At 37.5% G+C, this 203,581-nt stretch overlaps 4 protein-coding genes across 13 annotated transcripts; all 4 read right to left on the bottom strand.

Annotated features, from left to right (window-relative positions):
* Positions 1-13,355: 13,355 nt before the first annotated feature.
* Positions 13,356-36,427, bottom strand: EPYC (epiphycan). 2 transcript variants are annotated; one of them, XM_014963518.1, is made up of 7 exons: positions 36,415-36,427; positions 34,105-34,285; positions 21,425-21,578; positions 18,484-18,642; positions 16,927-17,129; positions 15,300-15,395; positions 13,356-13,773 (listed from the first exon to the last, which is right to left on the bottom strand). In XM_014963518.1, the coding sequence occupies exons 2-7, from the start codon at positions 34,270-34,272 to the stop codon at positions 13,603-13,605; spliced, it is 951 nt and encodes a 316-aa protein (XP_014819004.1). In that variant the 5' UTR covers positions 34,273-34,285; positions 36,415-36,427; the 3' UTR covers positions 13,356-13,602. The 2 variants fall into 2 exon arrangements, with proteins under 2 accessions (XP_014819004.1, XP_014819005.1); XM_014963519.1 differs by having other exon boundaries at positions 18,484-18,609.
* A 21,867-nt stretch (positions 36,428-58,294) lies between these two features.
* KERA (keratocan) lies at positions 58,295-70,209 on the bottom strand. 9 transcript variants are annotated; one of them, XM_014963444.1, is made up of 4 exons: positions 70,116-70,209; positions 67,841-67,938; positions 65,616-66,504; positions 58,295-60,253 (listed from the first exon to the last, which is right to left on the bottom strand). In XM_014963444.1, exons 3-4 carry the CDS (start codon positions 66,499-66,501, stop codon positions 60,081-60,083), a joined length of 1,059 nt encoding a protein of 352 aa, XP_014818930.1. In that variant the 5' UTR covers positions 66,502-66,504; positions 67,841-67,938; positions 70,116-70,209; the 3' UTR covers positions 58,295-60,080. The 9 variants fall into 9 exon arrangements, with proteins under 9 accessions (XP_014818930.1, XP_014818924.1, XP_014818921.1 ...); XM_014963438.1 differs by having other exon boundaries at positions 65,616-66,508; positions 70,116-70,208; XM_014963435.1 differs by lacking the exons at positions 67,841-67,938; positions 70,116-70,209 and adding exons at positions 68,056-68,206; positions 68,605-68,723 and having other exon boundaries at positions 65,616-66,508.
* An 8,055-nt stretch (positions 70,210-78,264) lies between these two features.
* Positions 78,265-88,523, bottom strand: LUM (lumican). Its single transcript, XM_014963988.1, has 4 exons — positions 88,425-88,523; positions 87,987-88,266; positions 83,939-84,835; positions 78,265-79,292 (listed from the first exon to the last, which is right to left on the bottom strand). Exons 3-4 carry the CDS (start codon positions 84,813-84,815, stop codon positions 79,138-79,140), a joined length of 1,032 nt encoding a protein of 343 aa, XP_014819474.1. The 5' UTR covers positions 84,816-84,835; positions 87,987-88,266; positions 88,425-88,523; the 3' UTR covers positions 78,265-79,137.
* A 16,529-nt stretch (positions 88,524-105,052) lies between these two features.
* Positions 105,053-144,897, bottom strand: DCN (decorin). Its single transcript, XM_014964006.1, has 8 exons — positions 144,707-144,897; positions 140,454-140,686; positions 124,271-124,383; positions 114,160-114,373; positions 113,860-113,973; positions 112,356-112,449; positions 107,675-107,813; positions 105,053-106,571 (listed from the first exon to the last, which is right to left on the bottom strand). Exons 2-8 carry the CDS (start codon positions 140,656-140,658, stop codon positions 106,377-106,379), a joined length of 1,074 nt encoding a protein of 357 aa, XP_014819492.1. The 5' UTR covers positions 140,659-140,686; positions 144,707-144,897; the 3' UTR covers positions 105,053-106,376.
* Between the last annotated feature and the right edge of the window lie 58,684 nt (positions 144,898-203,581).

The following is a 203,581-nucleotide window of genomic DNA, read 5'->3' as shown; positions in this document are numbered from 1 at the left end:
CCCCGCCGCCGCTTTCCCGTCGCGCCGTTCCCGCAGCCGCAGCGCCGCCGCCCGGGAAGGGACGGCAGCCGCCGCCGCCGCCCGCCAGCAGCCCCCGCTCCCCAGCCCCGCTGCCGGGGAATCGGCACCCTTCTTTCCGGAAAGCAGTGGCAACGTGTAAGGGGCTGGGAAGGAGAGCGTTTGTTCATAGACAGAAAAAGAAGAAAAGCAAAACCCAACAAACCCACCACCCCACTTAATTTCATTAACGCACTCTCCTCTGTGGTTTCATAGTGTTGGCTTCGTAATTACTTAAGGATTTCATAGAATCATAGAATCATCTAGGTTGGAAGAGACCTTAAAGATCAATCTACTCCAACCATCAACCTAACTCTGACAAAAAAAAAAAAACAAAAAACCAAACCAAACCAAACGAAACTAATCACTAAACCATATTCCTGAGGACCATGTCAACCTGTCTTTTGAACACCTCCAGGGATGGTGCCTCAACCACTTCCCTGGGCAGCCTATTCCAATGCTGGATAACCCTTTCAGTGAAGAAATGTTTCCTAATATCCAATCTGAACCTCCCCTGGCGCAACTTGAGGGGGTTTCCCCTTGTCCTGTCGCCTGTGACTTGGGAGATGAGACCACCTCCCGCTCCTCTACACCCTCCTTCAGGTAGTTATAGAGCGCGATAAGGCCTGCCCTCAGCCTCCTCTTCTTCAGACTGAACAACCCCAGCTCCCTCAGCCTCTCCTCATAAGACTTACTCTCCAGACCCCTCACCAGCTTCATTGCCCTTCTCTGGACCCCCTCCAGCACCTCAATGCCTTTTTTTGTGGTAAGGGGTCCAAAACTGGACACAGTACTCGAGGTGAGGACTCACAAGTGCCAAGTACAGGGGGATGATCACCTCTCAGGTCCTACTCATCATGCTGTTCTGCCAAGACTTTTCACATTCAACAAGATTTTAAAGAATAAGTAGACAATTTTAGCCCACAGTTTTGATCCCATCATAGAAGAAATGGTACAGTACTGGGATCTCCAGTTTGTCATAGCTAAATTCCCCAACCTGGCCCGTCCTCTGACTAAAAACATCATAACTCATGGGTAGGTATGGCTTGTTCTTACCTCAATGACCAAAATTTTCCATGGACATCTTAAGTAGTGGATATTTCAATACTGTGTCCTGTTAATATCTCCATAATGCATACATTAATCTGCCAAAATGTTGCACCAATTTGAACTGTGTAATGCCTCAGAAACCACCTTTTGTTCTCAGGGCTAAAACTAGCCATGCTAGTGGATGAGGTGTGGAGCTGAGCTTAGTGTGACCTGGAGAATGTATCTTGCACTTGCAGGGCTGAAATTCATTTCACTTCTCTTCTGTGTCTGGACCCTGTTCTTAAAGCCCTGTAGGGAACAACTGACCTTATAGACATCTAAAGTTAGATGGGATGATTCCCATCTCAGATTTAAGTATTTAAACTTTGGCAGAGCCCCAAACAATGATCACAGATTCCTGCCCCCCGACTAACCTCCATCTATATGTTGAGCGTGACGTCTGTGGTATGGAATATTTCACTGGCCATTCCATTCGTCTGTCTATTCTTTTATGGGAAGCTGAAAACAAGTCCTTGAATAGTGTAAATATCACTTAGCAACAGCTAAAACCAATAGGCATTATTGGCGTTCCTTTCACAGCAATCAACAGAATAAAAATGAACTCTTTCTCAACTGAAACCAGGACATACATGCAGGCCAAAAATGATGCCAGGCTCCATGTCAATGGTATGGAGAGCTGCACAACAGTCCCTTGAGCATTTTAGTTTTCTAGTAAAGATGAAGGTTTATGCTGAGAGTGAGGTGGGAACAGGGAAAATGTTCAGCTACTCTGTCTGGGAATATTACAGGAGAAGACTGAGGACAGGATCTAAATAAGAAATGAGACTGGGAGACAGCTGGCTTTAGAGAAAGTGTTTACCATGAATGAAGAGTTCCTGGACTGAAAAGGCTGGGATCAGAAAGTAATTTAATTGCAGTCTTTGTAAACAACTATATCATTTTCAAATATTGTATACTCATGTCTCAAACATCTGTCAAAGCAAGGTGCTCGAGTCTCAATTCTGGTGTAGCAATACCAGCAGTTAGCACAGAATGATAATCAGTCTAGTGCTTTGCAGTCCCAGATTAGATTTCATGGATTTTGAAGGATGTTTTATACTTTTGTAATGATATCAATGCATAGTAGAATATAAAACATGCAGATGTCTCATTTGCAAAACAAAAACTAAATAAATTTACATTGTTTGGATTTATTTTAGGCATATCCTTAAGCCCGCAATTCCTTAAATTTATGTGTCTTAATTTGGAAAAAATTGCAAGTACTGTTTAATGTTAACATTTCAGATATATATTGTAAGCTATGCCTCCCATTTAAACTATAATTCCTGCAGGAATTTTATTGCTTTTCAAAAAATTAATTCATGATCACTAGGAAGGTAAATGCAAAGGAGCACTATTATGAAATCATTAATGGTGTGGAGCTGTGTTTTCAGTAGAAATCAGCTTACTAGAGTAGTGATTAACAACCACTTTGTGTTGCCAAAAGAGAAAAATACAGCCAAGGTAAAGAGCTTACAGAATCACAAAATGGCTGAGGTTGGGAGGTCCCTTTGGAGACTGCAGAGAAAAACCCTCCTGCTCAGAATAAGGTCTGCTAGAGAAGGTTGCCTAGGACCATGCCCAGTTAGGTATTGAAGATCCAGAGATGGATACTCCATAGCCTTTCTGGGCAATCTGCCTCAGTGTTTGACCATCCTCACTGAGATGGTCAGTATTTCTCATATTTAAATGGAATTGTTTGTATTTCAATTTGTGCCTATTTTTTCTTGTCCATTCACTGGGCACCACTTAGAAAAGTCTGACTCTGTTTTCTTTACGGCCTTCATTAGGCGTTTCTACACATTCATAAGACCCCTCCAGCCTTCTCCTGGCTGAGCAGTCCCAGCTCTCTCAGCAGCTCTCCATATGTCAGATGCTCCAGTCCCTTAACCATCTTCCTGATCCTTCACTGGACTCTCTCCGTTATACCCATGGCTCCAGACCTAGCTTGGTCTGACTTTCTCTCAACAGTTTATTTTGTATCAGAGTAACGTGACAGTGGAATAAGGATCGGTGCATCCCAGAGCTTCTCTTTAAAAGGCACTCTCTATAGTCTTGTTCCATTTTCTTTAGCGGTTTTCTCAGAGGACCTGAAGGGTTCTTCAAGGACCCCACTTACACCCAACATAGAGTCATTCACTTTGTCGCAGTGTGACAAGAAATTGGTTCAAGAGCTCAGGCCAACAGCAGCAATGAGCCCTTAGGAGTCATTGTGATATCAAAGCTGTAGGATAAACTATCTGTGAAGGAGACATGTGGCTTAGTTGAATTGTCCGTGGTGATGTAGTAATCTTATTCAAGAGTTAGCTAACTATTGCTCTGAACCTGTCAATAACCTACGTCAATAGACCTGTTACCAACACTGTCCCAGAGACAGTGTGAGCTCAATTTCTCATATGGTTTCACTGCGAAGATTCAAAGAAGAGAATCTCCAAATTTCTGAAGGTGGGGATGATGTTCCCTCATCATTTAATAGCTCAGGGATTTCAATACTTAGGATTCAGGAGACCTGAGTGTCCATTCTCCCTTAATCCATTCTCTTGACTCTATGCAACTTCACAGTACCATAAATTGCACTCTGGAGCACAGATAGAAATCCAGGTATGTAATCTCTTGAGGTAATATGCTAAACTAGTGTCTGCTGTTCTTGGGCTTATATTTGGTCACTGTTTGCATGTAACACCTAAGATCAAACACTGATCAGTCTGATCTCTTGTCTCTGGCACATGAGACCGTGGAAAGGACGAGAGGCCACCTTTCTGTGCTGCTTGTATGATACACTCCCAGGGAGAAGGAGCAGAAGGTCGTAACTAGTTCTGCCAGTGTCGCATTTGGTAAATGAAGAACAGGACTTTGTTTTCGAGCACCACTATCAGGAAATAAGAAACAGTAAAAATAGCCTTCTTGCTTCATTAATGTACAATAAAGAGATATTGGCAGGTCTGTGGAATGCCGTTAGTGGCATTCATAACAATACTCTGTTGGCCTCATTTACCAAACTGAGTATATATTTAATTATATACAGTAAAAATATTAGTAATTTAGATTTTTATGTAATGAGCTTTTTAATGCAAATGTCAATGCCAAGCTGATCTTTTTGTACATTCAGATGTCATTAGAAATACTTATTCAGACACAATTCGCAATAAATTCATATTTTTAGGAAGTGTGTATTTTGGGACTCACTAAGAAATGTTATTTAGGAGGCTTAAGAAATGTTATACGTATGCATAAATAATTCACATTCTCATTCTGTTGATGTGCCACACATTTGAAAGTATTTACACCTCAGCTTGAAACTATTAGATACTGGTTGTCTGGGGAATTTACCTTAAATATGAAATGTAGTTTGATAAACAAGATCAATTCAAAATGTTGCTATAAAGTTAGCATTGCTTCAGCCTCTTACCTGTGAGAGAACTTTAGCCCACATTAAACAAACAAAAAAAAAAAAGGTGAAAAAAGAGAAAAAGAAAAAAAATTCTCTCAGCTACTGCTTTTCACTGTGAGTTCCCTATATCTAGTTCATAACTTCTTGGGACACTATAACAGATAATCCCTTTAGCAGAATTTTCCCAAGATCTTTATTGTTGAAGAGCAACTTCATTTTCTAACATTTTTTGTTTCTCTTATCCATACAGTAAATTAAAAAACAAAATTTTCCTTTGTGCTCTGGAGATAAAATGGTATTCACGGACAACACTCATCTAAAAACTGTAGTTTGTTTTTTCAGAAGTTGAAACCGTTAAAAATCCAATAAGCTTTTTTCCCCTGGAGGCATTTTAGACAGAAATTCAATATTTAAACCATGGTCTCCCACATTATTGAGCAGTAACATAGAGTTGCTTTTCCCAATTATATCACAAAAGCAGATAAAACAGATAAAACAATCAGATTTAGGAATAAATTTAATAACGTGGTTTTCAATTAAGTAAGGGTTTGAGAATTCTAATACCAAGTAGTAGTTTCTGCTAGTTAGTTTATGGCATATCAGATCTTTCCTTCCTGCTTTACTGTCTCTGGCTACACCAGCCTATTGCATTAAAGTCTCTCACATTGTCCCATGGGCTATGTCAAGATACGGGAGCTAAAAATGAGGATTTCTGCCAAATAAGAGATTTGCAGACTGCTAAATGTTTAAGTTCTAGCTTTTTGAGACGGTTTCTATTAACTAGCGGTGAAGCAGAACATGAAGGAGGAAGAGCAAAAAAAACATTAAAGCATTATGAGATTTAAAGATGAACTTCAGTAAGAGCAGTTGGGATTTTTAAACAACTAGTTGGAGAAAAGAGCTCAAAGAGAAAAACAGATCCACAGATCTACATGGCCACTTATTTCTACACAAAGTATTTGATAAATTTAAAAATGTACATTTATACATACAACTATATACTTATACATAGTTGTTTTACACAGAAAGCGTATTGACACCTATAGCAAAATTGTTTCTCTTTTTGTTTTTAGTGTGTTTTTTCACTAGAAACATGAAAATTTGAATAATTGTCTCAACTTAGACCAAAATTAGAAAAGGCTCATGTCACCTTATTCTATGTCGGTCTGTCCACAAATATAAAGGTCGGAGACAGAGCGTTTCTCATTAACTCCATTTATCCTTTTCTCCCTTTTAAATCTCTAGCCTATATCAGCACCATTTTCTCTTAAGCAGCCTCTTAAGCTAAGAGTTTTTGACTACTACTTTTATGATGGCTAGTAGGCATATATGATTCTTTCACCTTGAGGTGGAAATACTGGTACATATGTGTTTGTTTCCATGTCTATACCTTCAATCACATTAAAAAGTGAAGCTAGGGTATATCACCAGGCCTCTTTCTCTTCTTGACCTTTGGTAAAAGGAGAATTATATGAGCATTCATGACAGTTCAAGGTGCAAGGTCTGTGACTCGGCTGCCATGCCCCAAATGGGATTTTTGGGTCTTTTTCTCCTATTTTGGAGCTGCATTTATTTTGCTTATATTATACATTGTATACATGTATATATGTAAATGCACACTCCAGCCGTGGATAAGCAGGTTTAAGTGTCTATTTATATCAGAAGATATGTTTATCTGACAAATGCTCTTTTTTCTGATGTCCAATAAATACTTCCATTCTAATGTGTGCTTAATTATATGTTGGGTTTGTTTGTTTGTTTGTTTGTTTGTTTGTTTGTTTGTTTGTTTGTTTGTTTGTTTGTTTGTTTGTTTGTTTGTTTGTTTGTTTGTTTGTTTGTTTGTTTGTTTGTTTGTTTGTTTGTTTGTTTGTTTGTTTGTTTGTTTGTTTGTTTGTTTGTTTGTTTGTTTGTTTGTTTGTTTGTTTGTTTGTTTGTTTGTTTGTTTGTTTGTTTGTTTGTTTGTTTGTTTGTTTGTTTGTTTGTTTGTTTGTTTGTTTGTTTGTTTGTTTTAATCACCTAGTAAGGCATTCTGTTTTCAGTAGAACATATTAATATACTTAATTTTTTTCCTGAATGGGACATATGTAACTGAGGGGAACAGAGAGTCTCTAAAAGATAGATCTCTGGGGTAGTGGTTTTGACTACTTTGGCATAAACAATGTTAACCTTTTTGGTTTTCTGTTTTTTACACTGCCAGCCCTATCTCAGTGTATGTGAATCACTAGCCAGTAGGCAGCAGGGTTAGAAGTACAGATATGTATTTATTTAGAGAGCTGAATGTCAAGAGCTTGCCTGCTCTTAATAGATGATTGTATTACAAGTCAGATGTTTTCCTTGTGCTGTCACTCTAGTTTTCACAGTAGATATTGTCTTGGCACTTCTAGTCTTGCCAAGCAACCTGTATGCTCTCCTCCTCTTCCTTTTCTGTATACACGCCTTCATCCTCCTGGGCTGTGAGAAGGAAGTCCTCATCCTCAGTGCTGTAGTTACCATTTCCTCCAGACATTGCTGCTGCCTCTTCCTCCTCGTTTTTCCATGGGAACTCATGCTGGTCCATGAGGTACTGGCTGGTGTTGTGGGGTACACGCATCCCTGGCAGGCAGACCCCGGCCATGTTCATGGGGCGGAGATACTTGCTTGCCCGTCGCAGCATCGCTGCTGGCAAGTCCGAGGTTGTCACCCAGCAACGCTTCTTCATGTTCCAGAGCAGCGTTTCCTCTTGACCACCACCCCTCTGGCCACCTGCCTGGTCTTGGTGGAGGGGCTTGGTGCATTTTTGTCGTCGTTGTTGGTTGCTCCTCCAGCAGTGGCCCTGCCAGCATGTCTTCCCAGGCTGCTCACGCTGTGGTCCATGCACAGGAAACCTGCGCTGGCGGCGCCGCCTCCTGCAGCCATTTGAGGAAGATGCACGAGGGCACTGCCCCATGAAGTATTTCTCTCTCTCCTGTTGTCTCAGCTTGTAGTTTCTCTTAAAATGTTTTCTCCTGTGCCGCCGTCGCTTCTGTCGCCTTCTGCCCCTGCCAGCCCTCTGGTGCCACCAGAGGAAGAGGGGCATGTTGCCTCCCCGCACCCGCTTCTGCTGCCTTTGCCTGTTGCCACGGCCCACACCTTGCCAAACCTCCTGGTGCTGCCCAGGACTGAATGTGGCCAGCAGTGTGGTACATCTGGGTGGTCTGCGCCAGGGATGGTCTCCTCTTCTGCTGGGGTATGGCTCTGCAACAAGGTCAGCAGCCCTGACCCGATACCAGATTTTTAGCCATAAGGCCTGCAAGGGAGCCTTGTAGTTTCCCCACCCCATGTTGAGACACTGCTGTCCTGTGGAGGGTGTTCACCTGCGGTGGCCTAGGGGCAATGTGACAGACTTCCTTGCCACCCCACCTGGTTGAAGCAGTGGGGCATGTTTGTGACATAGTGGTGATGGCTGAGACAAGGGCACCAGCCTTTGTGACCTCAGACTCGGTGAGCAGTGGGGACAGGGCACATCTGATGCAGGGGGGACAAAGTAACTTTAACAAGCTCGCACAGAAAGTAAGCACTGCCAAAGAGCCCTTCTCACTCTCCTGACTCAAAACCCTGTATCCAGCTCTTTACACCACCTGTTGAAACTAATTCTTGTCCTTTTACTGTGAAAGATAGCAAGATGGATAGCAGGCCTATCTCAAAATTCATTTTCTATACTTACTATATTTATATCACACCAGGTGCTATTTGTAGTACCCATTTTATTGGCTTCCTGGGGTACGGAATAAAAAATAATTTTTTTCTGCTGTGGTGAGAAAAAAAGCATTATAAATGCCAGCTAGGTTGAAGACAGATGTTATGCAATGCACTTATTTATGGAAAAACAGGTGGTGTGTCCTCATTTTCACCACACAAAAATAAGGGTGGGGTTTTCTTGCGGCTCTGTTTGTCTCTGTGGAAGTTCACAAGGCTTGTGTACCTAGGAATAAAGGGGGATTAATTGTTTTATCCCCCCATCCACTGACATTGTCAGAGGAGGTTTAATCTCTGTCCATCTTTTGCTGAGAGTTGTCATCCAGGACTCTGAATTTTCATACTTAGAGATTACAGCATCTGTATAATATTACGCCCTGAGACATAAATTGTTCTAATTTCATTTCTATTATATTGATTTACACATACATTACTTAATATTTATTAAATAGAAACTATTTGTCTGCAATATTCCATACAAAAAGGATTTTTTTTTTTACATTTTTACTTTCTAGGCTGACTTTTTAAAAAGCAACATCCATACAATGTGCCTTCATTTTTCTATTGAAAGAGCTTCCCACTCCTTCAACTTTCACTAAAGATGAAAGGAAAAACCTGTGCATAGGATTATGTTTACCAAATATAAAGTCAGTCACATCTACCCTTAATGTTGCACTTTGGTACGCTGTCAAGTGTTACTACTTATCAACACACGATGGCAGTAATAGTCCATAAAATGATTAGTCGAAGACACATTAGTAAAAATCTCTCTTTCGCCTGTTTTCTAGAGCTAGCTACAGATTTTGTTTATGAATCTTGACGGTTACTGAGCTCAGCTCCACAGAGGAATGAAAAAAAAAAAAAAAAAAAAAAAAAAAAAAAGAAAAATGTGGAGGTTCCCACTCTTCGCTTAATCAAAATGTCCCTGTTTTTCCAGATATGGTTTGTGATCTCAAACTCAATGTATAAAGTGGCACTCTAATAATGTCCTTAATCATGTATACTCTAGCAGGTTCTCTATGCGTTCTTTTCCTCCTGGTGATATAGCAGCACCTTGGGGATCTTCCCAAATCAAAAAAGTGATTCAGTTTTTTACTCTTAATAGACTTTACATGTTCTTGCCCCAATACTCAGCATTTGGCAAAGAGAAGTATCTGCAAGTCTAACACCTCTTATTTGTCACTTCAGTACTTACAGTCTGCATACAAAGTACATACATTCTTTTCAGTCTGTGGGGTAGAGAATTTAAATTAAAACAGTACACTTGTCTTCCTGTGTTGATAATGTACCACTTTGTATCCAATGAATTAATCTTGAAGCATTTATTTGGTGTTAGGGTGGTCTAGGTCTGGGTTTGTTCCTAAAAATTCTGCCTGAATCAGCTGCTGAGAGAAGTGTTTGCATTTTCAACTTCAGAGAAATATGATTCTCTCCCTTCATTGTGTCCTTCTGGCTTCCTTATTTTTTTAAACCCACCCACCCGGGCACACACCCTTTTGCCTACTATGAGTTTTCTATTTTATTGCCTGAAACTAGGGCTTAGCCTTCTTTTTCATAAACGAGAACCCCAAATCTCATATACGTCACTCTTGAAATAATTACAGAAACTCATGCAAATGTCATTTTTAAATGTAACTAAATAAGTGAGGATACTGTTCTTGCAGATGTCAATAATATGAATGATGAAAGGTAGCAGAGAACAGAAGAGATGACTATTTTTGCATTATCATGCACTCACAATATAAATGGGATGACAACTGATACTCTATATGTATAATGAATAAAACTGAGAATGTAGTGAGTGTGCTTGGTCTTGTGAACTTAGACTTGTTGCTGTTTGTTTGTTTTCCCTAGGAAGCACAGATTAAAGTATGAGCACAGGACTAGGTACAGTTTCTAATACTTATTTTTTTCCATTACACAGTTTTCTCAAGGCTCTTAGTTGTTCTGGTTTTATCTATCTTTTGCTAAAATCAGTCAGGTTCATGCACATTCACTTTGTCAAGTAGTGTGAAGATAACTCAAGTAGAAAATTTCTAAAGGCTTTTCTCTCGCAAAAGGCAGTGGAAAATGACAGCTACACTAGTGCTCATGGCTTTAATAATATCCCCTGGGAGTCTTCACAGTCATTGGAAACAGAAGTCAGTAAGAATAGAGTTGTCTAGTTTCTGCATCTCGAGAGCTCTTTTTATTTCCTCTGTATGCCAAGCATGACATTTCTGACCAAAGGAGTTTGTCTGTTTCTCTTTTGTAGAAGTTTTGGTACAACTTCTTTTGGTGAAATTGCACATTGACTTTTTGCTTGTCTCAGACTTTCACAGTTAGAGAAGTCAGACCATTTCTTTTCCCTAACACAGGCATACGCTTGGCATGTACCTGAATGGGGAAACTGCAAGACTGCTTGAAAGACAAGCACAGGCTTAGACTTTATGTTTGGCAGTGCTTTTGTAGGATACTGAACTGCAGAGGGAGAGAAGCTAAGGCTCAAGCAGAGAAAAGTAACAGAGCAGGTAGCACATGTATTCTGAACCTGTCTCCCAAACCTCTCCCTGCTGAACCCCTCTCCTAATCCTCTGAAGGATGGAATTCGGTAGTGGGCTTCAGGGGGTCTGTTCACGTGAAGCAGGTGTGCACCTAGGCATCACAGCTGAGTTCCATGAGACTTGGTCTGCTTTGTAATGTGTAACAACGACTGAAGTTCAGAGAAAACACACAAAAAGAAAAACATGTACAAAGAAACTGTGAACTACCTGGCTAGATTTCCGCAACCGGATAAGGTCGGCATTAGATTAGTATAGCTGACCACTCTACAAGAGATGGTTTGTGGTTTTGGATGCTTCCTCCAAGGAGAGTTTAGAGACATTATATCCCATTTAGTATTTCTTGACTTCTGTAGTACAATGCTTGATTTTTATCTACCACAGAAATTTCTGCTTTTTCTGGCATATCCTTTCCTTACTGTCCTTGAACTGAAAGGTAGCCTGCAAAACAGTCTTCAAATTGCAGGTACACACCATAGAATATGCTTGGGGGCCAGGTATCTGAACACCCCCATTTCTTTGTATATCCCTTGGTCCCCCCTCAGTCCTTGCATTTTTATCTTTCCCAGAGCACACAGAAGAGCTAATGATAGTATGAGTGTAAATGGAAAGGAATGGGTAGAATTTCTTTAGCATAAAAATAAATGCAGCTAAAGTCTAAAACTTCTGGAGTTTGCTGCTCCCCCTCCAGCTTTCAGCAAGATGGGAACCTTTCAGAGACAGTACCCCCTATCAGTGCAACACATTGACAGAGACAGAGATTTCAAAGTAAACAACCACCTAATAGAATAAATCATGTTTTTTCTCCTCAATATTAGTTTTAAATTAATTGAAAAAAAAAAAAAATAAACCTGGGGGTTTATGTATAGATTGACAGAACAGGGAAATTGAGTCTCAAAGGTGAGGCAAAATGGCACTAGAACAAAGCAGTGTAGATTGTGTAGATTCTGTGTATTTAAGGATGCATTGCACATCCTCCCTTTGACCACTAAACACAGTCCTGTACGTTCAAATTTTAGGCCTGAAATGACATCTGTATCTCCAAAGGGTTTTTTAAAAATCATTGACTTTTCAGTTACTATTACAGAGAAGAGAACTGAAAGATGGAAGAAAAATATTGTCTTGGCTCTAAGAGCGTGTATCTAAGCACAAATCATATCATTGGAAGGAAGTGCTAAAGTGAAGATAGCTGTTGTTCTACAGTTTGTTCTGCGTAAGTGTCTAAAACCAAAGAAAGTTATTTTAAACAGAAGTGAAGGGTCCAGCTGTTGTATTTGGTTTGGAATTCTTTTGCCTATCTAGATTTTAAGTAAGACTGTCAAACTGGTAGAAGTATGGTCATAAAGGCACGGTCATTGCAGCCTGCTGTATTTCTTCACCTCTGATTTTAGCCTGCCTGAGGTTGTTGCGTACGAACCTGCTGTCCATGTTCCCAGTGGGTTCTCTTCCAGAAAGTGATGGTGAAGGTGAAGAATGTGGTCTCTGTGAACAGAGTTTCCGTTGCTGGCCCAACAGAAATTTAGCAAGTCAGCTGCACTTACATTTTAAATGAGCATGTATGTTCAGTTAGATGAAAGGGAGCTTTGATATTAAACAAATATCGACTTGTGTAAGTGGAAGGATTTGTTACGTTTTATGGGGATTTTTTTGGCTGAAGTCTTTCATCAAACCTTTATCACTGAAGATGTAGAGGTGTTATTTGCTGCTTGTCACTGTTGAATAAAATGAATAAGTGCCTATGTTGTGTCTAGTGGATCTTTTCTGGGGGATTTATCCCTTAAAAAGTATATTAAAGCTCCCCAACAAAAGGAGGAGAGTTGGTCAAACTATACAAAGGGAGGTCAATTTCCTAATCTTTAGCCAGTAAGGCTTTTAAACAGTGAAGCAGAAAAACTCAGTGAAATCGTTTCAGATAACTGGAACCTGAGCTATGACTCCACAAGGATATTTGTGACTTGGGTCTCCGAATTCTGGTTTTAGTATATTGAAAGGCAATATTTTGTGTGACTCCAAAAATATGTCAAGGGGAGCTTTTTCCACTTCCTATGCAGAATAAAGTTCAGTATTTCTCAAATGGGCTATTTTACATGAGATTTTTATTAGGCATATAATCTGGCAGGCAAGTTTATCAAAGATACAGAAGATGGTTTGGGGCCTAATCAGCATTACAAAGACCAATTGTTACCATAAAGTATAAATAAATAGTTTATGTGCTTTTAGGGGGAAATCTGATACAAATTTAATCTCTACATTCCATTATAGATTCAAGGAAAGATTCTGTTTGCTAAAGAAAACATGCTTTTTTGGAATACTGCTAGTACTTTTCCAAAATGTAGGGATGTTTAAGGAAAGAAACAAAAAAATGGATTTGTCTCCTAATGAAAAATATTAATTAAATGAAAGGGAGATAAATATTCAATTGTGTACATATTTAATTTTTATTTCTTTATTTACTATTTTATAGTAGATTTTAAAATACAAAATTATTTAACTTTAGAATTCATACATTACTTTTTAATAATTCAGAATAAAAGTTTGCATTTACATTGATCTTTTATTGCCTTCAGTACACTTTTTGTAGTTAAATATTTTTCTTACTGTTATTATACAACTTCCAGTTGGGTAGATAATGGAGTTGTCTTTTAGCATTTCATCTTATAGTTTGTGCCTCAATAATCAATTTCTTTATTAATAGAAATATTTCCCGTATTAGCAAGATTTGAAAAAATACATCTTGTGTAGTGTAGCAGTGAGTTAAATATGTCTTTAAAGATTCTTTTAGCATATGACAGTATTGGCTCCTGTCAAAGCTTAGATGAGGTTACCAACTGGCAAACGGGGTAGACACATGTATGCATAAGGTGTTTTGCTCAGGTTGATGGGATTACCATCCAGTCTGATGTCTTCAAGAGCCCTACGTACGTAATTAAAATCTTTCGTTTTGCAAAAAGTATCTTCGTGCATCTCTTGAATGTTGTTGTTCTAAAAAAAAATAAATAAATTCTATGAGAACAGTTGCTTGAAAGCAATTTTTTACTCTTCGAAAAATGAAGAACAATTTATGAATGCATTTTCAGTGCCTAGAGAGATACTTGTTTGAACCCAGAGGGCCAGATTGTGGCTATAAGTCATCAAAAGAGAAATCTCCCAAGAACTGGCAAAAATTTCTTGGCCAGTACAAAGCTTTAGAACTGAGTAACTCAGACCGTGTAGCAGAGACAGGCTTTGCAAGAGGGGCCTACTAGAAGTATAGAGCACTTTCATTTCTGGAATCATGTTGAAGTGCCTTATTAACCCAAATTGGAACCAGTGCAGGCCAGTCCAAAAATCATAGAACCGTAATTATCATCCTGACAGCTTGATACGCCTCAACCTGCAAAGACACAAATCTGCAATTTGATCTGTGACAACTTTCTTTCCCCCTGGCCCTCTCACATGAGCTTAGCCCACATCTGTGTGTATACAGGGAAAATTGAATGCTTTAGGTTTTATTCCTTTGATTTAAATTCCCCTTATATTCCTTATGTTCACTGAGCTTTTGTTCTTGAAATGAACTATTTTAAAAAATGAACTGCTAGAATACAATATTGTCTGGAAATTGAGACTAAAAAGGCCATCTCCTAAAATGAGGGTTGTTTGAAAATTCTTCCATTCTAGTCAGAAGTTGGTGTGGAAAAAGTCCAGCTAGCTAGCTTTGGTCTGTAGCACTCAGCACTGAATATTTAATGCACAGGCACAGGCAGGTGAAAAAAATAGTCAGTTAGCAAGCAGGATCTTTCTATAGATTTATTTATTGATAGATAGAGGTCAAATTATGTATGGTACATCAAGCTATTTATTCAAAGGTTTTTTTACTGTATATGTAATAAATAAAAACATCTGCTGATAATCAAAACTGCACATTGGTACAAGAGGAGATAAAGTGATAGAAGCAGAGATGGGAAAGGTTAAAAGGAAGAATTCAGAAAGAAAAGTTTAGGTAAAAGCAAATACAAAAAAATGATTACAGAAAGATGATGGATACGATGTTCCAACATAGTCAAATGGAAAAATTTGGCTGAAAAACTGTTAGTAACTGCAAATGACCTTTATTAAGAGAGTGAAATGTACTGGATATAGACGTAAAGCAACTTTCTAGGGATATCTAAAAGTATTCCTGCCAGAAGATTTGTATGAGAAGTGTGAGGGATTTCTGTCTTTGAATTCTCTTAGACTACTGTTGGTCTTGACAGCTGTGAAACTAACTTTAATCTGTACTAACAATAAATGTAGAGTTTTATGCTTCAAAAATACTGTATTACACATTCTAATAATTAAAGCTTAGCTGAGCTACATTTTATGACTTTCAAATACTGCATTCACAAATTAATTGTATGTTTTCAATATTTTGTTTAGTCAAGTACACTTTTGGATAAAGAGAAGAAAAAAAAAGGAAGAAAACAGTTACCCTTTCCAGTTTTACTTACTATTTGGACATGATATACAGAGCCATTACTCTTGTGGCCTACCTGAAGATGAAGAGCTTGGAGGCTTTCAGGGAGTGGCAATGGAATATGATCCAAATTATTGTCAGTGATGTAAAGATGCTGCAGTTCATGCAGATCCTAGAGGATGAAGGGAAAAGTTGGGAGAAAAATACACAGGTTTTTTAAAATCTCTAGCAAGTAACTTTGACATTTATCACTGCAATGAGTACCACTGGATAACAGCACATTTTGTTTCAGCATGATACAGTTCAAAACATATGACATTCAAAGACAGTCATGAACTTTCATTTGCACAGGCTGAGAAGTGTTGCTGTTGAGGATTAGGTATTTGGATTAAAATAAAGGAAAAAAAATCTTTGAAATGTCTAGAAACTCAATAATTAGAGATGTAATTTCATATTGTTCTAAAGTGAAAATGCTGTCTCTCCCACTTATTATGCAGAAATGTTTCCTGTTCTGTCAGTTTTCTTGCTTTTGTGACAATCTTACTCAATTTTGCAGAAGTGTATTGGTGTTGCAGTTATAACTGCATAAAAAATGCCTGAGCTAAAAATAAATTTCTCATTCCATTTGAAAAGCTCAATCATTTTCTCCCTTGATATAGTGGAAGAAGCAGGTTCAACTGGTAATTATAACAATAGTAAAATATAAACTTGGCTACGTCAATAAAGCTCAGCAAAATGCTGTCATTTTGCCCTCTTTTAACGCACACATTACCATGGTACCTAACTACTTTTTTGAGCACAGTGTCCTATTTTAACTCTTACTGAAAGAATTCTAAGATATGGTATCTTAGATACCATAAGGTGAAGGTTCTTGGCAAATACGGAAGATAAAGGCTGAGACTCCTTGTGGCTAAAATCAGGTGAGTGCAGAACAAAAAGGTGCTAAACCAGAGTCTCAATTTGAGGGACTGATTTTGGCCCATCATTCCTATTCCCAACTCCTGCTTTATGTTGGTCTAGGAGAAAATATCTGGTTCAGTAACTGCTGTTGGTTGCTTCATTAAGAACCTGTCCTCCAAAGGAGGAACACAGAGGTGGCTGGTTACAACTTCCTTTTTAGATGCAATTAAATAGTGCATATTAGCCAGGTCTAATATATGAAGCTAGCCCGTGTTCCATAACAACTTCTGATTTCACATGCAATTAGGAGCAGTACAAGGCTGCTTTTATCCACCAAAATTCTTGAGGAAGGGTAATCACTCAGAGATTCCAACTTTCCTGCTTTTCAAGGTGGAAATAAGGCATATACATTTAATGAATACTCTTCCAAGTTCTCATGTGGATATATGGAAGAGTAAATCTGATGCAGCAGCATCCATAGCTTTGTCCTTCCCTCTTGCCTACTTGTAAGGCAACATCAAGCTGATTTCTGGAGTCTTGCTAGTCATGTGTGTAGTCAGTTCATAGATACAAACATAGTGTGCCATTGCAGGTCATTGTAAAGACAAATAAAAAGGGTTCTCATGTCCAGCTGACAGTGCTCATACCTCTTGCTCCATCTTTATAGATTATGCAGCAGCCAGCACAGTCATGGTGCCTATAGTCTTAACAGTTTTAGTACTGCAGAAGGACACATACTTGTTGTTTTGACCACATCCTTTGGAGAGAGGAAGAAAACATTTTCCCATCAAACCGAGACTTACTTTAAATGCTTCATTACGTATTCCTTTGCGACCAAGCCTGTTCTTACTAACATCGATGAATGTTAAGGTAGGTGGTAACTCAGGGAGTTGCCTTATCCTATTGTCACGGAGCACCAGCTCCTCAAGTTGGGGCAGTCTCTGGAAGGCATCTTCATGGATCTCTGATATAAAGTTTGCAGTCAAATCAATCCTCTTTAAATTGTCTGGCAAAGAAATAAGATACAACAAATATGTAAGGATGTATTTCCTGAAAGTTTTAAAAAAGAAAAAGGCAAATGGGTTATTTAAATTACAGGTTAAATGTCTTGAATCAGATCCATTCCTGACCCAGTATGTGGCATCTCTCTCTTGATGTATATAATACAATAATCCATATTTGAATAATTCTCCTGAGGAAGGGGACCAACATTTCCTTTTCATCCTGTTTAGAATTGCCTTGTCATTCTTCATACATATTTCAGTGAAATATTATAAAGTTAATTGTTTTAAAATTTCTGTATGTTCTGGGAATCTTTTAAATGGTTATCTTTTTGGAAAAATAACATTTAAAGGGAAGTAAACATGTTCTCTACCACCTTGTTCCACATTTCTTTACATTTTCCTATGTGTGAGAAATTTGATATATTGACTTTTTTCTAAAATACATTCAAACAGTTTTTCCAATTAAAAAAAACCAAAACCCATACAATTTATTTTTGGCAAGAAATAATAATGCCTAAATACCAGTGCATTAATATGCATTAATTTTAAATGTATTATTCTGTACCTCACTTCTATTTTCCACCCAGAATGTTTTTCATGGTTATTTTATTTTATTATTTCATTCTTATACTATCAGCATATTTTGGCCTAAATAAATTTTCTCTCTTCTTAGTATTTATTCCCATTGGGTTTTTTATATAGCAAGTGTATTCCTTCCCAAACTTCATGTCAGCTTGCACAAGCCAAACCCTTATAGATTTCTTTCATAAAAGGATATTTGCATTCCTCTGAATTGTTGTAGTAGTCTCTTTTGGCACTGATTCCACAGTTCTCCTCATGAAATCAATAAGTGTTAGGTCTAAAACAAAACCGAAAGAATTTGCCACAAATGGTTTTGGATTAACAGTTTTCATTAACTGAAGATTTTCCTAGTTCTGGAGTAAACCAATGAGCATACACTTTAAAGCTACAAAGTAATGGTGAAATTCCTTTCACACATATACTTTGCAAATATTTGAAAGTATGTCTACCTGAGAACTTATTTTGTTTAGGAAAACAGTACTTTCTACTATGCAACAAATGTTTCATGATGTTTGGGTTTTTTCTGCTTTTCCAAAGCTGATTACGAGTAACAGCAAAAAGACAGATGAACATTGTTATTTCTAATAATTCAAAACTTTGTAAAAGAATCTGCATTTACATTCAAATGTAACAAACCACTTTTCCATATCTGCATTTATGTGTATAATCCTACTGTCATCAAACATTACATAAAGTAAATCACTATGTCTTGGATTAGGATGAGACAGAAATTATAGACATTAAAGCTAATTGCAACATTATTTCTATCCATACTTAAGTTAGCAAAGTCATTTCTGCTGATCTTCCTGATTCTGTTGTAGCGTGAGTAGAAATACGTGGTTTTCTTAGGTAATGGTGGAATAGCATCAAGCTCACGATCATCACAGTAGACTGTGGTCCCTAGACATGTACACAAAAGGCAGGTGGGAAGGCCTATGAAAGAATTTAAAAGAAAACAGTTTGTTACCAAAAATGTTCAAAAATTGTAATTACTACAATGAAAAAAGCACAAAATGATAAGATTTGGATGATGATAAAGTTCACTCCCATCCTGTTTTGATTAGCATATCATATAATTTCAACAAGTGATTAAATTCTGCTTAAAGCTTTTTTTTTTTTTCCTGTCTGTGCCTAATAGGAGGTCATTTAACTTGTTCTGATAGTGTTTCTCAGACTACAGCAGCCAACCAAGGATCAATTTCCCCCTAAGCTGGCAAGTGTGTGCTTCCATCTAGATGGAGAAATGAGTGGGTCACTGAAGCTTGTTGTTAAGGTTTTCTAAGTTTGGTTCCGTAAATATTAATTATGAATAATTTGTAAGGAGATTAATATTTTCCTAGAGATATGGAGAGGAACCTCAATTTCCTTACATGTTGTTTAATTATGTTTTCTGACTCAGAACTTCAGCATAATGAAAAATTTCTCTGTCAGTCTGACTTAAGGTAAGTTGGAGACCATGTTACCAGAACATTTGGTTACTACCAGCAGTTCCTGGAAATGAAAAATTAGGCCATTTTGTCTCAGTCATCAAACTGCATGAATAGCCTGAATTCAGAAGTTCCTTTTGATGATACTGTTCAAATTTGGTGAGAATTGTGACACTGACTGGTTTGTCTGAATGTCATTTTCAGTAGGAAAAGTTGTTAGTTGCTATGTGCGTTGGATTTTTGATAAATCTTTTCTTTGATTATGGTTATAAATCAGCATATCTGTTTCTCATTTTTTAATGCCATAGAAATACTTGTCTGTTCCATGTTTTCTTCCTCCTTGTAGCAGATGGTTGATTGTTTGTTCCGGTTACTTTAGAAAATAGTAGCATAATTAATAAGTATGAAAATGCTTTTCTTGTAGATGAGTTTTTTCTCCAGATCGGTTGTGGCTACATGGAAGATTTGCCTTCTTAATCCATGCCAGTTAATGACAGGCAGTAATAACTAACTGAAGGGTGGGCAATATATGTGGTGTCTTTTCAGACAAGATTAAAGGATCAGAGAGCAGAGTACTCTTTTATTCGAGAATCTCTTTTTGGGCATCCAGGAATAACATATCTGCAGAGATGAGGTTCTTTTTATACTCTCCCTAACTTCCTCCACAGGAGAGATGAAATTAGCTACAGGGAACAAGCCTGACACAGGGTAAAAAATAAATGGTCACACCTTGAACCATTCCAGCAAATCTAAGCCTAAATGAATGTAGAGTTCAGGGTGGCTGACAATTTTTCAAAATATTGCAACATAGTACAGGAAGAGAGTTTCCCTTCTGCCCTATTTTTGATCTTGGAGAAGTGGTATTTGTCACCTGTGGCTGGTGGAGACTGAAAAATGACAGAGTAATGGGAAGGATTCAAAGAGATTTCAACAAGAGAAATGAACTTGGCTTGATGTTCTCCAGCCTTGTTGTCTTCTATCCAGTACCAAGACAAGAATAGCAGCAACATCTGAAAGGAAACTCTGTTGCTGAAAGAAAATAAAGACACAAAATAACTGATGTGATATGTTACAGTCTTGAGCCTCCCATGCAGATCTTCAGTTGATGCGCTAGTTGATTTGCATTCAGTGCTCAAAAATATTGACAGATACAGAGCTCATAATATGTAATATTTATGTGAAATGTTTTGCAGCATCCTGTAGCTCTCAAAATGTAAGGAAGCTATGTGTTTTTTTCAGAACTCTCCTGGGAAATTCTCATTTCAATTTTTATTTGTTTTGATGTCAGTGGTTTTTTGGTTTGCTTTGCTTTGCTTTGGTGTAGGTTTTTTTTGTTTTTTGGGGGGGAGTTGTTTTTTTGTTGGTGGTGGTGGTGATGGTTTTTTTGCCTGGGCAAGGTTCACTAGTAATATGCATAAAAAAAAGACAAGAATGATTAATTTCTCATCACAAAAAACACAATCTCAGAAGCATGAACTCTTTTTTCTTTTCCCCCCCCCCCATTTCATTTGTCTTCTACAGCACTCAGTTATAGTGTTAGGCATAGTAATACATAGCCTTCTCCTGTTGTTGTATGTTGATAGCCACACAGCAAAAAGACCCAACACAGCAGTGGATAACTCTAGTGATCTTCAGCTACAAGAGCTCAGAGTAGCTGCTAACAAATGCCAATTATTAGCATCACAATGTTTGCATGGGAGAGGGACAGAATGTGTTTCAGAATTTTAATTCCCTTGTGAGATGCAGAAAGTTCTGTCTTTATTATAGCTTGTCTGAACAAGAGAAAATCAGCTTCACCCAAAATTTCAAAATAGTTTCTTTCCTTAAGTTTCATAGTTTCTAGTTTTCATGGTCCAGAATTGTTCAACTTTTTAATTATATTTTGTAAAAATATTTTATTTATTTATAAAAATCATGTAACAAGTCACTGTAAGATAAAGTTAGTTGGTAATGATATTGAAATCTAAGTTAATAAAAAAGTACTGGTAGCATTTGCCAACCATTAGCAATTTCTTAAGTTGTGTTTAAGTGTTAATAAAATTTTATTTGAAAACTATCTTCATGGGTGCAGTCATTTTCTTATGGAAACAGTGTGGAAAAATTCTGACTAGGCACCTCTGTGACTTCAGACCATTCAAGATAGGCATGTTATACATCTCTACAGTAAAAGAGGTACAGAAATTATATACCTTCTCTTCAGTAAGAGAGGCAGACACTCATAAGCAAATAAAGTGGGCTCACTCAAAGCAAAGCTACACATGTGAAACTCATAGCTCTTTCCTACTAACCGTCTTGAGTTTGGGGTCCAAGAACCCCAGATCCCTGTGCTGAAGATCCATCGATTAATTTTGGAGTTGATGCTTCCTCATCAGATTCTTCTGTCAATGGTGCAGAAGAATAGCTCTCTTGAATTATAGCAGGTAGTGCTGTCCCAATCTCTGTCTAGGGAAATTAAGAGGAAATAAGAAAAGTTACTGTTTACTTCCACTGGTAGCTGATTCTCTTTCAGTTATTCATATTCTCCCACTAGAGGTCATGTATGTTCTGAGATTTAGTGGTTGAGCTGCATTTTATCTGGCAGCCATAATGAATTCTGATGACGTGTAAACAGTTCATGAAACTCCAATATGCTCCTTCATTTTTTATCTCAGTGTTTTAAACTGAGATATGCACGCATGCATGTGCGCACGTGCATGCACACTGCATGTACTTCACTAACAAGAACATGTAACAACAAAATGTTTTTTCTGCATTTATTTGAAGTTAAATTATATTTGTGATAGAAATTTGTATATCCTGTGTGACAAAGGAAAATTTGTTGTGAAGTATGAAAAAGATGCAAGTCTTTTCACCATAAAATTGTAAATTGTACCAGCATAAATCCAAATCCAATGTAGCTGTGCAGGGTCTATTTAAAAATATAAACATACTTTAAAAATCTTATTATCTAAGAACTCTGAAGTCTAAGTTCACATACTGCTTGCAAACATGGTGGCAGTGGTTTTGTCAGTTTCTTTTTTTGACTCTGGCCAGCTTTATTCATCAGCAGTTGCATTATGTAGTACAAAAAATTAAGGGTATAAATAAAAAAATGTTAGATAAAATCTTGGTTTAGAAAAATCCTATAAAATTTGGAAATTCCTTTCATGGAAATAGAAACCTTATTTTTTTCCTCTCCACTCAACATAATTAGTCAAACCAGTGAATTTTACTGTGTTAACTATAATTCTAAAGATGCATTTGGTTGATTTTGCTATATGACAACTTCAGGATAAAAATGAAGATGTAGCAATTTTCTTGTTATATAAGCCCCTCATAAAGAGTAGTGCAAACTTGCCAGGGTTGTTGCAGAGGGGGCTACATTTGCAAAGAGACAGAGGCAAAGAGGCACAGTGGTGTACTGTAATCACCCAGACACTGACAATCCATGCGAGTTGTGTGACCTTTGCAAGTTACTTTACCACTGTACCTTGATTTCCCCATGTGTGATAACATTGCTTGACCACCCCAGGGCCTCGTTCAAAAGTGCACTTCTTTTGTTTTTTAAATCCCTGACAACAAATTACTGTCCTTATAGGGCTTTACAGACCTCAGGTTCTATTTAAAATTTAGGTAATACATCCACTTGTAGGGTGCTGTGCCTCTGTTCTGCAGTTAGCACTCCTTAGCCTATATCTAAGGCGTGATCAAAAACAGGAATTTTGTAACAATGTCTTCATCCCAAGTGTGAAGGAGAAGAAGCATAAAATTATGCTTTAGTAAAGATTTTCCTCCACTGCAGCGTTCTAGCACAACACTACCATAAAACTATTAAATCCTGAGGTTCTTCACCTGATCAACCCTCTCCATTTTTTGAAATTTTTTTGCTGAATTTGCTGTCCCCATGGAGAACCTATTGCTGAACCCACTCACACGAGTGCTCATAAATTCTAGTAGTAAAATACAGGTAAAATTAATTGCATCCAGATGGGACAGGTGGTTAGGATTTTTCAAATTAGGCTTTCTATGTAGGCTATACAAGTTAAAGGAACTAACACACCTTAGATCTGGGTCCCAAGCACAAGCAAAGTATATTCTGATCCCTATTTGAATCTCATAACTTAACTATATGATATTTTGCAAGTAGAGTTATTTCTGTCTTATTCCTTGATAGGATAGGTTTTAAATATATTTATGTGAAAAACCTGTGTACATTCATATATGTATATTTATAACAGCAGTGTTATGCTCCTAGACTGCCTGAGAGTATCTAAATAACCATATAAAATCTACATGTTGCACAGAAAGAATTTGGTTTAAGTTACATAGTGGTCATAGCTTCAAATATTTTGCATCAATTAGTTTCACTGAAAACAGAGAATGTGGAAGCAATGAAAAACCAGGAAGCACTCTGAACTTCACAGACTGAGATTTTGACTGCATACACTTCACGTTCTCTGTATATTCTTTAGTTGTATTCCAGTAAGCCATAGATAATATTACTAAATATAGTTTATGGATAAAAATGCCCTGATACAATGCCCGAGGATCATAACTTTGCAAAACACATGGTGATCAAGTGAGCAAAATGACCTTCAGCTGAACTACGACTGAGTAACCTGTTGGTGTAAGAGTAAGGATGCACCTTGTTGCTTTGTGCAGACAAATACACAATGTTCCCATCTGCAGCACTGACAGTAAGACAGCTTAACCAGGAATGGACTTGGGGACAAATCAAAAGAAAACTTTGGGAACAAAGGAAATGGGACAGATGTTCTCCGAATGGAGGAAGCCTAGAGGGAGAGATGCATTCCAGACTTTTATAGATCCAAGGTAGTACTGCACTAAAGTGCTTGCACATGCAGTGTACTACTTCACCAGTTTTGTGGAAATGAGATAAGAGTCCCTGTCCTGAACTTTGGAACAAAATCCAGAGGGTTTGAGACCTGTTAATGGCTGTGTATGGATCTTTTGTGGCAGTTCTACTGAGAATAATATTCTAGAGAAAAGCATTTTCCAGATACAGTTTGTAAATAGGTTTCAGATCAAAGATAACATTCCTTTCACTTGTCATGGGATTTGGGTCATCTACATTGACTGCCACTTCTCTGAATATTTGAGGGCATACTTTATGAAACTTGCCAGCTTGGAATTTGTGATTTGCTTTATGCTTTCTCAGGTTTTCTTAGTTGATTAATCACTGTAGTTGTTAGGTACCAAAGCAGAGGTATTAACTTCTAGTACTTCTGTTCCTAGACTGTTGTCTCTCTTTTGTTACAGAATGTTATCTAGTTTTGGAAATGCGCAGTTGAAAGCCTCCCCATACTTTCCTTGCCAATGTGCTAAATCTGGGTTCTAGAGAAACTATTCCGAACATCTAGTTAGTATTATCTATCCAGTCTCCTGCACCAGTTGTGACTGTCATAAAAAAAATCCCAGTTATTACAGTGAATTTAATGATGCTGCCATTTTTACACTGGTAACAGAATAGGAGTTCACTGATACATGTGTATTGCATATCAGACCTGGAGCATGAGCAGTATTCACTTGCTGTAAATAGGTTGGACTTGAACCAGTAACTTAAAGGTAAAAGTCTGTTTCCCATTATCAGTCATTTGAGCCATGCAGCTTTCTATCTTTTACATATTTGATAAATCACGCAAGTTTCTAACAAGACAAAGATGTTACTTGAACTATATAATGTACAGAATGGACCTTTGTCATCCAGATGCTTGTTTATTTTTGGCAATATACACTTTATTAAAAAACTGAAACAGAAATGATTCTGCGTCACTTAATGGTATTATTCTCCATAGGTTTTGGGGGCAGGGAGGGTTGGAAGTAGGGAGGGGGTTGTATTTCCTTTGCTACTGTAAGTGATATTCTTTATGAAAAATCACAAAACAGGAAGAATATTGTGGAGAAATACAATAATGCACATTTCTCTTTGCCGATAGTTGCAAGTCATAATCAGAATCAGCCTTCCAAGCTAGATTTAATGCATGGTACAGGAAAATACTGAAAGGGAATCACATCACCTACCTTTAGCCATCTAACTATATGGTTAATAGTTACCCTACTTTGTCTTTGGAATCAATCAAGACATTTGGAGCATACCAGTGCAGAATAACAGCCACAGGACTGTAAGCAGAGTAATACCTTTCCTAAGATTGCATAGAGTACCTATTTTTTTTGCCTCCTACTTTTATCCAATATGACTACATTTACAAACGAAGCTTCATGTGGCTGGCCGATTTAGAGGCATTTTCAGACCAGGAAGTTACAAAAGTCAAGAGCACAGAAATCTGAACATATCAATGAGAGATAAGCTACAACTGGTGAAAGTCAACTCTTAACTTTAGTTATTGATAGACTAGGCATCTTGTCTACACTATGTCCTTTCACAGCAGAGAATAAGAGAATGAGACAAAACTTCTGAAAAGTAGCTCCAGCCACTGAAAACACATGTTTCTTTTAGGATGGGTTCTTTAGGTATCTCTCTTTCACCATTAGCTGAAAAGCAGATGATACAAATGAAAAGGTTTTTAAGATTAGAAATGGCTCAGGAAGCTGAGATGTGAAAATAACGTAAGATGAAAGAATATCTGTGGGCTAGGAGCCAGTAGCGGTGGAACAGAATAGAAATGTAGGTAAGACTAACCTACATGAGGATTATAAACTCACATAATCAATGCAAAGTAATAAAATACAAAAAATAAATAGATTTAAGGAGTTAAATAACAAGGCTGGAAGCCATCAATTGCCACGTTTTACTTCTGAGGTGGTGTAATTCTGGGGCAGATGTTCTGTCTATCATTTTCAGTCTATATCTTTCAGGAACAAAGTTGATAAATTACATGAAATAAAATAAAATCTACAGGAAAATCTGAGGTGTGTCTAGTTCTGTAATTCTTTTGCTGCAAAAAATATACTTTAAAACACAAACAAAAGTTCAGAACTTAAAAGAGACCTCATAAACTTGAAGGGACAGTTGTACCACACACTGACCCATCAAAAGGAGCTAGTTTTCTCCACAGCTGTTCTGAAACTAACAAAGGCCTACAAGAAAATGTCTAATTATGGTCGAGGTTTTTGGTTTGCTTTCCTTTCCAAAAGTGTCTCATACTTGTTTCTTCTTGAATTTTGCATTTAAGGTCCTATTGTTCTATCTTAAAAATAAATAGATCTGTGAGCCATTGCATATTAATGGAATATCTACTTAGATTGAAAATTCTGCAGCACAGATAAATTGTCATTTTCAGTACATAAATAAGTTGTGTGGAGAAATTAATGTAATAAAACTCAGGGAGATCTGGGAAAGTAGAAGGTGTTATTTGTTTACAAAATTTAAAAGTAAGCTGATTTTACCCACTCAGACTAATTCTCTCAGATTTTACTCATTTTCGTGTTTACACCGACATGTTCCCACATACCTAAATGTCTGTGCCCAAGTGGTCTGGCCAGGATCACTTGTGTTCAACACAAAAAAAACAAGGTACAGAAGCTACTGAGTCCTTTTACTGCCTCTGGGGTTCTTCTTGACAAACATTGGAAACTACCCCTTGGACTGTTTTTTGTCTCCTTTAAGATTCACTGGCTGTTATGAAGTCAGTTCAGGGTCTCAAGGATATCTCCTCATGCAGTGCAGGCAGACCAGGCACTGCTGGAGCTGAACGTGCTTTTGCCCAGTTCACCAGCCTGGCTTTTCCTAAATGCACTGTGATTGCTTTGTATTCAAACTACAACCAAACAGTGTTAAAAACATGAACAAAAAGAACCGGATTCACTTCACTTAACTTCAAACATCGAATTTAAGGGTCTTATTTAGTAGCTTAGTCTCCTTATGTTCTTGGTGCAGACAGTGGAATAAGAATCACTTCCTGAGAGTGGATGAATACACATAAGTCATAAATCAACTTCCTGAGGTGTGTGTCTGTCTTCCTTTGGCTGTAAAGGAGACCATATAGAGGCAACTATATTTTTTACTGGACATCAAGACCAAAGTCTGGCATCAGATCTGATCTTCCTCTCATTTCTACAGCTTGTAGTGCAAAGATGTTTAATCTTATATGATCCAATCCAGACCACGCATGTAGCCTGAAGTGATACAGGTATAGTGCTCACAAGCTGCTGTATCTTCATAACTAGATAAGTTTCTAATATTAGGTTTGTCTTCACGATGTTACCCTATATAGAAATGTGCTGTCAGTGTAAGATCAGTTAAAAATCATTTAGTGGCAGGTCCAGGACATGAGTATGGTGCACAGAAGAAAGTGCTGAGGACAGGTCCATGCATGTGGTGTATTTCCTGCCACTGAGAAGGACATTCTGCATCATAATAACAGGCATTGCTGCACAAGTCTGAAAAATAAGGAACATGGATATCAAAAAAGGAATAATAATAATAGGATTTTTTTTTCTGAATATTAAGTTATTGTACTGCCTACTTTTTCTTCAACTTGTAGTCTGAACTCTATGTCCTGGATCAACAGCTGCAACTATTGTATCCACAGCTACTATTTCTCCTTCTATTAATAAGACTTAAGTTGGGAGTGGAAGATGAAAAGCAGAAATTGGAAGCTGGTTCAAGACTAGATCTCATCTAAAGAAAGCCAGAGCCAAAACCACTCTTGAGAAACAACATTCAAAGTAAATTCTCAGTCCTCAGATTTCTGTGATGTCACGGTAGGGACTGTGTTGCTATGAAATATTTACAATTACTGCAGTACCATTTCTATACTTTTTTTTTTTCTTTAAACAAAACAACAAGAAAAGGTACAAGTCATTAAAAGCAGGAGCTATGCTGATACTGGTGGACAGTCTTTCACCATCTTTCAAGATATTAGGTTGCATTGAGGAATCAAGGGATAGAAACTCAGTGAAGTTTTGCTTAGCTAACTCTACTGATACATGCCTGGTACATGTGTAGCTAGAGGATTCAGGAAGAAATTTAGTCAGGGCTTTACAGTTGTGCATGTTTTGAAGAATTTACTGAGCTATCTCTCTCACACTTACAACTTTGTGTAGGGAATGAGGCATTCCTGCACCTAAGTAATTAAAAAAAACTCATCTGCTAAATTTGCACAACTGTTTTACTCCATTTCAGTTCTGATGAAAACAAAGATGATGATTCTCCATTCATCCAAGAAGCAAGAGAGTTGAGACATAAATTACTAGCTAAAAGAGGCTGGCACCCCAATAACTTCTGTTCCAAAAGACAACTTGATCATCAAATGGGGTCCAGAGGAGAGTTTGGATGAGATGTTGAAACAATGCCAAAAAACATCCAGAGAAGCAAAACTCATGGCAGAAGAAGTATGTCAAAAGGAAGCATGATTACGTAGCCTAATATGAAAGGAGCTGAGACCTGGGAGATTTTTCAAGGGATTAGTAATGACCCATGCATTAAATAAAGACTAAATATGAATAAAGATAGAAATTACTCAGAGCAGACTCAGAGCAGAAAAAAAAATTCCCAGCTCTGAGTTGTGTACCAAACCATGCTCTGGATTCTGCTCCAGTTGGCTCTAAAATGATTCTTACCTTAAAGGATTGTTAAATGGGATAGAAATGTGCATTTTATTTAACTCAACAGTATTCAGAAAAAGTATATAGCTATGGGTACAATTAGGAATTTGGGGTAATTTTCTAAAATATCTGTATCCTTGTTTCATATCCCACATCCATAGGAATGATGGCTTCTTTCTTCTAGAAGAAGCCACAAAACTGGAAGTCTGGGGAAAAAAAATTAAGTGACTAGGGAAATCGAGGTAGCCAGCATCTACTGTAAAAGACCTATGTAATCTCACTGTGGAGTTTCAACTGTCACATCTTTCACAGATGTGAAAGTTACTGTTAAGCAATGAGCCCAAGATGGACCAATTTAGGTGTTTTCAGACCAGAACAACTGCTTAGGCAATCTCACCCAGTCTGAGGTAAGAGGAAGTAGTTAGTTGGTTCAGCTAAGGTAGTGGTAACTAATAGCATGCCCAGTATCGATTTTAGGTGTTTAGGAATGTCTTAGCCAGTACATTTAGTCTTTATAACATTTCAGATAGCTAAGTGGGTGAGACAAACCCTTCTTGGATTGTACTAGAATTTAGGGACTAACATGCTATTTCAAATCCTTCATTCTTGTCTTGCATTTGGTTTTGCTATATGAAAAAATATTTTAAACATCACTCAGGTATTTCATAAATGCTTTTTAATCCACACAATGTTTCCCTTTTGTGAAGACATCTGTGCAGAAGCATATGGAATCAGTTATGAACAGCCAAGTGAATGTAAGAGCTGTAGTCAAAGCTTTTCTGAAAAAGTAGAAAATTTCCTATTTGGGGATAAATCTTCAAATTATCTTATCACCTATGTAGTTATCTGACTTCTACATTACTTGTACCAATTCCAAAGTTTTGTAAAAGTGTATATGACATGTTCTGATAAGTCATTGCATATCCACCTATTTAATCAGATACCTGCCACAAAGATAGAAACAGCAGTGTAAGCCTGTCTCAACTGCAGAATGGCAAGTGGAAGCTCTTGCACAAGTAAGACCCATCTTCATGCATGTTATGACAACAGCACAGATGCTTTGTGTGTATGCACTCATGAATATAAGTGAATGCCTGGGCTCAGACTCAAGTTCTGAGCTTTGTGCAGGCACTTGAATAACCCACTTCCATCTTGATTCAAAACAAACAAGCTAATGTGGGATCAAACGTTAGGCTTTCACAGTGCTTGTCTCTGATTATTTTGTGGGTGGTACTTTCCAGCTCACCTCTTCTGCAAACACACACCCAGACCAACCTGTATTCAACTCCCTTGTTTTGCTGCTTATTCAGAGCTAGATAGCTCCCTCGCTTCTCAGCCTCACTAGTAGCCTATCTTACTGATGAAAAAATTTTCCTGATGCCTCTGTATTTTCACTTCTTATTTATTTAACATAACTTTTCCTACCTGAAGGAAAATTGGCTGGTTATGTTTAACAGGCACTGTAATCAAAAATTTGCAATGTGATTTTATTAGACATTAATAGCTGATGTATATAGGAATCTCTTTCCACAATTTGTGTTTCTCACACACTATCCAAACAAAGCTTTAGTTTCAAAGAGTGAAAAACTCTGAGCCTTCTGTTTTACCAGCGAGAAGCTTACACAAGAATGCCTTTGACAGCCTGACTTGATTTTATCCATTTTAAAGAAGGAAATCTGTTTTTGTATATGTTTGCAGAGCAGCTGGAACAATGAAGACCCAGTCTTGACTGGAGCCACTGGACCCTATCTTGATATAAATATTCATTGAAAATAATAATGAAACTTACTGTGTAGAAAAAGGAGTGATACAGCAGCTCATGTTTATACTGTTGTAACTGTCAGTTTCAGCAGATAAATCCAACACAAAGCTTGCACACTACCTCACAGTGACTTTCCTTTGCAGTTTCTTTCTCCTTTAGGACCTTTGAATTTCTTCCTTGGTAATAGGTTTTTCTTTTACATTGCCTTTTGTTACCATTATCTGTGGAAGAGTTGATATTGTTCTCTCTAAAGTCTCAGTACATATTTTGTTTCTGAGTGATATATTACTTAAATTTTTTTTTTCAGTAACAATTTGCCTTTGGATGCAAGGCTTTAGCTAGATCTTCCATGTCTTACAACCTGGGAACTTGGAAACTGCAGATTTTATAGCCCAGATTTGACCCATCTAATACATAACAATACATAGCTTTGATTGAGGATTCAATACAATTCTCTCAAGTAATTCACAGATAGAATTATTTTCCCCAGGCAAAAACTTCGCATTAAAAAATGTTTTCCACGTACACAGATTGAATTCAATGAAAAGAATGCAAGAAATTAAACAGATCTGCTGATGCTAGCAGGCAATGCTAGATATCCTCTGATTTCCATTCTTAATTTTTCCAAAACTAAAATTTAGTCTAAAAACTATGAAAAAAATTGACAGATTTCAAGTGGAAAAATATCAACAGCCATTATCTAGATAAAATGCTCTCAGAAAAACATTTGCAAGTCAATGAAGTGTGTGTTTATCTACACACATGCACTTCATTTTTGAACACGTACTTCACAAGGAAAAATACTTAAAGAGTATAAGAAGTAGAAAAGAAGTCATGAACTTGGACTCAGTCACTCTTGATTAACTTTATTAAGCTGAAATTTTGGTGCTAACCCTGAGGCAGGTGCCTAGGGGACATCTAAAGTTATTTGAGGAAGACAGGTGGATTGGGTTTGACTGGGATGGATTTAGCTTTCCCCATAGCAGTCCTAGTAATGCTTACTTTGTAGATAACACATCAGTATTTTCATTACTGTTGAGCAGAGCTTGCACAGCATAAGGACTGTCTCTCCAAGCCCCCTCCCTATCCCAAGGCTGGGGAGTGGGCAAGGGGTTGAGAGGGCACATACCTAGGACAACTTCTCCAAAGGACATACTGAAATAGGTGCTTAATTTTAATTCCTTAAGATGCACAGGTGCCTAATTCCTATTGAAATCAACAGGAGCAAACACCAAACACATCTGATGTCTTAGAACCAGTCAGTTTCCTGGATCTGCTGAAAATCAGTTGGATGCACAACCTTGGAAAAGTTTGCATTTCTTCAATGAGTTTAAAAATGTGTTAAACAGAATGGTTTGTATTTGCATGTAACTGAATTTTAAAATCTGAAATTGAAAACAGCAACATCAGAAAATGTATTTCAGAAGGCTAAAGACAGGGTTCAGAATTCTCTAAAGGGAAAAGAAGGCCTTAAATCAGGTCCTAAAGAGTTACTGTACACATGCTAGACCTAATGAAGGCCTGCTGTTTATCTGGTTCTCTGTGGTATCGCTCATCATTTAAGCTATGCATAATAAAAACTAACCTGTGACCTTGGATAAATACTGGTTTTTACACATAGAGCCACTTGTGTAGTTCACATCTTTACAATAACAGAATTGTAGGGAGGAAAGTCATAACCACGATCAAGAAATCAAATGTATTCTGTTTAAAACTTGAGGGATGTCAATAATATTTAGTATCTAGAAGATAACCTGCAAGACTGACATGCATATCTATAAAAGCTGCTTGATTTGTACAGAACTGACCACTCTGAGCTCTCCTGGGTTTAGGGGAATTGTGAATGCTTCGGTTTCCTGTGGGTGGTACGTGGTAAGCAGAATGTAAGCAAAAAAACATTTTGGCTAAACATCTAGGAAAAAAGGGTTCTCACAGGGAGGTCCATCCATATGCAAAGTAACATTCCTTTCAACTGCTATGATGGATGACCTTCACTTGATGAATTTTAAGCAGTCTGTCTGAAGAGCTCTGTAAGGGGAGAAAACCCTGCTCTGGAAAAGAAGTTTACAAGACAAAATGAAAAGACTTTTTGGACTCTGCCTATTCCATGCTTCCCAAAAGAAAGAAACGTGATAGGACCTGTTGTGTCTTTTCTTGTTGGGTACAATATTGATCATCCTGAATTTCCTTTCAGCTGGAAAAAGAACCACAGAAGCCTTGCCTTGTCTCTGTCCTTCACTCAGAAACTTGCAAAGGTGCCACCTTATACTTCAGTGTCATAGAACCTCACAGGCAGAGCACAGCACAGGAGAGTTCCACCTACCATTCAACGTATTACTAAGAAATCTATTGTTTGAATGGGAAAATCTCTGTGGTGAGGCACATACAAAATAGCCTCTCTCACTTCTAGGACGGAAGCCATTTCTGTAGAACTGATAAAAGCTTCATTTTTAAAAGCAAAGAAAGAGAGGAACTGTGACTTATTAGACAAAGTGAAACAGAGATAGTGCAAGTATCCGGTGACTAAAAGTAGGGTGAAGAAAGCTTGAATGCATGGTATTTAAAGAGCTGCGATTCTGCATGGCACAGGAAAGCAAGCCAAAGGCAAAGTAATTTCTTTAGAGAAAAGTTCTTCCCAGTCCTTCTTAGATGAGATAATTTATTTCCTCTAACTGTAAGGTTCTGATTGTAGTGTAGTTCTCCAGTTTTGGGATATATTTATTCTTAAATTGTCTCTGTCTTTTGCTTTCAAGGTTGCTATCCAATTTTGATTTCACCTTGATGAAAAACTAGTTCCTGTCCCTCCTGCTGCATTCGTGAATCACTCAAAAGAATATATTTTCATGAATTATATACTGTTATGTGAAAAAGTTCTAAAATATTATATGTAATAGCAAATCCCCCATATTATTATTTAAATGTTATGTTTTTCACTCAACTTTTATTGCACTCAATCCTGAGTCATACAGTGCATATAAAGTTACGCCCATGTCTAAGCAGAAAAGTGAGACTAAAATTAATCTAGCCTTTCAGTAATGTAGAGAAATACAGGAATGCAGGAGGGGAAGGAGGCATTTAAGTCAACAAATTGAGTCTCTTGCTTGTACAGACAATACATCTCACTATAGCAGAATTCCAACAGTTTTTCTTCAGTAATTTTTCTTACTTTCCCATTTTTCAATTAAAGTGTTTTCCCTTTCTTATTTACTTCCTTCTGCTCACTTTCCTAACAGAAATAGAAACCACTAGAATTTATAACCTGAGATACTTGTATTGAACATAACTATTACTATAAGAAACAAAATCAGGAAAGAGCACTTTACAGCCTCATTTAATGTGGAATGCTGAATGTCCTCTCTCAGCTGCCTCTGTGCCTCATCCTGACAGAAAAAACAAAAGGACAATCTCCAAGAGAATTTGTGGCGATGCAAAAAAAACTAAGTACTGCAGCTTTCCTCTGCTATTGAAGATTAGGACCAAAACAAAATAAACAGGAAACATTTTGGCCACATTTGTAGATTGGGGAAAATGTGAATGAACTACAGTGTATTATTAGCACAGAAAACTGTTGATCAACCAAAGGCAATGGCAACCATATGAGCAGTTTTGTCTGATAAATATTTTCATGGCCAACAAAAATGCACCAGTAGGCACTACATTTATACTTTGGAAAGATAGAATAAATGAAGTTCTGATTACCTCTAGTTGGTCAGACTGCTCATTTTCATCATAGACAAATGGGTGAGGCAGCTCTCCAAGTGGTATGTCATAGAACTCAGAGTCATAAATTAGTGTATCAGTGATAGGTGCAGCTCCAACAGACTCAAAGATAAAAAATCCCAGAAAAATATTTACAAAGGTCTGCATTCTGTTTTCCTTTCTGAAAGAGAAGAAAATGAACAAAATGTGGGGAATCTGCTATTTGCAAGGAATGTATGAAAATTTAATCTCACAAATACAGTACTTATATGTATGCAACAATATTTCTGAGATATAACTCGTACCTATTCATCATGAATCAAAGGTTTATTCTGCTTTGTTTCATGAAGGGTCCCTAGATCTGAGAATTTATTCAAACTACAGGCCATACTAACATTTAAATAATTTAGAAAAGACATATGGATTTTTATTGGTATAAAAATAAACTGATCTCAATGAGAAAGTACCTGAAACGGTGACAGGATGATATGTCTATTCATCTCTTTCCCTTTTCATCTAACTTCACCTGTTTCCAATGCACCATTAGAAAAGAACTTCTGAGTAACTAACCAAAATCTAAATTGTTATATTACTTGTGTCTATCATAACGAATAATCTTTTGAAATGTACAACAATGTAATTTTGTCTTTCTCCTCCACCATTTAAAAAAAAAAAAAAAGTAGAAAACTTTAGGACTTCTTTCTTTAGTGTCTCTGGATAAGCATAATTAAAACACTTTTCACCCAGTATTTATTTTTCCAGAATAAAATTTTAATTTCTTGAATGGTGTGGCATACTTGGACCATCACTTCTGCAAAAGTATGGGGAGCAAAATTCAAAGTAGTCTGTGTCCTCCATAGCTCTGTAAGTGACAGTACTCTGCATTACTTCATTATTCAATCAACACAATTTTTAAAGTAGTAAGAAATGGTAGCATACTACAGTCACCTGTTCTCCTTGGAGAACAGAATTGTAAGTTTGGATTATCACCCATTTACAAGTTACATACTTTAGTAAAATAATAGAAAATTCATGCTGGGCTCAAATAGTAGTGTTTATGTGTTCCCTGTTCCTAGCACATGATGTATTCATTCTTATCATATAAGATCCCTGACACAAGGCTCTATTCAGTATTCTTTACTTACACCTTGATTTAACTACAGCTCCCACTAGTTTCACCAAAAGCACAGACAGTGACAATGAACAGTGCACAAGTCTAATAAATTCTACTCCTGATGTGATGCTATAGTATACACATTTAAATATTTCATTTTAAAGCTGTAACTACTTATATTAAATGTATGAAATGTACAAGACATTTTTTGAATGTGTATGCTGAGCAAAAAGCTGAATTTTAGCTTCATGAAAAGAGGTCTTTATGAAGCTGGTTTAGGCATGAGGATATGAAATTCCTCTGGGGATGGTCAGCAACACAAGGCATTCATTTTTCCCTCATTTGCTTTATTCAAAAAGACTTTTCAGCTGCTGTTGGGAGAAGCTAGAGTCACTTGGGCTTGTCTTTGAGAAAACTTAGTTGAATTGCATCTTTCAGTATTAGCTTCCAATATTACTAAAGGTATTCTGCTTCGTTACAAAAAATTTCAATGAAATAGAATAAAAATGCAAATGGTCTCTGAAGTAAACTGGAGTATATTGGAGCTTAGTATTTTCCTGTCTTTATATTTTTTGCTGCCTGTTTTTGACAGGACTGGATATCGTCTTTTTTTGCATGTCATTTATCCCAAATGATTCTGCTTTAAAGGGTGTTTTCTAATAACCCAAAATGTAATAATAACACATCTGGTGTAAAATTTCCTCTGAATAAACAACTCCTAAGTAAATAAAAAAACCCACAAAGTTATTATTAAAAATTGTTTTCATTTCACATTGCCTAGAAAAAAAAAGGGGGTTTTAAAGGGACTGATAAGTATTTAATCTTGTATACACAGAGACAAAACCAGCAATTATAATTATAATCTCTATGAAAAAAAACTATTTACACATGACTATAGCATCTACACCAACCTGCAAAGTTTGAATGTCTCTGCACTTCCCTTACGTGTAATATACTGGAACACACTGTAATGATATTGGCATCTGCAGTAGCTGTAAGATCAAATATTTTGATGAAGATTATGTATTCCTCTCACAGGAAGGAACTAAGACATATCCAGGGAAAAATAAATAGTCTCCTCAATCTGCAGCCTTTGAATCAGTATTATGCACGATCAAATAAAACAAATACTATAAAAATATTTCCAGTGTTAAAAATCTAATTAACTGTTTTAAGAGAGAAGTACCAAAACTTACCTTTAGCTTCCAGTCTCTCAAATGGGATGGAGTTGCTCAGAATGCAGAGCCAGTGGTATTAGACCCCGACCAATGGCAGTGGCATTCTGGGGCTGTGGGAGGTGGTACAGCTTCTACCTTCAACTGGAGACCTCAGCCCAGGGAGTTTCTCAGACTTCAAACACCTTTATATTTGATTGTGCTGAATCAAATTTTAGCAAGGTCAAACAAAGTTGTGTTGTAAGCAAATGACATTCATTTCACATCACAGCTTTTTACTCTTTCCCTTCAAATTTCTTACTGTTCCTACCAACATACCAATAATATTCTCAGTGGCATTCTGGAAACAATCTTTTGGGTGTCCTGGTAATCTAGAAATGCATATTTTCCAATGTCCAAAATCAAGGCTTAAGCAAATTGAAGTACATATGAATATTTTTTACTACATGTAACTTTTCTATTTTGGGACTCATTGTATGTGATAATGCTTAATGAATTTCCATCTGCTGTGGGTTTTATCTTGTATGTATTTAGGGGTACTTTTTTACCTTTACTTTTCTGTAAGTACTTATGAGGCAATACTTACAGGATCCATTCTTTCCAGAATGTTTTCCTTCTGCAAGGGAAATCCCACTTCTTATTAAAGAAGATATATTCCTATTATAGTAGATATGAGCTCCTATAATATGCTGCAACGGATAGACATATGCAGTAGTATCATGGACTTTATTGCAGCAGAAAAAGGTTTTGCAATGTTAGCAGAAGTCAAGCTAGCTCTTTTCCTTATCAATGCTATTTTCTTTTTTGTCAGTTCCTACTTAATTCTGGACTTACTTTCATATTACAGTATTTTGTACAACATATAACCATTCCTTTGAACTTTTTCATCGTTCCTCCAACACTTCAATAAAGAACATCTCCTAATACTGTCAATGTCCTATATTAATAGTTAGGAAAGGGCAGAACCCATTCCTTATCTATGGAAGAATATGATTCATGTAGAAGATTCCAATGTCCTCAGCAAACTTGATTACCTTTGCTATATATAATTTCCACATCAATCTTTTTCTAATAAGAAGACCATCCTAAAAGGACAAATTTGTATGAGGAACTGAAAGCGTGTTAAGAATTTTAAGCCAGCTCTCAAAAATTTGAAAGTCCAATATTAAACTTCTAGGGCTAGCCCAGGGAATCCAAGAAATTTGAAGTGATTTGGCAGATAGAAAGGTCAAAGAGTAGAAGAGGAACAGTTCTTTTAGCAGATAGAGGGTGGGATATTGTAGGACAATGCAAATGGCACTAGGTATCATGTGCTATTTTGGCAATTGAGTCAAGTTTGCTGTGCCTTGCAATATTATGACTGCTCATGGATGACAGACTACTTTCTAAGGAAGGTTCAGCATGATTTGCTTCCGTGAAAACGGGTCTCAAATCATTAAATCAGATATTTCTAATTTCTGTATTCACAGTCCCTCCCATTGTAAAAGCAGTTTCTTCCATGAAGAATCAGGGCAATAAATGCAGTGGGGGCACCATACTACTGTGTCCTGTTGTTTTTTCTACAGGTCGGTAGTTTTGGCCTCAGTTTACTCCTTAAGTTAGTGATCTATTTGCTTTCAATGCCTATGTATCATCCTTCCTAGCACCAAAACAAATAGCTATATTTTCTGCAGCAAAATACATAATTTCACCTTCTTGTAATTTTTATACTGTTTCACATGTTGGAGTAATTAACATTATTTCACTTTTAAGCCTTTTAATTGCCTCTGTGTTTGATCAATCTACTAAATCCTCAATCCCAGTATGTCTTTTTCATTTACAAAACATAGTGTCTCTAGACAGGCCCGGTGTTCAATGACTTCACTGGTACAAAAAGACTCCAATTTTGTATTCTTTCTTGAAGGAAATTCTTACCTACAACAAATTCTTCATATCTATATTAACTTTTGGGTTTTTCACTTTCACAGGTAAGCTGATTTAGGCATACTGCGACCTAGGGCCTGAAGCTTTTTTATCGTTTGGTCTGTAGGTTTGCTTTTTTTGTTTTATTAAGACCAATGAAGCTCAAAACACTTTGGTTCTGGATTTTAACTTAATCTTGATTTTATTAGTTTACTGTATTTCTGTTAGACTACAATATGCTATGCTGGTCTTGTTTTACAAAAACACTAAACAAAGGAAATTATTTGTAGGCAAATGTTAACTTACAAGCATTGAAAGTGTTTTTATTTTTTGTTAGAGTTATGAAATTTTCTCTAAAAAATTATGTATTTTATACAAATAATTTTACAATCTTATGAACATGATGTTTTTGCCAATAAAGGTCAAGCAAATAAAACTGTTTTGTTTGTCTCAATTTGTGCTTGAAAGAACCAAAACTTGGAGGTTGAGTGCTATACCTATAGGGGACACACCTTAGTTGATGTTGTAATTAGTATTTGGCATTCAGTTCAAGTTTGGATTCTAGATGTCCTGATGCTAGCAACCTTAGACTACCTAGAAACCCAAGAGGAACAATACTTAAGAATTTTGAGAATATTATGCCATTATAAGCAAAGGAAAAGAAAGAGTACTTATAGCTCTTTCCGTGTTGCTGAGGAGCAAGACAAGCATTTTAAAACGCTCGGAGAAAATATGTACTTGAGCTAGGAACTGATTCAAATCACTGCCTTGAGCTTTCTGAATCCTGTTATCACAGAAGATAATGAAATCCCAGAGTAAGACTAAAAGACTCCACACTTTGGGAGTGAGCTTTTCATGTCCTCTAATTTGTCTCATCACTGACACTTGGGTTTTTTCCAGATCCTCTGGCATTTCGCAGTGTAAGTTACTGTCTTGCAAACTTCCTCAGTTGTCTCTAAATCTTGCTGTTTGACTTACTAACTTGGGCTTGATTAAAAGCGCACTAAAGTTAATGGAGAGTTCCATTGCATTCAGTGGTTTTTGGAGCATGACTTCAGCTGGAAGCGTATCCATCTGTGGTCATTGCCTAACAAATTCCTAGCTAAAATACATTCCCATTGTATAATTGCTGGCAGTGCTAAATGAATTAATTTATTCCCTTGTTTGAGAGGGCTTTGTTTTCATTTCAGTTCGCTGAGTTCTTGGAGGTGCAATGACTCCTAGCTGTGTTCTTGAACTTAGTGCCAAAGCTTCAGGGTTGTCCTATCATTGTTTTTCCAAAATCTTGATTATAAAGCACTGAGTCTTTGATTCAGACTGTCAGCATGCACTTGACATCAGTATATTTTTTCCTTGTTTTCTTTTCTTTTGGCCCTTTACAGATTTATCACCAGGAACTTGTGATAATAAAGAACGTGCGGGAAAAATACTTGTTTTGCCACAAAATGAAAAATCCTGACTCTCAGAAAGAGTTTGTATATGGTACCCAGTTTCCCTCTTGACACCACCTCGATCTGCCAGCCTAAACAGAAGTACATGTCTTTAATCTGCTGCATCAGCTCTGGAAAGTTCTGGTACTGATTGTTAACAAGGAGGTCAAGATAATACCAAGCTTAGGAAGGAGTGACAAAGGAGTCCTAAAATGTGTCATTCACTTGGTTGTTTCTGCTTGGCCCCTGACTAAAAGGTGCTCCTGGTCTGAAACTATAGAGTACAAACAATAAATGAAGATGTTGGTGTATTTTCATGTAAATTAGTAACAAAATGAAAGATCACCTGCTTCTGGGCCAGGGACCAGTCCACATGAGGGAGAGGAAATACATGAATGTACCAGTACTGGTGACAGTAAGTTCAACTTCTTGGGCTCCACAGTCTCTTAAAAAGACGCATTGGGTCTCCTTCAACTCTTTACACGTTCTGTGACTAGAAGTTCATCTGCCAGATGAGCAAAACAGGGTCATTCACATTATGTGGTAGGGATAATTGTGTTTTGGTCATATGAGGGAGGTCCATAGGCATTCATTTCTCAAGATATGCTATGTCTCACAGCCAAAATGTAACAGACATATTGATGTTAGCATTAACTTGTTAACATTAACGTTAGTATGAGGAAGCGAATGTGGGGCACTCACAAAAGAAGGCAGAAAATAATAGATTAAATTGGTATAAATAGCTGGGTGTAAACCAGACTATAGGATAGGCTCATCAAGCAGGGAAAAGAGCCATCTATTCCTAACAAAGTTGTTATGAAAATATCACCTCAGTGGGTATAGAAAACATTCGTCTTAAACAAAAAATTATATTTTTGGCAGATTAATTATATATTTAAACTTATGCAAGGATTTCTTTTAGAAGAAGCAAGTTTGTGTGGTTCCCCTAAAAGATTTCCATGACATGTAGTTTGTTTTTCATACACTAGGAGAGAATTCATAGTTGAAGTTATAAAATGTTATACGTTGTGTCACTTTGGTTAGTGATCTATATATTTTATTAATTTTTGGATTTTTTTTCTCTTTTTAAATGATTAGAAACTGTTGTCTATTTAGGTCAGGTTTCTGATTATTTGGGTGGCACACATATAACCTTTACTAATAAAATGCCCACAATAGATACTTAGTTTCCTTGACTTTACTGTTGAGATCACAAAGTAGTTGTAACTCCTTCTACAGACATTCTAAATGATTTGGAAAGATTTATTATTACAAACTTGTAAAAAATTTATTTTAGAATTTAATATACAATTTTTCAGCTAATACCCTCTAACCTGCATGTATGTACCTTAACCTAATTGAATTTGATATGTTTTCATTTTCTAAGTAAAAGTGGTATTTAGCACTCCAAAATATGTCCACTGAATATTCATGAAGAGCTTTACCAAGGACCATAGCAAAGTTTTCCCTTTTTGCACCTATATCCATCTTCTTTGGCATCCTACTTCCCTCAGGCCTTTAACGCTAGAATCCTCCACAATTTTCATGAATGTGATATAGGGTGCCAGAGAGTTTGCTTCATGTCCAAACATGTTTTTCCTCAGCTTGCTCTTGGTGTGCAACTTTATTATTTACTGAATCATTATTGATGAGTCATTTCCCGATTTTAAATGTGCGATCAGATGTATTGAACAAAGAAAAGTCACTGCAATCATTGAAGTTGGCCACAATCAGTTTCAGGGCTAAAATTCAGGCCAGTATTTTAGAGTATTTCCTTCTGAAATACTGAACACCCTGACTCTTTCTGTTTGTTTGTTTGTTCTAAAGGCGGAGTAAGAGGACAGAGAGGTAGGAAGCTGCTTTGATACATCCTTTGCCTGCCTCAGTATCACTTGCATTTCATGAATTGCTGGATTGTGGAACCTCATTCACCCTGGGACCCTGGAAAAAGGAGTGCATCATATGAACCTCTCTGGGACTAGGGAACAAAGACCAGAGAACAGAAAAACAAATGTCTCAGAGAGAAGGAGAAAGGAAGGAAATCATGTGTCTGCAGAAGGGATTAGCATTTCCATTTTTGCTCACCAAAGTTAAACAAAGTACAAAAGAAGGATTTAGAGTGCTCCAACTGTTCCATCCCTTGTGCAAAGCACCATAAACAGGAGGAAAAAGAGAGTTAAACAGAAAATATGAGACAGCTACAATTATTTTTACTAGTAAAGTCTTGTTTACGTAAATTATTTCTGTGTAAACAGTGGACACAGGGAAGAAAAAAAGCTTTTTAATGAGTCACAGAAATTACTAAAACCCAAGTGCCTTACTTCTCACCTCGATTTGCCTTGATGGCAAATTCCCTTTCAATTCACATACCCTTAGAAGCTGTTACTCTTCTCCTTTGAAGTTACTTTTATTGTCACTTCTTACTTCCATGGTTGAAGTAGAAAGGTTAAAGTGTCAGATCTTGTAGTATAAGAGGTTTTTCCTGTCATTCAGATATTAATTGTTGGTCTTTTGTGCTGCTTGTCCAGCTGTCCGGTTTTTTGTCTATCTTCCAGAAAAAAATATAACATGCCTATTTAAAATTTGGCAGATGTATGCTGGATCTGGTTAATATTGACTACGAGCAGTGACATTTCAGAATATTTTTATGAAGTCTGGTTTATCAAACTATGATGCTTTTCTAGATTAGCACCCAGAATATTGTTTTCTTATATATCTAAAGCCCATACCTATTTAGACTCTGATTTACCATTGTATTCAGCATACCTGGAATTTCTTAGTTGTTAAGAATAAAGCATTAACTTTAACAGGGACCATGCACTTTTGTGGTAAAATCAAACAACAAATCCATAGTTACAACAACAAGAATGGATGGCTCCCACTTTTCTTTTGGAAAGGATGATTTAGAGCCTGCAATATCTGTTTCTGAAATTATTAAACTTTGTTGTAAACTATGAACATGATCCAAAAGTTATTACTTTTAATCATACTTAGCCAGCCTTGCTGGCATGACTGTCCTGTAAAATTCAAAGATCCCCCTTAAATACTCTTCCAATTTTACCTCTCTAACATTTGTTTGTGCAATCAGCCCATAAGTTAAATCCATCACATCGTGCTACTCACTCTTTCTGTACGTTATAAATTTTCAAGTAGATGAAAAGGTTGTCAGATTATTACTATATATTATATATGAATAAACCATATGGTTAGCTCAGAAAAGCATTTAGAAAATCAGAGAATTCTGATTATTCAAACTCTGCTATTACAGCTCTGAAACAGTCTTTATAATAAATTGTATTTCTTGCACTTCTTTTAATTTGATTCAAAACTCTCAGGAGCATATATTTTTCTTAGAATATTTTGTAATTTTAGTTTGGACACAACTGGCAGGTAATACTGAAATATAATCTAAATTGAGGTAGGTGCTTAAGATAATGTTTTTCCTTGTTCCGTGTAAATATGCAGAGAAGTGATGGAGAGATGTGCTTTCTGAAGATTTGCTGGAGAAATCATAATGGGTCAGGTTTTTTCTACCTTGTTACTAACCCTTTCATACTTTTGAAGTTAATTGGGTGAAAATAAATGTTCATTTTGTGCTTCATTGGTCTATCAGTTATGCGTATGCACACAGATACATGAAGGTTATACTGTATCTTGTTAATGAAGGCAGTCTCAGGAATTCCCACTGAGGCCAAAGACGGGAGTCAGAGCTTCAGACTCACATACTTGGGTTATATTCCACTCACATTGGACAGACTGCCATTCTTCTAAAACCAAATTTACAGTTTGCTGTTTAAGAGGTATAATTTGCATCAGTTTTCAGAAGGAGCTGGGAAAGGAATCTCAGTTCTTTCTTTAATCATATTTGAACATAAGATAGCACTGCTGACTATGCAAGCATGTGGCGTGGCAGAGTGGTTTTTATTAACATTCAGAGCTATTGTCTGCTGTTCCAGCCCAGCTTGTGGACTGGTTGGTGTTAGACCCTTTCAGGAAAATGCAGTTGCTGGCCCCAGAAATGGAAAACTTCAGAGCGTTTTTGCTTAGCTAAACAAGTACAGTTCAGAGCTGGGTTATCATATTTATCGCTAAAAGATGTATGATGTTTTGCTTGGGATGGAAAAATAAACCAGAAACAAAGTTCAATAAGACAAGGATTTGGAATTCACTAGAGCATAGGCTTTGTATTGTGTATTGTATGTTGACATAGCCATTTATTCAAAAGAAATAGTGAAGACTATTATATTATAGTTATTTCATGGATAGATACTGTAAAAGATTTTATGTAGCATAATAATGGTCATAATGTCCTCAATGTGTCTCAATTTGAAACTTAAGACATGAATTAAAGTTGATTTTCTCATTAGCTAAATTTTACCCAGTTTCCTAAGATGTTTCAATATGAAATTGTATGTGTGTTTGTAGGTTTGCATCTTGTACTCCATATATTGCAGTGATTTATACCCTATACATAAATTTCTAAACTGTTCAAAAAATGCTCCGAAAGAGGATAACATGACGGCTTGCATTAGAATGCCCTCATGTAATGCTACAGTTGTCGCATAAAAATGATTTCTGCTTTCCTTGAATTTGCTACAAAATGCATGAGTATTAATTACTTGTAGTATCTTAAATTTTACAGCGCTAGTACAACTCCCTAGCAAGTAATTCTCACTTACAGTAATCCAAGGAAGTCATAATTACTTGAACCTACAGAACATAATCTGGAAATTATTAGTGCAGTGTGTAAACCGGTCACGCTCAAGCACTAGTGTATCAGACATGCAGTTGGCATTCATGATATAGAATCACAGAATGTGTTGGGTTGGAAGGGACCTTTAAAGGTCATCTAGTCTAACCCCCCTGCAGTGAGCATACCTTAACATCAGTGGCATCCTTCCATGTCATTTTTGCTTTATGTCCTTTTGATTGTTTTTTCTAGCAAATTGCCAAGTTAAGGGCTCTGAGGACATTGATCTCAAGAGAAGCTCTACTAACATCAACCTACATTGGTCTGGTCTGGTCTGATATTTGGGAAATATATTTGTTATCTCATATGGAATCAAGGATTCAATTTAAGAGTGTCTAACCCTGGAAGAAGAAAACTGACAAAATGCTTATTATAGATCTCAGATACAAATAGTAAAACAGCTCCCTTTTTCTCTCCCAACTATCAATACAGACATGTTTAAAAAAAAAAGAAGAAAAAAAAAAAAAACAGCAGGGAGAGATTTTAATCTTTAAAGTTAATATAACTTTTTTTTTGAAAAAATATTGTTATTGTATTCCAAAAGGCAGGAATAAAACATATATAGTATTGAAATATATTTCATAGCATTTTATAAAATAATTAAATTGTAACCCTGCTTGTAGAGTTTTAAAATATGCTGGCCTGTAAAGCACATTCTTCTTCTAATTAATTTACTTGAAGTATATACATTGTAAAATAGAGCTGCAGGTGATCATTGAAGTGATTGTAGCAAAATAGATTTGTCACTATATCCAGAGCTGAGCTGAACCTCAGCAGTATTGCTTATGCCAGTCTAACTAACTGTCTACAAATTGCTTTTTTCCCATTATTCTAATAACACAGGAATGATTTTTTGAAATGTTTTCATAGAGTAAGTTGTTGGGGTCTTTTTAACAAAAATCTTTTTTTTTTTTCATAACAGTCTCCATTCTATGGGAAATTTTCTTTTCTGTTAACTAACAGTTTCTGACTTTGAAATATTTCATTTAAAAGAAAAAGGCTATGTCCAGGCTTTCCCTGCAGTGGGAGGAATAACACCGAGAGTTTTTGCCAAGCTGTAGAGGAGGGGAGCAGCTTTACCACCATGGCCCATGGGATGACTGACTCATGGTTCCAGGGTGTGGCAAGAACAGGAAAGGAGAAGGTGCACCAGTTTTAGTAGCCCTCCTCATTGCTCCTCCTGGCGAAAGACAGCATTCACAGGTTAGTTCATGTGACAGAGGAAAGACTACCCTGATTCACAGATGCATGTAGGTAGCTTGAGTGATACAATGGTTATATCCAACCCAGCACCAGGTCAACCGATGGGGCAGCAACCAGGCTGAATTCAAAGGTGTATTTCCCAGTAGAGCTTCTGAGAGAGCATGCGTTCTCTTCGATGACACAACGCCAACCACAACACAGCATTTCAGTCTCTCTCCAGCTTTTGGATGCCTGGTTCCAGTTCACAGCAGCCAACCAGCTCCAACTGGCACAAATAAGAGGTACCATGGCACTCAGCAGGGAGCGTGGGAGGTGGATGCTGCAGTCCGGGAACACAGGGCACAAAGTGAGACAGACATAACTGGTCTGTGCCATGGCTAACCACAGCCTGACTCCAGGACCTCTGGCGCTGTAAAAAAGAGACACATCACCCTTCAGCCAATATTTCTGTTTATTTGTTTTGAATTTCTGCATTAAACTATTTCTTTTCTGAGTAGACTTGGGAACATGTCCTTTGAGACACTAATGCACAAAGAATGTGAGAACGTAGATTTTTCTCACAGGCTTTAAGGAAAAATATATAGTTGTTAGAATTACAATGGTGTTTTATCTATTATCTACGAAATAATGGTACTGCAAACATGAATGAAATGCAGTGTTAGCGAGACCTTTATTTCTATCAATTAAATACTTGGAAAACATTCCTAAAAAAATACTATCCTATAGAAAATATCAACCCAGATGACAGTTCAGCAAAACAGCAGATTGCTATTAGCATGACAGGAAAGGAAACTATCATTGGTTCAAGAGAAACACGTGAATTTCTTTACCATTTTCCAGATCAGACATTACATTTTTAAAGGCATGTATCCAAGAAAAATACCTAAATTAATACTTTGTGGTTATTTTTGTTTGAAATGAAGTATTAAAACATTGCTTTTCAGTTTCTATTTGAAAAGTATGTGATGTTTTCTGAAAGTGTTTTTCTAATTCGTGCATACACACATACATACAACCGGAGACACACAGACAGGTACTGGTAGCTTCACAGAACCTCAAGATAATGTAATTAAATGGCCTTAAAACATTTGATTTGCAAGGTTGTCTTATGGGGGGGTTGTTTGTTTTGCTTCATTGCCTGTACAACGTGACTCTCACTGCTTAAAATTAAACTACAATTAGCATTTGCTCAGCTCACCATCTGCAACAAGTTACCATGTGGTCTCTGCTCTGTGAGCCCTGTCATCTCTGTGTTGCCATTAAGAGAAACAAGATCAGAGTGAGCTGATGAAAGACCTTTTATCTAGCACAGCCAATATAGTGAAAATATAGGTAAAATTCTTTTTTGAGTGAAATTTCACTACTGTATATCATCCAGAAGAGATAAAACAAAACTTAGGCACTGCATCCAAGCAACCTTTGGGAAAGTACACAAGGACCAGATGAGACATTGAAGAGAAAAGAAAAGTTTTAGGGGTGAAAGTAAGTGCAGATGTAGTGTGTCTCAGTGTTACTTCAAGATTGCTAATGTCCTGTTTGCACACAAAGCTGTGCCAATGAACGTCTGAGGGAATCGTTCATGGGGAAGTTTCAGCTTGTGCAAGTTTCCTGAAGTCAGGAAACCCAGATTAATCAAGTTTCATCCAGATTTAGACTGAAGGAATTACTCCAGCTCTGGTGCAGAGGAAAATTCTCCATCCAAGCAGAAGGGAAACAGTGTTAAATTTCGTTGTATAAATGGTCGGTTCTTTCTGTTTCTCTCCTTTGATGAGCAATTTGGTGATTATAGTGCTGTTTGCCCAGATGCCCACAGTTATTTTGCTGATTCCTTTTGGTAATCCGTTTGTCTACTGTAACGAGAAAAAAAAATATATTTGTTGGCACCATGGCAAAAGAGCCTACATCGGCCACACATAAATTCAGGTGGGAACTTAGAAGTTTTCTAACTGTAAGAACAATAGATTCTGTAGCAGCTGTCCAGTGAGGGTGAAAAGGCTTTGGTAGCTTTAGTGTAAAATCCCAGAAATGTATGAATTAGATTATGTGATAACAAGTAACTGACATTTTTGCTCCAAATGAACCGGTCCTATATGAAAATCAGAAGATTGAATTTCATCAGTTGGGGAAAGAGAGAAAGTGGAAATGTTTAGATATAGCCTGATGTTGTCAAAATGATAGGCAAGGAAGATATTTTGAAACTGTACATTTTTTATGTATGAAGTGTATTTGAATAATCACATGTGAAGAGCAAGAAGGAAAAAAAAAAATATCAGAATTGCTGTATTGGAGACCAGAAATAAGAGATTCTAATAACTGAGCTTTATAAAAATACTGACAAAAGCCATGCTTAGGAGTAATAGTTCAGGCACAGGAAACACTGTAGCACGTAGTGACAAAATTCAGACCCCAGCTGGAAGAAAGAGGGTTTCCAAAAGAAGAGTGGAGAAAAAAGTAGTAGCAGTAAGGGAGACACATCAATAAAATTATGGAGAATTACAGAATAAAAAGAGTAAGCTCCATGTTTTCCTATTACAAGTTCTAATTTCTTTAATGTAGCCTTCAGCAGAAGATCACAAAATCCTTACCACAGAAGCTAAAGATTCAGGAATGTGAATAAATTGACTTGTCAAAAGAAAATGAGCAATGGGAGATCAGCAGGGCTTTGAAGAGAGTGGGGGAAGAACTAAGACCTACTGAAGAATGGCCTGAGATGTAAGAGGACACCAGGGAAGACATGTTGCTGCTAAACTCATAAAAAAGATGCTGAACCACTGTTTGCTCACACAGTTGTTTTCTGGAAGGAAAACAGAAATTTCAGTTTATCTCTGTTATGCAGACATGGAAGTGTGCATCTCATTTGTAATGTCTACTATTCATAGACTATGTCTTCTCCTTAGTAAAGGCTGAGTAACACAGCCTCAGCTGGTGAAAATCATCAGATTTTCACGTCAGAGTGCAAATTAAATGAAAGTTGAGCCCTGAATATTTTATGGCAGTTTAATGATAACTAATGCACAAGCACGATATGCCAAAACTAAATATAAATTAAAAGACCAGTGCAGTGTGACTTGTAAAACTCCATTACTGAACTAAAGCCATCTCTGAGGTAAATCATCTGGAGCCCGTGGTGAGCTTGGTCTGCTGGAGAAACTCCTTGCTTTCATTTACACCTCTGAAACACCATTAACAAAGGTAGATTTTGGCCCACATGCTACTTTAAACAGAACTCAAGGGTAGTAAAAAAGCCAGACATTTCTATCATTAAAAAGAATCCTGCTGAGGGGCCCAGTCTATTTTGGTTGCTACTGTATAGTGCCAATGACTGTCACTGTATCAGCTGCTAGAGAGAAAAGTTTGTTGCTGTAAGAATTTCTGCGATAGAGTTTGAAATGGCTTCATTTAAAGAACTCTGGGTACTATGTCTGCAACTTTGGATCATTGAATAAAGGTAATAAAAGGGAGCAGAGGAGACCTCTATAATATATTGTCTGAGAAGAAGAATAACCAAAAGCAACAAAAACTTTCCCTTTGGCAGTTATTTTTTTCCCTTTTACTCCATGAAACATGAGAACTTTTATTATATAAAACTGCTTTCTTGTGAATTTTTCCTTTAGGCTTGCCAATGAGAGATGATGATTTAATTTTTTCCAGATATTCAGTTGATTTAATATAATTTCTTTCATGTGTAACAGAATGGGATAAATGGGCCCAGGTCCTAGAATATCTATTCTTTTTCACAAATCCTTAAGGGTACATTTCATTGAATCACAACATATTTTTGGCATTCAATTCTTGCACTAATTTCATGGCGTTTGATTATAAGGCTGTTTATTGAAGATCATAAGGTGTTTGTCCTGTGTGCTTAGCTCTGGATTTCTTCTTTGTTTTAATGGACAGAGATGTATGCTTGAATTGAAAATGTTATTTAAAACAGACATATTTGAATAACAACCCCCCTTGCCCAGGTTTTCTAGACACAGCTGTTACTATTGCAAACCCAGAAGCTTTCATGTACTTCATTCTCATTTCATTTCTCTTGGATTATTTCCGTAATAGCTTGAAGCCTTGATTATGGTTAAAAGCTTCATTTTTCTCTAACTAAAACCAGTTTCATGAAAGTCTTCATTTCATAAAATATTTTATTAACTTTTGTGCCTCTTCCTCTACCCGGTGTCTTATGTGTATGCAATATGTTTCTTTTGTGTGCTACACGTATATTTATTTGGAAAACAACAGACTGAAATGAACATATGTATCACTCAATCATATTCTATTGACACAAAGAACAACCCTACTACTGTGGGATTCTGGCAAGAAGATGTGTAGATGTGGAGAGGGAATGCATGATCCAGAACAACATTTTTTCTCCTTAACTAGGTTATGTATTGAAATAAAAATGCTGTTGTGTTAAGGTCGAACCAAAAAGTAATACTGTGGGTAGAGTGGTTTGATAGAAGACCTGTTATGTCTCTTGTTCTCAGCTTTTCTTCCTGTTTGTCACTGAAATTCAGCCCTCAAAATTAATCTCTTTTTACACTGTTCTAGTTATTCTTAAAGCAGAAAAGGACTTGGGGAAATTCCCACAGTTTTCCTTTTACTTCTTTCTTTTCCCTTCATTTTTTAATAGGAGCCTTAAGGTCAGCCTCACTCTCTGGGAATGACTCCTTCACTGACTTCATAGTCCAGGATAAGGGAACAGCTGAATTTTGTTGCTATTGCTGTCATGGCTGCTTCAAAACAGTGCTGCTGGTTTCACTGTTGGTTTGTTGACCAGAATCCATTTGGGACCAAAGTAACTCACCAGGGATATGATTCAGGACAGCCAGCACGGCTGGTAACCTGGCCTCCAGTGAAAAAATTCCCGAGTTGGATTTCTGATATTCTGCAATCTGAATTTAAATTTTAATTTGGTCCATATTACTCAATATTAAACATCTAGTTGTCTACCTGTCATGAAAAAGACAAATATACGAAGTCATCCTGTTTACAAGAGTAGACATGTCAAAAATTTTATGATTAACTGGTGCTTGGACTGTACTTAGGACTTCTTTAGACATCATTTCTATAGCCATCCAATGTTGACTTTCCTCCTTCAGTGTGGATCCTCTTTTTCCTGGTACTCATAGAAAAAATTAAGAGGTTTTCATTGCATGATGTTAAGTAGAGGCAAACAAAAAGCAAAATTTTGCTCTTGAGCTTGTAGTACTTCTGAGCCATAATTCAGCACCTGAAAGTATTTAAGCAGCCATAGCACTTCCAAAAAACCCAACAAGTTAGAGGGCCACTGAAAATTAGTATATCATGGATCATATATCAACCAGTGTCTGAAACATTAGCTGATAAAACTAAGCACATGGGGAAGCATATGGTTTATGGGATAAAGGTTAAGCCTGAGAACACTGCAGAGTTGATTTGCCAACTGACATGGTCTCCTCATGTGGTTTCCAACAAATCTTTAACAAAATTTGTGATTGTGGCATATTACCATATTCCTTGTGGAGTCCATTATAAAAGGCTACTCCACATCAGCATGAAACAGTGCACAGAATATAGTAATGCATGATCTGAAGAAAGCCCATGGGTGTTATTTTCACATCGGCACAGTTTCTTTGTGTTTGGAGAGAGCTCAAATGTTGGATTACATATTAATCACAGCACTTTAGACAGCATTACAAATATTAAACACTTACTATTAGCTGTTGCTGTCCTGCCAGTTCCCAAAAGAAGTAAAGCTAGACAAGGCTGAGGTATTATTATTCTCAAGTTTTAGGAAAGACCACAGCACTGCTACAAGAAGCAACGTGCACCAGTAGTTTCCAAGCTTCCAGACTCTCAGTTTTCTTCCAAAAAACATCTGAAGTATCTGTGTCTCCTTCCCTCTCCTTTTATTCTCATGCAAAGGGATGCCTAGAAAGGCATGTCTCAAGCTTTCTTCTTTTCCTTCTTTCTGTTTAATTCCCTCCATTCCAAATTCCTTCTCTTCTTTTCCCTCTCTAGTCGTCTTTTTCACATTTCTCATCTTCTCTCTTCTAGTATTTGACTTCCTTTGTCTCCTTCTTTGTCAAACTGTGGTTATATTGATGACATGACAAATGACAAATACAGTTGTTTTGTTACTTGGCCAGATATTGGCCACAACAAAAGACTTTTCATATATCTGGGAGTACTGTGTAAAACTGATGCCAAGTACAACTGAAGGTCCTGCACAGATTTTGGAGATCTCTAAGAATTCTTCCTAAACTGGTAGTTTTCTACAATTACAATACTGTAAAAGGGCTTTTTTTTTTTTTTCTTCTTTTTTTCAAGTAGAAAAGACCATCAATGTGGCAAAGGCTAATACAGCTTTCTAAGTAAAGAACACTACCCACAGCCACTTTGGATGTAATCTATTAACTGATTTCCCATTTGACTTCACTTCGCTTTCCACATTGTATCTGCTTACATTTCAGCACAACTGACATGACCTTGTGATGCAGTGGGGAAGCACCACCTAATCCTGACCAAGGGCTTTAAAAGCTAGCTAATTTGCAGTGCTTTCAGCTTTTTCTATCTGTAGAAAGCACAGGGCTTCAGCATATCCCACTTACCTTTCGACAAGTTACGAGATTTTTGTCTGAGAGCTTACTCTTTTGAATGGGAATTTCCATTTCCAGCAAGCAAGACTGCAGTAGAGTGCAGTCACAAGCTCAGGCGAGTCCCAGTTCTTCAGGCTTTTTGTTGAATTTGAAAACAATCTTAAAATTAAAATATCTGTCTCTATGCACCCACAGAGCAGGGACAATTTAAAAAGTCTAAGTTTTTTCACTTCAATGGGATGCAAATATTCAATGTGAAATGTGTATTCTAGCAGATCAATGTGAAAAGACTTATCTAGAACATTTCAAATAAGATATGTTTGCTCAAAGTTTATTTTCTTCTAAATAAGGACCATGAATTCATCAGAACTGTTCTGGAAATGGTTTCTGAAGTGATGAAAAAGTTAATGAAAACTGTAGGAGTATTTGACATATTCTCCCTGAAAACAGTAACAGATTTCAAAGGAGAGGCACTTTTTTTCTTCTTTTTTTTTCTTTAAACAAAGAATATGTTTACATGAGCTTTCAGCAACACTTATAACTGCTGGGCTGTGCCTGAACTGTTATGTTTAAACAGTTTCTGGAGACTTGGAAGAGCTGACCAATGACTGTTTAGATCCAATCACAATGGTCAGTATGGAAAAACAATAATGTCACAAACCCATCCGTGCCACCAACCTACTGTTTACCTCTGAGAGGTAAATAAGAAGGAACAAATCATTATGTGTTATCAGAAAACTGTGCAAATGTTAAGTCAATCAGTACAATCAAAAGAGCCAGTTTTGGGGAGAAAAATTTTCCATTTCTGCGCTCACAGCTTTCCATTGGTTCTTTTCTCTGAAGTCCTTCTGGTTTTATGCCTTAGCAGTAAACTACCCAAGCTTCATGTATAGGTTTCCAAAGATCTCTCTTCCATCTGCACTGATGATTTGAACTAACATGATTCAAGAGGCAGCTGTGGCAGATCATTACATGGACTCACTGACAAACGGCACTAGACCAGATGAGGCTGAGGTAGTGATGATTATATATGATCTATATTGATATAGATGAGGTTGTGGACTTGTCTCCTGCTTTCTTTTGACACATTTAAGGTTAAGGTCTGCTGTAAAAGAAAATATATTTCAGGGAGCAGTTCAGTATAACTGCTGACAGAAAGCATGGCTGATATACCAAGGATTTAGGTTTTTTTAAAATTTGATAGAATTGTTATAGGGTTCTAATGTGCGGAGCAGAATGCATTAGGTGGAATTTTGGACTTCAACCAATATCAGGATCCTCCAAGCTTGAAACAAATTTAAAAATGGTTTTTTTTCATCATTGTTGATCCTCAGCAAGACAGAGGTAATTGTTGCCTCTCTCTATGTTTCGCACTTATACAAGTATTTGAATATACTTGTAAGTCTGACAGTTTGCCCCAGTTACATCTTCATCTCCTTTTGGCTTGCAGTGGATGATTTTCTATTCCACATGTTTGTGATAAAACAGGCTTCCTTTAGCTATTAAACCCCTTTCCTACCTCTCAATTCAACCTCTTCATAACCCTGAGTTGCTGGCCACCTGCTTCAGCTCCTCAGACACAAGGCCCACAGGCTGTCATTCCTCCATCAACCCAGATGGCCCGTGTTAGAAGCAGCCCATCAATAACAGGACTTATCCTGCTCCATCCTTCACAGTATCAACAATGGGAAAAATCCCAGTATCAATGCAGTACTAAACCACCAGGAATAAGCTCCACAAGAGTTTCAGGAGGTAGGCAGTAGATTTCTAAATGTTAGGAAAGCAGGCACTACAGAAACCTTGAATCTCTGGGAAGGCCGTGTTTCATGCACAGGCATCTTGCACAAACATTGACAACAATTGCGGTTGAAACAGCACAGAAAAGGAGGCCTGTACACAGAGGTCACAAAAGTAGGAAAATACACAAGTCTTACTAATGCTTTGAGGAGAATAAGAAGCACACATAATATTGCACCTGAAATCATTCTTAATGTTCTTCAATATCTGATAAGTCTGTTACGCAACACCAGACAGAAAGCATATGTGAAAAACGAATAACAGAGAAAAAAATAAAAGCATGAAATCTTGCCTCAAGAACAGAAAGTTAGCTTTTCTGTTTGTTTGTTTGATGGTCAGACCACTATAAAAATATTTATGTTTACTTGACTAAGAATTAAATATTTCCATCTTCTTTTCTTATTGAAGTGGAAAAGAAACCACACACCATGTTTATATGTTGCATTTTAAATTGAATGTCAAAGAACTTACATCAAACCAAAACAAACACATAAATGACTAGCTTTTTAAAAGATCCAAAAGACCGTGACCTTCAGAGAAAATCTTCACCAATAGCTTTCACTTCCCCATCTGGCCAGTAATTCAGAGGCAGGGAATTTGGGGACCCTGTGCCAGGTAGCTTTCCCAGAGACGACCTCTTAGTTGTAACTTCAGCAGAGTAACTCCTGCCTATTCCAGTGCTAAGCAGTGCAGTGAAGGGTTGCTATCAATCTTTTCTGTTTGAAGTAGTTCCAGTCATTAAAAGAAACAAATCTTAAGATTCACCAAACAGAATGAACCTCTCGAAACAGCCTCCTCAGAGAAAAAACATCTACACGTCAATTCACTCTGCTTCTGATTCAGACAAGGATTTGAGCCTAGATCCTATAATACCATAAAGGCTATCCTCACTGCCAGAGCAGAGAATTGGGGGATTATTTCAAGTCCTGAAACAAGGCAGAGCATCACAAGGAGATTACCCTCCTTGAAACAGGCTTCCTAGTAGTAGGAGTACGATTTCAGACAAATTCCAGGGTTTCATTCCCTGGAGAAGAATATATCCTGCTACACGGATGTCTTAGCAACAGGATTATTAAATAAGAAGCGTGAACTTTGTTTTAATTTTTTTTCTCTCCTGTGGTTGAAACTATTTGTGTATTTTTTCTGAATTTACTAGTAATTCAGAAAGACCATGGTAGAGCATTTTAAGGAATAGATAATTTATTGAAAAAGCCTAGCTTCACTGCGAGCTGTTGATTCTACATGTAGCTTTCATTACCAAAGACTCTAAGTAGGAAGAGTTTTTGTTTGTGGAAGATGTGATTCTAATTTCTTCACTAATTTTCCTACAAAAAAGACACTGGGGACAGGGAGGGAAAGCCTTGGAAAAGAGCTAAATAAACCCTATCTGCATGACAGCATCAGCCTGGGTCCATGCATGTGCATAGGAGGAGGTGTTAATGCTGGGGGTGGTGGGGCATGGTGTTCTGCTGCGGTACATGTGCGGCAGTTGGCCTGGCGCTCCCCTGGAGAAAACCAGATGCAGCCAAACTGCCAGGAAATGGATGAAATCACAACAGCTATTAGCACACCATACACATACACGTTTAAGCTAAAAAAACACTGAAGAAACAAAACTAAATCAAGCTGATAGGCAGATAGGTTGGTCTAATGCATACACTACAGAAACCAAGACAAAAACAGTAAGAAGAATACCCAGGCTGCTGGCAACAGTGCAGGGGGGGTGAGAAACAACTGTATTGGGCAGGGCTTTAGATGTATTACAGTATAAATTTCTTTAAACTAACACTGACAAACCAAGCACAGGACTATGAAGCTACATTACCTCTCCTAATGGGGAAGGAGGTAAATTAGCTAAGGCAGAACATGATGCAAATGATGCATATTGCTTCATACGCTTGACCTGAAGTGGTTAGTACTAGTCCTGAAGTATCATCACACACACAGTGTGATGCCTTGTAGAGCTACTCTTTACGTTTAAATGGGTAAACATTTCTGGGGGGGAAAAAAATGCAATTATGGAGGAGACTTTCAGCCAAGAGGATGATGTTCCCTTGCTGACTTCAGCAATGTCAAAGATTCTCTGCCACATATGGCAGAAGTGGGATATTGGCTGTTCAGCAACCAACACAGCAGTTTAGGTGTTACAGTAGTCTGATCCCAGATAGATAACAAAACTAGCTGCAATATAATATCAACAAATAGTTTTTCTAGGCAGGAAAAATGACAACAAGTATTTGTGGCAAAGATTGGAAACCATTTGGGCACAGCAAGAGTGAATGAAAATCCCTTCAGCAACACAGTATATATGTTGGAGTTAGTAACTACAAACACGTAAATTGGCTTTCCAGTTGTCTTCCAAATTTTTACCTCTCAGTGTTTGTGTTTCTTCTTTCAAGTGTCATACAAGCTGCTGTGGTCACTGGCATCTCTGCAGGTGATTGTTGTGGTGGTGTTTTTCATTAAAATTATCCAACATGAAAGTGGTAGTGAACTGTTTGGCATATTGAGAAAAAATACAGAAAATTCCAGAGAAGGGTATGGAGCAGGGAGAATCACGCATATGACTGAAATCTTAGCTATGCTGGCAGCATCTATGCAGAGCCAGCTGTGTTATAAAACCATACAGTCTTTTGATAGATCCAGCATCCAGCCTCCAATCACGCTGTCAGAAACATTTGGGTACTTCACAGTTCTTGAGCCTCTCATTTTGCTTTAATGTTTTTTTTTTCAGAGCAACTGTCTGTACCCTGGGCTGAGGTGATGCCACATCTATGTTAATGACCATAATTTCAAAATTAACTCGTATGCAATATGCACTTCTGGCAAAGCACTAGGTGTTTGTGGTTTGGTTAGCGATTGACCACAACTGCAGTGTGCTTAAGGTGACCTGCTTTGTTCTCAGCTTCTCATACTTGTAAATGTCTTTGTTTCTGTACATGTTATTCTATTCAAAATGGTTTGTGATGTGCTCTGACAATTAAGAGAAACAAATGTTGGCTTTGTGAAGGTAGTTGTAGGTTCAGACAGGACAGTTATGAGGTCTGTTCCTCCTTGCAGTGGAAGAGACTGCAATTTTTCTGAACCAGGAAATATCAGTGGGGAGTCTTAGACCAATCTTGGATTAGGAAGAATTACACCAAACTTTCAAGCACTGTGATCCTTTTTACATAGTTTTAGGGACCCTCTTCATAGGGAAAAAGACATTGTGTTTTACATTTTCCTTTATAGTCTTCTGGCATAATGGATGGATTGAATGGGGTGTGACTGAAAGCCTACATTGTTTAGTTCCACACAATAATGTAATTTAGGCCTGCGATTGTAACTGGAGGGGAAATTTCACCAACTTGCTCAGAAACTTTAAGAGCATTAAGACTGTTGCAAATATAGACATGCATGCAGTAAAGCAGTTCGAACCCCAACCAGGGTTGATTTATCTTGTGAAGGTCACTACAGTTACATAAATATTTTTTACTCTACTTCATAAGGATGGTTCTAGGAGAAGGAATCAAGATGGGATAAATTAGCCTAAGTGAGGATACTGAGGATTTTCTCTTTATTAAACCGTTCCCAGATGTGTAGTCAGTGGGTGGCATGAAAGGTATAGAACACAGAGCACTTGGAAGCAGCAGCTCTTCAGCTCAATAAAAGTTCATCCAAAGTTGTATCATGAATTTTTGTCTTCACTCAGATTAACTGGCATTTAACAAGGACAGGTCTTGAGTATTAATCTGCATGTGTCCAAAGATTGTTCCATAAAATAGTACTGATCTTTGAAGAACTAATCTATAAGGCTTTCCACCCTAGAGTGGATTGGAAAAGTCCACTAATATCAGGCCAGCTGGTGGAAAATAACTGCTAAAAGTAACTTCATCAAATTATGTGTCTCTGATTTCATCACATAATGCTCCTATCAAGAACACTGAATACTTGATGCTCCAGTGTCCCAATATGATTTTACATATCATCCCTTCTTAAATATAAGCTGGCATCTTTTGAGGGAAGAGGTTTTCTTTTCTGTTTTAAGATGTATATAATGCCTAAAAGGGTCATAATTTTTGGCTGGAACTTCAAGATGCTTTGTTGTACAATGAATTAGAACTGTAAATAATGTTAATAATACGCATATATGCCTGAGAACATTCACTTTGCAGTGTGCAATTTTTGTTCTTTGTTCTTTTCTTTAAAGTAGAAATTAATCTCCAACTAAAAGCACATAATTATTGTTATAATTTAATTAGTAGTATTGTCACATAACTTTTTTCCAAAAAATAAATTATTATGCTATTATTGAGTAAAGAACATAGGTAAACATGCATACATATTGTAGAGACTTTTAAAATCTGTGTTTTTTCATATAGGTTGAACACAGAGGTACAGAAAATATTTTGCTAGAAGGGCAGGAGTTTCTCAGCAATCACACAAAAAGAACTGCAAAAATAAAAGGTTTGGGGTGGGATTTCTGAATGGGTTATTTCTGTGCTGGGTGTCTATTCTAAGTTATTTCCACAAGCGCACTGGAGCAGAATAGGGCCTGATTTTCAGATAAAAAGAGATGGAATGTTAGAAATTGCAGTTCTCAGCCCTTTAAAAGATCTACTTTTAAGAAAATGCTTCAACCACACCACTTGCATAGCCTTTAAATGCTTCTTACTAAGTCCAGTCTTAAAATGTTAGGAATAGATGCAAGCTACCAAAGAGCAACTAATTACCTCTATCTACAAATGCAAGAAGACTAAAATAATACAACTGATGAATAGTCTGTTGGGCTGGCTATCAGACATAAAATTTCATACTCTCCCAGTGAACAGTTGACTCTAATATTCAAGTTGTGTATTGAAATCCCAATATTATGTTCAACAACCAGATTTCATAAAAAGGTGCCTGCTGATATCTCCCTTGTTAATGAATTGTGAATGTGCTGCATTCTAAATACCTGGACTTCTCTAAAATCCGGTGTTATTATGTATGTGTATAAGAGTCAGCAGATAGCTAAATACTGCTCTGAGTTGATTGCATTTGCTTAAACTGATACAATTCCTATGCAAATATTTGCTTAGTTTGGTAAATAACTGGGAGGGGATGTATGTATTAATTTCTTAATTCTCTCTTTATCACCATTACGTTAACTAGCCATTCAATTTTTTGTGAAGCATCTAGTCTGTGAAGTATATAATCATTACTGTTCTTGGTTTTATCTCTATGGAAACTAATATGAACCAAATATTCAATGACTATCCCAAAGCTACAAAAAAAAACCTGTGTCAAAACTAGAAATGGAATACTGATGAATGAAACAGCAGAAAATTGGTACCTTGACAGACCAAGATTTCATCTCATTTTTCCTTGTCCCTGGGTTTGAGTTGGATCGGTGTATTCCAATTCTGAAAACATACACTGAATGAACCCATACAACAATATATATTGAATATATTGCTTTGGACTCTGAACCTCATATACTTCATGCCTTAGAAGTATCAGTCTTCAAAGGACGAGAACAATTTAAGAGCTGTTTACATGTTGAATGGTTGTTCCTTATTAGTCATTATCTTAAAAAAACAGTGGCAGTTCTGACAACTAGTAAACATATAATTCATGATTTTTCTAGCATGTATGTTTAGCCGGGTGCACCCCAAGTCATTGTGTTAGTTACTATGTAACAAAATAGTGAAATAGAATTTGTCTGTAACAGTGGTGTTAACAAGATAGACATTGTAGCATTTGACAGTAAAGATGGAGTAGATAAGAGTTTGCTTTGGAATATTTGGGATCTTACACAGATGATTTTCAATATATTTGCATTAGGAATTCTTAAGTAAAGTGTTAAGCACATGTTTAATGTCTATCCAAACTCTCTTCTTGTTCTCTTGTTCAAGAAGAACAATCTTTTCAACTGTAGAAAAGATGCAAGCAAAGAAAAAAATAGTCAAAATAAAGCTGTTACTTTTTGATTTATGAGTGAAAACAAGTTTCATTCCAGGAAAACTTGTCTCTTAACACTCTCACAGCACGAGTGACACTGAAATGTCTTTATATGACAACAGCTTGAAGTAGTCGGAAACATATCATGATGTCCAAAGGGATTGGAGGTTGAATTTCATTTCCATCCAGGCGAAGGTATCGGAGGCGAGGGATGTTGCCATAAAAACCATAGTCTTCTTCTACAGCAATTGAGACTGGGCATATTTGAGTGCCATTGACACCTGAAAATGTAGATCAATATGTTAGGTAATTTCCATGGAAAAGGTTCAAGAAGATAAAATTCTTTTAGAAAATGAGTAAAACAGGCTTCCACTACTATTTGTATGGCAGACGCCTGCTCCTATCAGAGTTGGAAAGTGCTGAATTAAGAATTAGCTGCCTTTTTGATCAAGCAAAAAAGCATCTTAACATAATGTAATCTAGATCAGTGAATCACATATTTAATGTGCTGCAGTTATGAATAAAGGTCACTAGATGCATAATTTTACCTTGAACAGAGAGGAAGTTAATTCAGAGAACTATGGGGTAACTTCATTGAGAAATAGCTCTCTGCCCTTGGAGGGAGGGGAACAAGGTTAATGCTGAGGGATTTTGAACATTTTACTGTAATGACAGTACGTTAATTTTAACTGATATTATTCCCCAATGAAGATCTTGCATTCAAAATGATAACAGTATTGAATCATATCAGCTTTTTGTGTAGCATCTCTGTACTTTCCTATTCTCTCAAATTCTTCAGTAAAGTTTGTTTTAATTGCAAGAATAGAAGTTGTAATGGGATATTTTTCTTCCTAATCTGAAAGCCAACAAGTCCTTAAAATTCTTTATAAATCACACACATAGCTTTTTTCAGTTGAGATAAAATTTGAAACTATGACTTAAATCATTACCCATTTTTATAAGAGTTGAAAAGATTGAGTTTTTCACATTGCCTCGCCTAAGTTACCTCTACCCTGTAACTTGGCTAAAATGCTTTTCACATCTTTTTTTTAGTTGCCACTGCCCTATTTCAGCCCCTATTCTAGAGAACACTGAAGATATGTTTATCAAAGATATCAAATTCCTTTGACCAAATGATAATATTTAGTGATTGGTCTGACTGCTTGAGGATCTTGTTGGCCCCAGACCGCCTGCAAAAGTAGTTCAATGGCGAACATGTAACATTTTTTTCAAGCACAGTTTTTTAACAGCTCAGAAATAGGAAAAGGTTTTTACCAAAAATTTTCTCCCCTTATATTTAACAATCATAATATGTACACATCTATTGATTGCAATCCTCAAAACTGGTTAAATTTTATGATGAAAAAAAAAAAAAAAGCCATGATTTTTTTTCCTCCAAAAAAGAAAAAATCCACCCTATTTTGAAAAACTGCCCATTTGTTTGCAACGTCTTGGAAATGGACTTTATCTTTGTCATGGAAACTTGAAAAATACATCCAGTTGGCCAAGGCCTAAAACTTTTATCATATCCGTGACATCAAGATGTCTTTGCCTATATTGTGAAATTTGATTGATGTTAGTAAATCATTTTATATCCTTGGAAGAAACAAGCTAAAACCTATTTTTATGTGTGAAGCTACAAAGTAGGAAGCTTGAGAATGAGTTTTCCTTATGAAAGCAGTTATTAAAAGTTTTACAAGTGGGTCAACACTATGTAGCAGAAAATACCTGCCTTTTCATGTCAGCACCACTGTTCTTAGGAGACAAGAAAGCTTCAAGCGTGTTCTAAATCTCTGTTCTCTGACCTAGAAACTATCCCTCTGCACTAGTTTTCACCGAGTTAATTACTCCAACCGTAAAGTGAGGCAGCAGTTATCTAACCACAGGCCACCTATGAAGAACTTATCTCTTGATGATCTGTGATATCAAGTATGTGGTATCAAGTGATTTGGTTTTTTATTGTTTTCTTCCCATGAACAGTAAATCCTACCCAAATTATCAGAGGAGTAAAAGCCTTTCTATTTCCCATTCTGTTGCAATCCTCTTCATGGTATATTGCTGAAGTTTCCTTAAGCAAGAGGGACAGGGCAATCCATCTACACAATTCACCCTACCTAAACTGATCCATGTAGACGGTGTCAGTCTAAGTAAACCATTTACACCCTGTTTATAAACTCTGAAGAGAGATGAATGCTTCCAAAAGGTAATTCACAACTCCCTAAGGTGGGATGATTTTCCCTCTGCAATTGTGTATCTCTTTCCATTAACTGAGTAGGTGGCCTGTATGACTAACCCAAACCAGATACAAAAATCTGGGTTGGCTAATTCAAATAAGATGACTTCCATTTGTCAATATTACAAATAGTGTAAAATTAAAAAATGCGCATCTCATTGATGGTTAATACTGTGTATTTGCTGAAGAACCACAGATGATCCTGTTTCTTTTCCAATAAAACTTTTTTTCCAATAAAACAATTTAGAAACATTCAGAAAATAAGTTGATATAGCAGATAGATGTGTTCTGACATATATGTCTGAGAGGGTATTTCTGTTCTATTCTTGTAACCTCTATCTGCACTCAATGTAGTCCAACTATTCGAGTTGGACTTCCTTTCTCCTTTCAACATAATATTTAAGTGCAGCAGCCGTGGATCAGTCTGGTAATCTGTACCTTTCTGGGCTCTTCCAGCAAAGAAGCCAGTGCCTGCTATAGCACAGAGGTCTGTCAGTAAGTCAGGATCTGTAAGTTCAATCATTTCTTTCCAAATATCCTCAAATGGATTCTGATAAACCAGCATTGCTACCTGGTCCAAGGACTTCTCCCTTTTTCTACATATGGAATAATATTAGCTCAGAGGAACTATCCCAATCTCCTGTGTTCTTCTAAGGGAACTTGCTGTTCACTACCTTTTATCACTCCTTTGATAGCACTGTAATACCACCTGCTTACTCTAGCTCACTTGCTACATCGTCATTTCAGGCCTTTACCTCATTTTCTTCCCCTAATGGTCCCTTTTCCATCATTTGACATCTGCTCAGGGCCTTGCATTTATTATCTCATACATAAATATGTAAATATGTGTGTTTTAAAATGCCGTGGAACAAATGTGGATCATATCTGTTGTAGCCATAATCAGTTTTGGGTTTATGTTGATTTCGCTTCCAGCTTTCACGTAGTTTTTTTCCTCTGCTCATTGATAACCTTGAAAAAGGGACCACAGGTGAAATCCTGGTTCCACTGAGACCAATGACTAACATTGACTTCACTGGGCTTCAGGATATTGCCTTATATCTTCATAAATGGTCTCTGGATTAATAAAGCCCTGGAATAACTCGAAGAACTGATGCCATGCAATAACATACAATAAAAAGTAGGCAAATAGCATTTGCATAGAAGTTTTGACATCTGAGCTCTTGCAATGCCAGCAGTGTAACTATGAACCACCAAGAGAAAATAAAGCAGCAATTGGCAGGTGTGCAGAGGTATCTGAGAATTAATATTATAAAAAGGGTTTGTACTGCTCATGTGAAAATAAACTACCAGGAGGACTCTTTTTTTGGAGAAACCAGATCCAGGCTTTTACAGTTATTTTTCTTTCAAATCTTTTACATTTGTTATCTTAAAGTAATGACCGAGTGTCAGCTTCCTGGGTTTAAGAAGACAAAAACAATTTACAGAATTAATGTCACATCTTACTAATACTGCCTGATAGAAATACATTCTTTGTTTGTGATCCTAAAGGTCTTTTGAGATATCATCTATCAGAGCAGTGTCTCATGAAGACTGCCATTATCCCTTACCTCTTGAACAATTATGGTATGTGGTAGAATGTGTCTTACATAATATTGGTGTTTAGTTTAAGATGTCACGTTGACTTTTTAAATATTTTTTGACTACTTTATGCATAGTTACTAAGAATAAAAACTTTTTTTTGAGATTAAAAGCAACATTGTGCTCAAGTTAGTAATGAATTTGAAAAGTGGTAAAGGCATTAAGGAATATAAGGCTTGTGGAAAACTATTGTGATTTAGGCTCATGGGTACCTATGTGTCTTTGGAAAATAGGACTTGAATTTGCACATATTACACTCACAGGTTGATTTTCATGGTTTCAACGTTTTTAAAACTCATTTAGGAAAGGAGGATAATTTAACAGCTCCTTAAATACTACCTAGACACAAAACACTTCTTAAACTGGACAGGTTACATTCCATTGATTTCAATTTAGTGTCCATTTAAAGTGACAGGAGATAAAGTCTGCACCTGAGGCCCTGCAGTGAAGCAATTAAAATAAATCCCTTTGCAACCAGGCAACAATAAAATATGTTCAGTAACAACATATAGCATAAGCCCTAACTCCAGTTAGACTTCTCACAGGCCACTTAAATGTGCCAGTTGTACAAAACTGATTTTTGTTTCCAAGGTTTCATACATATATTTTTTTCAAAATGCAGTAAATTAACCTAAATTATTAATAGGTGCCTTCCTTCGATATGTCCTTGTTTCATACAGAAGCCAAACCATTATTTTTAGTATATTTGTGAACTACAGTGACACAAAACAGGAATAAGGAACCATTTATTCAACTAAATCACCACGACAGGAAGACAAATGTAGAGACTTGGTTGCCTTCTGTGCAGTGATAAATAGAAAGTCATCACTTTGATTTTGGTTTTTGGCATAAAACAAAAGATTTAAGGTCTGTAGGATTTAATAGGCAGATACTGTATCCAGTGTCCCTAAGCACCACATCCCTGCTGTACCTGAATGAATCTGGAAGCAGTGTTGGAAGCAGAACTGTGACCTGACAACAGGCTTCTGTTGCTGTGGTAGAAAACCTTGTCTCACTTATTAAAAATAGAAAATGTTAGAAGACATTTAGTGAGACAAACCTTACTAAGGACAAGGTTCTGTAAAGTCAGTGAAAAGATTTTTCATAAAAACTAAACCCAAGTGTCAGCATTTTCTGCACAATAAACAAAAGATGGGAAGGATATTCAAGTCCGAAATATTCAATATCCACATTCTAGTTAGTAATATTTTAAATAGTTTGTGTTCACTACAGCCAACATTTTATTTTAAGGGTACGTCACCTTAAGCTTCTACAACACAATTTAGGTGGGCAGAGAGATAATCAAAGGTACTGAGCATACACCAATTCTGTCAGTTTAATGAATTCTCCAAGGTGCCCAGGAACTTTGAAAATCTAACAGCCATACAGATGTAGGTTGAATATCCTAACTTGTTGCACTCACTTTTTTATTGCTGTTTCTTGCTTATTCACTCCTAGCCTTTATGTGAGAAAATTAATTTGTTCCTGTAAAATGGTTGCTGGGATGTATATAGTGAACTGTGAATGCACAAATTCTCCTTAGTCCACTCATATTTCTGATCTTCTTGCAAAGTGTTATTTCTGTTTGCATATGAACATTTTTCACATGTGGTTATACTTCCACGCACATATTTGATTGTCATAGTTTAGACCTGACTTGAAAACTGGCCAGTGGGAGGTCCTCTTGCTCACGTCCCTATAACCTACAGCACATTTTTAATCTCTTTCTTTCCAAGCGCATTTTTTGTACTTAAGTAGATATTTTAAAATAATTGTCTTGTTAGGATCCCACCCTGACAATAAACACTTACTTTTGATTCTGTTGTGATCAAGGTGAAGGTGCTCAAGATGAGCATTGATCGGTGGAATTTTAGTGAGCTGGTTGTGAGACAACTGTAGATCTAGAATAGATGAAACATTAAACCCATTTGGGGGAATGCCATCATCAGATAATTTATTGTAGTTCAGCCTAAGGAAAGTCACTTTGGGTATTGCACTGAAGTAGTTTTCTGGTATCACCTCAATGGAGTTGTTGTCCAAAAACAGCTGCAGTGTGTTAGCTGGAATGCTTAAAGGCATTTTCTTAAGTGAATTTTTTGCTATGTTGAGTTGCATAAGATTGTTGAGTCCTTGGAAGGTGTCACTTTGCAGAGCGCTGTCCAACAAACTGTTCTGGTGCAGATCTAACATGGTAAGGTTTTCCAAGTTGCTGAAGACTCCTTCTGGGATTCTGGAGATTTTGTTTCTAGCCAATCTGAGCTGTTCCAGGCCCACTGGTAATGGGGCAGGCACCTCTTCCAATTCGTTATCTTCAAGGAATAAGTAAAGCAGCCTTTTCAACTTGCTCAGCGCACCACTCTCAATTCCAGCGTTGGTGATCTTATTCTTGTTCAGATTTATCCACCTCAGATGAGTGGCATTCACAAAAGGCTTCTCTGAAATGGTTTCAATTAGATTGTTTTGAAGATAAAGGTACCAAATTCTTGCTGGGATTGCAGGTATTTCTTTAAGTCCTTTGTTATCACAGTATAATGCATTGGGGAAACTAGGAGGACAAAAGCATTCTCGTGGACACTCAGAAGTGTAGTGAGACCAATGTTCAGGATCCATCTCATCATAAACTTGTCTCACGGTTCGAGTCCACACAGAATTGATGAAGAATAAGAGCAAAAGGCTTGTACAGATGTTTAGACTCATTTTCTGCCTTGGAATGGGAGAAAAACAATTAGCTCGCTCTCAACAGAACTCTCTAACAGCATACTAGATTAACCAAGCATTATTGCATAGAAAATAATATTTCCTTTATGAGCAGCAAAATTCTGTCTTCTGTGATATTATCTATGTCATGTAAAAGGTATAAACAATTCAGTGCTATAAGTTGAACAACACTTTCCTGATTCAACTTAGTCTCCACATTTAGCAGTTTAAAGACCAGTTTAACTGATGTTCATGCAGGAATCATTTCAAAGAACATGAAAACACAGATCAGTTTTCTGACATTAAATCTGTGCTTCTCATAAATTTATTTAAATTTTCCTGTACAGAGCTATAAACTAGATTATATAATGTACCATCTTCAGTAAAGCTATCAATACCATGATGATATAAATACTATTGTACTCAACATTCCTCCTTTTAAAATTAATCATACCCTCTTTTCTGTTTTTCCTCTCTCTTAATTTATAATGGCATCTGGATCAGATTATCCAGGGTCTTTTCTCAACACATAAAAGTGAAAGATCAAAGAGTGTTTTAACAGCTGTTTGTTGGGCATGTTCTTAAAAACCTTGAAGGGAATACGTTTGAGTAATCCACTCCCCTCCTTCATTCACTCTCTCATATCCAAAGATATGAATTTCCTTCTCGAAAGCAAGCAGCCAAAACAAATGCCTGATCTAAATGACAAAAACAGTAAGTCCTAATCAAATTATATCATATACACTCATGCATCTTGCATCTATTTTGCCTACTTAATTATTTGCTTTGTTTAGCCTCTTCTACCATAAAACAGTGAACAAAATCACCACTGACAATTTAGTCCAAAAAGAAATATTTGTGTAGCACAAAAAGCAGTGCTTCACAAACCCTGTTATCACTTGCTTGTTTTCTGATGAAAATTAGCAAGCATTTGTAATGCAGAGGCAAGAGACTGATAGCTGAAATTTCTGGTCAAAATTAGGAGGCTAGTTTTGGCAAAATATTGAAATAAAAATATTGAATTTAATATTCAAATATTTAAATAAAAAGTAAATTATCTCACAGGGTTAGTGCACCAGTAAGGTTAAGAGCTCAGTTAAGTTGCTGTATATGTTATGCAGTCATTTAATAGTTTTCAACATTGTTATTAGAAGTAACATGTGCAGTATCCTACAGATCTTCCAGCCTCAGAAACTGCTATCTGGAAGCATTCCAAAAAAGGACAAATAACAGAATAAAGAATAACATCTCTAATCTACACAGTGAAATGGCACTTTCTAACTGTGTAAATATTTATAACCTTAATAACATTTTAAGAAAGAAATATAAAGTAATTTACCTTGTTAGTCAAATTCCTGGAGCTATCTGAAGCCAGCTAGAAATCACTGTAAATTCACAGCTTTTGGCTGCTAACCACTGTGTTTGCTTCCTGTTCTCCTAAGAATTAATAGCATACAAAACTTGAAGTACATGGTAGTATTCTCAGATGTATTACCATACACACCTTATTAGCTATTGTTCCTAATTTGACATTGCTTCAGAGTTTGGACTTACCTCAGCTTTCTTGGATCTTCTTCTCTTTCTATTGGTCACTGTTGTTAGACTGTAATAGCTTGAGTCAGGCTACAAGCCGTGTTCTATGAATACAGCCTAATATATACGCATCAGTGGCTACAGCTTTTAACCCCTAAAATAACTAAGGCACCTAGGCAGGAAAATACAGGAAATCCTGACTTTAATATCAAGTAGCCAGAGAGCTGAAGGCATTTGATTTTTACTTTTTAGCAGATGAGAGGAACTGGTCTAGATGACACAGGTTACACAAAATGTACCTTTTTTCAAAATTTTTTTGTCAGAAGATACTTTGCATGCAAAGCTCACTTACATCATAATTCATTCTCATAATACCTGAACTGGCCACAAAGAATTAAAAACAGTGCCATCTGTTTCTACGGAAATATTTTATTTGATTTTCATCAAATGCAGATGCTGCCATGCCATTTAAAGACATAATTCTTGATTAGGAGATAGCAAAGATAGCAAAAGCATTTGTCAAGAATTTTTTAATAATGCATTTTCATTTATTTAAAGATTAAACCATACCTTCTCCTTTTTGTTCAGAGAGAAATTTACATATATTTCTACGAAGTTATCATACTCTCCAGTGCCTCCTGCAGTGAGGTCTGGCTTTAATTATCAAGGCACCAATTAATTATCTTGTTTTATCATTGATCTGAAGTAAACTCTTTCCAGCTAACTTGCTATCCAAGACATAGACACATATTTCTCACATTAAGTATTTTGGAAGACTTTTGTTTTCTTATTTAGTCCAACCTTAAAGTAACAATATCAGGAAAACTAGCCACGTTTAAAACCAGAAAAATTGCATAAGTATTTTAAGGGAAAAGCTAATGAAAATACTGAAAACATAAAATATATCCTGGTACCTTTTATGAGTTTATAATATTTTTAAAAATTATTTATATAATCATTTTAATTCAGTTTTCTCTAATTTATTTTAGCAATAAAACATCCAACAACTTAATTCATAATGTTTAAAACTTTTTTTCCTAAACTAAGAAAGTCTGAAAAGATGTTTAAAGTAGACAAAAAGATAAGAAATCTGAAACAGGAAAGCAACCGTTAAGTGCATGCTCAGCTTCCACTGATTTCAGCAAGGCTAATGTTAAACATGTTATAATTTTTTTTTTTTCATAATATATGGGGGGTTGTTTAGGAAAAAATACATCATTACTAGTAATTTTGACATGGCTTAAGTATGTGCTTAAAAATAAAATAAGTGCTTAAGTGGTTCACTCTGTCAGAACTCCAGACACTTCAACATCTCTTAGAGACTGTTAGAGCTTTCTTATAAGCCAAGCTTAAATTTGATTCCTTCATGCATACCAAGCTGAATAGTTCAGAAGTTTAAATTAGGAAAAATTAATTTGCATCTATGCCTAAAAATAAAAGTTCTTGCTTTAAGCAGATGATTTAATTATAAGCACAAAAATTAGATGCAGTGTATCAACCTTTCCATTACGAGTGTCTCTTACTTTAAACACCTAGGCCTTAAAGCGTTTCCTTTGAGCTCTCAAAACAGACGTGGTACCACCTATTAATGACAAGGAGCCTTGTCAGCTGGAGTCCACAGAAGAGAGGTGGGGACATGCAGGGGCACATCTGTATGAAGGTTAAAGTAGTTGTGTGTTCTGCTGTGAGTGATTTAAGGAGGCTTCACCATGAGCAGTGCGAGAATCTATGATTCTTGTAAAAGCCAAAGAGCGCAATGTAAAACTGGCTTGCATTTGTGTTGAAGCTTCACAGAGTGTGTAGAGAGAATATGCAGACACTGAGGTCTGTGTACCATTAAAGAACGACCTTAGGCCTTCATGAATGTTATACTGAAGGATTTAAAAAAGTGAGTCCTGGTGACAGATATCCGTTGTGACAGACTCAAGTGCAAGTTGCCAGATGTTGCACTTTTAACAGAGAGAAAGATTGATTTAGCTGATGTTTCATGGGGGTCTGAATTTACCCTTTAACCTGCTAATCATGTACAGATGTTCATTATGATATCACACAAGTCACTGGCAGAGGGCCTCGGTGGTTACCTTGTGACAGGCAGTGGGACTATTTGTATCAACTACTGCTCAGCAAGGGAGAGGCATGTCACAGTCTGCCCTTTGAGGATTTGGAGGCCAGGTATTTGATCGTTACAAACGCTTCCATTGCCATCCCATTCAAAGTAGCAGTTCTGCACCTGGAGAACAAAACAGCAAGAGTATTTGCTAAGACTTTCTCAATAACATGAATTTCCATTTTTTCTGATGAAAACAAAGAGCAGAAAAAAATGACAATAAATGTCCTCAAAATCAGAAGGAAAGTGTCTGATGACTGTAATCTGTATTCTCACAGGCACTGAAAAATTTTGGAAAGATCTCTGCAGGAACAAGTGATTGCTTGGGTACTTAAGTAGACTTTGCAGAAAGGCCTGCTTTCCACAAAACCTTCAAGATTACACATATATTCTCCATCATGCACTTGTTTTGTTCAGTCCTCCATCATCTGGTGTTACTATTTACTATTTAAAGAGTGCAATATATGGTGATAAAGTTTTACAGGCTAATAAAAGATCGTGGCCAAGATTTTCAAAAATGACTAATGGTTTGGGAGACTTTTTGTTCTGATTATCCAACCTGAGACACTTTCCAGAGACTTATTTTCAGAAAGAGGGGGCTAAGAATTTTGTGTTAATGAGGTAATTTTTAACTTGTAAACTATTTGATTTCACTTTGTGAAACACAGACTGCTCCTGAGATCTCCCCAAAAGTAACAATATGCAAGATATTGGCATGACAATAAAAGGAAGTGTAAAAATTATTACAGTAATAATACTAAGAATGCCCACTCTGTGAATGCGAGACCTATTTATCTATTAATTGTGAATTGGACACCTTTTAAAAAATACTGCTGGGAGTATTCTAGTTTGAGGAAGATGTCTCAAGTGAGAAGAAGTCTCAAGGATTTCTTGGAGAGCACCAACAGCCACAGTGGTAACATCTCGTGAGCAGAGTGATGTACATCTTTGAGACTAGAAGAGCCTGCAAGCTTAAGAAAGAATAGAAGGGCTAAAAAGACTAGAAAGGCCCATTGGGAGAAGGCATGGACAACTGGGAGTGCTGCAAGAGCTGTTGTTCTGTTTCAGCATCAAAGTTGCTGACAGTGAAAAAATGTGTTGCTTTCTTTCAGTAATGGCTGCCATATGTCTCAGATTTAATACGAAGCAACATGTCTGTTAAACATCAAGCATGTGTATAGTTCATCACTAGCAAACCCAGGAGTATACTGTGAGCAGAGCTAATTCACCAGCCCTGTGGATTGCTTCATTTAGCAAAGGCTGCAATCCAGCGTGTCTAATTCGGATGCTACTTTACTGAAATGCTAGGTGTCTTGTCCCAAAGGACAACCCATTTATCTGAAACATGCTCTTCAATTCCCTTCATGATGACTAGAGAAAAGATGGTGCTCCAAAACTTGAAGAGAGGAAGTCCAGTTTATGTACCCTACACCATATACTCTACTGGTAGCTCCAGACAGCCATGCAGATAGCTTAAGGCAGGCAGGTATTTACATTTGCTCAGGGTTCAGTCTGCCTCTTCCGCTTCTGAAGATTGGCATGCACTGGTGATCTCTCTCTCTTTTTTGCATTGCTGCTTGAAACAGAGAGTAGTAAGCTCTGAGTCAGAAAGAAAAAGCTTCTATTTCCAAACAGTTCCCTGAACAACAGACAGTGATATATTCCTATAAGTAATATTTGCTACTCTTTTTTAAAAGGAACCGTATAAGGTCGGTAAGACCAAAGAATCTAAAATAAAGCAGATGAGTGAGCCCCTCAGGCTAGCCCAAGGGACACTGCAGAAAGATCAAAGGGGCCAGCACAGATGTTCCACACCCTGCTTCTAGGGACACATTTTACTCTACAGTATTTCTGGTGAAAAAAACAACAACCATGAAACAGACTTAGGAGCAGGAACTCTGCACCTCCTGTAGAAACCTAGAATTGCCTGCCTAGACCTCTCAGTGGGAGAAATTGCATCTCTTATTTAAATAGGCATTTCTGTCTATATGCAGGCAGCTAAAGTGTAAGGAGTTTATCTGGGGAGCTTTCAGGTTAGATTAGGAGACATTGTTTAAAGGAATCCTGGCAAATAGTTGGGCTGGCTTAATTTGTGAAGTGTAAATGTCACCTGACCCCTTATTTATATAGTCTAGAAACAAAATTCTAGCAGTTTACTTTCTGCACATCTTCACTCCCTTGTGAAAAACAGAGAAACCCAGTGAGAACTGAGTAACTCAGCTTAAAAAGATCCTTGCAGAGCAACACATTTCAGAACAGAACTATGGAAAAGGGCTCAGCTTTTATGGGAAATATAGCGCTCTCCTGAATATGCTTCATTAAGGAATGTTTTGGCTGTCTGTTCCCTTTCTCTCTCTATTTTAAGCTCTTAACCACAGTGATATCATAAAGGTTCCATGACACAATGCCAAGATCTTTTATTTGTCTTGGCTAGATAAGTTTAGTTTACCTACTATGTAAATGTGGCTGTCAGTCTTTCATCTTAATTTGTTTTAATGCTTTCAACAATTTTAACACTAAAAAAAATATCTCCTACCCAGGGACCTGGTTTTTAAAGTACGAGAGGTAGAATTATATATACTAAATGTACCTTAAATTAAATGTGTAAGATGCATTTATCAATAACACATATACATTGAGTTCTTGGGCCTGCATGTGGGTATTTAGATGATTAATATTTTCCAGGCAAATAATGGTAAATTAAAACATCATTTAGTCATTCAATGTTCATTCTGTAAATCTGCGGTTTTGAAAAGTAAACCATCATGAATTACATATTCTGAGATAGCATAAAGATAGTGAAAACAGGCCATGAGATGTTACTGTTAATTCCATTCTCTTATTTTGTTCTGTTGTTGAAGCTAAAAATACTTGAATTTGTCTTCATTTTAGATTCCCGTAATAGGGTGATGAATTCCAAGAAACTTAGACTTATAGAAAGATCTGTCCTCTAAAATAAATGACAAGGGTTTCATAAAACAGTACTCCCTCAACTTAATGAAAAAAAATATTTTAGTCCTCTTCTAATAAAGCTCTGCTAAGCTGATTCTGCCAGATGAGAAATTCAAGGTTCAGGTGCTTTTTTAATATTGAAAAAGAAAAGCCAAATGGCATAAGCTATATGAAAACCTAGCCCTTATTTTATTTTCCATTAATTGTAGTATTTCTTGATCTAATTTTTAATGCAGATACTCTTGGAAAAATACTCAAATTAAACATTAGAATATCTGACTTTTTTTTCTTTTTCTTAAGCTGTCATAAGATTTGAGAGTTGGCATTTCCCAAGGCACTCAAGTTTTCTTCCAGAGTCCTGTCTTGAGGCTAGAATCTCACTCACCACAAATACTCCAGTCACTAATAATCCTTTCAGACGGAACGTGTTGGAACTAAGGCTTTATACTATAGATTAAAGTCCTCAACACCCAGTACTTTGGTGTCAACTGACACCACTTTTTTCTTTAAAGACAAATTTGGAACCCAGCTCCAGGGGGAATTCATGCATCCATCCTTACCCAAGTAGCGTGCGGCACTCCAGAGGCCCTAAACAGGGTTGTGCTCCAGCATTGCCTACTCTTATCTTAGATGATTCTCCACTCATCAGCATGGCTGCTGTGAATCCCAGAGGTAAATGCCTAGTTCATTTCTGTATTCTGCCTATAATATACACCTCAAATCAGGGCTGTGGTTTTCATTAGAAACAATTTCTCTGACATCTTTTTGAATCTACAATGAGAATGAAAACACTGCAGGGGATGACTTTCTTACTCAGCCTTAGGAACCTGAACAAAAACATCTCATTTTTACATATGGAATCACGAATTCTTTTTGAAATCAATGCAACGTTGTACACAATTTTGAGAACGTATTAGTTTTACTGTTTATTTCATTGGCAGCAAAATGGCTGCAATGCTGAAGTCTAAATGTGAAGTTCAGGAAACATTTGTTTATCTAGTTTGGAAACCAATCAACAGAGTAAGATGGACAGCAGATGCACACGATGAGATACTGGAAAGTTGAAAACAGGAATTTTGAAAGACAGTGCTTGGCCTTGTTTATCTTGAGGACAGCTTATTATTAAATTGTTTTATAAGATATGAAATTTCTGAAGAAATTTCTGAAGAAGTAATTCTAGTACTTCTGTCTGAAGTTTTATACATGTTTCAATAAAACTGTTAACTTCAATAGAAATATATTTTTACAGATATTATTCAATATATTCCAATATGTGTTTCCAGTTCTTGGAACATGTGCTCTAGTCAGGTTGACCAGACAACACTGCTGTCTTGCAGGATTTACCCCACATTTGGAGACAAGAAATAAAGACAAAAATGTTCTTTTGCACAGCATAACTGCCCTTATAGTTACATTTAAAAGCCCATTCTCTTAGCAGGTCCAAAAGTTACATATTAACTCAATCACCTTAGTAGCTTTAAGCCCTTGTGCTAACTGAGCAGTACAAGAGCTGATTGAGCTGCAGTAGGAAAGATAACAGGGTCAGCAACCTCCATACTAGCATGGAAGCTCTCCAGGTAAGTGATGGAGTAGTATCTTTCTCTGTTGAGTGATGGTGCATCAACCCCAGCAAGGGTTCATCTGTGTACTAAGAAAATGAATATTACCTGTCTTGCAGGCAGTGCAGTTATGATCAGAGGTGCACCTAGCAAGCAGCTCCTCAAAAGATACAAGATGTGTGACCTTTTGCATTTCTGACGAAGGACAGATGCCTAAAGTCAGCAAATTCTGTATTATTAAGCAGCTAGTTATGTTTTCTGCAAAGAAATGTGCTACAGTTCACACTGATATCCCAGACAGTTTGCTTTCTCTTGCCAGCATTGATACCTGTCCCTTGGGGAACAAAAGAAAAAAACGCTTGCAGAATTTGATTCTGACAAGATATTGGGATCATTTTTCCCACCTCTGCTGGTGAGATACCATAGCAGGGATCTCTCTACAACTATAAAAACGTGGCCTGTATGCTATTCAGAATGAATAGCAGCACTTAGGCAGTGCCATTTTAAACTATGTGGGATTTTTTTCATTAATATTTTAAAATATTTTTAAACAACTCGTAACAATGGATTCAGACACTGTTGTACAAGATTGCTTTCTTGGAGGGAATAAAAAATGATCCTTTATATCTTTCTTTATGAGGTGGGTTTGGTTTGCCCTCTTTTGCCAGAACACTAGAACTTTTTCAAAAGAAAGCTTTCCTCTTGTTCAGGAGACACCCGCATTTGACCAAATCTCTGTACTTCCACACTGTGATTTCTCCGTTCTTGTATTTGTCTCATTTCTTCACTGCCTTCTAATTAAGACTTTTTTTTTTCTGCTTTTCTTTAAAAATTTCAGAATAAAATTCTATGTTGTACCACAGAGGTACTGAATAAGGGTAATTAAACTTAAATATTAATTATTCAGCTAATCAAGACTTGTTATAAATGCTGTGTTTTCTAATCTGCAGATTTCAAATTCTGAAAAGAAAGATAACTTCCCCAAAAAACCATGTAGAATCATGGTTTGTGACACCAAGGAGTAATTGTTCAGATATGCTGCTGCTCTCTGAAACCCTCAGCTCCTGATTGTATGCCTTATATACATTCATGGAGAGATATAGATGCCAACAACAAAAAAACCCAACCCAAGCCAGCTAGAATCTTAAGGGTCCACAAAAGCTATCAAATTGAGGATAACTTAAAGTGTCCAAACTGAAATCTTCAGGACAAAATGTTTATGTGATGCAGTGAACACAGCCTTGGGCAATTCAGTCACCCCTCTAAACTTGTTCAAGTTGGGCATTTCAGGCTGGTCACCTCTCAGAGAGGACTGGTGGGATCCTTCCTGTGGTTCCAGCATGAGGGGATATGGGCACAATTACTTCCTGACTACCTCAAAGCTGCAGAGCATAATGTGATTAAAAGTGCTTCAGCCTCTTCTTTTAAGGCTGTTTTGTTTTGCATATGAAGCGACAATTTGCCCAAGCATTTGATCCTTAAATTGCTACGTTCAGGGTGAGTGTCCAGAAGTACAGAGTAGCACTACTTTTCTTTCTCTCTACTAATTAATGTTGAGCTGTTCACACTAAGTAGAAAAGATTTTAGAGATTTTTACCCATGAAAGCTATATAGGCTACCAATTAATTTATTTTCTTGCAGACTGAGAGTCTTTTATCCAGTATTTAAATCTGTGAGAAAGTTCAGAACCAGAATCTCCTCCATGAGCACTCTGTCTGCTGCTCATAGACTGCTTCATAGGCAGCTCATAGACTGTTTCCTTTATTTTGTGTAGACATCTAAGCACTTTTGCCAGTTCTGTCCCACATGGAAGAGTTAGATGGGATGGATCTCTGACTTCACTGCCAGCACTGAATTGCTCACAAGTGTCAAAATTTGCACAAGCCAGCTGCAGACATCTGGGCATTAAAAGAAAGTTTCCACAGTCTTTACCTATGGAATCCATATCCAAACGTTAGCTGAGTTATGATTTTGTTAGTATCATGGGAATCTGAATTATGGACTGGAACCTCAAACAATAAATTTTCCGCATGAACTTAATGCAAAACTCTTCAGCTGTAGAGATGGGTATTATCCCCCATTGGTTATGAGTATTCTTAGAACCACTGATTCACAAAATCATAAATAAGTTTGAAGGAACATCTGAAGGTCATTTAGTTCAACTTCCTTCCTAAAATGAGGCTAACTTCAAAGCCAGATCAGTTCCTCAGGGCACTGGCCATGCAAGTTCTGAAAATCTCCAAGGAAGGAGAGCGAGCAGCCTCCTTGAGCAATCTGTGTCAGTGTTTTATATGCTCATTGTGAAGAATTTCTATGTATATCCAACCTGAATTTCTCTTCTTGGAATTTTTCCTTTGCCTTATTGTTCTTTCATTGTGCACCTCTAAATCTGACCCTTTTTTTGATAGTGTTCTTTTAGGCAGCCGAAAACTGCAATAAGTCATGTGACTAAGGCATATGGTATATTCAGAGAGGCTAAGGGAAGTGACTGGGCATAGCCTGGAAAGGAGAAGGCTGAGGTTACCCATATCAACAGGTTTTAATCAATCTTGCGTTAGACTGTTCTCAGTCTCACTGTTCACACTATTTCATCTTTCATAAAGATCACTGGTTTGCTGAAACAAACTGAAAAGAAAAAATATTTCTGCCCTGTTTGTTACATCATAGCTATGTGGTGACACATCTCAGCATCAGTTTGTGCTCCAGAGGTCTCAGTGTTTTGTGTATTTTCCTGTGAAGGGGACAGTCGTGTCAAAATCTCTCTGGAAATCGTTGAATGATGTTTCCCATATCTTTTTCTATTTTGGGGAGGTTTTTACATGCACTTCTTTCTTCTTCTTCTATGTTATAAAGCCTAGGTGCTATTCCATTGTGATTCCTACTCTGACGTGTTCAGAAAGCACGAGCTATAGACTTTATTCTTCTGTGAAAAGTCTAGCTTACTTGTAAAAAAGATTATTTTCAATCTTTCCTGTATATGGATAAAAAAAGCAATGACACTTATGAATTCCAAAATGACAAAAAATGAGGAGGGAAATATTTCTATTGTCTCCTGCATCTCTTTTTTTGTTTTAGAACCAGGTTTCTTTGTGAATTGCGTGTTGGTTCTGAATATCTGGTATTGGCAATGTGCCGGCTAAATGGTTTAGTGTGGGTTTTGTTTGGTGGGTTTTTTCAAAGGTGATAGTTTCTGCTATTGCTGTAGAAGCTAAAAGAGTTTCTGTTTGAGTGTTTAATAGTCTAGTGGTTGAAAAGAAAATAGTACCCGTGGGATGATCTGTGTTTGCAAGCAAACCATTTATGTTTGCCAGTTACTAGCACATTTATTTTAGTGTGTGTTCCAGGATGCTGACAATATTTGTACTATGCATTCCCAGATAGAATATACTACCCTCTCTCTCTCTTGAGTAGCTAGGGCTGCATTTTACTTATTGTCTGTGGCTTCTGAGAGATTTCATTGTTCTTTTGACAATGCTGAGAAATTAATTTGTGATATTTCACAGTGCTGTGACTCCCATACTGCAAACTCCATAAGGCATCAACTTAATGGCCAACACAAATGCAGTGGGGTATGTTAAATTATATATTTACAAACATATTGAAACTTGGAAGTAGAGAAAACAGTTTATTTAACCTTACAATAATTTTTAATAATAATAGAATAGCTTAGATTATCTTGTCTTAACCTGAAAGGGTATTTTTCCATTTATAAAAGACCTAAACATAGTTGACAATGATATGAACACAAAAATACTATTTGCTATTTTTTTATTTTCTACAATCTGGTTAAAAGTAGCATGCAAGTAATTGAATAAAAATACTTGTATATATGACTTATTTTGAAATAAAAATTATACCAGCAATGGATAAAAACTTACCATGAAAGTTAAAATGAAAGTATGACAAAAAGAAAAGTAAGAAACTTTTTAACCTGAAAAATCTTTCCCTGTTATCTTTCACATGTTCCATTAATTTAATAATGTCATGGGCTCTTAAAACATATTTTCATACATTTTAAATTGTTCTTAGATTGTTAAATCATTTTTTTCCTTTGTAATTGACAGCAATATGAAAACACATGAATAATTAAGAAAGTTGGATTAGCTGGAGAGGAATCTTGTATTTACACAGGCTAGCCCATACTGCTCAGCACCCTGATGAAACCCACCTGACTTTCGTGTAAATCTGGTACCAGCTGGCATGGACGTAGATTTCTCTGAAGTTGAATGCTTTTCATCAATTCACCTAGCCAGATGAACACATATTTTGAACCACATTTGGTCATTCTTGTGCTTTCTAAATATAACCCTTTGTAAAAATATGCACGTTTCCTTAAGGTTGTAAATCCATGCTAAATATTAACGAACAGAATGGATAATATGCAGATTGACATTTTTTAAAGGCATATCCTAATTTTAAAGAGCTATCATGGTGTAATTCTTGTAGTTACTGCCCCTAAAAGGGAACTGGATGCTCCCAGGCATCTCAATCCAGTGAAACCTCAGCAGCCACACGAAGGCAGTTGTACATCTCCTGTGGCAGGTCAGCCCGAGTGAGATTGTTTCCATCTAGGCGCAAATGTGTGATCTTGGAATAGGTTGTTGGCCCAACAACCTTACAGAAGCTGCTCAATGGGAACTCTGAAACAAAGGGAACATGAATGAGAGAAAGCATGAAGAATTAGAACAAATAGGACAAACCCATTCTTTTTCTGCTTTTTAAATTTTATTTGGAAATTTTGACCTTTAAATAATTTTACTTTTTTTCAGTATTTTGCATGTCCACTAATGTAATTCCCCATCAGTCTACTGGAACTTGAGGGGTTTGTATTAAAAGAAGTTCTTTCCATTATTTGTGAGAGGTTCACAATTTTAAGACTGAGTTTTTCAAGTGGTACATGCTCCCAGTACCTATTTGATTTCTAAAATTTCAGATTTTACATAGAGGTCTAATCTGGCATTTGGAAAAAAAGGAAAAAAAATAATCTCCACTAAAACGGAAGATGCAGAGGGAGCATCATGTTGGCTACATTATGATGGAAGGGTAAAACCACGATACATAAGATATTGAAGGAAGTTTCTGCAGAAATTGAAACCATGGTATGGCCTTAATTTTAAGAACAGGAAGTCCAATGGGTGTCTGTGTCAAATATTATTTTGGATGTGTCATTACTGTTTATCAGTTTCTAAATGAAATTTGGGACTGGGACTGGGGAGGAGTTTTACATTTAAATTGCATAGTTGAATTTTTCCAGAACAGCAGGATTAGATGAGTAAAAATGTAAAATATATTTATAAAAATATTTATACCGTAATTTATATATCATGGTATTCTATTCTAGTCTCTATTCAGTTGAAGTATTATTTGATTCACATAACACCAGACAAGTCTGGAATGGAAAACTCTTATCTTGTATCTTATGAGTAGTATTAACTGGAAACTACATGAAGCAGAGAAATACTGTGCTCGGTATAAATAAGCACACACATATAGATATTATACACCTCTGTCACGAATCTATCCTCAAGAAAGGACGTGTGTGAATAAACATGATGTCCTCTGCATACCACACTGTGTAATTCTGCAAACAGGGTCCCTTATTCTCACCTGGGTTTCCTTTGAGTCAGACAGAGGATTAATCTGTTGAAAAGCTCCATCACTACTAAAGAAACAGTCTGAGAGGCTTTTTCTTCTGTGGGCCATCGACATCAACCGAATTCACACAGAAAATGTTTTAAAGTGATTCCTTCAATGAACCTGTTCACCAGTGTGCAGACAAATTTCATGTCTTCAGTTACTTTTGTGTAGCAAAGGACTAGCTCTCATAATTTCTGAGAAATCAAGATAGTGTTCTCAAAATCAGACTTTAACTACCAATCAGGTTTTTCATGGACTTTTGAAAACACTACCTTATATCTCTTTTCTGTATGACTATTTAACTCATATAGGAAAACATGATGACCTATATCATTTTGTAGTACTAAAGGAAGTGCAGGAAGTATCTTTCATACCTCCACTTTAACTTCAATTGGATTCTTTCAGAACTGGTATTACAATAAGGTGCTATTACTCATGAAACATGGCTTCTGTAAATTAAGTATAAGTGTACACTCATCATACAGGCAGCTCTTTAAAACATAAGAGCTTAGGTAATTTTTTGGACACAGAGATATGATGTTGAAGAATGGGTGAAGATTTGTGTATCTTTCACAAAACGAGTAGGGATTGAGGAAATTTATTTAAAATGTTAGATTTTTGATCACCAATTTGATTAAAGCAAATAAAATAATTTCCTAGACTTTGTATATTCTACAGCCTTATTTTGGAAGGGTGAGAGATAAAATGCATTCTTAGCAGCACATTTATTTGGCAGTCCATATTGCAATATAGTACAATTTTAAGCCTGCAGCCTGATTCTGATACTCTTCCCATTCAGGTTGTACCAGCTGAACAGAACTGATAATTCTTCTGGACCAAATAGTTAGGACAATATAATCACAGAGATGTTTATTGGATTAGGTCTGTGTGGCATTTTGCTCAATGAAAAAATAATTTCCTGAGACTTTGAACTCATTTTCTTGGCCTACAGTCTATACCACTAACTAATTAGGTACAGTTTCCTGCAGATAGTTCGGGTATAATTTGTAAAGATTAAAATAAACATGAACTCTAATATAGATTCTTTTTTTCCATTTTTTTATGATCCAGGAACAACACTGTAACTATATTTTTGTTTAAAATCTTTCTAAATTTGTTTATTTGTTTTTTCCATACTGTTACTTTTGAGCACAAATAGTAACATTTGGCTGCAAAACAAGGTATGCTTATACTAGTTGGGTTGATGCTTAACTACTCAAAGGATGTAAACTTCACACACGTAAAGCACAAAATTTATCTTTGTTACATACTCAGTTGTGCTGACCACTTATGAGACTGAAACCCTTTTGGAAACAGATGCAGATCTAGTACTCACAGTAATCAAAGGAACTCTGTCATGGACTCGAGTGGGATTTGTCTCCAATATTTGGTGCGCACTGTTTGCATTTGGTGTTAATATTTTACACAGTTCATATAACTGTCAGTTGTTAAAAGTATATTTAAGAAGTTTGTTTTCTAATGGCAGTCTCCACTAGCAGAAAAAAAGATAAGTGGATATTGTGAATGCCCTTGATATTTTGTTATCTGTATGATCTGTATGGGAACTGCAATCAGTGAGACTAGAGCACTGTTGCATAAAATATGTCATTTACTTCTTCCTTTATTACACCTATTAGTGTTGCAGGTGTTAAAATATCTTCCTGAATTCATAATATTCAGGTTCAGAGGAAGTGTACCTGGAACTTTGCCACTAGCGTGGCATTCATATTTTCCCAACACAGAATTCCTTCATAAGCCAGGCACTGAGAGAATAAGAAGGATTGGATAAAAATTGGATTTTCATCTGATCAATTAGTTTCTCACTAAAAGTATCTGTTGCCATAAGAAATTCTGATATTCTACCAAACTACCTGAATATTTGGAATATCTGGGGAACCAAAAAAAAATCAGGAGCAGTCATCTCCTCTCCTAGGAAGGAGGCCTACAGGAGAGATGGGGAGGGACTCTTCATCAGGAAGTGTAGTGATAGGATGAGGGCTAATGGTTTTAAACTGAAAGAGAGTAGATTTGGATTAGATATTAGGAAGAAATTCTTTACTGAAATTACATAGTCAAGAAAATTTATTATTGAAGTCTTCTAGATTTTATGGTTAAGTGCAAAACAGTAAATCAGAGTTCTCTTGCATCTGTCCATAGGGTAGCAATAGCAGTGCAGCAGCAGCTGGTGCACACCCACTCCTCGCACCATCTGCCTCTGCTGCTAACTGGTACCCTGCAAACACAGCTTTCATTGCAAAATTAATTGTTGTCTCAATTGCTCAAAAGTCCTTGGAAACGTGAGTGGAAGGCAAACTCAGTACCTGGGTGTCTTGAAGAAGGCTCAGAACAACCATTCTAAGCAAGGAAAATTGTCTTGTATATCTCAAGAGAAATTGAACATCATCATTCTACAGGTTGCTGTATGTGGTGCCTCAGTTACGAAGCTTGAACTAGTTATTTTCCCTTATCAAAACAAGGAACTGAGATGCAATAGGTAAAAAAAAATAAATCATAACATTGAGGAAAATGTGAAGCATAGGAAATACAAAGCATTTCAAAAGGGCTTGCCCTCTGCCTGGTACTTTAGCAGCACTAAAATATTTGGATTTAAAGGCTATGTCTATATGGAATTAGCTACTTATGGAATAGTTAACACTGATAACCTAAACCCCTAATGGTTATAAGCAAGCAAACAGAAGAAAGGATTTTATGGCTTAGTTTATGCCAGCTAGCAAGATGGTGTAAGTCCTCCTGCAGAAACACTGTTATGTTTGAGAGATCTGCCTCTCCATCAGGGATCACCACTGACAGAGCTTCACCTGAAGAGCTTCTGATGTCATTGTGTGGCCTCTACAGCTCTCCAGCACTTACTTCCCACCCTAGGATTAGGACAGCCTCATAAAAGTCCTGTCTCTGTAGAAACCTCCATGATCTCATTCAAGGTGTGACATTTATTGATTTCAGAAAGAATATTTTTTCAAATCATGCTTGAATGGAGACAAGATTGCCACCAGACCACATGATATGGGAAATGGGAATGAGAAGAAAAAACAGCAGGGGCAAGTCTTTGGACTTCAAGATAGGTTTGGAGGGATACTGCACGAGAAAAGGGAGGAAAGAGAAAAAAAACAGCTAGTTGGTTGTATCCTTTTCACTGTGCTTTGTGCCTGATACCTTATGAATCTCTTATCTTCTCGCTCTCTCAAACCACAACACTCCTTCCTCCAGCACTTGCACTACCAGCCTTCTGAAAGGTTACACATACCATAGTCAGATTCTCAGCTGATGTCTGTTTCTTTTTGCTGGCTTAACTTCCACACAGATTAAGCTTTGCCTGCTGTTTTTTCCTCAATTGTATGTCAACTCCACTGTATTCAATGGACTTGCTCCAATTTACATGAGATGAGAATTTGGCCAATAGTACCCACATTAGTATGAAAACAGAAACTTCTATCTTTAAAGTTAATTTGAGTAGCTATCAGATAAATGTCTGTCTTTTAATATTGATATGGACAACAGTCAGAAAAATGTCAGTGTGCTAACCAGTACCATTTCTTTCTACTGGTTGATCTACACTTTCAGATACTCCATTCACCATCAGTGTCCAGACCATGGTAAAGAATATTGAATATATGCAAATTTAACTCACTGTTGATTTTGTTGACTTGGAGGTAGAAGTTTTCAAGGTTCTCACTGACGGTGGGAATGCTTTTCAACTGATTGAAGGAGAGATCCAACTCAACCAGTGATGTGATATTGAAGACATTGCCTGGTATTCCAGAATCTGTTAATTTATTGTGGGATAAGCGTAAATATTGAAGGGCTTTAAAACCTTGGAAGTACTCATCGGGAACATTGGAGATCTGGTTATTATCAAAATACAGCATGAGTAAAGAATGAGGCAATCCTGATGGCAGCTTTGTAAGTTGATTGAAGCTTAAGTCAAGATACAAAAGTGAATTCAGGCCTTTAAAAGCCCCAGAAATAGAATCTGCTTTCAGCTGGTTGTTCTGGAGATGAATGACAGTCAGATTCACCAGCCCCTCAAGTGCACTGGGATTGACTTTTGTGATCTTGTTGTGACTTAACTGCAGGTCATCCAGAGTTTTGGGGAGTGGTCCAATGACTTCAGTCAAATTGTTGTAGTTAATGTGAAGTTTCTTCAGATGCTTTAGTTTAGAGAAGACTCTTCCCTTAATTTTTGAATTTTCCAAATGGTTGTGATCAAGGATTAGCCACTGTAGGTCTGTTACATTATTAAATGTGTTCTCTTCAATGCCCTCAATCATATTGTTTCGAAGATAAAGGTACTTTATTCCACTTGGTACAATCGGAATGGTTTTCAGTTTAAGATTGTCACAATACATGGCAGTAGGGTAGCTCAAAGGACAATTACATTCTGGGGCACAGACTGCTGCGGACGGCCCAAAAGGATCATAACCATAATCTTCTGCAGGACCATAGTCATATTGGCAAAAAATGCCACTAATCAATAACAGAAAGACAGGTAGGGAGTTTAAAGTCATCTTTGCAATGTGTCTTGTCCCTGTATGGTGAAAGAGAATAAAAAAGTTATCTTTATTTTTCTCTCTTTCAGCAATATTTGAAATTTTATTACATAAAGATTATAATTAAAAACTAATTAATTTAGGCTTCCTGTTTAAAGCTATTAAGAATAAATACATTATTTTGTCATTACATTGTTACTGTTATAAGTTTTCAGTTCCTGTTTTGTTATAGACATTGTAATGCAAATTTGCAGGCCATTCTGCTATTGGAAGTAAAATATTCTTTGTATCTTCCTGCATTCATTCATTAAGTCACAAGAATGACGATAAGGTCCAAGTTTTTTAAACTCGGCACATAAGAGTTTTTGGTTTTGCTGAAGACCATGTTCAGAGAGTAGTTCTAATGTTTAAATTCTATCAAACATTCCTAATATACTGAATTGCCTCATCTAGCAATCTGACTTATGTTTGAAAGAGCCAGGGAAGTTACAAACTGAGGGTAATGATCTGCTGTACATTGTGTTGCTAAGATGCCTGTAGCCTGAAATTTCTTCTCATGGATCATGTCCAGTGAAGCATGATCCACTAAGTTTCATATTCACCTAAACTAATAGAAATATAGAGCATGTTCTCCTGGACATGTCAAATAACCAACACTGCATAAGTGTGCATGAGTACACCCTATCTAAATGGATCTACAGTGGATCTGAAATGACTGACTATAAAGATTCTGTATGTAAGAATAAATGCATTGATTGCATTGCATGACCCTTCTAAATCAATAGAAACAATACAGCACTGGTTTCACATAGTCGGTCTTCCAGTTCACATAGGGCAAAAGGATATTCAGTGTCTTTGGGGATGTTTTGTTGTGATCCAATGAGTTGTCTCACCCTACTTTTTGAAGGCATACCTTTCTAATCAGATACTCCACAGGAGTCTAATCTGTGAATATTAGTATCTTGCTCTTATATTACTACCAAGACAGATGTTGTGCTGGAAAAGGGGGTCTAACGCATTGCTTTGGCAGGGGGGTTAGACTAGGTGATCTCCAGAGGTCTCTTCCAACCCCATATCATTTTGTGATTCTGTGATTCTGTGATTCTATGAGGTCAATGAGCTTACTTTGATTTTCACCAGTAAAAGACAAGGCTCGGTATACTCAACTATTGTTCAGAGAGTGAGACAACTAGGAAAGTCCTTAGAAACTTCTTGTTGTCAGGTAGTTTCAAAGACTACGTGAAACCTGTAAACAGACCATCAGACATTGATCTCAGGTCTGGGAAATCTTCCAGCAAAATTAGTTTTGTTATTGACATTGATTAGTACATACTGTTAAAATGCAGGGTCATAGCTAGGAAGTCTTCCCTAATTGTAAATTTCCTTGCTTTTATTGACTGGATAAAATCCAAATCACATTCTATTCAGCTAATAATCACAACTAAAGTACCTGTAGGCAGGGCCTATTGATCTAATGCAGTACAGCATGAAGATTTTTTAAAAAAATGTTCTCAAATTATCACCAGCCAGTCACCTCAAAAGTCTTTCTGCTAGATATTAAGCTGCTGTCCCCTGAATAAGGAGGACAATTACATATCTTTTCTATATTGTCAGTCCCATCACATTTCCCTAACTACAAACCATAGGATAGAGCAATCTGAAATATGAGTTATCAATATAATTTTCTTTATCTGTTCTTCATTAGTGCATGAGAACATGCAAACTCAACCTCCAGTCCCCTGCTGGTATAAATAAGTACAGCTGCTTTGAAAGCAAAGACACTATAGTGACACAATTCAGCTCAAAATTTGGTTCTATTTAGGTACTAAAAATTAAGGAGAGGAGACTAACTGCTTCTATATTCAAAGTATAAGACAGAGTGCCTTCCTGGATTACAGTCTTCGGCCTTACAGTGACATTTTTAATCATTTGCATCATTTTATAGTCTTACTGATGAAATAGCATAAACATCTCATTTTAAATTTAAATTCTATTGTTCTAGTTTCAAATTATAGTTGTAATGCAAAATTCTACGATTGATATCATAGGCTGAGAGTTCTTTTAAATAATATACATTGTTTAACTGCTCTGAAGAACCCTGGAAGTAATTTTAAAACTTATATTACAAGTGTTTTGAATTATTTTATCAACAACATTTTAAAATTTAGATGACAATTCTGCAGTGTAAGGGCATACAAGCATGTGTGTGACATAAAGCAGAACAGTAAAGTACATATGTTGTGTAATTAACTTGTTTTATTCATGGATTTCTCATTCATGTGTCTAAACGTTCCTCTGTCAGATGTGTAAAAGGTAAATAGATTATGTATACATGCTTGTTTGTTGCACTGATCTATACAAATCCAAAAGATAAAATCAGAATACATTCTTAGGTGTTTATCTTATAACATAAGCATGTTAGAACTAATTACGTCTCTATTTTCTAATCAGTTATCTTGTAAAAAACCTGTGAAAATATTTGCAAAGTTGCTTAGGCAACTTGCCAAAACATACTAAATGGTAAATCCATGATTTTGGAAAAATGTGTACTACAGTCGAGTAGACAAACTATTCAAACTGTTTTGGGGCTAGCCTATACTACCTTAATTCTGAAGTTGTAAAACAAAATAAGTATAAGTTTATCATTCAGTCATCTTTAAATGAAATATACCTTAATTCTGCAGCATAACATCTCACACAGTGTGCAAAAGATCTAATTTTTTAAATTTTCAATATTTTATATAAAATGTGCTTTAAAATTAACTCAATACTTCAAAATGCCTTTAAATTTCCCCTCATTGTTTCCTTGATTAATTATTTAAATATCAGGGTACCTTATCTTTTTGTAAAATGAAGGAAAATGATTTAACAAATGGAAGCTGTGGAGCTTTTACTAATAGATTATGAATGAATAAGTAAGCAGTGAGTACTCTTAAAATAAATTTTTTTTGTACTGTATATCAACTCTTTTTTTGAAGTATAACAAAACAGACTGTAAAGAAGTGAAATCCTGATGCACAAAATGTGTGCGGTTTTTTTAAGGAAACTGAGAAAGCAAATCCACTAAGCAACTGTTGATTTGTATTCAATTTACAAATTGGCAAACTTATCCTGACATGTTTTCACGTTCCCGTTGCAGCTACGTTTAAATAGCTGAACATTACGCTTAAAACATGCAGCAACACTTACCTTACTGCCTTGAAGCTGCTTTCCTTAATTCCCAGAGCAGATGCAATAAGGGACTGTGTCAACCAATATATGCTGTAAACAGTGTCAGGAGGTAAAAGTCTGCCAGATCCTCTCTGTTACAAAAAGAAAAAAAAAAAAAAAAAAAGCCCTAGTCACGCTGTTCTCTGAAGCTGCTATGTCATCATGGTGATCTTGTGGTGTGGCATGTCCAAAAATGCAGCTCTCTAATGAAGTGCAGGTGGATACCATATTTTGTACAAGGACAACCCATCTGTTATTCCTGTGGGATGAGAGAATGATCAGTGTTTCACAAACCTGAGAAAATTTAGACCACTAGCCATAGCCTTATACAAGGATCTTTTTATTATTATTATTTTAGAGGGAAAACATTTCAAACTGTAAAACAAATTACAAACAGGCTTTTGTTTTCTAACTTACTTTATACTGGTAGACATGAGCTAACAAATAGCACTCAGACCTCAATGCTGCTGTGTTGCTGTGTTTCTTCAGCCAAATGACTCATTCATTTTTCTGCCTTTTTCTTTAACTATCTTATGTCTGCAGTAAAATCTCCTTAATAGAAGTTTTAGCTTAAGGATCAGAACTAAAGATGCAGGATTGTCATTGAATTATAACCCTTTCCACAACATTAAATACTGAGTTCAAAGGGTTTTCTGCAAAGCACTGGAATTTATTTGGTCTGGAGATTTTCTTTGGTGATTGAATGCACGTTTGTTTAATAAAAACACATCCCAGGAATGGTTTTTCAGCAGTTACGGTAAACTCACTTTATACATTTGTTCATTTTTGCACTTACAGCTTTCTCTTGCTTTTCAGAATCTGGAACTACTCAGCTTTACGTTGTCTGTTTCTTATTCCATGGATGTAGTTCAAGAATGCTTCTTAAGGCTTGGATGAGACATTATTTTCACCAGGCGATGCCAAAAAGTAATGCACTAAGACAGTAACTGTTTAAAGTGGGTCTTAATGTTTCCATAAGAACCTTCCCTTATCTCCAAATGGTGCATGTCTTCCTTTTTTATGGGATGTAAGTTCTTTCTTATGAAGTTGGATGGGGACAAACATGAAATGTGCATGTAGAAAGCTTGCACAAGCTATTTTAAAGTGTCTTGTGTGATTAATTGCATTTAGCTGTAATTGTTGTGCATAAAGATCAAGCTTCTTGTCTGTTGCCACCTGGCTATCTTTATGAAAAGTCATGGTATAGGATGTGGCTGGACTGGTGAACCCTAGCAGTTTCCTGAAAAGGGGGAGCCTGGATGTGGGCTTCCCGAAAATCTGCTGCTGATGCATCTGGGCCTCTACAGCATTGCCAGTTACCAGGAGCAGGGAAAGGCCTGGCATAATTCAGTGCCCTTCATTGAGAACAGGAAAGACGTCAAATGATTACAGACCTCTGCGCTAATACAATAATACAATTAGCAAACCAATTTGCCCAAGACTGAGTGCCAAGTGCCAGAGCAGCCCATAGGGAGTGAATGTTATGCTTTTGATGTTCTGACATCTGTCATTTCTGTCCCCCTGGCATGGGAGAACCATTTATGTGTTAGGAAACAGACGCTGATGACAGATCATAACTACATTAGTATTTGAATGATGTAAAGAAGTCAGTGTCAAGCAGTGGGATTATGACAGTGAGTTAAAACTAACTTGGTGAAGTGTATCAGAACTAGAAATGTAGAAGTGGACAAAGCTGCTGTTTTTCTGTGTGTGGGCAGTGAACAGATGGAGTTTCTCATGCACAGTATGATACTTATCTAAAAATTACTTTGTTAGTTTCATCTGACCAAGGACTGTAGCCTTGACTGCAAATGATGCAACAAGCCGGAGCATTCAGCAAAAGATCAACTGGAATGAAAAGATATTGAATACAGAAAGAGATACCCTGTAAGGGAATACCAAGGTTTGCTCTGCGGAAGAAGGTTCAGCAAGCTGAGCAATGGAGCATGATGTTTGTAAAGAGAATTTTAAAATTCATGGGAAAGGCACTGATTGTGTTTTGAAGGATTGATTTGTTTTGAAGGACAAGCTCAATATTCTAATAAATTATTACATATTTTGTTCTTTCAGTAATAGATGCAGTTTTACATTTGCAGTACAAATAGAATTGAACATTGGCTGCAAATACAGGATAGCACAAGCTTAACATGATTTTGGCACAGTTATATTTATTCACCAGTTCTTTATTACATTGATTTCTGTAGGTCCAGTATACATCTTTTTCCTCATTCTATTAGCAGAAAAACAATGCATGCAAATCTTCATAAATTTTAGAAAAATCTTATTAAACAAACATGATGATATTTTGCAATTAACATACAGTAAAAACTTGGGTCACATAAAGTTCAGCTGAGATTTTTCCATTCATATAGTTCCCATTTTGCTGACTGTTTTAAATTAGCTACGTACATTGCACAGTCAAGATGAAGAATCACATGCCTTCCAAAGATAAGATGTAAACCAATATATTTTCCCTTTATTTAATAAGATTTTTGCCATCTCTCCATTCTGTTATTTAATACTTTTCCTTCAGCATCCTTTTATAAGTTTTGCTAATCTTACTACTGTGACTCATGAAGCACCTGTCTCTTAAGACTCTGTTTGGGAGAGCAGGTAGGGACTAAAGTCCAGCAAATGGAGATATGGATACTTACAGAGCAAAGGGTGGGAAAGTGGATATGTCATTTCTTCTTTCTGGCCCTAATTTGTGGTTTTAGAGGTGGGGAGGAAGGCGGGTGACAAGGTGGTATGTGTTGGTAGCTCTCAGAAGTCATTAAATGGCATGTGAACATAGTCTAGCTAGTTTCCAAGGAATACACAAAACAATGTGTAATTTCACCTAAAATATTTACTTTGAAAACAAGTTCTGAATATGCTTCATATCTGATGTCAGGATATATTGATATTTCACCTTTACAGCAACAGTGCTCCTAATTAAGCCTTCTCAGTTTGTTGTCTCCAAAATTAACATTCTTATTCCTTATATATTAATTTTTATTTAATGCGAAATGTGATCAAAACTTATTCTCATCTAGTTTTCTTCAGCTTGTGATGCATGAACAGAAATATTCATTTTCTTTAACTCAAATCTCCATTCTTGTTAATTAATGGACAGAGATGGCCAAGAATTCTGCAGGTTCTCTGCAGAGAAAGAATCTCAAAACAGAGCTCACTGCAAGCATGTCACTTCACAGTGAGTGAGATATGCTTTTCAAATATTGTTTACTTACAGTGATATCTTTTCTACTTTTTCTTTCCTGTAAAACTATCCTCTTTATAACTTCTACCCTCTTCTGCATTAATGGAAACTCCTTTCAGCCTGTTTGCTTTTAAACCCCTTTTTCCCAAAAGACTCAAGTTACTAAAACCTAATAAATATTATCTAAACCGACTTCTTCCTTTTAGTCTTAAACTTTTGTACACATCTGGTACACAGATGTATACCCCAAGAACCAGGAGTTTTGAGTGCCTAAAATTAAGAGTAGGATATATGGGTAATAGGAGCATATAGATCCAGAAAAAGTCCTTGTGGATCTATTCCCATTGCCAAATAAAATGAGCAGTGAGATTTTGCACTGATCACTCATGATTTAAATGAAATATTACTCTCAAGATGAAATGGATGCTAGTTCATTTCAATTGGCTACCTGCAGCAGAAGATAAAGAAATTTCCCTTAAAGGAAAAGGCCATTCCATGGGCACCATACAGCAAGCCACTTAATTAAGAGATAGTGTAGACTTTATACAAGATGTTTTCCATATCTCTGAACAGTGAATATATAGCTTGTTAGCCTATATATAGTGAATAAACAAAAATATGATATTGGCTTCAATTTCCAGTAATAATTAGATAAATGTTTTTGTGAAGTCCTGCAGCATTCTGAAAATATTACTTAAGGCTGACTCATATCAAATGAGTTCCACTAAAAACAATTCAGCTCCAGATTCCGAAGGCTGTAGGTGCTTATTATTTTTTCATCTGAAAACTTCCATTCCTCCAAATTGAAATATTATTTGTTCAGCCTCTACACTGCACTTACATGTTAAATGGAAAGTGTTAGGGCACATACTATAAGCATTACAAAATTTGTGGTGATCCAAATCTTTTTTTCCCTTTCTCCTAAAAAGGAAATAACAGCTTTGGAAATTTACAAAAATGGTAATAGTGGTACAACCTATTAGCAAACCACAACAGATATTTTAGTTGAGCATGGATCTTTGTTTTTGTGGTTTTGAAAAATTGCTCACTGTTTTGCTTCAAACTTGACAGCGCCTATATTCTAGTAGTAGCAGCCTCCTCTCCATTGCTTTTCAGTTGTTTTTGTAGTAGCAGTTAAACTGATTCAAATTGTAAATGGCAAAATTCCTCTGAGTTGATTCAAAACTTAATTAAACCTCTTTTACAATAAGAACTGTACAGATGAAGGGAAGATGCTGTTTTTAAAACAGATTCCTATACATATATACTGTATTTTGTGTTACAGCATTTAAAATTTGCAGGTCTATGTATAAAAGAAAGCCAGTCAGCCCCGATACATGAACCAATTCAAATGATTCCTAATGTAAAGAATGCAAGAGGATCTCAAGGAGTTGTTGAAATTGTGGGAAAATTGTGGTTACAGGTAAAAATTATAGTAGCAGCTCTGTATTTTAAACAGTACAGGTAATTGATAGGAAAAGAAAGAGGTGGACTTGGCAGACTTGGCCAGCTCACTGCCTATTGTTTGTCTGTACTAATGCTGCGTAAACATAGACTTTCTCTGAATATCATGGAGTGCTAAACATCTTCCCATACTCTGAGCATTAGCAATGTCTGTCTGCTTTCAGGTCACTACTGTATAAGGTCAGAAGGGATATTGCATCATCTACCTCAACCTGCTGTATGACAAACAATTACACTTCATCCTACTACTGCTACACTGAGCTCAACAAAACACCTTTGCTTACATACACCCCAGACAACATATAACTATGATCTAAGACATTAAAAGTTTGGCAGTTTTCTAATTTGATGCAAAAATCTAAAAATTTTCGCCCAGTGAGGTTTCAGGATCTGCAAGCTATGACGGGCACTCAGCACTCTCCTGTCTGTGAGGAGCAGCTGACATAAGTTAGGCTTCCAGTTGAATAAGGTGGATATAACACAGTGTTCACCCTTGAGGCTGCTAATGTCTATTTGCAGGCAGCACCCAGAAATAGAGGGCTGGTTCCCAGGCTGGTAGGAAGGAGGGTCTGCTCGATTAGTACAGAGCCAGGGCATCCTCCCTCAAGTACCTTAGTCTTCTGTTTCTCCTTGAAGCGCAAACACGAGGAAACTTTAGATTTATGAATGCAACAGAGCTGCCAGCTGGTACAGTAGCTTCCAGTTCACGGGGTGTAGGGTGAGGTCTTGGGGAGCTGACAGCTTCTGTTTGTGCATGCAGCTACAGTGGGCAGCAGCTGCTGGGACAGTCTGCTCTGTGAGACCTTGGTGGGAGTGGGAGCTGTTGCCTGCTGCATAGCTGGTACGTTGCATGATGCTGCTTCTCCACGGCACACTGTCTTCCAGTGAGTTCCTATAACTGCAACGCTTTGCCTGAAGTAATACAACAATATGCTGCTATATGGTTGACTTTTAAGTAGTCCTGTAAGGAGCAGGGAGTTGGACTCAATGACCCTTGTGGGTTCCTTCCAACACAAGACATTCTATGATTCTACGTTTCTATGCAGAAAGCAGCAGTCTGGTGTGCAGCCACATGCTCCTTAGCTTTGAACACGGTGTCCAGACAGTGCACGTACCTTTTGGACTTCCGCCAGTTGATGCAACACTCAACTCGAACGTATCCATATGGTGATAAATTGTCTTTGCCATGAAGATGGGACAGTTTGGGAGCTACTTAATTGCAGTTTTTTTTAAGTACCGCCCATTGTCACTTTTAAAATGAAACACTGGAAAAATCTACTAATAGTACAAAAGACCCTGTTATCCGTCAAGTTTAAAATCTCATGGACGAGTAAAGGCTTGCTAGATGATACCTATTATATCATTCAATATTTATTAGAATAATTTCTAAGATTAGTTGTCACTTAATTCATTACCAGATGAATGCTGTACTAGACTTTTACATTATTTTTCCTGGGACTAATGGCAGATGAATAGCCTTGAGGTATAATACCTACCTACTTGTAGTCCACGAGCACCGATAATGCACTGATGTTCTGGTATTTCCAGGCTCATGAAAATGGACTGTAAATGAACCAAAGATCTCTTACATGGCCTCCTAAAACATTTAGGTACAAATTATTTGACAATCCAATTAAAAAATATATATCACTAACAAATATTATTTAGTTTTTACCCTTTAGAAATAATATGATAATCCTCATATCATAAAATTACATCAGTCTGATGAAAGTACATCAGTCTACTCCTCCCCAAATGCAGAGAAACAATGTTTAATTGTTTTTTTTCATTTTCACATATTTAATTTCTACCCATTGTCTTGTGTTTGTCTACTTTTGATTCTTTACATTACTAGAATTTATCTTCCTCCTCATAAACTTCAGCTTCTTGCTTCAACCACCCTATCGGTGGATCTGTCACTGATATCTTCAGTGCAACTCAGTTTCATTTTTGCATTATTACTAATACGTACAGAGACACTATTATGCTTTATATTTCCTCATTCTCATTTTTCATACTTTCTTCTATTTTTTCACAACTAATTGAATTTCACTTTTCTACTGAAACAAGCAAGTTTATGGTTAAAATTGCCCTTTTTTTGGTAACAAAATCAGGGAAGAAAAGGTATTTGAGGGCAATCTCTTAAATTCTTTTTAAGTATAGGTATTCTTTTTCTTCTAAATTTTTCCTCCCAGACAAATTTGCTCATTCTTTTCCTGTTTGGGGACACTGGGCTTCTCTGAAATACTGGCTGGAAATATGCTTTTGACCATATTAAATGGTTAGCTTTGGCAACCACCAGATTCCAATCCAGTGATTAAGCTGCCTATTAATCATAAGGAGGTCCAAAGTGGATTTACCTCATGTTGTATGCAATACCTTTTGTCTGAAGAATTGTGGAGTATTGAGAAACTCTGCAAATGCTTTATTATTGGCTGCATGGCAGTGCTAGCAACATCTCACAAAATATTTTTTTCCATTAGGAAAGCTATTTATTTCATAAGTTACTCCATTTTATACCTCATGTAGATTACTTCCACTGCTCTCTTTTATAAATTGTTCTTAGATGTTGCATCTCCCACTTTGGTCCTGCGAGCCAGCAAACATAGGTGTCTACATGTATGCTGGGAGTGCAAGCACTACTCATCATCAGTGGAGATCTAGTAAATAGAAATACGGAGTCCAGGGAGTGTTTCAAGTCTCTAAACAGATACCATAGTAGTGTTCAGTTACCTAAATGTAGGCATCTAGTATCATTTGAAATGCTCTAAGATAACTAACTCATCTGTATATGTTATGAGAAAGGTCCGCAGTGCCTAATGATGAGGCAGCTTCATTTAGGCAACTGCCTGCTGTTAAGGGGCTTCAGTCAGTTGGTGATGCAAAGGCATCTACTGCTGTCTGTCATTCCCTGGACTGTCCAGAACATCCAAGTGGACCCAGCTGCTGCAACTCAGGATCTTGAGGGGACCTGCCCTGTCCTGAAATAGTGACAGGAGGCCAAGAACATGTAAGCATTCTAAAATGATATTACACACTTATGTTTTGGCACTTGAATTGTGCCCTTGGAGCTCCAGTGCAGGAGATAGTCTCCCAAGTGAGGTAATATCCTCACTTTGTGTAAACTGTCTGAATCATATTTTCTCCAATAATTTTCTCTGTGAACTTCTCTTAGCTGAGTATTCAGCTAAGATAATTTCAATAATGTCTGCAAAGAAATGTCACAGGAATAGAGCCAAGCAAAATGAGATGTACAAACCTGGAGACAGTCATAATCTATTCCCCCACAGGTATTTTCCATTTTCTTACCACCTCTAAAAATACAATAATAAAAAAGCCAAAATAAGGATTTTCTTTAAAAAGTCAAAAATTTAGAAGACAGTCCTCTGTTTCCATTAGATCATCACCTGAGTCCTCACTGAAGAGTTTTATTTTGTTTTAGTCAAGCAAAGGTTTTCAACAGATTTCATCTATAATTGCATGAGTTATAGACATTGGCAAGTACAGAAACAATTTAAGAGATTTTGCATCACAAGCTTCCATAGGCTTATTTCAAATTGAGACAAGAGTGTTCAAGGTCTAATTTGCTCTCCACCTATCCCAAGAAGGGACAAATTGCACCAACATTTCCCTCATACTGTGTTGCTTAAGGAGAATACATTACTTTCCAAGTATTCTTGTTCACCTCCCAGATTCTAGACCTCTATCTAGTCAGTCTGACTCTTATTTCTTTACCTCTGTATTTTCTGGATTTTGGTAAGTACTTAGCAATTGTATTTGGACAGTTATGTATCTGTATATGTATACACATGTATGTATGTCTCTTTGCTAAATGGCAAACTGATTTGGATCAAAAACTGGAATCACCATCTATCCGTTTATCTTCCCAGTAGTATTTTTCATGTTTTCTTAATATGTAAAATTACTTTTGCTTATATAGATATGTTATGCCACAAAATAGAATAGCATTTTCAAAGATGCTGCACCTTTTTGGTATAGTAATATGAAGCTAAACTACAGGGAAACTTTTTCCATCTCTCTTCAAATGCTGGATTGTAATTTCTTTTGGATTGTAGGTATGGAAAGCAAAACTTTGCAATCAAACATTGTAACTCCTCCAAACTCTCAGTCAGATCAGAACTCCATGTTATCAGATGTTCAAAGATACAAAACAACAGAGATAAACTTCAGCCATGGAGGGCTGAAGAAAGCATTACAACTGCCTGAGAGGAAAAAATAGGAAAGCATTCAGATAACAAGCAGGTAAAAGCAATAATTTAGCTTGAACTGAAAAATTCTAGACATGGTTTGGGACTTACCACTCTCAACAGAGAGCTTAAACAAAGCTATCTTGTTTCGCTGGGTAAGATATTCTTACAGTAGAGATGGGGCTAAGTCATGCTACATGGTCCAGAGCTGAAAATGACATGATTTCACTTAGTAATACAGACGCAGCTTTAGGGCCTGGAATATAACCTGGGCTGCCAATATGAAAATAGCTGAGACTAGCTGGTCCACAATTTGAATTTTACCAAAATCATAATTTCATTGTTTTAACAACTTTCTCAAAATTTGTGTGTGTAAGTGTGCATATGTCACTCTTGTTTTACACTGAAGTTTTGAAGAAGGTACATGGATTATTTTTAATTTTCAAAAGAGAAACAAATATGTTCGAGAAATAAGATCTGATTCCAAGATTTACTGAGTAATAATTTTTAAGTGGAAAAGCTGGTTTCACATAGAATTGCTGACACAAACTTAGCTACAGCAGTACTGGAGAGAAACACTATAATTTATGTCATGTTTCTATCCCGTAGATAACTTCAATAATATGGCTATCCAGTTGTGGTATAGAAAACCCATTGCTCCTATTCCAATCTCATGAAAGCAGAATGAGAACTTCTTGTTTCCAGAGCTCAGCATCACACCTTTGTAATAACTTTGCTCATGAATGGAAGAGATTTACACTGTGTTTTAGCAGTTAAATCTTTGCATTTATTATGGAACTTTTAGCATAACAATAGTTGAATAACTCTGGGAGTATCTGGTGTCAGAAAACGATATAAACAGGGCAATCACATTAGAAATACTCGCATCTTCTGTAAAAGAGTTTTGGTGAGGCTTTCATGCTATTCTCCTATGCTACTGAGGTTTACTCTTCCCCCTTTCTGAGACTTAGTAAGAGGGGTTTTTTTTGAGGCATGCAAATGTTGATGAATGAACAAGACTGGTTCTGAGCACGTGTGAGCCTGCATCCTCATTTCCTCTATGTCCAGACCCATCAGAGATCTGTGTTGTCTCAGACCAGTCACTTTTCTGGGCAACCCACATGGGGAATAGGTGTGCAGGTGATAGTCCACAACATTTTGATTCCAAGAATGGTGAAGGGAAGAAGGTGTTTGCTTTATCAATGAGGATAATATCCTTCTCCTGAAAGCCACCACTAATGACTTGTCACATATTCACGTCAGAACGTTTTCAGAAATGTGCCTTCCAAGGTCTTGGAAAACAGTGTTTGGGCTCCTAATTCATTCAGGTGATGTTGAACATTTTACTCCATGTCTGTGTGCCTCCCAGCCTAGTAAAGATCATCTTGTCTATGTCTGAACTGCCTGTTAAACTTGGAGCTGAGAGTGCCCTCAGAGAACTCATTTATTTCACACATTTCAAGCCTGTAAACAAGGCTGTTGGAGTGACTGGGGACTTCTGGTTTTGTACTTGACATTATCTTATTGACTTGATATCTGAGCTTCACCTTGGATCTGCCTCCTCAGTGATTATCTGTCATTGTATGGTTGATCAGCACTGACTACAGTCACCAAACCAGCTCTACTTTTCTTCATTAGGTGTTGTAGGACTGTGCACCTTTTTTATGAGGTTGCTGCACTGCCTGGTGAAACCACTGGCTTCCAGTTTGCCTTCCCTTGCACAGCTTCCCTCGCACAGCTTCCCTCGCACAGCTTCCCTCGCACAGCTTCTCTCTCTCGCTGAACCCCGGCAATAAGCTTAGGAAAGGACAAGGTCCTGAGTTTAAATGTATCTCCTGCAACAGTGATTGGTAGAAGTCTAGGTAGACAGAGGCTCTGGAAGAGTACAGTCATGGCAGCAAGAGCTTCCTGATGTACTCAGGGCCCTGGTACTACATATGGAATCACAGAATGGTTTGGATTGGAAGGAACCTTTAAAGATCATCTAATCCAATCCCTGCCATGAGCAAGGGCTTCTTTCACTAAATCAGGTTACTCAAAACCCCATGCAGCCTGGTCTTGAACACTTGCAATGATGCATCCAATGAGCATCCACAACTTCTCTGGGTAACCTGTTGCAGCTTCTCGTGACCCTTAACGTAAAGAATGTCTTCCTTATATTCAACCTAAATCAGTTTAAAACTATTGCCCCTTGTCGTGTCACTACAGGCCCTCATGAAAAGTCTCTATCCACTTTTCTTATAAGCCTCCTTTATATATTGAAATGGGGCTTTGAGCAACCTGGTCTAGTGGGAGGTGTCCCTGCCCATGGCAGAGGGGTTGGAACTCAATGTTCTTTAAGGTCCCTTCCAACTCGAACCATTCTACAATTCCATGAAAGTCTGCAATAAGGTCTCCCTGGAGTCTTCTCTTCTCTAGGCTGAGCAACCCTAATTCTCTCAGCCTTTCTTTATGAAGAAAGGTATCCCAGCCCACTGACTGTTCTCTTGGCTCTCCTCTGTATCCGCTCCAATAGGTCCATGTCTTTCTTTTGTTGAGGACCCCAGAACTGGATGCAGGTGGGGGTCTCCTGAGATGTGAGAAGAGGGGCAGAATCATACCCCTCAACCTGCTGGCCATGCTTCTTTTCATGTAGGATGTGATTGGCTTTCTGGGTTACATGGACACATAGCCATCTCATATCAATTATTCATCCAACAGTACCCCAAAGTAGTTCTCTGCAGGGCTCATCTCAGTCCATTCATCACCCAGTCTGTACTGATAGTGGGATTGGCTTGACCTTCATGAGGTTCAAGTATGTTCATGTACTACCACACACTCTCATAAGAGCCCAGAAGCTGGTTGTGAGGTAGCCAAGTGGCTAGAAAGCTCTTTTATCTCTTCTCTTGCTCACTTTAACTCTAAGGGAGGGTGGAGGGCCTTGGGAGACATCCTCGGCTTCCTCCTTGGTAGGGCAAAGCTTTGGTAAATAGGACATGTCTTCTCCAATTCCTGTACCTGTTATCTTTTCTTTTTTTTTTTTTCAGCCCTACAGAATAATCTAAAATCATTGTGCAGTTGTATTTTTCCATAGTGTGAGCACATTCCCTGCTGCCTAAGATGTAGGGAACACAACAGTCCTGTGGGTCAGAATTCTGACAAGGAAGTTCAAAGGAAATATTAACATTTCAGAGTAATTCAGTCCTTAGCAGTGGTAAGGAGCCTAACTACTTTACTTTTTCCATAACAATCCAATTATCTGCATCTGTTAAACGGAAATTCACACAATCTTCTCATCTCCCTATAACCTACACATGCAGTGGCTCCTATTACGTATCAAAAATGATTGGCATGTCATTAAAGAACTTGGTGCTGGAAATGAGCAGTAAGGGATAGAGGAGAAAAAAATACCCAGAAGGTTAATCTTTTTGTTTCATTTTGGTGATGGCATGATGAAATATTAAATCTCCTGAGGTTTAGGATCTCTCTCTGTTAGCCAATCACTCTCTGTTAGCCAACACTTCAAAGATAGTGCTTTGTTTTAAGACTTAATTGCAACATATCCACTTTCTCCTTCCATATGAGAATGATGTGTTTAGACAAACCTCTGAAGGATTATCCTCAGAAGTTAATAAGCCTTTTGAAGCATTTCAGTTGTCTAGAGTTTCTAGCACAGCCAAGCAATATTTAAAATGATTCTGTCTTTCATGTCAAGATTATTTTATTCATTTTGAAACTCCCTTTTTTTTTTTCTGCACTCTGGAATTTGGTTTATTCTTTATAATCTTTTGATTCCTGCAAAGAATCAATACCTTGAAATTAGAAGATGAAAGCATTCATCAGCAGAATACTACATGATTAGCTAAATTGGTTGTGAGTTTTCTTGTTGAAAGGGCTTTCTAACATGCATTTAGTAGCAGGCACATGGTCCCTATTTTCCATGCCTTTATATTAGGATTTGAAAACTCAGAAAGTTGCTGTGTGGAGAAGCACTAGCTTAATTCATCTCAATTAAAGCCTTCATCTGGAAGCAATAATGTAACTTGTCCAAACTTGAAGTTTGCAAAAATGGTAACAAAATTCTTAAGGCTTTTTCATTCAAATATAATATGGAGTTCTACATATTAGTTGAAAATGAATAAAAGGTGTAAGTATGATTTATCATCAATTATATACTTCAATGGTGTTGCATAAATAACATAAGAAATGGGGGAAAAATTGGAATTTTTCTACATTTCATGTTATATATGAAAATAGAAAGTTTTGTAAATTGTAACCATTTATACAGAATAAAGCAATACATACTCTTCTGTCCATTCTGCCAAATGCTAGAAGACACAATTAATATTTGTGTATATAAGAAAAATATCATGCCATTAATCACCAAAAACCATAATTTGCAAGTATTCCTCTTCTCTCCATCTGGATGTGAGCCAAAGACAGTCGCTGGGACAATTCTTTGGATGAAACTTTTCTGGATGGAGATAGTTTCGATAGGGTTTTTGTCCATTTGTTTAAAAACTGAGTTTTGTATTTAGACAATGGATGGCATCTTTTGTTTAATTTCCTTCCAAAATTGAGTGCCCGTCTGTAGCTTTCAGTTCCTCTGACTGAAAACATTGGAACTACTCCTGTGTGTCAATGTTTGCAGATACAAGGCCTACAATGTCTGCTATTTTCCAAAAACTTCTTCACTGTGTTGCTTGCCACAGCTGTACATGTGGATTCAGACACGACGATCACTGCTTCTCATCACACTGCAGGTTCTCTGATTTTGTTTAGTTCCCTTTATTTCTTATTTTTTAATATTGTGTTCTAATCTAAAATATGTATGCACATACAAATGCATGATTAAAGCAATACCATTTTTTTATAGTTTTGTCCATTCTTTCTCTCACAGCTATAAGTCCCAGTTTAAGCAGGCAATAACAGATCATTAACATTCTTCTCATCTGCTGATTTAAGACACCCACATGGAGGTAATCTCCCAGGCTTTCAAGCGTTGTAATGTACACACTGTGTAAGAGAACAGCCTGACAAAGCAATTGGAAAGAAACTACAGCTTTGTATCTCAGAAAGATTTTAACAGGCAGGACAAGCATCCCTCTGTAGCGCCTGCATCCAGACTCATGCTCAGGCATTTACAGTACATGAACAGCCCTGAACTTTCTGAGCAGGAGGAAGGGCAGGAGACCAAAGGCTGTTTTATGTCACTTTAAATGTATCCATTGATGAGTCTAGATGATTGAGTGTTTGTGTTGAGTTTGATTCAAATGCTAAAACAGTTTTTATGCCTTTTCAGGAAACGCATGCATACTTTGTTCTATTGCAGCTGGAGCTGCTGGAGCTCTGTTAGGGTAATGTTTTATGCTAAAATTTATCAACTATTTTTAGTTCCACTATTTCAGATTGAACTTGATGCACTTACTATTGCATATCTTACAGTTCACGTTTCCCCTTTGCTGCCCAAACTTATTATTAACATGATCCTTAATTTCTTTTTGTTTTTATTGAATAAACTACTTCCAACTAAATTAGCACTGACTAAAGCCCTTTCGTGGTTTAAAATTTGGAATGGAAAAAACCTAACCACTTACCAATAGCTTGGTAATGACCATCGGAAAAAAAGTTACAGAGATGTAAACCAGGGTCTGTAGCAAAACTTAACTTCAGAGCAATGTGTACATTCAGAGAAGATGAGCAAAATAACATCCATCTGTAAAGCAAGACTCTTTGGACATACATCCATCTGTAAAGCAAGACTCTTTGGACATACAAAAAGGCTATTGATTTCACAACTATGCACTCTGATTTTATATTTATATTTTTTACCAAAAAAAAAAAAAGACAACTGAAACAGCAGGTTAAGTATGTGAATTTGCATAGTCTCTTTTCATAAAGCCTCATAAACATCTTTCCTCCTGGTTTTCACAATTTGTGAACAGTAACTTTGTTACTGTCCCTCAGTGACACTAGATGGCACTTCAGAGTAGTGGTGGGATCATAAAGTCTTTTGTAATCTTTTCTAGTTATTTTGTATATGATATTGTAGAGGCATTAAATTAAGCCTAGCACCAAACAAAAGCAATTTCTCAGCTTTCTGCTAAATTGTATATGTGACTCTGAAGTAGATAATACTGGCTGTTTAAAAGAAGCAGCAAAAGAAAGAAATTATAACAAAGTAGTTTGCTGGTAGGTCAAAAAATCCAGGTTATGGGCCAAAGAGCTGTTTTTTAGAGGATTTGAGAAGCAGCTTGAGAAGGAAAAGGAAAAAAATCTATAGGCTTGGAAACCAGAGCAACATGTTGTTGTCAGAGAATTAAGATGTGATTCTTTCCTGGAAATTAAATTAGATTTGATGTCATTTATCACCAATCAACTGTCCATAACCTGGTGCACTTTAGGAGAAACCAGTCAGCTCCCTTCTGGCCTCAAAAGATAAGCATATATGAAGGGATTCATTGATTTGTAGTGAAGTTTTGAAAAATAATATCCTTTAGCAAAAGATAGAATTTTTTAAATATTGTAAAAACATTCATTTTAAAAGTTAGCAAGTGCTATTATTTTTTTTTGGATTTTTTATAATTTTATGTTTGATGGAAGAAATAAGAAGCTTCTGGATATCAGCTAAGTCATTTTGCAGCAAAGAATCTGAAACAACACTTTTTTATTCTCATATCTCTTGCTTCCACCAGCTTGAATTATATAACAATTGTTATAATTTGTTTGGGTTTGTTCTTTTTTTCTTTCTTTCATAAAATCACCCCAACTTAGGTTTGGGTTGGAAGGAACCTTAAAGATCATCTAGTTCCAAACGTGCCCTGGGATGAACTGGGATGAACACTTCCAAGGATGGGACATCCACACCTTCTCTGGGCAACCTGGTCCAGTGTCTTATCACCCTCAGAGTTAAGAATTTCTTCCTAATATCTAATCTAAATCTACCGTCTTTCAACCCCCCCCCCCCTCCCATCTTACTTGTGGGCCCCCTTTCTTTCCATTTTTTTGTTTTGTTTTGTTTTTAAGTGGAAGGGACATCTGTTCTGTATTTATATGAAAAGGATTTTTAAAAGTATCGGGCTTCCCGCTGCTTTGCAGTCTTTGAAGATACTGTGTGTGGACTGGACTTAGGATGGGGTTCTGTCAGTCAGAAATTGTAGACATGGCTGCACAATTTATGGAAAATCTACAGAGTGTGTACTTTTTGAATTTATCATGGTCTTTCTGAGGATGTTATAAGATTTGCTTATTCTGTTTTATTCCACAGGACTGGGAATCAGGAAAGTCCTGTTACCTTTGCAGCCCTTGATTGTTAGCAGGGAATGTATTTTATGAGGAACAGCTTGTGCTTTAACACAGAGGGCAGCAAGCTTGGTATGGGACATACCGTAGGTATTACAGAGGAGGACCAGGCTCAGATATTTTCTTCTGGACTTAAAGTTGCTTCTGGTTTGAAAGAAAAGCCTGTAAGGAGAGATTTTAAATGGGAGGAGAAATGGGAAGGTTGTGTATAAGTTTATACAAAGTTTTATGTAATAATTAATTGTTATTATTTATTGTATAAATCTCTTCCTGTAGGTTGTATCTGTATCTGCTAATTTGAATCATGTACATACAAACCCTGTGGAGTTCTCCAAGCTAAGACAATGACTTTGTTCTCTATTGAAGTTCCAGTGCTTAGCTTTCTGCATGAAGTCTCTCTCTGAATAGATACCCAACCAAAAGGAAAAAATCTAACTGATGATTTTCTGGAGGGTTTTCCCTCTGGTAACAGAAGAATATCATGTACTGTTACTTTTATTTAAAAATAATGTTCAGAAAAAGTGAAAACCAGAGGAAAGAACAGATGGAAATGGGGGTAATCATTGGCTACTATATGATGAAGATTGCTAACAGGAGTGCAAACACACTCTTTCCGAGTAATGGCTTTAGTGATTCATAATCATTTCCAAGTATTTGCTATATGACAAATATATGACAACTATGAAGAGAACATATTCATTTTGTAAAAAAAAATGTATCGATGAGTGTTAGGCATGAAACTGTTTCTCGAGGCAAGACAATTTCACACAACTTACCCTTACTTTACCTATCATCATGCCAAAGATGTTCAGTTTTCAAGACTTCATCATAATTAAAGTTCTGACACGCTATGTTATTCTATCAAAAGAAAAAATAAAGACAAACGCCTTGGAGTTTGCCTGTATTACATTATTCTTTAATATAAATGACATATAAGTTTTACAAATTAGAGAGATTGACCTTGGAGTATTAAAAGGCTGCAGAAGATTCTTTTAAGGTGACATTTTTATTGAGTATATGTTTAGCTTTGTAGATTGACAGTAGAAATGTGCAGCCTACCTTCAACGTGTTTGCTACCCACTGATATGGGTTGAAGAATCTAATTTGCATATGGCTTCATATCACTCTAAGAAGATACTTCTACGAATGGTGTCCCAGCAATGTCCAGCTAGGCCTTGCAGTTATTTTACTTCATATTTTGCTATACTTATAATTTTACTTATAAACTAAATGCCACATATTAATCAGATGGGGAGCCTGCATATCTCTACTTGACAATTAAAAACTTTGTTTAAAAAACAAAAACAGTAAAGGATGCTGACAAATGTACAATGCAGAACAAGTAAACAGTGAACTGCTATTATTTTTGGTTTAGACATATACATGGATTGATACTAATGACTAAACCCTAATACCATACTCTGCAAGGCAGTCTCACTGAAGTTATTAAAACTGCTCTTGTGACTAAGGTGAGATAGATTTGCCCTAGAGAAATTTAGCCATTGAGCTCCAGACATGAGTTACAGGTTTTGTACTGCAGAATACTCATTATTTTGTTCAATAGGATTATATTAGGCTAATCCTGAATAGCATTGCTCTAGAGGAATGGCAAACATAAAAGAACTATGTGTACAATATGAAATTATTTTGATTTTTTCCCAAAATAATGAAATTAGCAACAACCGTATTTGCCTCTGCTAAATAGATACATTCAGAATTAGCTTAGTGTTATAGTGAATATTTTTAAACCTCCAGGGCTTGAAATAAATTTAGAGGTAACTCTCACCTTCTCAAGTCTCAAGATGATTTGAGAGTCCTTTTTCCCTCTATTATTTTTTGTGTGTGTGGCTATAAAAATAACCTCAATCACTATCTTTTTTTTTTTTAATATCATAGCTTGACAAATATTTACTCCGAATCTCATATACAGTGGAATCTGAAAACCTGTAGCATTCAGAAAACTGAAAAACACCACAGAAAGCATGCTGGAAAAGAAGGCTGCAATAAGTCAGTTAAAAGCACAGTTGGCAATTCTTTTCGATGGTATGCTTGATCTTGTACATCTGTAATCATTCATTTATTCTACATCAATGGACCATCTCCACTTTAAAGTGAAGTTTCTGGTAATTGGCATTAATTGTTAGCAACAATTTTTTGAACAGGCCTATTACAACAGGTACTTTAGCTGAAATACAACCGAACCCCTTCTTTAGACATCTATTTGTAATTTCCAATCTGTACTGCAGAGCGTTCATGGATACATCGGAAAGCAGAGGGCTGGATTTCCCAGTACTGCACAGGGTTGCTGAAGAGACTCACACCAGAATAGCTAGCCTTTTTGGTGTTGTAGCCAAGAGGGCAGAAGTCGTTGATACCAATTGCAGCAATTTTGTTGTTATGAAGATAGACCACCTGAAAAACGTAGAAGTACAGAAGTGAGAAGTAGAGCTACAGTGGCAAATGCGATCAATAATTTGATGCCATAGACTTGGTGTGTATTTTACAATGTTATACAGAGTAACAATATATTCTTTTTTTCAAACAAATGCTTGATTCCGCTTACCTTTTGAAATACCTAGAGTATACCCAATTAGAGATAATATCTACAGAAAGAGCAGAAACTGTTCAAGGCAATCTAATAACATTACTACCATTTGGTCATAATGTAGCAAAAGAAAAAAAAGGAGTCAAAGATGTGAAATTATTAATACAGTGCTGTGGTTCAGAAGCATGTGCTGTATATAAAGGATGTATTTGATGCTAACTGGTTTCTCTCCAGCTCTAACGCTTTCACTCTCATGAGTGCAACTGTACAGGACTCAGAGCCAAAGTAATCACTAACGATGATTTAAAATAACTGATGAATATTACTTTGCTTCAGAGTTACCATTTCAGATTATTTTTCCCAAGCTACATGCAAGTGGTGATTTACATTTGGGAGTCTTCATTCTTTGGGAGCTTTCATTCCTGTAAAATCCTAGTCTGAGTGAAGACAGATTTTAATTGGTTCCAAGAGGCCACGTTTCTAGCTATGCAGCCACAGAAACCTCAAAAATACTGCTCATGTGAAATGCATATTGCGTCTCTTTGCCCTCCTGAAGGCATAGCTTTGGGAGATACCAAAGGGAAGGTTCTTGGGAAAGGCTGCAAAATGTCACTGAATAGAATTGGAAAAAAAAATCAACAGAAGAAATGTTCTTCGAAAGCATTTTTTGAGTAAAGAGGAAATAAAAATACACAAATAATCCCATATTTGTGGCGTTCCCTCAGACACACAGACACACAAATGCACACCTCCAGACCTATACACCTCCATAATTGCACCCACACAAAAATTAGAATAAGAGTCTTCCTGTTTGCAACTTTTCCATGCCTAATCAACAGTTTATGAAACGTGCATTAAGTTACTTTCTTCACAAACACTGTCTATATTTCTGTTCAAGACTGAATAACTGCACAAATACCACTCAGAATCTTTCAACTGTTGCTCTCTGAGGCACTATGATAAACTTTACCTGGATATATTTGTGTTCACCCAGCCCACCAGGTACTCTGACAAGTTCATTGTTGTTCAAATGGAGCTCTCTCAGATGAGGTACATTGTTAAGAGAGCCATTTTCAACTGAAGAAATACTGTTGAAGCTGAGACCCAATCTGAAAAACAAGCATCAAAATAAACAAACAAAAAGTGTTAAATTTGCTCCCATAGCCATCTTTCTTAGGTTGGTTCCTTCTATGTACTACTATTGTAAAACAGACAGGGATGATTTTCAGAATTAAGCATGGGGTACAGAGTCATCAGAGAGAAACATTTTGGATAAGCATATTTAAATAAGTTTGACAGCTGATGTCATCATGGTTCAACTTGTGTCCATGGTACTGCATACTTTCATTATATGACTAATCCCACTGTAAATACATACTGTGTACCTGCACAGGCACCGGTCTTTCTTTAAAAGACAAATAAGAGTTCCTTGCATGACTTTAGGAGCACTGCCTGTAACTTTCTTTGTCAAACTACATAACCCAGGGTAACTAGAACTCTTAAGTTTAAATCTTCACCACATCCTTCTAAGATACTTATGTAGTTAGAGCCTTGTTAGAAACTGGAAACAGGAGCTGAGTCATACATAATTTTCAGCTCAGCAGGACACAGAAATGGGACATACATGTTTCTCCTGGGTTCCAGTCCAGAGCTTTCACCACAAAATCATCCTTCTTGCTTTATACATCCTGGGTTTAATAGAACAATTAATGTCCAATTTGAAAAAAATTTGGTCTTATCTGTGTATTTCTGTGTTAATACTATTTCAATTTGCAGCTACCAAACTACAAAATTTTTTCAAGAGAATTTAATAAGTTACAATGTTCTGTGTTGAGGTAGGGAATTCAGTGGTAATTCTGCAGGAGTTGTCATCACCAGGAGTGCAGTCCTTTGAGAAAATTATTTCTATAAAGGCTAAACCTCCTTCATCTAGATTGGTTTATTTTTTTTCGTCACACAATATTTTTTTAAAATTTTGAGGGAAACAATGCTCTGAGATTTATTAACAACTGAATCAATTAAAGAATTTAATATAGGTAAGCAGGTTCCTTGTGATAAAATAATTTGCTATGGATGAGGACTTTTAAAGAAAGTTTGATTCACAGTAATCTACTACTCTAATTATTTGTAGTTTGTGCCAGCTTCAGAAGTCAGAATCTGGACTTGGTATAAAATCACAGAACTAAAAATTCTTGTTTAATCTTTATGACAGAGATGTTTCCAGAAATAATGCTGTCCAAGAATGGAAGAACATTTATAATTTTCCTTCTAAAAATAAACTGTCAAAGAAAGATTTTGCTAACTAGTATTGCATGTAATACAAATAGTCATAATGATACTCATCTAAACATTGCAGTGTTGTCAAAGTCTTAAATGACAAAGGACAGCTTAATGAGATCTCCCACTGACATCAACAGGGACTTCTTTCACTCAGAAATCAGTTCACAGCATCCCATACCTTTGGTAGAATTTGGTGAAGAAGAATTTTCATTTAAAAGTTATTAGAACAAAATTCCTTTTGAGTTCATGGAGATTTAGTTAAGCTTGGGACATTTGATCCTACAGAGCAATTTGGTCTGAAGATCTATAGAATGTCTAAGGACTTCAGTAATGGGTGCTTATAGTGAATGTCTTTAAAAGGATTGGGGGAAAAAATACATTTTGGCAGAAGACTATAAATTCTTGGTTGACACATATCTAAATATACGCTCACTGCATAAGCAGGTCTATAAGCAGATGTGTCACACCTAGGGAGACCAGCATGAAAAAAGCAAGTTAGACTTTCCTATTTGTCTGTTGAAGCAAAAGTAACCTCTTTAGACACAACAAGTTGGACAAGATCCAACTCAGGATTAGCTCATGAAGGGAAACTCTTTTAGGGAAAGAATAAAATTGGAGGAGTCTGTAGAAAAGTGGATCTAACTCCCACAGGCAGTGAAATTACATGTAATTACATTTCATCTAAATGTGTTACAAACAAACTCTTAGTGACTTGGGGCTGTGTTAACAAATGAAATAAGACAATATTAGTGTGTAAAAGACAGGGTGATTAAGAGTGTTAGGAAAGAATGTGGTCTTCATCTCTCTTCTTTTTCCCATGGAAACAAAAAGGGAAGAATTTGAAAAATCACTCTTTACTACTATATTTACTATATGATTATATTGACATTCTTTTATATTAGTGAATAGGTAACGTATTTCCAGTGTTTTAGCTGACCCAGTCACAGTGCTCTAAATCATCGAAGAGAATCATCAAAAACATATCTAAAAACTTAAGAAATTCTCAAAGGCTTTTTCACCTTCTTTTGCCTTCAACATCCCTGCTTGTCCATTTCCACTTTTTTGTTATATGCACATTAACAAACTTCAAGCTGTTCAACACTTTTATTCAGGAGTTGATGTAACTTACACTATATGGAGCTTTTATTACCTTTTACCTACTACATATTACCTATTACCTTTTCAGTAAGCTTTAATAGGCTATAGCCTTTAGCAACATCAGCTATGTAATGTGTATTTCCTCCTATGAAGCTCATTCCTGCATGAAATCAGCAAAGTCTTTGCTGGGTTTACATTACGGAGATGTGGGGTTTTTTTTCCACTGCAGGACTATATGAAGACTTTGGGAATACTTAAGAGTAATTTTACAAGGAAAACAAATAAACAGAAAGGACAAATATTGACAGTCTGCTAGAACTCAAGTATTCTAAAGAGAATGAGCAGTAGATCTACACTGAGCTCTTTTACAGTTCAAAACACCTTAAAAGAGACAGAAAAGTGATCTGTTTCTCAAAGCCTAACTGTGCTTTAGGGCAACTATTAGACTGCCAAGCATGCTTTGACATGATCCAGGAGGAGAGTGGTCTGACCCCATACCGATGTTCCTTAAGTCTTAGATGTGTAAATAAAAGCTATTTTTTTGGTAGTTTGTTTCTGTGCCATAAGGGGCATGCTGCCCCATAGATTTATCCCGTATGCTGTCCTGGAGCAATCCCGTGGCTCCCTCCTTTCTTCATCTGTCTGCTCTGTTATGTTCAATGTCCTCCTTTTTCATCAAATCTGTATTCTGACTTACTTTTCAACTTTGCAAAAGAGAATTTCTGACTGTACTTGGGTTGCCTGCTTAAGCACAGCCCAGGGAGCAGTTTAAAACCTGGTCCTGATCTGAGCAACTCTGCATTTCCACACCACGATCAATAGAGTATCTGGTTTCTCTGTACAGTACAGCCACAATGGAAGCAGCCCAAGGTTAGATATTTTTAGTAGTCCATCAACACTTGCTGCATAAAACTTCATGTCTCAAGGACTTCCAACGATATTGTCCATGTGATGTTGCCTGTAATGTTTTCCAAGAGAGAATGTGAAAACTGGGTCATCAGCAGGACAACTGACTCGCCTACACTTCCCTCCTCCAGTAAAGTAAACTACTCTCTACCTGAGTACTTATGAACTTAATTAGGTTTTCAAAGTCTTCTTGATCATTTCTCTGGAGGATGTTACATTGTATACTAAGCCTCTATCATTAACAATAACTGCTTTGTAGTCCCCTAGCCTATAGTTATGGTATTTATATGTTTTCATTAAAATCCAGGAGCAGACTTTTTTTGACTGGGGATTAATCTGTGACCAAGTATGAACATCAACCATGAACTGAAATGCCTTATTTTACAAGCTCTAGAAAGCTGTTCTAAGCCTTATCACCTGGAATTGCCTGATTTGAGTAACATGTTAAGTTGCTATATACTTCATTGCACTAAATTGCTATCCAAGTTACTATAAACAGTGGTAAATTTAACTCCTGTTGCTCAGTAACATTGCTTTGATTTCTGCTTTCTACCTTCATTTTGACAAGCATAATGATTAAGATGATTAAGAAAAATTATTAAGGTGAAGATCCAGAAATTAGATCCAGTAATCCGATTAACAGTCTTATAGATCAATTACACTTCTATTTTCATAGAACAAACTTAAAATAGTGTAGCACAGTATTAAAATACCTTGTATTTTACTAATTTAGCATATTATCAAATATGAACTAATTCACAAATAATGCTGTATGTCTAAAACTGCTCTTTGGGAATTCTCCTTATGTTTTCCTACTCTTAGAGAAACTTACAATTACCGTGAAAAAAAATTACACTTTTTCATTTATATTGTATGATTAATTTTTTTTTTTTCACTTTCTTGGACTGATTTCAAAGTTGCCTTTCTTAAGAAACAAAAGAAACTGTTGCAAGCAGCTTTAATTCCCATGTGCTTTTTTCCTCAATTTCCAGAGGAAATTGCATGAGCAATGCACTGTCCCAAGAAAACTGCATAAACCAACAATAGAAATGTGAGAGAAGCATGACATAATTAAAAACTTTGTTTGCTTTCTTTATCTTTCTTTCTTTTTTAAATCAAATAAACAGTTGTCCTGGGCATACATCACTCACAATTAAAAATAGCTGGAAAGTGTTGTTAGAACAAAAACAAGTGTTTTGTTCTCTTAAGTCAGCACACAAGCCCTTAGAAGCTTTTCCTGCTAAGTTATGTGCTGCTTCAATGATCACGACACTCATGAAGCCCAGAATGATGATTTCTAATTTTGTGTGTGTGGTGGTTACAATTTCAGCTAGTAATCTATGTGAAAAAAAGAAATGAACTTTTACTTTGCCAAGTTGGTGAGTCCAGACAGACTTTCGGCATCAATTTTGCTGATTTTGTTGCCATCAAGGTGAAGTTCAGTGAGGGATGGGGGAAGGCCTGAAAGAGAGAACACCATCAAATTACTTTTTATAAAATGGGATGATCTTTTTGTAAATGACTTGTGTTACACTGAGGCTCTTTAACAGTAACAAAAAGATTTTTACAAGACACAGCCAAGGACAATTCATTGAATGGAACAAGGAACTTTCACAATCAGGGAAATTGAAAACATCTAGTAACAAATTTTTTTTGGCGTAAAATAACACCAAGTTCATAGAACAGTTAATTGTTAAAAAAACCTAATTGAAATTATTCTCAGGTATGAATACTAGCATTCATTATTATGTAAATTGGACATATATAATAGTGCAAGAAAAAGAGCTTTCATTTTATCCAGACTATGCACATACATAAATCTACAAACATTTGGCACCTAAATATTTTAAAATAACAGCAGAAGAAAATGAGATTATAAAGATAAGGGAAAATAACTTTAACATTAGGTAGGGCACATACTAGTTTGCAAATTCTGTTTATTAGGAAAAAAAATTGGAACCAAATAATTTAACTATCTAAGGCCCCTCAAAGTAACATCCAGGAAGAAAGAAATAACAACTAGTATTAACTTTCAAAAACTTTTCAGCTATTTCAAAACAATCTTCTGGCCAAAGTATGAATATATTCAACATCATTTCCTCTGGATTGGAACCATTCTGTTTTGTATGTTTTGGTTTATTTATTGGTTTGTTTTAGTGTTGTTTTTTTTAATATGTTATATTGATGTTGTTCTTATTTTGTAGCAATTTGCAATGAAGTACTTTTAAAAATATCAAATGTTTCTGTTTCATATAAGAATAGTATTTTTGGCTTCAAACCCACAGACTTGTGGAGGGCTGATTTTATGCTTGTAGAACTTCGGTTAATTCTACATGAGTTTACAAGAATCACAGAATTACATGGGGTTGGAAGGGACCTCTGGAGATCATCTAGTTCAACCCCCCTACCAAAGCAGGTTCTCCTAGAAGAAGTTGCACAGGAACTTGTCCAGGTGGGTTTTGAATGTCTCCAGAGAAGGAGACTCCACCACCTCTCTGGGTAGCCTGTTCCAGTGCTCTGCCACCCTCAAAGTAAAGAAGCTCACATCTGTACAATGGTGATCAGGCTTACAAAATAGGGTTGGAGGATAAAAACATTCTTCCTCTTTGTATTTCAGCTATGAGATAAGAAAAACAGAATAATATAAAATGGCTTGGTTTTGCCAGTGCACCTCTTGTGGAGCTTCTCATAATAGAGAAACAAAATTTTCCAAACAAATAAAAGACAACAGACCAAAAAATGAGGTAGTCAAGTAGTGGCTACTCTAAAGACTGACTCAAAAGGCTTCCATAATATATTTTTTTTCCAACTGACACGAAGTCACTATATTATACCTGTGCAAATTTCTGAAATATTCATTGAATTTCTTACCTTTTGGGATGCTAGTAATGTTGGTGTCTGCAATACGGATGTAAGAGAGCCTCTTCATCCCTTGAAAAGCTCCATTTTCAATGCCTGAACTCTTGATTGGATTGGTGCCTAGTTCTGCCAACAAAACATTGTCATGAGCTGTGCTGTAATGTAGGTACCTATATCCTTCAAGTCAAAGCTAATTTGGAGGTACAATTTATTGGAACATTTCTTGGCTTTCTACATAAAATCACTGATTAAACTTAAAACATCTTGAAAAAACACTAAGCTGTTTTTTTTTATTATTTCTCATGCTCATACCTAAGACAATCACTTGATTCAGTCCATTAAAGACAGCTTTCCTCAACTTGGAGATCTCGTTCTCATGAGCTCGTATCTCCTGAAGAGACTTCGGCATGTTTTCTGGGAGTTCCTTCAGGTTGTTCTTGGACAGATAAAGTCTTTCCAATTTCTTCAGAGGAGCAAAAGCTAATGGGCTTATTTTGCTGATTTTGTTGTTAACAAGGATCAATGCCTGTGGGATAATAATGAGGAAGATCTTAGGTAACTGCTAGAGAAATTATTTTAAGGAATGCAACATCCTAAAATTATTATTCTTTTCTAGTCTCTTTTGATGGTCAATCTAGTGAGCTGAAGAAAATGCCATGCAGTACTGAAACAGATTAGGAACTTCTGAAAGCAGGGAAAAATAAACAAGGCCTACATTACACCTACAAGTATAATTTCATTGCTAAGTTATATGCAGCTTCTGTTAATGTACATAATTTATATCCAAGAATAATTGCAACCCTTCCACTTGAAAACTGTGAAGAACAAGTCATTCACATAAACCCAACGTTATCAGTTTTATTTGCTTTTTTATATCTGGTTTCATTTATTCTAAGGATACTTATACACCTTACCAATCACCACACAACCATCCTAACCAGTTTTTCCTGAACTGACTCAATACAGTGAAGACACAGACTACCTTAATAAAAATATTTATATCATCACATCTCAGCTGTTAGTCTTATAGACTGCACTTATTAGATTTCTGTCTGACAATAAGCTCATTTTTGCAGAGATATAAGCTATTTTTTTGGTAAGTATAACTCGGTATGGAAGGGGAGCAATTTGAAGCACCATACTCTAAGTCCTGCAGTGAGGGATCATGGACCATATTCATTCTGCCTACTATGTAGCTGCTTAATCTAGTTCTCACAGTTGTGATATCTAGACTCAGGGTAACTGTAGGCAAATTAGCTCTCTATACTGTCAGGAGAGAAAGGCTTCCGTAAAAACTCGGTTGCCTGTTATAGGTGGTCTCTGTATTTCTCTGAAATTTTACATTGTTGTTATCTCTCTTTTTAACTAACCATGACATAAAAAGGGAGAAGTCCCATTACTGTAGGAACAATAATGCAGCTAATGGAAAGGATTTCAGATATGACACATATGAGAATGAATCTTATAATTTCATCTGTTTTTTATCTACAGTGCTGTGTGTTTGTGCAGTGAACTAGTTAGAATGGGCTGTACCAATACCTATTTATATTAATGATTAGAGAATAGCTATAGAACATCTTTGTTCACTAACTTTCATGCTGTCTTCAGAAACAGAAGACAACAGCTGCTGCTAAACCCTAATTTTTGTATTTCATATACTATATCTAACATTCAGTGTGTTTTAATACACTTTTAATATTTTCAGAATTACACTTTAGCCTGTTTCTTGGAGAAAAAGTGAGTATTCAGCCCTTTCCACAATCAGTTCAGTATTAAAACAGTGCCAAGAACTGTATCAGCATCTGTGACAACACCTCTCTATCATGAAAACTGAGAAAGAGGTGAGAAGATAGTTAAAAATAGTATTGGAAGTGTGTTTTTTTCCTTAATGGACTCCTCTTGCAGATTTTCCTGAGCAAAGCAAGCAGTGTGTTCTGTACGTGGTTTCACCGAGTACGCATAAAGCCGAGCATATCTGGTTTTAATTTTGCATGCTAGCTAGCAATAACACATTTGCAATAGGAGGTAGAAAAGGTCACTCACAGTTCAGCAGAGTATTTCCCTAACAATAAGCCTCTCCCAAAATAAATATATTGGTCAGTGGAAGACATGGCCCCAACTCTTTTTCATTTGAGCATGAGCTATAAGAACTGCCATGAGAACACATGGGGCATACACGGGGTGTGGTTTCCTGAGTCATCATTGCCAGAATTTTGATACAGATGTAGATTCTGTCCATAGTGTAATACAGCTGCCTGCACAACATTAGGACACGGGAAAAAAATCCATTTTTTATAAGGGGTACCGCCTGAATTATGCAGATAAGTCTCTTTCATTGTATTTATCATAATAACTCAATAACTGGATGTCCTACTGCTAATTTTTTTTTTCTTATTCCTTTCTTAATTTTACCATGGATTTCTTTTCCATAGATCTCTGAGTCAACATTCAATGAGTTTAGACTTATCTTGTCAGCATTTTACATTTTTATCCTACATCCTGCTTTGTGCTGCTTGGTCATTTATCTTGGTCTGCCATATCTTTTTTTTTTAATTATTTTTGTTTGGATTTTTTTAAACTTTGTTGCCTTTTTGATAAAAAATGTTGGGGCTATGATTATCACAGCTGATGATCTGATATGAAATATTTCTTGCTGGAAATAGATAGATATACGTTCAGCTAGGCACTGCAATGTAAATATTCTCTGAGTAGCTGATGTTAAGAAGATTGTTATACCTCTTCAGAGCAGAACTGATAGTCCTCACCAAAACCTGAAATTATCCAGGTATCTAGAATTAATCTATTCTTCTTTGCCGATGCTTTCTCCTGAATATGACCACGCTATCTTGGGGAAACACACAAAACTCTTGTTTTATTCAAACCTTCAGAAAGTCTCTCACTTAGAAATGATGGTATCTATCAAAGATAGGCTTAAAAATACTGATTTCACTGTGGGAACATATACAGTGGGAAAGTATCACAAGCGCACAATTTTCAATGTTTTTTGTAAGAGGGTATCATTTCTCACACCCCACTCTGCAAGTCCCTGCTCCCGGTTTTCTAAAGCTGGACTATTTTTCCACACTGTTGTGCAGCTGTAGAGAAGAAAAAAACCAAACCCACACATCAGAATTTGCAAGAGAAGTTTTACTGTCTCCCAGAGCAACAGCAAATGATGAGGATAACACACCAGCACAGCACCTGGCAAGCCATACGCCTGGGTTCCTTTCCTACCTCACAATAACTCTATTATATGCAAGACTTAAAGAACAAAGTTACTAGCCTCGGAGCACTGCTGTTTACTTTCTTCAGAATGTGCCCCGTATGGTTTGCATGTAATGAAAGTTAAAACAAAACAAAACAAAACAAAACAAAAAAAAATTAAAAACTCAGGGGGATTTAGAGGTCAGTGAAAACAGGAACTAGACGAGAAAAACCTAGGGAAAACATCTGCAGGCAGTGTTATTGAGGAAGGGATGTTAGGCAAAAACATCCCACGTGGACTAACTATCCTCAATAAAGCCCAGATGGCATAATGGGGCATTATATTCACCTTGTCAAAGGACATATAAAAATCTTGTACAGGGAGTACTTGGAGGGGAAAATAAGGGTTAGCCTGAAAATGCTGAAAGTCCTGGAGCCCCTTGGCCACAAATAGCACTTGAGATGCTGTTAGTATGAAATGATTTGGCAGATTGAAGAAATGTGACAGTCTAGAACAGAGTCACAGGAATTGGTACTTTTATTCAAAAATGTATCTTCTTCCACACTTCCATTTTTGGGGGAGAAAAAGATATTTCTTTTAAAACAAATATATCCCCCCCCCCAAAAAAAGATAAAATTGAAGCATATCACCGATTTCCAACACAAAAGGCTGAGCCCACCAATGCACACCTTTCAGCATGACTTGGTATGGGTGCTAAGATATTTAGCCATTGGAAAGAAAAGAGGCAAGAAAGAAAGGGAAAACAAAGAGGCACAAATACATCAAGTGTTGGTCAGTATCAGCAATTTAAGCAGCGCACAGAGAAGAAAAAGAACCCAACCACTGCTCCAAAGGTGGTTTACTTTTTACTGAAACACCTCTGATATTAGTGTAGTAAGAAAAAAAAAAAAAATCAACATATGACAGGAATAGACATTGGCTCAGTTGAAGTCAGTGGGAGTCTGGCCATTTAGCTCCATCTGGCCTGGTTTCTACCTCAAATATTTATTCCCAAAACAAAAAGGAGGATTCACAATTCAGGAAAATTTTGGAACACTTGTTGGCAAGCTTTTGTCAAAATACACCCTGACAAACCGCAGAGAGAGCGTGTGGCAATCCCATAGGAACTAGCATAGGGCTGTTCTTCTTGAGGTTACCAAAACTTACAATTTTTGCCCCTCTGGGTGGGGAGCAGGGAATTATATTTTTTGGGTGTAACTTCATTATGTGAGAATTTTAGAGGATTGTTCTGGGGGTTTTCATCCCTGCTTCTGTTCTTCTTAGCTTAGAATAGGTTGAAGGGAGAGCCTTGCCAAAATGAGAAGTGAACTGTAAAATGATCAGCAAATTGTTATCAGACCTAATACAGGGTGATACATCTGTTTTGCCAGCTGGGGATGGTACTCTTACCTAACATCAAATCTTTAATGATGCATGTGTCCTTCAGGGTTTAAACTGAAAAGTCAATCTGCTGACCCAATGGAATTTCTTTAATTTCCTGGGTTATGTATTACATTATTACCTGTTTTTTATTACAGTTCTGCTAGGAATGGTAATGCCTGAAGAACTGTAATTTGCTAGGAATGGTAATGCCTGAAGAACTGTAAGCTCAGGAGTCAGGCTTCCAAATAAAAATAATAATAAATTTGGCTTTTTTTGCTTGCCTTATGGTTTTAGTTGTTAAGTCATACTCATAACCTGGACATATATTCCAGCTTTTCTGCCAAATTATTAGCAGTAGATGTACACTTCGGAAAAATGAAAAAAAACAAAGAATACCAAAAATATGAAACAGAACTTAACTTCCTTCTCTAATTGTGTTATACCAGGAGACAGAATTCTACAAAATAAGCATTCATTTTTAAATTCATTTTAAAAGTCATAAACATTGGTAAACTTGAAAGCACCAAGAGCCCCTGAATCCAAGGAGGTCTCTGAACAGAATTCCAGATGTTATATCTCCTGAAGGCCCCCTGATCTATAGTTAAGGCAGGAAAAATGTAAAGGCATAGAAAACCATGATGGTGCAATTATTCTTATTTGTTGTTTTTGAAACTCTTTGGTAGCGTTTAGTAGTAACCCTACGAAACCTAGGATGAAGTGGACATATAGAAAGGCAAGGAAAAAGGGATGACATAGAAACAAGAGGGAAGAGATGAATGAACTGTGAGGGAGGACATGGCAAGGCATTGAAACAACAGCCCGTCAGCATAAATGAAAGACGACTGTGGAAAGCTGTTTGATCATATCCACAGCACTTTGTTGAATAATCTCACAAAGCCAAGAAGCCTGCTGCAGATCTAGTTCGCATGAGTTTGAGCTCTCACTGATAAAGTATTGTGTAACATGACTTGCACAGACGACCAGGGAAGAGCTGGGTCTACAGTTTCCTGCTCCAAAAAAAAATAATTATAATGCCCTAGACTTCTACAGAATCTTTCACCCCTTTCCTTGTCCACTGAGGCAAGCATTTTGGTCATTCATTTTACCATAATTTACTTGTGTCTTTTATTGTTGTACTCTGTAGAATTTCCTTTTCCATTAGCTTATTATGCTGAATTCTCTCCAGAATTTTAAGGACCTAAAAGTATTTTCTTCTGTTGTTTTCCTCACATGAAAAGATCTTTAGATTACATCTCTGCACATTAAAAAAATTTTGCATGGTGTTGTGTGTTGCACTTCGCTTGTTTCAGTGGAAAATTTCATTGTGAATAGCACAATGCAAAGGAGAGTCTGAGGAAATGAGAGCTCTCTAAGGGAGTGCTGCATTTCAGAAAGATTAACTTTTTTCTTCTCAGAATATTTGTTAGAAACCTACAGCTGCACCAAGTGGAAACAAAACTTTAAAAAAATGGTATTTCTCAGTCCTGTTACGAACGTCTGCCATTGATGATAGTGGGAACTGAGTACAGAGGTAGAAACTGGACAGAGATATCTCTCTTTGGTTTTTTACAGTATGGCGGTGGCTACTGAGTCTTCATTCAGTGATTTGCAGAGCATTATGTTTACTTAACTTCTCTTTTAATTATGCCTGGGAAAAAGGAACTGAAGCTGTAATGAGTCAACAGAAGACTGTGTTCTTTCATTAATATTGTTTGATCTGTTAGGAACTTTTCTGTGTGCCTGGAAGATGTTCTTAGACTTTTTTTCAGTTTATCTGGGCTCTTGTCCATCCACAGGGAGCCTTCTTTTGAATTAAAAAAAAAAAAAAAAAAAAAAAAAAGTGAATAGGTTCTAAGTATGCAACAGTGATTAAAAGAACAAGCTTATGATTCACTATTCATGCTCATAACCCCTCTATATAGTCCTAGATTTTTTTTTAAAAAAAAAAAAAAAAAAAAAAAAAGAAAAAGGAAAAAAGGAGTACATGAAACTTCTAATGCAATACATTATTTTTCTACTTGATATTACTACAAAGAGTGTTCCAGTTTATTTGCCTGTACATTTAGTGTTGATAATTCTTTAGTGTGGATATGATCATAACCTTAAGTCCCAAGTTCAAATCTTTTATCTCTTTTGCACAGCTCTTTTCTTTCAGTATAAATACAACTGGTTTTAGCACTGTTGTATGCACAATCATGTCTTTGCATAGTTCTGCCAGCTTAAATTAAGCAATGTTCCATCTGATTTCAGGCCAATAGTGCATTTATCTTCTTTTGCTGTACTAACACTGTGCCATTGAAAAATTCCTGTTGGAAAAGCATGCAGTCACTATTCTGTTGTTTGTGCTGCTCATATAGTGATCTAATACACGGTAGTTTATTTTACCTCTTTTTCCAAGTGCCAGGCTTTATACTGGTTTGCTTTGGCTTTGCCACACAGCATGCAACTCCGTGTGCTGTTTTTGTAGACTCCTCCTTCACTCTGCATGAGGGCTTACTCATGTAGTATTTTGGATTCTTTACTGTGTCCATGGGGTCAAAGTACTGTACTCTATCCAGAAGTGTCAGTCTGCCTGGAAAATTCTGACAGTTTCATAGAAGATTTTTTTCCTGGCTTTTCCAACAGCACCTCGCTGATTGTTTTGCCACAGGTCTAAATCATAAGCAAGTTTTTTTACATAATATCAGACAGTTCTCTGAAACCACAAAACTCAGTCCTCAACCCTAAAAAAAGACTGTCTTGATTTTTTTTCCCTATTTTGCCAAGTCTTCTGGTAAAAAAAAAAAAATAATCTTATCTTTCATTTTTAAATAGCGTTAGGTCTCACTGAATTTTTATAGTAACAATGTCTAACAATGTTAGACAGTTTTTCCTGGATAAATTTAAAAATATAAAAATATCAAGTGCACCAAAACTGTTGACTCTGGTGTTTTCTGGCAGGCATCTATTATTTGTAGATAAATATTCCCCTAGTTGCATCCTTTTTTTAATTGCTTGCCATATTTCCACAGCTGCAAATTTTAATGGCTCTTTTAACGACTCAGGAAAATTTTCTGATACAAAGCATATTTTTTTAAGTACAAGTTACTACCCTTTCATTTCTTTTTCACTCAGAGCACAAGTAGCTAAAGTAGTTGTGCTGAAAAAAAAGCCATGTGCAAGTTATAGGTAGATCCTTTCTTTTCTCCTTACTTCATCTGGTTTTCAGTAAAACTTGAACTTTAGGTTCAACCCAACTTGTTCATGAAAACCTCTTCTAAAACTATTTCATCTGGATTTGGTGATGTCTATAGAAATTTGGAAGGAATTTAAAAGGAATATTCAAAAGGAATAAACTGAATACGTTGCTCATTTTTTTCAAGATGTATGAAACTGGATTTTAAGGAATTTTTCCCTTAAGCAATGAATTCATGCAAGAGGTTAACTTCAGTTGTTGATAATTTTAGATTTTGAAACAATAATAGTAATTATTTATGTAAATCTTGCTGTTTTGGTAGACTATAAGAAGGGTTAGTAAAGTCCAAGAGGTCTAGAATCTTTTAAACATCACACCATTAAGTATAACACAAGTCATTTTTACCAGGGAATATGATTAAAAAGCTTATACATTTTTTAATATATATATCACATATATCTTCTTAAAACAAAAGCGACAATGGCGTTCTGTCAACAGCAAAGTTTTTGAGTTGTATTTATCTAAAGACAATATTCCCCTTCACTATGACTCTAGAATATCTAATTGCAAGTTTGGGAGTGGGAACCATTCCCAGATATTACACAAGAATAAGAATGATGCCTGCTGAGAGTAAAGATGGTGCCTAGTTACATAAATGTACTGCATGAATAAATTATTATGTTGGGGAGGAGATGAGAGGATAGTTTTGTATTATTTTGAAAGTAATTTGTTAAAATGGATCTTACTATTGCCACTCTTTTGTATGATTTCCACCGGCCATTAATCATGTACTGGTTACCTCTGGGAGTAAGACAAACAAATGATCTCTTCCCTGAAGGGTTACCTGTTTAATTCACTATTAAATTATATCTATTTCAATAAAAGAAAGAAAATAAATCTGTGGAGTTAACCTCAATGAGATAACATAGTTTGCAACAGCTTAAGTCACAGGATGTATAACAGAGACCTACACCGAGTGCCAAGTATGCACAAGTCCCCGAGGTCAGTGCTTTTCATCTGCAATACCATGCTTGGACTCATTTCATGCAGTGTCATGCAGAAGGATTGCGAAAAGATTAATTTCATTGTCAATACTTTTCTCTTTTTCAGGACCTTGCAGATGATTTTTGTTGAAACTACAGGACTTCACTCCAAGGTAAAAGAAAACCAGAATAAGCAGGGCAGGAATTTGGGTATCCAATCTGTCCAGCAGCCAAGCAGAGGAATTAAAAAAAAATAAATTCTGAGGCACAAGTCACCCCATTCTGAAAGCAAGTCAGATGAAATGTGGTGTAGAAATACCTCCTTCTCTTTGTTGACTATAGAGGTTATCTACGTAATTAGCTCAAGTATAGACATCTATACTAGAATTAGATAACATACCCTTCTTCATTACTTACTCATGTAGGTCCCTCCACTATGGACATCCTGGCATTGTTTTACTCCTAGAATTTTTTTAAAGATTTTCTTCTTGATGTTCCATTAAAACAACAATTTAAGAGGTAATTTGGAAATAATTAAGGAAATAAATGTTTATAGGATTTTTTTCCGACTAGGAGTAGCTGAATGCAGATTCTTGTTTTAAAGAGTGCTTGTTTGGGTGGTGGCATTGGCATCATGAACCAATAAAAAGTGGGAGTTGGCTTCTTAGTTGTGAATGAAAACAATAGAATAGGAAGAGGCTCTGAAGAGACAGAAAAGCAAAGCCAAGTAGTTTATATTGGTCATAATCAAAAAGAATCAAATGGAATAATACACAGAATAATTTGAGTTGGTGAAAGGCTAGATAAATAATATTTCAGAAATATGCCTGATTTGGGGTATTACTTTCAAAAGCAGAGAAGTTATAGCCTTTTTCTGATCTGAAAAGAAAGATATATTTAAAAAAAAATTACAATGAGGTATGAATTTTGAGATGTTGATGAAAAGTATAGAAATAAGGGAGAAGTTCCTCAGACACAGAAACAAAAATTTGGAAACACATGAAGGAGGTTGTCTGATGGAAACTTGGAAAAGAAGAGGTGAACCAGAAAAACGGGCAGTCACAGAAACCAGGGAAGGAAAATATTTCAGCAAAGAGGAAAACAGACAGCAGCTCTCTCTTGGAAGAGACTGGCAGGTAAAGGAGGATGAGGATGGAGTTTTGCTAGGAGAAGATTATTGCAAAAACACAATTTCATTGTAGTGCAGGGGGCAGAAGATGGATTTGAAAAGATTCGTGAACTAAAATTAGTACAGAAAAATTGCTAACAAACATTGTATATTCAAAAATCTATGAGCTCAGAGGTGGGAGGGGAAGGAATACAGTAATGAGTGAGTGAGTGGCAGGGTTGAGATGGATTTGCTTTTTAAATAGAAATAACCAAGTCACTGTGCCAAAGGGACTGAAAGCATAAATAAATAGGTGAGAGAAGTTATGATGGAGATCAGGAGACTAAACGGACAGGAGACAGGTATGAAGAGCTGAAAAGAGATGAGAAACTTCTGTGGTATGAGAAAAGAGTTTGCAGGAAAGGAATGGGAAAGGAAATAAATAGGCTGGGCTGGTGGAGGAAGATCAGAGAGTATTTCATCAGTTTTCCTTAAAAACCTGAGTACCACGCCAAAACCACAATTTGTCCCCATTTTTTTGGCAAGTGTTAGTTCATTTATACACTTACATGAAGATTCTTCAAGTTCTTGAAATCTCCTTCTTTAATTTCAGTGATTTTGTTGTTCTGTAAATCCAGTAGAGTTGTGTCAGGAGGAAGGTCTTTTGGCACTTTTTCCAAACCTAGGGACAGTGAAAAGAATAAGCAATTGGCTTTGAAAGAAACTTTAAATAGGGGTCAGTACTTTTCATAGCAGCATTTATCTTTCAGTAAACACGATTTCTAGAATTCATTCCCTAAAGAAGCTTATGAAGACTTATCTGAAAGTATTGCTGTCTCCAGCCAGTCAAAGGGAGTTTTATTTTGCTACGTCAAATCAAAATTTATTTAGTCACATTTCCATTATGCCCCTTTCTGAGAATATATCTGAGTTATAGCTTGAAGCAAAGGATTGAGTTTGGGAAAAATATTTCTAACATGTTTAATTCCACTGAATTGTGTGAATAAAAATTGCTTTCAGAAAGCGGTATGGTATTTATTAATTTCACTGTGTGTTAGATTTTGTGGACAGAGAACATTTCCTGCTATTTAAAAGGTAGTGGGCTTTTTTGAAAGAAGTATGATAGCTAATTATAATCATTTCCAGGAAAAATACTGTTTGTTTGACAGTAACTGAATAACTTGAAGTAAAGTCCACTAAGAAAAAAAAAAAAAAACAACAATCCACAATCCAGCTCCCCCTTTTTCTTTCATCTGAAACTATGTCCAAGTTTTCTGGAGAACAAATCTCTTGGTTTCCCTACAACTGCCAAAAGAACATCAGACAGTTTAAATTAAAGACTCTCTTTGGGACTATTTTCTGAATAGCTGATATGTAAGTCCGATGAAGTCATGGAAATGAAATTATTTAGTGTTAAATAACACTTGCTTTACCCAGCTTTCCTTTCATACTGTGACTTGGAATAGAGCAAATCTTTTATAGTCATTCTGATTTACCACAAAATTAAAATGTTCTTTTCTAACTAGTCTTTTTTTTTTTTTTTTTTTTATAACAGAATGTGAAATGCTAAATGAATGGTTGGTAGGAAAAATTTATAGACACTAATAAAATCTCTATATGGGCATCTAACAGAAGTGGACTTCTCTGGAAAGAACAGTCTTTTTACCAGTAAAATTTTAACAAATATTTCTGAAGCTATATTCGATCTCTCCTGGGAAAGATCTCATTACAGGTATCACCAGTGTCTCCTCAGTATGATGGTGGACTGCATGATATTGTTCTCAGGTGAAAGATATACACCTACATATACTAACTTTTTAAACCTATGTATTTTAATCTTAAGCATGGCACTGCAAACACAGTGAGATATGCCTGCCCAGAGAAAATATATGCTTTGCCCACAAAGGTGATGGAGTCTCCATGCTTGGAGATACTTAAAAGTTGACTTGAACCAGTCCTAAGCAACCTGATCTGGTTGACCTTAATTTAGCAGGGGGAGTGGATTAGATGATCTCAAGAGGTGACCTTTAAACTCAACCATTCTGTAATTCTGTGGTGTTTAATGTTCATCACAAATGTGTTTTCATACCTGGAATGCAGGTTTCTCTGTCAAATTCCAATGTTAAGTGTAACCCATTCTCTTTCAATTCTTTTAGAGAACATACATATGTAGAGTAAAAAAATGGGTGTTTTTTGTTTGGAAGGATTATGGCGAATGATGAAAAGTATATGTTTGGTACTATATTTAATCTTTTTAACCTACATAAAGGGCAATATCCTACAGTTACTACTATAAAACTTTACCATAAATTCTAGAGTGGTCACAGTGATGTGTACTGGATCTCTTTACTACAATTAGTGACACATTAAGAATTCATTATAGAATTGGCCATATTCTTAAAAAATATCTGCATGCAGATGAGGCCTCCAATTCATCTTTAGGTGTCTGGTCTGAATCTTCCACAGTGTTGAGCACCTCACAGATCCCACTGGTGTCTGTTACGGCTGTTTGGTGCTTAACAAATTCTGGAAACAAGACTGGTTTTTCAGTTATCTATATATGGGTGCAGGAGATCTAAACTTTTGAAAAATGTTTGCTTCTTTTAATCTTACTTTTGAATTCATAATATTAGCCTATACAGAACACTCTGTTGTCCTACCATTACAAAAGGTTTGTTTCTGAACCTAAAAAACATCCAACCTCCCCTTTCAAATTTATTTTCCCAGCCATAAATTCTCTAACATTAGCTAAAAAATTATTAAAATATTTGGATCTGATATTTATTAAAACTGAGTATAATATAGATTACCCTGGCTGAGTTTTAATCCAATCCAAAAGGTTTTACAATAATCCAGCCTGGGATTAATTAGTAAAAGCTTCTACCATACATAGAATGACAAGAGCCAAAGCTCACATCTCATCCTGTTTACCTTACTGATATTCAGTGCATGAATATATAACACAAATTAAGATTCTACATATTACTAAAAGAAACTTTCCTCATTCAGGCTTGGACTTCATTTTTACTGAGGCTGTTGCAAAACCCTCACTACTTTTAGAAGTGTAGGACTAGAGTTCCAAATATATAAAAATGTGATACCGTATAATTTGTAAGTTGGTTGTCTTTGGACAGTTTCTGCCCGCAGCGGACAGGAATGATGTCAGCAACTAAAAACTCTCTCCCAAAAAGCACTACTTTTTCAAGATCATAATTTTATTATAAGAAGTTGTTACAGTCTAGCAGCTTTTATAGATTTTTTTCACATATAAATACAAAAATAAGATTTAATTATTTGTATTCAAAGTTATATTACTATGTTCTTGTTGTCAGTATATTTATACTAGTAGGCTGATAACTGTAAATAAGTGCTTATGGCAGAAACTAAGGCACATGAGAACTGTACAGCTGTCCTTTGTGTGTTGTCCTTGGAACATATTTTGTAAGAACACTTGGATTGCCACTGAAGAGGTAATTTTCCGAGACTAAACTTCAAACTAAATTTCCAACTGTACGTTTCAAGCTTCATATGTCAGCTTCTAAAAGCTCAAGTGTTATCCCTGAATAAGGTAGAACTGATAATTTCTCAGAGCAATGAATTTAAACTTTAAATGTTTCATATTATAACAACAAGACAAATTTAACAACCGGACATACATTTGTGAAAAGTGATTTATAAAATTTTCCTATCTTGTACTATAAACTAGAAGGATGTACAATATAATAATTAGTTTTGCACACAAAGGATAAAATTGCCATCCCTTAAACTATTAAACTTGTTTTATTACCTACCTCATGTATATTCTTTTATGCCTTTCCTGAAGCTGTTTCTAAAAATGTTTCACAAAACAGCTGTATAAATTTTATTTGAACCTTTTTTCTTGCCTTGTCTGAGTTTTGGAGAGCAAAGCATAGAGGAATACAGGATGCACTCCAGGTGCTGGAGAGACATTGCATTACCATTAAGCAGATTAGTACATCCTCCAGCTGAAAGCTACAACTGGAGCTCTCCAGTGGAGGAAGAACTGATAAATGGGTGGATCTGGACACTGCCTTGTAAAATTAGAAGCTAAATAATTCAGAACTAAACCGGAATGTTTGAGGTGTGGACTGGATCCAAGTGTTTCACTTGTCATCTACATTGACTTAAAAAGCTGTGCTTCAGCTTGCAGGTCCAGGTCTCCATATAGGTAGATGTGTCTCCAGGTAGGTACACGTAGGCGGAGGATTGGTGTAGTGCAAACTAGCCCCTGTGCTGGAGATTCCCTGCCTGGAGAGCAAACCTTCAGACCTTTCTGGTCAGGATAGGTCAATGGAACAGCCAGTTCAGATGAATGAGGGAGCCTGGACTAACACAACAGCATGACAGAATTTGAACTCAGTCGAGAAAATTGTAATCCCACTAGACATAGAAATGGCTCTTGGCTCCTGGGATAGAACTACTATTTCCAAGGAGGATTTTTTGATTCCTCTGTCTGGAAGACTGAGAACTTCAGAGTGAAATTGTGGGTTGTCCTCACTACTTATTTCTGAGAAGATCAATTGATGCCCATATGCTTCTGAAGCTATGTTGCACAGTATGGCTGCATGTCCACCTACAAGTACCTGCAGTGAAATTTATGTAATACCAACTGAAAGGGGGACTGGTGTTGGAAAATGTCAATTGAGTCAACTCTCAAATATTTTAAGAACAGTTTACATAAGTATTCCAGCTCTTGGCTGTGATTTTTTAATACATTAAACCTTGCTTCTTAAAAAGCCATATGAAAATCACTCACAGCAGTATGATTTTTTATGTGAATAATCAGTGCTACACAGTTTGGAATTCAGTTCCCTAGAAATATTTCAGGCCTCTGGTTCCTAAGATTAACTTATAACTGATTAAAGATTTAGATTCTTCTGCCTTTCCCACTGTATGTGAAATTGAAGATACATATGTATTTATTTTGGTTGAATCAAACTAAGTTGTTATTTAAGTTGGTCAATACTTTTTTAAAACTTCTACTTATTCACAAGTAAGTAGAAATTTTATATCTCCGCCCTTCCAAAATCCTTACTTACACTGAAATTAAGAGCCTAAAGATTCTGGAAATATAAGGAATTTAATAAACCCATTCATGTATCTTTAGACCATTACAATTTGCACTGGATTCTGGAAATATAAGGAATTTAATAAACCCATTCATGTATCTTTAGACCATTACAATTTGCACTCAAATATTTCTTTCAGAGAAGTCATGACTTCTTTATAGAAGCTGAACAGCCACCAGTTCCTGCAGCGTGGGTAAGATTTGTATTATCCTCTGCAGACTTCTATAAGTAGAAATTTTCTTCTGTTCTACCTTATGAGCCTATAGCACTCAACTATTCCCATCAGTGTGCATGTAGGTATATAAAAATGCATACATATGAAAATTCGTAAGGAACAGAATATGCAATAGAACTACAAAATGGAAAAAAAAAAAATTTTGTAAACTTGAAATATTTTCTGTTGTTAGTCAGGATCAGCTGAACTGCTATTATCCCTGGCATAAGTTTTCCTAACTTTTTCTTACTCTAGTTGCTACACCACAGAATTTTGGAATAACAAACACAATCAAAATGTATTCATCAAAATCCAGCAGAGCTGGATCACCAACAGATTTCTTCCATGCAGATAACAAGGGCCCACACTCACTTTTGGGAGCACTGAAAGGCTCACCTACAGTCACCTGGAAGATGTTTGGTGGGGGAGGTTAGCAGGACCAGGACTCCCTCCTTAGTGGGAGGATGGAGGGGAAGGTAACTTTTCAGAAATCAGGCTTGTCTCTCTGGGATCCTACTCATGTGGGTTGTAGATTTTTTAAAAAATTTCTTAAGGAAATTACAGTGTCTGGCTGTTTAGCTGTGATTGCCTTAACTCCTAGAGAGGACAGAAGGCTGATGGATCTGGAGATTTTATGAGATCGGAAATTGGGCAGAGAAGAGCCAAGGCGGGTACAATTCAGTCATTACCCAGTCCCTGAGAGAGGAGCAATCAGTGGCTAGGCATCTCTTGTGTAGCACTGCACCAGCCCAACTAGCATGTGCTGCCATTTAGCCAGCCAAACAGGTGTAGAAGATGTAGCAAGGATTTGGGAAGAGTGTGAGGAGTAAGGGAGGTTAGGGTTTTTGGTGTACAAGACAGGCTTTATTGCTTTTGCAGCTCAGGGAGTAACCTGCTCAGCTACAGGAGCTGTGATCAAGCAGACATGGAATTGTTGAACCCGCAAAAGGAGAAGGGTAGCTTTTGAACCCTCCTGGCTATGAAGGGGTTTCAGTCCACTGCTCCAGTTTCTCAGAAGTGAGAGCCACAAGTTAGTCTGCAACTTGGCATGGAGCCACGTTTCTGCTGAAGCCATACGACTATGCAGAAAAGGAATGTAAGATTTATGGGGCCAGCGAGGGAGACTAAGCAAATAGGAGTCTGAGTCTGTAGCCCAGAGATGAGGACACTTCCCTAAGAATTGCATCCTTGCAACACTGAGACCACATAGTCAAAATAACAAATATGTGAACAGTGCCAATTATAAACAACTTTAACAACCCTACAGAGCTTGTGGCTTGATATTTTTTTTTTTGCTTTGTTTGGGGTATTTTGGGTTTTTTTTTCTCCACCTATCTGTTTTACAATAAGGAGGGATGGGGCTTCTTCCTCTGAGTAAACCTTCCCTTCCCCAGCTGCAGAGAAGGGGCCAAAAGGCAGAGAGATCTCAGCACTGTAGCTCAGATACATGTGTTATTACATTGCAACACTCACAATTATTATCACAGGGGCCATAAAATGGGGCTCTTTTCAAGACTCCTTCAGTTTCCACAAACAGCTGCTGCCAGCTGAGGAATTTGGGCTGAGCTACGTGTAATTCCCAACCGTGATCATCAGCGCCTGCTCTCCCAGCGGAGGCAGCCTCTCCAGCAGCTGCCTTCGCTGCCTGTGCATGCTGCTGTGGGCTCTCCCCTGCTCCCAGTCCAGCTCTGCCACATCCCACTAACAGGCAGTAACCCTCTCCGGGGGGTGAATGCCCTTAGTAATGCCCTGAGTGGACTCTGGGATGAATGAGACAAATGGCAAGTTTACAGGGTCGGGATAGTTGGTCATGGAAAATAACAGGAGTCAAGGATTGCTTTCTGGAAGAGTGGCGAGTTGCTTAACACAGCTTTGAATGCTTTGACTTAGAAAAGTTCACTGACGCTTTCCCAGGCTATGTGCTTCAGTATTTACTGGAAATTTGTTCTCTATTGTGTGGGATTTGCAAAAATGAGTAATTTCATTATTTTTGTCCCACCACCCATAAAATAAGAAACAATTGTCTTCCTTTACAGAGAAGTATCTACAGCCTCCTCCTCCTCTTGATTGCTATGAAATCAATGGTAATTATTTTTTTAAAGCATGAAAAATTAAAGAATTCTTTATCTCGAGGGATTTTTCTAAGAGCTAAAAAAAAAAGCAGTGCCTATTGGAATGCATAAGACTCTTAAAAGACATACCTTTAAAGGTTATCCACAACCATTTTTCAGACTTGTTTTTTGCTCTACAATCTATAAAAGTCATTTTCCATTAAGATCTATTTTGGACTTATTTTTATCACAGATTTTTATTTTTGTATACCTCTGACCCTTCCCATAGGAAAAAAACAAGAAACTGACCTCCACCCCCTGCTGAGGTGGCCTCTCAGGAAGGTAGACCTACTGACATGTTATTACACTGGGTTTTTTCCCAAACATTTGCAACATTGCTTTCCAGAACAGTGAGGAACACAGAAAAACAGACACGAATTCACATGGTATAATCAAATGCACAATTCTTCATTCTGATAGTACTAAGAATTATAAAGGCCCTAGCAAAGATTTAAAAATTAGTGCATTGCTATAACTGTGTTTTTCCATTTCCACCCACTCTGTGTAGTGAACACATATTTCAAAGTATAATTGATATTGCAAACTACATATGTTATGAATTATTTTTCAGTGCTAGTCACATTTTTGGTACAGATAGATTCAGCCTCCTGGCTCCAAAAGCTAATATCTAAGAGTAATGATATATTCTTGAAACTAAAAAGCAAGCAACCACCATTTCTGTGTTCTTTCTAACTGACTTAATTTCAAAGATCTGGAAGGTATATGCCTTCTCAAGAAGGACAGAAGTATTTTAGAAAGGCAGAAAACTTTTCTGAAATAATCATGAGACTTCAGGGACTAGACATTAAGTAAAAAAAGTCAAATATGAGTTTTCTGAACTCCTAGAATGGCCAGCTTTACATTTCCTACTGTCGTGGTTACAGACATAAAACATCCCATTGGAGAACAGCAACTGTCGTGTATGATTCATGCGATCTGCCAGCACCATGTGCATAATGGCTTTAGCTAAAGTGGATGCAATGCAGATGTACTATCTACAAGTACTCATGCATTAAGGTGAAACATTTACTTCTTACGAGCATTTACAGTAGTCAGAAGAGACCATTTCAATGACTTAGAAAAGTGAGCACTATCTAACAAATTACATTTTGAATTATCCTTTGGAGTAACATAATTTGAGGTTTGCCTGGTTCGTAGTTTAAGCAGCAGGCAACAGATACCAATTTAAGGGTAGCTCCCTCAATCTTTACTTTGGGATTTACCAGAATTAGCACTAACATAATGGAGTAGCCATAAAGAGTCATTTGGGGGGTGGATCTTCTCTGTTTTCAAATAAACCTACCCCTTCCTGTTCTGACCACATGGTCATTGAACAGCCCTAGTTTATTATGACCTGAGGGCAGAGATATGTTCCTGGTTATTTTGGGTACTTCTAAACATAACATGGCAATTTTTCATAAATGTTGTAAGATTGTTTTCAATCTACTTTCATGCAAGCAAACAATGGAAGGAGTCGCTGGGACTGTCTGGACATAGTGAAAAACATTTAAATAAATGTTGAGAGAGGATTTCCTGACCAAATCCGGGAGTCTGCAGATCTGCTAGTTCCCTCTTTCTACTAGATGATGTTGTATATATCCTTGTAACTCTTAGATATTTTAGCTTTGTTACTTTTTTATTTTGTTAGTCATTTAGTGACCTTTCCCAGGTCAGCTATCACTGTAACAGTCATCTCCTTCATTTCAGAGGATGTAAACTCTCTGCCATAGAGAGGGAATAAGGAAGAGAAAATAAATTTTGCCCCCTAACCCTGAAAATAGTAATTTTTTCATTCAATTATTATCCTAAGTTCCTCCTGTTTCTGGAACATTCTGTACATCCCCTTTTCTAGACATTTCTCTTATAGCTTCCCTTGAAAAGGCATGATTTTCCCTTCCATGTTCACACTATCCCTTCTTTTCTTGAAAGAGTTCCTATTGTGTCTGTCTTCACATCCTGGTTTTCTTCCATTGGCTTTCTCCTCTTTCATTTTTATTGTAGTATTTGCTCAGTATCTAGTATCTGCCTTTTTTTCTGTTCTGGGTTGCTGATAATATACAAACTTTATTAACACCATTCACCTTTCTTCTTGCATTCTTATTTCCTAGTGGTAAAAATTAGTACAATTTTCCCAATCTGAAGGTGTGGAAATCAAAGCTAAAGACAAAGCTAAAGACCTAATTGAACTTATGGAAAGAAATGGCATCAGAGCTGATACCTTTTAATCCTGTTCGTCTAACTCACTCACTTCTTTGCTCCTACACCTCTTAGAGATATGCCGCAATGAGTTTGCACCACTAAAAACACTCTTATTCCATATCACCCTAAAATATTAATTTGTTGAGAGCCTGTTTAGTTTCTGAGGCCCACACTGGAGTAGTAGAGGGGAAAACTTGCAGTTCAGCATAGAAACGGAGGTCATCCTAGGCTTTCACATTTTAAATGGTGCAGGAGATATGGGCAGAAACTAGTTCTGGGATGACCTATTGCACATTTCAAATTTCATCATCTATCTCATGATGTATTACAGAACCAGATTGTAACCCCATTTGCACTTGCACATGTTTAAAATGCTTTATTACTTCTGTAAGTAATCTGTCCATTTGTTGTTTTTCAATTAAATCTAAATTTGCTTTGTGATTTGTTGGGCAAAAGGTACACAAAAAAGGTAGTGGATGCTCTCCTGGGTGCCCTCTCACTTAAGAGCATGCATGGAGAGAACAAAAAAATTCTTTAAACACTGCTTTTCACCTTTTTCATTCCCCATTGACTGACTAAGAAGTCTGTAGTAGAGTTGCTTATATAGCAAATGTAACCCTGCTAACAATAGGGTCAATTTACAGAGCTGCTTGAGTCCCATAATTGGTCCCATAAGTTGAAAATTACAACTCAATCCCCCCACCGCTCAAAAACTGCCCTGTGCAGGCATAGACCTTGGTGTTAAGGACCCTTTGTGTCTGTCTTTGCTTGCAGAGAAGCCAAGTTATAACTGTCTTTAACACACAGGGAGGAGACCTAGGAATTTGGGTTCTACATGAAGCAAAATACAGACCAGTGCATCCAAAGCTGATAAGGAAGCGACACTCTCAAATCTGTGTTAGAGAGAGGTGTTTTGAAAATCTGCTTAAAACTAGAATCTATTCTCAGTACCATGGCAACTGGACTCTGCAAGCAGCGTTTTCCTGAGTAACTGAGGGCTAATAGTGGCAGTTCCTCCTATCATTAGTGACTCCACACAGAACGTAGGTCTCCCTGTTGGCAGGGAATTCCCAATGAATATTGGGAAGGAGCCTTTGGACTCTTTAGCTCTTCCTAAGACTTGGCCAGGAACCTTTCGCAGTTTAATAGCACAGGCTTTATGTTGTGAAAACTTGGATAGTTTTTTTTAAATAATACACATACTATAGATGTCCATAACACTAGTAGGTGCTAGCAGTAGTTATTTAGTAGGTTTTAAGCACTGTAATCACCTGCTATGACATAATAATTGACTCACATTTTACTATCTATCAGCTAATTATCTGTGCATTGGGAAATTTTAGAAATAAACCCTTGCCACAGTGCAAACCAGAAAACAGTCACTTCTTGTATCACCTGGACTTGGCAGTTAGGATTGCCTTTCCTGCCACTAAGCTTTCTTAAATGGCATTTCCTAAGCTGAAGTAAGCAAACAAAACAAGGAAAAAGTAAGAAAAAAATAGAATGAAAACTCACAGAGTTGGTAACTGTTACCTTGGAGTAAACAGCTAGTAAAGAAGGGATGTATTTAGAGTGGTTTAATTTTCACCTAGAATCATGTTTATCAACTGGAAGTGGAACATCAGCAATTCATGTTGCGATGCAACGCAGCCTGTCTTTTACTGTTACACTGGCAAAAGCTGAGGACTTTTTGTTAATATAAAGCAGTCTACATCCAGGCCAATACATTATTTTTTATTCACAACTATTCAAAAGTGTTTTGTAATTATTGGGTTCTTGAGTTAATTTTTCAGGATGTACTGAGTACAGGGCTTTAATTGATGCTTTCTTTAACTTCCAAGGCATCCCAAAAATCATACCTAAGCAGAATATGTATTCTACCTAAGCAGAAAATTTTAATAATCCATGGCAAATTTATTACAAAATAGTGCTGGTAACCCAAGTTTATTTTTCCCATGCTTTAATTTTATCACACATAACTTCATTAATCTGAAAGTAAGTCGTATAGCCTCCAGTGGTCATTGAGGCCCTGTGTTGGCAGTTTAATTTTCCAAAAATCCTTTCTGTCATTAACATCCACCTTAGACAAGGATGAACTACCCCATGGGGTGGCTGTCTGACTCTCCCCATGGCTGTGAAAGAAGCCCAGATGACTCTTAGCTGGCTAACATCACCTGAGATCAGCCCTATGTCATGGATAATACCTGTAATACTTCATATAGATCCTCCAGTCTGATCTCTATCACATTAGAGTAATGCAGTTCATCCAGTTAGCATGTGGAAAGCCTGATGACTTGTGTTTAACTACAGCATTACTTATATTTGGCTAAATAATGTTGTCTGAAAAGGCATTTAGTCTTTAGTGTTAAGGCCCTGGTATTGTGATGCAGAGGCTACTCTCAGTATAAGTGACAATATACTTTCCCAGATTTCATGGTTCCATTCTTATTAATATTTTTGTTAAATGATCCAGTTCCATGGAGTCAGGGGATTTCATGAGGGTCTCAGCTTTTATCAAACATAAAAGGAATATGTCTCTATTCCTTATATATAGAAGGAAAAAATGCATGAAATATGCAATAACTTGTCCTAAAGGCTCAGCAACTACAATGTAAATTAAAAAAGGCTTTTTTATTTAAAAATTACATTTGTTAACATCTAACTATTTAAGGAACCATGCTTTCTCTTATTACACCTTTAGAAACATGTAAGATTTTGAGCTAAAGGTATATCTTTAAAAATTATGTTTTTGAAAGATTGGTGAACATTCAAATAGTAGGAGGGATTCTAAAACTAAGTGCACAATAGTAAGTAATCCTATCTGTTTTTTGGAACTCGTATAATGACTGAGACTGATCACCAATGAGGTATGCATTATTTTTCTTCAAAAAATATTTTATGCTGACAAGAGAAGTTCAAATCACAGTATATCCCAAAGGAGATAATTTCCTTTATAATGAGAGAAGAGGTTCACAAATAGAGTCATGATCCAAAAATGGGTGTTCAGATGTTTCTGGAAGATTTCATACAATGAGATAAATCATCTTTTGTCAACGATTAAATTAGCTGCTGTCACGTTACCACAGTTCAAGTGTTGAAGAACCATCAGTTAATACAGTTTAGACACGGTATGTGTTCAGATAAACTGCCTCATGTCACCGGATCCCTGGAATAATGCTTTACATATCTGTGAGCTTTTCACCCACTGATCTCAAAGTGCTTTTCAAACACACACTCCAACATTCATGCTGAGCTTTAATATACCCTTCTTTACTTTACAGCTGGAAAAACCCTGCATTTCTGAGCTGTGAGTAAAATTCCAATTTAAGCTGTAATACTGCTTGAACTTTGATTACTGACATTCATCTCTCACACACTTTTTGGAGACCACAAAACCACCATGGACGCTCAAGGCAAGAGTGCTGGAGGGACTCCCCTACGTCCTGTGAAGTCTCCAAGGAAGGCGATCTCATTGCATCCTGCAGAACACAGACACTGCTCACTTTGTAAGGGGCTGACAGACTTATCTGAAGGTGAAATAAAGCTCTGACCACCACCTCTGAACGCGCCTATGGAGCATTTTGCATCCGCTGCAGGATTGAGTAATCACACGTGCGTCCTCCTGCCTACCAGCGCACTCTGGGAAGAACCTTTTCCTGAGACTCCCTTTGGGAGGATGAGACTTTACATGGAACTGTTAATCCTTGCTAGGGCTTTTATGAGGCATGTTTGCCTGGCCAGCTGACTGCATATCTTCCCTGTGTTTGTTACTTTAGAACAAGAAAACCTGTCTCTGACCAGCTATATCAGCTACTCCCCACCTGTAAGATGTGCTAATAAGGAAGAGGTTTGTGATTTCTGTGGAAAGTCTGGCTATAGCAGAGTACTGCCTTATGCCGAGGCATGATTAAAAAAGTGAACCTCTGGCTCCCTTCTAGCAACAGGAGGCAAATTCAGAAAAGGTAGCGCTTTTATAAAGATACCACAGTGGCCTTCCTTGATGAGATACGTGAGCCTGCTGCACAAAGGCGATACATCTCATATAAGGTAAGCACGTGGGGCTCTGCTCTCGATCTGTCAGTAACTGCAGCTCAGAGAGAATTCTTCTTCAGGGTGTGAGAAGACGGCATTCTCCTTCCTGCTAACTCAGCTCTTGGCTTGGAGGCAAAATAAATTAATTTGGAGGTATGTGCTTAGGAAGATGTGACTGAAGCTTAAAAGTACAGGAATGCAAAAATTCAGCTGACAAGAGTGTAATTGGACCACTGTGAATTTTTTTTCACTGGTTTTATTGAATTTGGATTATTTTTTTATTATTATTCCCATCCAGCGATCAGGAGACAAGGGGCAAACTTGATCTCTGGACCCTGGATGTGACAGTTCTCCTGTGGTTTATTCACATAACTCTGTGTCAGATACTTGACTTTTCCTTATGATACAAGAGTTTACAAATAGCAAATGCTCCTTTGGGAAAAAAAAAAGAAACATGCTGAAGAGGAGGAGACCTCTCCATAAGTAGCCTGCATTAGGGTGCTCCTGTTGCCTTGCTCTGACATGCCCCCTGCACCCGGGGGCTCATGGCTGCAAAGAGCCCTCCTTCCATGCCAGTGACTGAGTGGAAGGAGGGATCCTCTTCCAGATTTCAACTTTCCTTTGTGGGACTTAATTTAGTAAGCTCTTAATATATCCCTGGGAGGAGTCTTGTTACTGCCTGCAGTTTTTCTTCAATTAGTGCCCATGGGACTAGATGACTAAATTTGATAATGTGAGGGGAGGGAGGTAGCTAATTTGGTTGGGTCAGAAAAGCCCGGAGCTGAAGGGTGAGGCGGGCCAGGAGACATGGTTTGCAGGGAGGTAGAACTGTCATTTCTGGTTTCATGGCTCCTGCCTGCACATTGCTTTCCTGATCTCTGTGCCCCAAGCACCCTTCATCCCACAGCCCAGGAGTATGGTTGGCTGTCCTGGCAGGACCTCCACAGCTCACAACAAAATTTGAGTTCTTGGAGCCAGCTTCCGGCTTTCCTCAAGTCAGTAGGTAAATGTGACCTTGTCTGAATATGAGTGACACAGAAATGGATTCAAGGCTAGAAGAGAGGAGAGTTGAGGGCAGATTTGCCTGTGAGCAGGCAGCATACACAGCTGTCCTGTCCCTACTCACAGGGGCAGCCATCGGATCCGCACCCTGGTAAGCCTCCCACTTGGGCCACGACCCATCAGGGGTTGTCGTAGCCACATCTGACAAGGAGGGACTTAATGCCAAGGCTGAGGAACTCAGAATGATTATTACTTCCTTGAGCTCTGCCAGGGAAATATTATTTATTTTTCAGGGCTGCTTATTTTAAGCCCAGGGAGATCTCTTTTCCTTCATGCCCAGAGGCTGGATGTTCTCAGCTCAGCCACTCCAAAAACACACTCTTTTCATTGCAGTATCTACAGCATGTGGGTTTAAACCAAGCTCGAAATACCTCTTTCTTATCACCCCTCTCAAAATTATCTGGGAAACAGATAATGGGATACAGATCTGGGGCCTTAATTGCTGTATTTCTGAGTCTCCTTGTCAGTATGGGATCCTATTAACCCAGAAGCATCTGTAGGGAGTGGACTGTAGTGCAACCCTTTGGAAACCATGTGTGTAAAGGAGAGCTGAATGAACATGGGAGCAAGTACAGCAACAAAGCGTCCCTGTGTGAATATCTCTACTTTTTTACCAAGTGAAAGCTCCTTACATTCTGCAGAATTGAAGCAGACTGGGGACAAGTTCCCAAAATAGCTTAAATTCCATCAGCATTAGCCAGTGTAACAACAATAAAACTTAAGACCTCCATGGCATGTGGGGACACCTCCTCTCCACTCCCCACCCCATGTTTGCTACTATCTGGCATCTAAATGGTAAAAAAAAGAAAAGATCGTTCAACACGGACAGTACTGTGAAAACTTTATGAATGCATGGCTAGGTTAGTCCATGCTCATTTGTGCAACTTGGCTTGCATTATTCACTGGGTCTTTGCCAAACGTATCTGTTGCGTAATTATGTGGCTTGCTTTAATAAATTCACAGAAGTTTCTAGGGATGTAACTAATGTTTTCCCCCTCCTTTTTGTAATTATACAACACCCACCACAATGAGACCAAGGTTCTAATTGGTGAATATGTGCCATGGTTTCCAGCAATTTTCAAGCCAATGCTATAACATCGGAAAATAGAAGCACCCAGCTATACATTTAAACAGCTGAGAAAAGACTTTTTAAAATAATTAACTCTATAAAATCATAAGAGAAGTTATTGGCCTGTCCACTGAATAAATTGCCTAATTTTCTTGTGAGAAAAACCAGCTTTATTTTCTGCACTGCACACTGACTTAAACTGAATAATATTGGCGTAAGCCAAGAGCAGTCTCACTGAAGTCAACTTCATTACTTGGGATTTCTGCATGGGGAAGTCAAATACAGTGGTGGCAGGCATGGCTTCAGATCCTGCTGATCCGATTGTGCAGACAAGCCCTTGTAAGTACGGGAGTAAAGGCAGTTTGTGAGAAAGTTTCTCATGGTTTCAGATTGAACAGTGTCTAAGAAGGATATTGAATGAGGAGCTCCAAATTGTGTTCATTGTTTTGGAGTGTTTCCAAGCTCTTTCCTCCGAACAACTGGTTCCAGCATATATGAATCAGGTTTGGTTATTCCACGCTCATGTATTCCAATGGAAATGGGATGATTTTTATGTTGAGGTACTAGACAGTATGATTAAGGGTGTTGGAGCTTGGACCATGCAATTTAGAACTTTTTAAAATGTTTCCATCCCCACATCTGACCTCACTGAATTTATTTAACAAATTTCTTTAACATACATTTGAAGGAATAGCCTTGAAAACTTATTCTCTCTGCAGCAGAAATCTGTGGTCTTTCAAAGAATAAATGAAATGTACATACAGAAAACTGACATTAAAAAAATCAAATGACCATCTTCTCAGGGCTTTATGACCTACTTCATATAGTACCTTCTAGTTAACAGTAGCTGTAGCATATTTCTTTGACAAAATCCCAGTTACAAAAAGTGACAGTGCATAGCAGCATCACCATCTCAGCTGCAAACCTCTGGCTAGAATGTAAGTATATAATCTATGAAGACACTCCTGGGCTTACCTAGGTCAGAGCATTGCACCACACGGAGATGGCACTGGCAGCGGAAGGGGCACACTGGTCCAAATCCAGATATGACGGGATCATCCGTTGGAGGCATATCAGCCGACCCTTCATCCTCCAGCATAAAGTCAAAGAGGCCCTGCTGGTGGAACGGCTTGGCCAAGCATGCTGGCAGCAGTAGGACGAAGAGAAGAGCTAGCCTCATGGCTTAGTTCATCAACTCTGGGCAGAACCTAGGGATCAAAGCAGTAGATTTACAACAAAAGTAGCAGCTTCCCATAGTTGCACAGTTCCTGCTGAAGGAGGTCCAGCATATCCACCAATTGCATAACTGTTCCTTTCAATAAATGAAAACTGAATTGTGAAAATAGAACAGTTATGTGATAGGAGTCTGGTAAGTGCTTGTCAATAGGCTGCTTTTTTTTTTTTTTTTAACAGAGCAGTTTAAAGGCAACTGTAAACACATCTGTTTGCAGATTTAGAGTAATATTTATTAGGAACAGGCAGCACTGTCAACTTTGTTATGCAAAACAGTCAAAACAATAGGCCACATTTTCCATGTGTCTGTTTTCTGCCAACGTAACAGTCTATTTGATTTCATTAGCATTTGTTTCATAGCAATGAGTTTGTCTCTTGGGGACAAACCTGAGGTTCCAAAACTCACTGTAATGCAGTATTTCATGTCTTCAGAAATATTTTTTTAAAGTGCCAGTTTGCTGTGTGTTTTAAATTATAGCTAAGTAAAACTGACTGAAAAAGAGTGGGATCTAGTGACAGGGTGGAAAGAGAAGGGAAGATCTTTAGTTGTTTAAATGAGCTATACTTCTTTCCTAGTTTAAACAGCACAATAAATTGGAATACAATGTTGTGTTATATTGGATTCTCTTGGCTTGCTTTCCAGATTTTTGGCTAGGGGATTTTATGGTATAAACAATGCACCCTGAAAATCCTCTGCCTTGCACTGCATAAGCATTGGAATTGATGCTTGTAGTATTGTCAGCACACTTTCCAATGGGCCTTTGGGGCCTCATTTTGTATATTTTCATGTTCAGGAGCAACTTTACACGAGTATGTATTACCATAGATATTAACAAGGAAAACTGTTTAAATATGTGTTCTTGGGACATAGGCCTAAATGCATTCCAAAACACTGTACATTGTGCTACCTGTGTTGTGCACTAAGGAGAAATCACAAAACATCTGTTTACAGTTTTTTTATTAAGGCTGTATAGATCCACTAATTTTCTGAAAATTATTCCTTTACTATTTTTTTATATAAGGAAGCTTATCTTTTACAAACTTTTGTGGGTCTAAAAACCGTGCACAAAAAACACACGAAGAAAGCTGCCTTCGAGTTGCCAAGTGATAGAAAGTCAAGCTTGTCATTTATTTAGGACCCTGTTCTTAAAATGGATGGCATAGTCTTGAATACAGTGTTGCTCTTTGTAATGAAACAAAAAAAGTTCACTTGCTTCTTCAGGTCAATAACTTCTGAAATGCCTTTTCTGAGCACTAGTTGGGATTACCTTTTTTTGAGCTGAAATTATCTAACAGTTAGGGGCGTGGTATAGCATTTCTCAGCTCCATATGACTAATGGAAAGATAAAAAAATGGGGAAGAGACAAAGGAGAAGGACTGCCTCCCTCTCTACATTGACATATGGAACCTACCAGGTAGATGACTAACATGGTCAGCTGATGTTAGAAGAGACTGGTACAGTGAGGCCTCTCTTTCTAGAATAACACAACCAGGTACCCTAACAGGAGTGGTTAGTGAAAAAGAAAAAAAAAAGCAAGCTAAATAAATAAAAACACAGGCCTGGAATTAGATAAAATTTATATTGTGCCTGGGTTCAATTTCCTTTATTAATTTTTCCCTACAGATGCCAATATGCAATCCTGCAAAAACCTTTAGGGCTCAGTCTTAATAAGATGGTAAGTTTACCTTATAAAATATGCTAGCGTCATATAATATATGACACATGGAGTAAAGCACTGTTTCTGTTGCCTCTTTAAGTGACATAGCTGGTTTCTTAGTTGGACCTGAAAGCATTTTATTTTCCTGGTGCAGGCATATTACCTACTGCATGCACTGAGGAGTTTAGCAGACGTCAATGTCAACTAGAGGGTCAGAGCACTTTACCACTACTTATTAGCCCAACTCAGTGCTCTGCAAACCTGTGCCATGTAGCCAGGGCAGGCTGTGTCCCCATGTGGGCCATCCTCCTGAGCTCCCTCCTGCCCTGGCCTCCCACCGACACTAGGGCTGGGTGCCTTCCCCAGTAACATCCCCAGGACTCACACAGAGTACACATGGACAAGTAAGGATGTCACAGCAAAGCGGTGTTAATACATGGTGCTGAGTTCTTACCACAGTTTAAATTAATTTTTTTTTTGCAATAACCATTATTATATATGAATTATTGTAATACAAAAATGTAATTTATTAATAGTCTGCAACAGGAAGACAAATTTGCTATATCATCACCATCCATTGTAATAAGCTGCCTTGTGAAAATTATCAATAAAACATTACCCCAGTGCAAATTATTTTTCAGAATGTTCCTTAACATTAATAAACATTGGGAATGCTGCACGACAACCCTGGCACAGCACTGGAAATCAGTACTTTTTAAAGAGCTTCCCCAACTCTTTCCTTTGTATTCATACATTTTTAAAATATTTTAAAATATTTAAAACTGCTTGTATTCCCCCCAGGCTCACTGCTGAAACGCAGTCCATCCCAAGAATTCACAATCAGGATCTTATCCTGGAGTTAAATTACTACCTCTCAAAACCCCCCAAAACAATACAAAGGCACTTTGGAAGTATCTTCACACTTTACTTTTTGTTCATTAATATTGGTGACTTTGCTTATCTCAGTTAAACCCTGTAGTAGGCCTTTTCCTTTGGTCTCTGTTTTGTCAAAACTATAATGAAATCAGTAAGAGCTGTGTATAAAAGGAAACTGTAGGACAACAAAGGATATCAAGGATCTAATCTGAGGACACAGCAGAGAAAATAACACACACAAGCTACATATTAATCAAGAAATAGGAATAGATATGTGTCTGCATATCTTTATTTGTATATGTATTCGTACTGCAGGCACACACATCTGTTCCTATTGTTTGCATGTGTAAATGAACATAAACAGTTAGAAAAAAAATATATACAAAACTGTACTAGTAAGAAATGTTTACATTTCACTTAAAAAAAGAGAGAGGGGAAAAAAATCTGAGTTCTTAAACGTCTGTGAAACAATATTTATGTCTGCAGGACAGAACTGTTTAAATTTGCTTTAATTATGTGTTTACAATGAGGAAGACTTTTCCACAAACAGAGGAAACTATACCATAGACTTGGCCACATTTCAGTTTAAAATACCACTGGAAATGTGCTTCATCAGTTCACGTCACCACTGTATTGGTGGTCTTCTTGTCAGTTTACCTTAATATTAAGCTTTAAATATTATTTAACTTACTGTCAGAAATCTCTCAAAATGCCACAAAAGACACCTTAAACAATATGTGCAGTTTCAAAAAAAAAATCCCCCACGTTACATGTTTTACCCATTTTGTATAATAAAGTCTAGATGTGCAAACACAGGAGTTGGAAGTTTTAAAGAGATTCAAACTCTGTTAAAAGGAGTTTAAACTCCAGGAATTTTCTTTTCTACTATTTCATTCATAAGAACCTTCTTTAAATGTGAATACCTTGTTTGTACACTGTAACATAACACATTCTAACATTACAAAGTCACACACTGAACCCGTTTAACTGACTTTTACCTATTTTTTTCTCTGAAATTGAAATTATATTCATTAATGTTTGGAATACATATGAAGAAATTTGAATGAAAAAGAAATCACAGAGTGTAGTTTAAAACAGAAATGTAAGAACTCATGCATTTTTTACACTCACTCCATCACCGATTCTAAACACTGGATTGCTAACAGAGAATATACTGCTGCAAAAGTTTACAGTAAGGAAAAAGAAAGGACTATAGCCGTGCTTATACAAATCAAAACAAGAGACAGAACAGTCAAATAAACAGTAGGAAATCTGCACAGTCCTTGAGAATGCATTCTTACGTTCACAAGAAACAAAAGTGCTGGATACAAAACCTAACATTGCTAGACATTTAGTAGGATTTTTTCCTTGCTTCTCTTAAAATTCGACTAGTTCTTGCCGTAGACTTGCCTGAAGTTTTATTAGTGCAGCATAGTTCAGGAGAATTACTGAAAACCGTACCTTTTAATCCAGGGATTTGCAACAGGAGCTCTCAAAGCTGAGATGTAATTAAACTAAATATTCAACCCAGGCAAGAGGCTTTGCAGGTGTGGAAAGGAGGAGGGGGTAAGTTCAGCTCAGTGACTGTCACTTGGTGGAAAACCCTCCTGCTTCTATTCCATAGCACAGTTAAAAAATAAGGTTTCTCTCAATGAACACAATCCAGGCTGACACCCACATTAGATCATATGGTAATGATATGTCTCCTGTATTGCAGCCAGAAACTTTATCAGCTCTTTTGCTTTCTTTTCCTCCTTTTGCTTTTTCATTTGCTTTTATTTCTTTTTCATATGTTTAGAATCCCAAACTACTTGTACACTATAAGACAGATGCTTAGCTGTAATTCTTCTTCTTACTTTATTTATGTCCCTAAAACATATATTTAGGAAAGTTTTCTTGGTTTTAACTATGTTTTTTTTTCTGACTCAGTACTGAGAAAAATTTTTGGCTGCTCCTCTTGTTTATAGTATTTGGAATTCAAGGAAATGATATAAAATTAATCTTGAAGTTAGTCAAAGTGGAGATTTATATCAGAAAAAAAGGGTAGCTTTAGGTAAAACTATTTAAACAGATATCAACCTGCCTGTGCTTATGCTATAATCACTGTCAAACCAAGCAGTATGTAGTGTAATATACTATTATCCTGTCTAATAATAGAGTTTTTATGTATTTCTTCAAACTACAGCATGTTTTTGATATATATTAAAATCATGTTTTCATTAGTAGAACAATTCTAACATTTGTGGTTAGAACTGCTTTATATAAACTTTACTTTTTTTTACTGCTTTCTCACCAGAACAGCAAAGCAGAGGGGAAAATAGACTTAACTGGTTTTTTTGGGTGGGTGAGATTTTTTGACTTTTGTTTTTTTGGGTTTGTTTTTTTTAAGAGACTGTGGAGATTTTTTAAAGCATGAAAGGAAAAATGTATCTGACTCACTGTTCAGAGTTAGATTTTATTTTAGCAATTTCTGTTTTGATGCAAATATCTATGGAAGCTAAACTGCAGTTTCTCTATTTCTGTGCAATTTTAAAAGTCTAAAAAAACTGAAAGGAGATCAAATACAATAATTACTATTTATTTAGTAATTCAAACACATTGTGAACATGTGTAGCTTCCCTGTGCTGTTAGCTGTCCTATCTAAATACTAGAGGCTTGTGTCTCTGTGTTTTGACTTGTATCCTTTTATTTCTGCCTCTAGGCTAAGACCAGGTGCAAATCTGGAATTAAAGCTTGTAAAATGTGTAATGATGTTTAAAAGACGTCTGAATTTTTAGAAACACAATAAACTCTTGAATTTTTAGCTATTATCTTCATTTAATTGCAAGAAGAGCCATTAAAACAGCTCTTATAATTGTTCTTCTTTGGTGGAAGAAAACATGGTAGAATAATTGACTGTTAATTTTGGTCAGTGTACCACAAAGGTGTAATCAGACATCTTACATTACAGCTTCTTTATATAGTTCACTCTAAAAGTTAAGGATCTTTTATTCACCCCTAGTCCTTGAGTTAACTTCTTTCCCCTGTCTCTCCACTGGATTCAAGACTGCTAATGATTTCTGCTGTGACATTTTTCTACATATGATTAGTGGTGTTCCAAGCTTTCATACTTACAACAAAGCCTTATCTTTGTCCAGAAGTGTCGCCATGAGGCTTGCTGAAATCTTGGCTGCATCTTAGTAATGTCAGTTATTTGAACCTTGGTCACCAGCTGCATCTGGTGTTTAAAAACATTTCAAAGCAAGATTTGATGAGGAACAGGTCAGGGTGAACTTGTTGTCAGTTTGCTTCACAAAACCCATTCATATCCTTTCCCAGTAAAATTGTAATACATTTGTTCTGATATCTGTTATGGGGTTGAAAGGTGTTATAATTTAATAGCTTAGTCATCTCTTCAGAGGAACAGGAGGGGACGGACAGCCACCTCTCCTTTTTTGTCTTAGGCATTAGGCAGAGCCAAAAAACCCATGAAGATCAAGGTGAGAACAGGTGGAGAACAGGGTGCCTGCTGGGTAGACTGGGGACTCCCAGTCTACCTGCAGAGGAACTGCTGCCCATAGAAGGAGAATTTTCCAACTTTTTCTGTAATGAAGTCCGTCCCAAGAAGCTCAAAGCGGGAAAAGATGTTACCACCTTTAGGAATTATGAAAACATTTATGCTGCCTGTTGACTCACAGAGTTGAGCATCCAAGCCCTCCTGAAACATTAAGTGGAGTATGCGGAGGACTGAGCAACTGAATGGGAGAGGTCTTATGACATTGAATATTGGTGCAGTACCCTACTAATTGTTTTCTGTTATTTGTGTGCATTTATGGGAATGTGGGATACTTTCTGATACAAGTATTCCTTTAACCCCACACTTTGCCCCCTGCTATATCACTCAAAAGATAAACAACTTTTTAAAAAATACCACATAAACAGTATTAAGTAATTATGTAATTTTAAGGCCCATGACCATACACAGGGCTGAACATCGATAAACTCTCCTTCTCAGTCTGGCCTACTTTGATTACAGCAAAATCAATATTAAAAAATCATTATTAGTACAATCATAGTTTCGATAGGATTTTATTACTCCAATTTAACAAACTTATAGGGCTACATGCTGCTCCAAATACTGATTCCCAGAAAGTTACAGGCAACTGCATGTTAATGTTATTTATATAACTGTCTTTTTATTAAATTTTGATGGATAGCATCTGCTTCATTTGCTCACAGCTTATTTTGTGGACCTTTCAAAGGGCAGTGGTGGGAGAGAAGACCGGAAGCCTGCCTGCTGTTGACTTCTCTGCCTGGGTCCAGTGGAAGTCTCTGCAGGAAGGAGATGAGCAGCTGCCCTGCAAGGAGCAAACATACGCTGGGGGAAGAGCTCCTGGAGCGCAGGGCTGGGCTGGGCGAGAGGCACGTCCAGCAGGCACCCAGTGCTGCCAGCACAGGTTGCAGACTCTTCAGAAGAACAGGGAGCCAACACAATCTGACCCTGGGGGGTGGAAAGAAAGGGGTTTTTTTTTGAGGACCCTGGGTTAAAAAAAAAGGCAGCATTTATTGCAATCCAGAATGTTACGGGAATAAAACCAAAGCAGGATCTATCCTGCAGGAACATGGTGGCCCAGAGATTCAGGTTCTTCCTCATTCTAAGTTTCCACTACAGAAAAATGAATTCTTCTCAGGCTGCCTTCTAATAGTTCCCAGCTTTGATGATCAAAGACTGGTTAGCGTTATTGTGGTTGCTGTGGTAAGGAAGAAGGGCGGGCAAATCTGCCTTAAAATCCTCATGAATCAGCTAGGTAAGTGCCAATCCCCATCAGGAGGGGATGAAACCAGACCCAGTGTTTGGCTGCCTCTCAAGGGGCCTTCTCCACCTCCTCTCTATCTCACATCTGGGCTTTACTAGCTCTCTAGCATGGCATCCCCCACATTCTCTAATATACTACTGCCTGTCTCTTCTCCCCTGTCTACAATATGTATAATAATTTCTTCCAATCACTTGTTGTAAACTGTTATTTACAATAGCAATGGAGTTCCTCTATTAAAAATGTGAGTAAATATTCACCCAAGCTTAGTAAACATTGATCCAGGTAAATATTGACCCAGGCACAGCCTGACAAGGTAGCTAAAGAGACAGAAATGTAATTTCTGGATATTCTGAGTATCAAAGTTTCCTTCAGTGCTCTGTGACCTCAGAAATTATAGTCCTGAACTTCTTGATATTTCTACAGATCAAAAGGACCAATGTATCAGACTTTGGACGTGCTACCAGTAGCATTATTTTTATATGGCTGTGAAAACACTACTTGTATAACTGTTTGAACAAAATGCAGCCATACTTCAAAAGAGAGACCTCTATTTGCAGGAATAGTCTCTTCCATCACTGTCTGTCTTCCCTTCTCTCCCTTTCCCTCTCTGTGACGTATACCCCTGACGGTCACCTCCCTTTTCTCTTCTGAAGGGAGTCTGTGGGATCTACAGGTCACTCTAGGAAACAAATTCAAATTGTCCTCAGCTGAAGTATCCAACATGTGATCAGGTCCTTTAATTTGATCTCTTTTCTTTGGAAAGGCCAATCTGTTCGTGTGCTCAGCACTGGCTTTCCTTTCCACTGGCATTTCTATTCTCTCCTCAATCAACTCATTTTGTCCAAGTTTATTCAGCAGCTGCAGGAGATAACCACATATCCATGTAGCCTTACTACTCACTATGATTTCAAAGTGGTGTTCCCCAGGGCTCAGTTGGAGGGCCAGTTCTGCTCAATGTCTTTATCAATGATCTGGATGAGGGGATCGAGTGCACCCTCAGTAAGTTTGGTGACATCTAGTTGGGAAGGAGTGTTGATCTGCTTGAGGGTAGGAAGGCTCTACATAGGGATCTGGACAGGTTGGATTAGTGGGCTGAGACCAATGGTATGAGGTTCAAAAGGCGAAGTGCCATGTCCTGCACCTGAATTGCAACAACCCTATGCAATGTTACAGGCTTGGGGAAGAGTGGCTGGAGATCTGCCCCACAGAAAAAAATATGGGGGTGTTAGTTGCAAGCTGGATGAATATGAGCCAGCAGTGTGCCCAAATGGCCAAAAAGACCAATAGCATCCTTGTATCAGCTGCAGGAGATAACCACATATCCATGTAGCCTTACTACTCACTATGATTTCAAAGTGGTGTTCCCCAGGGCTCAGTTGGAGGGCCAGTTCTGCTCAATGTCTTTATCAATGATCTGGATGAGGGGATCGAGTGCACCCTCAGTAAGTTTGGTGACATCTAGTTGGGAAGGAGTGTTGATCTGCTTGAGGGTAGGAAGGCTCTACATAGGGATCTGGACAGGTTGGATTAGTGGGCTGAGACCAATGGTATGAGGTTCAAAAGGCGAAGTGCCATGTCCTGCACCTGAATTGCAACAACCCTATGCAATGTTACAGGCTTGGGGAAGAGTGGCTGGAGATCTGCCCCACAGAAAAAAATATGGGGGTGTTAGTTGCAAGCTGGATGAATATGAGCCAGCAGTGTGCCCAAATGGCCAAAAAGACCAATAGCATCCTTGTATCAGATAGTGTGGCCAGCAGGATGAGGGAAGTGATTTTCCCCCTATACTCAGCACTGGTGAGACTGAACTTCAAATAGTGTGTTCAATTTTGAGCCCCTCATTGCAAGAAAAACATTGAGGTGCTGGTGCACAAAGAAGGGCAATGAAGCTGGTGAAGGGCCTAGAACACAAGCTCGGGGAACTGGGGTTGTTTAGCCTGGAGAAAAGGAGGCTGAGTGGACACCTTATCAGTCTCTGCAACTACCCGAAAGGAGGTCGTTGTAATGAGATTTGTGTCGGTCTCTTTTCCCGAGTAACAGGTGATAGGACAAGAGGAAATGGCCCCGAGTTATGCCAGGAGAGGTTTAGATTTGATATTATGAAAAATTTCACCAAAAGGAATGTCAAGCATTGGAACAGGATGCCCAGGGAAGTGGTTGAGTCACGATCCCTGAAGGTATTTAAAAGATGTGTCGAGGTGACATCTAGTTGGGAAGGAGTGTTGATCTGCTTGAGGGTAGGAAGGCTCTACATAGGGATCTGGACAGGTTGGATTAGTGGGCTGAGACCAATGGTATGAGGTTCAAAAGGCGAAGTGCCATGTCCTGCACCTGAATTGCAACAACCCTATGCAATGTTACAGGCTTGGGGAAGAGTGGCTGGAGATCTGCCCCACAGAAAAAAATATGGGGGTGTTAGTTGCAAGCTGGATGAATATGAGCCAGCAGTGTGCCCAAATGGCCAAAAAGACCAATAGCATCCTTGTATCAGATAGTGTGGCCAGCAGGATGAGGGAAGTGATTTTCCCCCTATACTCAGCACTGGTGAGACTGAACTTCAAATAGTGTGTTCAATTTTGAGCCCCTCATTGCAAGAAAAACATTGAGGTGCTGGTGCACAAAGAAGGGCAATGAAGCTGGTGAAGGGCCTAGAACACAAGCTCGGGGAACTGGGGTTGTTTAGCCTGGAGAAAAGGAGGCTGAGTGGACACCTTATCAGTCTCTGCAACTACCCGAAAGGAGGTCGTTGTAATGAGATTTGTGTCGGTCTCTTTTCCCGAGTAACAGGTGATAGGACAAGAGGAAATGGCCCCGAGTTATGCCAGGAGAGGTTTAGATTTGATATTATGAAAAATTTCACCAAAAGGAATGTCAAGCATTGGAACAGGATGCCCAGGGAAGTGGTTGAGTCACGATCCCTGAAGGTATTTAAAAGATGTGTCGAATCATAGAATCATAGAACCATTTTGGTTGGAAGAGGCCTTTAAGATCATTGAATCCAACCACTAACCTCGCACTGGTAACTTAACACTAAAGCATGTCCCTCAGCACTACGTCTATATGTATTTTTTTTTGTAGTTGTAGTGCTGAAGTATGTGGTTTGGTAGTAGACTTGGCACTGACAGGTTAATGGTTGAACTCAATGATCTTAATGGTCTTTTCCAATGTATACTATTCTATGATTCTATGAAATGCTCTGAACTTAACTTCCACTCCTGAGGAGGAGGCCTGTCCTAAATATTCTTCACACTTCTGTAGAGTAGACATACATTTTGAGATCACTGTTACCTCTCTCCCTCAAAAATCCAGTACGTAGGTAAAACTACACTTTTTATAAGTCCTCCTAGCTCCTAGCCATCCTAGAAACAAAGTGGGAGAAAAGTAAAGGTATTCATGGATCAAAGACCCCAGAACCTCACTTTGACTTTACCTGTTCACCTTTAATGAGTCATGAAGAAAACATATGCAAAAATATGTTTGATATACCTCTGTCTTAGTACTCAGTTGCTCCATTTCCTGTATGTCAGTGATAAACAGCATTACACTTTCTGCTGCCTGGCTTCTGTGCTAGTGTCAGCAATCTCCTGCCCTCCTGAAAATCTCTTACATGAAGGAAAGACTGCTGGCAGATGCCCCTCACCAAAGTTATCAGGAGGCACAAGTCCCTGTGGAAAAGACTTTCCCAGGAAAGAGTGTCACTCTGGGAGTGTGGTCCATGACAGAGGGAATGACTGGAGAGGAGAGAGGACTAGTTTAGGTAAGAAGAGATGAAATTTCAAGTGAGCAGCTCTTTCATCAGATTTTGGGCTTTCTTTATCTTTTGCAGTATCTTGTGTTGGAGTCCAACCATTTTCAAGGTTCAGATGAAAAATCCAAACCTTAGTTTTCATTTTGATGGCCCTTAGGTCATACTCTGGATAAGACTCATTGTCCCAGCTGGATTACACAATGCCCTAGAAAAGGATGACAGTAATTCATGCAAATGTTGGAACTATACTCCTTGCATGTGCTCTGTTAGTCAGGGGTTACGAACCAGCATTCAAAATGAGACATATCCTGTGCAGCTCTGAACAGCCTATTCCCAGATTATGAAAAACATGTGAATAGCCAGGTCATCCTTTATTTCTGATTTAGTCATCACAGACAGTAAACTTTTTCAGGGGGAGCTAGTGGCAGTATTACTGAGGAAAGTCCTGAAAGAAAGAGTGGACTAGAAAAAAAGGACCTTTACAGTAGGGTTTGTGTCTGTGTGTCTGTATTAAAATGCTCATTTTTGTACGTTGGCAATCTGCTAAGGAACTAAATAATTTCTAACTTCAGCTAAATATACAAAATTGTGACTTTGAAGATATAAGCAATGACATCACAAAACCTACCCATTTTGTTTGGATTGTGTGACCTCATTATAGAGAGGAACTGTTGAGAATCTTAAGGTGGATGGTGATGAGTTACATAAGAACCAACCCTGTCTAAACAGGGTGTGCCCTGTGGTGTTCAAATGAAAAAGATGTGTTTTTCATAACTCTGAACTTTTGAAGCAACTCACTGCATTTGAGTCAATTTAAAAACATAATAAAGAAAAATAATGATGTGAGAGCAGAGTCCAAATAGCACAGATGATATTAGCATTCAGAATGGAAAAGTGATCATGAGAACACTATATACTGTACTCAAATTTTACCTGATTTGAAGACACAGAAATGTAAAATATTCTTCAAGAAAGGCAAAATGGACGTTTGTAACAAAAGGCAGTAGGAAGCTTTGAAATTCATTTTCACACCATCATGACTCAGAATTTAAAAAATAAACAAAAAAAAATCTTGAATATTTTTTAAATGTTTCTCTACCAGTATAGAATCAGATTTCTTCCACTTCCAAGATCACTTGGAGTTAGGGTCATCAGTCGTCAAATACTTCCAGGTTACAATATTGTTCAGGGAGAAGTCTCCAAAATATCCATTGCATTTCATTAAGTATTTGAAGACTAATTCACTTTAACTTACCATTAACCAGATCTAGGGTTTTTACTATTTAAAATATATTCTATTTGTATTCTTATAAATAAGTTCCTCAAAGGATTCCTCTGACCAAGTAATTGCACTTATGTTCCTCAACAGTAATTTTCCATAGTCACCCTGGATAGAACATAGTGAGGTTTTCTAAACAAAACAGAGTTTAATTCTATATGTAAAATCTTTTAATGTGATGGCAATTCCTACAACTATTGAATTACAGTGGAATGTTTACTCTATTGGTAATTAGAAAAAATGAAGGCTATCCTTTTTCTGCATTATTTATTGCTGTATTTCCTTCTTTACAACATGTTTTTCAGTCACTTCATTGTTCTATACTGTGTTCCTGGAGCAACTTTCTGTTCCAGAAAGACCAGCTATATTTTAATTTAGAGGATAACACACATGTCCATTGTGTTTCAGCCAAACAAAAGTTAAATTATACTTTGATTATTAATATTCTCAGATTGAATTCTTTTGTCTCACTTTTGGATTTTTGATTGTTTTTTTTTTTTTTTAGATCTGTGTGTGTAGGAGATGAATTTATGTGCATGCTGAGACACATCCCCAGGGAACATAAGTCATACCATCTTATTGAATTTGCAGTATCCTGTGATTTATGCCATTTCAAAATTCAGCCACTGATTTTCTTGACTCATCTTCATCTGTCGCAATATACCAGGAACACAAACCCTTAGAGATCTAAGTCAAGATTTGGAAAAGTGCCTAACAGTTTTCCAAAACATCTCTAATAGATATGATTTTCAAAGAGACTTTCGAAGAGCAATTTTTGAAAATCAGATATTGCATAACACACTGGAGGATGGACACAGAAAAGAGCCAGGGACCCCCACAAACTAATCAGTTTTGAAAATCACGGTATATTGAATTAGTTTGAATCTGCCCACTAAATTTAAAGATGGAGTTATTTTGCCTTACATGTGAAAATTAAATAGGATGTTTCAAAATGAATGTATCAGCTTTTAATAAGATGGAAAGCTTGCCTCTGAAGAAACCACACATATGCTTCCAAGAAAAAATCTATTCAGAGACTGTTCTTCATTTATAAAACCAAAACCAGTGTAAATTGGACCTTGAGACTTGGACAGGTTGGAGCAGTCATTTATCACGTTGTTAAAGGTCTTCCACTGTGTTCTTGCACACTGTGTATGTTCCAAATTGTTTGAATCAGCCTCACAAGAGGAATTACCAATCTTTCAGTCACAATTAGAAAATTCTCCTCTCTGAGAAAGCATTCCTACTGTATGTAACCCCTTCACAGCCTGAAGTGCCATTTTTGTGTCAATTTAAAATGAGAAATATTTGGCAAAAGAAGCAATAAAATTGTCACAAAATATAAACAATTATTTTTCCAATTATAATGCAGAAGAAAGAAAAAAAGTTTTAAAAATACATCCAAGAAAATTCTAATAATTTAGAGGACTTTGCAAAATCTTGCAGGCCTCACAAAAGCCTTACTTTTGTGGCTTTATTAGTTGGTTTTTTTTTTTCACCTACCCAACTATGGCTACAATTTAGGTTATATTTTACCCTAAAGGACACTCGCTATTTAGTCTGAAGTGTCTATCTAATAATCATCATATATTTGTCAAGTGCGCATCCAGGATGGAAACATAAACGGTTTACAAAGCAACCATTCTGCAACCTCGCTTCTCCTTCTGGGTCCCAAAGACATTGTCTTCCCCCAGTTCCAACAGAATAAACTTCTGGATTATGGATTACAGCAGGTTTGCAGGGGCAAATGAGGGTTATTTAGAGTTACTTTGATGCATTTTTATTTTATTCTGTGGCCTTGAAGTGCTAAACTTGAAGTCACCTGAAGTCACCGGGATATCTTACACCCTTCGTTGTAAGCATTACCAGGACATGCAGGAGATGGCATTGGTAGGCTGAGAGGCTCTATGTCCTGACCTGTCTGATGACCTCAAGTATTCAACTATAATGACAACAAAACATGTCAATGTGGGAGTAGATTCCTATTTCATCCCTTACCACCACTTTACATAGCCTCATTTCTCAGTATGTTCTGACTGCTCTCCACAAACATTACTGGCCAATCATTTTATATGAATTTAGTACAGAGCTATGGAACTCCTGTCTTCTACTGAAATTCCTCCTCTTTTCCTGGAAGTCCCCCACAACCTCTCAGATTTTGTATTCATTGAGACAGTTTGGTGTTATTTTCCCAAACAAGAAGCTTCTTCATACAGTTTCTTTTTCAAATAGTGAATTGATAAATTATTATGGTATGTTTCAGATTAAAGGAAAATAAAATCGGTGGCACTAAAAAAGTACAAAATGTATGAAATGTAACTGCCAAAAATGCTAGAGACAGCAAAACATTTTTTGTAGTTTTTAAATTTATTCTTTGAATCTTGAAAGAAGGTTCAGCCTGTCTGAGAGTATTATATTTCTATGGCTTCTCTTATAAGATTATACCTCAGGATATTTTATTTTTAAAAAATGAAACCATAATATGACCTTCTGTTTATAATAAGAGATTGGTGGCTGTAGAAGATGAAAATTCACATTCTTATGTTTCAGGTCTGAAGCTTTTAAAAATAATGTCAGATATCTTTCATCAAGGAAAAACAGAGTCAAATTACTGCCTTATAATGAAATTTTGTACAATATTTATCGTAGCTTGAATTAGTTTATTTACCAGTCTGAGAATTGCTTAGCCTGTTCTGAAAAAAAAAATAAAATTGCTTTTTACGTATTCCTATTTTTCACCAAAACAAATATTTAAGTGTGTATTTTCATCTTGTCCAGTTAAAAAGTGATGTGCACTTAGGGATTTGCTGTTTTGTACTCTAAAGGAGAAGAAATTGCCTTTTGATACTGAGGAGAGATAAGCTTTGTGCTGGGTGCTAAGTGGGACTATTAAAAATATTGTGATGACCCTATGATTCCTAAGACTGCAACCTCTTGAGTCAGGGCAGTTGGCAATTATATAGCAAATTAGTACAAACTGTGTCTTAATTTAATATGATATTTCCAGACATCCAGAGTACCTTACCTTCTTTTTTCCCTATTTTCATTTTGTTTGTATTAAGCTGGTGAACAGAAGTGACTGATGTGACATATGCAACAACTCAGCTCTACCAATCTCCGACATACGGTGTGCCCTTTACCGAGACTTCTCAGGCTTATCTTATGTGTTAAAGCTTGATTTCGGTTTAGAGCTACATCTTACTGAATTTTGGATTTCCATGTGAGCTTTTCTGCAGTCCAAGAGGTAGTCTAAGACCCATCAAGGCATGATTGCATAAGGCACAGAAAACTGTGCATCATTTTCTTAATTCTTCCACTCTCTTTGCTGTTGGAGAACAGTGTACTCAATATAGGCAGTAACTGGACACAAGGATATTCTATGACACCATGAGCAATGGCTTTATATCCACATGAATTTTTTATTTAGAAGGCTAGGAATTAAATTATATATATATATATTATATTATATATAATCATTCAGCTCCTTGAAGAGAAAAAGACCCAAAATCATCAAATAGGAAATCTGATTGTCTGAATTGTGTGTATGAAAATGACCAAAAGTATTTAATAGGAAACAAAATCGGGTTTGTATAATAATTTCAAAATAGCCAATGCAATCAAATGGAAAATTAAGGAAAAATTACGTTCTTACTATAAAGCTCTGTTCTATATCCTGTTCCATGTAAAAATTCTGTTGAAAGAATCTCATTCATTATTTGGTTCTCTTGGGTTTTGAGTAATTTCTGTAAAAGCACATTTATTTTATTCCTAGTTAAGTCAATAAGATTTTTCAATAAGAATGACTGTAAACTGGAGTCCCATGTCTCTTTTATTTCAATGTACATTAGTCATTAACTAGCTATATATTACATAGTAAATATGACATACTGTTTACAGGGTTGCCAAGCATAATTGAGTAGTTTCCTTCAGTGTTCATTAATTTCCAGAAAAAAAATGTATATTTTATCTAAGGTAAGCTAACACAATTAATTTCACACGAGTGTCATGGGTTACGAGTCTGTAAAAAGAGTCACAGATGTGACAAACACTCCTTTGATGATGATATGCTTTTGAGCTGATAACCCAGCAGCACTTTGTAGTATATAAACTGCATGCTACATCTGTGAAGCAGAAATCTCCAGCACTTATTTTCTCTGTAGGGGTATGTCACTGCAAGCTTATGACAAAGTGCAGCATAAAAATTGCACTAATAATAGCAATGTAGGAGAAAGAACAAAGGACACCATTTAGTCCATCCTGCTGTGAGGCAGCATCAAGTAAAACCCCTCTCAGAGATGCTGGTTCTCCCCCTGTACTTGTTTCTGTTCCCTGTGCCCAGACAGATCCAGGAGGGCTCCACTTCCCAGCACTAGATCCTGTTACTCAGCTCTACTGATGGTTATTAAAGCCTTCCCTGTATCAAATATGAGTCTCTGCTGCAAATTATGCCAATTACTCTTTATTCTACTTTTTGTGGGACAACTCATCACAGTCTTCTTCATAGGAATCTTTTGCATACTTGAAGAGTGTCATTATTTTCTTCCTAAGACTTCTCTAAACAACTGCTTTTCTCTAATCAACTCTTGTCACACTTTTTTCCCCAATCTTCTGACAATTCATGTATTCTCCCACAGATCCTCTTAAATAAATCATAAAATCAATAAATCATAAAATGAGGTACCTAATACTTTATATGAGTTTCACCGGAGCCTAAAAGACTGGAGCAATTATCTTCCATTCCTTGTCTGCCACACTAGAAAATCTTGTACTTTTAACTCTGTGATGATATTTATTGACAGTAAAGAATTTTCAGAAGGATTGACTCTTGGTCTGGTTTCATTTTCCTTCAAAGTGATTAAATCTTTTATTATTTTTAGCCTTAAAAAATGGAAAGGAAAACCTGGTTTGGGATGAACAGCCCTTTTTTGAATGAATCTTTTTCACAGTGTTATGTTCTCATAGATGTCTTCAAAATATAGGAAAAAGAGGAAACCTCCACCTTCATATCCAATACAAAGGTACCATATCACCTACCATGTGAAAATTCCAAATTACCTCAGATGACTGTATCACACCTTGTAGCTTGATTTCCCTTTTTGCAGAAGACTGACAATACTGACTTTCTATGAAAATTATTCTTTAGTTTGCCAGGGACTTTTACATCTTGGTGGCATTATAATCACATTTTAAAGAATTGTGAGGTGGATTATTTGAATGCTTAGCCTTCACTCATGGTCTTTAACTACGTTACTTACAGTAATGAAACAAGATCTACATCCAGTGGGTAATTCTCTTACATCAGAATCTAACAAAACAGTTTACAAATCAAAAAGAACGACTTCTCTAAAAACAAAGGTGACTACATATTCTGAAATGAGAAGGAAGAGTGGACACGTAATCTTCTGGTTTAAACAGTGTAAAAAGTAACCATCTTGTAGTCCTAGCTTTTCTGTGACTTTAGGATTCGCTGAATCAACAAACATGAGCTCAACCGTTGAAAGACCAATGTCTAAATACCCTTTTCTGGGTTGACAGAAAATATAAGCACCAAAGCTCTGAAAACTATGCTAAAACTAGGGGTAGTAACATTTTATTTTTGTTACTTTCATCTAATTTTGTGTAATTGTTGTGCCCACACAATCAGTAACGCAAACAGAACCCAGCAAAAGCAGCTCTCATCAGAGCTTAAATCCATTGTGTCTTGGAGGCAGAGTAAGAGATCAGCAACAAAAAAGTTATGTATAATCTGGATGTTATTTCTGAACGCTCTTCTGCATTTATCAGAGAATGAATGAAACTGGACATCTACTTCAAACGTCTGGAATAGCAGAACTTTCTGAGACTGTGGGGAAAAAAAGTGATGCACAAAAATTACTGTTTTCCTTGAAGGATTGCAATTTGGATTTCATCAGTTTTTCTGGTGTAAATATTGCAGATTAAAATTTAATATAAGGTTATGTTCAACCTTCTATAACTGGATTTCCAGCAGTCATTTAAATTTTACTGATTTACCCTTGCAGAGATCATTTCTAAATATTCTTTGGGAAGTACACATTATTTCAGAGAAATCTTGCGGTTTGTTTAATTTGGTCCAAACAAAAGATTCCTATCTTTTAATGTGTCTGAAGACTTTATGGAGTAAATTTGCAATGCCATTGAGCCTGGGTTTTCCTCTTCACTGGTACAATAAAAATGTGGATTCAAATTGTATAGCAACCCATTTCACATGAACCAGTTACTGAGGGAACATATTAACACTGGGGCACACAATGATGTGATTTGTAGACATGAAAGAATAGCCAGGCAACTTTAAAATTGCTGTTCAGCGGGACTGTAGAGTTCTATAGAGACAGCAGAGTTTTTTCTGGCACTGAAGAGACTGTTTGCAGTCCAGATATTTTCTTGTGAAAGCCATTCTGGGAGGGTGGATATGGAAAAGGCAAAGTAGTTATATTCATTACATTTTTTATTAAATGCCACTAAATGTAAGACATTCCAGTATGAAAAAATGTGCATCCCTTGAATATCTGAAAAGTTTATTCTCTAGCACATAGTGCTATAAATAATGAGTGGTATCTGGGAATGAGCATCTCTTGTGAAAAAAAATATGTCACTTGGCTAAGACTGAACGTGAATGAATAAAACTATTAAATAAATTAAAGGGGAAAGTAATAAGCATAAGAAAAGGGGGAAGGAGAGTGCTAGATGGAGAAAGACTAAAAATTTAAGCTACACCTATTGCTCGCCAGACTGAATCACTTAAAATTTTCCTCCCCTAGCACATATATTTTTCTGACATCTTTTCCCATTATTCACCAATGAGACTTAAGAAATATGTATGTTTGAACACTCTCACAGGGTTACATTTCTTTCTACTTTCTCTCACGCTGAGAAATTTCTTCAGTTGCTTCTACAAAAAGGAGAATTGTTACAAGGCAAATTCTACGTTCAAAGTTTCTTATTTTAAAAAGTGGCCTTTTTTTAAAATTTCTAAATTATATCATTAGCACTAGACTCCTTTCAACCTTGTATGTTGCACAGAGGCCGCTGAAAGTGATCGGGCTGCTCATTGATTGCTTCCTGACAGGGCTTTACCTGAATATTTCAGCTGGGCTGCCCCAGAAGTTCTAGAGTTATGCAGAGTATGATAAGAGCAGAAGAGCAAAGACTGTCACAGGCACGTCAGAAAGCTTGTGTAGCTTATCTAGGATGGGCCCAGAGGGAAGCACAAGGCTCATGGGCATTCATAAATTAGCAGGCAAATCTGTTTACTAGATATGCACCGTGTGGGTTTCTTTCGTAAGGTTTGTTACTCAAATATTTATTTCCTTTATTTAACTTTTTTTTTTCCTTTATTTAGCAAATAATGTTGCTCTTTGGAGAAAGTTATTCAATAATTGAGAGTTTTTTCCTCCAAATTCATTCAGCTTTGCACATAATTTAAAAGAAAACTTTTTTTCACAAGAAGCAGGAAATTCTAAATGCTTATTTAACAGGGGGCAATGAACGCTTCCCAGTATGATGTAAAAGTAAAATAAATACCATTCTCAGTCACATATTGTTCAGACAGACACAATATAAATAGATTATATGAGAGGCCGTGAGAAAACTGCCTGCATTAATAGACTGAGATATGAAAATAATTTGAGTAGTATTATTATAGTGCAGTTACTCAAGGGTATTTTCATTATTCTCTAGATACACCTCTCTTGCCTTATGGTAAAACGCTGAAAATTTTTTTTTTTCCTCCCAAATAGTTCGAAAGGAAAATTGTGTGATATTCTGAATAAGAAATATTGTCATACGGAGATTTATTTTCCACTCTCCTTTATCAACAACCATTACAGTAGAAAAGACACTAGAAACACATTTTCCAAAATAAGTGCCAATGATCAGAAATAAATATTTTCCTGTAAACCCAAACTTTTTTACCAAATTCTACTTTTTGCATTTTAAAGATTCTTTTGACAAACTTTTGTTTGAGTGGGTGCTTAAAGTTAAAGAACTTGGCAAACTCCTTCATCTGACTGCATACCAGGGAATTATATTTTTCCTTAATTTCAGTGTATGTTTGATATGACCATAAATAAATAGGTCAATTTTGTGCATCAAGTCAGTTGTGTTTGCTCAGTGGGAGATGTGGGAATTCAGCACTTCTAAAATGAGACCACATATCTGGATACAAGTGTGTATTTTGGGAACTGTATTAGAAAATTTAAGCTACTGTGAAATCATAAATTAATAAAATATTACGGGAAGAGTAACCAGATATTTCACATACTGAAAAGGAAAAGTGTTGGCTTACCTACATTTTAATAAAGATTTGTATTTTACCTCTGCATAACACATTTAGAAGATCCACTAATTTCACTAATACAGACTTTGTCCAGACTGCATTTTTCTCTATTAATGTTAAGAAACCATTTTAGCCTTTCCCAGCTCCGGTATCTAATGCTTATCTTTCCTTGGCATGGGATTGGTCTAACATTCTTCATGGAGGGAATATTTGGGAAATAGCATGTAATATACTGCTGTGCGTTAGTTGCTGCTGAATTTTATGTTATTAGCATACATGCAGAGTATCAGAGTAGGCATAGTACCAGGCACTGCTAGTGAACTGATGTTCAGTGTATTAGCCAGACAGAATGCACAAGCTTCTTGGCAGCATTTGTCTTTGTTAATAATATCACTTACAGCTTTTGAATGTACTTGGAGTACTTCTAAATATCAAGTAGAATAGGTTTATATGCCAGAAAACATGTTTCTGCCATAAGAGAAAAAAAATGAAACAATAAAAATTTGTGGTTATAAAACTTTTGATTCTTTGACTTGAAGTGTTTCTTATCAGTTATTTATCTTGTAACAAGAAAATAAGGCTTGGCTGTCATTTTGGGTCTCTAGGAGCTATGTTATAAATCTTAATATTAAAATGGTATGTATTTAAGTGACATTTGAAAGACTGACTTTTATGTTCCATCCATGTGATCTTTTTGAAAGATGCCATTAGTTTGCACTTAGCAGCACCCATGAAAGTACAAGGATGTTGACAAAAACAGCAACTAGAGAACAACACAAGTCACTGAATTCAAGTAACGTTCTTGGCAAACAACTTGTCTTTCAAAAATTGATCATTTCTGCCTTTGACTCATTCACTGTCAGTGATTTTAAAATGTATCAATGTTTGTTGTAATTTCTGCTGAGCAAAGGGCTGAGAAATTATTGGAAGTAACATAGATGTTCATTTGAATCCACTTCCACACGTACATAAGTTCAGTAAAACCAAATACAGAAACTAAGTGGATAATAATTTACAACTTGTTTGAATACTTGAAAATATTTTGCCCTCATAGACCCCCAAATGTAGCAGTAACTCAGAACTCAATCCAGTGTAAGTACTTTTTACTTACAGTAGGTGTGTGAAATTTCCAAATCACACGTTTTCATACAGAGATTTCTATAGACAGGTGCCAACTCTCTTCTTAGGAACAACTTTACATTTTCTAAATATGCTTACAGCTGTTTGAGATTCTGGATATGATTCATGAAGACAAGTAATCTCTAGGATTCTACAGATAAATTATTGCTTGCATTATTCTGGGCTAAAATTATGCCTTATAAGATGGTTATAAATATTAGTCAACCCACTAACTGTAAATATTAGGTAACATAATGGTCTTGACATGCACATTCATATTTCTTGATACACCTTGTGGATACATCCAAGAAGTGTTGATGTAATATGGAATTGAAATTGTTAGCAGGGAATAATTTTCTTCTCCAATAAAAGACATAGCTAAAATTTAAACCTTGTACTATTAGATATATTTTCTGAACTCTTTAACTCAGTACTGTTTTGCTCATTACTAAAAAAAAACTGCTGGACTAAAGTCTTAAGTCTGCTTCTTGAATGCAATAGCCAACAGTAAAAAATAAGGGGCCAAGGAGTTACAGGGCCTGTAACAACCTCATGAAACCTTTCTGTTCCAGGCATCAAAACATATCCCAGAACTCCCAGTTATTAAAAAAATAGGAATATCTTTTCTATACTTAACTCTCTGATGTTATCTAAACAAACAGGCACCATCACTAATTCACCATCTGTGTCTTTTCTGTCTTTCCTGGCTTATGGGTAAGAAATGCAGTTTCTTCATTTATGAAGAAACCTGCAGCTGGGAGGGATGTAAAGACCCTCTTTGCCACCTGGAGCTGGAGAACAAGGCAAGCTGTAGCCACATTCCACCCAACACACCCTCACTCAGCGATGAATGTCCTACAGCTCTGCAGGCAGCTGCCTCCAGCAACAGAGGGGTGACCTTTCTTAGGCAGTTGGAAAGGATTTTTTCCTACAGTCTACCCCGAAGCTTTCTTGCTGCAGTAAAGCCTGTCACTTCCTCCTCTACCGCCACTGAAAAGGAGACAAGATAGTGCATTTGCTAATCTCAGTAGTTTGTAGGCCTTTATCTCTGCAGCTCTTTCTTTTCTATCAGTGTTTCCTCACAGACCATGATTTCTTGTATTCTGATCTTTCTCAATGTCGTCCTCTGCATTTTTCCATGGGTCCACATAATTTCTAAAATGCTGTGCACAAAACTGGTCTCCAGATGATGCTTTCCTAATGCTGACTATATCTGTAGATTATAAAAACTATTTTGTGTATCTCCCAGGTAGTATTTCTGTGTATGTATTGCAGACACTTTTTTTTTAACCTTTTTTTCTATAGCATGATATAGTTAACTCACGCCAAGATTATTTTCTGCAGAATTAGTATTAAGCCATTTGCCCTCTATCCTGTGTTTGTGCTGTTTTTAGTTCTGCCTAAGTCTGTAATACTTCATACAATAGTATCCTGTTTGAATCTGATAATTAGGGCATTTTCCTGATGATTTCCTAACAGCTGAGTGGACCATTGAATAGATGGTTTCTCATTATTTTACCAAAGAGCTAGTGAATTGCTGTTCAGACTACTGTGGGCATGTCATTGTTGGTTTAAAAAAGGCATGCTGAGGAAAAACTGGAATTTACATCCAGGTCTGTAACATGTAAGTATTCCAGTTCTGTACTGCAGATGCGGATAGGAACTGTCAAAGTATATTGCATGCCTAAAGGTATTTTATTTTTGACAAAATTTGACCAGTCACAATTTTTTTTCCCCAGTTTCTTTCAAAGTCTTGGTGAAATGCTGAAAGTTTAAAAAGTGAGAGCCAGGGGTCTCCCAAAAAAACCTTGATTTTCTGGCTGTGCAAAGAGTGAACAAAGAAGATTGTTCTGGGGCTCAGCTGGGGACTGTTCCCGGGGATGGTGACGATGCCCTGTGCTAAGGCACCCCCTCGGCAGCCCATTCAGAGGGTTAATTCCCCGGCAGGGCAAGCAAGGTACCTGCCTGGGGTTGCCTGAGGATGCCCATCAGCATCTGCAGAAGGTGGAAGGGGTCCGGGCCACCAGCCCGCCCTCTCTGGGGTCCCTTCACACGTGCAGTAAAGTGCAAAATAAGTATCCAAAGGATTAGAGCCTAATTCACAGTTTCTGGACAATTAGTTACAGGCAATTTGGAAGTTTTTGTATTCATTTTTATTAGGTGCCAACTGCTGTTTTTACAGCTATCTGGGCATGATAGCCTACTTCCGGAGGCCATCCAAAAAATTAAAATGTGAAAAGGCATATGGAATCCTGCAAAGCATTCATGATTTAATGAATTATATGATATACCTAGATCAATTCTTCCAATAAGATGATAAGATGCCTGGTTTAACACCTTTAGCACTGCAGATCTGCTGTCTCTGTAATCTTCCTTCGGAAATGTTTTGTCTCTAATTCTGCTGAACCTGCATGAATGTCATTTGTAAATAGACATAAAAGGAAAGTGAGTTTACTAAACAGTGCTTGGGTTTACTAACTAAAATTATATTTGCATTCTGTATGCTCCCTTAAAACTAATCAGAGAACAAACAGCTGACAAGCTAAAAGTAAAGTTAAAAATTGGGAACTATTAACAGAAAGCAAATGAAAGGTGGTTTTACTCCTCTTTACTATTGAGAGTCATAAAATAAAACTAGTACTATGACAGTTGATTAAATATTTAGCAGAATAATGCATGTTTTGCATGAGGGAGTATAAATATAACTGCAGCAGAAAATTGTACAAGAAGAAAAAAACTGAATTTAAATTTAAGCCAGAAGTATGGGGATGTTCCATTGTGCTCTTTTCCAGTGGGGCGTTGTTTTGCATTTGTGGATAACAGCAGGGGACCTTGGCCTCTCCATGGGTGTAGGGGTCTGCCCCCTTTTGTCATTTTTAGGCCTGCTGCCATAGGAAGTGAGCTATTTCATAATTTGTGCCAAACACTTTTTATACTGATTAGTGATTCAGAGTTCTCTGCCACTAAACACAAAATTTTATCATTTCACCTTTTCCGATGTATACATAGACAGCTTTCTATTGTTTTGTGTTGCTATGGAAAATGGGATAATTTCATTTTTCAACTACAGGAAAAGAGAAACAAGGAATTAAAAATTGAAAAGGTAACTAAAATGGAAAAGGACTGAAATTTCCTTTGACTTCTTGAAGCTGAGTAGACTTCAAGGCAAATTTTTCTCCTTATGTCCAGTAAGGAGGATCATTAATAGTAGTTAATACAGTGAAACAGTTCTTGGGCTTGTGCAATGTTCCAAGTGAGTATAATGATCAGAGGTTCAATTTTTTCCTTATCAAGAAAGAAGTCAAGCTAATGCCTCTACTACCCAAACCTGAGAGACTGAATATGCTGCTCAAAAGGAGACAGAAGTTGCATTCCTGTGGCAAAAAAAAACCTTTTTTTCACAGCAAAAGTGCTTCTTGCAGAGTAAGGTCAAGGGCATTTTTGAGTCTGCGGGAGGAGGGTAATGCCAGCAGCAGTGACATCCACTGTATAAACCCCCTCCCTGCCGTTCCAGAAAAGTCAGCCTCAGTTTCCTTTGTGACTATCTCAGGCTTCACATCTAATTGCACAACGTTTTCTTTTTCTTTCAGAAAAACAACATAGTATTTTGTTTAAAAAATATGTGAACTGAGGACAAATTGGCAGCCTTAATTATAAATGTTCCGCCTGTCTGTTTATTGGTTTAAAATATTTCCTGATGAAATAGAAAGACATTTTGTGCCTCAATAGCATGAGTACAATGTTCATTGTTTTGAATGACTTAGATGTTGGAGGATTGTCTGAGCAGCTGTAATTTGAAGAGCATATGGGAAAGCACTCTCTAAGGAGTAACATGATATCTTTAGACAAAAAGGTTGTTTCAAATGAAACTTTCAGCTGATTCCTGCATATTAGTAGTCAGATCTCAAGCTAGTCAGTAGACATGAAGGCAAAAAGCCCAGTAAAGGCAGCAGCATAGGCACAAATTCTTTATACACCCTGTATTGTCCAAAGCCATATGGAAAATGTACTGTTCTCAATACTTATACAGCATTTCAGCTCTTAAAATTCTAAGAGTACTATGGGTCAGATACTGCACTATCATCAGTCATTGCAGCATCCAGACAGCTGGATCTGCAGGGATTTTTATACTGAAGACAAGGAGGGAGGTGTCTGCTGCTGTTTTTAGGAACTTCCTCCCATCTATTTGCTTATATACAGTTGCTGAATTGCAAGTTCTGCAAGGAGATTTTTGAAGGAAAACCATTGAAAAATAAAGGTAGGGCTAAAATGTCAAAAGAGAATAAGAAAAAACACTTTGTTATAAACAGAAACTGATAACTGAGGAATTTCTATTTACTTGATCTCAAACTAGCAAAATTTAGTCTTCTCAGGCCTGAGTTTGGACTTGCTATATTAAAACCCTTGGTCTTAGTAAGAAAGGATAATGGTGGCAGAAGAGAGCAAATCACTGACACAGAACAGATTGTTGATCCTCGAGCCAATCCAGGAACCTGTTGCTGAGACATCAGGAGGAGGAGAAAGAGGAGACAGAGGATGAACTAGCTGTGGTGTGGCAGAATACCACTCTCCAAAAGGTATGAAGAAATGGGGAGAATTGTGTCCTCTAAAGGAACCAGAAACCTTAGCTTATGCTAAGTCTCACAGCCTCATAAATTGTATTAAATGTGGATAGCTGTTAGATAATCAAAGACAATAATTTTCAAGGTGTTAAGCTCTTATTGCTTCCAGCTGACTTCACAAGGCTTGTGGATGCTACATGGCTAAGTGAGAAGTATCAAATGAAGTAAAAACATCTATAAATAAGAAAGCATAAATAATCCTCTCTGAAATCGCAGTCTTTACCTCTCTTGCCTCACTTCTCCAGAAGCATAAAAGGAATCATATCTACTGCCTCTTTTCACACATATCGGTATGAAACAGTTGCCAAAGGTGTGCTTGAAAAAAACATGTCACCTGAAGAATGTTGCATTCCAGTGTCAGAAATCTTTATTCTGTCTTTAAAATCCCATTATTTTTCCAAGCAATGGTGCTGGGGAGTCTACAGGAACTGGGAAAAACAGAGGTAAAATGAGAAAAAGATTCACAAACATGCAGGCAATCACACATTCATTATTAATTATAATTCTTGTATTTTTAATTAATTTACAACCTATTAAACCACCAAGTATTGTTCCCTCTCCTGTCAGCTAGAATTGCCATTCTTGCAAAATGGATTGATGGAATGCGGTATTAGTTTCCTCAACAGTACTCCGTCTTCTTGCATTTACTAAACTATTTGATCTTTCTATCAGAAGAGTAATTTTGGAATTTATTTCCAAGTATCTGAAAATGAACTTTTCTATGAGGAGTAAGTGAAGCAAATATGAAGACATTCTTCTTCCTGTAATTAATAAAATACTCAATTTTTCTTTTATTTTTTTAAGAGCCTCTTGCCAATGAGTTTTGATAGTCATAAAGATAATAACTACGCATATCTGCACAGATCCAGCTGCTGATATTCTAGTTTAATCAAAAAAGCAGACATGCCACTCAGTTTAGCCCATGCTGTTTGCATTAATGCACAAACAGTCTGTCATTCAAACCTCGAATTTTGTTTTCAGAAATCTCTGGAATTCCCATCTGCCATGTCCACATGTATGAAACAAAAATTTCTCAGCTACAGCTGTGGGATAATTTTCAGTAGTTTTTTCATTATTTTTTAGGTGTTGGGAACAATTCACACCCTGAAAGTGCACATGTTTCTACAGGGAAAATTATTTTAAGTAAAGACGTGTGAGATTTGAGTGATACTATGTTTATTTCCCAGGTGATGGTTGGAGTATGTAACTAAAACTAATTATATGAATCACATTACCTTTAGGTTTAACATGCTGGAAGCAGAATAATTTGGCCACAAATGCTATATAGCACAACTTTGTTACAGTTTGGCTTTTGGAAGAAAGTAACCTGTTACATTTAATTGCTGTGGTTTGAGATTATCAGAAGTTTTGAGACTCTAAAAATGGAACGATATGTGGGAAAATTAAGGAACTCAAATTCCATTATTTAAGATGCTAATTAGGATCCCTCCTGCCTTCCTGCCTGCCTGCCTTCCTGCCTCCCTTTCTGCCTTCCTCCTTCCTTCCTTCCTTCCCTCCTTCCCTCCTTCCCTTAATTTCTTGTGTTGCCTCTTCTCTTACACTTTACAGTCCTTGGAGTAGGAATCATCTCGGGCTCTATCTTGGGATATTTGCACAGGGCTTATATTAATGCTTCGAAATCTGTGATTAAGGCACCGTGTACAATTGTGGTACTACTGTGCCCCAATAAAAATAAGAAATACAATAGTTTTGCTATGTAGTGACATGATAATTCCATGTTGCTAAGGATAAGAATATATGTAACAAAGGATTAGAATAAAAGATCCATAAGAGAGAGAATGACAGAGCAGAACAATGGAAAAAAGACAGTACTTCTGAAGGATAGCAACTGGATCAGCAGGTTAACAGTGGGGAGAGCATAGGCAAGCAAGGGGAAGACTAAAAGAAAGGGAGAGACTGGTTCAGAGGGAATTAAGAAAGCAGGAATGACAAGCATGATGTGATTGAGCAGAGGTCCACTAAGAGAAACATGCTACAGATTTTGGTGAAGAAAGTTTTAGAAAAGAAGAAAATGGAAGAAAGGAACCCTGAATGAATGCACCTCCAGTTCCTCTTACTAGAAGGTAGTAGTGGTTTTGGTTTACCTTGGCTAATTTTGTTTTCACATCAAATGCCTTGAAGTAATTAATATTTAGTGTCCTCATAATTAATAACCATGGATTAATTAATTGGCTAGATTAATTAGATACAATTTTAGTGCATCCACTGTGCCTGCTCTATGCTTAGCAGCATTTGTGAAGTGCCCACAAAAAAGTGGGCATACATGGTACTTGCAGGCACTGCATTGCCGAAGCTGCATTAAGCACTCAACTCATAAACATCTCATACTATAGAAGTGGGATACTTTGTGTTCTGCATCTTTTCCCAGGTCTGAGCAGAGACTGTAAAATGCCAGAAGTCTCTGAAAGTCCCTACTTCTCAGAAAACTGCAGATTTGGACATAGGGTAGGACAGTGTTGCAGGCACCCACAATAGAGCAGACTTGAGGCTACTCTGGTTCTTAAGATGCGTAAAAGCAACTCTCTTCCAAACACCCTACACCTATGCTGAGTTAGGGCTCTGGCCTTTATTTGGAAAACAAAAATTTGTTGGGGTCTGTTAGAATGCTCAGACCCATTTATTTTCTCCATTTCAATTCCTAGTTCTAATCTCAAATATACTAATATATTGAATGGAAGTGATAGTATCAAATACACCAGGCACTATGAATATATTCTATTTTAGCAGTGTAGCACTATACTGCTTTTCTCATGTAACTAGGCAACAGATGCACTGTGTGAGAGAGCTCTCAGCCAGTGAGCCCTATAAATCCCAAAAGCACTGCCTGTATCTTCTGGTTAATATAACCCTCCCTTGAAAACTGAGAACTTCACTAGACTTTTCTGTAGGAGTGAAGTCATCATCAAACCAAGGTTTCCATGGTTAAAAAATATTTACAGTTCATTTACCTATATTTAAATATACAACTTCTTCCCAACCAGGAAGAGATTCTGAACTAAGTGGTAAATTTTAGTACTAACTCTCAAAACCTGCAACAACAAATTTATTAAGAGAGGGGGAATGGTGGAAAGTGAACTTCCATGTTGAGAAATATACTTGGAAAATTGTCTTTTCTGTTATTTCGTCACACCTCACTGCACTAGCCATACAATAAGACACGCAAGGGGACTCTGAAACTAAAAAAAGATTGATTTCCTGTTTATTGATTCGTTATTTATTTGTGTTAGCAACAGAGAACGACTATACATCTGTGTCAACCTAGGAGGCAGCCCTCAAAGAATCGCAGCTGCAGATTGCTGCAAAAAGCATTTACTCTAAACAGGCAAGATAGACAGATAGGGTGCTGAATGGGTTTAACACCACAAACGTGACCCCTGGAGTGGCAGCAGACATCAGGCTGGTTGTAACATCAGGGAAAGGGGCAATACTTTGGAGGAAAACACTAAATAGAAAGAAAGATAAGAAGGGGAACATTGAAAGGAACAGGAGATAACAAAACAGGGTCAGGGAGAAGGCAATAAGAGATCCAGCTGTGGCTTAGATGGAGGTGAGTCAGCGCATGGTAATTACAGGTCCAAAACTCCCCTAGGTAGGAAGTTCTCCAAATGCTCAAAGAACCCTCCCTAGGCCACATCTGGAGCTGCCCTTGTAGCTGAAGTTTCTGATTGGATCTTCTCTCTGAATTTCACCCTGCACAATAGGAATAGGACAGGAAAGGAGGAAGATGACCAGAATTTTAGTTTTCCCAAAACTCTCTCTTGCGTGGCTCTGGGATCAGAGTGATACTTGGGAGAGTAAGAGTTACAGCTGGGCCCCATCATATCCCTTGTCCTTCAGGACAGCTGCCCCTATCATCTGGTGGAAGTGTGGTTTCTATCTCACACAAGCTCTCTTCCTCGCCACACAGTTACTACAAGACCTGTTTATTCTACTCTTGTGGCATATTCCCTCCATTGCATTCTTCTGTTCCCACCTATCATTTATTCATAACAGATGACATTGTTTGGACAAAAATATGGTGAAGGTGTATTCAGCCTGTGTAAAAACGCTAAAGCATGTGCAGAAAGTCCATTGACAGACTTTTCATATTTATTAGCATAGGTTTGTAAAAAGCCCTCCCCTTCTGCCTTTTATTGTTTTGCTTTCCTTTTACGTTTGCTTTCCTTCCAAGCAACAAAGTCTTCATAGACGTGACTCAAATATTTAGGACCCCAAGTTCTCAAATGTAATCCATGTCTGCTCATTTTCTTTAGGAAAAGTAAGGCTGTGATTAGACATGAAATTACTGTAGCTAATAAATCTGCTCCTAAGGACTGAGTAATCTCATTACAAGTGGGAAATGACGGTTTATTCATCAACATATGGAGTGCTTTAGAAGTGCTGGAATAGCCAGACTAATGTGGAGAGTCAGGGAAAGTCAGCTTGAAGAAAGGAAGGAACCTCCAGTGATGTTTTACATATGTAGTGACCTATGTGGGAAAGAAGAATAATGTATCTCATGTCTACCATGGAAAATAAGGTAATTGTAAAAGTAAAGATCTTTGGGGTGCAGGGCCTGCATAAATGTTTCCCATGGATATAATAGTTAATTTGAATGTTCTTAATAGAGATGAGAACATATGTTACATGTGGTGGAAAGGAGGTATAAGTGTGATTTGGAAGTGCATTTTCTTTTTTCTTGGAAAAGCCAACAGACCTCTTTTCTGGCATTACAGACCTCGTAGTGAGGTGTCAGTCCAATGTTATGTGAAATGCAAGATTTACTTCCAAAAAAAAAAGGGATTTCTTTTGAGCTAATTGTGGTTTTGCTGGTTAAATTCAGTTTGGGAGAAAAGGAAATCTTTGCAATTTTCCAGAGAGAGAATCAATCTTTCTTCAGAGATTCTTTCTTCCTTTCATGATTCAATACAATGCCTATAATGGCAGCTGTTTCCAGAGAGATGGGAGCTGCAATATCAGTCCAAAAGAACTTGTAACTGTTGACACTCAGCACGGTTTTAAGAACCATAATTGCCAAACTAGAAGGTTTAATTATCACATTTTTCCTCTTTTCATCTCTGAAATGTGCATGCAATTTTTCAATCCACACAGTGAAGTCTCCTGAACAAATATCAGGCCCTAGCTGTCTTTTGTGCATTTTTTCAAATGACTGGATGGGGGTGGGTGGGTGTGTTTCCTTTTGAGGGTCAGAGATGGTATTCATTCATCAGCTGTGAATGAATTGAAATGTTTAACTTTTCCACTGGAAAATAAATCACTATGAATATCTCTCTTGGAGCTAAATTAAATGCCAGCTTTATACCTGTCAGCCTAATCAACAGCTTTCACACACATCGCAAAGATGTTATGGAGAACTGCCATCAAATATGCTTATAAACTGTGAATGTGTGAATTTTTCTTTATTTTGGCCAAATGGAAGAAGCTGTTGAGCTCCTACCCAGAATAAGACAGGTGGCACCAGAGGTCCAGTTGTGGGTGACATCTCAGCAGAGGTTGAGTAACATGGGGGGAAATGTCTCCACAAACTGATGAGTACAGAACTGGGCATTTTTTGGTTGAACCTGGCTGCTTTGTCAGAAGCAGGTAGAAATTAAAGTCTAGAAATAGTAAAAGAAACAAGTGTGGCCCTGAGAAGGTGCTAAAAGAGAAAGACTGAACACTTGGAAAATTTGAGCAAAGAAATCATCTCCTTCTACTTCTTCTTTTCCAAGCAAATGGGACTTAATATTCATTGCAAATAGACCGGATTGTGTTAAAGACATTTCTGTCTCATGAAAACATGTTCTTTTTATTGGGGGAAAAACTCAACCCAAAAAAAGCCCTGAATGTTGGCTAACTGTTCAGATTTCATGGGATAACAAATGATTTACAAAAAGTAGTAGAGTAACAAAACGATGCTGTAAATGTTTTACATAACATTTCTTATACAGCTAGAATAGGGAAACAAATATAATACCAAAGGCCAAATGAAATTCAGAGAACAACTATCAGACATGTTCCAGTGAGCACCCAAGTGAATTCTAGGAGAGGGAAGGAACAGAAAGTCTGTCAGGAGGGAAAGGAAATTGTTGTCTATATTTTCACAGCATCACAAAGGGGTTGAGGTTGGCATTGATCTATGGAGACCATCTAGTCCACCCCCACCAAGAAAGACCAACCAAAAAGCAAATATGTCCATAAATGCCTTGTAGAAACTGCATATCTAATTGTGGTGTGCTACTGATAAAATTTAAATTTCTTCTTGTTAACTTTTAAAGAAAAAAAGTATCATTCGCCTTCTCAAGGACATGACCATAAAATGTCTGATACCACACAAGAGCCAGGAAATTGCTGTGAAGATTAAAGTTCACAGCCATAATTTTTAAAAAGAAATACAAGCCCAAACTCTATTTTGCATTCATGCCATCCTTTCACTCTTCCTCTCTATCTCACCCTGCAGTGAGGGCAAAACTCAGCTATGAGATGTCTTGAGCACAAATTCAAGGGGGGAATATTTTGAAAAAATTACTTTTAGTCCCTTTTTTGGCATATATAAACCCTTTACTTCTCTCTAAATCTGAAGTGTTTGATCCTTTTTTACACCTACAGAAGTTTCACAAGTCTGAAGTTAACAAAAGGCAGTTTGGGACAAGAGAGTAGTGTTAAGGCTCAGACTCAAGCCCACTGAACACAAGAACAATGAAAACTAAAAAAGAAATCATAATCCGCAAACTATATGAACAATTTTCATTGGTTAAAAAATCCTCCCAAAAAAGATAGAGCCTCTTCCACAAAAAAAATCTTAAAGATTTTCATTTACAACAGGGTAGAAAGCAAAAGTAGCTCAGAAATTTGGGAGGTGTTTTTTTTAGTGATTTGTTAAGAGAATACTAAAACAGTACAGAGTGCAGAAGGATATGCTGGCAATCACAAATACAAACTCTCTTGTTTATGGAATAGCTATAAATAAATGTCTGGAAAGTCCTGGTGCTAACCACTTGAATGCTTGAGCCAGTCTAGGCAATAAATAAATAAATAAATATTGCAACTCTTTGCCAAGCTGCCGGGTAAGATGCTCTTACAATATTTCCAGTACCTCGTGCCCATGGCTTGGTCATAGACCACAAGGAAAACTTTTCCATGAGCATTTTGGAATTTCCACTTTTGTGCAAGATTGGAAAATGCAGAGCCACCATCAGCACAGGCAAAAAAGGAGTTTAAAGAAACTTCTACCAAACTTTTGCATAACAAAATTTTTTGAGTCTTTGAGTCATTTTGTCTTTATATAGTGTATGGCACTTACAGCAGCCTGTAACTCATTACTGTGACGACACAGCCACAGCACTATCTACAGCAGGGTGATCCTGAGGACTTCTACTCAGATACTTTCTAGGGTCTTCATGAAAATAAAACATCTGGAGCTGTTCCACTGAGGCCCCACAGGATCTCAGAAGGTGAATAAATGGTGGAATGATCAAAGTGGAGTCTGTGCGGGGAACAGAGGGTGGCACGTGAGAAGGACTGCACAGCTACAGTGGCATTACACTGGGATTAGAGCTACTGTTGGGAGCCAACCAAGGCAGGGAGAGAGCGGTCTTTCTTCTGAAGAAATTCTTTTTCCCCATTTGACTTGCTATGCCCAGCTTGTGCAGTGTGGGGAGGTGGCAGGGGAAGCCATGCCCCATGTAGGCTTCGCAGCAGCCCATTGCTTGGCATACCCACAGAGAGCTTCACTAACACCGTGTACAATGGACAACTGGGCTGGTGTGCTGCTGTTGCTCCCTCTGATGACCATCTCAACCACTTTATATATCATGGTTTCCAAATCCTCCACCCTTTCAGTGCTCAATCTCTGCTTAACATCAGGTCTTGATGGCTGTAAGATGACAGCATAGGTAGAGCAACATCTTTGGAAACACCCTTTTTGCAGCATTGGCGGGTTTCAGCAGCTGTTGTGGTAATGTTTTCTTACATCATAGAAGCAGGTGCCTGGAAGGTGCCTCAAGAGGTGGGATATTTAGACCATCCCCGTGTTCGGGGGCAGCTTCAAGCCTATTGACACCATACAGGCATCTGTGCATTTGAAAGAACATATATTAAAAGATTAAAGGGATTCTGCAATTTCTCTAAGTAACTATGCCAGTGTTCAGATAATGTCTGATCTAAATCCATCTTCCTGCAAAATAGACCAGTTTTTGCATGCCATATTCCCCGTGATCTGAGAATCCAATCAGTCACTGTCTTCTGCGTAGCTGTCTTGGCATACCTGTTATCATTTGCCTTTTCAGCTCCTCATTTCCAGACTAAACAAACCCAGCTCTCTCAGCTTTTCCACATAAGTCTTATTTTTCAAATGTCTGTTTAGTAGGAAATCACAGGCCATCTTACAGGCTTACCTTTGAAATCCAGGACTAAGCTTCTATTATCTGTATACTACAAATAACAAAGTAATATCAAATATTACAAGATAACTGACAGGAAATTTCAGAAGGGGGTTTCATAGCTTCATAGCACCTAAAAAGCTTTTATGTACAAAGGGTTTTAGTGCTCTGGATAGTCTCAGGCAGATAGATGGTGAGCATACAAGGGAACTCTGGAAATACCATGTTTACTATGTTGAAAAATAATCTCTCCTCACAGATTCCTGTCTCTCTCTAAAGCTCTCCAGACAATTTCAGTTGCACAAAGTAAAGGGAACTTATGTCTGAAAGCAGAAAACTGAAAAGCTGGAGGGACTCATAAGTTCCTCCTCAATCTGCCCTGATGCTTCCTGTGCTACAGCAAAGTGTCTTGTTCAGCATTTGCAAGGGTCGCTTCACACTTTGCGGCATCATTGCTCCTTTTGCTTCAGAGGGCATGGTGTTTGTCACTGATAGCTGTACTGACAGTGTAAAGCCTTTGCTATCTCATAGTCCCCATCAAGATGTCTTATTTTTCCCATTTAGGCTGTCCTTTCCCTGATTTTTTGATCTTGCTCTTACCTAGGAACCTTGTGCAGCACATGGCATGTGCATCCCTGTTGGCAAGAGCAGGCAGAAGCCCTCGTATGGAGCTGTCAGCCTACCACCGCAGCCAGCTGCTTGCAGATGTGGGGCCACTCGCAGCCGAGCCTGCTGGGTGAGTTTTGAAGATGGCTGCTTGCAATAAGACTGCATCAACCCACAGCACAGCATGCGGCATCTCCAGAAGATCGCCGCGGACAGCCCGAGCTTTTCAGAGGTTGCCAGAGAGCTTCCCCAGCACAAAGGGAGCCTGACACTGGATGGGGCCTTCTCTGTGGAGCCGAGCAGAGAGCTGCAGCCGGCTCCCCTGTGCCCTCCCCATGCTGCCGGTTGCCTCCACTGATGGCCGGCATCACTGCGGAGGTGACAGCCAGATGAGAGGGTGTTTGCCCATTGGCCCCAGATCAGCCCCTGAGAAGGGGGAAAAAAGGACCCCCCGAGTGTGAAGGAGAGGGATTTCCTAAATCCATTGTAGGCTGTGAACAGCAGGATGGTGAGGATGTCCTAAGGCAATTTTTTACTTACTTATGGTCATAGTAAGCGCTGCAGGGTAGTGCCTAAGATAGCACGCTAAGTGTCTAAAGGAACTTGCAAAGGAAAGAGTCACCCGATTCAGAAGATTTCATGAATCTTTTTAACAAAGCTCCCATCTTGTGCCTTATTAAAAAGAAAGTAAGGAGGTCCACAGCAGTGGTTGGGCGAGCACTCTTCTCACCCCAGAGTGGTCAGTCAGCTGGAGGAGAAATCCCTGTTCTTCCTGGAGGAAAATGACGTGTTTCTCCCAGAGTGGAAGCTCCTTCCGTCACGCTTAATTCCCTGCTTCTTCTGGGGTCAGGGTGCTAATCTAGTGTTTTTCTTTGTAAGCCACACGGTTGCTATTCAGAGTCCTAATTACTTCTACATCTTCCAGTACATCTTTTACTGTGACAAGGGGGTGAAATGATAGGGAAATGCCTACATTTTGTAGTTCCTGACAAGGTTTCTGAGACAAATCAGAAAGTAAAATAGTAAATATTAGCTATAGCAAATTAAAATGCTTGGAAAAGAACTGTTATGCCAAGACTGCCACACTTCTCTGCAAGTTTTCCTCCCCTGAAGTACATGGTGTCATCTAACTGGACTTCTGTAAGGTCTTTGACACAGTCCCCCACAACATCCTTCTCTCTAATTTGGAGAGATATGGATTTGATGGGTAGATTGTTCAGTGGATGAGGAATTGACTGGATTGTCACATCCGGAGGCTAGCAGTCAACGGCTCAATGTCCAGATGGAGATCAGTGACAAGTGGTGTTCCTCAGGGGTCCATAAAGGGACCAGTACTGCATCAGTGACATAATGGGATCAAGTGCACATATGTTGGATCTTCTTACTACATACATTCTACGCTATTTGTTTATGCACAGTAAATCTAACAATTTCAGGACACTGAGACTGAGCATGGTTGCCCACCTGAAAGCAGGTCCAGATTTTTGTAGGTATATTGCTCCATGCAGTTCCCTGGGGACATACCTGAATATATATGGTAGCCTGGTTGGAGTGTCTAACTGAGAGCAATCACATCTCATCTGCCAGCACTATCAGATAGCTGCTCGTCTGATAGACAATCTGCAAGATCTGTCCAAAAATCTCCAGAAAACTTTAATTTTCCACAAAAAATAGACATGGTAGGGAAAGTACAAATATATCGTCTCTAACTTTCTTTGACTTTCCTTCCCTCCCCACAAGTTACTTGAAATTTTCTTGTTTGTCAGTTCTTTTCTTTCATCCATCCCTCCTTCTCTTGCTCCCTTTCTTCTTTTTGAGCAAACAACTGTGGAAACCAGCTAGCACATACTAGGAGCTTGTTCTTTTTAGCATCCTCTGTTGTGAAGGATGCTAGAAATAACAGCAATTTCAAGGTTTTCCTGAGTTATGGAGCTCCCATCCGAGCAGATCACCTCTAGGATATCACTTCAGTGTGATCACTGCACCTTTCAGTCAGTTTTCTTCTCTGCTTGGTCTGTCTGATCCAGGCACCTCCATCATGTTATTCAAGCCAGGCCACCAGCATACTTCAGGTTGTCCACATCTTACATTTAAATTACTTCCTTTTTTAAAGATTAAATCCATATGACCTTTGTCTCTTTGCTTCTTCCCTAGGCCCAACTTCTGTCTAAACTGGAGACAGGATGAGGGCCCTGTTGACCCGTGACCAGGCTCTGTGACCCAGAACACATCTGGGACGGAAGAGCAAAGTGATCTCTGGTCTCAGCAACATCTGACATCCCCCTGCCTGCCTTGCCTGCTTTCTTCCTCCTTCTTCTGCCCTGAACTCCCAGCCCCCCTTTGCTCTTTAGCTGCTTCCTCACTTCTTATACCATCTATTTTCCTCTATCACTCCGCACAGTCTCTCCCTCTTTCCCAAAGCTGCTGCTTGATATTCTTCCATCATTTCCAATCCAGATTATGCATGTTTCATTTTCTTTTCAAAACAAGCTTTGGGTTAGCCAGTAGACTCTGATTACATTTCTTCCGTACACACTCCACCCCCTTCCTTTAGAAAAGCTGGATTTTAGTGAAACGCCTGCGGACATTTTTCAGATTCAGCCAAGAGCAAGGTTCAGATTTACATTGCTAGGGTGTGACATGGAATCAGCAACTAAAGTATGTTCCCTTGAGCAATTAAGTTCATATAACCCCTGGCTCATGGGTAGATACTTGCAGGGATATTCTGCCTGACAGTGTTCACTCTAATTCATCTGCTGCCTGACAGCTAGGCATACCTCTCTGTAAAGAGAAATCTCTTTCCTTTTCTTCTTCTTCTATTTTTTCTTATTTAAAACCCCATATCTTTCTTTCCCTTATTTCGCATGGAAGCAGCAGGTTTCCAGTGAATGCCTGAGAGTACCAGGGGAAAGAGTGAAGCCAAGTTTTGTGACTCTCCATAGGGAATTACATGGTTGTTCATATGTACACCCAGAAGTGGATTTCATCTAAGAAATTATGTTTTATTCAGAAAGTTGTACCTTAAGAACCTCTTGCTCACTGAACCACAAAACCAATCCTGCACCATGAGCAGATATGCACAATTCTCAGCAAGACCAGTAAGAGTTTATGGTCTTATACAAAAAAAAAATCTTGCAAACATAAGGAGTTCTCCACTGTAGCTCCAACAAAACTGGCGATGTACTATAAAAAAAGCACTTGAGGGCTCTGGCAGTCGCAAAGCAGAAACATAAATGCAGTCCTGCTTTTCTAACATAAGCTCTTTAAAAACAGGTCTACTGTAACAGGCAAAAGAGCTGTTAGAAGCAAGTGTCTTTCTTTGATTAAGAAATCTTAGACCACATCAGCCTACCCTATTGTCTTGTAACAACCACCTTCAGAAAACTCACAATATGGCCTGTTTATGCCAAGTACAAAGCTCAAGATGTCCAGCTACTATCACTGCCTTTCCTTTGTGATCTGGGACTGAGAAGACTGGCCTCAACAGAGGCCTCTCTCTTCCTAATGATTCACAGATGACTTTGCTGGCGTTTCTTGCAGTTCCTCCCAGAAGAAGTTTACAAAGTGTTTAGGGTTCAATTACTGCTGAATCAGTGCATCTTCATTCAACAGGAAAAGAGAAATGCACTTCCATTATCGTCTTGCACTGAGGTTAATTAAAAGCAGCTCTTCAGCTGGTTGTTGCCTGTATGTCAGTTGAATTTTGACACATTGCCAGTGCGAGCTGAAAGCAGAGGTTCTGCTTGTTTACTGGGGCACACAACTACATCTGGTAAAGGTAGTTCTGCAAAGAAGTGTTTAAAACAAATATGCTTATGCTTGTGTGTGTGTATGTGTATGTGCATGTGTATGTGTGTACACATATATATATTCTGGGGCCTCAATCCCTCATGCCCTCTAATTCACTCAATCATTCATATCAAGGGCAATGTATCTAGCCATCTTTCCACAGTGGATGTGATCTAATTTCTGGAAGAGATCATTAAAACCTTGCTGCAAAGGAGCAGGCCCTGATATTCTGATTTGACAGTTGCAGCACCTCAGTTATTTTTAAAAAGCCACCTTCACTATTGCTCTCAAATGAGACAGCCTGGTATACAATATTCTCAAATACTTACTGTTAAATAGCAAACCAGAAAAAAAAAAAAAAGTTATTTATTACGTATCTTTTGCAGGGCTACACTGAGGTTTTGTCACTAACGTCAAGCTGCCACAGTGCTGTGGTAGCTTTGTTTCAGATGTCCTGCATGGGAATCACAACCACTGCTTGCATAGTTCCCCCACTGCCTTCTATCTGGTTTTACATTTTCCTTGATTGCAGCTGGATATTTGAAAATGTCTGCTGAAACCCTAATTACAACTGCAGTAAACATGAAATACTTCTGCAGTTAAATTGCTCACATAACACTGATTTTGGTTTGGTTTTGTTTTTAATGTGAAAACAACAAACATTCCACAGCCAATTACACATACCTTAAATAAAGTTCAGAGTAGAAAAGGACCCTGATCACCGACGTTATTTGTCCCTTCAAGTAGCCAACTCACTGCAGATGTAGATAAAGAAAGGCTACAGATATTCCACAAAAATGTTGAAAACAAATGCTTCGTCAGCCCACTGGTCTAGCTTTAGTAATTCTTGTCTTAGTTAAAGACTGCTGTTCATTGTTTCTGCAGAGTGCTGGTTTTATAAAGGGAAGAATGGTGAGTGTTACTCAACATGCAGACCCTCTTTTCAAAGATGTTGCTACTGATTTTGGCCCCAAGAGAGGTTGATCAGTCCCTGTTTGAGAGTGGGGAAATTCTATTACCATTCAAGTTCATATGATGGAAGGTATGTAGAGCATCAAGGGAGTGGTCTCAAGAATGAAATGGGAAAAGATCAAAAGGACATGACTTGGGTTTGTCTTTAGTTGAGGCTCGACTTGGAGTTTGCTAACAAAGAACCTCTTTGATCTAGAATCTTTTATTACTGCAGAGAATAAATGCAAGGAACAAAATATTCACCTTAATTATTTTTCTCTCTTCCTCTCCCCTGCCCCAGGAAAGTGAACAATTCAAAGCCTCATGTAGGTTTTGGAAATGTAACTATGTACTGTGTTTCAAAGTTCCTTGTTACCCACATTTCTAGCGAACAGCCACAAAAGCTAAAGATTGTTAAAAAAAAACAACTGGGTTTGGGCTCATGCTAAAATGAAAGACTGATTCTCTAGAAAGCTCTGAGGCAAAAGAAACTGTGCCAAGTGTAATTTTACATCCTTGCTGATTGTCCTCTTTCTCCAGTGCAGTCATTCATTTTGCTCTGTCACATGTCCGAAATTATAAGAACATTATAAAGGACATTTATCAGAAGGTTTCTGGCCCATGACTGTGAATGACTATGTGGGTTTCTCTGGAAGTTTCTAGACCTTTTTTTTTTTCCTCTTTGTTCCCAAAGATGTATTTCTTATTTCTATTTTTAAAGAGGAACTAAGGTGTTATTCCTGTAATTGCAGAGATTATCACTGTGTCATACTTCCTTTTTCATCAGAGCAAATGAAAGTTGGTTTAGTCAGATAAGGCTAATGTGATCATTTAATGAAAAGATAGCTTATGCAGAACTACCAGAAACCTATTTTTTCCTACTTGGCAAAACCTTTGCCAAGAGTGGCTATAACTGGCTAGTAGATCTAAAGAGGAAACTCCTGATTTTCCAAGGTCTTGAGCAACACAAACGTGCATTCGAGGCTTTGACTGGAATATGTCTGAGGCAGATGCTGTACTCCACCCATTTTATACGTTAGTATGATTTATTACTAATTTTTTCCAGTATAGCCTCAACTACAGATCAGAATTTATCTTATTCTAGTTTTAGAAATGCCAAGAAATTGTGTCTAAACCCTTTAGCCTCTCTGAGATGACAGAAGACAGCTTGCTCTGAAAACAGAGTAACAGCAGATGGATGATACTTCCACCAGGACCATGAAGTCATTATACTTTACATTGCATGAGAAGAAACAAACAGGTTTTTAAGTAATGCTAGACAGGCTTTCTTCCAATATTAGGAAATAGCTGGATTAAAAATCTAGAGAGGGACTGGATTTTTCAGTTTGAATGTTTGAAAAAAGCTTCAGTTGTTCCCCAAAATAATGATGTTTTTCAATCTTGTGTCCAAACTTTTCTGCTTATTTACTCCCCTGCTAACCTTCTTCTGTGATGGGTGTCCAGATGCCACCCTTCAATACAGTCCTGAACTTCTCAGGATAAAAATTGCTCACCCAAAGGCTGTCATAAACTGTCTGGGGTTTTTTAGGGCTGATCCTTGGTATCGTGTAACCTCATATTCAGATATAAATGAATTAGCAAACAGGCAAAGGGACTGGAGTATTTTAGTTTCTTAGATGTAGCATAAGAATATATGACATGTAGTTTTACCACGTCTGTTTTAGTGTTTGAATCAGCTGCTGCCATTGTAGGAGCACAGATGGCGGAGCAGCTCCATCCCAAAGCAGATAACAAGATGACAGAGCACACTGGAGAGCAGCTAGCCAGGAACTTCCTGCAACAAGGAAGGTTTGACAAGTATTGGGTTCTGATTGACTCCATTTTTGTTCAGACACTGGCCAATTGTAGCAATCAAATGAAATAAAATTTTGTTGCTGGTTCTGGTTCTGACAGCCACAGACTCCCTTTTTAAGTGTCAAACAGCAACTATGATGTAACTAATAAAGTTTGAGTCTTCATTCTTTCTGTGCTGTTTATATAGTGGACTTTTGAATAAAATCAATTTAAAAGAAAGCCCCGTGGATTGACCTTGGCAGTTAATCACAGGTTGTGAGCAAGAAGGGAGCTTCTACTTCTCATTTCTTTAGATTAGTTGCTGAATCCTATTTCCTAACAACTGTTCAGCTACTATGGTCAGTGTTATGAAGCAGATCTCTCTGAAATAAATTTTGGGGGAAAATGTGCTTCTTTCTCTTGCCATGATTTTGAAAAACTCACTGTACATAAGAGAAAGCCTAAAGTCCCTCCAAAGTTGTTGTACAGAATATATATTTTCCTCTACATGAAACTAATATATAATGAAATTAACACATGCGATTCTTTCTGGAGGTAGTCTCCATGAAGGACTCTGAATAAAGAGGAAGGAAACATAAGGAATTTGGAGCAAGTTTTACTCAGTCAAATTTGAGTTTAGGCTTGCAGATTTTTGTGCTTTTCCAAATAGAGTTTGATGGCATCCCTAATATGTAGCATAACGGGAGACAGAGACCAGCTGTGCTTTGAGAGTTAATCTCATAAACTGCTTCCAGAGAAGGTCACATTCAGAACCCTGAGGGCTTCCAATCTGTTCAGGCTTGAAAGGTATGTCAAGGAGGAATTGATTTTAAACCATCCAATTTTAACATGCAGTTGGGCCCCAGCACTGCGAATACCCCATGCACGCAGCAAGACACCAGGACACAGAGCGTGTTTAGAAGCAGGCTCCCTCCCTCTTGAACTCTGTATCTCCAGGAGAATACATGTAATAACCAGAGATCCACCAAACTTAGTGATATATTTGACACAGTACCTCCTATAACCTCTAATGTAAGAAGTGCATTTCCTGTTGCAGAAGTCATGTTGTTAGCAGTGCAAGTACTGTGTACAGCATTGTAGGACTCTGCTCTTATTTGTTAACTCCCGTGTTCCACTGTTGTTTTGAGCAAAAATCCCCTAAAATACCAGGGAAAAGTTCACTTTTCCTCCAAATACTTGTCAAAAAACCAGGAAGGGAAGGGAAGGGAAGGGAAGGGAAGGGAAAAGGGAAATTAAAAGTACATTAGAACTTGGATGCTATATTATAAAAGACCAGCTGTCAATATGAGATTTAGGTTCACTTTATTAAATACAGACATGTGTAGAAATCCAAGAAGGTGCAACCCAGTCCCCTTTTTTGGTCACTTTTAGATCCCTTAGAATTTTTATAGTAGTCACTTAGTAATGGGGGTAAAATATCCAGAAAGATTCAGTAAAGTTCATTCTTTCTAAGGCTGTGAAGTCCTTCTTGGTAACAGTCAGTCCATCTCATTTAAGCAAGAGGGAAACTACCAGTAAAATGATTTTTCTCTGTGAGTCAAGAGGAAACAGTTTCACAAGGACTGAGAAAAATCTGAGCTCCATCACAGACCATGCAACATGATCAGGGAACTCTCCCTGCAGAAGAGTCCACTGCTCTTAATGAGATTTAAAATCTTGTATTCATAGGGGTAGGTCTGTATGTCAGACTCTGGCCTTTTGGTGTTGAGCAGTATTCAAATGCCTGCAGTGCATAATTGCACGACAAATTTTCAAGGAGGCAAAAGATGTTAATTTTGCAGACTAAGATTGCTAGAAGTACAGACGAGGTGAATTAATCCTCATTCAAGGGATATTCAGTTGGCATCTTGATTCAGGTACTGCAGCAGTTTAAAAAGAGAGTAACCTCTTTTTCTCCTGCTCTTGAGTATCACTGAAGATGCTTAAGATTAAACAATGCCTACATACTACATGTGGATATTCCAGGTCTGGGTTACTAGAAATTAAAAATGGTTAACATTGCACTATTTAAGATTTATTGACCCTGCAGATAATCTCAGAGGATTTTACTTATTTGAAGGTAATAGTGTGGTATGATCAGTGAGTGCAAAATTCATACTGTGCAAAGAACTCACAAAAAAAAAAAAAATATTCTGTTTAGTTTAAGTTAAACTTTTATTGTACGTCAATTTTTAAATTACAGTTCCCAGCTGACATCACTCTGAGTTTATAGCCAAAAGACCTTAATATTTTTCACAACATTTCCAGGAGTCTTCACTTCCACCCATTTACAGAACTTGTCTCTCTCCATATGTCAAACCTGTGTTAGAAAGATGAAATGGCAGATTCCTTTGTCTAAAAGGGATAGGATAAAAAAACCTTGAAGAATCACAATGAACCCAGAGGACTGATTCCCCGTTCCTGCCTGTGTTGTCCCCAGAACAGAACAAGAAACTGCATATAGGGAGTCTGAAAGTTTTGTCTTATGCATTATTACTTTTCGAAGAGACCGAGATACCTTGCTCACAAATTACACAAAAGGAACTAGATGGTTACTTACAGCGCTAAGGGGAGAGGACTTTCATTTAATTTCATTTAACTTTTTTTATCTGTAAGTACCCAAAGTAATTAGCTATGTGTGCGACTTCTCTAATGCATGGAGAGGGATAGGCAATTGTAGGAAGTGGTTCATCCTGTTAATCATACACACCTATATTAAGATGAACCCATTACTGCATGGCGATATAGTTTCTTTCCACAGACCACAGAAGAAGCTTAGATGGCTAGCTGAGGTTCAATACAAAAGATCGATAAATCACATCCCTAAAGTACTGGAAACCTTTTAAAATCTGTCCTTGGTACCATCTTGCCATCCAAATCAAATTTTTCTGATCAAAACAAAAATCAAAAAAAATGGTTTGTCAAAGAGGTTTTCTGACAGGTCTATTAGGGCAAGGCAACCTAATGCCACTTTTCAGATTATTATATAGAGTTTTCACTGGATGATATCAATTTATACTCCAATGAGTACCTTCATGCTCTCCTTACAAATTTCCTTTTGGGATCCCTAAAAGTAGGATTGGAAATTAACATCACATTTTTCAAGAATTGTGAGCTATCACAATATTCATCTAAATGTGCAATACATTACAGTCTCTGGGAAGCCTCAGTCCTGTGAGTTTAATATGTAAGTTCTTTGAGGTATCATTTAAGAATTGCATCCTATTTCTTAAAGCAATTTTTGGAAATGTCACTGAAGAAAAAAAAGACATAAATTATTACTCACGATCTTACGGAAAGCACAGATACTGGAATGTAAGCATGAACTTTACACCTATATCTTTCAAATTTTTTCTTCTTATTGCAGTCTGTTATGGTTTTTGACCACAAAAATGACAATTCTGGAGGTTTTTTAAGCAGATTTTTAACAAAGACCTTTGGGTACATTTTGTTCATAATACAGACTACAGAGCATTTCATAATGTTTACTAAATCTAGACAAGAAAGTTTGAGGCAGATGTCAGTCAGTCCTCTGTGTTACTTTTATTCAATCAGAAGTCTTTTCACCCTTACACTTGTTCTGTTATAACTCGTTGTGTATTTAATCCTATCTATATCTAATCCAACAGTGGATGGGACGTCAAGTCTAAGGAAGAGCATCTATACATACATACCTGTCTCCATCTACTATATTCAGAGATGTATAACAATGTATTAACAACTTTCCCATCCCAGTTCCTATCAGCTTGTCTGAGACTCTAGAAAGTTTCTGCTCAGGAGTACATGGAAATACTTCTGCAACATAATTCTGTATCTATTTCTGACATAGAAATTTCAACAGCATTGCTGTCATTGCTCTATGAGTTTGCCCATACAGTGCTGGTTTGACTATACTGTGAGAAGACCAGATTGCTAAATTTCAAACCAATCAAGTTATTTTTTTTTTCCCCTTTTAATCTTGTTTCTTGTCCATAATATATGTCTACTATTTTCTTTTCCTGGGCACTTGCCTGACATTGTGATAAGCAGAGAGCAGCATTTAAGTAGTTCAGGAATTAAAACAATGAATACTTCTTATTGTCTTGGTGTTAAAAACTTCACAATAAGAGTTAGAAGGTTGCATTGGGCAGATGAAAGAGAGTTTAGTGGAATAGAATACATGGCAATTTTCTGTTACTTTATGCTGTGCCAGAAAATACTTATTATAAAGTATGTGGTCATTGGGCTTGGGACAGGAAGACGTGATATCTAACCAGAATTTCCTGGACGCTTGAGCCCTTTTTCTCTCCAATCTACAGAGCCGTTCTAGAAACCAGAGCTATACTGTGCAGTCAGAGGATTCATAGTTTATATAATGCACTGCTTGGTTTCTTAGGATCAAAAGGCAGAGAAAAGTACCAAGAGTAAATAAGAAGATTGCTAACTTTAAATTAGCAGTTAGGGAAAACAGGAGCAAATAACACTTCATTGTCACTGCATTCAGCCGTTCAGTGTTTGTCCAGATGCTTTGTGTTGGCTGTTCCTTATTGACTACTGTCAAACTGTTCTCAAAACACTTTTCTGTCATGACTTTTTTTGTGTGTTTTTTTTTCTTTCAAGCTGAAATAGGAATATACGGTGTCCATCTCTTTTGATCTGGACTGAGATCAGATGGACTGAGATCAGTTGCCAGGCTCTAAAAGCAGTAGCAGTGAAGCAGCTGGGAGAAAGGTGCTACCCACATTTAGCTTTGAAAACATGTATTTGGAGCTAGTGTTTTTGGCACCAGGAATTCTCTTATGAGCCTCCTAGAAATCTCCGAAAGGCCAGGATCATCATACTCCATGAAGAAACAGAAGAAAGTTACAGAAGAGGAGAGAAGCACTGCCCTTGAACATGTCTCGGACCATGCTGTTCCCCTTTAACAGGTTTTCAAAGTGGAAGGACAGAAAAAAAATAAACCAAATTTGTTCTTTTTCTTATTATTATTTATAAAGATTTTCAAAGCGTTTAATACTGCTTTACTAAAATGTTTTTCATATTGTTTTCCCTCTTGATCCTGTATGCCAGGAGTCCTTGAAAACTGCTTTACATAGTCCACAGGAGGACTCAAGAAAAAAAGCAGCTGTAGGCATGGGGTCCCCTTTCATCAATTGTGGGGCTTTCCCCATATCTTGCCAACATTCTGACTGTCTTATTTCATTAATGAAAACTTGAAGTATCTCACTAGGTACAAATTCTTGCTCTCTCAAAGACCACAGTGAAGTTAACAAGAAGAAGAAAATTATAGCCCTGAACAAAAAACAATCCAACAAAACAACAATATAGGCTTCTCCCACCATCCCCAGAGTATCTGATGGAAAAAAGAGCAAATGCTGTCTTAGCAAGGCTGGTGGAGGGGACAAGATGAGATTCAAGTGTAGTGAGGTTGGTTGAAGGTTGTTGAATAGGGAGGTTATAACACGGAACTTCACAGGGCGAGCACCATGTAAAGGAATAACATGAAACAGAAAAGGAGAAGGGTTAGCCGGGGAATGTGCTCCTGCAGTCTCACAAAAAGCAATAGCCCAGCATTAGAATCACAGAATCATTGAATTGTCTAGGTTGGAAGGGACCTTTAAGATCATCTAATCTAACCATCAACCTAACTCTGATAAAAAACAAAACCAAAAACAAACACAAAAAAAAAAAAAAACCCACAAAAAAACCCCCACATTACTACACCATGTCTCTAAGCACTATATCAACCCATCTTTTGAATACCTCCAGGGATGAAGGTAGCCAGAGGATCCCCTGCAGTGTGCTACTACAGGCACTTGTACCTTCCCTTCCTACACACACCCTACACTTCACCCCGTCCCCTTAACCCCCTCCACCCCACAGGCTGTGTGTAACGCAGCTGAGATACCCTGCAAACTGGCTCCCAAAAAGTACTGGATGTCTCTGTGCGTGGGATGGGAGGTGATGGCACACAAGCACACAGAGCTCAGCTTTGCAGCTGTGGACACTGCAGATAGATAGCCACCAACACAGGGAGTGCTGCAAGGGCAGGAGTTGACCACTGAAATCCCCGCTGCTGAACAGGCAGGACTGAGAAACTCAGAAACCCCATCACTTCTGAACTTGCCAGCAGGGTTTATATAACCATGAGCCACCAGCTCTTTCCCTTCAAGCACTGCCTCGATTTACGTGGCATAGTAGCAATCTGGCTTTGATGGAGAAAAATGTGCAGGAATGTGTTCCCTGGGGAGTAATGCAATATACAGGCAACACGAGTAAGAAGAAGGCTGTGCTATTAAATGATACACATTTCCATCCAGAACATTTTTATTACTCTTGGAACTAAATTAAAGGTTCCACTCATTTGCTGAAGGTTAATCCAGATTTCTACGAGATGTGCCCAGATACAGATATAATCTCTTTAATGAACTGCTCTGCTCATTCATTTCTTCAGCTCTTCTGTTTTCTCCTGCATTGATGATGCTACAGACATATGAAAAAGAATAAAAAAGAAAAAACATGGAGAATCAAAATCCCTAGACTAACAGATAAAAATCCTAGGATTGATCATTATAAATTCAATATAGTACTAGATAATGTTTATACAGTAAGTGTTAAATCCAAATGATAATTAAAAATTATATGACTGTATTACAGAAATTTTTAAATACCTATTTTTCTATCTCTTTTCAATCTCTTAATTTAGAAACATCATTTGTCTTTTAAAATATTATCCTTTAGGAATTAAAAAAATCTAAATAAAATATTTGCTACAATCCAATTTCCTAGTGTAGCAGCTGATATTATGCAATTGGTATTGTTATTTTTTTTCTCTGCAGCTCAGAAAATCCACTGTACAGTCCTTTCAAAATTTCTAGGTGTATATCACTCTTTTTTTTTTCTGAATTTGTAAATTTTTCCCTTCATTATTCTTTTGCACCTCGTTGATCTCATGCTTATTCCCTTAAAACAATATGTCTCAGGCAACATCTCAACTGAATTATCACTGGCAAAAACAGATGTTTAGTAGCCACTTATCAACTCCATAAATTTGTTCCCTTCCTTAAATGCTTATTAAGATTCCTGAGGCTCCAATACACCCGACTATTCTCTCTCAGACTTCCTGATTCCGAGACTGAAATATTTTTGGTTCAATGTCTTAAATAACTTTCTTAAACCCTCTGTATTTTCATCAGACATTTTATGTCTCATGACATACATTCCATTTCCCTGACTTCATCTGATGTGATTTCCAATTTCTGGAATATTATTACCTTGCCTCACTGAATCCTTTCGATGTTCCCACTATCTGTTCTGGATTTGGTGTGCTCCTTTTGTGTTATAATGCTAAGTATGCCAGCAATGTTTATTTCCCCCCCATCAAACTGAGCTCAGGACTAAACCAGCAGGGTCACTCCAGAGTTTAGCACCTCTGCTGGTAAGTGTACATTAGCACAAGAGGGAAAACCTTTCAAGAAAAGTCTGACCTAAAAAAAAATTAGATTCTGGATATTTGACAAATCACCTATCTGCATGCTATTTGCACAAACTACCACAAGCAATCTGACAAGACCACAACTAGTGCATTTTGAGCTTACTGCCCCAAATCCAGAAAATAAGTAGTGTATGAAAAACGCTAGGGATATTATAGTTCCTACAACAATATTAGATCCCTGCTTCTGGTTAGCTTTTGCAACCCACAAGATCTTGTTAAATCTTTTGTTATTAAAAATGTAACTGAGATTTAGTATACCTAAGCATAAGGCTGGTCGGACAACCAGACCACTGAGCGTCTGTGTCTGAGTCTTTCCCACTGAAGTTGGTGGTATCTTTGCCGCAGGAGAGAGCAGAGGAAGGTATTTTACCTATATTAAATTTAAGTTCCATGTCTGAAGTGCCTTACATTTTCACGAGGCTTGATACTTTCATTAAAAACAACATGGGTATGCCATTCAAATGCAGTTATAGAAAAATCAGACATCTAGTCTTAGTCATTTAGGTTCTTCATGCAACCAGTGCGGAGAGATAGAGATTCATCCCACCTGCCTTAGATACTATCCTAGAATAAAATAAATCTGGACTTGGTCTCTCCATTCACCTTGAAGAAACCCTGCATATTTACCCTTTAGACAGTCAAAGAAATGATCCCATCTAACCAAAAGTATCTAACTTGAGCATTGTTGCTGTTGCAAATCCAGGTATAAAGAAGCAGTTCAGACTTGGCTTCCTGAAAACCCGATGGAGGAAAAAAAGAGTCCCACTGCCAAAGCTGGGCATCTATATGAAATAGTTTAAATGTGGCCTTGAAATTTCAGCTGGTACAGATGGTATCTTTTCTTCAGTGTTCCATTTTACAAAGATGGATGATCAAAATATTTCATCCAGAATTTTAAAAACTGAGTTAATGTTAAACCTACTTAATTAACATCTAATGTCTAGGTGGACCAGCTCTTTTAAAAAATACAGAAAAGCAGAGAGAAGGACGCTTTACTCAACAGGAAGACAAAATGGGCCTAAAATTCTTGCATTGCAGAAAAAATATGGATAAAATGTGCGTATTGTGAAACTTTCCATTAATTAGAAATAAATGTCAGGTTGCATTATGACCAACCATTTCTGTTCCTATTACATCACTATTTCCCTGTCCTAACTTGACAGACTGCATTAAAAAAGCCAGCCCATTTGCCAACATTACCAGTTCTGCCTCATCCGTTCTCTTTTTCGCATTTAGATTTCTTCTCTTTCCGGAATGTGATCAACATCTGACTACGAAGTTTCCCCAGATTTTCAAATAATTAACCTTAGGGTTTAATCAGAAGTGAAAGCAGAAGCAGGTGGGAAGAATCTTTGTAATTTTGTTTACAAGCACATATTTCCAGAAGCCTTGCCTGAATTTAGTGGAAACATAACTATAATTTTCCTCTTATAAAGTATGGATTAAGTGAGGTTGCTGCAAAATGTTCCACTTCAAATATTTGACTGCATGCTCTCGCAACCTGTTAGAAGTCTGTTAAGGTTATGACAGCAACACGGCTTTGTGGTACGATTTTTGCATTTGAATCTATACCATGAACATAAGAAGCTGGAGTCAAAGCATCCTTTGACTCCCTAAGAGTGCTTTGCACCATATGATGGTATCAGGGCCTGTAGAAGGTCACCCTGCTTGCTATCAAAAGTCTCATAATCAAACGGTAGCAAAAATGGCTGATATGAAAAAAAAAGTGATTTAGATAAAAGTGCCCGTTTTGAAACTCAGCATATACAGAGCTTATCCATAGACCTTGGTATAAAAACAGGAAATAAAACAATGTAAGAGTTTGTATCACTTTAAAAAGAAAACTACTTTTGTCCTAGCTGTTTTGTCTTTACTGTTTCCACCATAAGCACGTTAGAGAACGATTCTCATTGACTTAATCAGGTAAGAAAGTTTACAAAGTTTAAAGTAATGGATGATTAGAACTTACTGGAAAGGCCACTGTGGCTGAATCAGAACAAAAAAAAGTACATTGTACTTAGGAAATACAGAGGGCTGATCAAAAGAGTCAAAAATAAGCTTTGGATAATCAGGGGACTTTTAGATGCTTGTATCAAGACTGGGCTTTTGAAGTTATCCAGCTGTTCTTTGTGCATCTACTTAAAACAAAAATACACAAGATTTTAAAAAATAAAAAAATAATGTTCGTTCACTGCAATATCCCCATAAATGACAATTTAAAATAGTCTAAAGTATTTTCTTGCATTTGTATATTTTGCTATGTTATGTCTCCTCTACAAAGTCATTCTCCTAGGGCTATTTACAGGATATCTGATTAAAATGTCATAAAAATAACTGAAATATGTTCCAAACAGTGGTAGACATGCCAAAGCAGCACAGAGATCTTCCAACACTCTCATATTACGATTACTTAAATATCACTGGTTAGTCATTAGTGTTGGGAGTCATTCCTGTGGAGGTCGGTGGGATTATTTTTTAAATAAGGCATCACAAAGTACCCAAAAGATGTTTTGAGCTAAGAACAAACATGAGCTGAGACATCAGTAGTCTCGAATTAGAGAAGTGAAAAAAACCCCACCCCTTTTATAGTGTTGCACATATCTTTTATTCCCAGCTATAATAAAAGACTTTACCCTTACAGACCAAATATTTGGCTTTATAGGTGTTTTCCATTTGCCCAAAGAACTGCCAAAGGAATAGGTAATGAAGACCTAATTTATCACTTCATTAGACCAACTGGGATCAAAGATTCCTTTTGTGGTTTTCCTGAGACTTGAAAAAGAAGTAAGTATGAAAACTAACTCCCAACGTTTCATTATTTTTACAGTTGCTTTTTCTTGTTTTCATTTCTCAAATATGCACAACTATGCAGGTGATGAAAATAAAATAACTTTAGTGCTTTCATATTCAGAAAAAAAGATCAGTATTTTCCTGTTTTCAAAGTAACTGAAAAGGTAGAGGAATATACTGAACATGAGTCTTTTATATTTTTGCTGTCATTGCTGTTGTTATTGTTGCTCTCAATGTTATTGATCTTTAGCCAGTCTGTGAGGTAGGTCCATGTCAATTTCTTGAAATGAGACCTCAGGACTATCAGAAGGACTTTTAAACTCAGAAGCTAAATTTTTTTGAAATGTAAAAATGAACTTTTCCTGAAAAAAACTCAAAAGAGAAAGAACAGAAATAAAAACAAACATAAATCTGTTCTCTTTCTCTATTCTCTCTTTCCCTGCAAGAACAAAGTCTTTTCCCCTAGACCTCAGTACAGTAACTCAGGGACCACCAGGGTTACAATAAAGTCCTTAGGAAAAGTTTAATTAAAAGCCTAAGAATCTTCTGATCCCTCTTTGTGTTCCTGCTTCCAAAAATATTGCAATTTAATCATTTTTTTCTGATTTTTTTCTGTCCTTACAAACAATTTCTTACTAATTTTTCTGTGTCGTCTGTCTGTTTTGTCCTAGACCTTTAGTTCAAGTCATGAAATAACCAAGAAAGAAACACTGAAATAGCTGCACAACAGCCTAAAGTCCCTTTTTTCTGAACACCTCAAACAGCTAATAGTCCAGCCCCCTGTGCAAGGCAACTCCGTACTAAGATAGCTGATGGCTGTCCAGGCACAGCCTATGTGGTAGGAGAAAGTAGATGGAAGGACAGAGGTGATGAAGGAAAAACGACATTAATGCTTCCCAGTTCATAAGTGTCTAATATTTAGGCAAAATAAGTCTAGAGACGACACTCTCGTAAGAAATGCTGAAAGCTGTGAACTTCATACTTGGTGCAAAAGAACTGAAATTTACTTTGTTCCCTAATTTCTCCTTCTATTCCTTTGCCCTGGGCAGGAGTACTCAGCACCGTAGAGGAGCTGGGACAGGCTGTGCCTCTGCACCTCAGCAGGAAAAATGAGCACAACCACTCAGGTAATATTGTTTGAATGGCTTCTCCACCTCTTTCACTGGTGACCTAATTGCTTCCTCTCCCCTGAAGCGCTAAGGAATAGGAATGAATGGAAGACAGTTATGAAACTACCAGCTTATCTTAGAATAAGATAAGGATGACTTATTTTGAAAATAAAAATTGCAAGCGCGTAAGAAAGACCGCTGTGTGTATATATGCTGACATATCTGCTGTGACAGGGAGAAGCACATGGAATAATGCATATTCTGTTTGGGTGAAGGACCAACCCAGGATCTTGCCTACAAACCATGAAAGTGCTGAAATGATCTCTTTTGAAAATTGTATTTAAAATTTTCTTTTTAAAATGAAGAAAAATTTATTCAGTGCATTTTGAACAATGGAAGCACTACTGTTGCCTCCTTAACTCACTGGAAAATACTGACCAAAAAACATATCGGACTTTACATAAACACTTTTTTTTTTTTTTTTCAATCTTGTTTATGCTTTGATCTGCTCTAAAGTCAACAAGGTACTTTCTCTCCACTTTGCCAAATGCAATGAATAATTTATACCTACAGTCTCACAGTATAAATTATCCTAAAGTTTCTCACTGTTTGCCATTTTTTTAACCTCACACTACCCTCCTCACCACTAATGCATGCCCCATCTCTTACTATTTGGAAACTAAAAAAGAGTTTTTTTCATAAGTACAGATAAAAACTCATAGGAGATGAGAGGTTCTCCTGCTCTGCTGTGGGACAAATTCGCTCTCCATGCTCATCTTGGCTTGGAGGTCAAACTCTTCTTTAGGTTTCATTTATGGTATTAGTCTTCTAGTTTTCTGTCTTTGTGCAGTAGATTTACCTTATATCAGCAACTAATCATTAATTGCGTTAGACAACTAGAGACCAAGTCTGGGTGGTGTGATTGGGTGTAATTGGGTGTATAAAGCCATGGTTCAAGACCTTACTTCGCCTGATTAGACAAGCCCGTTTTACCACATACTTGCAGAATACTATAATGACCTCCACCCCACAACCATGGGCAATTTTAGGATAAACCTCTTTCTCTCTATCTCGCTGTCTCTCTGTTTCATCCTGCTTTTATAGGAAATACCATCCAGTCAAAATGCATGGCACTATAGTCCTTTTTTCATATACAAATCCACTTCTCAGGAGACTTTTTTAGCAAATTTACAAATAATAATAATAATAATAGAAACAAAAACATAAAGTAAAAAAAAAATCAAAACAAAAAACCCCCAAACAAACAAACAAAGCCCCCCCCCCAAAAAAAAACAACCCACACTGTTAAGACAGTTTAGGAGCTTTTCAGTTGCCTTTAATGGTAAGAAAGTAAAGGTTTATTTTTAACTGAAGCTTTTACTGAAGCAGCAATTCTTTTTATTTTCAACCAAGATGGGAGTGTCTGGAATGTTATTTTTTATTTTTAAAATAAGTCGTCATTTTCACCATCAGCACTCAGATAGGAATCACACTAATCACAATACTAGTGGTTGAAAGGTCAGAGTATTTTTGTGGTTTCTTGAATAAATATTGGTAATTCAATTTTGGTGTTCTCAAATTTGTGGAATGTGATATTTGGAAGGGTATAAGAACTGAAAATCATTCTACTGCAAGAAACAAATGCTTTCAATCTTATAACACTGGATGGAAGAAAGGCTTTTTGGTTTGCTTTGCTTTTTTCCATAGGGGAACAAGGATAAATAAAGTCTCTGCAACACTTAACATCAATTGACAAAAATGTAGCCACTGATTAAAAGATTTTGTTTCTTTTAGGTATGCTGATCATACTTAGCTCATCACTACTATGTATTCTTGTCCAAGAGTAGCATTCAGTTCTGATATTGTAAAACGTTTCCTGTAAGTGATTTAAATGAAGCAAATTTACTAAGCTCCTAGTTTTATTTTACTTTTTCAGGAAGGGGACATGGTGGTTTCCAGTCTCACAGTCTTGATTGTCTGTTTCTGCTCAGTGTCTCCAGTTCATCCTGCAAAAATCCAGTCCCAGGAACTAAGCCAATACTACAGCATTTATTTTCTTTGCGAAGTCTTTGAAGACAAAAAAAGAGGTCTTTTTTTTTAAAAAAAAAAAGGAAAGACAAGGAAAAAGACAACTACAATAATTGGCCAGAACTGTCCTTACAGTTTACACTGTCAAGCGTTCTGTATTTTCTGTTACTCAGCTGGCATCACAAGAACTCACCTCTGCTGTGCTGGCTATTGCCAAATGGGACGCATTCACAAGGAAGCCACGTTTGAAGAAAACAACATCTGTGAACACTACATACAGTAACTGTGCCGGTCAGAGGCAGAGTTTCTTCCCTTGGATGACACTTGCCATGTAAGTGCCAAGAATGCCTGTAGCTGGAAACTGTCATATTGCCACAAAATAGGGTGACTAACATTCTCTTTGGTACTGTTTAAAAGATCTAGGGCCCCTGAGACCCTATAAACATTGAAAACTGCTATTTCTGGAATACTGTCCATAACATTTGACTCTTTATTTACATGTCACTGATAGAAGTGTTGCTTGTGAGGTTTTTGTTTGGCCTAAACTGCTTAAAATTGATGGTACAAAGGAAAATGAAAGAAAATTGGAGGCATCTGCTATGGTCATTAAGTTCTGTCCCTTGATACCACTTGCCATGCAGCCACCTTCATGAGTGTCTGTAGCTGCATTTACAGAGCGATCAGGCTTAGCAGCCACTCCTACACCTCTGGAGCATTCATTCTTGTAGCTATTCACATGGCTTATTTTCATGCCCTGTTTTTGCAACTTTTTTCTGGACCCAAGAAACAAAGTGCTGAAGCAAGGGAAGAAGCAGAGGAGAGTTAACAGAGGAGACAGACTCACACATGCACATACATGCAAATAAAAGAAAGAAACGGGGAAAGAACAAAGGAAGAAAAGAAAACAAACAGTAGGGAGATAACAGGGAAACCCTACTTTCTCACTGATTGAAACTAAGAGCTGCAGCAAAGAATTTAAAAAACAGTAGCAGTTAAATGCTCAGTCGGGTTTGCACCACCGACGTCTGCTCTGCTGCACGATGTCCAGATCCCTTTGGACCCTAAAAATGGCATGAGAGATCCAGGTGGACAACACTTCTCCCTCCCACCTGCCAGTCCTCACTGAGGTGGCACTGGGCACCCTGTCTTGACGGGTGAGATGGTCTGGATTAGAGAGCCAATCAGGACACTAGACCTGTCAGTAGGGTGGTACCAGGAGTCAAGCATCTGTCTGTTCAGCCACAAACAAGCAGCCAGCACCCTCCTTCCCCTCCCTGTCCCCACAGGAAGATCAAGGGTGAAATAACTGCTAATAGAAGATTGGAGAGCTTTTAAATTGCATCTAACACCATTTCTTTCATCTCTAGCTACAACCTTGCAGTGTAAACATCATGCTGTGAAGACTTAAACAGACAAAAGTGTCAAGCTGATTTTTTTTTTTTTCCCAAAAGATGTGAATTCCATGCAAGAGGAGGGGTCCCCGACACAGCAACCCAAGTAAATGGCTTTCTATTTCAGTACAAGCACTGACAATAAAGTAGCTGCCTATATCTATTTCAGCTAGGTGCTGCTGCCAATAAGCAAGTTAAAGAAACACAAACTCAGAAAGCAGTAAGGACAGTTATTTAAAAAAAATCTGAACATTCATCTGGTGTGTCGGTTTTTAGATAGAAATAATTCAAAACAAAATGAAACAAAAGCCTGTCTTTGTGTGTGGTAGAGCTGAAAGATTTGTGGCAGGACTTGTCTGCAGGAAATAAAGAGAAGTAACCTACCTGGCTGCATGGGTTGCTTTAATTATGATCTTAGTCAGAATTTATATGCAAAGATTCCCCCCCAGGTTTTGAAATATTAAATATTTAGAAAAATATTAATCTGGCAGAAGGTAAATCTGGCAGTTGGTCAATCAGTAATAGTGAGGTGTGTGAGGAGAGACAATTATGGGTGAAGAAAGGCAAGATGGGAGAAGTCACGGGGTAGGGAGGGGTTTTGGATTTTTTGGTTGTTAAACAAATTTGATTTCAGTATGAGGGGATGACTGTGTGGATGGATGCCATCTGGAACTGGTTTATTGATTACAGGGACAAACACCAGAGCGGGGGTGGAGGGGGAAGATATCTTTATAAATTCTTCTCAGAATCATTTCTGGAATTACTATGTGTTTCATTTTAATTATTGTCTTCCTTCTCAGTTTTGTAATTGGTTCTTCTTCCTCATCTTTCCTAATAGACAATGAGAACCAGGATAAGTAAGAGTGACCAAAGTAAAAACTTGACTTAAGAGTGGGTCTGCTATGTACTTAAACATATTTATGTGATTACTGAATTAATCCTAAGGAAAAGGTTAGATTACAGAGGTGGGGGGAGGGAGAAAGGGAGGAGCATCCATTCATACATGGAAATCATGGTGGAGGGGATACTCCTGTTTTCAAATACAATATTCAAAGTTAGCACACACATTCAAATTGCAGTCGTTAGCACACTCATTCATAAACAGAACAGATCTCAAGGTTCTCCCAGCCCCTTCAGTCCCCCAGACAAATAAACAAAATCTGCAGAATTTCACAGATATTACACAAGTTCTGGATCCTCCCAACCAACCCCCTCAAGCCTCCAAACAAGCAAACAAAATGCGCAGAATTTTCCATACAGGTTACACAAAATTACAAGTTCCCCTTCCTTCCAAAAGCTGCTTTTGTTTGCATGAGGTAGCTACAGACCTCATCGGCAGGAAGGCGCAGTAAAGTATGAACCTGGGCTTCCAGTTGCTTTGCACTGCTGTGAAACCAGTGCAAGGGAAAACAACAGCTCCTGGGAGGAAGCCTGCACCTCCCTCTGTGGCCAGTCTCACAGTGAGTGGCACTCTGGTAGAAAACAATGTGCTAGAGGTAGACACTGCTATTATTACTGTAGTAGAAACAGTAAGCGTGATGTGATTTATTTTCCTCCTGTTTAAACATCAAGATTCAGAAATTCATGGCTCTTGATGAATAAACAGTGTCTGTGGCTATCATAGCCCTTACACAGGGGCTTCCTTTTCTACTTTAATTTTAACAAAAACCCTCTGACAAAAATACTCCTCTGGCAGCCCATTTATGCATGTGTGTACGTGTGCGAGTGTGCATGGAACAAAAGGGTGGAGAGGAGCTCTGGGCTGGAGTTACTGCTTGCAGTATATCTGCTTTGTACTTACTAACCTTCTGCTGCTTCCAAGAACAGCTCAGTAAATCATGCCTCTTCCACTGAAACTGCATACACACCACTGTACGTTTCCAGCAGGGATCCAGATGTGAGCAATTAGGCCACGCTGTGCTATTATGCTGCCTCCCATATATGAGACACAGCTAAATAAGAATAACCCAGCTCCATCTTAAAAATGTGCACAGTCCTTCCCAGACAGGCCGTGGTTAGCCCTTGCTGGCAGATCCAGCAAGTACTTTCCAAACTCATGATCTAAATACATGCCTAGATGATGTCTTTACTGCGTGCTGGGACAAGCTCCCACTGCCCACCAGCCCTTGCTTCCTTCTTGCTCCACCAATGTGAAGAGCTCTGGCTCCAAGGCTGGTGGGCAGCTATGTTGTTCAGCATCCCTTTCCTCCTCCCATCCCAGAGCCACCCAGTTTGGACAGCAAGGAAAAAGGAGCACTCTGAAGCATAATGGACCCTTGAGGGCAGAGACAGTTATTTGCACTGAACCCACCAAGAAGTGCATCCAGGACTGCTCTCAGTCTGTCGGACGTGAGGTTTGCCAGGCACCTTGGAGGAAGCCGTCATTTCTGCTGGCTTTCAGTTCCATGATGAAATCCCAGCAAAAAAAAAAGGCACAGCTAGGGAAAGCCTGTGCTGGAGAGAAAGGATTAGGCCTTCAGTAATGGCTAAACAAATGGCAACAAGCCACTCGGGTTGAGTTTTTTTCCTCGAGAGACTCCAGACTGCTCTGAATCCGGTAAACAAAAACTGCCACTGGGGAACACAGACATATTTTTCTTTTCTCTTGAGAAATGGTAGATGTTATTCTATGTGGTGGAGAAAAAGTTTATTGCAGCAACTGGAAGGTTCCCATCAGTGAAAGGCAATCTGATTGCTCTTTGAAAAAACACCAGAGATGGATAGGCATTATAGAGAGACATTACAGACAGACTTTAAGACATTAAAAATAACATTCCAGCCCATTTCCAAAACTGTAACACTGGATTATCTACTAGCTGCTCGCTATAATATCTGAAATGTTGTTCTAGTATTGAAGTATTTGACAAGTCCACTGGACAGGGCAGAGCTGATCCTAGTGGATCGCTATGGAGAAGGTAACCAAGTCATCCTACCTTCCTATCCCTAGATTTATTTTTGCAGCATGTAGACACATATTGAACTATGAAAGGGGCAAAGCTGGCTATGATAAAACAGGGTAAAGGGAGAGAGGGAGAGAACTATTTACAAGGAATTTTGACACTCTCCAACTCTCTTCGAGCTGTGAAAAAAATCCTTGGAAACTGAGAAAAACGAGGCAGTCACAGACTGGGTGATGCAGCTTGTGACTGCTGAGTATTTGGGGGCTGGGGGGATAACAGCAGTCATTTAAATGGATGTAGTGGCTTCAGTATTTTGGAAAAGCTGTATTTATTGACTAAAAAAATCACATATACAAAGGGTGTATTTTGGGTTTAAAAAAAAGACAGAAAAAAACACGTTGGTCTTTTACTTCCCAGTGTGTTTACATCACTTCTGTACAAAGTCTGGCACACACTAATACCCTAAATATTTCTGGAGTTCAGACATCTTATACCATAACCATACTCTTTTGCTAGATCTTCAAACAATTGGCTGTAGGAATGCATTTCACTGTCTGGCTTGTGAAGGTTTTTGGGCACCCTTGACAGCTACAGAACAGAGGTTTGGCCCTGCCTGCTGGCTAATCTGCCACCTGTCAGAAACTCCTTTCCTTTTGGTGCAGATTCCTGGTCAACCCAGCTGAACAGCAATGTTAAGTGCAGTAGGGAGAAGTCTCTGCATTTCAGTTCCCCCACAGGAATGTCTGGGGCTGCTCCTCAGCAGCTGCCTCCTGCTGAGGCAGCTGAGGAAGCAGGGAATGTGCTCCTGACAGCCAGCACACCCTCAAGAAATGTTCATCTGCAGGTCTAGGTGCATTTGTTTACTACTTTGATCAGTCTGTGACAACAGCAGAGCCTTCTCAGTAGCGGTGGATTTCATTTACAGCACTCCAGACTCCTCTCAGCCTGCCTCAGCCTGCCAGCCCACCAGGCCGCTTAGCTCCTCCAGCAACATTTTTTCTTCTTGTGTTTTTTCTCACATTTTCTTCTTTTTGTCTTATGTTTCATCTTCCAAGTACAGATAAGACTGTTATTCATAAGCAAATAACATCTACTTCATTTCCTTTGCTTGAGAAAGTGCAGGTTACTGGTGCTGGTCTTAAAAGAAACGTGGGCAGCCTCTCACTTCAACTGCAATGAACTAACAGTGTTTGCATGACTGTAGACAGCAGTGAGAGGTGACTTTTCAAAGCTCCCCATGCTAAGATCATGGCCAAAAGCAGTACGAGGAGATATTTTCTCCGACTATTTCAGTGGAGTTTGAATCAGACAGATGGACTATGCAATCATGTGTATGGACATGGAGCACCTACAGCATAAAACAGCGATGTCTATTCCTGTCCATTTTGATGCTTGGACTTTCCCAACATCCATCAGGTGACCAGTAAAAATATGTCCTCTTCCTGACTGCTGCACAACACACCTTTCCAAGAGTCCTGTTCTTCAACAGGTACTTTCTGGGCTGGTTCTTTTGTCATTGTTCTCTGATTTTGATTAACTTCCCAGCTATCCAGAGTTTTAGCTTGCAGTGGTCCCTGAGATGGGTTCACAAATTTTTCATCACATTCACTCGCTTCCACGCAGCCAGTCCTACCCCCCAACCAGATACTCTTTTTGAGACAGAGGAATATTTGAACCCAAACTTCAGGAGCGAGCCCTGCCAAAAATTCTTCATAAGATAAACATGACCGCCCCTCAGCTTCTGCTAACAGCTGTTACAAGAGAACAGAGTTTCTCATGCAGGGTCAGAGGACAGGCTTGTGTTTCGACTTTTCTGGCAGTACAATGAACATGGGGGTTTGATATGTTGTGGAGGATTTGTAAAACTAAATGTTTAATTACAAAGTCTTTTTTTTTTTTTTTTTCAATTTTTATTTCAGCTGCAAACTAAAGAATAAAGTGGTAGTTTCCAAGCTCCCCAAAGCTGAATGCATGGAACATTTCAAAGAAAGAGTATATAAAAAAGCATCATATTTATCTCATGAAGATGTAATGTGGGCAGTAATTTATGAGGATCCTTCCTCTGTCATTTCATGCACAATTCTTTCCAGTCCCTGCTACGTGGTGTATTAACAATCCCTTTCTATCCAAAGCAGTGGTAAGACATGCTTCAAAACAGTGTACTTTTGTATGACTTGGTGTGACCTTTCCATTCTGTAGGTCTTCCCAGAATAGGATGATGAGTACAGTCTAGTTTATTTGAATGTTGCAAGTGGTCAACAATGTTTCTGTGGCGTGTGGTGACTACAAAGCCTACTACAAAACACATGGAAGGTTGTTGAAGTTACAGTGCTGGTAAAACTGGACAGCTGGAGCCCTGAAGAATTCTTCTTCAAAGCCACAGCAAGGAATAAAAACCACAATCAAATCCAGTTAAAAGCTTTCTGACACTGACTTGAGAGCCCTACCTGCAAGAATAAGTGCATAGCTTAGATACCAAACTTTTAATTTTTGACCTGACTCCTGGACTGCCACCACGTGAAGCCTTCAGCGTGCCTGGGAACTGCCCTGAAGCTTGAGAAGAAGAACTGGTCTGCCTGTTTCCCCCCAGGAGTCCCCCCCAGTTTGCTGCCAGCACCGCCGGTGCCTTTGCGAGCCCCAACACCGCCCCTTGGTGGCTGGAGCCATCCTGCACATGGCCTCACACACACAACTACACTGGAAAGCACTGGTGTCTTTATGGAAAGGGGTGGGCTCCCTCCGCCACCCCGCCCTCTCCCCCTAAATTCCAGTCCAAGCAAGAGATTTGACTAAACAGGGTGTGTGTCCTCCCCCACAGCAGACTTTGCCTACTCCACCCTGCATCCATGCCTAGTCCTGAGCTGGCAGGAGCTCCGGCTGGTCACACAATGCTTCTACAACATTTTATCAGCTTTAATTTTGTTCTCTGAAAACCATATGTCTGCTTATGTGTGCGACTGCTTTCTCTTTCAGGTGAATTAGTACAGCATACTCAGCACATGTGTGCGGGGCAGGGGAAGAGGCAGAGATGGAACAGGACAAAAGTGCCTGTAGCACACCTTTGCATGTCTTCACATTCTGGGTGGGAACACCCTACAAATTAGAGCACATGCACAGTTGCTCTACTCTGCTTTTTGCAGCAGCTGAGAACACTCAGCGCACAGCCTCCTCCCAGCCTGAACGTAACCGTCACCCAATCCCACCCAAAGGCTGCTAGAAGTGTGGGCAAGAGCCATTTCCCCCCTCCCTCCCCCCGTCCCCCC

The sequence above is a fragment of the Calidris pugnax genome, unplaced genomic scaffold, assembly GCF_001431845.1.
Source record: "Calidris pugnax isolate Ruff unplaced genomic scaffold, ASM143184v1 scaffold44, whole genome shotgun sequence".
Taxonomy (NCBI): Eukaryota; Metazoa; Chordata; class Aves; order Charadriiformes; family Scolopacidae; genus Calidris; species Calidris pugnax.
Note: the sequence above shows the minus strand (reverse complement) of the source record. Positions and strands in the feature narration are given on the sequence as shown.

Bases quoted from the DNA above. Each gene is read 5' to 3' on its own strand.
- EPYC (XM_014963518.1), bottom strand. From the start codon at position 34,272: ATGCAGACCTTTGTAAATATTTTTCTGGGATTTTTTATCTTTGAGTCT. The intron at 18,643-21,424 runs GTTAGTAGGAAA...ATTCTTTCATAG, and splicing joins TGGACCCCAAACTCAAGACG to GCCTTCCCACCTGCCTTTTG. The intron at 13,774-15,299 runs GTAGGCCACAAG...ATTTTTTTTTAG, and splicing joins TCCAAGCTCTTCATCTTCAG to AACAACAACATTCAAGAGAT.
- KERA (XM_014963444.1), bottom strand. From the start codon at position 66,501: ATGAGTCTAAACATCTGTACAAGCCTTTTGCTCTTATTCTTCATCAAT. The intron at 60,254-65,615 runs GTAAGTGTTTAT...CTACATTTTCAG, and splicing joins TGATCACAACAGAATCAAAA to GTGTCAATGGCACTCAAATA.
- LUM (XM_014963988.1), bottom strand. From the start codon at position 84,815: ATGACTTTAAACTCCCTACCTGTCTTTCTGTTATTGATTAGTGGCATT. The intron at 79,293-83,938 runs GTGAGTTAAATT...CCTTTGTTTCAG, and splicing joins CCAAGTCAACAAAATCAACA to AGTTCCCATTGAGCAGCTTC.
- DCN (XM_014964006.1), bottom strand. From the start codon at position 140,658: ATGAGGCTAGCTCTTCTCTTCGTCCTACTGCTGCCAGCATGCTTGGCC. The intron at 113,974-114,159 runs GTATGAGCATGA...TTTTGTTGGCAG, and splicing joins GAATCAAGTGATTGTCTTAG to AACTAGGCACCAATCCAATC. The intron at 106,572-107,674 runs GTAAAGTTTATC...TACGTTTTTCAG, and splicing joins GTGAACACAAATATATCCAG to GTGGTCTATCTTCATAACAA.